A 288,358-nucleotide genomic window follows, 5' to 3' on the forward strand; every position below is an offset into this window, starting at 1 on the left:
ATGTTCACGTTTCTGTCGCCGCTCCGGCGGTTCACGTCTCCGTTCCTGCCGCCAATCCAGCGGATCATGTTCCCGTTCCTGTCGCGGCTCCGGTGGTTCACGTTCCTGTCACTGCTCCGGCGCCTCCAATCCAAGCTACAAACGCCGCCGCCTCTGTTCGCCACTCGGACCCAACTACAGAGACCCAGCCCCCGCCGCTCTCACCGCCTCAGACGACGGTCAGCCGCAGGCGCCCCAGACGACGTCGGCAAGGGCACGGTTCCGGGGTCCAGGGTCCAGAGACCTCGTTCGCGGTGGCCGAGAAGCTCTCCTCCCCGGCAGAGGATTCCCTCGGTTCCCCTACTGACTGTGTCATGTCGATTGCAGGCATCCCAGATAGCGTCGCACAGCGGATCCACCTCCACTGTTCTCCCCCGGTTGCGTTCCTTTTTTCCCACCTGATGGACACTGCTGATTCGGCAGCATACCAGGGCACGAAGGAACAACTATTCGAGGAGGCAGCTGCCCTCATCCTGAGGGAACCTGCGTGAGGCCCTGCAACTCCCAGGCCTGCAGCCAGCAGCCACACCAGCTCCTGCGTCTCAGCCACGTCAGTCTTGTCACGCTCAGGTTCCAGTGCAGCCCTGTCACGCTCAGACTCCAGTACAGCCCTGTCACGCTCAGGCTCCAGTGCAACCCTGTCACGCTCAGGCTCCAGCCCCAGTTTAGTCGTGCTCTGTTCAGGCTCCAGCCCCAGTTCAGTCGTGCTCTGCTCAGGCTCCAGCCCCAGTTCAGTCGTGCTCTGCTCAAACTCCAGCCTCAGTTCAGTCGTGCTCTGCTCAGGCTCCAGCCCCAGTTCAGTCGTGCCCCGTTCAGGGGCCCGCTCAGCCTTGTCGCGTCCAGGTCCCAGCCCAGTCGAGTCAGGTTCAGGCTCCAGCTCAGCCTTGTCGCGTCCAGGCTCCAGCTCAGCCTTGTCGCATCCAGAGTCCAGCTCAGTCCGGTCACGTTCCAGTCCAGTTGAGTCATGTTCAAGTCCAGCCGAGTCACGTTCAGATTCCAGTCCAGTCGAGTCATGCCCAGGTTCCAGTCCAGTCGAGTCACGTTCAGGTTCCAGTCCAGTCGAGTCATGCCCAGGTTCCAGTCCAGTCGAGTCACGTCCAGGTCCCAGTCCAGTCGAGTCACGTCCAGGTCCCAGTCCAGTCGAGTCACGTCCAGGTCCCAGTCTAGTCGAGACACGTTCAGGTTCCAGTCAAGTCACGCTCAGGCCCTGTCCCAGCCAGAGGGCACCACCCGTCAAACAAGTGCTATTCACACCTAATCAGGCCCGACGTCTACTCCGTCGAGCTCGGCAGCTGCAAGCAGCCATGCGGGCTCCAGAGAGGACGCCGTCTCAGTCCCTGCCGGCTCCAGTGAGAAGTCCGAGAGCAGCGCTGTCGGCTCCAGCGAGGAGTCCGATAGCAGCACTGCCGGCTCCAGCGAGGAGTCCGAGAGCAGCACTGCCGGCTCCAGCGAGGAGTTCGAGGGTAGCACTGCCGGCTCCAGCGAGGAGTCCGAGAGCAGCACTGCCGGCTCCAGCGAGGAGTCCGAGAGCAGCACTGCCGGCTCCAGAGAGGAGTCCGAGAGCAGCACTGCCGGCTCCAGCGAGGAGTTCGAGGGCAGCACTGCCGGCTCCCGCGAGGACGCCGTTCTAGTTCCTGTCAGCCTCGGAGTTTCTGCCGCAGTCCCCGCCGACCTCCAGGAGGAGGTCGCACCAGCTGGAGTTGCTGCCGCAGTCCCCGCCAACCTCCAGGAGGAGGTCGCGCCGGATGCAGTTCCTGACGCAGTTCCCGCCGACCTCCAGGAGGAGGCCGCGCCTGCCGCAGTTCCTGTCGCAGTTCCGGCTGCAGTTCTCCACGACCTCCAGGAGGAGGTCGCACCTGCCGCAGTTCCTGTCACAGTTCCCCACGACCTCCAGGAGGAGGTCGCACCTGCCGCAGTTCCTGTCGCAGTTCCCCACGACCTCCAGGAGGAGGTCGCACCTGCCGCAGTTCCTGCCGACCTCCAGGAGGAGGCTGCTCCTGTTGCCGTTCCTGCCGCGGTTCCCGCCAGCCTCCAGAAGGAGGTTGCGCCCGCTCTCGTTTCCGCTGCAGCTCCTGCCGGCCTCCAGGAGGAGGACGTTCCTGTTGCAGCTCCCGCTGCAGTTCCTGTCGGCCTCCAGGAGAGGGTCGTTCCTGCTGCAGCTCCTGGTGGTCCTGCAGAGACTTTTGCCATTGTCCCTTTGTGCACAGGAGCCGTTAGGGGAGGTGCCAGAGGTGCCTGCGACGCATCGGCCCCCGGTGGTCCGGCCCCGGTCACGCTCGTTTCGGTTCCTGGTGGTCCGGCCCCGGCCGCGTCTGCATCGGTCCCTGGTGGTCCGGCTCCGGCCGCATCGGCATCGGTCCCTGGTGGTCCGGCTCCGGCCGCATCTGCATCAATTCCTGGTGTTCCGTCCACGTCTGTCTTCGTCTCTGGTCCCAACTCTGGCTCCACGTCTGTCTTTGGCTCTGGGTCCGGCCTCGCCTCCATGCCTGTCCTCATCTCTGGTTCGTCTGCCGGACTGGTGACCCCTCCCTCGGCATCTCCTGCTGTTTGGATGGCGCTGCCTCCTTCGGCGCCGTCCGCCTCGACTACGCCGTCGTCACGGCCATTCGCCGGGGGTACACCCCTTCCTGCCACGGCAATGGCGCGGCCTCTGCCGTCGTTGGCCACCACGATCCGGGGATCCCCGGAGCATCTCCGTCGGAAGGGGGCTGGACTCGGTTCCGCCCTTTCGGACCCCGCCAGCCGTCGTGGCGGACTCCCCTGCTGCCACACTCCAGAAGGGGGGGTTTCTGGGCCCCATGGGGCCTTTGGGGACGAACTTTGTAGACTTTCTGCTCGGGCTTCTGTGGACTCTTGTTTCGACCCTCCTACGGTCCTCCCTCCGCCCACCCTGCTTGTTTGCCTTGATGGGGAGGGATTCGGTCCCTCCTCCTGAGTCCGCCCTCCGCCCGCCCTGGTTTGGGGGGGGGGCCTCCGTGGGCGCCGTGGTAGACGCCCTAGGGGGAGGGGTACTGTCACGATCTGGTTTCTTGTTTCTGATGCCTGTTCCTGTTTTATGTTGAAAGGACTTCCTGTTTCACCTCAGCTGTTTTCTGCCATCCTGGTTTCACCACGCACACCTGTCTGTAATCTGTAATCACAACCAGTACTTAAGCACCACCTCAGCCAACAGTCAGACGCCAGATTGTTGAGTCCTTGCGCCACTATCCAGCATTCTAGTATTGTCTATCCCGTTTTGTTGATCTTGCCTGTTTTTGACCGTCGATTCCTGCCTGAACCACCTCTGTACCGTTGCCTGGATTTTGGTGTTTACCTGACCGTCTGACCTGTGAGTTGTCTAGCCCTTACCTGTACCGTTGCTGAGTCTTTCTGTGTATCGAACCACTGCCTGTCTCCTGGACCCGATTTCGCCTGTTCCTCTCCTGTACTTTATGCTGAGACATTCTGTGTATGACCCGACTGCTTGATGACGCTGATGCAATAAACCCTGCTCAAATTCACCCAGTCCGAGAGTGCGCTGTGCATTTGGGTCCTCAGCCGTGTGTTCCTGACACACGCGATGGGACAGAAGCAAACTGCGCATTTTTTTTGGTTTGCATTGTTCATTCAGTGCTGGTGGAAAATATTTGGATAAGTTTGAATTTTTATCTCATAAATAAGAGGACAGGTGACTGCAGGCTGTTTGCATTTTTTGTTCAGTGGGTTGGGTAAGTTTGGATTTTTATTTCTGATGTTTTATTTATTTATTTCATTTTCATAAATGGAATAGTTTTTTGTACATAGCATAATATATACATGCATAATATATACAGTATAATGATGTCAAAATGGGTTGTGGCTCCGGGTGCTTTCTTTTCCTTGGGGGCGGTCCCAAATGGCTCTTTAAGTAAAAAAGGTTGCCGACCCCTGTTATAGACCCTGATCCTACGTCAGCTACACATCTGGTTTCGTTCTAACTTCTGGCCTGCTACAAATGTCCAACAATAAGTGTTTATTCAAAAGTAATTGTCTGTTTCCTGAAGTCTATCCCAAACATTCCTTAGACAACAACTCTGCCAAAATACAAGGGTTATAGAACAGGCATTGCAACGTGAACAGAACAGATCGTTGATTCTTCAGAAGTGCAGCAGACACAGGATACATATGCTACATAAATATACTAAATCTACTTTCTAATGATGTGTCTGGTTAAGCCCTCAGGGCTATGCTTTAGTCTGTAAGTGCTTCAAAGTCCAGAGAGTTCCAAAAATCCTCTCATTGACTTCAATGGAAATGTTTTGCTGAGTTCAGGGGAATGTCGCAGAGGACTGGCATTTTCAAATCGCAACTGCGGACACAAATTTCACTCCTCAAACATAAAATTCACCAGTTGCTCATTGATACCTTGGGATTCATAAAGTGAAGTTATTTTTGTGATAACCCTTATGATTTTGCTGTTAAGCGGGGGTGCAAATCAGCTTCCCTACAACTGATTGAGCTGATCTGTGGAGGTTCCTGCCTTTGGACATGACAACGGCGCAGCTGCAGTAGATCAGTGATTGAGTGCAGTAAAACTTTGACTGACAGGACAAACTCTGAATTATTATTTATTTTACTAAATAGAATAGTAGGGCAAATGATGCTACAAGAGGCTTTGCACTTGACTCAATGACCAATTTGGTGAAAAGCCTCAATGCTTGACAAGGCTTCGCCTGGCCATGACTAACAAGTAGGATGTTTGATAGGCTAGGATGCTTTTTTGGTAGTACAGCAGACAATCTGGTGGCTTGGTGAACCCTGAGGTATAAAGAAAACTGCACAAACATGAACAGGACAGGTAAAAGCAATCAGAGGCATAATAATAATAATAATAACTAGAAAAAGTAATTTCTCCTAGAAATTACATGGGAGAGCTGTTCTGTTGCCGAAACGGCTCAACACACTGATAAGCTGCTGATGTCAAAATATTGACTACAACAAAACGATGACAAACATTAAAAAGATGAACAAAATCACAAAGTTGAACAACACTAAAAAAGTTGACCAACATTAGAGTAATGATCAACATTAAAATTGACAAAGATTAATAAGGTTACCAACAGTAAACAGTTGACAAAGATTAAAAGGTTGACCAAGGGACATTGTTGAGGATCATAAAAAATCTGACTAAGCTAATATAGACTAATCCAATAAAGTAAACAGGTAATAAATCTAAGCAAAAGAAATGAGTTTGACGTGCCAATCAAACTGTTTCAGTTGATGTTGTCATGGAGACGAAAGGGGGGGGGGTCAGTCCTCACTCCCCCCTTATAAACTTATATGGAACCCCTTGTTCCAGCCAAACCATAATAGTTACTACAAAAATAAAATCCCAAGCCTTCAATTAAAATTTTTTTTTATCACTCCGGCCACAGTCACAAGTTTAAAATGTGTCTCTCCCAAATGTGTGGTGAAAATTACCAATCAAGTCTATGGGGAAAATTCCGGATCTGTCTGCAGTTTGAGGCAGATACATAACAAATTGAACATCCAATGGCTTAGCTGGACACATTTTTAGCCTTTATAACTCCAAGTGAGCCTAATTAGGATACCCTGCAGGTGAGTAAGGTTATGACATAAATAAACAAAAAGCAAATATGAACTAATATAAATATGCTTAACATCGAATTAAACAGCAGAGCCAGGGCTACAACGCCATATAAGTGTTGTTCATGTGCATCAAACACAGATAAAAATATAATATAATAACCTGTTAGCATGTAGTTAACATTATAGCACAACCTGTGCTAGTATATGATGCATTTATAGATCTACCACTGCAAAGGATTTAAGAACTTGTCTGAAGTGATTTACTGGTCTGCCAATTGTAGTTTTGGGTCCTCTTCTTTGGAGGGTAGATCTCTAAATTATTATTTGAGGTATTATCAGATAAACATGTACTGCAGTGGAAGCTCTGCAATTTATCTTTCAAATGTTAATAAAACACACAGAAGTAATATAGCTCCTGTAGAAAGACATTCAGGCTTCAGTGGCTGAGATTGGACAAAGTGGCTGTTTTTTTCACCAGTGGAATATGGCATGTCAAAGACTTTGACATTTACTGGAAGGATGCTCTGTGGCCTAAGACCTCTGTCCATTTGACATTTTATGCTAGAACAAAGGTAACCATACGTGTCTTTGGGGTTGTGAATAAAGGTATCCTTTGTTTGTTTCATACTAATTCTGTTCCTCTTTAAAAAGTGTCTGAAACCATGGAAACATGTCATAAAATAAGAGTGAAGCCACTCATTGCTTTTCACATTTCTTTCAACCCCATTTCCCATAAACTCTCTTTCCACTTAAATTAGAATTTTATTAATAGATTTTTAGGGAACTTTAGTTCTTTAAAGCGAACATATTTTCTACCATGGTGCTTATATTCTATAAACATTCAGGTGACAAATCAGAACTGTGTGATGTTCACTAGACATTGTACATTGTCTGTGAATGACTGTAAATTAATTTAAATTAATTAAGTTTTTTTTGCGATAGACTTTGGTATATGGGATGAATACATTTAGAATTAAGTTTACAATATTTATGCTCATATGTCACAGAGTGCACACTCCACTGTGTTTCAACATTACTGTATTCACTAATAATACTATGAATTATTACTCTAATATGTCAATAGCGTACATGTGATCTATGTATACAGAATGTACATGTGTAGCTAATGGTCCTTTAAAGAGCTCCTAATTAAAATTATAATATTTTTAAAACAGTTTTTTGCTTTTTTAGTGTAAACCAAAAGATTGACATAGGTGTTTTTAATAACTAATAATAAAATATTTGCCCTTGCAAAGGACTGATATTTAGTACAAATGAGTGTGCCCTTTTGACACACTGCTACACAGAATCGCAGACGTTATTGAAATTCTGTAAATATTTTCATAAAGAATCTCAATACATATGCAAAGTGTCAGTACTAAATACAAAAAAATGTGGCCTTTGCAGGAAATATTATTTTTAGTTATGATTCATAAATACACAAATCACCAATTGTGTGAAAGAAGTTTTGCTCTCTTCAGCTCATGCAGCACATGCAGCTCTACATTTGGGACCCCAAGGTTTGCTCGACTAGTAAACGTCGGACACATATTAGTTTTCCCTGGGGTCTCTTTGGCTGAATATCTGTTGATTATCCGATTTCAAAGCTGATTGCGTTTTTTGATAATTATCAGTCACATACAAACATGATGATACTAAACACATTCATGAAATAAAGGCATATTATGGTTTCAATACAAACTGAATGTCTAGTTACAGACTAGAATAACACATAATTGACCTTTAATCCCTGACAGATTACAATGACCTATTTATCAAAATATAATTATTCCTTATTGGAAAAATACCACAACCACGCATACATGTAAGAAATCTAGAACCTTAAAATGGCAGAATGATGGGTGAATGAACCTGTACCTGGTCGTTTATAAATCAACAAACAGGTTTGATGAATGTTGTTTTTGTAAAAGAAAAGAAAACAAACACAAAAGCCTGAAATTAAGAGCTTTTTCATACTTACTGCACGCTTACTTTACACTTCTGAGGAGGTGTTTATGCTGTGTCTGTGCTTTACGTGTCAATAAGGGTATGATACACTACATCCTCTGCAGGTCTCTTCAACAAAGACGATGCTGGACCTTTGCTCAGATGTAGTATTTATGGTAATGTTTGTACTACATTTTCAAAAGTAATTACCAGCATCTGAGTTGAGTTTTGACAAGACAAGAATACATTGGTAGATAAAGGAGTGAAATATGGAATTCCTATTCCTTTTTCAGTCGATATTGAAAATCATATATCTTAAAATCATTAGACACAATTTAGACCAATTTAATTAATTCCAATTCAGCAACTCTGCCATTAATTGTAAATATTAAGGTTGCAGTAATTTATTCAACGGTCACAAATTAATACATATTCACAAATTCATAACATTCATCCATCTATTTATGTGGGGTCTTGGGGATACAGGAAAAGGTTATATCCGTTGTTGGCAAACAAATACACATACTCAGACAATTTTTCATGAACAGGCTTTAATTACACCAACCATAAGCAGAAAAGGTACCCCCAGCCAGTGAAGGTGCATTGTAAGGCCTTGACCCACATGCAATTCATTATCCTGTGTCAAGGTATTGCCAGGTGAAGTACATTAACTTAGTCTACCAACTGATAGAGCCAGTTGAATTCCTAATTATATGCGTAGCCTATAGGCAATAATGCAGCAAGAACAAATTAAATGCATGAGCACATTCATGGTATTAATGTAGTCTTTGCAGTTGACTCAGTGTGGATACTTGGAAAGCAGTAAGTTTGCAGCAACAATAATATGTGACAGACTCCAATGTTTATTTCACCATTTCACCATAAGCTAGAGTTCAGTGAGTGAGAAACACAAGGTTTATGCTTGAGCTACTAAAACAGATGAGTGCACCTGTCATTGCATCTTCCTGTCATCCTGTGCCTTAAAAATCGGAAGCCAAATGACCAAATCAAATATCTGATCCTTCGATCATTCAATCGTTTACCTAGTAATTTCCAGGGACACACAAAGGTACTATCACTGTTAAAATAATAAAAAAACTATAAATTTAATAATTAGATTAATAGACCACATCATATGTATATTTTTCTCCCATGTACTGTAAATATTTGAAAGTTCTGGTGTGCATATGCATACGTTTATGTACCCGTCATTAGTCCACTGATATAATATTTATAACGAAATGTAGTCAAGACAGACAACAGGTCTAATGTAAAAGTGATTTCACGTGGGAGGTAAACAGCAGTGTTTAAGATTTCTATTCTATCTTCAGTAGCCTCTTAGAAGACATCCTCTAACAGCTTCAGGGACAGACATGCATGGGGCAGACAGGAGCAGGAAGCAGGCAGAGAGAGCCTAATCACCAAGGAACCGATTTCCATAGTGACACAACAGTATCTACAACATAGTGAGATCAAGTAAATAAAACGGCTGATGTCACTCGCATCAAAACCATCATTTGCACAAAATACTGGAATAAATCTATTTTGTCTGATTAGAGTGAAACCAACTATTCTATTCTAGATCTATCCTATGAAATTTTGTCCAACACAAAATATTGTACTATGTTATAATCAATCAATCAATCAATCAATTGGTCAATAATGAATCCATTAAAAAATTATTCTTTAACACATGTTTACATTCACATTACTATTCCTGCATGCCGTCCTGCTCTAAAACGTACTACCGCCACCATCTGGATGCAGAGTGGAAGAATCCTTTTGCTATCTGGATCTGCTGATTTGTTGGCTTAATCCACTTTAAGATTACCATGGGAAACTCTAAACAACAAACCATTCGGACAAGTAAAATCTGATATTTCTGAATATTTACCTACGAAAGCAGCGCTGGATAGCCTGAACCCAAAAGCCTTGTGCAAACCATTAATAGAAGAGAACCCAGAGGCCTCTTAAAGGGAGACAGTTTAAAGGGGAGGCAGCCAATGAAGCTCAACTACCAGGCTCCTCCCGGATATTAGCCTCTAAAGTCTTTACTAGGCCCATCATTGCTTTCTTCTTTCTTCCAGTTGGTCATGACAGCAGGGTGTCTGCAAACTTTAAAAAACACAGCTGCCATCCAAATGATTCACATGTGATGCCCAGTGTGGTGCAAGTTACACAAATGCTAGACAGAACTGGGCTGCATGACAAGTGCTACAGCTGCTTTGTCTTAGGAAGAACTGATGTTTGTTGCTATTTTGGTTCCTTTCAAACACTGCAACAGTCTTGTATTGAGGGCCTGAAAAGGGCTCCGTTGGATTAATGAGCTTCAATGCTACAGTTGAAATCTACTTCTGCTATGCTAATAACCTCCTAAAACAGACAGAACACAAATTAAATGTATTATTGGCTTTATATTTACACTCATTCTCCACTTTACAAGGCACATCTTGATTTTAAGACGTAATTAATAATTTTGTTTGCATGTTATATTATAATTGTCTACAATAAAAGTGAAACAGCATCCAATTTTACCATTCTTTATAAAACTACACATTGCCTTTGACCTAGAAAAAATGTCCACCTGTTGCTGTCTGTTCATTTACACAGGCTTTTCCAAGACTGTGTCTGTTGGCGTGAACATTAACAACTTGTTTAAGCTAACTTTTATTTTAATTGAAACCACAGGTCACATGAATAAAAGTATCATCTGCCCTAATTAGCACATACTTTTCTCCACCCTAAAAAGCACACCTGCATCATTAAATTGTCTAATTAAAATCCTCAAGTCATGTTTTCAGTCTTGAGCAGGTGTGGTGTGAATGGGAGCCCTGGTGGCTAGGGCTAAGGCTCTGCTGGAAACCTCAGAGTTACTGCTGTAATGTGTGTATGGCCAAGCTTGTGGTTATTCTTAGTAATTTACCTCAAAAGATGCATGAAATGACTAAAATAAGAGGCGAGAGCACCTCTACTATGAACATATATGTTAAATCTTTGCCCTTTGCATCATATGCCTTCAGAATGCCTTTGTGTGAGTTGTGACTTTCATACCATCTGTTTGTTTCTTTGATAATGGATATTGATAAGTGATGTGCACTGAAAAAAAAAATTTTTGATCCTGTGAATGTTATACTCTGTGTAAATTTTACAAAAACTGTTATCTTTCAATATTTACTTTAAAATTTACTATAGAATTTAATATGATACATAAAATTTAGTATCATCATTTGTCCAAGTAAAGTTTGCATACAAATAACAAGATACGAGTTGATTAGTATTATAAGTGTAGTGGAATTTAATTTGTGACGTGTTAATTTGTGTTTATAATATGTTCTGTGTTGTTTTGTAAGCACCACGAGGGAGAAGAGTAAGAGTGTAACTGACCCTCAGTGGACAGGGATGCAATTTATTGTCTTAAAAATACACGTGTTGGTTTTGCTTTTGGCTCGCATAACCACCTGACACAGAATAATACTGATGCTGTCCATTCTTTACACTATTCCTCGCTTCTGTGAGGGGATTAATCTACAATCTATGTGTCAGCAGCAGAATGCACTAACCACTGCACCAAACAGCTGGGGCTGTTTATTAACATTAATATTTCAGTAAATACTGTCTTGTTGTAAATACATACTAAATAAAAAAAATTAAGGAACAATAAGTACAATTTTATAAATATTTTGTAACAATAAGAAAATGAATCAAACATTACTGAACTATAACTTACATAAACGTACATCATAGTAAGTATGTCTACAAATGCATTTAGAATATAGTTTACTAAGAAGGAGTGAGTAAGATCTAGTGATTTGTTTGGATTAATAACCAAAAAGTAAAGTTTACTTGAGTACATAAATGAAAACTACTATGTGCTATTAAGCATAGCGTACTTAAAAATTAGCCCTGTGACATTTATTTAGGATTTCTGTGTGGAAATTGTTACCTAGTAACAACCTAGTTACCTAGTAAATTTCACCCCACATTTTTTCAGTGTGAACCTTGTACAGATCTAAAGACATAATCTCAGTAATAATTTGTTGTATGTTAATTCTTAATTTATTCATATTGCCCATGTCAAGACAAGTGATGTGAGAACTTCCTTATAATAGAATGTTCACATTATTCAGATTATTTAATATTTATCATTGAAAATGTGCTAAAGCAAATGGCTAATGTAATGTGACTTACAGGTTGCTGTCAGCTGTCACACTGGTCCCAAATGTTTTGTAGAAGACAGTTTACGGGACACAGCACAGCTATTGAGTATTAGATCTCTTTGTTCAAGCCCAAAGGTAACTACACTGTAGTTTTGTGGGTATGGTGACCTGCAATCCAGTTTGTACAGTTGTATTCCCCTCTAGTGATGCAAAATGAGAACTGCAGCGTTGTTTCTTTCATCCCAAATTAGGGCCATATATAAAGGTCATATTATAGCAACAAGCCAAACAAGCAAACTTTATATTATTTATAAACGTTTATTTACTCTTTAAAACCAAAAATAAATTATAGTGTGATAACTGAACCTTATATGCAAGGTGGCAGAGAATTCATTTAATTGTACAGTATTTGTACAATTGTACACAAAAAACAATTCTAATCATTTCTATTGTGAATGAATTACTCAAGACAACTGAATGCTGAATGTAGTTTTCTATGTACCACAGGAGTTCAGAAGAGAGGCAGTTAAAATTATTCTTATTATTGATAATAATAATATTTTGTAATATTTTGAACAGCTGTGGTGCGTTGTTTTTCTCACTGATTGGAATACTGTTTTTAGTTTAGTTAATAAATAATGTCTAAAAGTAGCTTTTCTGCCATAATTTTTGGCTGCTGGTTCTAACCCAGCTGTGTGAGGCTGCACTCTGCTTTACTGTGTCCCTGTGTTCGTTCAGGAGAGCATGCATTCAAATGTTGTTTGTTACTATGATACTATACTGAAAAAAACATGGAGTGAAATTGACCTAGAAAAACCTAGGTAACAATTTCCACACAGAAATCCTAAGTAAACATCACAGGGCTAATTTGTAAGTACACTATACTTACTATACTTAACAGCATAATTTTCATTAAAGTACTCAAGTAGGCTTTACTTTTTTGGTTTTTGATCCAAACAAATCACTAGATCTTAAGCTATATGTCAGTTATGTTTATTTAATTTCTTTATTGTTACAAAATATTTACTACATTTTACAACATTACTTTCTTGTGTTTCCAACATATTATGTAAATGAATGGCCCCAGCTGTTTGGTGCAGTGGTCGTTTAGAGAGGAGAGGAACAGTGTAAGGAACAGAAAGCATCGGTCTTTCTGATCTGCAATTAAAGGACAAAGCCACATTTAGTTTTAACACAGTAAATTGTATCACTGTCCACTGATGGTCAGTTACATGCGTACTCTTCTCTCTCATGGTGCAGCCTACAAGCCAACGCAGAACATATTATAAACACACACGAACATTACACTAATTAAATTTCACCAAACTTATAACACTACTCAACTCCAATCTTAAAGTATAGATTATTAATTAAGATTTCTATTCAATTTAGTTTTATTCATATAGTGCCAAGGCACTTTAAAAGGTAAATGTAAGGTTGTGTAAGGTTTTAGGACATTACACAACTAAACAGATCCCACATACAACAAGCCTTAAACTACAATTTGACAGCAACAGTGGAGCGGAAAAACTCCCTCTCTAACAAGGAAGAAACCTCCAGCAGAACCAGGCTGAATGTGGGCGGCCATCTGCCCACAGGGGATAGAGAGAGAGAAAATCACAGCAGCAACAACAGAGCACAGGCAGGAGGGTGGGATCCGCAGCTGCCTATCACAAAAATTTAGCTTTTTTTTTTTTGTTTTTTTGTTCTGACCAGCAGTTTAAAAAGCAGCAAATCTTACGCTGAATGCCATATTGTGATGGACAGCTTTGCTTTAATAAGAGGGGTATATATAAAATATATATACTCTTCTTGATTTATGGTTTATTTAGCTAATCCCAAATATGCGTGATGTTGCTGTGTTGGTGGAGGTGCGGGGGGTGCAACCAGCTGCTGAAACCAAGCAAATCTGTTAAGTAAACAATCGGTGCAAAATAAATAAGCAGGGATATACCTTAGGCTAACACATTCATAACTAAACAACTGTTGTACTGTGGTTTACCTTGGAGATTAATACTAATACCAATAATAGTGTTAAGGTATGTGCACATACTCATACAAACATATACATATCATATACATACATACTTATGTGCATTGTTATACATATCCCATACTACTTAATAAAAGTCATGACATAGAACACCACAATTTCCATATTCATACATTATTGATATTGGTAGTGATAAGTATCAGTAATACTTACAGTTGGATTTGGAAAGCCTGTTCAGGTTTTGAGTGTCCCACTACAAGGTTAGCAAGGCTGTAGCTTAACATTATTCACCTAAAGGGTGAGGCAGACTTTGGTGCATGAACAATGCCACTTGTGGAAGCCAGGGTGATGTAAGGAGCTCGGCCACTATGCCCATCCAACAAGCAGAGGAAAGAATCCTAGCAGCCAAGGAGCCCACACACCTTCAGGTCCAGGAGGGCAGGTGTTGCGACCCAAGCCGCCCACACAGAGACCCCAGGCAGAGCTGCAGCAGCCACAGAGACAGCACCCGAGGTCAGAGTGGGCCACCGTGGGTCAACGCTGTCCGCCCCATGAGAACCAGGGGCAAACACTCCCCCCGGTGGGAGGGTCGGCCTGAAAGAGTGGAGCCCGGAGGACCCACAGTCCGTAGGGAGCCCGCCAGAAGATGCCCCCGCATCCAGAGTGGGGCCCACCCCCAGTCCACCACCCCTACACGAGCGCCTGCAGCACAAGGCCAGCAATTGGTGGGGGTCAGTAGAAAAGAGACCACCCAGGCAGACGATCTACGTACCCCGGGCGGAAGACTGGACCCCCCACACTCCAATCGCAACACACGTATACAAACTCACACAAACACAGATGCATACACCCACCCACACGTACAACACACATCATCACATCAACACACATACACCATTAACTCACTCACAACAAACTAGTCAATCATACGTGAACCAATGCACTCTCAGAAACGTTCTCGCACCCACACCATTCGCTTGATCACATTTGTGGGGAGGCTAGGTCTCCGGCCTGCCGTCCATGTGGCCCCAGGCAGGGACCGTTGCTCCTCCCGAGCCCCGCCCAAGTCCCCCAGCCCGGGAGAAGCAGAGGGCAGCAGAAAAGGCACCCCATTACCTTGCAACCCAGCTTGAACGTGAGTGTGTGGAACTAAAGTGCACTGAAGGTGGGTGACACCTCCAGGAGCACGACCGCTGGCTGACGGTGTGTCCCCCAGACAGTGCCCCCCCTCACCCTAGATGTCTTTTTGCAGTTAAAACTGGGTGGTGATCTCTCCACCAGGGCCAGTGGGCGAGGCCACAACTGGCCTCAGCCCCAGGCCCCAGTGAAAGAGCCCACCCCCGGCGCTAAGTATGAGGAACTTTGGGAGACAGCCAATTCTTCGAGGGGTCCAGCAGACAGAGCCATCAATGTGAAGGCTACGTCCAGTGGCCCCCCCCAGAAGGAGCCCCCCAGATTCCTGGACAAATGTGTATGACTAATGCAATTAAAACTGCAGAGCATCGCACTTGAATTAGCTGTAGGCTTTTTAGGGGCTGTTAGGATAACTCCTTACTCATAGTACATACTATGAGTAAGGAGTTAGTGTAGTCCAGCCTAGAGGTAACAAATGCACACAAACACTTTACCAATTCGCTCTGAGAGAGGATGCTTCTAATTTTAGCTGTATTTCTAGGTTGGAAGTAGGTGGTTCTGGAGATTTGTTTAATGTATGATGTAAAAAAGAGATCCTGGTCAAAGATGACACCAAGGTTTCTCACAGTAGAATCTGAAGCTAATGTTATGCCATCCAGGGTGGCTATCTGACTCAATAGTGTCTCTCTCAGATTTTTAGGCCCAACTATAACAATTTCAGTTTTATCTGAATTTAGTTAAAGGAAGTTTTGGGACATCCAGGATTTGATGTCTTTTCAACAACTTTGAATTTTGACAAGTTGATTTGTTTCATTTGGTTCCAAAGACACATATAGACTATCATCTGAATAACAATAAAAATTTATAGAATGCCTTCTAATAATCTCACCTAGTCGTGTTTATGTCATTAACATGAACAAACTAGAATCCGTTTAACAAATAGGATTTAAACCATCCCTGTGCTGTTCCTTTTAATTCCGATGCTATGTCCTAATCTCTGTAATAGAATTTTATGATTAATTGTATCTAATTCAGCACCCTGATCTAAGGACAGAAACTAGACCATTGTCTGAAGCTCAGAGAGAATCATAAGTGACTCTAACCAGAGCTGTTTCCGTGCTATGATGTTTTCTAAATCCTGACTGAAGATCTTCATACAGGTTATTACTCAGGTAGTCAGATAATTGTTTAGTCATGTTTCCAAGAATCTTAGAAATAAAGGGTAAATTTAAAATGAACCTATAGTTGGTTCCAGAGTAGGGGTCCAGAGTAGGTTTTTTTCAAAAACGGTTTGAAGACAGCCACCTTCAAAGCCTGTGGTACATAGCCTATATGTATGTATGTGCCCCCCCACGACCTACGGGATTAAGCGGTAGATGGATGGACGAGAAAGAACTCGGTTGGGACTGGATCTAAAAGACAATTGGATGACTTAGAAGAGTTAATTATTGAGGTTAACTTCATGAGTTATGGGGAAAAGCTCTCTAAGTAAGACAGAGTATTTGAATCTATTCTAGGCAGTGATTTCTGTCATAGTCTTTCATAGTCCCACAACGGGGAAAGTTCATCTCATAACAGCACAGAGTATGATACAGGAGAAGAAAAATATAGCAGCATAGCAGCAAGTAAAAATACAGAACAGACCAATGAAACTGAAATGTCTTTCCTAATAGTAATAATTTTATTAGTAAAGAAGTTCATGAAGTCATTGCTGCTGAGATTAAAGGGGATAGTAGGCTCAACACAGCTATAACTCTTAGTCAGCCTGGCTACAGAGCTCATAAGAAATCTGGGGTTTTGTTTTGTTTTTCTCAGTTAATGTCAGGTTCTGGCTCTGTGTTTCAGTTTTACCTTGTAAAGGACTCTGTTCATTTGGCCACATTATCATGTCTTGGGTTTTCTAGTTTCCATTTCCGGTTTTATTTTGGTAGTCTCCCAGGTTTCTGTTTCAGTTCGAGCTTCACTTCCGGTTTATGTCACGTCACAGCTGTTCTTGCTTCACCCGGTCATTATTCACACCTGCACGTCATCAGTAATCGAGTCACGTTGTATTTAACCACCACCTGTGTCCTCAGTTCCCCGCCAGATCGTTGTTTTGTGTGTTCCTGTCGTAGTCCCGTTCGTTGATCTAGTCCTGCTGTAAATCGTGTATCCTGTGTTGTTCGTTGACTCTGAGCCTGCCTTATTCCTGCCTGTCACGTCTGCCTGGATCATCTACCGTTGCCTGTTACTGACTTTGCCTGCCTGACCACGCTTCTCCGCCTGAGGACTCTGTATTGTTACTCCTGTCTTTCGTGAATGACTCTGCCTGAACTGACCTCGCCTAATCTGGAATAAACCACCCTTGATCACCGTCAACCTGTGTACGCTGTGCATTTGGGTCCTCATCAGAGCGTTCCCTGACAGTTAAGAAGGAATAATATGGTTTTCTAGCTTGTTATATATCATTAGACTGTCCTTCCATGCTATGCAGTTTATATTTATTTTGTTAAAACGCCACTGCCTTTCTAGTTGTTGGATCCTGTACTTTAGGTTGCGGATCTCTGAGTTATACCATGGAACTAACCTCCTCTGATTCACTTGCAGAGAAGCTGAAGCATCATCTACAAGAGATTCAACCTGTTCATAAGGATTAAGGTGACTGTTCTCCTCTGAGTAGCTACCAGACGATGAGGCAAAAGATGATGGAAACATCTGCTTGAATCTGGCAACAGCATTGTCAGATAATGATCTGCTATAGTAACATTTCTTTCCAGCTGCTGAAAGGTCAATTATGCTAAATGGTAAATTCAAAAGTTAATAAGAAATGGTCAGATAACAGCGCGTTTTGGGGAAGAACTATTAAATTATGAATTTGAACTCCATATGTTAGGATGGGTATGGTTAAAACAATGAGTGGGTTCATTTACATGCATTTTAAAAGCAGTGCTGAGACAATCATTGTCAACATCTTCATGCATGTTATCCCTTATGCCCTCCTCCAAAAAACCTCCTTTGGAGACCCTTGTGGCATTTGGCCATGCTTGTGAAAAATGCTATAAAATCATCATATATTAATATTTTTTTAACTTTTTTTTGTAAATCACTTAGACAACTTCACACCTGCCCTGAAGTACCAATCATGCAATTACTTTCAGGGTTTAAATGCCAGTTACTATTAGAAGTACTGCTTATTTTTTTTATCACACAACTTTTTTTTCTATACAATAAGTAGTAGGAGGATGGGGTTATGATATTGCCCTATCATATTTAGGATTTCTGCATAGAAATTGTTACGTAGCTCCAAGTAAATTTCACGTGGTACAAAAGTTGAAGCTGTGGTTTAACAGAACAGGGGGTGTTCCAGAAAGCAGGGTTAAGTAACCATCTGCTAAACCCTTAACTCTCAGTTCATTAACCCCAAACCTGTTCACCCTATGTAGGTTACCCTAGTATGTAGGTTCCAAAACATCTGAGAAGAGTTTAGATGAGGTTAAAGGTGCACATGCAAAATTACTACATTTATATGACTCCCAAAACAAAAGCCACCCCCCCAGACACTTCAGGGGCCCGTTTCAAGAAGGAGGTTTAACAAAGTCTGAGTTTAAACTAAACTCTGAGTTGATTTACTTTGAGTTTGCAAAACTGGAGTTTTCAGTTTCAGAACAGGTGATAAGAGTTGGTTTAAGCAACTCTGAGTTGTCTGACTCAGAGTTAAGCGCATGCACCGCGACGATACAAAGCCCTGATCAATGGAGTGAAGATATTACGAGTCACCATGGCAACAGGACAACAAAAGACGTCCGGAAATGGATATGATACCTCAAGCAAATAGCTACTACGAGTCTTTATTCCGTAGAAAAAGCAACACGCTGCAGCGGCGAAAGAGAAAGAATTAGCTTGGAAGAAAATAGCTCCTCGAGTCAATGCTTACATTTCAAAGTTTACATTTTAATCATAAAGTGTTCAGCGTAACTAATTACTAAATAAATTTAGTATTGTTGTTATATTTCACTCGTAAAGTAAGGACTTTTAAAGCAATTGTTCACTCATCTAAGAAGTTTCTTCAGTAATTGCATAAATACCGATGATTGTATGAATTAAAAGTGCAGTGTTATGTCTATGCATTTTTAAAATTCCTGTTGTGGTTGATGTGAGATTTGTAAAGTAATGATAATTCAATAATCCAATACATTTTATGGAGAGCAATTATTACATTAATCTAATTAGGTTTTTAAAAGTTACCCAAAACACGTAATAATATAATAAATTAATTTCAGTTTTTATGTAGACGCAATCCTGCAGTCATAAAAGAACATGGCTAAAAATGAAATGTAATAACATAATTCAAACAGGTATAAGGCACCATCATGTCATGGGTGTAGACTACCTGACTTTACAATATTTGACATATTAAATAACTAAATAGCATGCAGAGTATAGCAGTGCAGCAGCATTTTCAACATGGCTGTAATGTTTTCACACAGTTTATATCATTTGACTTCTACTCTGCCAACAGAAGGCAGAGGCTAGAACAACTGGTGGAGGACCTGCACCACCACCACTGACGCATGCAGAGGAGAAGGCCCTCAGCATGAACACTGGAAAGCAGAGGCTGAAGGAATTCCTGGAGGGAGTTCATCAGAACCAGTCGCTCCCAGGATACAAGTGCATGTGTAAAATGTAAGAGGCCTACCTATATATTTGATTTTTTACATAGGCTACTTTTGATACATCCATTTCTTCTCTGGGTTGGGTTCTTTGTTTGTCTTAACAGATTCTGATGGTAATATGTGAATCCCTCTGTCATAACTGAAACCCAGGATGTTGTAAGTATACTACTAAATAAAGCTTAAATTATGATAAGCAGTATTATAAAGTGTAATATTAATACAGTTTATACACATAACATGATTTCTTATGTTTGTGTTGCGTAGGCTAAGGATGTAACTTGATCTCCAAGTATAGTGACATTATTATCTCCCCTCTGCCCCAGAGTGTGGAAGAACAGCAGGAGGAGGTCAGTCACATTCTGCTGCACAGATGCACACAGTTCAGTGATGTTCAGTAAATGCCAGAGTTCAATTCTGTAAGACTAATGAGGAACTATGTCATGTAACTCTAAATCGTCTGTATTTTAAGTTACTGGTTATTGAGTTGTATAAACTAAATTTCAAGGAAATGGTTTACTTGTACCACAAGATTGAAAAGACAGATCTACAAATTGAAATTCCCAAACACAAGCTGGAGGTGAGTGTATAGTTAAAGGTGAATTGTATGAATTATTGGAAGAATCGTAAAATCTAACAATTGCCTTTGTACTGTATTTGTAGGAAATGAAGAAAACCAAATAAATTATGATTTGCATTCATTCAGTTTCTTTTATTGGTGGTGGTAGTGTCACAGTCTAGGTCATTTAGCCACTGCAATTACTCATTTCCGGTTTTATTTTGTCACCACTTCCTGTTCCAGCATCTACATCAGCAGTTCTAGTTTTACTTCCAGTTCTAGTTAACTCACCTGGGTTCTGTTAGTAATTACTCACCTGTATTTAATCACCGTCCCTTGCCATAGTTCACGGCCAGATTGTCTTTGTGTTATAGCCAGCAGTCCAGCAGTTTTTCATATCTTGATTTGTGACCGACCCTGTTTTCCCTGACCTTGCCGCCTGCCTCATCTGTGATACTGGCTTGCCGTAAGTCTGACCTAAGCCTGCCTCCTGACCACCGACTGTCTGATCCATGCCTGTACCGCTACTGCCTCAGTTGTGTATCGACCTTTGCCTGCCTGACTACGAGTACTAATAAATCCTTATTATCACGAGCTTTGTCTCCGCCGTGCATGTGGGTCCGCTACCTAGAGCGCCGTGACAGTACAATCTGGCCAGACTCGGACCCAGCCGGCGCCCTGCATCTGATCAGTAGTTGATTTTGTTTTTTTGTGTATGTGGACAACGCACAGTTGCAATGGTTTTTACCTGCTCGAGTCTGCCGGAGGACCTCCGCTGGTGCTTCGAGGAGCTTGCGAAGGATTATGCGGAAGCCCCCAGTCTGAAGGTCCAGCTCCGCACCATAAAGCAGGCTATTGGCATCCTGGAGGAGGAATTCTGCTGGCTTGACTACCCGGGAGTGCAGACGCTCTTTGAGAGGCTCCAGGCAGTGCGGAGGGAATTGGCATGCGTTCTGCACGCAGCGCTCGCTAGCGTCTCATCAGCTGCTCCCGCTTCGCCGGCGAAAGTTCCTGTTGCCGCTCAGTCTGGTCCTGTTCCTGTCGCCGTTCTGTCAGATCAAACTCACGTTCCTGTTGCCACTCATTCAGATCCAGCGCATGTTCCAGACGCCGCTCAGGCAGATCCAGCGCATGTTCCAGACGCCACTCAGGCAGATCCAGCGCATGTTCCAGACGCCGCTCAGGCAGATCCAGCTCATGTTCCAGACGCCATCTTGTCGGCCCAAGTCCGAGCCCATGCTACCACCATAGTTCTCCAGTCTGATACAGGCCGTACCTTCCCTCCTGCCTCAGCCCCGACGGTTGAGGAGATGGAGCCCACATCTGGTCGTCAGCGGCCCAGACGGCGTCGGCGAAAGCCGGTTCCCCCTGTCCAGGCTCCAGAGGACTTGGCCACTGAGATCAAGCAACCCTCTCCTCCAGCAGAGGGCCTCTTCGCTCCATCAGATGACACCCCCACCTCTATCGCAGGCACCCCAGACAGCACCTTCAAGCGGATCCGTGCTCAATGTGCCCCTCCAGTCCTGTTCCTCTTTGCCCATTATCTCAACTCCGCTGAGGCAGTGACCGACCCAGTCACGAAGGAGCATCGCTTCCGGGAAGCAGCCGCGCTCATCGCTAGAAAGCCCGCACTGCGTGAGGCCCTGGGGTAGATCTGCCTGATGGATGGGCTGCTCCTTGGCGCATCCTGTGGCAGGGATGGCGCTGCCTCCTGCGTCGTCGGCCACCTCGGCTGGCCGGTTCCGGAGGCGACTCCCTGCCTGGAGGTCGCTGTTTCCTGCCACGACAATGGCGCAGCCTCTGCCGTTTCCGACCTCCGCGCCTCCTGGAGAGCACCAACACGAGTGTTGGGCCACTGGGGGCGTCATGTTACGACGCCGGCCTCCTAGAACTCCAGCCTTGTCTGCAGACACGAGAAGTGCCGTGTCGTAAAAGAGACTCTCCTCGCCTCCACCCTCCCTAAGGGAATAGCTGGACTTTGCATGTGTCGTGTATTTCTATTCTCTTCAACCACGACAGAGATTTCACAAGAACTCATCTTTGAAGTTTAAATCAATAGCATACAAATTTATTATACATGACAAATTGAAACAATCATATAATGATTACAAAAGAGTAATAACAAGAGAGGCAGAGACCGAATTCACCTGCTTGTTCCTCTGCAGAGAGAACCGAGAGGTCGGAAAAGGTCCGCTGTGTGCTACCAGCGGACCCTCTGCGAAGCGCTCTGAAAACCCCTGTGCAGGCCTGCTTTTAACCACCACCTAAAATCTTTCCACATGTCCAAATAAGGACGTGTAGATGTTTTTCTCGGCTACTTGGAAAGTCCTGGCGCTGGGCCGTGTTATCTGTCCAGCTCCAGCTGCATCTGGCCCACCATCAACCTCCCAGTTCCTTTCCCAGGTCGGCGTGACATTTTGAATATTTCCTTAGGAACAGCTTGGATAAACATTGTTAACAACAACAGATTCTGCGAACACGGATTCTGCGAACCCAGTTTACGCAAACTCTTTCACCCCACCTCACACGAACCCATCTACTCTCTGTACTTCTCTCATAAGCAATGATCAATTTTACTGCTAAAAGTAAATGTAAATGTCTGTTTCCTGGAGTCTATCCCAGATGCTCCCCAGACAACGACCCTGCCAAACTGCAAGGGTTGAGGAACAGTCACTGCATCTTAACCTGACCCGAACAGATTGTTCACTACCTATATAATAATATATGATATGATACATAAATATACTACACATGTTCCTGTCATGGACTCACCTCATGGACTTGGTTCTGTTCCCTGCCACTCATTTCTTGTGTCTTGATTCTCATGTGTTTGGTCTAGCCCGTCGCCCATTTTGCTTAGTTGTGTTTTCCCCTTTTCTTGGTTTTCTGTTGGTCGTCTAGGAACCCCTAGCCGGGGGGTTTGTTCACAAAAAATTGTAACGCAACACAAAGAATCTGTTCGAATGTAAAAGCACGGCCACTATGGGTGAAGTGTCTGATGAATGGGTGAATAAGATTATTAAAAAAAACGGTACTGCTAAAATAAATATGCACGGCAATATGACAGAAAATTAACTCGTGGCGTAAAATTCCTCTCACGGCGTAAATTTAATGCCGTGTGAATTAATACAGTGTCTCTAGAAACGGACATTTTGGTCTCTGTGCGAAGGAAACAGGTGAAATCTATAAATGTACTGAAAGATTAAATGAGGTATTTAAACACTGTTCACTTTAAAAAGGGGCGGAGACCAAAGGAAGCTCTGGGTTTCCCGAATAAAACCTGCTCCCGACCAGGTTAGGTTCACAGAGTAAGTTGCCATAGTAACTGACTCTGAGTTTTGTAGTATATTTATGTATCATATCATATATTATTATATAGGTAGTGAACAATCTGTTCGGGTCAGGTTAAGATGCAGTGACTGTTCCTCAACCCTTGCAGTTTGGCAGGGTCGTTGTCTGGGGAGCATCTGGGATAGACTCCAGGAAACAGACATTTACATTTACTTTTAGCAGTAAAATTGATCATTGCTTATGAGAGAAGTACAGAGAGTAGATGGGTTCGTGTGAGGTGGGGTGAAAGAGTTTGCGTAAACTGGGTTTGCAGAATCCGTGTTCGCAGAATCTGTTGTTGTTAACAATGATTATCCAAGCTGTTCCTAAGGAAATATTCAAAATGTCACGCCGACCTGGGAAAGGAACTGGGAGGTTGATGGTGGGCCAGATGCAGCTGGAGCTGGACAGATAACACGGCCCAGCGCCAGGACTTTCCAAGTAGCCGAGAAAAACATCTACACGTCCTTATTTGGACATGTGGAAAGATTTTAGGTGGTGGTTAAAAGCAGGCCTGCACAGGGGTTTTCAGAGCGCTTCGCAGAGGGTCCGCTGGTAGCACACAGCGGACCTTTTCCGACCTCTCGGTTCTCTCTGCAGAGGAACAAGCAGGTGAATTCGGTCTCTGCCTCTCTTGTTATTACTCTTTTGTAATCATTATATGATTGTTTCAATTTGTCATGTATAATAAATTTGTATGCTATTGATTTAAACTTCAAAGATGAGTTCTTGTGAAATCTCTGTCGTGGTTGAAGAGAATAGAAATACACGACACATGCAAAGTCCAGCTATTCCCTTAGGGAGGGTGGAGGCGAGGAGAGTCTCTTTTACGACACGGCACTTCTCGTGTCTGCAGACAAGGCTGGAGTTCTAGGAGGCCGGCGTCGTAACATGACGCCCCCAGTGGCCCAACACTCGTGTTGGTGCTCTCTACTTTAGAACCAACAAATGCCATGCCAAAATTTAACAAACCAGCACTATAAAAGCTAAGTTGAAAACGTGTTTGCTCCAAACACCAACTGATCTAACTACCTCTACATATTGCTTACATTTGTGAAAGTTGTGACCTACGTAGAAATTACTGGACATGTCATTAATCTACTATTCTATTTTCTCTACCTTCTAGCGTGGTATCAAAGACAACAGCTGCATGAACATTGGCCCAATAATTTGGCATAGTATAGCTCTCTGACCGTTTTGCCCTTCTCCAGGTAGTCGATGTAGATCACACCGTGTGAGTCCCAGAAACCGGTGGCCATCACCTTTCCGGCTGATTGAGCAGTCTTTATCTTCTTCGGAGCACGTTCTCTGGATGAAGTCCACTGTTTGGACTGTTCCTTGGTCTCTGTTGTGTACCAGTGGATCCATGTTTCGTCAACGATCACCAAACGACGCAAACACTGCTCTGAAGTAGTCTCACGGTTGCGCTTGTTGTCCGGAGTGCCGTCACCCATCACGCCGAGAGCTTTCTCATGCCCAAAATTTCATGCTGGATATGGCCCACGCTGTCTTTTGAGATGCCTACTGTTTCAGCTATCTAACGCACCTTTAATAGGCCTTGTGTCACAACACCAGATTCGCGTGTACCGTTTGCTTCAGCATTTCCTCTTATTTATTTCGATACCACTTCCGGTTTGTGTTCAGTCTTGTTAGTACCCACTTGTCATTTCCGGTCATGTGTTCTCACTACCTGTTTACTATTAATCTTTAAACGTCCATGCACACACTTTTTTTATGCTACATAATGCTAAAGAATTAAACCTTGATGTCTCAGTAAGGTGTCTGTAGATTTTCATGCCAAAAAGCTGTGTAGATCGCCCACACGGCCCGTCTAAAAATGTGTGTTTTAAGCTCTCGTCCCCAACACTGTTTTCGGAGTGTGTGGCAAGTGAAGTTGACCACCACACCTCTTTGAGGAAGCGCATAGCCGTGATCCGCTGCGGGGATCAAAAGTCACGGTCACTGAATCCACTGTAACAGGGAAACTGGCTAACTCGTTCTCGTAGTAGAGTTCAACCATATGTTTAATCCAAAATCTGACTCTGAAGTCTGGGAGACGGTTGAAGTGGTTACACTTCGACTGGCGCAAGGTACGTCTAACTGGCAATTTCACATTTATTTATTTATTGATTTATATAATACACAACTTGATTAGCTGCTAACGCTAACACTAATGGTTGCCAATAAGCAGCCTGAATTAATACAACAGAATATTCATAACACGACTACAGCTTGTTTGGGAGCATAGCTCGATAAACTAATATAAACTCATATTTTTTTCTTTCTCGTTCTGCTGCTGTGCCAAAATAATTTTTCCATAATGGGGTCTTCAGCTGCAGCTTATATTTTGCCGTATTTGTCTGTAATTAAGTGCCAATGTAGGAACAGTGAATGCCTACAGAGGCATGGTGTGACAGCAACTGTTGTCGTCAAGATATTGCATGTGTTTATTACTTTTATTAATAAATTAAAATTTCGATAAATCTTACCTCAAGACGCCTGAACTAGTTGCCAAACCTACTGTCATGTATGGTTGATGATCCAGGACTGGAGCCAGTATGATTGAATGTGTATTCATTACAGAATATACAGTATATCAGACAATAACACATGTATGTAATAAATCAGTATCTCAGAAATTCATATACAATTTTAAAACATTTTACTATTTACAGATTAATTATAACGTACCTGGGAACTCTGGTTTACAAACATAGTTTTGGTTCTAAAAACATATTGACCTAATATATTTTTATTGCTTTTAGTAAGGTGTATGATATATCAAGTGCTAATATATAACTAATAGAAATGTAGTTATTGTTTTTTCTTCATAAATTTGACAGTACTATGCCTTTGTGTATCTCGAGTCATTTCAGGTATCTAGCCTGGAGAAGTTTTGTCAGCTGGTGCTGGAGACTTCTAGGGTGAAGAGTCCAAGTTGTCATCCCATCTACCCTGGACTTGTGGATCAGGGCAGCAGACAAGGTGTCAGGTTTTCGTTCTTGGTTTCATTTTGAAAGGACTTTTCTGTTTTTGATTCCAGTTTCCGGTTTTATTTTGTAAGCACTTCCGTTTCTTGTCACACCACAGCAGCTCCCGCTTCACTCCCGGTCTTCATTACACACACCTGTTTTGTATCAGTAATCAACTTCTTGTATTTAACCACCACCGGTCGCCTTAGTTCTCCGCCAGATCGTTGATTCTTTGACCTCACGTTCCAGCATTTCCCTAGCTCGGCTTATTCTGTTGTTGACTCCGTTCCGTACCTCTGACCATCGTTCTCGCCTGATCCTGACCGGTGCTGTAAGTCTTGACTCTGTTACCGAACCCCGTCTGTTTGTGGATCTGTCTAAGTCTGCCGAATCTAACCCTGAGATCTGAGCCTTTTGATATTACCTTGTGTATGACCCGGACTGTTTTTGTGACTTCGATTCTGGAATAAATCCCTTTTTATCATCCTCATCGTGTCCTGGCGCTGTGCATTTGAGTCCTCTCCCTGTCGTTCTGTGACACAAGGCACCTATGTTGCACCTCTGAAATACCTAAATTACTATTTTCGTGTCAATACCTCAATAAAAGTTGAAATATTATAAAAAATGTGTCTGTTTTGCCTCATAAAAAATAGTTCAGTGAAACAGCAATAGTCAAAGCCAACTTTATTGTCAACCAATGCACCAGCACTATAATGCTGGATAAGTTACCTTCACAGTTCAATGTGCAGACCACAAAATGAATGGGTAGGATTCGTAGTTATGTTGAAAGCATAGTTTCTGGAACAGGTACAGTCATGGACAGTTGGCTGGAGAGATGTGAGGATCTTTGTTGTCTTCATCAGGTTTTGGAAGATATCAGAAGCAGTGCAGCTGCTGTACAGATGGAGGATGCAGCTGTTTGACATGACTCTAGAAGGTATAGAGAATAGAATATTAGATTATATGATAGATCTGTCCAGTATTTTCTATGTATCTCACAACCTTCACAAATGGAAACAATATATAGAGGTAGTTGTATTAGTTGTAATGGTGTTTGGAGCAAATGCGTTTTCAACTTATTTTATAGTGCTGATTTGTTAAATCTTAGCATGACATTAATGACCTCCTTTCTGTCAGGTTGCTCAAATTCTGCTCAGAGGGCCGGTGGGACAGGGATGTTCACAAGGTCCTCCATATAACATTACATTTTCCACATAATCTGTGCCATAACACGAGAATTACAAATTACCCGTCAACAGACTAAAATATCAAAATAAGTTGACCAACTGCATACAGAGTAATTATATAGACAATAATATGGATCAGATTATGAATACTTCAACGACAACTACTAAAATGTGAAATCCAAAATTTCTGTAAAATAAAAGTGCCTATTGGCCAACAAATTATCTTACTGCTGTTAAATGTACATTGCTTTGCTCCTGAGGTGAATAACTTTTCTACAAGGTAGCTGCTTGTCCACAGCCTGCAGTGGCGTGTCAGTTTGAGAAGCAACCTCCTTGCCTTTCGGTAGCTGGGATGCGCCAGCCTGTATAAAAAAAAAAAACATTGTCATATTTATAGTTAGCTGACTAGATAAGCAACACTTACAAGAAGACAGCAACAACATACATGTTACACTTACATAGAACTTGCCCTAACCCAAATTCACAGGTCTACTTGGGCTACAACATACACACGACAGACTCGGTAGTAATTAGAAACACAGCTAACTCTCACAACTTACTATCGCAGCCAAACCCAAGTTGTACTGAACGTCATGTGGAGGCTAGCCGCTAACACAGCGCTAGCATCATGCTAGCGACTAACATGGCACTAGCAGCTAAAATCTGAGCTGAGTGAATGACCTCAGTACCAAACATCACACGATTCAACCGGACTGTTGGAAAAATACTGCATTTAATCATTGAAACATATTTTGCTGAAGCCTTGTTAGCTGTGCTATAGCCTTGAAGTTTTCTCCCTTCTGCCCTGTGTCACGATCTGGGTTTTGTTTCTTGTTGTTTCCTTGTTTTATTTTGGTTCCAGGTTCCATTTCCGTTTTTATTTTGGTAGCACTCCCGGTTTCTGTTTCTGTTCCTGCTTTACTTCCTGTTTACCCGTTGTCACAGCTGTTTCCCTGTCAGTACCGGTCTTCATTACACACACCTGTTTAGTATCAGTAATCTAGTCACGTTGTATTTAACCACCACCAGTGTCCTCAGTTCCCCGCCAGATCGTTGCTTGTGCGTATCCGTCATAGTTCCCAGTTCCTTTGATCCTGTCCGGCCGTATTTTACGTTTCTTGTTTTCTGGACTGCTGATGCCGAGCCTGCCTAATCCCTGCCTGTTCTGTCTGCCTCGGTGTTGTACCTGCCCTTTACCGACCTTGCCTGCCCGACCACGATTCAACGCCTGACGTATTATTGGAATAAACTACGCTCGTTAACACCAGAAAAACCTTGTGTTGTGCTGTGCATGTGGGTCCTTCATCTGCCGTCCGTGACACCCTGCAAGAAATAGGGAGTACCGGTGTGTAGCATCCTTATCTGATGCAGAATGCAATACATATTATGAGCTAAATCCCTGTCTTCTCTTCAGTGAGAGGAAGTTGCCTTTGCTGTAAACTGCTCACTCCTTGCAAGTAAAATCCTGAAGAAGGTCTCAACTGATTGTGTCTGCTTTATTTAAGATTTACAAAGGGAACTAACAATTTCCCTAACACGGACGAATGCTGAAGAAGCTTAGACTCATCCAAATTGTTTGGCAGCACCTTGCAACACTGTTTCTCTCTGTAGCTGTTAGCATCAACTGTTCTAGCCATTAGCATTCCTTACACAGGAGGGAAGCTAGATTATAACCAAAGAAACTTCTGGAGTACATACATCAAACAAGTATCAAGCATGTGCTTATGTTTGGCAAAGCAGCAAGTGGATTATGTCTTGTAGGAATGGAGCGCTTCTTCAACCGCAAGGCCAGTAATAAATAAACCCTCGTTTTCCAAGCAGACGGAGGTGAAATGGTGTCCACAAACAAAGAAGCATTTAGGCAGCGGTGCCGGCACCGGTCCATTTACAAGTAAATTAATACATAAAGTTCTCCTTTCTTGCTCCGCTGGTAAAATGAAAAGGCTGCGATGCTAGTTGGAACAACCAACAACGGAGCACTTCCTGAACGATAATGGCCCCATGTGAGTTCATGTCACAGTGAGGGACTTCTTCCTTTGTTTTTTGAATGGTGGGTGGCAACCAACTGAAAGGTGCATTACTGCCACCTACTATGTTAGAGTGAGTGACTGAAACGCAATGTTGCAGGTACATTTAGGGTTCCAGGTTTGTCTGGGCGGGGCCGAAGCTGGTTCTGTGAGTGGTTAACAGAATGCAGACGTACATGTACATAGTCTGCCAAATTTGAAATAAAGGTTATTTAATCAAATTGGATTGGATTCCATCCTTGACCTTGTCACCCGCCTTGAAACCTGAAACCTTGAAACCTTGGTACCGATCACTGCCTGTACCTTGGACCTGTCTTTGGGATTAAACTGACCTTTTACTCACCTGTTGTTCTCGAGCTGTGCATGTGGGTCTGCCACAGTAACCGCCCTCCCGTCTTGAAATACTCCCCTGATCCACAAGACCAGGGAAGATGGGATGACAACTTGGACTCTTCGCCCTAGTCCCCAGCACCAATTCAATTTAATTTTTATTTGTATAGCACTATAGTACAACAAAGTTATCTCACCTTACACAACTAAACCCAACAAATCCCACATACAGCAAGCCTTTAATTACAATTTGACAGCAAAAGGAAGAAACCTCTAGCAGAACCAGGCTGAATGTGGGCAGCCAACTGCCCCGACCGGTTGGGATGAGAGGATAGATAGAGAGAAAAGCAAAAGAACAACAGTAAGCAGCAACAGAGCACAGGAAGAATGATTGGACCATGTACTGGACACAGGCAGGACTATTGGATCAGGGACTGGAGACAGCCAGGATGGTTCAATCCACAGCTGCCCATCACAGAAACAGCTCAGAGTCCAATGATACCTGTCCGGTGAGGAGAGAGTGGGAGAAAGAGAGGGGGGGTGAAGCACAACTACTGGAAAGAAATACACAAGGTTAGTTAAACATAGAATAATGGTAGAAGGTTATAGGACAAGAGTTAGAAGGAAACAGAGAAGCTCAGTGTATAAATTAAGTCCCCCAGGGGTCTATGTCTATTGCAGCTTAACTAAGAGATGGTTCCTGTGACTAACAATTATTGCCAGTGACCTGAACCATCTCTAACTATAAAATTTATCAAAAAGGAAGGTTTTAAGCCTTATCTTAAAGGTGGAGAGTGTGTCAGCTTCTGGAACCTGAAGAGGGAGCTGGTTCCAGAGGAGAGGAGGTTGGTAGCTAAAAGCTCTGCCTCCCGTTCTACATTTAAAGACTCTAGGAACCACAAGTAGCCCAGCGCTCTGAGAACAAAGCGTTCTGCTGGGAGCAGGAACGATGAGGTCTTTAAGATAAGTAGGAGCTTTGCCATTAGGTGTTTTGTAGGTGAGCAGGAGAATTTTAAATTCTATCCTACATTTTACAGGCAGCCAGTGCAGAGAAGCTAATGTAGGAGATATGTGATCTCTCTTTCTAAGTCCTGTCAGAACTCTGGCTGCAACATTTTGAGCTGTTAGGACATCCTATGAGTGAGCAGTTACAGTAGTCCAGCCTATAGGTAACAAATGCGTGAATGAGTTTCTCTGCATCGCCCTGAGAGAGGATGCTTCTGATTTTAGATATATTTCTAAGATGAAAGTAGGCGGTTCTAGAGTTTTGTTTAATGTATTGTTGGGGCAATGTGAGGGTGGTGGTATTGCCAAATGAATTAGTAACACCACCTGGACTCAAAAAGGAGTTTGATTAACCTCACAAAGGTTTGCACCAATTATGTTGGGGATATGCGAGGAGCACAAATTATAAGAATTGGATACCAATTATGTTTATAATTTGTGATTTACAAAACTTGGTTATTAGCTTAAATATATATAACTATATGACAAAGTCTATAGTTTGGTAAGTGAAACACTTAACTATTATTGATTTAATAATTATTAATGGAATTAATAATTATTTAATTTACGGGGCACCACCCTGTTGCCAAGGACCAATAACCAATTTGGAATAGCCAGTACAGTATCAATTGTATTCAAGTTAGTTGAAGGATGAGCTCCGTACCATAGCCGACTCAATTCACCAGTGCTGCAAAACCATATACAAATAATCACAGACAACGACCAACTACATTATGAACGCTTTATTAAACAATTAATATTAACTCTAGTGTCAACACTATCTTGAATAACTCACCAAATCACAACTTAATCTTATGGTGTGTTCATCTGGAAGTACTGTATGTGTATGCGCGTTACCTGAGATAAGAGGGGCGTGTGTGTGTGTGTGTGTGTGTGTGTGTGTGTGTGTGTGTGTGTGTGTGTGTGTGTGTGTGTGTGTGTGTGTGTGTGTGTGTGTGTGTGTGTGTGTGTGTGTTCCTACGACCAGTCTTCTCAAGCCAGAAGTGTTAAAGGTGTATAAAAATAAAAAATAAAAAAAAAACTCTGGAGTGAGCGCTCCGCACATTGGTCTCAGGAAAATAGTTGGAGTGAGCGCTCTTGCTGCTCGTGTTTTAGTAAATATCTTTCTGTGGAGGTAAGCTAGGTTAACGGGGAGGAGAAACAAACGGTAGCTCATCCGAATGTCTAAGGCAGTTTTACAATGCTGGAACTTTGGTTGCGTATGTCTTTGTGAGTATGAACAAGCATAAATTGTACAACCTTTTTGCATGCAACGCTATCGTATGTAATTGTTAATCAAACAATTTCTGTTCGTTTCAGTTACAATTTCATAAAGCTGGGAACTTCAAACGAGAAACGCAAGCCTTGTGTGGAGTCCTTAGTTTATTTGTTAGCTGGCTGTCTAGCAGCACATGATAGACGCGTTGTGAGGACAGCACAGTAAAAAGACATTGACTCGGCGAGTTCAAGCAACACGGAACCAGAAGCTATCACCGAAGCTACGCTACGCAGCGGCAAAACGAGGGAGGTGAAGAACCAGAACCAGGGGTCCCAGACGAACCAGAACTACTGCAGCGGTCTTCACAACCTTTCAACGCCAGGTCACAGTCGTCTAGAGCTACAACACGCTCTCAGGAGTCTTCAACAAGCTCTGCAGCGGCAAGAGCCTACGCTAAAGCACAAGCAGCTCGAGCTCAACTCGCATGTGCAGAAAAAGAAGCTAACGTGATGAAACAGAAAGCAGAGCTAGATGCTAATCTTCACGTTCTCCAGTGTCAAAAGGCAGTAGCCGCAGCGGAAGCAGAAGCTACAGCCCTCGAAGAAGTAGCGATTCAAAGCGGGGAGCTTAAGAGAGAAACCTGCAACAAAAGTGAATCTTTCAGTTCAGCCCAGCATATCAGCGAATACGTTCAACAACAACTGGAGTTACTCTACTCAGTCAATCCTGTACAGCACACTGTAGTAGAACCTGCTGAAAGAGTAGAAAAAAAATACAATGTTGATGACGCTGGGCCTTGCTCCTACAATCCTTTTAGGCATACAGTTAATTCTGCAAGCAACAACTTACCTGATTCCATTGGCCAGCAAGACTTTGCAAAAGAAACCTGAAAATTATTGGTCATGGAAAGCTTCTTTTAGTAGTGCGACTAAAGACTTAAATTTATCTACCAGAGAGGAATTGGACCTGTTGATAAAATGGCTGGGTCCCAAGTCGTCAGAACAAGCTAAAAGGATCCGTGCTGTGCATAATCTCAATCCTCCTGCAGGCGCCAAGATGGTTTGGCAGCGCCTTGAAGAGTGCTATGGCTCACCTGAGGTTATTGAAGATGCACTCTTGAGAAAGTTGGAGGAATTTCCCAGGCTCGCATTTAAGGACAATGTTAAGCTAAGAGAGCTTAGTGATGTACTGTTGGAGTTAGAATGTGCGTGGCAACTCACGCTCCTGTTCTAAGATATGTCTAGCAAAGGTCTACCCTGAAGGGAAGAAAGAAAAAGCAGTTAAAATGTATGCTGTGATTGATGAAAAGAGCAACAGGACACTCGCTAAGTCAGAGTTTTTTAACCTCTTTGATATTGAAGCCAGACCCACTCCATATACCTTAAAGACCTGTTCTGGAAAAGCACAAGCTTCAAGAAGAAGAGCTCTGAACTTTCATATAAAGTCTATGGATGGAAAATTGAATATCCAGCTACCACCTTTGATAGAATGTGACTCTGTGCCAGATGACAGGACAGAGATACCCTCTCCCGAGATAGCGCACCATCATCCACATCTCCTCCCAGTCGTAGACAAGATTCAGCCAGTGGATCAACATGCTCCAATCCTTTTACTCTTAGGAAGGGACATCCTCAGGGTGCACAAAGTACGGGAGCAAATCAACGGTCCCAGTAACGCTCCATACGCCCAACGGCTGGACCTGGGTTGGGTTATCGTGGGAGAGGTGTGTCTAGGGAAGGCTCACCGTTCAGCAGAGGTCAGCGTATACAGAACACACACCATTGATAATGGCCGTGAATCTTAATTCAAACCATGTCAAAGCCTTATCGATGTGAAAGAAAACTATGGACTAAAACCACAACAGCACATCCCATCAGCAGCAAATCATGTGGACACTACACCCATTGTTCATGACACGGACAACCTAGGGAAATCTGTGTTTGATAGATCCAAGTGTGATGACAAGCTTGCATTGTCAGTAGATGACAAAACATTCTTAAACCTCATGTCCAGTGAAGTCTACCAGAACAAAGAGAACAGCTGGGTTGCTCCTTTGCCCTTTCGTTCTCCAAGGCGAAGACTTCCAGACAACAGAGAGCAAGCTCTAAAACGTCTCCACTCACTGCGAAAGACTCTGGGAAAGAAACCAAAAATGAAGAACCACTACATCCAGTTCATGCAAGGGATGCTAGATAATGATCAAGCTGAAGCCGCACCACCTCTACCCCAAGGTAAAGAACATTGGTACCTACCTACCTTTGGTGTGTATCACCCGCAGAAGCCAGACCAAATACGTGTTGTATTTGATTCTAGTGCAGAGTGTGATGAAGCTTCACTCAACTGAATGCTTCTTAGTGGACCTAACCTAACCAACACCCTGTTGGGAGTACTCCTGCGCTTTCGGAAAGAGCCCATAGCTCTGACAGCCGACGTGCAGCAAATGTTTTATTGTTTTGTTGTACGGGAAGACCACAGAGACTATCTCCGCTATCTCTGGTTTGAGGACAATGACATTACCAAGAATGTAATGGAGTATAGAATGAAGGTTCATGTTTTTGGAAACAGTCCTTCGCCTGCTGTGGCAGTGTACTGCATGAGACGAGCAGCTCAAGATGGGGAGCAAGAATATGGCTCGGATGCAAGACACTTTGTTGAGCGACAGTTTTATGTTGACGACGGGCTCACGTCAGTTGCCACAGCAGAAGATGCAATTGACTTCTTCGTGAGAACCAAAGACATGTTATCAGAATTCAACCTACGACTTCATAAAGTGGCCTCAAATTGCAGTCAAGTGATGGAAGCTTTCACTGCTGAAGATCGAGCAAGCAATCTTAAGGATTTAGACCTCGGAGTGGATCCTCTCCCTGTTCAGAGGAGCTTGGGACTTTGCTGGGACCTACAAACTGACAGCTTCACGTTCTCTGTGTCTGCGGAAGTCAAACCATTCACACGAAGAGGAGTATTATCTACAGTCAACGGCTTGTATGACCCCTTGGGTTTTGTGGCTCCCATAATAATGCAGGGCAAAGCAATAGTCAGGGAACTTTCGTCTGAAGAGAGGGACTGGGATGCTCCTCTGCCTGTAGGAAAGGAAAAGATGTGGGTCTCATGGAGAGACTCTTTAAAAGTCTTAAAAAGCCTCCAGGTACCGAGGTGCTACAGTCCAGGTTCCTTAAAATCAACGGAACAAAAAGAACTGTGCATTTTCTCTGACGCCTCCATTGTAGCTATAGGAGCTGTAGCTTACCTGCATAAAGTTGATAGTGAGGGACATCACGTTGGATTTGTAATGGGGAAGTCAAAACTGGCCCCTCGCCCCGCACACACTGTCCCACGCCTCGAACTCCGTGCTGCTGTTCTGGCGGTTGAAATATTCGAGCTGATTAGAGACGAATTGGATGTGAAGGTGGACAATGTCAAGTTTTTCACTGATAGTAAGATTGTGTTGGGCTACATACACAACGCTTCAAGATTCTACATGTACATTGCCAACCGTGTCACACGAATCAGATTGTCCACACACCCCAATCAGTGGCATTATGTTCCATCTGAGCTAAATCCGGCTGACCAAGCCACACGGTTTATTCCAGCAGACCAACTCCAAGACAGCAACTGGTTTTCAGGCCCTGCCTTTCTGTATAGGGACAATTCCTCAGAGTCACATGAAGTCAGACTGTTTGGGCTGATTGAACCTGACTCAGACAAGGAGGTGTGTCCAGAAGTCACGGCAATAGCAACTGTAACGTCAGAGTATCAGCTGGGTTCCCAGCGCTTCAAGAGGTATTCTAATTGGAATACACTTCTACGAGTCATAGCCAGACTCATTCACATTGTTGCGTCCTTTAGACAAAGGAGAAGTGATCAAGGGGGCTGGAAAAGTTTCTTTGAAACGCCAAGTATCAAAGAACTTACACAAGCCAGTGTTGTTATTGTTAGAACCGTCCAGCAGGAAACGGTCAAAGAAGGAAAAGAGACAAACACAAAACATGACACTCTAAAAAGACTCAATCCCGTTGAAGATGAAGATGGCCTCCTACGAGTTGGTGGACGCCTCTCTTCTGCCAACATCACGGAAAATCAAAAGCATCCTCTAATTATTCCATCTGCCAATCATGTTGCCACATTGCTTGTGAGACACTTTCATGAACAAGTGGCTCACCAAGGACGTCACATTACTGAAGGAGCTGTCCGCAGTGCTGGATATTGGATACTTGGAGGTAAGCGTCTTGTGTCTTCAGTCATCCATAAGTGTGTCACTTGTCGCAAGCTCCGAGCCAAGATGGAGATACAGTAAATGGCAGATCTACCAGCAGATCGAGTTATTCCTGAACCTCCTTTCACTACTGTTGGCTTAGATGTTTTCGGACCGTCGACTGTCGTTACTCGTCGCACAAGAGGTGGTTATGCCCAGAGCAAACGTTGGGCTGTTCTCTTTACATGCATGTCTACTAGGGCCGTACACATTGAACTGATTGAGACCATGTGTGGTGGAAATTTTCCATAAAGAAGTAGATGAGAGAGAGTTGTCCTTTTTGTGCGATTTATTGAAATAATAAAGAAAATAAAAATAATGGGGAAAGCAAATCAAAAAGAAAAGAAAACCAGCTGGGGAGATCAGTGCACACACCACGGAGGTATAATGCAAAGAGCCCACGATCCTCAAGTTGCTTCTGCCTTTTAACCTTTTTCCCTGGACCTGGTGGAATCTCCTTATCACACTGTGGGTGAAGATGTTCATATTACACAGGGAATAAACAAGGCTACAGCCTTGGGTCTGGTGAGGCATCAGACAGAAAGGAGCCAGAGCCCAGGGTTAAAAGGCAGACTCAGGCCATGAACAATCGGTCACCTTGAGAGGGAGATAGATTGTCTGTCTGAGAATGTTCAGTTCTGGGTCTAATCAACAAGTACAGAATGCATGGTCACTATGCAGAGTCAGAAATGAACACAAGAAGCATTAAAGTACAATTTTTCCATTACATTTCCCCCCTTTTGATTACACATTAATCAAACATTAAAAGAATAAAAATTGTCAATCGTGGCATTCATTTTGTAGTAATAAAGCATTTTTTAAAAATGATTCGTTAAATGTATTGCTTATAAAAATGTAAATGGCGTAGGGATAAAAGATTATGAGCGGTTTTTGTGGGTAGTTATACTAGAATAACCCTTGTGTATGAGCTTTGGAAAGACAGGGACATAAGCCTATAACCAATCAGATCACGTTCAGTCAAGCAAAAATGGGAAGAGGGTTATATGTTGATTTAAACTATTGTGGCGTCAGTCTCTGTGTCACTACCATCATCATCGGAGTCATCTTTGTGGTCCTCGTTATCAACGTCAACATCATCCTCTACAGAGTCAGCATCAGAACCAATGAGCGAATCGGTATCTGGATTCCTGAATGTAGTGCATTGTGTCATTTGGTACGAAAGCGCCGCTGATATCGCGCTTGGATCTTCAGTGAACAAATGTGAGTTCTCCAGAAGTACGGGAAGGTCACACGTGTCACCGCAATGGTTGATATGACAATCATTTTTATCTTGTTTCGTCTGGTGGATGTCATTTTGTGTCAGTGGAAGATAAAAATTTGTGTGTAAGTGTGAATCAAGTGGAAGCATAAAATGCTTTGTTTAAGAATAGTGGATGAAATCACAGAGAGGTATACATGTAAATCAATCACATAATTTAGAGCAAATATTAAAGTAACATATCAAAAACAACAGGGTCACAATCAATGTCTTCTTCTTCCTGTTGAACAGTAGCGTTAGATTGTTTCCAACCTGTTTGTTGACACCTTGACAGTTCGTTGGGGTTCTTCAGGTTGTGATCAGCTGATCATAGAGACACCTGGGATTCGTTATCACCTCCAGGTTTCCTCCCAATGTCGTCTGAGTCACTGTCACTCCCCGTGATGTGAAGAGTCTACACGTCGTCCAGCGTCGGCAACTCAAGGCTGCTTGTGTGTGTGTTTTCTCAGGAACGCGTGTGTAGATGTATGGTCTGATAGTGTGATTCACCGGTGCAGCTTCAGGCGGCGCTTGGCTCACACCTTTAGCTGTATGGTCAACGCAGCCTCGCCTCAGTGCGTGTGTGAGCACAGCGAGGGTCGTCCTTCTCAATTCTTTTCGTCAGTGGTGGTTTTCTCGTGTGGTGTAGATGGAGATGGAGGGTCGTCTGTTGGATCCGGGACCTTCCTGCAGTGGCTGGAGTGGATCCAAGTCGCTCTTTCTGCGATCTTCACAGCCGTGTTGGTCGTCAAGGACTTGGAAGGGACCTTGCCACCGCTTTGAGTTCCAGTGCTTCCTGCGAAGCTCCTTAATGATCACCCAGTCTCCTGGTTGAATGATGTGCAGTGGTTCTGTCGCCTGTTTGGGCAGAGCCGCTTTCACCTGTTTGGAGATTTGGGACAGAACAGAGGATAAGTTCTTACAGTACTGTAGCATTGCGTCTTCGCACATTTCAGTAGGTGGTAAAATCCTAGTCTCGGTCTCAGGGTGGAGTCCCATCATAGGAGGTCTACCAAATAGAATCTCATACGGGCTGAGGTTTGTTCTCATCCTTCTCCTCATTCTCATGTATGAGAGCACAATGGGAAGGGCCTGAGTCCACTTGAGACCAGTCTCTGAGCAGCATTTAGCCAGTTTGTTTTTCAAAGTGCCATTCTCTCTCTCTACCGCCCCTCCGCTTTGAGGGTGGTAAGAGCAGTGCTTTCTGATGTCAATGTTCAGAAACTTTCCCACTTCCTCGAGGGCTTGGTTTGCAAAGTGTGAGCCGTTGTCACTGCTGATTTTAGATGGAATCCCCCATCTGGGAATTATTTCTGTCAGCAAGGCTTTGGTAACTGCATGGCTGTTAGCATGTTTAGCTGGGAAGGCCTCCACCCATTTTGACCACATATCAACAATCACTAAACAATACTTTTTACCTTCTGCTGGCGTTAGTTCGATGAAGTCCAGCATTAAATGGTCAAATGCCTGTTCCGGTGGTGGATGAGCTGCCAGTGGTTTGGCAGTCGTCTTACCTGGGTTGTGTTGGGCGCATGTCATACATGCTTCACAGTATTTTTGCGCATAGATTGAAAATCCCTTAGTGTACCAATGTTTTGTGAGAGCATCTAACATTCCCCCCTTTGATACATGGTCTAATCCATGTCTCAACTTGAAATGAGGGAAAAAGTGTTTAGGTAGGCAAGGTTTGCCGTCGGGCCCATACCAAACGCCATGGCTACTGGTGGCGCCATTCGTCAGCCAGAGCTTGCGTTCCTGTGGGGTAGAGAACGTCTGAAGATCCGGGAGAGCAGAGGGAGGAGAGGGAGGTTGGGTAGAGGTGGAGGATAAGAGGCAGGGAGCAAAGGGAAGGGGAAGTCGGGCAGCTGCCTTCGCAGCAGCATCAGCGCGTGCGTTTCCAGCAGAGATGGGATCAGTGCCCCCAGTGTGTGCAGGGCACTTACATACAGCAATTGCAGCTGGTAACAGAATTGCGTCGAGCAGATCAGCAACCTTATCATGATGCAAGATAGGTTTGCCATCAGATTTCAAAAACTTTCTGTGATTCCACAGAGCACCAAAGTCATGTGTGACGCCAAAAGCGTATCTGGAGTCTGTGTAGATAGTAGCAGACTTCCCTTCAGCCAATTTACAGGCTTCGGTCAGTGCAATCAACTCCGCAGCCTGAGCAGAGTAATGTCCTGGCAAAGCGCCAGACTGTAAAACAGTATGAGAGGTGCAGACTGTATATCCAACCTGACAGTGGCCCGAAGCAGGGTCTCTAGAGGCGGAGCCATCAACAAAGAGAACGAGGTCACAGTTAGGAATTGGCACCTCCGATAGATCTGGGCGCGGAGTGCAGACCTGGTTCAAGACCGAAACACAGTTGTGAGGCTCGCCATCGTCAGGGCCTGGAAACAAAGTGGCTGGGTTAAGCACATTGCACCTTTTGACACTAATGTTTGGCATTTCCAGTAAGATGGTGTTGTATCTAAGCCATCGGGCTGTAGAAAGATGTGATGTTTTTTGTTCCAAAAGGATCAAAGACACGGCATGAGGAACCAGCAGGGTGACATCAGAATAGCCAACAATGTCACGTGATGCCAGCACGGCTTTCTCTGCCGCAGCCACTGCTCGGAGGCATCGTGGGAGCCCCGCAGCGACTGGGTCAAGCTTAGCAGAGAAATAGGCTACAGGGCGTGGACGCCCTCCGTGATCCTGTAGAAGGACAGAGGTCATACAACCTGATTTCTCATCCACTGTTTGGGTGAAAGGTCGCATAGGGTCAGGCAGACCCAAAGTAGGAGCCGACTGAAGAGCAAGTTTGAGGTCGGTGAACGCCTGTTCAGCCTCAGATGTCCACATGAGGCGGGTGGTGGATGCAGAAGACGTCTGCATCAGAGCTCTAAGCGGAGCCTCCAAGACGGCGCAGTTAGGAATGAAATTCCTGCAATAAGAGCACATGCCTAAAAAGGACATAAGCTGTTTGTATGTGCACGGTTTAGGCAGGTTCTGAATAGCTTCAGCTCTTTTAGGTGAAATGGATTTCCCTTCAGCGGTGATGATGTGACCTAGGAAGGTAACTTCAGTCTGAACAAACTGTAATTTAGACAGACTTGCTTTGTGTCCTGCACCATGCAGGTGTTTCAGCAGCTTGATCGTATCTGCTTTGCAAGTTTCCTGATCCTCAGTGCAGATCATCAAGTCGTCAACGTACTGCAGCAGGGCGGTGCCTGGGGACAAGACAAGATCATCCAGGCTGTCTTTTAGTGCCATATTGTAGATGGTAGGGCTTTCTGAATACCCCTGACACAGTCTGGTAAAGGTGTATGACTTTCCGTTGAATTCAAAAGCAAACCAGAATTGACTGTCTTTGTGGATGGGCACGCTGAAAAAAGCATTAGCCAAATCAATTACTGAAAAAAATTTAGCCTTGGGCGGAACCTGAGAAAGAATGGTGTAGGGGTTCGGTACCGTAGGTGCGCGTGGTTGGACCGCCGCATTTACTGCTTGCAGATACTGGACAAACCTCCATTCTGTTGGCTGTCCTTTGTCTCTGATTTTCTTAACTGGGAAGAGTGGAGTCCTCACTGGAGAGTTGTCACATGGGACGATGACTCCTGCTTTCAAAAGAGAGTTAAACACCGGTGTTATTCCTTCAATTGCTTCTCTCTTTAAAGGGTATTGCTGTTTGCATGGTCTGTAGTCAGATTTTGGCGTGATGACCACTGGGTCACATCCTTTGATCAAACCTACATCATATTTGTGTGTGGCCCACAGGGAAGCCGGAACTTCCTGTAAGGCTGGATACTGCGTCAGAGCGTCCTCCGACAAAAACACGTGGTGTGGAGTGTGTGTGGAATGTTGTGGTACCAAGTGCACTGTACGCTGCGCATGAAAGTTAGACTAAAAAGGTTTTTTGTAAGCATGCAAAGTAGGTGAATACATCACATTCGGGTCGGAAGTTGTTTGCCAGTCTCCTTCCCGTTGACATCTGTCCACGAAAGGACCCAAGTCCTGCCATCTGTCTCCGTCATGTTTTGACAGAAGGACATGTGGATCTGTAGAATAAGCATCAACAAATCTCTCTTGTTCGTTAGTGAGAGAAATCGCAAGCGCAGACCTATGTTCATCCCAAAAAAGAGAGGTTGAGGTCAGTTTGTCCGCATGTGTGCCTAACCATGATTTTTCAAACTCCTCATCAGGACCAGTGGACACATGTGCTGTACAAGACAGGTCAGATGCGTCTCTAAAGGTCGTATTCTGTGAGGAAACAAGCTGTCGAGCAGCCTGTATGTGGGCCTCAGTTACAGCCTCTCCCTTCAGTAGCCACTGATAAGAGTAGAGCAGCGGCTCTGAGCTGAAATTAACACAAACAAAGGAATAATTATTCACATTGTCCGTGGTTGTGACCTGCACTCCCTCCGGAGTGGAAATCAGTGAAATACCTAAACTACACATGAGATCTCTTCCTAATAAATTAACTGCGCATAAGTTTGAAAGCAAAAATGAATGTTTGAGTGTCTTGCCGTCTGATGTTGTGCAAGACAGAGGCACAGTAAGTTTTTCTTTTATTGTCTGGTACGTACAGTAATTATTATTTGTTCTCTCTAATAGTCGTCTTCCCTTTAATAGTCATTGATAGTCTGTTTCAGTCAGTTTCAGTCTTCCTATGGTCCGGTTTTGTTTTTGTTTTCCTATAGTCTGGCCAGACAAACCTATATTGTGCACAAATCTTTTTAGAAACATGGAGGATTTTATTACTGAAGTTGTTGTAAATTGAAATAGTTTAAACCCATCAGACTGTAAAGTCATGCAGCAGTTGTCATTTAGCTGTTTGTCATCATCTTAAAATCACTCTGTGGGATTTTTTTGAGCAGAAAGCGATTCTTCATTGCGAGCAGATAAGCATGAACATGAATTTGAGCGTGTATCAGCTGTAAGCGTGTTTCTTCATTGCGTGTATGAATGTGTGTGTGTGTTTGCGGTACCGTCTTGTACGTCACGTGAAAAGGAACCATCACCTTCCTCCTTCCCCAACCATCATTCTCATGTGAGCGCCAGTGGGTGAAGACTGACGTAGATGGGACAGTTGTTCTTACAATGCGATGACAGACCTTTCCTGGATCCTCGCATGCAGCTCTTTTGGGCCGATCACGTCTGAAGCCTCTCCTGTTTCCTGTTTCAACCAGTGTCTGTGTCAGAGCACGTCTTCTCTGCTGTTGCTCTTTCCTTGTTTTCCTTTGCTGATTGTCATAAGCAGGTGTCTGTCAGACACATGCTTGTAAGACAGTTTCACAGCCTCTGAAGCTTCAGACAGTCTTTTCATGCTGGTGCAGGGCTTGTAGTAGCTGGTTCATCTGATGAACCCAGAACGTGATGGCTGCAGACGTTGTGGGGTCAGTGAGGCGTCCATGCTGTGGTCTGTGTCCTCCAGCTGCTCTGGTGTCAGAGCTTCCACCCTGTTCCGGTTGTTGGTCGGCGCTTCTTCTCCTTCGGTTCTTCTGCTGACGGTGGGAAAGGAGTCCAGATCAGGATTTACCCTCATCGCGCTCAGCTCTGCAAAAGGATACAAAGCAGAAACAGTGGGAGCGCTCTGTTTCTTATCATGTTGTGTGTGTGTATGCGTGTATAGTGGCGGTGTGCGAGCTTCCACAGAGTTGTTATCTTTTCTGCCAGCTACGTCACCACTCTTGTCCTTTCTCCCTCCTTTTGGCATTTCTCTTTTTGGCATTTCAATCTTTCCCTGCGTTCTGATTCTTTAACCCAAATTTCAAGGCATCTGTTATTTAATTCAATTTCTTCTAAGGTTTTAACTTTGATCGTTCTACTTTTACGGAGCTGTTTCTCCTTTTCTTCTAATTTTTAGTTGTTTTTAGTTTAGTCTAGTTGGGGATGTTTTAGAATCAATTGTTACTGTATTTGCCTTACTTTCCCTAAACCAAATGATCAGAGCCAAGTAAACCCCGAATAACTGAAACCAATTTCAAACCCGTTTCTTTTTTTTTTTTTTTTTTCTTCAACAAGTCGCAACAAAACGGAATCTCTCTCACCGGGCCGAGTAGAGGTTGGATTTTGTGTTCGTTGGATTTTGAGTTCGTTGGATCTCGTCAGAGGTGATCCAGACGGGTGAGCAGTCCTCCCACTCAGAACAGCTGTAGAGTTTTGGAGGCTGAGCGACCCTAGTCCTCAGGACTATCGTCCCTGGTCACACCGTCCAGACGACCTGCAGCGGGATCCTGTTCGTAGACGCCAATTTCTGTGGTGGAAATTTTCCATAAAGAAGTAGATGAGAGAGAGTTGTCCTTTTTGTGCGATTTATTGAAATAATAAAGAAAATAAAAATAATGGGGAAAGCAAATCAAAAAGAAAAGAAAACCAGCTGGGGAGATCAGTGCACACACCACGGAGGTATAATGCAAAGAGCCCACGATCCTCAAGTTGCTTCTGCCTTTTAACCTTTTTCCCTGGACCTGGTGGAATCTCCTTATCACACTGTGGGTGAAGATGTTCATATTACACAGGGAATAAACAAGGCTACAGCCTTGGGTCTGGTGAGGCATCAGACAGAAAGGAGCCAGAGCCCAGGGTTAAAAGGCAGACTCAGGCCATGAACAATCGGTCACCTGGAGAGGGAGATAGATTGTCTGTCTGAGAATGTTCAGTTCTGGGTCTAATCAACAAGTACAGAATGCATGGTCACTATGCAGAGTCAGAAAAGAACACAAGAAGCATTAAAGTACAATTTTTCCATTACACCATGTCAACCGACAATTTTATTAATGCCCTGAGAAGGTTCTTTTCTATTCGTGGACTAGCAAAGCTTCTGCGCTCAGACAGAGGAACTAATTTTGTAGGAGCTTGTAAGGAACTAGGATTGGACATGAACAAGGCTAAAGTAGAAAAGTATTTCCAGGAAAGAGGATGCATTTGGAAGTTCAAACCCCCTCACGCATCCCACATGGGAGGATCCTGGGAACGCCTAATCGGGGTGGCCAGGTGCATTCTAGACGGAATGCTGGTAAAAAATGCATCGACACACCTCACTCATGAGGTTTTGAGCACCTTTATGGCAGAGGTAATGGCCATTATTAATGCAAGGCCTCTTGTGCCAGTGTCTACTGACCCAGACTGTCCTACAGTGCTCACGCCAGCTATATTACTCACGCAGAAGATAAGCGCTGTTTCTGCTCCCTCCGGGAACTTTTCCTCAGGACAATTGTATGGGAAGCAGTGGAAACATGTTCAGCACCTTGCTGACACCTTTTGGAAAAGGTGGAAAGGAGAATATTTATCCACCTTACAGACTCGCAAAAAGTGGACAGACAACAGACTGAATGTCCAAGAAGGAGATGTCGTCCTGTTGAAGGATGCTCAGGTCAACAGGAATGAATGGCCAATGGGAGTTGTCGTGAAGGCTCTTTCTAGCAAAGACAATAAGGTCCGTAAAGTGGAAGTGCGGATTGCAAAAGAAGGGACTGTGAAACTGTTCCTACGACCGGTCTCGGACATTGTAGTTCTTATTTCTCAGAGTCAATGACTGTGGTTGATGTTAACTAACATTCCCCGAAAAGTATAGATGTGTTCATTCATGTTGTTCTGATATAATGCAATTATATCAAGCGGGGAGTGTGATGGCTCTCAAGCCAGAGGTGTTAAAAGTGTATAAAAATAAAAAATAAAAAATAAACTTTGGAGTGAGTGCTCCGCACATTGGTCTCAGGAAAATAGTTGGAGTAAGCGCTCATGCTGCTCGTGTTTTAGTAAATATCTTTCTGTGTAGGTAAGCTAGGTTAACGGGGAGGAGAAACAAACGGTAGCTCATGCGAATGTTTAAGCCAGTTTTACAATGCTGGAACTTTGGTTGCGTATGTCTTTGTGAGTATGAACGAGCATAAATTGTACAACCTTTTGGCATGCAACGCTATCGTATGTAATTGTAAATTAAACAATTTCTGTTCGTTTCAGTTACAATGTCATCAAGCTGGGAACTTCAAACGAGAAACGCAAGCCTTGTGTGGAGTCCTTAGTTTATTTGTTAGCTGGCTGTCTAGCAGCACATGGTAGACGCGATGTGAGGACAGCACACACACAGTATCACAATAAAGCACTTAAACTAGCACAATCACAAATTACAACACTTCAATGTGTAGATTCACACCGATCTATAAGAGCGTTACAGTCACGTGATCGCGGAAATACACAGTGATCAGATCGCGTGTGCAGGAAAAGAAAGCAACACAACAATAAAACAATTACTGATCCCCTAAGAGTTCTACTCTGCTCAGACCTAAGAATGCCTCTGCCTTACTGCTTAATCGTGGTGGGAAGATCCGACGTGGCGTGCGTGCGTGCTTGCGCTGTTGCGGTCCGGTCTGGTCCAGGTGATCGCGTCATGATCAGCTGATGCGGCATCGAGTGAGGCGGTTAAGCTGGCGGTTTCCTGCCCGGTGGCTGGAAGTAGATGGGTGATCAGGCCCATTCTCTGTGACAACGCCCCCGTTAGTTCAGCTGCTGGCTACGGTGGAGGCTCCAGGCGTGCAGAGGGAAGCTCCAGGTGGGGAAGGGAAAAGGGTCAGAGAGAACAAGGGGCGAGTCTTCGGTCACGGCGGCTTTTATAACTGTGTTTTCGGTCACGCCCGTCCTATTGTTTGGTCCAATCAGGATGTCTGACGTCCAAGTTTCTCCTCCATTTGTCACTTTTATCAGCAGGAGTTGGATGTCTCAGCGGGTTGCCAGGTATGGGTCCCCAGCCTGGCACCTTGTTTTGGCGCTCAGATTTGAAATCTCTTTGTTCTCACTCACTACTATCAGGATGAAGATATTACATGCAGGCCGTAGTACCTCCTTTGTCTGAGCATGTGGGACCTTAATAATAATTCTGTTAATAACAGATTATACAGATAAGGTCCCCCAACAGTATGATGTAAAAGAGAGATCCTGGTCAAAGATAACACCAAGGTTCCTCACAGTACAATCTAAAGCTAATGTTATGCCATCCAGGGTGGCTAAGAAAACAGGCCAAAGGACTGGCAAAGCCAGAGTATCCCTCTCTGTAGAGTAAGGCAGTGTGGGAAAAAGCACAAAACTGCAGGAGCAGTAATTGGGGGTTGCTGAAGAGTCAGTTGCCTCGCAAACCAAAAAAGGTGTGAATCGGCAGGAAGCTACAAGGAGCAGTGAGTGAAACGTGTGCTCGGGTAGAGTCACAGAGATTCCAGGGAAGAAGAATTATCTTCGTGTGGAGTGTGAGTGGTCCAGCACAGATTGGAGTTCCAGGAACTCTGATCTGGGAGTCTGCAGACCGGGTCGCCTGCAGAGGGTAGAACAGGGCAGGACACAGGCATACAGAGTGCACCTGGAGGAGGGGGGGGTAGCAGCCATGTCCGCCTCAAGCCCCAAAAAAGTACTGATAATACCTCAGTTAGAAGTGTGGACTGAATTGCAGCCAGAGGACCAAGAGATCCTGCAAAGAGAAAGAATCACCCAGTTGCAATATGATTAGGCAATAGACGATGGTGACATGAAGTTAGTCATGTTGGAAGATGGCACCAGAGTGTCGGGCTTGCCGTCTGTCATGGCTGACTTTGTTTGTGTTTATACTGCTTTTGTCAAGTGTCATGCTCTGCTGGTGTATGATCGCCTTACGCACCTGGATCTTCGTGTCTCGGCCAGGAACTTAGTGGAGATTGACATTGATGGTCAGGAAAGCCTCCTTTCTTGTCTGGGATACCTGCTCACCTTTGCCGGGCTGCGGTGCTACCTCCACGGAGGAAACGCCACCGTCGCCGGGGCAGACGCAGCGGTAAACTGGTGAAGCTGAAGGCCCTTTACAACAATTTTTTAAACCTACCATCACAAACCTGGATTTTAAGGTGGACAGTGGTTTTAGTTTGGATAGGCAGGTTAGTGCAGTGGTAAAATCCAGCTTTTTTCACTTAAGACAATTGGCAAAAATTAAACAATTTTTGTCAAAAAAGCACTTTGAGACAGTGACAGTGTTACTTCGCTGACCCCGAGCCGTCATCACTGCAGGCGACGATTCCTGGCCCAGAGGCCGTGGCACCTGGACCAGAGAGGGCACGCCTGCTCAACCAACCGGTAACGGGAGACGCTCCACAGCGGCTACAGCTCCAAACTAAGGCAAGACGAACATCTCTAATCCTCTGAGAATTCTGGTGTTTCTCAAAGCGCTAAAATTGAACATTCCAAATTGATTAGTTATCCTTAGATTTGTACAAGTTAGAAACCAATACTCTTCTCGCTTGATCAAAGCCATCACACACTCAGGTCTTGACCATTCTTTGTGTTTTCACTCATTGATTCATTCACTGTTCATCATCTCATTCTGCTGTTCTCATTTTCTGTATTGTTTATTTGAGTATTTCCATATTATGTTATTCATATATCCAGTAGTGTTAGATTAATAAAACGTTAAAAGGAATCTGGTTTTGTGTGCATTGTTCTTTAGATTTAAGCAGAGGTCACTGAACCGCGACAAGAATTCACGGCATAAGAGACTGATTTGGTTTTATCACAAGAAAGTTGTTATTGTTGTCCATAACTGGTAACTCATTGAAGTGACATCTGGCCTTGACTAGATAGATACAAGCGTGGTTTCAGCTTTAAAACAAACCTGGTGCCCCAACTTCAAGGTATATTGATGTTTCTGCATTAATATCAAACTATTAATAATTTGAATCCGCTACACCCTGTCAGACCCATACTGGGAATGAGCCGGCTAGGAGGAGACAGGTCGGCAGAAGGGCAAAACAAAAACCAGGTCAAACAACGTGCACAGTAGTGTAAGACCGGGTCATAGCAGTGAGGAGGAGGAAGATTGGCCTGAAGGAAATTTATACGCTGCTGCTGCCTTTACTCCCATAGCTCCCAGGAAGTCTCAAAAACAAAAAGATCAAGGCCGAATGACAAACAGCACCGTGCTCCAGCGTGCCTATACGGATTTGGGGGAAACATCAGCAGATGTGGCAGTGGTGATCACAGATGCAAACCTGCAAGTGAGGGAGAGACAGATGGCAGGCAATAGTGGGCAATAAATATCAGAGGACAGTGAATACAGTTCGACAGAAACAAGCCCCTATTTCACCTTATGAGGTCGTCTAAGTCCCAGACGGGCAGACATGGAATGAAGGAGTAATCAATGTGGCAGACCCAGGATATCAGGGAGACTGTGCAACCTATCAGGCTAATGTAGCAACAGTGGTGGTCAGCCTTAGTGTTGCTGACATCCTTTGAGGCCCATGGCGCATGGCGAATGGTGGAAAAAGGCCGTAAAAAAGGCACAACCAGAATAAAGGCAAATAGACCAGGCTGACTACAGTGATCATAGATTATAGCCTGCACATGTGTCCAGGAGGACTGGATGATGTGGTCCATGCTCAGGATGATATTAGACTTTCCATGTCTTTTCAGGCTTGTGATGCAATGAGTGAGCAGACAGAGGAAGTGTTCTCACCAGGAGAAAGACCTAGCCCTTTACCCCCCGGGCCTAAACAACCAGAAAAAGGAAAAGGGCCTCTGCCTTAGAAAGTGATCAAACGGGAGGTCAGCAAAGGATTGTTGTGCATAGAAGCACCTCAGTGAGTGAGTTAGAGGGGCAAGCCTCAATTACTCCAAGAGCGAGGGCCGGGGGATTGAGCGGTATCCTCTTGTCAGTGTATAAGCGGAATGAAGGACAAAACACCTCACAAAGCTCGGCAAGGCAGAGGAGTATGGAGTCCCACACAGTTAACTGATTACTCAGCTGTGGTGCATTAGGCATTATCATTTGTGTATTTAGTCTCCAGGATTCGCCTTAGTCCCTTGCCAGTTTGTAGCGTCTTGTATTTTGTTCCAGCATTTGTTCTGTCTGCCCTAGTAACCATTTCGAGCCTCTTGGATCAACCTTATCTGTACCGTAGCCTCCAGTTAGCCTGCCTGGAGGAGAGTTTTTAACTTTGAGGCCCTGAATCGAAGGACAGTGGCAAATTGGGCAAGTGTAATCAATCCACAGTGAATGCTGAAGACTCTACAGGTGAGAAAGATCAAATACTGCATCGATTTAGCCAATGGATCTTGGTCACTGCCGTTGCCACAAAGGACGAGTTTATGTGTGGCAATATCTCCCACATGGATACAGAAACACCCCATGTGTGTTTCAGACAGTGGTAATGAAGATCTTGGAAGAAATAGAATTTACAGTATGCATAGACAATGTGAACTTCGCAGATGATGTACAAGAACACCTACAACGGCTGGAGGAAGTAATAAAGCGATTATCTGAAGCTGGCCTAAAACTGAATTTGAAGAAATGTCAGCTTGCGAGAAAGGAGGTAAAGCAATTGGGGTTCAATGTGTCCACAGAACTTGAAAAAAAAGATTGCTACCGCGCAAAAATATTCTAGATAACCCCATCAACATCTATTATGGAGCTCCACACTGTCTTGGGACTCTGTAATAATGTGAGGGATCACAATAGGGGATATCAGCGGCTGGCAAGATCTCTTTATAACAAACTGCGGAAAAATCCGGTGGAGGAACGGCTAACCCTGACTGATTTGAAGGTAATATCCACAGGGAAAAGAGGATGGAGGTGGACGGCTGCGGATCAAGCTCATCTGAAAATCAGCAGGCAATTAGCAAAGCTGAGGTGTTGGAACCAAGACAATTGAATTGTGGATTAAAAGGTAACGGTATCAAACGATGTAGGGGGACTCATAGCTCTGTAGAGTTATGTATTGTCATCAGTGGAAAAGAAATATGTGCTTGAGGAAAAAGAATTGGCAGTTTTGGCAAAATATTGGGGAGCCCTGAAGGTGTTAGCCCAGGGTCAGCACATACTGTAAAAGTACAGACGCAGAGTACTGTGCATCGATACCTGAGAAAAGGGACTGTGGAAAGCACCAAAGCGACCAACACCAGGTGGGGGAGGTGGGAAGACATCCTGCTGGATCCTGACCCAGAAATAGGGCCAATAGATCCTGCGGCTAAACACCGGACTGGAGCCTACATACTAGTGAGTGATTCCTGATAACAGGCAGGTGTGTGAACCGGGAGTAGCATTGATACGGCTGTGACATGACTAGAGCAGGAAGTCCTTTTAAAATTCAAACAGGAAACAGACCCAACTGTTACAGCATGGAAGTTGTGGTAAAAGCAGTGATATCACCATATCAGGGTGTACATTCTCTGGGCGTGCAGGTGAGGGTAGCTACGGTAGTGCAGCTGCCTCTGCCTGAAGAGAAGAACACTGAAATAGAGGAAATAGAAAAGGAAGGTTGAGAAATATTTTCAGCCAACTGAAGAAAAAAAGGAATAATGGTAAAGCACCACTTTAGATTAAGGAAAAATGGGATAATAGGACAAATGGGTTCAGGAGCTTTACCTAGATACCACCATCCCGAGGACATTCCCTGGGGCCGAGATAACAGCTCATACATGCCCATGTTCATGATGGATTACGATGTGTACTACCAAGGAATTGAAATTACAGTGAGAATCTTGCCCATGAGTGGTAATATAATGTTACTGCATAAGCCATCACAATCCCCAGCGTGGCATGAAACAGTGTGCTGGGACAGTTTGACTTATATATGGAAGTTCATATTGCTGGAACGTTGATGTGGTCAACCTATCCGGAAATCGGGAAGGTTTTGAGAAGGACAAGTGCAATTGAAGGGGAGATCCACCTGAACCGGGAACAATATGGCAGGTTTCTGCAGCAAAAGTGAAAGGATGTTAGGGCAAACCTCGGTGTGGGTGCCAGTAGAAGGAAATAGGAAGCTGGCTAAGGCCATTTTCACGGAGACAGGATGGCAATTACTGTATATGCAAATTTATAGCACAATGCCCTGTGCACCATAACAGAAACTGATGTAAATAGCAGTGAGTCTCATATTGATTGGAGAATGACTTTTGCATTACACTCTTTTAAATATTTAATTAGAGTTGCACCTTAAAATCTCTTTAGATATATCAGGTTTTTCTGATTTTAATATTATTAAGAGTTTAGATGAATCATTTTTTTAATCAGAGAAGGCTCTTCAGCTTTGACCTTTTACTTATAGGTACAATAATTGAGATATGATTTTGTATTAAAAAGTAACATTTACCTTGGGTTTAAACCTTTGAGACTATGACTTCTATAAATTTTCATTGTTATACAGATGATACTCAGCTATATTTGTCTTTGGAACCAAATGAAACAGATTAATTAGTCAAAATTCAAAGTTGGTTTAAGTCAAAGTCTTGGGGGAAGGTTCTTCACATTTACTCAGTTTTTTGTCCACCCAACGAGCCGGTTCTTTACAAATGTGAAGTGAAGTTGAAGTAACGTGTTTAACTTTACCCAGACTGAAAAAGCTTCTGGAATTTGTTAGTTGTTATGTATTTCTGGCTGGTTGAAAAAATGATCAAGTCAATTTTAGTGGTAATCATTATAAATACAGTAGTGAGTAAGTAGTAAAATGAATCAATTTTCATCAATTAAATAAAATATCCATGTGGTTTATTAATGTTTGACTAAAGGGCGTTTTATTTAAAACTGCTATGATTTTCTTCTTTAAAGTTAGAATAGACTCTTGCTGCACATAAAGCAGGTTTAGTTGATTCTTCAATGCCAAATCAATGATTGAGTCACAGTTTAACCAGATGATCTATTTTATGTTAATAAACAACGCTAAACTTCAACATTAATTCACTGATAGTTTTGTTAAGGCATAAAACATTAATTTATTGTTTATTCAATGTCTGTTTAAAGAAAAAAAACAAACAGCTATAGTTTTTGTACTTATTCTAATAAACTTGGTTTATTATATAATAGTATTTACTGATCCTACATTGGAGAAATGTTCTTGTTAAGCAGCTGTCACAAACGAGGTTTGAGCGGAGGCGGCAGACCCACATGCACAGCTTCAGAGACTCGTACAGTAGGTGCAGATAAACAGTTTAATAGTTCTCAGGTCAAATTCAGGTGAGGGTCAAAAACAGGAAGACCGATTGGCAATGGTACCAGACGGCAGGCAGGTAAACAGGTCAAAACAGGTAGGAGATTATACACGACAAAACATCCGGGCTACAGTACTGACAGGGAGAATCCAGAAGGCAAGACAGGCAATCAGACAGAGTGGTAACAGGTAGGCAAGTAACAGAATGCTGGAACAGAACAAAATCAATGATCTGGCCGAGTACTCAGGTAAGTACTGGTACCCAAAAGTACCCAAAAATAGGATTCTGCCTAGACAGAATGGGAGTTTTGGATATCCACAATTCGGTTTCTTCTAGGCAGAATACTATTTTGGATATCTAAAATACAATAACGGATAGTCGATCTAAGTGTTTTATGTTAAAACGGCAGGTGCAAAAACATTTGCCAGATATCTATATTGTCTTTGTTGATATCTGAAAAGGAATTTTACCTAGTCAAAACTGGAATTGTAGATATCTGGAACTACATTTTGCCTAGTCAAAAGTATAATTACAAATATCTATAATTGAATTATGAATAATAATAAGTTAGTTTGAGATATCCAAAATTGTATTTTAGATATCCATAAAATGGAGACATATAGATATCTGTATTTGCAATTGTGCCTAGGCAAAATTCAATTACGGATATCCTAAACTCGAATTGTGCCTAGTCAAAATGTAGTTGTAGATATATGAAATTATACTTTTGACTAGGTGGAAATACATTCCTCATATTTGTAATTTGAACTCTGGCTATCTAATAAACGTGACAACTGCTCGCCATGTGCTTCAGGTCTGCAACAATATCCCCAGGCAGGACATCCGTGATGTGATGTGACGGGAGGGGAGGGGAGGGGCGCTCCGACATCCTCTGTGCTCTCTGCTTCAGACGTCCAAATCTTCTGCAGCGAAAGCTGGAGGACGAACCGAAGTGACGTTAGCGTGGTGGATGTCGTTTCCCTCTGTGGCCTCGGTCAAGCAGGGAAATTGCTTTGTGCAGCTGCATCGGAGAGAGCGGGAACCCGCGCGATAGAATGAGCGACAGGCACACCGCGACAGACAACATTATAGCCGGTGAGTGCGGCACTTTATCAACTTAAGGCAACGCCTCGTAACTGCGGTTCCGAGGGTTTGGATTCGCTCGCTGTGGTCGTGAACGGGGGGCTCAGGCCCACGGGCGCAGTCGCGTTTCCTGGTGGAGCTGGGAAAGTGTTTTGACGGCACTGCTGCAGTGCGGGATGTTCCGCGAGCCCGGCGCGGCTCCTCTCCGCACTGCGGTGCTTTCCACATATCTGCCCTGGCAGTGGCAGCTTATTCACAGCTGCCTAGAGTTGCACACACGAACGCTCACTTCTTTCCTCCATGACGGCACCGTGGACCACGTGACGCGTCCCACCAGAGAATGCAGTTCTCATCCGCTTCTGTCTGGCCCGGAGGCGAGACCTCTAGGGTTTTTGTTACCATACAACGTGAAGTATATTGTAACTATTTAAGCTGTGAATTCGGTATCCACGCAATGAACAGAAAATTACGAATGATTAATGACATTGTTCATAACATAATCATCATAATCATTGTGAGTAAACATTTTCACATTCCCTCACACCTGTTTTTTACTGTTTGGGCTGTGTTCTGTCACTTTGAAAGATTGCAGACAGCATCTCAGAACATGCTGGTGCCTGGGTGGTTGTCATCACATCACACATGGCACATATGGTCATGTGTGTAATAGGAAGCGGAAGTTGTATTCAACATCTAAATTTTAGTCTCCCTCCCTGAATTGTGAGCAATTGAGAACAGAATACATGCCCTGAATCAATAAGCTGTACCTTGTCTTAGCTTATCCTGAGGGAGGCATAAAATGTGGGGTTTCTCTCTCTCTTTTAAAGGATGATGTGGAATTTTTCTTCTTTGAAGGTCAGCTGGTTCACTCCACATTTCATTGTGATGTTACATCTTACAGAATTGCTTTACAGATCCAAACCCCACTTTCAGGAATTGCTGTAATTCTAAGACTTATTGACTTTGTGCAAAATGTGACTGACAAAAGAAGCTTATGAAAATGATTCAGCACTGGTATTAAATGTTGGATGTGGTTTTAAAGTTTTCTGAAAGACGTCATCTGTACGTGCATGGCACAAGCAAATCACATGGTGTACAATTCATGTAAATGACTCTGTATTTCTGCTGTTCAGAGAAAGAGAAGAGAGAAAAAAGAAAAACCTTTTAATTACTTCAAGTAGTAAAAAGTAAAAAGTACAAATCCATGGCACAGTACAATGCAGTACAGTACAGGTAGAGTGAGTATGAGGTCATTGGGAGGGTTATTGCACAATAAGAAATATAGATCTTGTACTGGTTTGCACAAATGTTGCACAGAAAGAATTGTAGCACATGTGTAAATATATATATATGTGTTTGTGTGTGTGTGTGCGTGTGTGTGTGTGTGTGTGTGTGTGTGTGTGTGTGTGTGTGTGTGTGTGTGTGTGTGTGTGTGACATCTCAGTTCAGAAGAGTGCAGTCCTAGGAAAGGCAAGGATACTGCGCAGAACCCTCAAGCTCCCTGGCCTCTGGTAGAGGACCCGAGCTTGGGAAGCGGACGAAACCATGAGAAGAAGTAGGGTGAGAAGGGAGTTTTTTTTATATATTCAGTTCTCTGATATATAAGGCCCCGACAGATGACGTGCTGAGTGAAGCAGTGGAGAACAGAGGATGAGATGCTGGATGAGGGACCATCATGGGAGGACAAGCCCTTGCACGGGGGCAAGCCTTGAGCACCAGAGCCATAGAGGCTCAGATCTACCACACCAGACAAGACCCAAGGTGTAGACTGTGCAAAGAGGCCCCTGAGACAATCCAGCACATAACTGCAGGGTGTAAGATGCTGGCAGGGAAAGCATACATGGTACACCATAACCAAGTGGCTGGCATAGTATACAGGAACATCTGCACGGAGTATGGACTGGAAACCCCAAGGTCAAAGTGGGAAACACCTACCAAGGTGGTAGAGAACGAGCGAGCCAAGATCCTGTGGGACTTCCAGATACAGACAGACCACCCGCGGAGTGTGTGTGTGTGTGTGCGCGTGTGTATATACATATGTGTGTGTGTATATACATATGTGTGTGTGTATATATATATATATATATATATATATATATATATATATATATATATATATATATATATATATATACAAAGTTTGCACAATATTGTACAGAGGAGATTACTAGGTAACCACTGATGGAACAGGAGGTGGTTCCGCTCGCACCAGTCCACAAAGTTCTGAGTAAGACTCAGATTGCTCAGAATTTTCTATGCAGAGAAGTTATAATTTATTCTGGTAAGATGCCTAGACAGATGGTTTGCCGTGGACTCATTAGCTACAACTAGTGCTTTCTGATTTTCTCTGTAGCTGCCTCTTCAACAGTCCGGCCAAGAGGGGGGCAGAGCGCAACTGCTCTGCAACTCTGCTCTCCTATAGCTCAGGCGTGAACTGAAAATAATAACTGAAACATACTTATCTTGATGAATGTTTTCTGCTTGTTTTTATTAGTCTTTAGCGCATAGTTGGTCGACAGGTTGAGTCTGTGTGTGTGGGGGGGATAAATCAATGAGGCAAAACAATAAAATATGAATAAGCACAAAAAATGATTTCAACAATTATTGGAAGGACTTTCCCTAGACCAGAAATGAGTGTTGCATAGCTTTGGTGTAAGTGTCTCCAGTAAAAACTCACGGCTGATAAAAGTTGTTCCTTGGTGCTGGGCTTGGCTTATCTGCGAATAAAGTCTTTCAGCCGATACTACACTGGCTCTATAAGGTTCAGATCAGGGGACTCTGCCGGTGTGCGCACCCAGTTGATTCCTTCCACCTCCAGACGGGCTCTCGTAGCAAAATGTTTAGGGTCATTGTCCTAAAAAAAAACATGCCGTGGTCCAAAATACTTTCTTATGTATGGCTCCACTGTGTGTTTGATTATGGACTCCTCAAAAAACTGTCTATTTATAATCCCCTTGAAAATAATCATCGGTTCTGGTCCCCACCTAGAAATCATTTCCCAAAAGTGGAGTTTGAGGGGATGTTTATGTCGCGGTTTGAAAACCAAGTGTCCTTTCCTTACGAAGCTCATTCTGGCAAAATGCTTGAATGCCACAGTTGTTTCGTACATGAACAGCGCATTGTGAAACGATGGATTCTCAATCCACTGCTGAGCCTCGCTTAGTCATGCTGTTTTGTTTTGTTTTGTTTTGTTTGTGTATCATGGGACAAAACTCTCTTTTGGGGAACTTCCATCCCAACCTTCTACGGGCGTAGTGTATGAAGGTCTGACTGACGTTCTTTATAATCTGATTGCAGGATTTTTTGCAAATCTCTGGCCACTAACTCTGTATTGTCATCCATGACAGCTATAACATGGCTAGAAAGGCAAAGAGCAAGCAGTTTTTAATGCTATACATACTGTAAGAACACTAGTTTAAACCACGGCAAGTGCAACTGTGCTTTTAGGGTGTATTGAGCTGTTTTAAAGTAGCCTGGCATGAGAACATGACCATTAAAAATGTATAGTTAAAAACCAATGCAGAAACACTAAAACATCGTTTAGGAGCTTTTCAGGTCATAAGAACACACTAGTTTAAACCACGGCATATGCAACTGTACATTTAGGATGCATTGAGCTGTTTCACAGTATTCTGGCATCAGAACATGACCATTGGAGGCTGCTCTGAAGGAAACCAATGCAGAAACAGTAAAACATAGTTTTTGAGCTTTTCAGGTCATAAGAAAACTAGTTTAAACCTTGGCATCTGCAACTATGCTTTTAAGGTGTATTGACCTGTTTGACAGTACCCTGGCATCAAAACATGTCCAGTAGAGGCTGTTCTGGTGGAAACCAATGCAGAAACACTAAAACATTGTTTTTGAGCTTTTTTAAGTCATAAGAACACTGGTTTAAACCACGGCATTTGCAACTGTGCTTTTAGGGTGTAATGAGCTGTATTAGAGGCTGCTCTGATGGAAACCAATGCAGAAACACTAAAACATAGTTTTTGAGCTGTTCAGGCCATAGAAAAACTAGTTTAAACCACGGCATTTGCAACTGTGCTTTTATGGTGTACTGAGCTGTTTTAAAGTAGCCTGGTATCAAAACATGACCATTATAAGCTGAAATGTTAGAAACCAATGCATAAACACTAAAACATCGTTTTTTTAACTTTTCAGGTCATAAGAACACTAGTTTAAACCACGGCAAGTGAAACTGTGCTTTTAGGGTGTATTGAGCTGTTTTAAAGTAGCCTGGCATCATAACATGACCAGTAGAGGCTGTTCTGATTGACAACATTGCAAAAACACTAAACCATCGTTTTTGAGCTGTTCAGGCCACAGAAAAACTAGTTTAAACCACGGCATTTGCAACTGTGCTTTTATGGTGTACTGAGCTGTTTTAAAGTAGCCTGGTATCAAAACATGACCATTATAAGCTGAAATGTTAAAAACCAATGCATAAACACTAAAACATCATTTTTGAACTTTTCAGGTCATACAGTCGTAGCACTTCAAAGCGACCACCTTTTTTTACCGCAGTACATGCGCGTTGCCAGCGCGCCACGGGTGCGTCCCCGACTAAGGATTTTTTATCCTGCAGCCATCTGAAAAAAATCAGGGTGCTAGTCTCGTTTTAACCACCAGGTGGCGCAAAGATGTGAGGTCCGACTGTTCATTTCTATCTGTGTCCGCACATTAAGCACAAAAAACGATGTCATGGTATTGTATCATTAAATGTAGAGTAGTTCATTTTTAAATATTATAGATTATTATGCGTCTTTGCTCGCTAGTGCGCTAGTGTTTGTTGTCAATTGCTGAAGCTGCTGATGTTTTTACAGTTTTCAGGCCAGCCGAGAGACACAGTCCCTCCTCCAGCCAATCCAATAGAATAATATAAGTATAATAACATAAAAAAGGAATCTATATTTATTTATCAATCTGTGTTATAAATGTATTTTATATGTATATCTATAATCGTCTTCTGGTTTGTTGATCATGAGGAAAAAATACAAAACAAAATGGATTCGTTTCGTTTCGTCCTCTCTTTATATGAGCAACAAACGGAATTCAAGTGTTGGTTGTTTTTTCGACACAAGGCACGGAGTTGGATTTAAAGCTGATTTTTCGTTTTGAGAAAAAAGCAGAGAACGAAAAACTAAGTCGTTCTCTCGTTATAGCAGCTTTTAAGGTTAACCAAATGCTTAAAATTTACTCCGACCGCAATGACCTATAGTTTGCTCTGACTCTGAATGAAAAGCCCGAATGACAGATGATGTGTCCAGGTAGAGCTTAACCAGAAATGTATGCATGTGATAATGCAGGCAACGACAGAATCGGGGAAGTGGCGTCACCGTCTGAAGCAGAGTGATGTGACGTTCCAACGATGGTGCTGAGGAGCCGCTTATTCATAGGCAGATGACTTGGATCAAGTTGTCAATGCGCGCTAGTGTTTGTTGTCAACTGCTGAAGTTGCTGCTGTCCTTATACAGTATGTCCTGTAAATTTCTTCTCTATGGCGCGTCAGAAGGTCAGGACTCAGCAGATCAACAACGCATTAATGCAGCAGCTTGTTTGTTTTACATGCGCTTATTACGCACGATAAATGTTAACGTTTTTCACTGAATGAAAACGAAAATGACTCCTGCTCTGCAGCATAAACCACTTTGACCACTTTTAAGTTGGTCAAGTTAAACTGTTCAAACAGTTAGACATAGTCAATGTGTCCTTTAAACGGAAGCTGTACTATTATACTTTACCATAATGACATTTACCACAGTGGATTTGGAACTCGCTTCGCGCGAGTTACGGCGTCTGATGTTGATTCAGTTCCAAAAGCAAACTTCAAACCCCATCCCCTACTACGTATTGGCACAGAGACATTAACATATTGTCTCCACTCGGTCAATAGGTGTAAAATACTTTAGCTCCAAGACAAAGAAAAGCTCCATGGGAGATCGGGCGCGTGATCAGCTGCACCTACGTAGCTATGAGACGCCAAAACCTTTCACTGGACTTTTTTAAAACGCTCTTCTTATGGTATTTCACACAGGTCTGGCAGACTACCACTGCTAACGAATATCATATAATACAAATAAATAAATTGTAACAAACTTTCTCTGTGGTGCCAGAACGCCAGGACTCAGTAGATCTCCGACTCATTAATGCAGCAAGTTGTTTGTTCTGCATATATTGATTCTGCAGAGTAAAAGGGCTGTTTTTATACTTATTTAGCCGAAGACAAAACTCAAAAGAGAGACGCCCATCAAGTTTTAACAAGTGTGCAATAGAAAATATAAACAGAAAACGCTTGAAAGTGTTTCCATTTTTTATTCCGTTTATTTCGTTATTACTCCTTTCACCTGTACCATAAGTCATTGCAGAGCTACAGCCATGTTCCTACAAAGTTAACCAGCTGTTTATTTCGTTATTACCTCTTTCATGTCCGTCTAGTGAATTAAAGTGGGCGTGGCCATCCACGTCCCAGATCAGGGACACTGGGGGGAGGGGAAACACCGATCAACACGCAGGACAAAGATCTGCGTTTCTCTGCTGCTACAGCCTCGGCTTCGTTGGGTTGTTAGTGTCCCTTTCACCTGTACCATATGAAATGTGTTCCTACAAAGTTGATCAGCCGCTTTCACAATCAGAACCGTTTTTATTCCCCAGGTTTGAACAGGGCAAACATTATTTTTATTTACAAAAAAAATGAAAACGTTCACATGTGATTTGCCCGCTTTGATGTAGACAAAACTCTTCAAAGCATTTTACTTTACATTCAGTTTATTTCGTTATTCCCACTTTCATCTGTCCGATAAATAAAAGTGGGCGGGGCCATCCACGTCCCGTAGCAAAGGTAAGCGTTGACTGTGGGGGCTGGGCGTATCAACATACAGGACAAAGACCTGTGTTCCTCTGCTACAGCCTCCTCTTTCAGCCTGTTGTAATTGCAAATGCTGCACTGAGTTCTCTTTTACTTTGATGAGTTTTGTGTCTACATGAAAGCGGGCATACAACGTCCATGCGTGTGTCACGCTGAAAGCGGCTGGTGAACCTCTTGGGAACATGGCTGTAGCTCTGCAATGACTTTATGTGGTACAGGTGAAAGGGAAAATAACGAAATAAACGGAATATAAAAAGGAAACGCTTTCAAGCGTTTTCTGTTTATATTTTTATTGAACATTTATTAAAACTGTACTGCCATTTTTTCGTAATTTTTGGTGACGTTACAGTGCAAACCGTATGGGATTATTTTTTTGTAAATAAAAATAATGTTTGCCCTGTTCAAACCTGGGGAATAAAAACGATTCTGATTCTGAAAGCGGCTGATCAACTTCGTAGGAACACATTTCATATGGTACAGGTGAAAGGGAGACTAACAACCCAACGCAGCCGAGGCTGTAGCAGCAGAGAAACGCAGATCTTTGTCCTGCGTGTTGATGCGCGTTTCCCCTTCCCCCAGTGTCCCTGCTCTGGGACGTGGATGGCCACGCCCACTTTTATTCACCAGACGGACATGAAAGAGGGAATACGAAATAAACAGCTGGTTAACTTTGTAGGAACATGGCTGTAGCTCTGCAATGACTTTATGTGGTAAAGGTGAAAGGAGTAATAACGAAATAAACGGAATATAAAACGGAAACGCTTTCAAGCGTTTTCTGTTTACCCAAACTAGATGGGTGTACTGTCATCTTTTCAGAAAAATTTTAGCATGTGCATTTTGTTGTAAATGAATAACGAAATTAACAGAATCTACGTTTGAAAAAACTGTGAAGAGTTCCGTGTTTACATGAAAGCGGGCAGAACAATGTCCGTCTATGACTCACTGCCGAAAGCGGCTGGTGAACCTCTTGGGAACATGGCTGTAGCTCTGTTAAATAATACAGGCAGCCAGCCCTATTAATCATTTGTTATGATTTTGTATGCCAAAATATAAAAATGTTTAGTAATTACAACTTCTGCTTCCACCGGGATTCGAACCCGGGGTAAAAAATTCACACATCAAGGCTGTTAAACAATAAACAAACCATTACACCACGGAGGCGTGAATATACAGCTCCACATGGGCCTATATAACAAAACTATAGGACGGCGTCATAAAGACCAGTGTGGGGGCTGATCGCCACCTATAGGCCAAATAGAGGTAACACAGCTCCAACGCGCTAAAAACCTGGTGATACCGCGCTGAAAATGCAAACAGATTGCCGTAAAGGCTGACACTTTTAAGTCCTACGACTGTACATACAACATATTTTTACTGCTTTTAGTGATGTTTTTTTGTAATGTAATGTTGTAATGTTTTTTGATCATTCTTGATAAATCTGACAGTAATATGTCTCTGTATCTGAAGTTGTTACAGGTATCTAGTCTACAGAGGCTAGTGAGCTGGTGCTGGGGATTCCTGGGTTGAAGAATTTCAGTTGCCATCTCTTTATGTGTGGGTTATAGATCAAGGTAGAGTTTCCTGATGGATAAAACACTCACTGTATGTCGGTTTTAGACCATCTTTGGAATACCTCATTTACCACTTGAGTAGAAATGTGTTTTTTGTGTGTGCTATACGCTTTATCTTAATAAACAATTGAATTTTTAATTTATATTTACCCATGCTTTTTTTCTTATGGTTGGTTAACATTTACAGCTTACCATATTAAAAAGACAAAAACATGTAATTTCAATACTATGATTTCCTGAATAAAAGTAATTTCCCCCTTATAAAAACAGAGTTCAGTGAAATATGTAATAGTTAAAGCCAACTTTAACAGCACACTTCAACAGGACAAAAGCTTTATCCACGGCTCCCTTCTTGTAGCCACTCGAAGGCCGATAGCCATTAGCTTTTCTCCACACGTGTGTGCGGTTGCATCAGCCCATTTCAAGGGGACAAAGGCTTGGTTGACTGGCTGTCGCCGTTAGCATAGCTAGCTATTAGCTTGCCTCACACATGTGGGTTACTACATTTTAAACAGATAAACTGACTTATTAGGACATCATAAGTATAAAGATTGTACTTACTACAGCGAGTGGACGACGGATTGTAGGAACAGATCCTTTCTTTAATCGGAGCCCTGAAGCAAACCCAGCATTGTAGCACCCTTGTTCTCAAAGCAGTCCGAGGTGAAATGAATTACACATACATACAAATGCTGAGGCAGTGTTGCTGGCGCTGGACAATTTAAAATAAAAGTGACCCACAAAGTCCTCACTTGTTGATCCTTTAGTAAAGTGAATAGACTTTGTTGTTGGTTGAAACACCCAACAACTGAACACTTTCTATGGGAGGATTTGGGCACTGCTATGTTCGTCTACCGTAAGTGAGAGGGGGAAAAGGGAGGAAGTTCAGTTTTGGTTCGGTATCATCCTGGGGGTGGTGGTTCAGGATTTGAAGGCAGAAGTCCCTTCCCGTGACGAAATGGGGGGTGGTTTCAGAACAGGAGGCTGTCTGTCTCCAATGGATAAAGTCGCAAAATGTGAAAAAGAAGGAACTGCACTTCTACCATGCTCAGTGTGACCCATAGAGTCATAGGAACGCTCCAGAATGATCGGTCCCTTTTAATTAGTGAACAAATGGTTGGTTTTTCCCTATGGTGAATAAGCTCTCTCTGCTCACTTGGGAGGTGGAAAAAGGTTCAAAAACAACAAAAGGATGATGGCTTGCTCGCAGGTGGTACGTTTATTGAGCCAACAAGTGCAGTGCGGAAAAAAATACAGGTATATAGGTACAGGTATTTACAGGTGAACAAAACACAGGTAAAGTAAAAAAAAGGAATGATAAGGCTGAATCATTAACGGTGGAAATCAACCCCAAACTGCTCAAAACAAACAGAAAAGAATAAATGGCTCTTCTGCTTTCTGTTCCAACAATTTCTCTTGCTAACGAACTCGCTCTCTATCCAACCTACTCTCCCCTACAATGAAGTTTGGCCACTCTTCCTAAAGGCCTGGCCCCTGCCCCCTTCAGTTGGGAGGAGCCATTCTCCAGAAAATTCTGGAATTACTGGACAACTATATACATAAATCCTCAACATTCACCTTCCAACAGGTATACATTAATAACACAAATTCCCACAGTAATCCCCATGCACATTGAACACAAAAATACAACACAAATAACAAATGGGTCCAAACAATAATAACAAACATTAGTGGTTTCGCCTGACCCACGCATTGTGCCGACGCTGTGAGGATGTCAGGCTTGGGCAAGTGTCGGACCCACATGCACGGCGCAGAAACACAGATGTGATTAAGTGCAGGTTTATTCGGTGATACAGAGTCAGGCGGTCCAGGTCATACACAGTTCGTTCCAGTAGACAATACACAAGGGAGCAGGCAATCTCAGGGTCAAGGTCCAGGCAGGGTTCGGTACACGAGCAGACTGGCAAAAGTACAGACAAGGATCAGGCAAAAACTCACGGTCAGATTCTCAGGCACGGGTCTTTCACAGGGAGCAGGATTTACAGGGTTCAGGCAAGAATCAATGGTCGAGGCGGTCACGGTCAAAACACGAATGGCTAACTATAGAATGCTGGAAAGAGTACATGAACTAACAATCTGGCGGCTAGAGTCTGTGAGAGCTGGAGGTTAAATACTGATGAGTGATTGCTAATTACGGACAGGTGTGAATACTGAGAACCGGAGAGTGACAGGAAGTTTAACAAAATAAAACCGGATGTGACATGTAACATGAATCATGACAGTACCCCCCCCCCCTATGGCGTCTTCCACGGCGCCAACGAGCCCCTCCCCCCTCCGCCCAGGGCGGGTGGAGGGAGGAAACAGGAGGAGGGCTCGAATCTCCCCCCCTCGCTCGAGCGATGAAGCAGGGTGGGTGGAGGGAGGACATCAGGAGGAGGGACCAGCGCCGGAATCCTCCTCGTCTGCAGAGCCGTGGCTGTGTTGCCCCATCCCGTCCGGGGACGGGGCCTCAGGATGTGCTGCGTGAAAGTCCCTAATGAGGGACTTGTCCAGTATGTCCCGGGCCGGCACCCAAGAGCGTTCGTCCGGCCCGTAGCCCTCCCAGTCGACCAGATACTGGAAGCCCCGCCCCCGACGTCTGCAGTCGCGGAGGTCCCGAACCGTGTAGACAGGCCCTCCGTCCACGATCCGAGGAGGAGGAGGCGGTTGATGAGGAGGAACCATGGGGCACGATCTGTAGGGCTTGAGGCGGCTGATGTGGAAAGTGGGGTGGATCTTCATTGTCCTGGGCAACGAGAGCCTCACAGAGACAGGATTAATGATTCGGGATATGGTATATGGACCAATGAATTTCGGAGTCAACTTACGGGTCTGGGCCTGCAACCTGAGGTCCCTGGTGGATAACCAGACCTGATCGCCCACCTTGTATTCTGGGCCCGGTGTCCGCTTACGATCGGCCGCCCGCTTGTACTGGTCCCGTGCCCGCAACATGGTGCGCCGTGCCTGCAACCATGTGCGGCGGCAACGCTGGACCAGGGCGTGCGCCGACGGGACGTGGACCTCTTCCTCCAGGGCCGGAAACAATGGCGGCTGGAACCCATAGGCGCACTGAAACGGGGTCAGCCCGGTGGAGGCGCAGGGCAACGTGTTGTGGGCGAACTCCACCCACACGAGCCTGCTGGCCCATGACCCCGGGTTTCTGGAGGCGAGGAGCCGCAATCCTACCTCCAGCTGCTGATTGGCCCGTTCGGCCTGTCCGTTGGACTCGGGGTGGTACCCCGACGATAAGCTAACTTCCGCCCCTAGGAGAGAACAGAACTCTCGCCAGAATCGCGAGACGAACTGGGGCCCTCGGTCCGACACAATGTCTGAAGGGAAGCCATGGAGCTTAAAAACATGCTCGAGCATGGCTTGGGCCGTAGCCTTGGCTGACGGCAACTTGGGTAAGGGGATAAAGTGGGCCAACCTGGAGAAGCGGTCTACCACCGTCATGACGACTGTCTTCCCCTGGGAGAGTGGTAAACCGGTGACGAAATCCAGGGCTAGGTGTGACCATGGGCGGTGCGGTACCGGCAGAGGACGCAGCAGACCGGCCGGTCGCTGATGCGACGCCTTGCCCATGGCGCACGTGGGACATGCTGCGACGTATTCCTGGACGTCCCTCTTCACCGTCGGCCACCAGAACCTCTCCCCCAGCCTAAACAGAGTGCCAGCCACCCCGGGGTGCCCACTTACTAATGAGGCGTGAGCCCACTGGATGACCTCTCCCCTGAGGTCGGGTGGCACGAACCGGTTGGGCGGAACGCCGCGTGGGACTGGACGGTCGCGGTTGGCCTCCCGTACCCGACGCTCCACCGACCAGGTGACTGCCCCCACCAGGCATCCGGGTGGTAGGATGGACTCTGGGTCTGCTGGATCCTGCTGCGCGTCATACAGGCGAGACAGAACGTCAGGTTTCACATTCTTTGATCCAGGACGATACGACAGGTGAAAATTGAAACGGCTGAAGAACAGTGCCCATCGGGCCTGGCGTGAATTCAGCCGCTTCGCCGTTCTCAGGTATTCAAGGTTCTTATGATCCGTGTATACTAGGAAGGGCTGGTCTGCCCCCTCCAGCCAGTGTCTCCACTCCTCTAGGGATACCTTTACCGCGAGCAGTTCTCGGTCCCCGATGTCGTAATTCCGCTCCGCGGGGGATAGCTTGCGGGACATGAAGGCACATGGGTGGATCCTACCGTCCGTGGGATCCCTCTGGGACAGCACGGCCCCAACTCCGGAGTTGGACGCGTCGACCTCCACCACGAACTGCCGCTGTGGGTCGGGCATCCGTAACACGGGTGCCGTGATGAAACTGCGTTTCAGACGCTGAAACGCCTCCTCTGCCTCGCCTGTCCACTGAAAGGCAGTCTTACATGAGGTTAGCGCGTGCAGTGGGGCGGCAATACTGCTGAATCTCCTGATGAACTTTCTATAAAAGTTGGCAAACCCTAAGAAGCGCTGCACCTCTCTCCTGCTCTGTGGGACCGGCCACTCCTGAACTGCCTGGGTCTTGGCTGGGTCCATTTCGATCTTGTCCCTGCTGACAATGAATCCTAAAAACGAGACCTGGTCAGCATGGAACTCACATTTCTCTGCCTTAACATATAATCGGTGTTCAAGTAGTTTCCTGAGGACCTGGCGGACATGAGCAATGTGCTCCTCCTCGGAGCGGGAAAAGACCAGGATGTCATCAAGGTATACAAAAACAAAGTCATTAATCATGGAACCGAGTACCTCGTTTACAAATGCCTGGAAGACCGCTGGCGCGTTGGTCAGACCAAAGGGCATGACGAGGTACTCGTAGTGTCCATTCGGGGTATTGAAGGCCGTTTTCCATTCATCCCCCTCTCGGATCCGAACCAGGTGGTAGGCGTTACGGAGGTCCAACTTGGTAAAGTGAGTAGCTCCTGCTAGCAACTCGAACGCGGAGGATAATAAGGGAAGAGGGTAGGAGTCTCTTACAGTGATGTCATTGAGACCCCGGTAATCAATGCAGGGCCGCAGGGAACCGTCCTTCTTCCCCACAAAGAAGAACCCTGCGCCCGCAGGAGAGGATGAGGGACGAATGATACCTGAGGCCAGTGCGGAGCCCAGATATTCCTTCATAGCCCGGGTTTCCTTGGGAGAAAGCTGATACAACCTCCCCTTGGGCGGCGTGGTCCCTGGGCGCAGGTTGATCACGCAGTCATGTTTCCGGTGGGGCGGAAGGGAGGTCGCACGGGCCTTGCTAAACACTGCGCGAAGGTCGTGGTAGCAATCAGGGACTCCCGTCAGATCGGCCTGTTCGATCTCCTCACCGGTTGTCGCCGTTGCCCCTGCAGGTGCCTGTTGGGAAACTGCGGGCTGAAAGCAAGTGTTCATACAATCCGAGTCCCATCGGCTCACCTCCCCCTTGCGCCAATCCAATGTGGGGTTGTGCAGCCTCAACCACGTGTGGCCCAGTACCACCGGGTGGTAGCATGATTCCACGACTAAAAACGTGATTCTCTCGGTGTGCGTGTCAGAAAAAGTCATTATTACCGGCTCGGTTCGATGGGTAACTCTCCAGAGCCGTCGTCCGTCCAGCGCTGCCGTCTCCACGGGGGAAGCCAAGGGGATTGCCGCGATGCCCAGTCGCTCCACGAGTCCGGCGTCCATCAGACTGGCATCAGCTCCGGAGTCAATGAGGACCGCCTGCTGGACGGATCGGGTACTGGAGACTAGTGTTACTGTCGGTAGTGAACGAGCGGAGGCGCTACCTAAAATTGTTCGGCTCACCGCTACCCTCCGCGCTAGTGATGAGCCATGTCTTTTAGCGGACAGTGCAGGGCGAAATGTCCGGCCTGACCGCAATACATGCACAGTCTATGAGAGCGTCGACGCCGCTTCTCCTCCTCTGTCAGCCGTGCGCGTCCGATCTGCATCGGCTCCTCTGGCGACGGTCCCACTTCCGGGTTCCGGGGAACGGTCTGACCGCCAGGCTCACGCTGCCCCCTCCTGGGGCTCGTGGTGCGAAGTCGACGGTCCTCCCGCAGCTTCTCCTCTCGGTGGTGCTCCCGTTCGTTGCTCCCCAGCCTACGGTCAATTTGTATCGCCAGGGCAATCAGAGCGTCCAAATTGCTGGGCAAATCCCTCGCCGCCAAGCAATCCTTGACCCGCCGAGAGAGTCCGCGGATAAATACATCACCCAATGCGGTGGCGTCCCAGCCTGCTTCTGCGGCTAGCGTGCGGAACTCGATCGCGTACTTCGCCGTCGATCTACCGCCCTGCCGAATGTTCACCAGCCGCTGAGCCGCCTCGCGTCCCGGGGTGACTTCCTGGAAGATCTGTTTTAATGCGGTGGCGAAGGCGGCGAAGGTGCATATGCAAGGAGAGCCGTTTTGCCACTCCGCTGTCGCCCACGCTTCCGCGTCCCCCGTCAGATGCGAAATAGCGTATGCCACTCGAGCGCGTTCCGATGGGAACGCGGGTGAATGCAGTTCAAAATGAATCTCACACTGCGTGAGAAATGCTCGACAGTCTCCTGACTCACCAGAGAAACGTATCGGGGCGCCCAGCCTGGCGTCTGGAGCGACGGCCAAGGGAACCGCTGCGGCCAGAGGCGCAGCCGCGGCAGTGGCGCTCGGAGTCGGTCTCGTCTCTCCCGTCGAGCTCTGAGTCAGGCGATTCATCGCCTCAGTTACTCCTGCCATCGCCGTCTCCTGTCGCAGAACACACTCGGCCAATCTCTGGAGAGCGGCGTTGGTCTTCTCCTCCTGCTCTGCTGCTCGTTGCTCCTGAGCCATGAGCTGTGCTCGGAGGTTCTCTGCACCGGCGGAGTCCATTTCTGGCCAGATTGTTCTGTCAGGCTTGGGCAAGTGTCGGACCCACATGCACGGCGCAGAAACACAGATGTGATTAAGTGCAGGTTTATTCGGTGATACAGAGTCAGGCGGTCCAGGTCATACACAGTTCGTTCCAGTAGACAATACACAAGGGAGCAGGCAATCTCAGGGTCAAGGTCCAGGCAGGGTTCGGTACACGAGCAGACTGGCAAAAGTACAGACAAGGATCAGGCAAAAACTCACGGTCAGATTCTCAGGCACGGGTCTTTCACAGGGAGCAGGATTTACAGGGTTCAGGCAAGAATCAATGGTCGAGGCGGTCACGGTCAAAACACGAATGGCTAACTATAGAATGCTGGAAAGAGTACATGAACTAACAATCTGGCGGCTAGAGTCTGTGAGAGCTGGAGGTTAAATACTGATGAGTGATTGCTAATTACGGACAGGTGTGAATACTGAGAACCGGAGAGTGACAGGAAGTTTAACAAAATAAAACCGGATGTGACATGTAACATGAATCATGACAGAGGACACCAAAAGCGAGCGTCACCCAGCTGTCAGGTTTTGCCAGCGCAATGCGGAAGTCGGGTTACTCCCGATACATAAAGACACAAAAAATAAAACCAACAGTGTAAAGTGTGTGTGATCAATCCAGGGTGTAACAATGTAAAATGGAGGAATGGTGTTGAAATGTCCAGGTGCTGGCAAAGTGTGCACCCACTCTCGGCGGCTAATCAGCTGTTGCGGTGTATACTGTATTTGTATGGTGTGCACAGTCCGGAGCTGCTGCTCTGTCACTGGGGGACAAACCGGTAGTTTGTCACATTCCCTATTGTTTTGTATCGTTGTTTTCCATAAAGGTTGTTTTTTTTTCTCTCCTGTAACAAACTGTCAAACCTGTCCCCTGCTGACGGAGCAGTGGCCCCGTCTGAGTACGCACCCACATCCCAATCAGACCGCACTGCAACAGTCTTAATTAATCACTCAAAAGCAAATATATATGCCATTGAAGCTAATTAATTCCATTGGTGCTTTTATTTTGAAAGACTTTAGAGGAAGTGTGTGTGTGGCTAATTATGTAACTGTCAATTAGTCTTAATAGTCATAAGTAACCATTCAAAGGCAAAAACGGTGCTATTAAAGCTAAAAAATTGATTTGGTGCTTTTATTTTGAAAAGATTTAGAGGAAGAATGTGTGGGTAATCAGGTAACTGTTAATTAGTCTCTAAATAGTCATAATTAACCAGTCGAAAGCGGAAATATTATACTAATTTTATACTATAAAACCTAATTATTTGTCTTGGTGCATTTATTTTGAAAGGATTTATAGGAAGTGTGTGCTTAAGTACTACACAATCCAATAGCATAATTAACTAATCAGTAAGAAGCATGAACCTGCTATGGACACTGAGCATCAGGAGTTTGACCTGTCAATCAAACTGTTTCTGAGCTCAGTTTCTCATCTACTACAGCTGCATCGTTGTCATGGAGATGAAAGGCGGGAAAATCAGGCTGTGCTCTGCTCTGTAAGTTTCACCCCTTACAAACAGGCTTGTTCCAACTAAACTATGATAATTATCACAAAAATAATTTTTTTTTACGAGTCCCAAGGCTTCAATAAACAAATATTTATAATTGAGTGTGTAGCCACACTCGCGATTTCAAAATGTGTCTCTTTCTGCCTTCCTCACAAACGTCTGCCAAAAATTATCATTCAGGATGTCTCTGTGCTTTTGAGGCCGATAGCGACTAAAGTACATCTCTGATAGCTTAGCCAGACACATCATTAGAAAGATGACAAGTATGACTACGATTCAGTGAAAGAATTACATTGATGTTGAACATTGTGACTGTAGTGATGAGTTAAAGACAGAAGTTCTGTCTTAAAAAAACGTGTCCTCGCACTCAAGCTGTGACATCACGCACTCTAGCTCACGTAATACACACTAATGGAAAAGCTAAGAAATGTAACAAAATCCACCCATATTTAAAAGCTCACAAGCTGATAAGTATAGAAGATATGAGGATGCTGATTTACATAAAGTACAAGAATGATAGACGCTTTTGAAGTTCAAATGACGTTTCTACGACAAAGTATGATGATGACAAAAGCTAGTGAAAAGATGAACTTTGATGGAAAATTGAACGATGATGGTGAGAGAAGGGTCCTGGCGAAACTGGCATCCATCATGGACCAGGACGTTCACCTACTGGAGGACTCACTGTCTGCTCTGGAGAGCAGCTCCAGTAGTAGACTGATCCACCCTCGCTATGTAAAGGAGAAATACTGCAGATCTTTTCTATCTGCTGCTGTCAGACTCTACAATCAGGGAGAGTCTCGGCCGCACGGCCACCAGGCTGAGACGGCACATTCCGTGCCCCAAGACAAGGCTGGAGTTCTAGGGGGCCAATGGCCCAACGCACGCGTTGGTGCTTTCCAGGCGGGTGACGCTCCAGTAGACTGGGGAGGTGCGGTACTCAGCGACAACAGAGGCCGCGCCATCGCCGTGGCAGGAAGCGGCGACCTCCGGACCGGAAGTCGCCTCCGGAACCGGACCGCTGAGGTGGCTGACGACGCAGGAGGCAGCGCCATCCCTGCCACCGGATGCATCTGGGGCGAGACCACCCATCGGGCAGACGACCGACAAGAGCGGGAGCAGAAACGACCGCTCCGGGGCCAACAAGAGCGGGAGAAGAAACGACCGCTTCGGGGCCGACAAGAGGAGGAGCAGAAAGGACCGCTTCGGGGCCGACAAGAGGAGGAGTGACCGGGAGGCCGACAGGGACTGGAGCAAGAGCGACCTCTTCAGGGAGCCCGACGGGGACTAGAGCAACAGCGACCTCTTCAGGGAGTCCGACAGGGACTGGAGCAAGAGCGACCTCTTCAGGGAGGCCGACGGGGACTGGGGCCTGGCTTGGCTGGCGTGAGGTGCACACTGGCTGGCATAAAGCTGGAGCTTGAGCGTAACGTGGCTGAGCTGGAGCTTGCGCGTGGCCAGGTGGCTGTACTGAGGCCAAGACAGGACTGGGTGCAGACAGGGGCGCAGACTGAGGCATAGACTGTGACCCAGGAACCGATGCAGGCTGTGACACAGGAACCGATGCAGCCTGTGACGCAGGAACCAATGCAGCCTGTGACGCAGGAACCGAAGCAGCCTGTGACTTAGGGGCTGATGCAGGCTGAGACGCAGGAATTGATGCAGGCTGGAACGCAGGGGCTGAAGCAGGCTGGGACGCAGGGCAGGCTCTGACTGCGGCAGTCACGATCTGGTTTCTTGTTTCTTGTTCTGGTATTGTTTTCAAAGGACTTTGTTGTCACCCAGGTTTTGTTCCAGTTTCATTTCCTGTTTTATGTTGAAAGGACTTCCTGCTAAACGTCATAACATCAGCTGTTCCCTGTCAGTATCGGCTCTAATTATCCACACCGGCACTTCATCCGCAATCAGTCCACCCTGTATTTAAGCTCCACATCTCACCCCTGTAACTTGCCAGATTGTTAGCTCGTGTTGCGTGTTATCACCGTTTTCAGCGTTCATTGTTCTAGACCCATCGTGCACCGTGTATCTTGTTTTTGACCTATGATTCCGAGCCTGCCTAATCCCTGCCTGCCTTGTCTGCCCTGGTCTTCGGCTCTTGCCTGTTACCGACCTTGTCTGCCTGCCTGACCACGATTCTACGCCTGACGATCTGGTATTGTAAATCAGTCTCTTGTGTACGAACCTTGCCTGTCCCTGACACCGATTCTGCCTGCTCCTGCATACGCTGTATGAACTGTCTGTGTATGACCCTGCCTGATATCGACACTGAGTTGGAACACAAGCCTGTCCGTGCCGTGCATGTGGGTCCGCCGCCTTGACGTTCTGACAGAACAATCTGGCCAGAATTGGACCCAGCGGGCTTCTAGCTAGTTTCCCAGTTCGTTTTTTTTCCCTCCGCTCTTTTGCTTTTCCCGTTTTTGCTGTAAGCCATGGATTTTTCATGTGCCGATTTACCCAGCGACCTCCGCAAATGTTTTAATTGGAGGGCGCCCGACCCGGCGGCCCAGCGAAGCACCGTGGAGGTGGCGGTGTGGACCTTGGAGGAGGAGGACAGCGTGTTAGAACGCACCAGTGTCCGCAGGGAGTTAAACAGCGCACTCCGCACCACACCAGCCCCCACGCCGTCCACTCGGATTACGTCAGCCCCGGTCGCACCGCCGGAGGTCCCGGTTTCAGTTTCCTTTTCCCAGCCCCCGTCGTGGCTGCACCCGCCTGCCCAGCTACATGTTTACTCCGCTGGGAGGACTTCCTGCACTCGTGCGGTCCCCCGTCCCCTAGTCCCGCTCAGGTTCCAGTCCAGTCGTGTCCCACTCAGGTTCCAGTCCAGTCGTGTCCCGCTCAGGTTCCAGTCTAGTCGTGTCCCGCGCAGTCTCCAGTCCAGTCGTGTCCCGCTCAGGTTCCAGTCCAGTCGTGTCCCGCTCAGGCCCCAGATCAGCCGTGCCTTGCTCAGAGCCCCGTTCAGTCGTGCCCCGTTCAGGGTCCCGTTCAGTCGTGCTTCGTTCAGGCTCCAGCCAAATCACGTCACGTGCGGTCCCCCGTCCCCTAGTCCCGCTCAGGTTCCAGTCCAGTCGTGTCCCACTCAGGTTCAAGTCCAGTCGTGTCCCGCTCAGGTTCCAGTCTAGTCGTGTCCCGCGCAGTCTCCAGTAGAGTCGTGTCCCGCTCAGGTTCCAGTCCAGTCGTGTCCCGCTCAGGCCCCAGATCAGCCGTGCCTTGCTCAGAGCCCCGTTCAGTCGTGCCCCGTTCAGGGTCCCGTTCAGTCGTGCTTCGTTCAGGCTCCAGCCAAATCACGTCACGCTCCCTGTCCCTGTCGGTCCTGGGAAGGCGGCCGCGTTGCCCATCGCTGGTCCAGGAGAGACCTGTCTGGCCCTTGGCGGGCCCGACTCGGTCGTTCCAGCTCTAGTTCCTGTCGGCTCCTGCGAGGACGCCGTCCTAGTTCCTGTTCCTGTCGGCTCCTGCGAGGACGCCGTCCTAGTTCCTGTTCCTGTCGGCTCCTGCGAGGACGCCGTTCTAGTTCCTGTTCCTGTCGGCTCCTGCAGGGACGCCGTTCCAGTTCCTGTCGGCCCTGTATGGTCGTTCTAGTTCCTGTCGGCCCTGTAGAGGTCGTTCCAGTTCCTGTCGGCCCTGTAGAGGTTGTTCCAGTTCCTGTCGGCCCTGTAGAGGTCGTTCTATTTCCTGTCGGCCCTGTAGAGGTCGTTCCAGTTCTAGTTCCTGTCCCTGTCGGCTCCCGCGAGGACGCTGTTCTAGTTCCCGTTCCTGTCGGGTCCCGCGAGGACGCCGTTCTAGTTCCTGTTCCTGTCGGGTCCCGCGAGGACGCCGTTCTAGTTCCTGTTCCTGTCGGCTCCCGCGAGGACGCCGTTCTAGTTTCTGTTCCTGTCGGCTCCCGCGAGGATGCCGTTCTAGTTCCTGTTCCTGACGGCTCCCGCGAGGATGCCGTTCTAGTTCCCGTTCCTGTCAGCTCCCGCAAGGACGCCGTTCTAGTTCCCGTTCCTGTCGGCTCCCGCGAGGACGCCGTTCTACTTTCCGTTCCTGTCAGCTCCCGCGAGGATGCCGTTCTAGTTCCCGTTCCTGTCAGCTCCCGCGAGGATGCCGTTCTAGTTCCCGTTCCTGTCGGCTACCGCGAGGACGCCATTCGTTTTCCTGTCTGCCTCCGAGGGGCAGCCCCCGCCGACCTCCAGGAGGAGGTCGCGCCAGCTGGAGTTTCTGCCGCAGTCCCCGCCGACCTCCAGGAGGAGGTTGCGCCAGCTGGAGTTTCTGCCGCAGTCCCCGCCGACCTCCAGGAAGAGGTGGCGCCAGCTGCGGTTCCTGCCGACCTCCAGGAGGGGGTCGCTCCAGCATCGGTTCCTGACGACCTCCAGGAGGGGGTCGCTCCAGCATCGGTTCCTGACGACCTCCAGGAGGGGGTCGCTCCAGCATCGGTTTCTGGTGGCCCGGCTCCAGCCACGTTCGTCTCTGGTCCCGCATCGGTTCCTGGTGGCCCGGCTCCGGCCACGTTCGTCTCTGCTCCAGCATTGGTTCCTGGTGGTCCGGTCTCGGTCACGCGTGTCTCAGCTTCTGGTGGCTCGGTCTCGGCCACGCTCGGTCCCGGCCATGCCTGCACCGAATCCTGGTGGCTCGGCTCCGGCCGCACCTGCACCGGTCCCTGGGGGTCCGGTTCCGGCCACGTCTCCACGTCTGTCCTCGTCTCTGGTCCCTGCCTCGTCTCTGGTTCCGGCCTCGCCTCCACGTCTGTCCTCGTCTCTGATGGGACTTCGAAAGAGAGATCACACTTCTCCTACTTTAGCTTCTCTGCACTGGCTGATGTCATAATTCATGTTTCTTAGTTACGTTTGTCAGTCATGTCCGGTTTTATTTTGTTACCACTTCCTGTTTAGTACACATCCAGTCAACCCAGTTTTACTTCCTGTCCTTGTTTATCATCACCTGCATCTCATCAGTAATCAATCACTCAGTACTTAAGCTCCAGTTCTTGCCTTGTCCAGTTGCCAGATTGTCTACGTTGTTTCCTAACTAGCATTCCAGCATTCATGACCCTTGTCTTTCGTGTTTTGATCCTGTTTTGCCATCGACCCTGTTTTTGCCTAACCTATGACAGTCCTGTGTCGTAAGTTGACCTCCGCTTGTACCTTGACCTCACCTCTGCCTGCTCCTTGTCGGATCCTGTTTGCTACCACCACGTGTATGACCTCTGCCTGCCTGACCTTGCTAATTAAACTTCTTATCTTAACCGAGCCAACGCTGTGCATTTGGGTCCTTCCTCCATCATGTTTGTGACAGCTGTCTGTAAAATGTAGGATATAATTAAAAACTCTCCTACTCACCTACAAAACACTTAATGATAAAGCTCCTTATCTTAAAGACCTCATAGTTTCTTATGCTCCCAGCAGAACACTTCGTTCTCAGAGCCCTGGGCTACTTGTGGTTCCTATAGTCTTTAAATGTAGAACGGGAGGCAGAGCTTTTAGCTACCAAGCTCCTCTCGTGTGGAACCAGCTCCCTGTTCAGGTTTGAGAAGCTGACACACTCTCCACCTTTAAGATCAGGCTTAAAACCTTCCTTTTTGATAAAGCTTATAGTTAGAGATGGTTCAGGTCACTGGCAATGATTGTTAGTCACAGGAACCATCTCTTAGTTAAGCTGCAATAGACATAGACTGCTGGGGGACCTAATATATACACTGAGCTCCTCTGTTTCTTTCTACCTCTTCTGTCCAATAACCTCCCATCATTGTTACATGCTTAACTAACCTTGTCTCTTGCTCTCCAGTAGTTGTGCTTTTCCCCCCGCTTGCTCTCTCCTGCACTCTGTCACCTACAGGTATCAGAGGGCTCATTTGTCTGTGATAGGCAGCTGGGGATCCAACCATTCTGCCTGTGCTCGGTTTTTGCTTGTTGTTGTTGCTGTGCTTTGCTCTCTCTCTATTCCCTCAACCCAACCGGTCGAGGCAGATGGCCGCCCACATCCAGCCTGGTTCTACTGGAGGTTTTTTCCTTGTTAAAGAGGGAGCTTTCCTTCTCCAATGTTGCTGTCAAATTGTAGTTAAAGGTTGCTATATGTGGGATTCGTACACAGATCTCATACACACATTATCATTGAAGCCTGTTGCTATTTGTTGTCTTTGTGGTTTATGTCAAATTAAACTTAATGCAAATTATTGGATCCACATGAAGCAATGCTTTGATTTATTGAATCCCAGTTAGGAACAGACAGTTTGGTCACCAAAGCTAAAACAACAAAAAACTTCCTTTTGCTAGTTAACACAATTGTCAGTGTTAACTAGCAAAAGGAAGGAGAAAATGTGTCCAGTGAGTTTTAAGGTTTTACACATTAGCTAGCTAGTGTCTGATGCTTTGCTGGAATAGTGATGATGAAGACTGAGTAGAAACTAGTTTTGTAAAGCAGGTCAAAGCGACTAATAAAAACTGTAAACTCACAACCTGCCATGGTCAGTGGTTAACTAATATTGAGTGCTTAAACTTTTTTTTCTTCATAGGGACTGCTAGCAGCAACACTGCCCCTAAGCATGGTTAAGTTCTTTGCTAAAGCAAAAAGACCTTGTCATTTTTTACTAACCAGCCTTTGAGTTTAGATTGTGGTAACAGTTGTTTAGAGAACAGATTAAAGGCGAGGCCAACAACACAATATTGTCTGTTGAGTAAAAAGGGAAAATAAGACATCCAAATTGTTTTCTCATACGACACTTGTAGCAATATCAGTGAAGGAAATGTGCTGCATTATGCACATTAATCTGGTTAATACTATACTACTACTTTATATTTATTTTATTATTTACAGCTTTGATAACTTAAGCAGACTCTCTACCCTTTTTTCCAGAGGAGCAATCAAATATAACAGATTAAAGTTAGGCTACATTGATAGATTATGCCTAATTATGACTTTTAATAATCAGGCATATACCATATAATAAACTGCTTTGTAGTGTTTTTTAATAAAAGGAACAAAGTTGTAAACAGTTTTATTACATTCAGGTAAGCAAAGTCAATTAGCACAATAAAAAAGTGTCTGGCAGCTTTAAATATTATTTATCAAAGAAGAGATCACTTTACTTCTTAAATATTGTTGATTTTTATAGCTATTCATGAAAATATAAATTCAAGGTTGTAAAGGTGATTTGGGGAATGCACTATTGTAGCTGTGGAGAGATGGGCTGGCTCTAGATGCAGTCTAACCACAGGTGGTCTGTAATTCTGCACCATAATTGTCTGGCAAAGTGTATTATGTGTCTTCAGACCACTCATCCCCACAGTAGGGGTGGACAAGAGAAAAGGGTGAGTGAGGCAGAAAAATGGCTTGGATAACATGATGTCCTGCCGTGAGACAATTCTGCCAGACACTTACAATACGTGAAGGAAGTATTATTATTGTGGGCATTCAAAGAACGCATTCTGTGAAAGCTATTAAGCCACACTAATGAAAATGATGGTAGTAAATGGAGAGATAACCTCAAATTCAATTGAAATGTCAGTGTGTTTTAAAGACAGGTGCAACAGATGTTTTCTGCTGCTAAATTGTCTGGAAGCAGCTCTGAACCAGGGGAGAAAGCATCTTTTCAGTTTTCAGAGTCTTAAAGGACAGCCATTTCGGCTGTGCTGATGGCACCCACTATCCAACCAGAACCTTGCTAAACCTTTTTTCTTAGTTACAAGTTTTAAATGGATAATTATACCACCAAATATAACCGGCTTCAAACTGAGGGCTTAGAAAGTTTCTGTCCACCTGATGACTTGTTGATGATAGCAAATTGTTCTGATGTTTAATTCTGGTTTTCAAGTTGCAACACTTTGCTTGATCTTTAAATATTGCTGCTTTACCTAAAGCTGATTTCCCGGATTGATTATGATAAGTTGTTTAGAAGCTGGGAGTAAACATCAAATCCATGTAGACAGCTGTGGGTAAAGCACCGATGGTTGGGAACCAAACAAGGCAGTAGGGGGCTTACAAATGACAAGGGAACACCAGATCACACAGATGCTTAAGCTCAAAGACTACATCATTTCAGTCACCGAGGGCTAGTGTTAAAATAATTCAAATTAAAACAACTGGGGCCTCATGTACAAAACCTGCGTAGATTTCCTACTAAAGTAAGTAAGTGAGTTACTTAAGTGAAAATCCAGAAAACAATGTAAGTAAAAAATCCAGAAAACAACGTAAGTAGAAAAAAATCGGGATATATTAATGTCCACTAAGTACGAGCAAAGTTTACCACCAAAGTGTCACCAACACAGGCAGAAGTGAAGGAGAACGATCTGACCCCTGACACTATGTTCAGCAAATAATAGGAAGTCTTACTTACATACAGTAGGAAGTCTACAATAAACCACCGACTAAAGACAGGATGATATTACGGGGCGCACAGGTCTTTGCGCAACAAGGATTAATTTAATATTATTAAATATTAAATTATTTACTGACCAAGAAGCCATCAATCTGGTACCAGCTTCAAATCTGTTCCAATGAATGGATCATTGTTATACCAGGCACCTCGCTACAATGTTGCTGACTGCAGTGAAATAAAAATGTTTCCTTTTGACTCATGTTTCATCCATCTGATTACATCAGGTAAACCTGCTCTCTATACCAACTGCGCTTTAATGTTGCCCTGATCAACCCTATTATAAGGGAACTTGATGCCTTGCTGACATAGGGATGATTGTGTCCCACAAAGCTAGCATAGATCTGCTCAGGGTCCACCGGTCTGCAGCTCTTTCTGAATGCCCCCCATGGCTAGAACCCTAGTGTACTGTCGTCAGCAGCTGGATGTGGCTGGCTGTGTGGTACTGACTGTGTCACGCTCCAAAAACAGACGCGTCTAACGGGTCCTCTAACTGAACCTCTATCAGATCATCTAATAGGGCTATATAATATATGTTTGCACCGTTTTGCTCATATTTTTATATTCTCTCATCTAATTGCAGACGCGTGGCTGTATTCATTGTTTAGCGTTTTTCTCCAGTGTAACAATTGTTTTCACATGATTAACTGTTTCCGTTGCACCTCTAAGTGTCGCCAATGGCCGAATAGCTGTAGAAAAGTACTTACACAAACTAGAGAGCTATCATAGACCTACGTTAATTTCTACTTTACGTAGTAGAAGCCTGGGGGTTTGAGGACAGAAGCTTTTGCAGGGCCTTGCAGAGGAAGTGCTTTGCTGGACGGCAGTAGGGTAAACAGACCATGTCCTGGGTAGGGGGTAAACTTGGTTCTCTTGGGGGGTTTGTTTCTGCAGCAGGACAGGTTTAGTTGTAGACAGATGATTGTTCTCATCACTATTTTGAAGACTTTGAGCAGAAGTAGTGCTTTACCACAAAGCTCACAACCTTTAACAACAATAATACAACAACAAGACAAAAAAAATAAACCACACACGAGGACAAGCCTGTCTGTGCTAAAACAACAAATAAAGTAACAATTCAAATGTGAAGTCTAAACAGTCTATACCAATTAAAATAAAATCTTCTATTGCAAGCAAACTGCCGTCTGGGGGTTTATCAGTTACTGGGTATACTGGGTTTAATTTGACTTTACAAGTGTATCTAATGAAATCCCTAACTTCTCATTGTATATATTTGGTCATATGTACTTGGATGTAGTGTGTTTCAGTCTACATGCGTCAGGAGGTGTTTTAAATTAAAAAGGAGCATTTGACTCTTCTAAGCAAGCTTAGATAAGCATAACAATAGAAGCCTTCTTTCAGACAGAACGGCCAATATACAAACCAGAGAAGAGTTCTGCAGTGTTACTGTTACCCGATTTGATTTTGATTTAAATTTAAATACATTTCGATATATTTGTGATACATGACTCAAATGAAATGGCAACTCATTAATGAACTAATTTGTATATAATATTTAACCAAAACAAAAATTTAGAATCATTTGTACAGTAATCATCATTCGAGTAATATTACATGCTTTATATATTTCAGACGAGCATTATTCTATACCATGCCTAACTTATTGTAAAGTCAAAATAGGAAGTAGAAATAGTATTTATTAACATATGCATAGTGTTAAATATTAGGATCAGAGTTTTACAGATTGCTGTAAAATTAAGTGCCAAAGACAAGACTCAAACCTAGATGTCTGAGTTAGAGTCTAGGTGCTCACCTCTTCTAAGGCTTATTCCTAAACTACCTTTACTCTTCTTACTTCTGTGAGCTGCTTAACAAGAACATTCCCCCAATGTAGGATCAGTAAATACTATTATATAAATTATAATAGTTTAAAAGTTTAATAGAATAAGTCCAAAATCTATAGCTGTTTTTTTTTTGTTTAAACAGACAGACATTAAATAAACATAATACCTATCAGTGAATTCATGTTGAGGTAGAGCATTGTTTTAATAACATAAAATAGATATTCTGGTTAAACTGTAACTCAATCATTGATTTAGTATTAAGGAATCAACTAAACCTGCTTTATGTGCAGTAGGAGGTTATTCTAACTTAAAAGCAGCAAATCCGAGCAGTCTTGAATAAAACGCCCTTTAGTCAAACAGTAATAAACTACATGGATGTTTTAATTGATTAATGAGAATTGAATAGTTCTACTACTTACTACTGTAATTATATTAATTAGCACTAAATTTACTTGACCACATTTTCAACCAGCCAGAAATACCTAACCATTGACAAAGCTTCTTCAGTCTGAGGAAAGTCACACGTTAGTTCAACTTCACTTCACATTTGTAAAAAAACGGCTCATTGGGTGGACAAAAGACTGAGTAGGTGTGAAGAACCTTCCCCCAAGAAGGACACAACCTGTAAAAGTTACAAACTCTTCTGCTGCAGATTCAGTTGACATGACTCAACTGTTAGACAACCTCATCTGAGTCATGAGAACCAGACATATTTGTGAACTGCTTAATAAGAAAATTTGTGTGTCTATAGGTAACCCTCACAGGACCAAGAGCCCAGTGATTAAAGCACAGAAGCTCCCGACTAGAGACCCTGGTCTGATCCATGTCTCTGGTGTCTTTTGTTTACCACATGTTTAGGCTTCACACCTGGAAAGAACTGGCTCATCAGTTAAACAAAGAACTGTGAGGTGTGAAGACCACTTAACAAGTTCCCCATGAAGAACACAGACTGTAGAAGCTCCTTGAGAAACATTTCTGCTCTAAAAAAATGTAGTTGTTGACCCAACCTTAAGACAACCTGGTTTAGAAAATAGTCAAATGAATTGGATGTTTATAAAATCTGTAAATAAAACTTGTTAAAAAGAAAGCGTTAAGTTTATGGCTTCAGGATATAAACGTTACTTATATTAAACCACCAACTAACAAAAACGGTTTGTTTAAAAGACTGTGGGTGGGAAGTTGGGTGCTTTAACTACTAGGGCTCTTTGAAGTGATGGATCTCTGAAGAATGTTCTGTTTAAGTAGTTCACAAACGTATCTGGTTACATCACATCAGGTAACAGCACTGCAGGACTCTGATGTTTTGGGGAGAAGGGGGTCGTGTGAAACCAATCGTAACTAGTGCTAACTAACTAGCTAACTTCAGCATATAAATTATAATCACAAAATGCCACAAGCAAAACCATGTGAAAACCTAGCGAATACACACCACATTAACATGGCTTGGTAGAGAGAGGTAACATGGTAGAACAGGATTCTGGCAGGAAAATGAGTGTAGATCTCGTCGAACAGTTTTTAGCAAAACAAGACGTGTACACGCAGCATAAACCTGTAAAGATCCTGCAGATGGTTACTGATGTATTCTTAAAAAAATAGCATACCTTAGGCCTATTAAAAATAAGGGCGCAAAAGAGGTGACAGCTGATTTTGAGTCCGTTCTTGGCAAGAGCGGAATTCCTAAATCTTTTCAGATGGACAACAGAATTTTTTTTTTAAAAGCTATTTAAGGCGCTGATGAAAAAACATGAAATCAAACATTTAGGCACATCGAGCAAAGTCATGGAGCGCAATAAATCTTATATAATCTTAATAAATCTTTACAATAAATCTTTAAAACATAAACTGTATCATTACTTTACAGGTAAAAACACCCTGTGATATGTGCAGGTTTTGCCACAAATTGTCAAAAGCTACAATAACGCGTATCACTCCAGTATTAAAATGGCACCTGCTCAGGTGATGTCTGAAAATCCTTTAGAGGTATTTCAGAATCTCACACAAGAACACCTTAAAGATGAATTTTAAAGTAGGGAATATTGTAAGAATATCAAATTTGAGAGGGGCGAGCTTTTTAGGATAACAGAATGCGTTCCTAGGATATCACCAGTATACAAACGCTGCGATTATGATGATGAACCTGTCGAAGGATCCTTTTATGAGGCAGAATTGCAAAAAAAACTTGTCCGCCAAATCCCCCAGGTATTACCCAGAGGGAGCTCAGCTTCACCCTGCTTTGCACTATAAATCAGGCTGTCAGTGTTGTAATAGAGGACCCGCCTCTTAAGTCGCTCCATTTGCTCATACAATTTTAATCTGGTGTAGCACATTGTAAACACTGCTATAAAAACGTTATTGAATCGATTAAGACGAGACACAATCCTCTCGCTGCTGTAGTGCTGAATCAGCACCACCTCCTGGTTCAGAAGAGTAAAATATTTTAACTAGAGTCCAGAGTCTATCAGGCAGAAACAACCATTGAACTGTCATGATCCATGGTTCTTAGTTGTTGTTGTCAGTCACATCTGGTTTTATTTTGTTACCACTTCCTGCTTAGTTTACATCCAGTCAATCCAGCGTTACTTCCTGTCCTTGTTATCATCACCTGCATCTCATCAGCAATCTCATCTAGTATTTAAGCTCCACCTCTAGCCATTGTACCCTGCCAGATTGTCTACATTAATTACTCACTAGCATTCCGGCATTCTTTGTACTCGTGCCTTGTGTTTGACCGTGCTTTGCCATCGACCCTGCTATTGCTTATCCTATGACAGTCCTGTGCTGTAAGTTGACCTTCGCCTTACCACGTATCTGCCTGCTCCTTGTCGGATCCTGATTGCTACTCCACCGTGTATGACCTCTGCCTGCCTGACCTGACCAAGCCGGCCCCAAGTCAATCAAGACCGAGCTGCAAGCCCGAGAGAATCACCACCATGCTTCAGGAATTCTCCAGATATGCAGCTCGCCAGGAAAATCTCATGACGGCGTATGGAGTAAAACTGGCGATACTTACCCAGCGAGTAAAGCCAGCTCCAGCTCCGGTCGCCGCTGCAGCACCCACACCGAGCCCAGCCGCTCCACATGTTCAACTCGGAGCCCCGACGCGCTTCTCCGGTGAAACAGGTGACTGCAGAGCTTTCCTAACCCAATGTGAGATCCAATTCGAGCTTCATGCTCCGTCGTTCCCTACGAAGCGAGCCAAGGTCAAATCAGCCTGCCTAGCCTCGTTCACCGCATTCTCCGCAGCTCTGAAACGCATATTCCAGGATGTCACGCCGGGTCAAGAAGCCGCCCAGAAGCTGGTCAGTCTCCAGCAGGGAGATCGCTCCGCTCCTGCGTATGCCATCAAGTTTCGGACACTCGCCACGGAGGCAGGGTGGGATTCCACAGCTCTGAGCGACGTTTTCATCAAAGGTCTGTCCCGCCGAGTTAAAGACAGTCTAGCGGCCACTGAACCACCAGTCGACCTAGACGAGTTAATAGCCCTGGCCATCAAGGTGGATCGTCGGTTATGCACTAGCATCAAGGAGCGCCGTGGGGAGGAACGCGCTAACCCGCCTCGACGCTCCAAGCTAACGTCGCCCTCGAGTCTAGATTTACCCAGTCACCCTGAACGCACCTCGTCGCAGGTCTTCTGGCAATACGCGCCAACTCACCACGCCCACGCGGAAAGAGTCGCCTAGTCGGCCGCGTCAATGTCAGCAGCCCAGCCCATGGAGTTGGGACGTCTTCGGCTGATGAGCGTGGAGAAAGACCGCAGACGAAATTAAGGTCTGTGCTTATACTGTGGCCAACCCGGCCATATTGCCTTGTCGTGCCCAGTAAAAGCCAACTCTCCCCACTAGTCCGGAGGTTAGTGGTGAGCCAATCAACCCTGTGCAAATCCTCCGTCAGGCCATTACCCGTAGCCACATTCTCCGTGGTAACCCAGTCTATTCAGCAGGCAGTTTTGGTGGATTCCGGGACCGACGCTAGTCTCATGGATGCTAGTCTGGTAAAACGCCTGGGTGTGCCCACGTTTCCACTACCTACCTCCTTAGAAGCCACGGCCTTAGATGGTCATAGATTATGGAAGGTCACGCACAACACTGGCTCCATTACCATGGTTTTCCCGGACGCTCATTCAGAGCAGATCTATTTTCATATGGTCGAGTCCTCTGCACATCCTGTGGTCCTTGGTTATACCTGGCTCAGACGCCACAACCCCAACCTGGATTGAAGGACGGGAGAGGTGACAAGCTGGGGAGCTGAGTGCCACGAGTCATGTTTTTCTCTAAGCCAACAAGCAGTACCTAACTCAGCGCCAGCCCTGCCAGAAGAGGAGATCAACCTCTCATCTGTCCCGTCCTGTTATCATGACCTTGGCCAAGTTTTCAGTAAGAGGAGAACCACTTCTCTCCCTCCGCACCATCCCTACGACTGCTGCATCAATCTCCGCCAAGGTACCACACCCCCCCAAGGGAAAGTTATTCTCTCTCTCAGCTCCTGAACGCAAAGCCATGTCTGAGTACATTGAACAATCCTTAGCCGCTGGAATCATCCGTCCATCATCCGCCCATCATCCTCCCCAGCTGGTGCAGGGTTCTTTTTTGTGTCAAAGAAAGATGGCTCCATGGTTAATGACATATTGAGTCCCATGATCAATGTCTTTGCCTTCTTTTTTTTCAACGATATTCTGTTTTTTTCACGCACCGAAGTAGAACACCGGGACCACATCCGTCAAGTCTTTAAGAAGCTCTATGAACACAGCCTCTTCGTCAAAGCTGAGAAGTGCGAGTTCCATGCCACCACCATCTCCTTTCTGGGATTCATAATTACCCCTGAGGGCATCCAGATGGATTCAGCCAAGACGCAGTCACCGACTGGCCGCAACCTCAGGCCGCCGAGATGTCCTGCGATTCTTAGGCTTCGCCAATTTCTATCACCGTTTCATTCATAGATTTAGCTCCATAGCTGCACCTCTCCATAACCTAACCTCGTCTAAAGTCTCTTTCCAGTGGTCGCCTGAAGCCGAGATTGCCTTCCAGCGACTCAAGACTGCCTTCACCACGGCTCTTGTCCTGCACATGCCTGATCCTAGCCGTCAGTTCGTGGTGGAGGTGGATGCCTCGGACTCTGGGGTCGGAGCGGTTCTCTCCCAGCGGGCTCCTCAAGGTGGGCGCTTGCATCCTTGTACGTTTCTCTCCAGGAAACTATCTCCTGCGGAGCAGAATTACGACATTGGAAACAAGGAGTTGTTAGCGGTCAAGGTAGCCTTGGAGGAGTGGCGCCACTGGTTGAAGGGAGCTGAGCAGCCTTTTCAAGTATTTACTGATCATAAAAACCTTGAGTACATCACCACTGCTAAACGTCTTCATTCCCGTCAAGCCCGTTGGGCCTTGTTCTTTGCCCGGTTCAATTTTCATCTTTCATATCGCCCTGGATCCAGAAACGGTAAACCGAATGCACCGTCAAGAGTGCAGGAGTCTGAGCCGGAGGTGACAGAACCCACCACGATCCTGCCGGCTTCTTGTCTTGTTGGGGCCGTAACCTGGTCCACGGAGAGCCGTGTCCAGGAGGTGACTCGGGGCCTCCCGGTGCCTCCATCCTGCCCACCAAATCGGCTGTTCGTCCCTCCGGAGCGTCGGGGGGAGGTAGTCCACTGGGCCCACACCTCGTCCTTCAGTTGCCACCCTGGGGTCCAGCGGACTGCTTTCGTGATCGGCAGTCGCTTTTGGTGGCCATCCGTACTAAAAGATGTAAGAGAATACATCACCGCCTGTCCTGTTTGTTCTTCCCATAAGTCATCGCACAAGCCGCCTCCAGGGTTCCTCCAGCCTCTACCAGTTCCACATCGTCCTTGGTCCCATATTGCCCTGGATTTTGTAACGGGTCTTCCCTTGTCCCGGGGTAATACTGTAGTCCTCACAGTCATCGATTGGTTCTCAAGATTAACCCATTTTGTTCCCCTACCTAAGTTTCCCTCTGCCAAACAGACAGCCCAGGCAGTGCTGGAACATGTCTTCCGGCTGCACGGGTTACCCAAGGATGTCGTCCCAGACCGAGGGCCCCAGTTCGTGTCCAGCTTTTGGAAAGAATTCTGCGAGTTACTTGGAGCTCAAGTAAGCCTTACCTCAGGTTACCACCCCGAAGCCAATGGTCAGACGGAGCGCATAAACCAGCAGTTAGAGACCGGCCTCCGTCTCCTTGCCCCCACCAATCCGGCATCCTGGAGCCAACAGCTACTGTGGGTAGAATACGCACATAACACCTTACCCTGTTCCTCCACCGGCATGTCTCCTTTTCAGTGCGCCTTGCGGATACCAGCCACCTCTCTTCCCGTCACTGGAAAAGGAAGTCATCATCCCATCCGCTCATACCCTGCTGAGACGCTGCCGGCGCACCTGGGCCCAGGCAAGACGAACCATGTTACTCACCCAGGAACGCTACAAAAAGGCCGCTGACCGTCATCGTTCTGAGGCTCCAACCTACACCGTCGGACAGCAGGTCTGGCTGTCCACTAAAGACCTGCCCATCAAGTCAACGTCACAAAAGCTATCACAGAAATTCATTGGTCCCTTCAGTATCGAACGCATTGTCAACCCCTCTGCTGTCAGACTCACCCTGCCAAGAACCATGCGCATCCACCCAACATTCCACGTCAGCCACCTTAAGCCTTTTCGGTCTAGTCCTCTGGTTCCACCCACACCACTACCGCCTCCTCCACGACTGGTCGATGGCCCTGTCTACACGGTCCGAACCTTGCTCAACTGCCACCACCGAGGACGCGGTCTGCAGTACCTGGTGGACTGGGAGGGATACGGGCCGGAGGAACGCTCGTGGATTCCCTAGACGGGGGGGTTCTGACATAATTCATGTTTCTTAGTTACGTTTGTCAGTCATGTTCGGTTTTATTTTGTTACCACTTCCTGCTTAGTCCACATCCAGTCAATCCAGCGTTACTTCCTGTCCTTGTAATCATCACCTGCATCTCATCAGAAATCTCATCTAGTATTTAAGCTCCACTTCTAGCCATAGTTGACCTTCGCCTGTACCTTGACCACGTCTCTGCCTGCTTCTTGTCGGATCCTGATTGCTACCAGCACGTGTATGACCTCTCCCTGCCTGACCTTACTAATAAACCTTCTTATCATAATCAAGTCAACGCTGTGCATTTGGGTCCTTCCTCCATTGTCGGTTTGTGACATGAACAATCTAGGTGAAATGTCAAAATGTCAAAAATATAAAACAGAAGTAAGACAAAACATAAGATATTAATTGCAGAACATAAGTCATAAATCATATAATAACTGCATAGAATAAGAAAGAAACAATTTCTTCCATAACATTAACAACTTTTTATTCAGATTAACATCCGGTAATCTTTCAGGAGTTGGCAGAGTCTGTATGTAACATTTATGAGCATCGGCTGTTCCTGCATAGATCACCCCGCCACAATTGCAGCATTTAACGTCTGGACATTCGTGCGGTTTTGATTATTTAGTCAGGGAAATGTAATACAAGCGCCCGCAGCGGAGACATTTATTATTAATGTTACACATGCTGGCGTGTTTCTGCGCTACAGGCCTCCACAACCTCTCCATATCTGTGAAACACACCGGGGTCTAGTCTGTTAAGCCAGCCTGTGTGTGAAGCTCTGGCCCTCTTCTGTCGGCCTCGCCATCTGTGATTCCTGGGAAGAGTAGGTGAGCCAGATTGATTGCAAAACAGGGCTGATTATCTTGATTTTTAACAATGTACATGAACCTCGTCTTCTTTTAAACTATTTCGTTGTCAAGGGTTTTTAGCTGCAGTCTTTTACCACCCCCCGCACTGTGTACCACCTGAATCATCAGTTTCAAGCTCCCGTCTGTTAAAACATCAAGATTAGACTGAACAGCGTCAAGCAGGTCTTGAAACTGTGAAAGGTCCATGCCTTCCGTAGCTGAAACAATACAATCGTCATTTCAGGCACCAGGAACCCGGCACCAGATCCTCCCACAGCGGGCTCATTGCCTCTATGCTCAGGGCCCACCTCTGCAGGGAGCTCATCTTCTCTGTGTGCAGGGTCCCCCTCTGAAGGGGGACATTGGCTCTCTGTACGGACGGGCTTGCACCCAGGCTAGGGTTTTGCAACCTCTCAACAAAACCATTATCAGCATGTTCTAAGCGATCAAAATCAGAAACATACTTTTACACCTTTGTGTGAAAAACCATCGTTACAACTCGGGGAGTAGCCTGGTGACACGCTTCCGACTCTTGTCACCAAATCATTGACCAACTCGTCCAACCGATCAAAATGCTTCGTGGTTATATTTAGATTTTATATATATATATTATATCCTAAAACCTTCTCAACCTCTGATTTGCGGAGATCTGCAATAACACTTATTCTAATTCTGCCTCGAAGGCTTATAAATCATTGGGACGAGAGTTTTTATCAGTCATCTTGTTATTTAACAACATTATTTGGAACAACATTCCAGCATATCATTCACATCACAGTGGTTTGAGCAGTTCACACATTGTAACAACCCTGCTGAATTAAGCTCCGCAGGATGTGGGTGATCGTTTGCTCAGTTTGGTGCACCTGGAGCGCAATGTCGACACAGAAGTCTGCACCTTCCCAATCCCTTCTCCTTTTTCTCTCTCTCTCCGATGCTCAGAATCTGGAATCTCCCTCTCTGGCGATGGTTCCACGTTCGTCTGCTGATAAAGCTTCTGCTCCAGCTCATCATGCGTGCCTCTTCCTGCTGCATCGGTCATTGTTCTGGGTTGAAATGGCTCCTGGCTCCTGGCTTAGGAGCCTTTTTCCGAGTTTGGCAATTGCTATCGAAACTCTCCAGGAGCACCGCGTCAGATACCGTAGAAAGGATACACATATTACAATAGGCATGCAGAATAAAAGACGAGATATTCATGTTTTATAATAGTCATACTCACTGTCGAGGTCGTGATCAGTCAGTGTTGCTGGATGAATCTCTGTGTCTTTTTAGAAAAGAAAAAGTATTTTTTATCTTCATCACATCGCAGACTTGAATGTTTTTCAACCTATATTATCTAATAACTGACCGAGGAATCTAAGAACCGATCCGTTCGGGAAGGCGTTGTAGTGCTGGTACAGGGTCGGCTGCTGCTGGCAGGGTCCTTGCTTTTGTGGAAAATGCTGGCGAACATAAAAACCATTCAGAAGAATGGCGGAACCTAATAATCATAAATTTGAAAAGAGAAGACATAATTCAGAGTCAGACAGAGTCACTCCCACTCTGGTAAACCAGTCCCACGACTGTTGCGTGATGCTGTAGCTGTTGTGAATGAAATTTGTTAACGCATATTTTCGCTAAAACAGAGCAATAAAAATCTGCACATTCTGTTGGTAAATCTACCTTGATTCATGCCAACGTTTTCAAGTCTTTAGAAGTGTCGTCCCAGCAGGCCTCTGGAGTTTTAATGCTGGTTATATTTATACGCAGCTTTTGAACAGAGCCCGCTTAATTTTAGAAAAGTGAGTACTCCTAGTGTTAAATATTGCTCAACATGCTTTTGGGCAATTGAAAATAGGTGAAGTATTCCTTGAAATGCAGGGACACAGAACAGGAAATGATGACACCACAAACACCAGACAGAACAAAAGACAACAGCATTACTAGTATAGACGTGCTAGAAGAATTGTGCTGATATATGTAGCATTCACTATGTCAGAGTGGAGGATCACTCTTAACCCTACTTAATGCATGTTGATATTACTCACCTTTCAGGCAGAAGTTCCATGCTGCTCCGTCTGTACATAAATAAAAGGCACAGTGTGCAACTTTATTTCTACATGAGTCTCTGTCTGTCTGTGCAGATGTGATGGCTAATCCTTCTCCAGCAAAGAGCATGGGTGACCCAGGAATCACCCCACTGTCTCCCTCACACATTCAGGTGAGCTACTGTTATACACAGCAACACATTTAAAGTGTTATAATAATATATGTTTATAGATAATGTTTATGGATGAAGGATGAAGTTAAAACCTTGTAATCATTTATCATATAGATGTAAGACACATCTTAAATTACATTCAAAGTATCCTCTTAAGAAATTAGGACACAAGACCTGTATTCATACTCTATAAATGTTATAACTGTTTCTATGTTAAATATTTAAATGTGCAGTACCATTGTATAGTCCAGACATAGAGAGCAAGCTGTAAGTAACTAATCATGCTACAAAACTGTAACCACAAAGTAGGATTCTGCAGAGTCTATAAAATTTTGCCTCCTAACATTCATTCATTCTTCTAATGGTAAGTAGTTTTGTACAGGTTTTACGGCCCAGCACACATAAATGCATCACACAGTTTGATGTTAATCCTGTGTTACTGTAACCTGTGTATAATCTTTCAGCATACCAACACAGAACAGGTACAGTCAGAGCCTCTGTTTGAGGTGGTGGTGGCCATCGACTTTGGCACCACATCCAGTGGTTACGCTTACGCCTTCATTAAAGAACCAGAGTGTATTCACACCATGAGGTGAGTTAGCAATGTAGGAGTTACATTTACATACATTCCTGTATATAATCAAAAGATGACAGTGCAGTGGTTAGTGGTAAACAAAAGATTAGTAATATATTTTTCCACAATGATGCCTCTTCTACTGTACATATCATCTTATTATCTTTTGGGATAAGCCAGTGTCACTTCTGGTAAAAAATAAAATAAAACCTTGCTGGTTGAATGAAAGTAACTTTGGGCTTGACTGTATACTTAGAAAACTCAATGAGGTTTGACCAAAATGAAACTGTCCAAACTGCTCTGTCCACCATTATTTTTCCTCACATACATGTACATGTACTAATATTCAATCGCCAAAGATGCTGCTGTAGATTATTTAGAAGACAGCGAGTACACACAGTTTGACATTCATGTTTTATTGTATGAGCCAGAGTACAGCGCCGACGAGTTACACCATATAGAGGAATATGAGGTTGCCCCTGCATCCTGCAAACGCCAAGAACCGGATACATCATGTCTTTACACCAAAACAAGCACAGCTAAATCTAACAGACAAACATTCAGACATTGCTTTACATTTTTAACAAAAGGCTATAAAGAGTGTGTTTGAATAAAGACATTGTTTCTAGGTCATTTAGGATTTTGAATCAAAGCAGACAGTTGTTAAAAAGCCACAGACTTTTCATTTTGCCAAAGCCCTCTTCTTTTCTTTATCTGCTGTCAATTCAATTTCAATTCAATTGAATTTTATTTATATAGCGCCAAATCACAACAAAATTATTTTAAGGCAACTTACAAGGTAAGGTTTAAGACCTTACACAACTAAACCCAACAAATCCCACATAGAGCAAGCCTTTAATTGTAATAATTACAATTTAACAGCATCAGTGGAGAGGAAAAACTCTAGCAGAAACAGGCTGAATGTGGGCGGCCAACTGCCTTTACCAGTTGGGGCAAGGAGAGAGAGACAGGGAAAAGCACAGAGCGAAAGAGCGAGCAACGGGAAAGAAGCACAGCTACTGGAGAGAGAGAGACAAGGTTAGTTAAACATGGAACAATGATGGGAGGTTATTGGACAGAAAAAATAGAAGGAAGCAGAAGAGCTCAGTGTATAAATTAAAACCCCCAGCAGTCTATGTCTATTGTAGCTTAACTAAGAGGTGGTTGCTGTGACGAACAATCATTGCCAGTGACCTGAACCATCTCTAACTATAATCTTTATCAGAAAGGAAGGTTTTAAGCCTGATCTTAAAGGTGCAGAGTGTGTCAGCTTCTCGGACCTGAACAGGGAACTGGTTCCAGAGGAGAGAGCTTGGTAGCTAAAAGCTCTGCCTCCCGTTCTACATTTAAAGACTCTAGGAACCACAAGTAGCCCAGCGCTCTAAGAATGAAGCGTTCTGCTGGGAGCATGAGGAACTATGAGGTCTTTAAAATAAGGTGCTTTATCATTAAGTGTTTTGTAGGTTAATAGGAGAATTTTAAATTCTATTCTACATTTTACAGGCAGCCAGTGCAGAGAAACTAACGTAGGAGAAATGTGATCTCTCTTTCTAAGTCCCATTAGAACTCGGGCTGCAGCATTTTGAATTAGCTGTAGGCTTTTTAGGGGCTATTAGGATAACTCCTTACTCATAATATGTACTATGAAATCTTCAAATCTTCAAATCTTCATACATGACTCAGGTGGTCAGATAATTGTTTAGCCACGATTTTTTCAAGAATCTGAAAGATAAATGGTAAATTTGAAATTGGCCTATAGTTGGCTAGCTCTCCAGGGTCCAGAGTAGTTTTTTTTAATAAAGGTTTGACCACAGACACCTTAAAAGCCTGTGGTACATAGCCTATTAGTAACGATTGGTTGATTTGATTTAATATGGACGATCTGATTAAAGGCAAAACTTCTTTAAGTAATCTGGTTGGGATTGGGTCTAAAAGACATGTGGATTGTGGTGAAAATTTCCCATAAAGAGGCAGATGAAAAAGTTGTCTTTTGTGTGATTTATTATAAAAAAGGAAAATAAAAATAATGGGGAAAGCAAATCAAAAACATGGATGTTGATTGTGCACATCAACAAACCAAAAACCAGCTGGGGAGATCAGTGCACACACCACGAAGGTGTGATGCAAAGGGTCCACAATCCTCAAGTTGCTTCTACCTTTTAACCACTCTGTCCGAATACAGTGGAACGTCTATGTAGCCCAATCGGACTGCATGCACCATATCATCCCTGTCGCTGTGTGTGTGGAGATGTTTACATTCTCACACCTGCATCACTGGCGTCTGACTATCAGAGAGGAAGGAGCGCTAAGTCTCAACAGAGACACAACTTCCCGGCCTTGGGTTTAGGAGCTAGAGTCCAGAGTCTATCAGGCAGAGACAACCATTATACAATCTAGGTAAAATGTCAAATACATAAAGCGATGTACGCAAAACATATTATATATTATAACATATTATAGATATTATTGCACAACATAAATCATATAATAACTGCATAGAATAAGGAAGAAACAATTTTCCCATAACAGGACGAATTGGAAGAGTTGATTATTGAGGTTAACTCCATATAAGTTATGGGGAAGAAGCTGTCTAGGTAAAAGAGGATTTTGTCAATTTAAAGTTGATGGATTTAGAGGGTGATTTCTGCCATTTGGAGGAAGATGCTGATGAATGTGTTCTCTATTGGTGATAATTTTATTAGTGAAGTAGTTCATAAAGTCATTGCTGCTGAGATTTAAGGGGATAATAGGCTAAACACAGCTATGACTCTTAGAAAGCCTGGCTACAGTGATGAAAAGAAACCTGGGGTTGTTTTTATTTTCCTCAATTTAGGAGAATTAATGTGCTTTTCAAGCAGCATAAAGTGCTTTTTTATGTATTATTACACTGTCCTTTCATACAATGCAGTTTACATTTATTTTGTTGGAATGCCCCTGCCTTTCTAGTTGTTGGGTCCTGTGCTTTAGCCTGCCGATCTCTGAGTTAGAGGTTAGCTCCGTAGCTAACCTCCTCTGATGTTAGTGGCTGGAAAAACAAGACGGTTGTCCCATCCAAGAGTGACAATACACAATTGGCCGATATTGCCTACAAAAGGAAACAAATTGAATTATTAAAATGAATTAAATGAAATAATTTTATTAGTATTAGAGTTGCTGCTACCAAGCTAATGCACAGGCTTACATAAGCAGCATAAGCTAGTGCTACTTCTAATAAAACACGAGAAGCAACAGCTCATAACTACTCAAACTTGACATTGCAAGCTAAAACAAAGGTCGATTATATTACCTACTCAGTGCTCATTTGACCGTTCTGTCCCAGCTGTTTTTTCTGGTTTCCGCTCCGCATGCTGAAGGTCATTTCCAGCTCCTCTGAACGTATGTGACCCAAAACTGACAACATATACACACACTCAGCAGGAGAATCCGCAAATTTATCCAAGAAAAAACGGCAGCAGTAGGATCATTATATCACTAAGATATTCAGTTGTGCTTCTATCGGCACAGAGACACGATGCATCTGGCGGTTTGCTGCAGGATGCCTGCCTTTGTCTCTGCCAGACTCCAGCCATCAGCGCTCTGCTGCGGGAAGCTTCGTACTCCTCCAAACGGTGTAACTTGTCGGCGCTGTACACTGGCTCATACAACTAACCGCGAATATCAGACTGTGCTGTAGAACTCGCTGTTTTCTTAATAATCTATAGCTAGACATTCGGTCATTGAATATTAGTGCTGTACGTCTATGCGAGGAAAAACAATGGCGGACAGAGCAGTTGTGCTCCAGCGGGCTATTAATGCTCCAGCAGGAATAAATGATAACTTCTCTGCATTGAAAATATGGAGCAATCTGAGTGTCCCTTCATTCTTAAATATTACCCAACATCGTTTTGGTCAAACAAGTTTCCCTTTAAAATCAACTGAATTCTCTACACCAGCTATGTGTTATTGATTCTAACGTTCTGATTTAAATTAATTAACCATTTAATGCCATTTACATCATATCTGATGCTGCACTTTCCACAAATGGGCAATATTTGTTTTTATATCTAAAAATGAGAGCAAAAATACAGGTTTAAAAGATAAATAAATATATGATTTCCAAATAATGCAATGTCACAACATCTATTTGATGTGACAGTGAGGCATTAAAAGGTTAATTATGTAAGCTATTACTTTTAATCTGTAATTTTCATCTTTAGATAACTTACTGCTATTTGTCTAGGCGTTGGGAAGGTGGGGACCCTGGTGTATCCAATCAGAAGACTCCAACAACAATCCTGCTTACACCAGACAGGAAGTTTCACAGTTTTGGATATGCAGCTCGTGACTTCTACCATGATTTAGATCCCAGCGAGTCTAAGCACTGGCTCTACCTGGAAAAATTCAAAATGAAGCTGCACACAACTGCAGTAAGGATACAAACCTAATGTATATTTATGGACACAAGAAATAGCTGCATAAGAGTTTCCCTGGTCGCTCTTCTACATTTTTTCAATATTTGTTGTCTCTCCATGGGCTATACTATTATGGACCTAAATCAGAGCCATGGCAGCAGTCTGAGCAGAGAGTTCCAGACTTCCTTCTCCCCGGACACTTCCTCCAGCTCTTCCGGTGGGACCCCAAGGCGTTCCCAGGCCAGCCGAGAGACATAATCTCTCCAGCGTGTCCTGGGTCTTCCTCGGGGCCTCCATCGATGAGACATGCCCGGAACACCTCTCCAGGGAGGCGTCCAGGAGGCATCTGAACCAGATGCCCGAGAAAGCTCAACTGGCTCCTCTCGATGTGGAGGAGCAGGGACTCTACTCCAAGCTCCTCCCGGGTGACAGAGCTCCTCACCTTATCTCTAAGGGAGCACCCAGCCACCCTGCGGAGGAAGCTCATTTCAGCGGCTTGTATCCGTGATCTTGCCCTTTCGGTCATGACTCAAAGCTCATGACCATAGGTTAGGGTAGGAACATAGATTGACCGGTAAATTGAGAGCTTTGCCTTTCGGCTCAGCTCCCTCTTCACCACGACGAACCGATACACCGACCGCATTACTGCAGCCGCCGCACCGATCCGTCTGTCAAACTCGCGCTCCTTCCTTCCCTCACTTGTGAACAAGGCCCCAAGATACTTAAACTCCTCCACTTGGGGCAGGAACTCTTCTCCAACCTGGAGAGAGCAAACCACTTTTTTCCGGTCGAGACCCATGGCCTCAGATTCGGAGGAACTGATTCTCATCCCAGCCGCTTCACACTCAGCTGCAAACCGCACCAGCGCACGCTGGAGGTCCTGGCCTGATGAAGCCAACAGGACAACATCATCTGCAAAAAGCAGAGATGCTATCCTGTGGTCCCCAAACCAGACCCCCTCCGGCCCCTGGCTTCGCCTAGAAATTCTGTCCATAAAAATAATGAACAGAACCGGTGACAAAGGGCAGCCCTGCCAAAGTCCAACATGCACCGGGAACAGGTCTGACTTATTGCTGGCAATGCGAACCAAGCTTCTGCTCTGGTTGTACAGAGACCGAACAGCCGTTAGTAAAGAGCCTTGGACTCCATACTCCCGGAGCACAGGATGTCACGAGAGACGTGGTTGAATGCCTTCTCCAGATCCACAAAACACATGTAGACTGGTTGGGCAAACTCCCACAAACCCTCAAGCACCCTGCTGAGGGTCTAAAGCTGGTCCAGCATTCCACGACAAGGCCGAAAACCACATTGTTCCTCCTGTATCTGAGGTTCGACTATCGGCCGAATTCTCCTCTCCAGTACCCTGGCATAGACTTTCCCAGGGAGGCTGAGAAGTGTGATCCCCCTATAGTTGGAACACACTCTCCTGCCCCCCTTTTTGTCCTGTCCCCGCTGCCCTGCCACTGAGGAGCTTACAAAATACCTCGGTGACCTCGACTGGGTGATGGGAAAGTCCACCTTTGAGTCCCCTGGCTCTGCTTCCTCAGCAGAAGGCTTGTCGAAGGGGTTGAGGAGATCCTCAAAGTACTCCTTCCACCGTCCAACAGCATCCCCAGTTGAGGTCAACAGCTCCCCACCTCTATTGAAAACAGAGTTGGTAAAGGACTGCTTCCCCCTCCTGAGGCGCCGAACGGTTTGCCAGAATCTCTTTGAGGCTGAGCGATAGTTCTCCTCCATGGCCTCCCCGAACTCCTCCCAGGCCCAAGTTTTTGCCTCCGCAACGGCACAGGCTGCGGGACACTTGGCCTATCTGTACCCATCACCTGCCTCAGGGGTCCCACAGATCAACCAGATCTGGTAGGACTCCTTCTTCAGCTTCTCACCGCAGGCAACTCCAGAGTAGAAGAGGGTCTAGCCCCTCTCAAGGAGTTGGGTTCCAGAGCCCAGGCTGTGTGTGGAGGTGAGCCCGACTATTTTTCCGGCACCACTCGACCTCCTGCACATGCTCAGGCTCCTTTCCCCCCAGTGAGGTGACATTCCATGTCCCAATAGTCAGATTGGTTATCCAGGGATTGGGTCGCCTAGGCTCCCGCCTTCGACTGCTGCCCAATCCACTTTGCACTGGCCCCCTACGGTTCCTCCTGCGGATGGTGGGTCCACCTGAGGACGGTCCCACGTCATTCCTTCGGGCCATTCGGGCTACGGCCTGGCCACCAGGCGCTCACATACAAGCCCCAACCCCGGGCCTGGCTCCAGGGTCGGGTCCCGGCTGCGCCATACCAGGCCTCCTTCCTTGTTCGTCTGCTTTCTATAGGGGGTTTGTGAACTGCTCTTTGTCTGGCTCGTCGCCCAGGACCTGTTTGCTTTGGGAGACTCTATCAGGGGCATTTAGCTCCCGACATCATAGCTCCCGGGTTCGGGCACACAAACTCCTTCACCACAATAAGGCGGCAGTTCAAGGAGGAGTGTGAGACGTCTACTCAAGCAAAAAATAACCTACAGTCTCTTTAAAATGATAAAATTTTGACCCCAAAAATCACACACTAGGATGGTGCATTTAAAAACAAAGCTACCACTCATCATAACATTAAACAACTGCTTTAGTCATTGTTACACTTTAAAATATCCACCTAGCCAATGCATCCCTGTCAAACACCTGCTCTTGTTCTTAAGTTTCAAAATAAGAGCACTGGTTTCACACACTGCATGCAGATCTCAAGAGGACAAACTAATTATTTAACTCCTATCACTGAGCGCTGCTTGACAGTTTCAATGTGGGGTGATCACATCAATCACAATGTTTTTCTTGGTGCATAGAAATGAATAAAACGTCATATATTTGGTATTTTAAGAATGTACTGTATATTATGTAGGCCCCAAAACAGGTTTCAATGTATCAATACAAAACTTATCGTGTACCTGACATTGTCTCCCAGTAACATAACCATGGAGCATTTGATAACGTTTGATAATTTGGAACATCACAGTTACTAAGCATTACAGTACATAGCTGTATCTCTTTGTCAACAATGTATCACACCCAAACCTCACCAGTCACTTGTTTAAAGCCTCAGAGGACAACTAAGGATAGAATAATGTAATTCAGTGTTCTTTCTTGTGCATTTGTACTGAACCGTTTTTATTTAACTTTGACTAAATGTCTCATTTTTGCAAACAGAATTTGTCCATCGACACAGACCTTCATGCAGCCAATGGGAAGCGAGTAAAAGCTCTGGATATCTTTGCCTATGCACTGGCCTTCTTTAAGGAGCAGGCATTGAAGGTAATACATATGCAGTATATTCTCTGTTACTGTAGTAGAAAAATAAACGTTATTGTATTTTGTCATTTTAATGAAATTATCATAATTAATGTTAGACTTTTTTGACCTTGGTCCAATTACAGATACAGTAGATGTATTTGATTCAACAGGAGCTGAGTGATCAGACAGGTGGCGAGTTCGACAACAATAACGTGAGATGGGTGATCACAGTTCCTGCCATCTGGAAAATGCCTGCAAAACAGTTCATGAGGGAAGCTGCCTATAAAGTACGCTAACAGACATGAATCGCATTCATACACTCTTTTTTGGCTTACAGTTTAGTAAACTGTAGTAGGGATTGACAGGATGAATGAGTTTGCTTTTGTAGTGACTAATTCAGATCCTGTTGTAACAGTACTAGAATTTACAGGAGTGTCTGAAAAGTCTGTGCTGTAGCATCTCTGGTTGAACGGTGTCTATGTCCAACATTATCAAACATTCAATTCATTTAGGTTTCGTTTTATTCATATTGTAATTTACAACAAATCATTTTCACAAAGTAAGACAAAGATTTTGACCTCACAGCTACATTGTCAGTCAAATTCAGTTAGGACACTTCTTTTATTTTCATGACTGTTTACATTGTAGATTCTCATTGAAATTTAAAACTGAATGAAGTGTAGTGAAGAAAAAAATGTGAAATAACGCAAAATGTTTTTTATATTTCAGATAGACTTTTTTTTTGATTACTGCTTCACCCACTCAGTGGAGTTTTATCAGGTTGTCACCTGGAATGATTTTCACTTCACAGATGCCTTGAACCCATTACAATTGAAAGCTGTCTCCAAATTTTTGACTGGTAGAGTATGGCCAACTTTTTTAGTTGGTTTTATGTTTTGAAATAATTCAGCATCTCAAAACCTAAGGTAGTGAAAGACAAGGTAGTGGCTGACAGACCATTAAAGACATGAACATACATATGAGATATGTCCATCATCCCTCATCTACTTCAAGTAGTAGTTTCTTAAGACACAAGGGTTCTTTCATCCATGAGTGTGTTAACTATTTGACTAATTGTATTGAAAATCTACAGTTTTATTATTGCAAGAGTTATTATATTACTATATTGCCAAAATAATTTATGAAATTGTATACCTGGGCTGCGGTTGAATAAAGCATATACTCATTGTCACGAACACACTCTTTGCTCTGGCTGCACTAGTCAAAGCGGAACTTATTGGCTGCACATGCCAGGGAGAGCCTCAACTACTAGGCCTGCTTGCTAAGATTTCAGGCCAGACCAACTGAACAAAATCCCTTACTGGGAAACTCTAACTAACAAGACAACAGGGGAGGACGCAAATGTACAACCACATGACAAAACTAGACTCAATCATGAATTTAATCCTAAACGAACTAAAAATGCCTGCAAAAGAGAAAGGAATATCACAAAATAAACTTAACTAATCACACACAAGACACAAGAGACAACACAACAAGACAGCATATAGGGTAACATGGATAACGAACTAACAAAGACTGGACTCAAACTAGGAACTTAAATACTTACTAAACAGGTGAACCAGATTACACAAATTGCAAACAGGAAGTCACATGATGTCAGATGAAGACAAGACAAAAAGAACACAACCCAAAACAAAGCCTAAATCACAACACTCATACTGTATTGAATATGCTTTGATCTGAAGTAATAAGCAGGCAAATCAGCAGTTGTGTGCAACAATTAACATTTAATTAAGACAAATTGCACTGACACTGACATTACTTTAGATAGACCATTCAGCCTAATGCTGAGAACAATTCCCTGTACAACTTAAATGAGGAGCCATGGGACTGTTGAGGAAGTTAGGGAATCCTATACACAGGCTATGAAATAATATATGGAAAGTCTTTGAGTATTAGTTACAGATCCAGATTAGTTAACTATTGATTTATCATACAAGAAACTAGTGCACAATTTTTAATCTTAGTAGTTACCTACAGTAGTCAACAGGGGACTGTCTTGGCCCCTTTTTCTCTTTACCCCTTACTGCTGACACAACAATGACAGCTGTGTTTTATAGAAGCTCTCTGTCCAGGAAGGGTCAGAGCAGACTACCTCCTAGGAAGACTGTGGTCTTTTGGAGTGAGAGGACCAATCCTCAGGACCTTCTGGTCTTCACGTCAGTCAGCCGCTACGTTGTCCTTCAAGGTACCACCTTTGTGGTGGTGTCAGCCATCCTGTACGTTTTAGTTTGCTGGAGCACCATCATCGCTGAGAGAGACAGGAAGAGGCTGGATAGGGTCATCAAAAAGTCCAGCTGTGCTCTGAACACAGTGCAGGAGGTGGGTGACAGAAGATGCCCTGGCAAAGCTGACATTTATCCTGGACTATGACTCTCACTCACTGCACTGTCTGCTCTGGAAAGAAGCTTCAGTGACAGATTAATCCACCTTTGCTGTGTGAAGCAGAAATTCCACATATCATTCCTCCCTGCTGAGACTCAGACTCTGAGTTTAGAACAAACACTGCTAAATACTAGTCCTCCAATTTCAACAAAGATGCTACAAATATCGACTTATAGTTATAATGTCACAAGACAAGAAAGAGTCACTGGGTTTTAGACTGGCCAAGTCAGTCCATTATAGAGCATAGAGAGAGTAACCCCTCCAAAATTGGCTGCAGTAAAATAGAGAACTGCTTGGTGGAAATAGTTTGGTGATGGCAGTGGGTATGGGATTCAGCGGTATGGAAAATGGATGGTTGTCAGTGGGTCATAGGCAAAACAAATAAATTAACAAAATAAATTGTTACTAATATTACACAAAAGGTGCATGTTCTAAGTTGTGCATCATATCCAAGAAATAAAAGCTAAATGTCTTGTATGCTTTCACCTACATTTTAAATAAAGGATTAGCCCTCACTGTTTTAGTTCTTCTGGAGGTGTTTACTGTATGTGACTGACAGGTGAGTGGATCTGCTGTCAGGAGGGAATCCTCTGTATGTGAATGGTGTTACCACTGGAACAGAAAAGGGAAATTCTCCAAATCAAAAGAAACAGTCTTGTTTCTAGTACATATGCTGTTTTGCCATTTTTGTGAAGTGCATCTACACGAGGGGCAATACGGAACATTGTGACAATTTTTAGGTAGGTAAACATCAAAGCTTATTATGCAACTTTATCAAATTTTCTGGTTTGCTTTTTTCTCTTTGTGTAGTCTGGTCTTGTATCTCGTGAAAATCCAGAGCAGCTGATTATCGCCTTAGAACCTGAAGCTGCATCTATTTATTGCCGCAAGCTCCGCCTCCACCAGATGGTGGACCTTGGAACCCAGGCCACCCATAATGGTCTCAGTCCCACCGAAAATGTGGGGAGTGGAATGGCACAAGGTAAGAATATAAGGGGGACTAATATAACAGCTGTGAGAGAACAAATTTTTACACATTTTCACATGCACGCACTCACACACACACGTTTCACAAAAGTCGTTTCACATCTGTGCTTTCACATCTACGTGGGAGCTCACCATTGACATAATGCCTTCCCTAGCCCCTTACCCTAACCCTAACCATCACAACTAAAGGCAGATGTCTAACCATTGTTCTAATCTGAACCAAAACTCAATTCTAACCTCAGCCCTAAAATCACATCTTGACCATCAAAAAAGCCTTCGGACTGGTGGGGACCCACCAAGCGTCCCCACATTGTCACAATGTCCTCACCTTAATAGCAAAAACATGGTCCCACATTGAAGGAAAAATATGTACACACAAACATTATAAATGTGTCTATCAACAGTTTGCCCTATGGACCAATGATATTGACATTATTTTTCCTTTTGTACTTCATTTGTCTCCATAGTTTCTCCAGGTCATGGTAAACATCCTTGCTTTGTACATTTAAACACAACATGCATGAAGGTTTGCAGGCACCTTGATTTTTCCAACCACTGTAATTAAACTTCTGCCTTCAAAGGCGTATCATCTTCATCCAAACCGCTGTGCATTGTCAGATTCTTCTAACATTTTAGAGGAGTTGGGACATCTGCTGGACACAGGGCCCCAAAGCCCTGCCCTCTGGTATGAAATTTGCATTGTTAATGACTTCATCTTGTGCTCCCGTTTTCAACTCGAGGGCCGGTCTCCTTCAGGCTGTGCCTTCAACTTCTCGGCCTGATGGCATTGGTTTTGTGATACAGTTGGGGCTATCGGCAAAACCTCACGCGGCAGACAGTCAGCCCTCTGGCCATGGAGAAACCCGGCAGCTCTCACGTCAGGGAAAACCACTATGGGTGGTGCTAACTAGGGTCATTCTACCACTGACAACAGATGCGTCACTGTTGGATTGGGGTGCGACATTTATGGGCAGGGCCATGAATGACATCTGGAGCCTGACCCAGAATGTTGAACAGGGGAGTGGATCTGCTGTCAGGAGGTAATACTCTGTATGGTGAACGAAGGGTTCATCCACAAGTGGTGGAGTAGATCTGGGAGCACATCGGCCCTGTGGCATTCAGCCTTTGCGCCGCTAGGGGTGCTCTTGTGTTTTTGTGTGGGTCATCTCCTGAGTTAAATTCCTGTGTACTATAAGTTGATGATGTACACCTACTTCATGTTGTTTTTAAGTCTTGCCTTTTGTTTCACCCATTGCTGGCGTGTTAAGCCGTCGTAAGCTGGGTAAGGTACGCCAAGTTTAGAGTTTAAAGAGAGGAGTTTTGATGGAATGAAGTTTTGGTTTTCTTTGATGTTGTCTTTAAGGTTTGTGTATCTGTCTTCTGTACTTAGAGATTTAGTTTAGCCTGATGGGTTCAGTGCTGTTTAATATTCAAAGTTGTCTCGAGTGATTGTCTTGTGTTTCATGTTTAGGTTTGTGTTCCTGTTAGGAACTTAGTTTGTTAACGTAGTAGTGTTTAGTTTTCCTGCATACAGTAGCAGTGATCTTTAGTTCTCACGTTTTTGTTTGAACTTTAGTCCTGCCTTGCAGTGGGTTTATGTTTGTATTTAATAAATCATTTTATGTTATCCTGTACTTCCTGTGTTTGGGTCGTGCATTTGGGGTCTTTCCCTCTTCCCTTTCCCCTGCGACCTGGTCAGCGGGATGCGGCCACGCAAGCGTACCGGTTCTGGGTAGAACCGAGTGCTTTAGTAGCACTTCAAAGAGATCTACTGTCCCAAGCAGTAGGAGAGATTTTTCCATCCCCACCCATATAGGGGGGGCTCTCTGGGCTTGTAAGAGGTGGAAGGTAAACGCAGCAGGTTTACCACCTGGAGCTATTCAAAATACAGGAGCTGCCTCCACTCTACGTCTCTATGTTAGTAAGTGGCGTATTTTTGAAGAGTAGTGGGAATTGAAGGACACTATTCCTTTTCGATTTCCGTAGCAGACATCCTGTGTTTCCTTTAGCAATTATTGGAAAAAAGAAGGACTTTTTCTACTATTAAAGTATATTTGGCAGCAATTACAGGCTGCTATATGGCGTTAGGTGACAAATCAGCTGCTCAGTATCCTTTGATTTGTCAGTTTATAAAAGTGGACGCATCGCAAGCTCCCAGTCTTATGGCCACTGGTTCCTATTTGGGCTTTAAAAGTCTTAGACGCTCTTTCCCACTATGCATTTTAACCTATTAACCTCTCGATGTGGAGGAGCAGAGGACAGACTCCTCAGCCTATCTGTATCTGAAATCTTAGATTGACCGTTAAATTGAGAGCTTCTGCTTTTGTCTTACCTCCATCTTCACCACGACGGATTTGTACATCAACCGCATTACTGCAGCTGCTTCACTGATCTGTCTGTCAATTGCACACTCCTTCCTTCTATCACTTGCGAACAAGACCCCACATTCTTGAATTCCAAACTGCTTTCTGGAGGTTTATCAGTTACTGGGTGTATTAGGTTGAATTGGACTTTATATATATACCTAATGAAATTCTTCTCATTCTTTATATTAGGCCATATTCATTTGGATGTAGTGTGTGTGTCAGTCTGCCTGCTTCATGAGCTGTTTTAAATAAAAAAAAGAACATTTGAATCTTCTAATCAAGCTTAGATGAACATAACAATAGAGAGCCTCTTTTAAGACAGAACAACCAATCCACAGCACTAGTTAGATTGGTTTCGCACCACCCCCTTCTCCCCAAAGCATCAGAGCCTGCAGTGCTGTTACCTGATGTGATGTAACCAGATACGTTTGTGAACTACTTAAACAGAAGATTTTTCAGAGATCCATTACTTCAAAGAGCCTAGTGGTTTAAGCACACAACTTCCCACCCACAGTTTTTTAAACAAACTGTTTTTTTAGTTGGTGGTTTAATATAAGAAACGTTTATATCCTGAAGCCATAAACTTAACACTTTCTTATTTTAGTTTTCTTTATAGATTTTATAAACATTCAGTTCATTTGACAATTTTCTAAACCAGGTTGTCTGAAAGTTGGGTCATTGCACCCACATTCTTTTAGAGCAGAATTGTTTCTCAAGGAGCTTCTACATTATATGTCCTTCATGGGGGATGTGGTCTTCACACCTTCTCACAGTCCTTTGTTCAACTGATGAACCATTTCTTTACAGGTGTGAAGTGAAGCCTATTATACTGTAAATAGAGTATAATGCCTAACTTTACTTCGACTGAAGGTTCCTGCAATTTTGGTAATGTTTCTACTCTAAGACAAGTCTGTGAGTTAACTTGAAAATTATTGATTCGTCACAATCAGCCGATTGTGGTGACATTTGGCAGTAAAGGTGATTAAATGACACAGAACTGAAAGAATATCACCTGGCATAACTCTGGTAACACATAAGTATTCAGATGTCCATTTATTACTGGATATGGTGGATGATGATGCTCATTTCCTGCTGTACGGCCAGGCCCAATGTCTGTCCATTCTTGAGGCACTGATGCACTTTGCCATGTCTGTGTTGTGAGTCTCCTCCCAACCTCAGAGGGCGGCACTGAGTAACTGTTTCCTTCCGGAACATCATTAACTTGGGGACTATTTAAGTGGAGGATGGAGACTCCTCCAGTTGTCAGTGTGTTATGGTGGACTCTCAGTTTGCATCTGGCTTCCTGTATGACAGTTGGTTTTGTGTTTAGTTTGGATCGTGAACAGCCCTGTTATTCCTATTTTGCCTACTCAGTGCAGCGACCTATTGTGTCCTAGTTTTGTTTGGTAGTGGCTTCGGTTTTGTATTATTCCTCTGTCTAGTTTGTTTGGTCCTGCTTCGCAGTGCGCCTCAGTTTAGTTTATGCACCTTTTGCCTGCTCTGTAGTGACCCTTGGTTTTGTGTAGTATAATAAATATATCGTTTTGTATTCTGTCATCCTCGCCTGTTACTGCTTTTGGGTTCTGCCCTGTCTGGTCTTGGTGTTTGTAACAGTCTGATTCTTCTCGCCTTGTCAACAGAAAATGGGGTGCGCAGATCTTTGCATTTTGTGTCACCTGATTTCGTGTCATAAACAAAACACACCAGAGGCGAGTTTACACCAGGAGTCTCTACTGTAGCTGGGGGCTTTTGTGTCTTAACCACTAGGCTGTTGGTCCGTTGAGGGTGACCTACTCAATGGACAGACATTAAACTCACTCATACAAAATTATGTAAAGTTTACAGTTTACAAATATATCTGGTTTTCATGGCTCAGGTGAAGGTATTGTGAAAGTTGAGTCATGGAGCAGAAATAAGCTTCTACAATTTGTGTCCTTCCTGGGGGAGGCTTCATCACATCTATTCACTTTTGTGTCTTTTGTTCCCGTAATGAGCCAGTTCTTTGCAAGTGTGAAGTGAAGCCAAACTGGAGGATAATATGGAACCTCCTGTCACAAACCGACGATGGAGGAAGGACCCAATGCACAGCATTGGCTTGGTTATGATACGAAGTTTAATTTACAAGGTCAGGCAGGCAAAGGTCATACATGTGCTGGTCGCAATCAGAATCCGACAAGGAGCAGGCAGAGGCGAGGTTAAGGTACAGGCGTTGGTCAACTTAGAGCAGGGTCAATGGTGAAGCAAGGTCAAAACACAAGGCACGAGTACAAGAAATGCTGGAATGCTGGTGAGTAATCAACATAGACAATCTGGCAGGGAACTATGGCTAGAGGTGGTGCTTAAATACTAAATGATTATTGGCTGATGAAGATGAGAGAGTTGTCCTTTTGTGCGATTTATTGAAATAATAAAGAAAGGATAAAATAAAATAATGGGGAAAGCAAATAAAAAGCATGGATGTTGATCGTACACATCAACAAACCAAAAACCAGCTGGGGAGATCAGTGCACACACCACGGAGGTATAATGCAAAGAGCCCACGATCCTCAAGTTGCTTCTGCCTTTTAACCTTTTTCCCTGGACCTGGTGGAATCTCCTTATCACACTGTGGGTGAAGATGTTCATATTACACAGGGAATAAACAAGGCTACAGCCTTGGGTCTGGTGAGGCATCAGACAGAAAGGAGCCAGAGCCCAGGGTTAAAAGGCAGACTCAGGCCATGAACAATCGGTCACCTGGAGAGGGAGATAGATTGTCTGTCTGAGAATGTTCAGTTCTGGGTCTAATCAACAAGTACAGAATGCATGGTCACTATGCAGAGTCAGAAATGAACACAAGAAGCATTAAAGTACAATGAAACACAGGTGAGGTAAACAAGAAATGGAATTGAAGCTGGATAACTGGATATGAATGCTAGACAGGAAGTAGTACAAAATAAAACCGGATGTGGCTAGAAAACGTGACTAAGAAACATGAAACATGACAGCCCCCCCCCCCAGGGCGAATTCCCAGGCACCAAAAACCGTGCAAGGGAGACTAGCAGGGTGGGCGGAGGGAGGACAGGAGGCGGGTCAAAACAAAACACAGGAAATGACTAGTAACAGCAAAACACAAAACAGGGTCCATGTGAATAATGAGTCCATGACAGGAGGATGCGGATATGACTAGAAAATGTGACTAAGAAACATGAATCATGACACCTCCCTCAGACTGGGTGGGCAACACGACCGCTTCCTCAGGACCGACGGGGACAGAAACGGCCACTGCTACCAGACCGGCAGAGCTGCGTGCGGCCTCCTCTCTGGAGCCGGCAGAGCTGCGTGCGGCCTCCTCTCTGGAGCCGGCAGGGCTCCGTGTGGCCTCCTCTCTGGAGCCGGCAGGGCTGTGTGCGGCCTCCTCTCTGGAGCCGACAGGACTGCGTGCGGCCGTTGAGCTCGAAGGGGTGAGCGCCGGGCACGGCTGGGCTAGAGCTGGGCTTGACCGGCGTGTTGTGCAACCTGGCTGGGACGAGGCTGGAGCTTGAGCGTGACGTGACCGAGCTGGAGCTTGAGCATGACGTGACTGAGTTGGAGGTTGAGCGTGACGTGGCTGAGCTGGAGCTTGAGCGTGGCAAGATGTCTGCACTGAGGTCAATGCAGGGACGGATGCAGGCTGAGACGCAGGGACTGATGCAGGCTGAGACGCAGGAGCTGGTGCAGGCTGAGACTGAGAGAGAATTCCTCCCAGTGGACTAAAGTTTGAGCTGGGCAGGCTGGTGCAGCAGCAACGATCAGACGTGGCTGGCAAACGGAAACTGAAACTGGGGCCGCGGGCTGATCTGGTGTGGGAGGAAGGACAGATGGACCGGCTGACAGGTGTGGTGCGGAGCACGCGTTCTAACTCCTCGAGTCGTGCGCACATCCGGTCATAGAGGCGGCCGACACCAGGGCATTACAGCTGTCCTAGTCCTCCAGGGTGAACACCGCCACCTCCACGGCACTCTGCTGGGCTCCTGGGTCGGGCGCCCTCCGGTAATCCTCCGCAAGAAGCTCCAAATACTTTCAGAGGTCGCTGGGCAAGTCGGCACACGTAATTTCCATGGATCATGGAAAAAAACCCTCCTCCAAACAAAAAAACAAAACTGAGCTTGGAATTTACCTGGGAGCCAGCTGGGTTCCAATTCTGGCCAGATTGCTCTGTCAGAACCTCTGAGATGACGGACCCACATGCACGGCTCAAACAGGAATCAGGAGTCACAAGGTTCAAAAACAAGATCAGGATCCTAGTAAGCTAAGACGGCAATGCTGGAAAGTGGTGAGTACATGCGACAATCTGGCAGTTTGCTTGTGTGTGATCTGGAGCTTATATGCTGGGCTGATTATTGATTACTGTCAGGTGTGCATGATGAGAACCGGTGATGACGGGAGAACAGCTGTGGTGTGAGTGGAACAGGAAGTCCTTCAGAATAAAACAGGAAATGTGACCGAACTGGGACACAAGCCGTGTCTGCCTTAAATCAACGTTTAAGTTAACGTTTAGAGGTCAAAAGGCCATGTCATTTTTTCCCCACAATAAAAGCACAGTACATAGCAGCAGTTAGTTATGTACAACAATGCCCAGGCGACCTCTCCACACTGCCCCTCTCTCTCTCCTAATACTTTGAAATCTTTAAAATTTTCTAAACTTACCAACATTTGCCCACACTGCCCCAAACACAGAGAGTCGTCATGTAAAAGCTTAAGTGCTTTTACCTGCAGTGACGACGGTCGTGTGTCTAGAAGGTCAGCTCAGACAACTGTCGGCTTCAGACTTGGCTCGTCTTTGCCTTGAGTGACGCCACTTCTGTAGTGAATTTACAGATGCCAGATTGAAATGGACAAACTCAAACCACCACTAGTTAACGTTTAAACAGATACATCTTAAATTTATTACAAGTGGTGACATAATATTATCAGCAAGGAAGAAAGGACAGAGCAGCGGTGAGAGGTCGCCTGGTCTTCTGCAGGAGTGTCAGCCTGAGAACCCCAACGTCCCAGACATCAAGTCCATCGGTCTGTGGGGCTCTGCCCCTCTAAGAACTTATAGACCCCGATCCTACATCAGCTAGTGTCAGGGACGCTCGGATGAGGACCCAAATGCACAGCGTAACACAGGTTGATGGTGATCAAAGAATGGTTTATTCCGGGTTAGGCAGAGACAGCGTCAGGGACAGGCAAGGTTCATACACGAAAGCCAGGTATACAGTACCAAGTCGTCAGGCGGAGAATCGTGGTCAGGCAGGCAATCAAGGTTGGTAACGTGCAGAGCAGAAAACAGGGTACACAAAACAATATAAGCAATATGGCCGACAGTAACGGCCGCAACATGGCCGACAGGAACGGCCGCAACATGGCCGACAGGGACAGGAACGGCCGCAACATGGCCGACAGGGACAGGAACGGCCGCAATATGGCCGACTGGGACAGGGACGGCCTCAACATGGCCGACAGGAACAGGAACGGCCTCAACATGGCCGACAGGAACAGGAACGGCCTCAACATGGCCGACAGGAACAGGAACGGCCTCAACATGGCCGACAAGGACAGGAGCGGCGTCCTTACTAGAGCCGGCGGCGCTGCTCTCAGGCTCCCCACAGGACCCGGCGGCGCTGCTCTCAGGCTCCCCACTGGAGCCGGCGGCGCTGCTCTCAGGCTCCTCACTGGAGCCGGCGGCGCTGCTCTCAGGCTCCTCACTGGAGCCGGCGGCGCTGCTCTCAGGCTCCTCACTGGAGCCGGCGGCGCTGCTCTCAGGCTCCTCACTGGAGCTGGCGGCGCTGCTCCCTGGCTCCTCACTGGAGCCGGCAGCGACTGAGACGGCGTCTACTCTGGAGCCGGCTGGGCTGCTCGCAACCGCCGAGCTCGACGGAGCAGACGTCGGGCCTGATCGGGTGTGCATAGCACCCGTTCGACAGGTGGTGTCCTCTGGCTGGGACAAGACCTGCGCGTGACTGGACTGAACTGGGACAGGAGCGTGACTGGACTGGACTGGGACAGGAGCGTGACTGGACTGGACTGGGACAGGACTCGACTGAACTGGGGCCTGGACGTGACTCGACTGGGCTGGAACGTGGACTGGGTTCGACTGGACGGGAACCTGGACTAGACTCGACGGGACGGGAGCCTGGACTAGACTCGACGGGACGGGAGCCTGGACTGGCCTCGAATAGGCTGGAACCTGGACTGGGCTCGAATGGGCTGGAACCTGGACTGGGCTCGAATGGGCTGGAACCTGGACTGGGCTCGACTGGACTGGGACGGGACTCGGCTGAGCTGGAGACTGGACGGGACTCGGCTGAGCTGGAGACTGGACGGAACACGGCTGAGCTGGAGACTGGACGGAACGTGGCTGAGCTGGAGACTGGACGGAACGCGGCTGAGCTGGAGACTGGACGGAACGCGGCTGAGCTGCAGACTGAACGGAACGCGGCTGAGCTGGAGACTGAACGGAACGCGGCTGAGCTGGAGACTGAACAGAACGCGGCTGAGCTGGAGACTGAACGGAACGCGGCTGAGCTGGAGACTGAACAGAGCGAGGCTGAGCTGGAGACTGAACGGAACGCGGCTGAGCTGGAGACTGAACAGAGCGAGGCTGGGCTGGAAACTGAACGAGGCACGGCTGATCTGGAGACTGGGAACCGCATGAGTGCAGGGAGTCCTCCCAGCGGAGCAAACATGGAGCTGGGCAGGTGGGTGCAGGCACGACGGTCCGACGGGGCTGGGGGGAGGAAACCGAAACCATCGGCGGTGCGAACGGGGCTGGCGTGGTGCGGAGCGCGCTGTCCAACTCGCCGAGTCGCACGCGCAATCGCTCGTAGAGGCGACGGACACTGGGGCGCTCTAGCACGCTATCCTCGTCCTCCAAGGTCCACATCGCCACCTCCACGGCGCATCGCTGGGCTTTCGGATGGGACGCCCTTCGGTAATCCTCCGCGAGGATCGAAAAATAATCGCGTAGGTCGCTGGGTAGCTCTGCGCATGTAAACTCCATTCTTCCCGTGGTTGACTGAAACTCGCAGCCAAAAGGCAATAAACAAAAACAGTCACTGACCTTGACGGAGGCTGAATGCTGGCTGGGTCCAAGTCTGGCCAGATCGTTCTGTCAGGGACGCTCGGATGAGGACCCAAATGCACAGCGTAACACAGGTTGACAGTGATCAAAGGGTGGTTTATTCCGGGTTAGGCAGAGACAGCGTCAGGGACAGGCAAAGTTCATACACGAAAGCCAGGTATACAGTACCAAGTTGTCAGGCGGAGAATCGTGGTCAGGCAGGCAATCAAGGTCGGTAACGTGCAGAGCAGAAAACAGGGTACACAAAACACGGCCGGACAGGATCAACGAACTGGGAACGACGGTAACACACAAACAACGATCTGGCAGTTTGCTAGAGTGAGAGGTGGTGCTTAAATATACTGAGCTGATTACTGATCGCGTGCAGGTGTGGGTAATGACCGGGTGAAGCAGGGACAGCTGTGACAAGACGTAAACCGGGAGTGAAGCTAGAACAGAAACAGAAACCAGGGGACTACCAAAATAAAACAGGATGATATGGCCAATGAGCAAAGTTTCTTCTTCAAAATAAAACTGAGCACAGAGCCAGGACCTGACAGCTAGTTGGTTTCATTCTGACTTCTGGCCTGGTACCACTGGCCAACAATAAGTGTTTACTCAAAAGTAGATGTCTGTTTCCTGGAGTCTATCCCAGACATTGTTTAGACAACGACTCTGCCAAAATACAAGGGTTATAAAACAGTCACTGCACCTTAACATGACCAGAACAGATTGTTCACTACCTATATAAAAATATATATTATGATACATAAATATACTACACTCTCAAAACCCTTCCTTTGCTTTAAAAATGTCTCTGCTCGTGCTCAGATTCACTTTGCTCGCGTTCAAATCTGTAATCGCGCTCTCAGATTTCCAGCACTCGCGTTCAAATCCTCGTCCTCGCTCTTGGTTCTTGCTTCTCGCTCTGAATTCGTCTCACGCTTGCTCTCGCTTCTAAGACCCAAGATAATCCTATCAAAAGTCACCAGCCAGGGCTGCTGACCAATGACATGATGCTTACTTTTCCCATGCAGAAGAGAAGCAAAGTGACTTTAGAACAAGTATTTCAGAGTCAGTGTATTAAAAAAGTCAAAGTCAACTTTATTGTGAATTTCTCTAAATATGTTTTGATTTGGATCTACAGAGAATTGAAATTACAATACTCCCAGACCCCTGGACAGATTAAGCACGGCTCACGGCTTTATTACATGGTTGATACATGCTTTTATGCTTCAACAGTCAGATTCAAAACAATATTGATAGCAGACAAGATTGGGGACCTTTACTCTTTAATACCTGGTGACCCCTGGTCTCGGGTCAAGGTCAAGACACAAGATATGATTTGTGATGACACGCCCCACTTGGCAATCATTGGCTGCAGGTGATCCCGCTACATTGCTTTATACAATATTTTGGGGTCTGTATGATCTACGGTATAATAGAGCCAATATACGATAGTTTTGAAACTACTGTTTGTCATGTTTTGATTTTGTTTTTATTGACGCGCACATCACCAGAAACTGTTTACACACACTTGGCTCCTCACCTCTGTCAATTGATGTGTGATTGGCTCGATGGTTTTCTCGTGTTTGTTTGCACAGTTGCACCTTTCATCCAGTATCGCGACAAGTGCAACAATAAGCAAACGTGAGTACACAACCGAAGCAAACTAGTAAAAGACTCTGGTGGGGAAGAGACTGGTAAATAAACAAAGCAGCTTTATCAGCCTGGTGTTGGACATTACAGTGTTAAAATCACAAGGATGTTAAAAGAAAACAGTAAATATTCATTATTATTGTAGAGGTGTAGCCTGATGGAAGGTGATAAGTTCATTACTAGAATACATAAGGTAAAAAATTTAACCTTTTCAGTGTGGTAGTATTACAAAAGGTCATATCTATGTTGGGGATATGCGAGGAGCACAAATTAAAATGATTGGAGTTATAGCTCCTGAGTGGAGCTACCAATTAGGTTTATAATTTAGATTCACAAATGTTGGTTATTAGCTTAAATATATATATAACTATATAACAAAGGTCAATAGTTTGGTAAGTGAAACACTTTATTATTTTTGATTAGTAATTATTAACTGAATTATTAATTAATTTACGGGGCACCACCCTGTTACCAGGGACCAATAACCAATTTGGAATAGCCAATACAGTCTCAATTGTATTTAAGTTGGTTGAAGGATGAACTCCGTACCATAGCCGACTCAATTCACCAGTGCTGCAAAACCATATACAAATAATCACAGACCAATTAAATTATGAACGCTTTATTAAACAATATTAACTCCAGTGTCAACACTATCTTGAATAACTCAGCAAATCACAACTTAATTGTATGGTGTGTTCGTCTGGACTTACTGTATGTGTATGTGCCTTACCTGAGATAAGAGGGGCGTGTGTGTGTGTGTGTGTGTGTGTGTGAGAGAGAGAGAGAGAGCGAGAGGGAGAGAGAGAGGAGGAGGAGCGCGCCCCCCTTTAGGGGCGTGGTGAGGTGGCACAGCTGCGCGTGTGCCGGTGAGCCCTTTGAATGGAGCGCGCGTGTCTGGCGCTCACAGGGAAAGAAGCGTGTAAAGGAGTGTGAAGTGGGACTAGCGTGAATAAGGCTTGTGGTCGCACAAACACGTGGGGCTATATTCGGCGATATAGTCACGTGATCGCGGAAGCGTGCAGTGGTTGAAACGTGCGCTTGGCGTGGTCGCAGCAGAAACAGAGCACCGCACAGTAGCACAATAAAGCAAACGCTAGCTCAATCACAAATTACAGCACTTCAATGTGCACCTCTTAGATTCACGCAGATCTGTAACAGCGTTACAGTCACGTGATCGCGGAAATACACAGTGATCAGATCTCCCGTGTTCAGCAACAGGAAAAGAAAACAACACAACAATAAAACAATTACTGATCCCCTAAGAGTTCTACTCTGCTCAGACTTAAGAATGCCTCTGCCTTATGGCACAATCCTTGTGGGAAGATCCGGCGTTGCGTGCGTGCGTGCTTGCGCTTTTGCGGTCCGGTCCAGGTGTGCGTCGCGGTGATCACGTCGTGATCAGCTGAGGCGGCAGCGGGGAAGCGGTTAAGCTGACGGTTTCCTGCCGGATGGCTGGAAGTAGATGGGTGATCAGGCCCGTTCTCTGTGACGACGTCCCCGTTGGTTCAGCTGCTGGCTGCGGTGGAGGCTCCAGGCGTGTCGGGGGCATAGGGCAGCTCCAGGTGGACAGAAAGAAGACGGGTCTGTAGCGGACTTAAGGTAGAGAGGACAAGGCACGAGTCTTTGGTCACGGCAGTTTTTATAGCCGTGTTTTTGGTCACGCCCATCCTATTGTTTGGTCCAATCAGGATGGCTGACGTCTGTCATGATCTGTGGTTTTGTTCTAGTTGTTTCTTGTTGTCACGCCATGTCTTGTTGTCACGCCACATCCTGTTTTATTTTGTTAACTTCCTGTTTACCCAGTCGTCACCTTCCGGGTTCCAGTATCCACACCTGTTACCAATCAGTCATCAGTACCGGTATATAGCCTCACCACTCACAGACCCCAGTTGCCAGATTGTTGTATTCGAAGTTCATTTGTGTTCCGTGTTTCCTGAGCGTTCCGTGTTTCTCCAGTGTATTCGTTTTTTCATCAGTGTCGCTTGTTTCTTAAGCGTTCGTGTTTCTTGAAAGTTCGGAGTTTCGTTCGTGTTTTTGTGTCTCCGAGTTCCCCGTGTTTCGTGTTCCTGTTTTGCCTCGTGTATCCTGCCTGACCCTGGACTGCTACTGACCGTGAGTTTGCCTGATCCCTGCCTGTATTTTTGCCGTAACCTTTTGTGTATGACCTGGACCGTCTGACCCTGCCGTGAAAAATAAACCTCAGTTTGATTATAATCCCGCCTCCGTGCTGTGCATGTGGGTCCGCCGCCTGCCCGAGTCCTGACAGAACAATCTGGCCAAACTTGGACCCAGCCAGCACTTAGCCCCCGGTCAGGTCAGTGACTGTTTTTTTTCCCTTGTTGTTTACGGCGAATATTACCCTCCCGCGGAAGCATGGACTTCACCTGCGCCGAGCTACCCAACGACCTACATGGTTATTTCAAGATCCTCGCGGAGGATTACCGCCGGGCTAGTAACCCGGAGGATCAGCGCAGCGCCGTGGAGGTGGCAATAGTGACGCTGGAGGACGATGACACCGCGTTAGATCACCCCAGTGTTCATCGCCTCTATAAGCGACTGTGCGCGAAGTTTGACGAGTTGAGCGACGCGCTCTGCACCATGCCAGCGCCGGTCGCACCGCCGGTTTCCTCCTTCCCGCCCCGTCGGATCGTCGTGCCTGCACCAACCTGCCCAGCTCCATGGTTGTTTCCCTGGGAGGATTTCCTGCTCTCACGCGGTCCTCAGTCTCCAGTCCAGCCGCGCGCTGTTCATTCTCCAGTCCAGGCGCGCGCTGCTCAGTCTCCAGTCCAGCCGCGCGCTGCTCAGTCTCCAGTCCAGCCGCGCGCTGCTCAGTCTCCAGCTCAGTCGTGTTTAGCCCAGTCTCCAGCTCAGTCGTGTTTAGCCCAGTCTCCAGCTCAGTCGTGTTTAGCCCAGTCTCCAGCTCAGTCGTGTTTTGCCCAGTCTCCAGCTCAGTCGTGTTTTGCCCAGTCCCCAGCTCAGCCGTGTTTTGCCCAGTCCCCAGCTCAGCCGTGTTTTGCCCAGTCCCCAGCTCAGCCGTGTGTTAGCCAGTCCCCAGTTCAGCCGTGTGTCGCCCAGTCCCCAGTTCAGCCGTGTGTTGCCCAGTCCCCAGTTCAGCCGCGTGCTGCCCAGTCCCCAGTTCAGCCGCGTGCTGCCCAGTCCCCAGTTCAGCCGAGCCCGGTTCAGTCTCCAGTCCAGCCGAGTCCGGTTCAGTCTCCAGTCCAGCCGAGCCCGGTCCAGTCTCCAGCCCAGCCGAACCCTGTTCAGTCTCCAGTTCAGCCGAGCCCTGTTCAGTCTCCAGTTCAGCTGAGCCCAGCCCAGGTTTCAGTCCAGTCGAGTCCAGCCCAGGTTTCAGTCCCGTCGAGCCCAGCCCAGGTCTCAGTCCAGTCGAGCCCAGCCCAGGTCTCAGTCCAGTCGAGCCCAGTCCCGGTTTCAGCCCAGTCGAGCCCAGCCCAGGTCTCAGCCCAGTCGAGCCCAGCCCAGGTCTCGGTCCAGTCGAGCCCAGTTCAGCCGAGCCCCGCTCCAGTCGAGCCCAGTCCAGGTTTCAGTCCAGTCGAGCCCAGTCCAGGTTTCAGTCCAGTCCAGTCGAGCCCAGTCCAGTCGAGCCCAGTCCAGTCGAGCCCAGTCCAGGTTTCGGTCCAGTCGAGCCCAGTCCAGGTTTCGGTCCAGTCGAGCCCAGTCCAGTCGAGCCCAGTCCAGTCGAGCCCAGTCCAGTCGAGCCCAGTCCAGTCGAGTCACGCTCTGGTCCAGCCGAGTCTAGCTCAGGTTCCAGTCCAGTCGAGTCACGTCCCAGTCCAGTCCAGTCACGCTCAGTCCTTGTCCCCGTCAGAGGGCACCGTCCGTCTGACGACTGTTAGCCCCACCCAATCAGGCCCGACGTCTCCCCCGTCGAGCTCGGCAGCTGTAAGCTGTCATGCCAGCTCCGGAGGGGACGCCGTTCCAGTTCCTGTCGGCCATGTTGCGGCCGTTCCAGTTCCTGTCGGCCATGTTGCGGTCGTTCCAGTCCCTGTCGGCCATGTTGCGGCCGTTCCAATCCCTGTCGGCCATGTTGCGGCCGTTCCAGTCCCTGTCGGCCATGTTGCGGCCGTTCCAGTCCCTGTCGGCCATGTTGCGGCCGTTCCAGTTCCTGTCCCTGTCGGCCAAGTAGTTGCCGTTCCTGTTCCTGTCGGCCAAGTAGATGCCGTTCCTGTTCCTGTCGGTCAAGTAGATGCCGTTCCTGTTCCTGTCGGCCATCTTGAGGTCGTTCCAGTTCCTGTCCCTGTCGGCCAAGTTGAGGTCGTTCCAGTTCCTGTCCCTGTCGGCCAAGTTGAGTTCATTCCAGTTCCTGTCCCTGTCGGCCAAGTTGAGGTCGTTCCAGTTCCTGTCCCTGTCGGCCAAGTTGAGGGCGTTCCCGTAGGCCAAGTTGAGGGCGTTCCCGTAGGCCAAGTTGAGGGCGTTCCCGTAGGCCAAGTTGAGGGCGTTCCCGTAGGCCAAGTTGAGGGCGTTCCCGTAGGCCAAGTTGAGGGCGTTCCCGTAGGCCAAGTTGAGGGCGTTCCCGTCGGCCAAGTTGAGGGCGTTCCCGTCGGCCAAGGTGAGGGCGCTCCCGTCGACCAAGTAGAGGTCGCCCCTGTCTCTGGTCCCGTTCCCGTCGGCCCTGTAGCGGTCGTTCCAGTCCCTGTCACCCTCGGAGCCGCAGCGCCCGCCGGCCTCCAGGAGGAGGCAGCGCCTGCTGCAGTTCCTGCGCACCTCCAGGAGGAGGTCGCGCCAGCTGCAGTTCCTGCGCTCCTCCAGGAGGGGGTCGCGCCAACCGCAGTTCCGGCGGACCTCCAGGAGGGGGTCGCGCCAACCGCAGTTCCGGCGGACCCCCAGGAGGGGGTCGCGCCCGTCGCAGTCCCGGCGGACCTCCAGGAGGGGGTCGCGCCCGTCGCAGTCCCGGCGGACCCCCAGGAGGGGGTCGCGCCCGTCGCAGTCCCGGCGGACCTCCAGGAGGGGGTCGCGCCCGTCGCAGTCCCGGCGGACCTCCAGGAGGGGGTCGCGCCCGTCGCAGTCCCGGCGGACCTCCAGGAGGGGGTCGCGCCCGTCGCAGTCCCGGCGGACCTCCAGGAGGGGGTCGCACCCGTCGCAGTCCCGGCGGACCTCCAGGAGGGGGTCGCGCCCGTCGCAGTCCCGGCGGACCTCCAGGAGGGGGTCGCGCTCGTCATAGTTCCTGCCGACCTCCAGGAGGGGGTCGCTCCCGTCGCAGCTCCCGCTGCACCGGCATCGGTTCCTGGCGGCCCGGCTCCGGCCGCACCTGCATCGGTTCCTGGCGGCTCGGCCCTGGTCGCGCCTGCATCGGTTCCCGGCGGCCCGGCTCCGGCCGCGCCCGCATCGGTGGTCCAAGGAGGACGCCGCTGGTTCCTGTCCTTCGTCGCGATGGTCCAAGGAGGACGCCGCTGGTGCCTGTCTCTCGTCGCGGTGGTCCAAGGAGGACGCCGCTGGTGCCTGTCTCTCGTCGCGGTGGTCCTAGGAGGACGCCGCTGGTTCCTGTCTCTCGTCGCGGTGGTCCAGGGAGGACGCCGCTGGTTCCTGCCTCGTCCTTGGCTCGGCTGCCGGACTGGTGGCCTCGCCCTCGGCGCATCCTGCTGTTGGGATGGCGCTGCCTCCTGCGGCGCCGTCCGCCTCGACTTCTCAGCCTCCTGGATCAGCGTCCGCCAGGAGGACATCGCCGTTGGGGGGGATCCCCGTGGACGCTGGCCCAGCCCAGGGGCACTGGGGGTGCCCCTCTGCCTCAGCGGCGGCTGGGCAGGATCTCGCCGCGCCTTCACCCTCCGTGAAGGAATCCCTGATCTTCGTGTCTTCCCTGTTCGTGGACTTTGTCATGTGGACTCTTGTTTTGGCCCTCCTCCGGTCCTCCCTCCACCCACCCTGCTCGTTTGCCTTGAGGGGTTGGGATTCGGTCCCTCCTCCTGGGACCACCCTCCGCCCGCCCTGGTTTGGGGGGGGGGGCTTCCGTGGGCGCCGTGGAAGGCGCCATAGGGGGGGGGGTACTGTCATGATCTGTGGTTTTGTTCTAGTTGTTTCTTGTTGTCACGCCATGTCTTGTTGTCACGCCACATCCTGTTTTATTTTGTTAACTTCCTGTTTACCCAGTCGTCACCTTCCGGGTTCCAGTATCCACACCTGTTACCAATCAGTCATCAGTACCGGTATATAGCCTCACCACTCACAGACCCCAGTTGCCAGATTGTTGTATTCGAAGTTCATTTGTGTTCCGTGTTTCCTGAGCGTTCCGTGTTTCTCCAGTGTATTCGTTTTTTCATCAGTGTCGCTTGTTTCTTAAGCGTTCGTGTTTCTTGAAAGTTCGGAGTTTCGTTCGTGTTTTTGTGTCTCCGAGTTCCCCGTGTTTCGTGTTCCTGTTTTGCCTCGTGTATCCTGCCTGACCCTGGACTGCTACTGACCGTGAGTTTGCCTGATCCCTGCCTGTATTTTTGCCGTAACCTTTTGTGTATGACCTGGACCGTCTGACCCTGCCGTGAAAAATAAACCTCAGTTTGATTATAATCCCGCCTCCGTGCTGTGCATGTGGGTCCGCCGCCTGCCCGAGTCCTGACAACGTCCAAGTTTCTCCGCCGCCCGTCGCTTGTATCAGTGGGGGGTTCAGACGTCTCAGCGGGGGAGCCTGGCGCCTGGTTTTGGTGCTCAGATTTAAAATCTGTTTGTTCTCACTCACTACTATGAGAATGAAGACATTACACGCAGGCCGCAGAATTTCCTTTGTCTGGGGGAATGCATTTGGGCCCTTAATACTGGTTCTGTTAATAACTGTTTTTACACATGAGGTCCCCCAACATCTTTGTTAAAAAGGATGTATGTGATTTGTGAGTTCATGCATTGCATTGGTTTTGTTTTTTGAACACAGTGATGTTGATGCTCATTTAATTTCGTGAATTAGTGTTGAATAAAAAAAAACATATTTTATTTTTCAATAAAAGAAGTGAATGTGAATGTGTATATGAAACTGGTAGGGTTCAGTACCTCCAACAAAGTTAAGAACCACTGCATTAGACTGAGGCATGATGGGTACTAATAAGCAGTGGAGGATAAGTTTTATTGTGGTTAAGGATTTAGGATCTTAGTTATGTTGCACCTAAAGAGGCTGCCTTAAAGTTTATTAATCCTAGAGGGAGATTATTTTGCACTTTCATCGCTGTCACAGATGGAGGTACACACAAGAAGGAAGGGAGATTAAAAATAGGAATGCTAAGACATCTAAACACACATCAAGTATAATTACTATTGTCTGATTACATCTAATAACTAGCTAAAGTTTTATTATACACGTTATCTGCCGGATAAAGATCAGCCCATACAGAGGGAGGATGAGTTGTACAGACTGATGGCTACCAGTAAAAAGGATCTCCGGTGGCGTTTTGTTGAACACTTAATACTGATCATCCTCTTGCTGACGGTGCTATGTTGTCCAGCCACACACTGTGTTATGGGGTGGCAGGTGTTGTCTGGGATAGAGAGGAGTTTGACCAGCATCCCCCTCTCAGCTACAGCATGTAGGGGGTCCAGCTCCACCCCTAGAACAGAACCAGCCCTCCTGATCACTTTGTCCAGGCTGGTACTGTCTGCTACATTCATGCGGTTGTTGAGGTAGTCCATGATCCATGAGATCAGGGGGGGGCTCCAGCTGCATGTCCTTCAGTTTCTCTCCCAGCAGCACAGGCTGGATGGTGGTAAATGCACTGGAGAAATCAAAGAACATGATCCTCTCTAAGGCGCCAGGCTTGTCCAAGTGGTTGTAGGTGCAATGGAGCAGATGTATGATGGCGTTATCTACTCCTTGATGGGGTTGATATGCAAACTGGAGGAGGTAGACTGAGGGTTTGACCAGAGAACGCTGGGAGTCCAGGATCAGCCTTTCAAAAGCCTTCATGATGTGAGATGTCAGAAGCACAGGTCTGTAGTCGTTGAGGACTCTGGGATGTGGCATCTTATTCACAGGAACAATGCATGACTTTTTCCACCCAAGAGGAGCCCTCTCCAGCTGCAGGCTCAGGTTGAAGATGTGTTGGAGGACACAACATAGCTGGGGAGCAAAGACCTTCAACACCCTTAGGCTGATTCCAGGCTTTGTTGGACAAAGCTTGTTCAGCTCCTTTCTCACACGATCCACTGTGATTATGTTATAACTCACGATTTTTAAGTTAAATCCATCAGCAATGTGATAATTCTACTATATTATATTATTGTATATTTTATTGTATTGTATTATATGTTGATTCTTGAGGAAACAATTGAGAAAAACATCAGCAGCTGAAGAAAAATCATCTCAGTCAGATTTTTCAAAACCTTTGTAAAAAACTTGAGTTAGTTGGTCACAATATAAATGACGACAATGGTGCAGGCACAGTCAAGCTATTCACATTTTTAGTTTAAACTTGATCTCAATTATAAAGAAATTAAATCGTGATTGTTACACATAACTGAGAGACACCTTCACTAACATTAGGTCAAGGGGTACAGCTGGAGTTGGTATGCTCAGCCCTTTTTAAATTCACCTACAATTTAAATATAATCTTAGTTAAATGTTTTGTTTTCGTCACTATATTGACCATTAACTGTCTGAGCTAAAGAACCAAAGACCATCTGGGTTTTATTAGAGTTGTTTCAGATGACTCTTCAGGGAAAACAAGAGGACTGACTTTTCCTTTTACACTCACTGCATGCAACCAGACTGGTGCGTCACATTGTTGGCGTATTGTTTTTTTGGCCTAATGGTATATGCTGTATACTGTATGCAGCTAGGCTGTTCTTCTATTTATTCAGACAGTTTTTAAATAAATAAATAAACTGAACAACATGATGACTATGAGCGGCTTGCCTCACACACTACTGTACATGAGTTACACAGCTTCATGCTTTTTTCACACTCACCAGGGCATTTTCTTTCTGTTAACAACCAGCTAAGGAACATGTTCGGCGCAACAGGCAGAGCCGCACCTTTTTGGTGGAAAATGTCATAGGGGAGCTCTGGTCGGAGTTGGAGGAAGGTAGAGTGTTCTTCTTTTTATCGCCTGATATTTTTATTATCTTCATCGTTTAGGGTAACTACACTGCTGCACAACTTTACTGCCAGACTGACAATTCAATTAACACTACTGAATAAATTTTATGACAAAAAACTAGTGTACATGTATGTTTAGTTTCTACACATTCCAGTTGAATTAGATAATTTTGAATTCATTTTTTATTCTTGAACTATTAGTAGTAATTTTATTTATATAAAAAATCAAATCTGATCTAAATCTTTTTGAGTTAGCTAATTTAGTTATCGCCAGAGTTCATTACATTGTAAACAAGCCAAGTTCCTATAAACCTAAATGATTGTTTGCCTCAGAATTTCATAAAATGCACAGATAAATGGAATATATAACAATCTCGAAACAGACAAATGATATACACCATAAGACAACTTAGACTTTGATGTAAACCTGAAACCTAACCTGTTCTAGGCTTTCCATATAATTCTCATAGTTGGATTATTATCCTGGTTGCTGTTTAAGTCTTTTTATGGCTCAACCAAAGGTATTTAATTCGTTTTTTAACAAGCTAATGAATAACCTTTCCATCCCTCCTGTTAACCAAGGATTTGTCTTTGGCCATATCGTACAATCACTATTTACGCTGTTGTGGGAAAGCAGTAGCCATAGATTTGACTGAGGCAGTGTAGTAAGATTAGCACTCATTTCAAGCATGGAGTGTCAGGCTAGTGATGCTACGGACCCACAAGCATGGTGCAGAGTCAGGAATCAGTAAAGACATTTTAATCGCTGAGCAGAGGCAGGTCAGAAACACAATGCTATCACTGGCAGAGGTACAGACAAGGATCAGGTCGCGGTCAGAGCTAACATAGTCAAACACAGGTGGAGGTGGCAAACAGCGGTACAAATGGACTAGGTGAAAACACAGTCAGGAGGCAAAACAAGGTCAAGGCACAATCTGGACTGGCAGGGTAGAGTACTGGAATGATGACGAAAAATGAACAGACAATCTGGCAACTGGTAATGGTGAATACTGGAGTTTAAGTACCGAGTTGATTGCAAACAGTAAACAGCTCAGGGGATGTGAACCGGAAATAAAAGCAGAAAAAACAACAGGCAAACTACAACAGGACCTTGACAGAGAGAGCAGAAGATTAATTCAGAGCAGCAAGCATTCAGAAAATCACAGAACAGTAAACAGGGTGAAGGTGATGTAAACATGCTTTGGGAATGCTCTGTTATTGTAAGTTAGACTAAGCAGCCTAGACAAGCAAATAAAGACACCTTAAATGCCATTTGCCTGAACCCACCGCATGCTATGTTCAGTCCCTGTGTATTTTTGTCTAGGTGACCGTTACGTAGTGGTGGACTGTGGCGGAGGAACTGTTGACTTGACTGTACATCAGATCCGTCTTCCGGAGGGGCACCTAAAAGAGCTCTACAAGGCATCAGGTAAAAGTGGCAGTATAACTGGCCTAATATGGAGAACTATTATAAAAATGTTTTAAATTACCACAACAGATTTAACTGAGTAGGGCGTAAGATAAGCCTATACAATAAACTGGAAAAAAAAGGAAAAAGGAAAAAACTTGTATCAGTGACGTGTAAACAAAGCTGCCAAGTGGTTCAGACTGCAGGCTTTACAGCCTGTTCCAAAAGCAACAGACTCCATAAGTAATATTATACAAAGTAGAGAACACGTAGCGACAGCTGGTGACAGATGTTTGATCAGATTGTTAAAAAAAGAACTTACTTACTGCTATTTCATCTCCTTCTATTGAATGTGATCGAATATATTGCATTATCATATTTAAACTTTGTTTATTGTCTGAAACCACTTGAGGCCAGCTGATTGAGGCCCAGTGTTTTTGCTTCCTGTGCGTAGTGTCTGAGTTTTGTGTCTGAACTTTTTTTATTCATAATTACAATACCGTGTTTTCCCAGGGGGGCCCTATGGCTCTATCGGCATTGACTATGAATTTGAGAAGCTTCTGTGTAAGATCTTTGGCCAGGATTTCATTGATCAATTCAAAGTCAAGAGGCCAGCTGCCTGGGTGGATCTGATGATTGCATTTGAGTCTCGGAAGAGAGCAGCAGCCCCAGAAAGAACCAATCCCCTTAATATTAACCTGCCCTTCTCCTTTATCGACTACTACAAGAAGTTCAGGGGCCATAGTGTTGAACATGCCCTTCGCAAAAGCAAGTAAGTGCATACAACAAACTAGGAATCAGTAACACTTGCAATAACTGTATGGTAGCATGAGAAAATACATCATAGCTGTTAAAAGAAAACTTCACAGATTTTCAATGGGGATCGACCAAAATGACCTCGGACAACATTTAAAAATGAAGGGAGACTCCTCTTCTGAGGGTGCGGGTTCCTTAAGGGCAGCCTCGTACTCCTCCATACAGCATAACTTGTTGGCGCTGTATTCTGGCTCATAAAACCACCGACAGTCCTGGGCAATTTGGCACCCTGGGCGTGATCTTGATTTTAGGGCCTACACATCAAACCCCCCCCCCCCCCCTGGCTTGGAGGGGTGCCCCCCAGCAGGTGGCGCCCCTGGGCGCCTTGCTCCTTTTGACTGTGCCTAAAACTGCCACTGCATACAACTAACAACGAATATCAGACTGTGCTGTAGTACTTGCTGTCTAAAATATCCACAGCGGGTTATTAAATATTAGTGCTATATGCATACACGAGGAAAGACAATGGTTGACCGAGCAGTTGCGCTCTAGTCGGCTGGCTCCACCCTCCTAAGCCTGGCTCCGGCCTCCTCTCAGCCTGACTGTTGCTGAGGCAGATACAGAAAAAAACAGAAAGCACTAGTTGTAGTTTTTGAGCCCACGACAAAACATCTGCTGAGGCGTCTTACATAGAAATTATGGAGCAATCTGAGTGTCCCTTCATTCTTAAATATTAACTGACATAGTTTTGGTCAACCCCCACTGAAAATATGTGAAGTTTTTCTTTAACAGGCATTAGTCAAGACAACTATTATACCTGTTTTATTCCACATCCTTAGGGTTCATGGTAAGTTATAAATTATATTGTATTGTAATGTAATTGTAAACATACCAAGCAATGTAGTAGAAGTATTTACTATTTTCTCACTGTTGTTTTGAGCATATGTGATGGGACCCTCTAAAGGACATATACCGTCTCAGCTAAATGGGAAAATTAAGAATATCAGCCTTAGCTTTTAACCTTTTTAACCTTTAAAACCTAACTTTTTTTTAAGTCAGAAGTTCTGTTTTTAAAAATCGTACCCTCACACTCTAGCTGTGACAACACGCACTATAGCTCACGCAATACACAGTAATGTAAACACTGAAGAATCACTAAAACCACACAATATTTAGACACTCAAGTTGAAAACTATAAAAGATACGAGGAAGCTGAAAAAAGCTGAAAACGTGAAAAGTAATAGCCTTCCTCATCTAACGATGACGCACATTTAAAATGTTTAAACCAATTATTCTGCAATGAAGCGTTGAGAAGTAGATAGCAGCCAAAAAACAGGGCGAAATAAAAGAATGAACTAGAAAAAGTAATTTCTTAGAAAGCTGATCTGCTTTTCTCCTCCTGTTTTTTTCCCTAAACGTCTGCCGAAAATTATCATTAGAGTCTATGGGAGAAATTTAGGCTCTCTCTGCGCTTTGAGGTCAATAGCGACTAAAGTATAGGTCTGAGGGTAAAGCCAGACACATCATTAGAAAGAAGACAAGTATGACTACGATTTACTCTAAGAAATAGGTTAATAGAGTGAAAATTGTGGCTGTAGTGACGAGTTAATGACAGAAGTTCCGTCTTTAAAAAGCGAGCCCTCGCACTCTAGAGCTGAAAATTTAACAAAAACCACTTGATATTTAAACACACACAAGTTGAAGAGTATAGAACATACGAGGACACTGATTTACACAGATAAAGTTGAAAGATGATAGATGCTTTTGAAGTTGAAATGACGTTTCTACGCCATAATATGACGATGATAGACGCTGATGAAAAGAGCCAAGTTGACAAAAAGTTGAAGTATGATTTCCATAGACGACCGTTCTAAAAAAATGATAAAAAAGTTGAATAACGTAAAAGTTTAATAGTTGAAAACCTAAAAAGTAATCTCCTAAACACACCACAGGCCGGAATAAGAAGAAGACGAATAAAGACCGAAGATAACAATAGTGTGAGAGCTGTTCCAGCTGAGCTGATTTTCTGCCGCAACGATGCCAAACGCTGATTAAAATGCTGACGTCACAAAGTTGACTATGACAAAACGATGAAAACAACAAAACGTTGGCAAAGATTAAAACGATGACAGCGATTAAAAAGATGACTAAGGTGAAATGATGACAAGATAAAAAAGTTGACAGAGGTAAAAAGATGTCAAAGATTAAAAAGTTGACCAAAGCAAAAGATTTAGATTAAACCGGTTAAAAGCACCATAATAAGTGTGTGGGGTTATTTACTGAACTGTAAAATAGTCCCGTTAACGATTGGTAATTATTCAGTTAGAACCAGAAACTTAAAGCAAATAAATTGCATTGGTGCTTTTGTTTTGAAAGGATTCAGAGGAAGTGTGTGTGGGTAATTACTAAACTGTTAATCTATCTTTAAATAGTCATAATTACCCAGAAATATTGCAATTAAAGCTAATTATTTGGCTTGGTGCTTTTAGTTTGAAAGCATTTAAAGGAAGTGTGTGCTTAATTACTACACAATGTAGTTGACTAATCAGTAATAAGCATGAACCTGCTAGCATGGAACAGGTCAAACTGAGCATCAGCAGTTTGACCTGTCAGTCAAATCTGCAGCTGCGCTGTCGCCATGGAGATGAAAGGTGGAAAAATCAGGCTCACTCTGTTCTGTGAAAGCAGACTTTCACTCTTGATAAATAGGCTTATTCCAGCAAAATCATAATAGTTATTACAAAAATATTTTAATTTTATGAATCCCAAGGCTTGCCTGAACAACTGGAGTTAATTTTATGTTTGAGGATAAAAGGTGTATAGGTCTGATGGTATAGCCAGACATGTCATTAGAAAAAAGACAAGTATGACTACAATGTAGTAAGTACATTGATAGAGTGAAAATTGTGGCTGTAGTGATGAGTTAAAGGCAGACGTTCTGTCTTAAAAAAACGTGCCCTTGCATGTTAGCTGTGACATCACGCACTCTAGCTCACGCAATACACACTAATGGAAAAGCTGGAAATTTAACAAAAAATACCCTATATTTAAACGCTCACAAATCAAAAACTATAGAAGATTCGAGGAGGACGCTGACTTACACAGGTGAGACTTACAACACAGACTTACAAGTTGAAATATGATAGACACTTTTGAAGTTAAAATAACGTTTCTACGCCAAACTTTGATGATGACAGATGCTGATGAAAAGAGCCAAGTTGACAAAAAGTTCAACAATGATTCCATAGACCATTATAAAAAAACGATGAAAAAAGTTGAATAACAATAAAAGTTTAAAAACTGAAAACATGAAAAGTAATAGCCCCTCTCTCTAAAGATGATACATGTTCAGGAAGTTGAATGATGATCCTATGATGAAGCGTCGATGAAACTGACCGGAAAAACGGGGCAAAATAATAAGTAAAACTAGAAAAAGCATTTCCATAAGAAAATGCACAGTGAATGCTTCCATGCTGAATGTATTGCCGAGGAATTGCTCAAAGGAGCTGCTGAACTGAATGTATAGCTTAATATATCTGAATAGCTGGTTTAGAAAGAGCTGAATGTGCATAAACAAAGCAGGGACAGTTGAATTTCAAACTAAAGATTTGGCAGTTGTTCATACAGGCTCATCATACTGTAAACCTTTTATTTGATACTTGATGAAAGACACAACCCATGCAGGAATTGAACTATGACGTATAGATTCAGAGTCAAGCATCCATAACCACTCAGCCACAATAGCAGCTTTCCTCAGGATTCTGAGCTGCATAATATGTATTAAAAGAAAAGCTTAAACTTTCTTGAGAATTTCTAAAACCTAGCGAATGGGGTTCAAACATTGAAAGTCCTGCTAAATATCTATTTATCAGAATAGCCCTGAGTCAAATTTCAACCCTCATCTTCAGGGTATTGAGTCATGCGCCTTAATCACTAAGCCATCATTTCGCCTGGTGGTACTGTACTTTTCTGAGTCAATGTTCAATGAACACCATTATACATACAGAATGATGAAAATCCAGTTAATTTCAATAGGAAAATAAAGGAGCTTCATATTTTCAAAAGTATATAACTAAGAAAAACAAAAGCACACTTCTCCTTAAAGGCTGGACATTCTGATATTTGAACGGTCTCTGTATGTGTTTAATATTGAAAGGATTTGGAGGATGTGTGTTTGCTCAGAAACAGAAATCTTGCTAATAAATCTAATCGAATTGGAGTGCTTTTTGCTTTTGAGATTTTGATTGAAACATTACTGAAAGTAGTTGATGAGCTGACTCTATAGCTGATTGGCTCTGCAAAGCAAAAGGTGCAGAGGTGAATGTGCATAAAAAAGCAAAAGCGGTTTGATTTAAATAAAGAGAATAATTACTTTTGGATATTATTACAGTCCTTTAAATCATTGTTTGAATCAAGGATTGAACCAGGATTGCCAGGTTCAGAGTGAAGCAGCATAACCACTCTGCCACACTAGATGCTGAGAATTCTGCTCAGAGCAGCACTATACAAACTAATTGAAAGACTGAAAATAAAAAGAAATCTGTACATTGGAGATGCATTGACGTGTATTTCATGTTCCAACCTTGATAGAGATTTCACACGGCTCAACTTTTATGCTCAAATTAAAACATGAATTTATTACATAGAATGAAATAGTACAATCACAGAATAATCATGAGAGAGGTAGTGGCCGAATTCAGCCGCTTGTTCTTCTGCAGAAAGAACTGAGAGGTTGAAAAAGGTCAGCTGGGTGTCTGCAGCAGACCCTCTGCGAAGCACTCTAAGAACACATCTCCCAATGCCCACTTTTTAAAGCTGTGTTTTTTATGCAACCAGCGAGTGCCTATGTGTCCATCGAAAGTCAATGTTTACTCAGCTGCAGCAGTTTATTCGTTTTAGTGGCCAACCTGACACCACGGTCAACCTGACATTTGTTGCAATGAACAGAAATAGGAGGAACAGAATTTACCACAGCATTAAGCATAGAACTTCATTTATCTAGGAAATACAAACATTTATATTATAATGGCATTGCATGAACATGACTGAAATTGTTTAGTAATTAATATATTTATTTTATTAACAACAGTCTCAAAGGTGTAAACCCAAGGCAAATGTAAATTTTTTAATACAAAATCATATGTTATTTCTTGCATCTTTAAGTAAAAGCTGAACATCCTTAAAATATTTTTGAACAAGAACCTGATGTTTATAAGAGATTTTAAGTTGCAACTCTGATTTAAATATTAAAGATTTAAAGAGTCTAATGCAAAAGTCATTTGCCAATCATTTCAAGGGTCACTCCTATTTACACCAGTTTCTGTTATGGTACACAAGGCATTGAGCTATCAATTTGCATATATTGCTAAATTTATTCCTTAAAAAAAGATAAAACAATTTTAGGGTTAGGTGAAAGGTGAATAGGTGAAAGTGGTTGACACAAGTATAGCTAAATATACCTATAATACCTTATAAACCATATAAGAAAGATCAGGTGGTATAAAAAAAGCTGAATGTGTAAACCTCACAATTATAAAATTTCAAGAATAAAAAAGAAAGAAGAAGAAAATTTCCAGAGAAGTCTTACGGGTAAATGCCTTAGTGTCTATGGGAGGATTTCTGGAACTCTCTGTGCTTTGAGGCAGATACAGACTAAAGTGTAGGTCTCATGGCTTAACCAGGCACATCATTAGAAAGAACGGCAAGTTAAAGAGAAAAGTTTAGTCTTAATTAAAGGCAGAAGTTCTGTCTTAATAAAACGTGTAGCTGTGACGTCACGCACTCTAGCTCACGCAATACACACTAATGGAAAAGCTGAGAATTCCTCAAATACCACCCGATGCTTAAACTGCTATAACTCAGAAAGTATTAAAGATTTTAATAAGCTGAACAAGAGATTAATAATTGAAGAGTATTTTGTAGTTCAAATGGTGTCTGTACCTTAAAGTATGTGGAAGTAGTTAAAGCTGAAAGAAGACAAAGCTGAAGAGGATTTGAGAAGTAGTTTCCATTCATTTCAATGAGAAAAAATTTGTGAAAAAAGCTTAATAACTTGAAAAATATGAAACATATGACTGAGACAAATAATAGCCCCCGCCCTCTTAAAAAGCTGCACGGTTTGATATTTGAATGGTTTCTAGTTTTCCAAATAGTATGTATGGTGCTGCTTTGACTACTGCTCTCAGCAGTTACTGTGGCTGAGCAGGGCTTGACTCCAACCCTGAAGACTCTGGTTTGAGTCCAGATTAAAGCAACAGTAAAAATAAGAATTTATATATTTTGCATTAAAGTATTACAAATATATATGAAGAACAGATCTTTAGATATTTTAGATATGTATTCAATACCAGCTGTTATATATACTGTTGTATTTATTCGATGGCATTGTATAAACATGTCTTAAACAGTAGCTGAACCCAGGCCACCCACTCTAAAGTCACAGACTTAAGCCGTTGTGCCACAGTATATCTAAGGTGAATAGAGCTTGTGACTGCTCAATAATTTTCAAGTTAACTCACTCACTCATTTACATTATAATGCTAAATGCTGTAATATTGAGTTTGCTTCTTTAAGGAAAGCTTAAGCATGTAAAGAATAGCTAAAAGTGGTGAATACAAATAATGTATAGCTAAATTGATTTATCTAAGAAAAGAACAAAACTAAACAGGCATCAGAAAATGTAACATGATTTCCACAATTATAGTTGTCCTTATCATTCCGTTTTTTTGTTTGTTGCACCCACGGGGTTTTAGAGCATCTGTAAATACTGCACCTGATTTTTTTTGCCCTGTACTTTTGGACTGAATAAACTCACTATCTGCGAGCAAGCCATCATTCCTTTGGTTGTTTTTGCACGGCGTTCCACGTCTTGAGTGAGCAGCAGAGCTCACTCACCACAGTTGGTGGCAGAAGTGGGATGGCTACTCGCAAGACAGCACAGAAAGACAGAAAACCCGGACCTAGACTGCGGTCGCAGGGGATGGTGACAGCTGTGATGCAGGATGATGAGGACTGGAAGTCAGACGGGAGTGCAGAGTCGGTGGTTCCCGGCGCCAAACCTGAGGAGGGAATGATCTCTTTGATGCAACACTTCTTGAACGCACAGCAGCGCAGAGAAGAGCGGTTTCTGCTGGGGCTCCGGGGCCTACGGGAGTCCATCGTGGAGGCAGCTAGGCTGGACTCAGATGGAGAGAGTCCAGCTGCTTCGAGGGTAGCTAGTCAGCGCAGAGTGGGCTACCACAGAGACTCCCCAGGTGTGCCAGTGCTAAGAGGGCCGCCACAGCGGGCGGAACCAACAATGCCATCTCTTCAACCTGGCGATGACATCGAGAACTACCTTCGACGGTTCAAGCGCCTAGCCAGGACTGCTAACAGGACGAGCATTGGAGGCTTACCTGGCGATGGACGAGGAGCAGACAAAGGTGTACGACGAGCTGAGGAAGGTTTTACTTGAGAAGTACGACATCTCACCTGAGACGTACCGACAGAGGTTCCGGTCAGCCACAGTTCTGGCAGGGGAATCGCCGACGGAGAAGAACCTGTACGAGCGTTGGGTTCGACCGGGGGAACACTCCAAGGAGGAGATTGGTGAGGCCCTAATCCTGGAGCAACTCCTAAGGGTTCTTCCGGTTGAGACACGCACCTGGGTTCGCGAGCATGAGCCAACAGCGGGAGTGGCAGCACTGAAACTGGCTCAACAGTACCTGAATGCTCATTGCGGGACTCTTCGCACTCAACCACCATCAGGTACTGGGCGCACCCACCTGGGAGTGGAACGGGGAGGTGCGACGCCAACAGACACTGCACCAAGCCTGAATCCACCAGGAGAAAGGCCCAAAGAACTGGTGTGCTTTTACTGTCAGCAGACAGGGCATAAAGCATCTGTGTGTCCGGTGCGCAAAGCTTAACTGTCGGGGTACTGCTATGTCCCCTCCATTCACTGCTATGTGAATGGATGCTGCCTACGGGCTTTATTGGACACGGGGAGTGCATTATCAATGGTCAAATCAGGTTTTGGGTCAAATGTAGACTAATGTGAATACAGTTGGGGTGCAGTGTGTTCACGGGGCTGTGAGGCGGTATCCGCGGGCGAAGTACTCTTAGAAGTACAAAGGCAGACATACAGACTAATGGTGGCTGTAGTGGCTAGTCTACCGACAGACATGATTTTAGGCCAGTGTTGTGTGACTTATTACAAAGCACTGAGAGGAGCAAGGGAAATGTTGACTCTGTGTTACCAGGTCATCTGTCATGTCCGGCCTTTACGTGGGCACAAGCCAGGGAAGGACTCCAACCTCTACCAGACATGGACGAAAGTCTGTTGCAGGGTGGAGACAAAGGCCCAATAAAATCACGCAGACCGAAACGTCTGGAGAAGTACCTCGGCAGACCTACCTCTGAGGTTGCTGCAGAGCACCCGGAGGGTATTGGTTGGCAGGAACCAGAAAATATAGCGGAGCTACAGAAAGGGGATGTGATGTTAAAAGCTATGTTTGAAAAAGCGATGTCTGATCAACCCTCTAACCTGTGTGAAGAAAAATGTGTGGTTAAGAATGACATTTTGTATGTACAAGCTGGGGATAAATCTCGCCTTGTTGTCCCGGCTAGCTGCCGCCCACTCGTCTTACACTTAGCACACTCTGTCTCGTGGGCTGGTCACCTGGGCCAAACGAAAACATTTGCACGTGTTAGCTCACGGTTTCATTGGCCAAGGTTGTATGCTGATGTTCGCACCTACTGCAACTCTTGCCCAACCTGTCAGAAGACCAGTGCTGTGCCGCGGCAGCGCAGGGCCCCATTGCACCCTCTCCCTGTGCTCCCTGAGCTGTTTAAGGCAGATCGCCATGGACATTGTAGGACCGCTGGAGAAAAGCAGTGCGTGACATTGCTACATCCTGGTCATCAGTGATTACGCAACAAGATATCCGAAAGCTTTTCCACTGCGCACAGCAACTTCATCGTCCGTGCCCTGGTACAACTTTTCTCCCGAGTGGGAATACCTGAAGAGATCCTGACAGACAAAGGCACCAACTTTACATGGCGGCTGATGGGGCAGTTGTACCGGCAACTGGGCATCCAGAGACAGACGGACTACTAGAGGTTCCAGACACTGAAAAACATGCTACGGAAATTTGTGGCAGATACTGGAAAAGACTAGGACTAAATGGCTGCCATTTGTCCTCTTCGCCATTTGTCCTCTTCGCTTACCGAGAAGTCCCCCAGGCATCCACGGGGTTCTCACTATTCGAGTTTCTCTATGGTTGGCAGGTACGGGGACCCCTGGATCTGCTGAGGGAAAGCTGGAAGGAGGGTACGACAGCCAAGCCAGAGGAGAGAGGCATCGTGCAATACGTGCTGGAGATGAGGGAGCGACTTGAGCAGTACAGAGACCAGGCAAGGGAGAACCTGCAGGCAACACAACGATCCCAGAAGCGGTGGTATGATCAGCATGCATGACTACAGCAGTACCAACCTGGGCAGAAAGTGCTACTTTTGCTACCTACCTCAACGAGCAAACTTCTGGCAAAATGGCAAAGCTCATATACCGTGGTCCGCAAGATGGGGCCAGTAACATATGAGGTCCATCACCCAGACAAGGGAAAGGCGAATCTTTTGAAGGAGTGGAAGGAGTCACCGGAGAAGAAACCTGTGTCAGCCATGCTGGTACGGAAGGTGATGGGTGAGGAGGAAGAGGACGGTGTGGAAGGTGCGGAAAGGAAGACGTCTATGTTGGATCTGACTCACCTAGACGACATCGCCAGGAGTTGCAGGGTCTAGGAGAGCGAGTTGGTTGGCGAGAAAGAGTATTGACGAAGAGAATTCCTTGTATTTGAGCAGGTTTTTTTTCGGGTTGATTTCCACATTCATAGTTGTCCTTATCATTCCGTTTTTTTGTTTGTTGCACCCGCGGGGTTTTAGAGCATCTGTAAATACTGCACCTGATTTTTTTTGCACTGTACTTTTGGACTGAATAAACTCACTATCTGCGAGCAAGCCATCATTCCTTTGGTTGTTTTTGCACGGCGTTCCACGTCTCGAGTGAGCAGCAGAGCTCACTCACCACACATTCGTAAGATCAAACACCATTATATTTTCATAAAACAATGTGAACATGCAATTATCACAAATTGCAGCTTACAGAAGCGGACTACATCAAAAACTTCAGTGTCAATTATTAGAAGGGTCACTTGTTTTCACAAGTTTCTGTTAGGGTGCCACAATTGTTCACAATTTACTAACCATAATGCATTGTGATCTAATTTGCAGTACTGAATGCTTAAATGTTGACTTTATTTCTCAAGAAACAAAACTTTAACAGTTTGAAGAATAGCTGAAAGTGGATGATACAAAAGGGAACACCTGGATATATCTATATAAGTAAAAGAGCGAAGATTAAGAGCCTTTTCTGGATTAGCAAGTAATTTACATGTATGTAAATGTTTAATAGTATTAACTTAATCAAGATAGTGGCAACTAAACAAAAAGCTGCTGACAGAATTGGCTGTTCTGTATGAAATGAGGGTTATTGTCAGGGCTCGCCGTGAGCAGACAGGAATGAAAGACCCAAACGCACAACTCAGGAGACAGGATTTGGAACGAATTGGGTTTATTTAAAATGAACCAAAACGACAGGCAAAAATGTGAGTCGGGCAGGCAATAGTCAATCTCGTGAACAACTACTACTAGCAGAGGTACAGGCAGGGACAAAGCTAAACACAGTCAAAACATGCAGGAGTCAAAAACCATGGACTTACATAAGAGTCGCTGAAAGGCTGACAGATCGGGTTCTCGACAAAGACTAACTGACGGAGAACAAAGGAATGTGCAGGTGCTTAAATGCAGGGAGGTGATTGATGATGGGACACAGCTGGTGAACACATGACAGGAAACAAAGATGAACTAAGCATGACCGGACAGAACCGGAAATGCATGAAAATAAAACAGGAAGTAAGACACATAACTAAGTGAACCAAACTGAAGACAGACAGGAACAGGAACAGCCCAGGTTCATGACAATTATATTATTATGCTTATCTAAGCTTGCTTAGAAGCAGGCTAACACACATTACATCCAAGTGGATATGGCCAAATATAGAATGAGAATTTGTAAATTTTATTAGGTATATTTGTCCAATTCAATCCAATAAATCCAGTAACTGATAAAACTCCAGGTAGTAGTTTGGCAGCTGTAGCAGCATGAGCCGCTGTCTTATGCTTGTCTATGATAAATAACGTAAGAACAATACTCAACTCTTACATGAATAAAATCTTTATAAAGTTGCAATTTCTCAGCTTTTCATTTGAGGTTGTAAGGTTCTTGTTGTCTGTCTGTGTAACAAACAGCGTGTGATATGACACAATCAATTCTAAGGTCTGCTCCTAGAACTGTTTGTATACAGAGGCAGCCGGTAAAAGTGTCTACCCCCACCGTGTTTGGGTTTCAAATCTGCCGCGTCAGTGGCGGGTTTGTACTGCAGGAGGAGTGTGTTACGTCCTTCTGGCCTGTAGGTGGCGATTGACTCCCACTTTTGGTCCTGAAACATCGTAGTTGCTTACGTCATATAGGCTCTTGTAGAACAACCAATGATCAGGTCTTGGGTGGCCTAGTGGTTAACGTGCATGGCCACAACGTTTTTTTTTTGTCCGGGGTTCGAGTCTGAGTGGAAGCAGTTTTTTTATTTTAATTATTGGAAAAACAGCGTCTCATCATCATCATGTGATCACGAGATGACAACGTTGTATTACTTAGTGCATGAATCGCCAAGACCATGAACCGCTGGTCGCGTTATAGTATGAAGTTATGAACGTAAGTAAATTATGGCAAATTATGGCAGTTTAAAACCGAAAATAGGAAGCTGAACGGTGCGCCCTCCCGCGTGCAGCGTTCGATTTATGGCAGACAAGCTACTGTAACCCTGATTTCTTGCTGTTGGTACGGGCAATTTTCTTTACGTGGAATGCTTCTTTAATGCACCACACGGCAAGACAGTACGGCACATGTACACTTTTGTCTTTACGCCGCTCTCACCCAACGCGCGTCACATTTTCTTGTCCCCCGTCAACAAGGACAGGTAGGAACTAATGTTGATGACAAATAAAATCACAGTAGCTGAAATGTCACGTTTCCCAAACATAAAATAAAAAAAATAAAAAGGAATACTAACTAAGGTTACACTACTACAATTTAAAAAAGTGAATAAGGATGATCTAGACCAGAGGTCTGCCACCGGTAACACCCACGTTTTAAATGAAAAAAACAAACACTGGGAGCCGCGGAGGGCGGCAATATTATATTATTTGAGAACATTCAACATTTGTTTTTTAATCCAAAGAAGACATAAAAGTCGGGGCTCAGAGATCTAACCGATGCTAAAACATTGTCAAGGCATCGACAAGGACAGCTAACTCGCTTTTCCCTGCTTCAAACAGCTGCTGTAACTGAGAGCAACCTGTGCGGCATCACCGGTCAATCTGTAAACGTATTAATTTTTTTTTGTAAATAAAAATAATGTTTGCCCTGTTCAAACCTGCATGGGGAATTCTGAAAGCGGCTGAGCAACTTCGTAGGAACACATTTCATATGGTACAGGTGAAAGGGAGACTAACAACACAACGCAGCCGAGGCTGCAGCAGCAGAGAAACGCAGATCTTTGTCCTGCGTGTTGATGCGCGTTCCCCTTCCCCCAGTGTCACCGCTCTGGGACGTGGATGGCCACGCCCACTTTCATTCAACAGACGGACATGAAAGAGGGAATAACGAAATAAACAGCTGGTTAACTTCGTGGGAACATGGCTGTAGCTCTGCAATGACTTTATGTGGTACAGGTGAAAGGAGTAATAACGAAATAAACAGCTGGTTAACTTCGTAGGAACACCTTGTAGTAGGAACTGGTATATTTAGAAAACCCAGTAGTCCTAGTGTTAAGCTGTGTGAACTGGGGAGGAGACGGCAGCAGCGACTGAAGAGCGACTGAATAGAGTTGATGTCTTCCCCGCTGACAGGCGCATTCATTTGATAATGCACGTACCTTGGCTGACAGTTCAGTCAAAAACCATACTGAATCTTTATTAAACCGTCCCTGAATAACAAATATGAACTGCAGTTTCTTCCTTGATTATCCATGATTATTATGAAAGAAGCGCAAATCTTCGCCAGTCCAAATTGTGCAATTAATACTGTGTTTACAATAAAGGTAATAAATAATAATATTAGTATTTTCATTTTAAAAAGCACTGCATATTTTAAACGAATGTCGAAGTGCTACAAATAACTTAGACTACGCTACGATAAATACATACGTTTATTTTTGCAGAGTAAACGTATGTAGAACAAACTACTTGCTGCATTACTGAGTCTTAGACCTGCAGCTGATCACGTCGCCTGATGCTGCCCTGTCTCCCACGGAGCTTTGTCTGGAGCTGAGGTATTTCTCACCTGCTGATCGAGTAGTAGCAACACATTAGCATGTCTATGCGCCTCTACGGGGAGGGGGAGGGGTGTGTAGGTTTCCTTTGCGACTGTGAGCAAACATGAGACAAGCAAAAGCTTGGTCGAACTCAGATCCAAGTCATCTGAGTACGAAACACATCACATTTCATTCGATCTCGTGTTTCATTCGAGCGGCAGTCGGGAGCTCTCTGCTACGACTCATCCACGGATGAGCTTCGATTAAAAATTAAAAGCAGAGGTTTTTTGTTTTTCGTTTTTCTCTAAACGAAAAAAACAGCTTAAAATTCAAGTCCGTGTGTTTTTGTTAAAAAATATTTTTGTTCAGTTTATTGGTTTGTAATGCGGTGCTTTTATTCAGGATAGATAGACGGGTGGGAAATCAAAGTTTTGAAACGTACACGGGCGAATAAGTCACATCAGCCACTCATTCAGTTACAATGACACGCACAGTCAAAACAAATTCTCGCTACATCTAGTGCACCACTGCCCCGTTCCTCTCGTAGCCTGCATTTGCACATCCATACATTTGTGTATTGGTCACTCTCTGTCTGGACACATGACTCCGAAACACGTCACATGTTTGTGTAAGAGATTGATGTCTCCACCAAATTATATGCAGAGGTAACGAGAGAACGACTTTTTGTTTTCCGTTTGTCTCTAAACAATAAAAACATATTAACTCCAATTCCGTGTCTTTTTGTAAAAAACAAATATTTTTGCCTGTTTTATTGGTTTGTAAGGCGGTGCTTTGATTAAAATCCGTTTGCCGCTCATCGAAAGAAACGAAAACGCCGGTGAAAGTGGCTGGATGGACGGATGGGAAATGAAAATGTTGAAACGTACACGGGTCGAATAAGTCTCTCAGCCACTCAGTTACAATGACACGCACAGTCAAAACAAGTCAAACTGCAGTTCTGCAGACACAGAGTAAACACGTAGGAACAAACATGTTGCTGTAATGCGTCGCTGTAGATCTGCTGATTTCTGGCGTCCTGTCAAAATTACGACCGACAACTGCTGTAAAACAAATTCCTATGATTATTACGGTTATTTACGTAAAATCTACGACTATTGGAAAACATTCATTAACAAGTTGTGGAAGTTTAAAACCTAAATAAGCGGCTGTAGTCGCAGATGGACTGCGCTCTACGTCTTTACTTGCGCATTCAATTATATTAATTAAACCGCGACCCATAATCATGGTATTATGTGAAGCCAATATGTTGTATCAGATGTTAGAGCGGTGGGTGTGTACATATTTTTAAGAGACGCCTTCTATTTAAAGACACGAAAAAGCTGAGGAGAATGAAAACAAGAATGTGTTGCTGCTGTGGCGCTGCCTGTTTTAAACCACACAGAATAATTATAACTTCGCAGTGAACAGAAAACAGCTAAGCCATCAACAAGTTGTTGCCCTTCACACTCCCCATGTTTGAGCACACAACAGATACTTAATAGTAAAATAGGTCTGGTGTAATATATGTGTGTTACAGGTAGAAATGAACAGTCGGACCTCAGTTACGCTGTAGTGCTTTGGAGGCTTCTAATCAATGCTGCGCCACCTGGTGGTTAAAACGAGACTAGCGTCCTGATTTTTTCCAGCCGGCTGCAGGATTAAAAATCTTTAGTCAGCGACGCACTCGCTGCACCGTGGCGACGCGGCGGTACTGCAGTAAAAACCCTAGTCACTTTGAACCGCTGCCACTGTACGTAGTACTTGACAATGATTATCCAGGCCAGACACTAAGTTTTTGTTATTAAAGCTCCACCTTTTAGTTTTACATCTCGAATTGCATCATTTATGCTAATAATGGGGGTAGCCACAGTAGCATGTTTAAAACCTACTGCAGACAGCACAAGAAGAGGAAATGCTGATAACCAGTTAGAAACGCCATGGTACTGTATAAGGCGGGTCAGCGCCTGAAAGCAACCTGGAACCAGCGAAAATGAACTGCTGCATCTGTAAAGACAGGTTCCTGTTTCACTTGTCCCAGTTGATGTCACATTCTGTTTTCTATGACCTAATCACTTCTATTATCATCACCTGGACTCTGTACTCCTTATTTGACGACTGGTCTTTCCACACTAAAATTGTTGATTTATGTTACTTCATGTTGTGCTCTTGGATTGGATTAGGAGGTGGGACTAGACCAAGGATCAGCTTTGAGTTCCCTCTTGTTTGCTATGCTGATGCACAGGCTGACAGATGAGGTCAGGAATCTCCCTGGACAATGATGTTTGCGGATGACATTGTGATTTGCAGTGAGAGTAGAGAGCAGGTGGAGGAACAACTGGAGAGGGGGAGGTTTGCTCTGGAAAGAAGAAGCATGAAAGTCAGTCGAATACATTAGTCTAAACGAGAGGGGTCAAGGCAGAACAGTGAGGCTACAGGGGCTGAGGTGAAGAAGGTGCAGGAGTTTAAGTACTTGATCTTAAAAGTTCAGTGTGATGGCGAGTGTGAAAAAGAGATGTGAAGGAATAACTATTAAGTACAGGGGCTGGTCATATAATTAGAATATCATCAGGAGGTTGATTTATTTTACTAATTCCATTCAAAAGGTGAAATAAAAAGTTAGAATATTACTTAATACCAATTTAAAGAATGGATTTTTAGAAATGGCCAACTAAAAAGTATAAACATGAAAAGTATGAGCATGTTTATCACTCGATACTTAGTTGGAGGTCCTTTTGCCTGAATTACAGCAGCAATGTAGCATGGCATGAAGTTGATTAGTCTGTAGCACTGTTCAGGTGTTATAAGGCCTTTTAAATGATCTCTGTGCTAGTCTGAGGAAAACCTCACGTAACCTTTATTTCGTAATGCAGAGTCAGACGGTCCAGGTCATACACAAGGCTTGGGAACGAGGTACAAAATGGAGCAGGCAATCTCGAGTCCAGTAAGCAGGCAAGGTTCGGTACAAAGGATATCTCGGTGACGGTACAGGCAAGGGCTAAGCAAACTCACGGTCAGTTGTTCAGTCAAGGTTCTTATCCAGGTAACGGTAGCAAAACAAGGTTCAGGCAGGATTCGGTCGTCAGGGAAAAACAGGATCAAGGCATGAGAAAAAATACATGAAACGCTAGACAGAGGTGCTATGACTTAGGAAACTCGACAATCTGGCAAGGAACTATGGGAACTGGTGGTGGCTAAATACTGGTGCTGATTACTAACTGCTAACAGGTGTGCAGAGTGAACCGGGAACAGAAGTGAGAAACAGGAAGTGCTACAAAATAAAACAGGACATGACGTGGAACGTGACAGTACCCCCCCCCCCCCCCCCCCCCCAAGGCGCCTTCCACGGCGCTCACGGAAGCCCCCCCCTCCCAAACCAGGGCGGGCGGAGGGTGGTCCCAGAAGGAGGGACCGAATCCCTACCCCTCAAGGCAAACGAGCAGGGTGGGTGGAGGGAGGACCGGAGGAGGGCCAAAACAAGAGTCCACAAGACAGAAACCAAGTCCACGACCAGGAAAAACACAGAGTCCAGGAATTCCCTCACGGAGGGTGGAGACGTGGCGAGATCCTGCTCAGCCGCCGCTGAGGCAGGGTGGCACCCTTAGTGCCCTTGAGCTGGGCCAACGTCCCCAGGGACCACCCCGAATGGCGATGTCCTCCAGGCGGACGCTGATCCGGGGGACTGAGGAGTCGAGGCGGACGTCGCCGCAGGAGGCAGCGCCATCCAAACAGCCGGATGCGCTGAGGTCGAGGCCACCAGTCCGGCAGCAGAGACAGGGACGAGGCAGGAACCAGAGACGAAGACAGACGTGGAGACGCGGCCGGAGCCGGGCCGCCAGGAACCGATGCAGATGCGGCCGGAGCCGGGCCGCCAGGAACTGATGCAGATGCGGCCGGAGCCGGACCGCCAGGAACCGATGCAGATGCGGCCGGAGCCGGGCCGCCAGGAACCGATGCAGATGCGGCCGGAGCCGGGCCGCCAGGAACAGATGCAGATGCGGCCGGGACCGAGCCGCCAGGAACCGATGCAGACGCGGCCGGAGCCGAGCCGCCAGGAACAGATGCGGGTGTGGCCGGAGCCGAGCCGCCAGGAACAGATGCAGGTGCGGCCGGGACCGAACCGCCAGGAACAGATGCAGGTGCGGCCGGGGCCGAGCCGCCAGAAACAGATGCAGGAGCGGCCTCCCCCTGGAGGTCGGCGGGAACTAAGACAGGTGCGACCTCCACCTGGAGGTCGGCTGGAACTACGACAAGGGCGACCTCCTCCTGGAGGTCGGCTGGAACTAGGACAGGGGCGACCTCCTCCTGGAGGTCGACTGGAACCGCGGCAGCAACTCCAGCTGGCACGACCTCCTCCTGGAGGTCGGCGGGGACCGCGGCAGCAACTTCAGCTGGCGCGACCTCCTCCTGGAGGTCGGCGGGAACCGCGGCAGGAACTCCAGCTGGCGCGACCTCCTCCTGGAGGTCGGCGGGAACCGCGGCAGCAACTCCAGCTGGCGCGACCTCCTCCTGGAGGTCCGCAGGAGCTGCAGCAGGCGCGACCTCCCCTTGGAGGTCCGCAGGAGCTGCAGCAGGCGCGACCTCCTCCTGGAGGTCCGCGGGAGCTGCCGCAGGAACTGCAGCCGGCGCCGCCTCCTCCTGGAGGCCGGCGGGAGCTGCAGCTCCGAGGGTGACAGGGACACGAACGGCATCTTTGCGGGAGCCGACAGGAACGGGGACTGGAACGACCTCTATCGGGCCGACAGGGACGGGGACTGGAACGACCTCTACATGGCCGACAGGAACAGGGACAGGAACGGCTGCAACATGGCCGACAGGAACGGCCGCAACATGGCCGACAGGAACAGGAACTGGAGCGGCCTCTACTTGGCCGACAGGAACAGGAACTGGAACGGCCTCTACTTGGCCGACAGGAACAGGAACTGGAACGGCCGCAACATGGCCGACAGGAACAGCCGCAACATGGCCGACAGGAACGGCCTCAACATGGCCGACAGGAACAGGAACGGCCTCAACATGGTCGACAGGGACAGGAACGGCCTCAACATGGCCGACAGGAACAGGAACGGCCTCGACTTGGCCGACAGGGACTAGAACGGCGACCTTACTGGAGCCGACAGGGACTAGAACGGCGTCCTTACTGGAGCCGACAAGGACAGGAATGACCCCTGACGGGCCGACAGGAACTGGGACGGCGTCCTCTCCGGAGCCGGCATGACTGCTTGCAGCTGCCGAGCTCGACGGAGTAGACGTCGGGCCTGATTGGGTGTGACTAACACTCGTCAAACGGATGGTGCCCTCTGGCTGGGACAAGACCTGAGCGTGACCGGACTGGACTGGGACAGGAACGTGACTCGACTGGACTGGGACATGAACGTGACTCGACTGGACTGGGACATGAACGTGACTCGACTGGACTGGAACGTGACTCGACTGGACTGGGACATGAACGTGACTCGACTGGACTGGAACGTGACTCGACTGGACTGGGACATGAACGTGACTCGACTGGACTGGGACATGAACGTGACTCGACTGGGCTGGAACCTGGACTAGACTCGACTGGGCTGGAACGTGACTCGACTGGACTGGAACGTGACTCGACTGGACTGGGACATGAACGTGACTCGACTGGACTGGAACGTGACTCGACTGGGCTGGAACCTGGACTAGACTCGACTGGGCTGGAACGTGACTCGACTGGACTGGAACGTGACTCGACTGGACTGGAACGTGACTCGACTGGACTGGGACATGAACAAGACTCGACTGGACTGGAACGTGACTCGACTGGGCTGGAACCTGGACTAGACTCGACTGGGCTGGAACGTGACTCGACTGGACTGGAACGTGACTCGACTGGGCTGGAACGTGACTCGACTGGGCTGGAACGTGACTCGACTGGGCTGGAACCTGGACTAGACTCGACTGGGCTGGAACGTGACTCGACGGGGCTGGAACCTGGACTAGACTCGACGGGGCTGGAACCTGGACTAGACTCGACTGAAATGGAACCTGGACTGGACTCGACTGGACTGGAACCTGGACTAGACTCGACTGGACTGGAACCTGGACTAGACTCAACTGGACTGGAACCTGGACTAGACTCGACTGGACTGGAACCTGGACTAGACTCGACTGGGCTGGAACCTGGACTGGCCTTGACTGGAATGGAACCTGGACTGGGCTCAACTGGACTGGAACCTGGGCTGGGCTCGACTGGGCTGGAGCTAGATCCTGGGCTGGGCTCGACTGGGCTGGAGCTAGATCCTGAACGAAGCTTGACTGGACTGGAGCCGGAACCTAAGCGTGGCACTGCTGGGCTGAGACCTGAGCAGGGCACTGCTGGGCTGAGACCTGAGCAGAACGCGGCTGGGCTGGAGACTGAACAGAACGCGGTTGGGCTGGAGACTGAACAGAACGCAGCTGGGCTGGAGACTGAACAGAACACGGCTGGGCTGGAGACTGAACAGAACACGTCTGGGCTGGAGACTGAACAGAACACAGCTGGACTAGAGACATCGTTAATTTCCTTGTTCATCAGTCCACACAGCCCCATAGCTGAGCTACAGCTGTCACGTGACAGGTGAACGAACGAACGACCCATGGGAACGAGTCCCAAAAGAACTGTAGTACTTGGTGCTCGCCACAGAGCCTGAGCTGTGAACGATGAACAATGACCGAGAACGAGAACGATGAACTAAATCGCGAAGCCGAGCTGCCTTTTACATGACGGCTGGTAAAGTGAAAGTAAAACCTTTTTTGACAATTAGTGAGACTTTTAAGGCACAAAGTAACAATAAGTTCCCTAAAATATTTACCTGGTGCATTGGTGCATTTGTCTTGGCCATTATTATTATTATTATTATTATTATTATTGTTATTGTTATTGTTATTGTTATTGTTATTGTTATTATTATATTTTATGATTGTGGCAGAGTATACAGGACCACAACATGTTGATATAATGTTCGCAAGTATATACATAATAACACTACACACATCTACAAGAATCAGAAACCACTAATTAATTATAATTCCATGAATAAATAATATATGTCATCTGTCAGGTGACAAATAAATAAACGTCAGAAATCAGACATAGCTCATTTCCTTGTTTATCAGTCCACACAGCATTGTAGCTCAGCCACAGCTGTGACGTGACAAAAGAACGAACAAGCGATCCATAAGAATCCGTAGGAACGAACTAGAGCGCTTGCTGCTCTACAGAGCCTGCGCAGTCCGGCTGTCACATGACTAATCCTTGAGGAAAGACGCTCAGTTGAGTCAGTCCTGAACAAATAATTTCTGTTTCCGGTCCTGCTGACTAAGTTTAAGCAGCTGCTGCCATGTGGCGAGAGAAGATACTGCACGTACTGAACGAGTCGTTCACTGAGAGGACTCGTTCCTCCCGAGTCATTTAAAAGATTAGTTCATATTGAACGAATCGTTAACGAACGACACATCACTAGCTGTTAGCTGTTAGCGCGAGGAGGCAGAGCAGGCATCTACTGGCGAATGCGCTGATAAGTTCTGATCAGCCCATTCGTTATGGCTGATAACATTCGAAGCGGGTTGAATAAAGTGGTGCCAGTGAGAGTATCCTCCTCTGGCAAAGAAGACAGGTTTAGGTAGTTATACAACTGTTTGACATGAAGGCTTAGTGTTTGATGCTAACTAACAAAAAAGAAACTAAAAAAAAACTAGCTTGAATGTTGACATCTAAAAAATGGCAACAGTGGAGAGAAAAAACTCCTTTAATGAAAGGGAACATCTAGCAGAACCAGGATCAGGATGACACGCTGGTGAAGAGACATAGAACAGAAATTGGATCATAAAGCACAGTTAAAACATTTAGGTCCAGGATTGAAATTACCTGCAGGCACAGAGATACTGAGAGGAAGAAGTACAGGAGACAGGATATGTGGTCAGTGGGCATTAGACAAAACACAGATAAGACATTAAATCCACAAGTGGAACAACTGTACATTCAGTGACTTACACAGTGAGATGATTGGCTTCATCAGTGCTTCTGTCACGTGTCTGAAAGCAATTCACATGTACAAATGAAAATCACACAGGTGCCACTCAACCACAGCTGCCTTTTAGCACAGTCAGTCTTCATGCAGAGCGAGACTAGTTGCCTGCCTGATGTCATCAGGAATTCACACTTTTATCATTGTGTTTTCACACATTAGCTCAGAAACAGTTGTAAGCATTTGTCTTCAGAGTTTAGCTGGAACAGCAGAATAACTGTTATTGTGTGTGACAGCAGATGAAAAACATCATCACTTCAGATCCAATCAGAACTCAGATGCTGATCATATATATGCTCATGTTTGCTGTAGTATAATGTTGCTTAGTGACTTTGCAATAGTAGTAACAAATTAGATAATTATTTTGGAGCCATCGCCCAAAGTGGCAAAGTAGAATGAAATGCTGTGCATGTAACAAGTTTTCTTTCTTACAGTGTGGACTTTGTTAAATGGTCATCTCAGGGAATGCTAAGGATGAATCCAGATGCTATGAATACCCTCTTCAAGCCCACCATTGACCACATCATCCAACATCTATGTAAGCTTTAATAGTCAGCACACACAGCATGTCTCACACCCCATTTTCTATTCATGTCTTTATCTCTTATGAACAAATATATTTATTCAACATGTGTGAACAAGGTCATGTTAAATAAATATTAGTCCTTTAGCTATGTAAGTAATCTGGTACAATGCTTAGAGCTGGTGTCCATATGTGCGCTACTGTAGCTCTATCTGATGTCCTGTTATGGTGCTTTTCTTCTCTCATGGTTTGTTTTATGAATTGAACCAGCTCCTCTCCCGCTGCACCACTCCAGCCACATGATGCAGGCTGCCTCTATGTCTCAGCTGGGGTGTGTTTTTTCTCACAAGTGCATAATGATGGTCCTTATTGGCAAAGAGTTCAGCTTCAGTTTCATCAGGACATGACTCCAGATATTAAATCTTGTTAGCTATTGTGCCTGTGTGCATCTGCAAACTATAATCTGGCTTTTTTATGTTGCATTTGCAGTAAAGGCCTAGATAGGGACCAAGCTAAATTCCCTTCTGAAAAATATTTTATTACCCCAAAAATGTCCTCTTCAAAGATATTAAACATTGTCTGGGCCATGGTCAAAGTAACCAATCAAAACTGACCTGCCTACCTGCCCACAAAGGGTAACTTAAATACTGGCTGATCAGGCCATTCTTATCAGGAAGAGAATTAATAAAACAGTCATTAACTGAAGCAACATGTAAACATACACAATAAACAATTGTCAGTTTGCAGTAAACAAGAAACTAATCATAACTAAAGATATCAATTAACACAATTTAAATGAATTCATAATAACTCGAAAAATCAAAACCCTTCTTATTAGGGACCTTGGTTCAGCCCTGAGCTTTAGCACATATGCTGGTTCCACCTATTTGTCCCAACAGAAAGGAAAACAGTTGTTGTGAATGTGTGGCTGTGGTTATGACCATTACGCTATTACGTGAGTAACCTCTCAGCCCACGTTGGTACAACAGTTTAGTGCCGATAAAGACACTACTACTATTGGTTTTAGACAGCATCCTCCTAAGGTCTTTGACTTTTGTCCTGAGGTTCATACTGTACGTACATTTTTTTCATTTTCATCCCTACAAAACAGAACCCCTTCAGTTTCAACTAATTTCCTTGATAAACACTTTAATTAAGCTAGTCTACTTAAATTGCAGCATTTTATTATTAATGCATAATCTGCTGTCTAATGGCCATACTGTAGGTCAATATAGCATCTAGAGTTTTGGAGTCAAACTTCACTAACCTTCCTGCTGTGAAACAGTTTCTTCTAAATATTTTTCCTGTCTTCTGCAGTTGAGCTCTTTGAGAAGCCGGAGGTGAGCAACATTAAGTTCCTGTTCTTGGTGGGAGGATTTGCTGAGTCATCACTGCTGCAGCAAGCTGTCCAAAACATGCTCCAAGGTCGGAGCCGCATTATCATACCCCACGATGTTGGCCTCACCATCCTGAAGGGCGCTGTACTGTTTGGCCTGGATCCCAGTATCATTAAAGTCCGTCGCTCACCTCTAACATATGGTGTGGGTGTTCTCAATCGCTTTGTTGAGGGTAAGCATCCCACAGAAAAGCTGCTGGTGAAGGATGGTACACGCTGGTGCACCGATGTGTTTGACACCTTTATTGCTGCTGACCAGTCTGTGGCGCTTGGTGAGATGGTAAAACGCAGTTATACGCCAGCTAAACCTTCGCAGCAGGTTATTGTGATTCATGTCTACTGTTCGGAAAGGGAGAGTGTGAGCTTCATTAGCGAGCCTGGCGTCAGGAAGTGTGGAACGCTCCGTTTAGATGTGAGTGGAACAGAAAGCAGGGCGACACGGCGTGAGATACAAACCTTCATGCAGTTTGGTGACACTGAGATTCGGGCTATGGCTGTGGATGTGTCCACAGGCCGCACTGTAAAAGCTAGTATTGATTTCCTGAGCCATTAAGTAAGCCATGAGCTAATGTTACGCTCTAAAGGCCATGAATAGTTTATGACACTGATTTCTCATTTGGTCCTAGTCCAACTAAGAGCAGCAGTTAGATGGATTCAGCACTGGTCCTCAGGTGTCATATCAGAGATCTCACCTGATCATGGTAATGCAGCGCATCCACAAAGTCTTCCACATTCTGTTGTTGCAGCCTTAATCCAAAATATATTCAATTCAATTATTTTCTTCTAAATTATTTTTTGATTATTAAAATAAAAAAAAAACTTCTTTTAATTGACACCGACATAAGTATTCACAGCCTGAGCTCTGGTGCGTCCTTGAGATGTTTATGCAACTTGACTGGAGTTTTGTTCACTGACATACACTGTTACAGTAGCTGTATGCCTTTGAAAAGCATGTTCAGTCCGCTAAACTTTCCACAGGTGGGCTCCAATCAACTTGATGCTAAGCCTCAGGGATGCTCCAGTCAGGGTCATGGCAAAGGTCTGAACACTTATGCAGATGTGATTTTTTTGCAGATTCCTTAACGTTGTCATTATGAGCGATTGCTTGCAGCATGATGTTGAGTGAACACCTTCTAGGTGCATTGTAACCGTTTATTGGATAAAGAAGATCAGTACACTGTATATTACAAATGTGATTGATTTTCTATTTATCACGCTTTAAAAAAATTGAAAGACCCACTTTCTTCTCATGTACCAAGCATCAGACATGAACAGAAGAAACACATTTATCATCATATAGAATTACAAGCAGTACAAAAGAAGTTGCATCTCGTTATTGTACGGACATTGTATGGTCACTGCACCCATGTATGTGCCTCTGCTAATTGACTGCTATATTACAGGTGATGTGCAGGCACCTATTTTTATATAAAAATCTAGTCGCTGCTGAATATTTTTGTTAATTTTTTGAGTTGGGAAATTGACTAATCAAAACATAACAGAAGCATTTAAGACCTTATACAAACATGTTTCATTCATGTCCTGCTTTAGAATTGTACATGTTTCTGAATATATTTTATGACAACCACTTTTAGATTTTGAAATCCACCTGTGTGTTAGGAAGAGACAGATCATTATGTTGGTCTTTATTGATCACCAATATGCTCTGTGATCCTCTGACATCTGATAGTGTTACAGCACTAAATGCAGATGGAATAGTCTCCATTTTGTTTTCTCAGTGGGGGGTCATGTCCAGCAGTTATAACATTGACGTATGTCCTTTGTTGCTCCAGCTAAGTGGAGTAAGGTTAGTTTAAAGAACTTGTGATGGGAGTGACAAGTCTATTCATAGTTGACACATTTCTCAGAGTAAAGTCAAGGAAAGGGAAATAGGGCTGGTCCACAATGTTTGGCGAACATGTTTTGAATATACAATACATCAGACCTTTCTTTCTTTCTTTCACAGTTATACATTACAAGTTAATGTATTAAGCTTTGGCCATTGTTTTAAATTGCCTATGATTATTTACTTCTCTTAACCATAAGAAAATATTAAGTAGTCATTTGGAGGCATTAACACTTTTATTGCCATAAATAAAACATATTTATAATTTTTTCTAAAGTATTATATGCACACACACACACACACACACACACACACACACACACACACACACACACACACACACACACACACACACACACACAATGATAGTACTAACAATATAACCTGTGTTCAGCACAACTGCAGTTCTAAAAACACTGGGACCCTGTGTACACCTTCAATAAAGCATCTCATCAACCCATATATTCAAAACAGACTTATTCACCCTATACCATCACAGATGTAGGAAAAATCATCTGCTGATAACAAAATTCATGGTCGCTATTCTCTTTAGTCCACAGGACACGTATTCCATGGTTTATCTGACCACAGAACAGTTTACCATTTGAAAAGAGCTCCGTCCCAGAGAAATGGCAGCATTGCTAGATTGTGTTCATACAGGGCTTTCCCTTTGCATTACACAGCTTTAGGGATGATTTGTTGATTGTATGGAGAACCGTGTTCAGACAGTGATGACTAGTAGAGAGTCATTTCTGTTTATAATGCAGTGCTGCTTGCGGATTTCAGATTTGAAGTTCAGCCTTGTCCTTTCTACACAGGTATTTCTCCTGATTAGCTGAATAACTTATACTTTTTAAAAAGTAGTTAGTTAGTCAAAGCATTTCAATAAAGAATTCCATTCATTCCATCAAGCAATTAATAATTTAATGTTCAACAGAGAACATTAAGTCAGTCTCTCAATTTCTGATTTTATTATTGTGGTTTTGTTGTAAGCAATGAGAGTACTAACAATACCAGAGGCAGGAGTGGTTAGTTGATCCAGTCAAAGTCACACAGGCCATGGTTATGTGATGCACCACAAAGAAATAAAAAATATTTTAAGGTATAATTTGTTTTTTATATGTTATGTATGGCCTTTGATGCTGAAGTTCCACCTCACCTCAAAACTATACAAAAAGATGAACTGAGTGCTTCACATCTTAATTTCCCCTTCTTCGTACTGTACCTGTTTCCTAGGATCATCATTGTTGTGGTGGTACCTGACTTGGGGCCCTTAACAGTTAATCCTAAGTGTGCTGTTCAATGTCAGTGGAACAAGCACTAATAAGTGAGTAACTATCATCAGTAACACTTGTGACACTTGTGGATTGTTGCCCCACTTGACAGTCATGTGTGATGATGGTCCCAACTCAAAGTACCTCAGAAAAAAGAAAAGAAAAGGACTGAATCATCATAGTATATATACTAGTTGAGAAAAAGTTATTCCAGCATCTGCCAGAAGAAAAGATACATAACCATTTAGACTCAATAGTGGAATAAATATTGAACTTATGTGAGCAGTGGGAATTTTTTTTTAAACTGATTTATTTTAAGAATAAGAATGCCTTTATTTGTCCCATAGTAGGGAAACTGCACCTCACAACAGCAACAGGACAGAAAACAGAGAGAAACAATACAAACACACATCCATTAACAGAACAAATGTAGTTAATAGTTTTGATTGTAGAGTCTGACAGCAGCAGGTAGGAAAGATCTGCAATATCTCTCCTTCACACAGCGAGGATGGATTAGTCTGTTACTGAAGCTGCTCTCCAGCTATTTATTTATTGATTTCTACGTCTGATATCCTTAACACTGGAAACATTCAAATTCATTTAAAGGCTTATGAAAGACTGGTGTTCATTGGTGTTAGCTTTTATTTCTGGTGTCCTGGTGTGTTATTTGGCCTCTTTACTTTATGACACATTAAGTTGTATTATAAATCCAACCATCTCTGAATAGTAGAGTTTGTCAACATTTGAAGCATTCTAAAAAGCAAGTTCAACTCAAATGTTGCCTTCATTTGTTAATTGTTCAATTAGAACAAGCATTGAAATATGTTGATTTCTGTAAATACAGTATTAAAATATTGTACAGATTTTTAGCATGATAGCTCTAAAGCTATCAAAACTAATCGCTTTAGAACCAGAGTGCGTGTGCTTGCGTGAGCATATCTATACAGGTTTTTACATGAACATCTCTCATCATATTTCCACCAGACAGAGTATGACAGGTTTGATAGCTGTGTTAAAGGAGGTGTGAGATTAGCTGTGCTTTGCAACCACAAAAACAACTTGAATACCTCTGTCTGTAGAAATGGAGACTTTTTGTTTTTAAAGTGCAGTGTTTAACTGTGTCCAGTCTGCTTCAGCTTCCATTCGACAGAACTTTCTATTGACGGATTATTCATTCAGTAAAAAACTGTTTTCATCCAGCTGTTGACTATTTGTTGTTTTTATGTTAATATCTAAAACCTAATCATCAATAATCATACCGTAAGAAAAGAAGGCCACATCTAGCATGGTCTGTGGGACATAAGATGGTGCCGTAATTGTTGACTGTGATTTTTCCAAATGGCCATCAGGATTCCCTCATCCCATTAGCACAGCCAGTGTATTCCATTCTAACTGTAGCTTTACATATAGTCACTGGTTCTCTTTTGTTGGTATTTCTGTAGATTTTCACTACATTTATTGTGGGGAGGAATTTCAGCAGAAGCAATTTTTACCAGTCACTGGAAAGGTATACAAAGTGTTTTCTGATAAGTATACTGTGGTCAGAAACAACTCCCAACATATTGCTCATCATTACCTTCATAATTACTAGAGGAGCAATAAACCTTTTGTCAGTACTGTTGACTGTTTTCCCCCAATAACATGTCAAGTAATCAGTCATTGACACTGATGCCCTACAGATTTATTCTATTAGTCAGTTTGTGCTATAGGAACGTTTTTTAAAGTGCTAATGACCAGTTTTTAAGCCAGACAAGCCACAAGACTTGTGGCTTTAGAGTCTGCTTATTAGCTCACTTCAGTTTCTCTTTGCCACACTCTTTCGGAAGTGCACGCTTTGCATGAATCACATAGAAATGAATAAACAACAAGTTGATTACTATTGCACAAAAGTGAAACTTACCCACAATGATTATGTGTTCTGAGCCTTGGGTTAACACACTTTACTACTATATCACTATAACCTAATAAGCTTTTACTGTACGACTTCTACACATCAGATCAACTTACACTGTCTTTCTATTGATGCTTCGTTTAGACAATTATGATGTATTTTGTTCAGTTGTGACTTCTGTGTGACATACTTACAGGATACTGTTATGTAGCACCTTTAAATGTTATTAAAATGATAGCAAAGTGTTTAGTCAACTATTCTCATGCATAAGACAACATTTGATATTTTGCTTAAGCTGTCAAAATATTGATTTGTTTGCCAAAACGCAAGTGGTCTTGTGAACATGATTTTAGGTACTGTATTTTTTTAGCCAGCTTGCATTGTGGTAACCACTATTTACAATATACAATACTTCACGGAAATGTACAGCTAAACAAATGAGCTTGTATTAGGAATCATCTCAACCACAATGTAAAATGTCTTGTTTGTTTATTGCATTACATGTGTCATTTGATCAATACCAGTTATTATTGATCACTCTGTCACCAATAAAGTCTGTGTGTTTCAATGAAAATTCCTGTGTAGTCTTAATGTCAAAGAGGATGAGCTATAACACAAATCGTAATCATCACAGCACTGATTCCAAAGAGATGAGAGGTGAAAAGACTCACACCATTTGTCATTGTTTGAGCCAAAGTGCACTTAATGAAGGAGTGGCTTTATTATCCACATAGTCCCTATCATCCATGTAGTCCGGCATTTCCTTTGAATTGACCAATGAAACCTAGATTCTTTCAGCGAACCTCAATAGTGCATTTAATTTTGTTGTTTAATCATTCTTAATCTTCATCTCATAATGTGTTTGGGTTGTGTAATGGTGGGATGAAATTTTGAGCTTGACGAAAGGAGAAAAGTATAGTTCAGTCCAAATGTACGTATTTCTAGTTTGATAAAGCAAGCAAAGAGCCAGAACTTCATCCCAAGTCATGTCACAGACGCACGCTTCTTCTCCGCCTCTAAAACTCAGTGACACCCACTTAGTATTTACTGAGTGGAAAGGTTTTTATTCGTTTTCTCCTTGCGAGGCATCAACTTCTCTTATTGTCTTACTTTTTGTAACTCCTTTTAAAAGTAGAACCCGAACAAGCAAGAATTTATGTTTAATGTAGAAATTCATTCCAGTCTGATTTTCAAATCATCAAATGATTGACACGTGGTGAGCTTCAAAAGGGACTCCTGCAGGCACTACCACCACAACCAAAGCCACAGTCTCTCTCTCTCTTTCTCTCACACACACACACACACACACACACACACACACACACACACACACACACATAGATATATATATTTATATATATATATATATATAAATATATATATATATATATATACACTCTATTCTCACCCTCCGCGGGTGGTCTCATCCACTTTCCAAGCTCGGGTCCTCTACCAGAGGCCAGGGAGCTTGAGGGTTCTGCGCAGTATCCTTGCTGTTCCTAGGACTGCACTTTTCTGGACTGAGATTTCGGATGTTTTTCCAGGGATCTGTCGTAGCCACTCCTCCAGTTTGGGGGTCACAGCCCCTAGTGCTCCGATCACCACAGGCACCACTGTGGCCTTCACCTTCCAAGCCTTCTCCAGTTCTTCTCTGAGCCCTTGGTATTTCTCTAGTTTCTCATGTTCCTTTTTCCTGATGTTGCCAATGCTTGGTATTGCCACATCCACCACTACGGCTTTCCTCTGCTCTTTATCCACCACCACAATGTCTGGTTGGTTCGCCATTACCATTCTGTCAGTCTGGATCTGGAAGTCCCACAGGATCTTGGCTCGCTCGTTCTCTACCACCTTGGGAGGTGTTTCCCACTTTGACCTTGGGGTTTCCAGTCCATACTCCGCGCAGATGTTCCTGTATACTATGCCAGCCACTTGGTTATGGCGTTCCATGTATGCTTTGCCTGCCAGCATCTTACACCCTGCAGTTATGTGCTGGACCGTCTCTGGGGCCTCTTTGCACAGTCTACACCTTGGGTCTTGTCTGGTGTGGTAGATCTGGGCCTCTATGGCTCTGGTGCTCAGGGCCTGCTCCTGTGCAGCCAGGATGAGTGCCTCTGTGCTGTCCTTCAGCCCAGCCCTTTCAAGCCATTGGTAGGATTTGTTGAGATCAGCCACTTCAGTTATGTTCCGGTGGTACATCCCGTGCAAGGGCTTGTCCTCCCATGATGGTCCCTCTTCCAGCATCTCATCCTCTGTTCTCCACTGCCTGAGACATTCACTCACTCAGCACGTCATCTGTCGGGGCCTTTTCCTTTTCCTTGATGTACTTATGGATCTTGGATGTTTCATCCTGGATAGTGGCTCTCACGCTCACTAGTCCTCGGCCTCCTTCCTTGCGGCTAGCGTACAGTCTCAGGGTGCTGGATTTGGGGTGGAGCACCCTATATATATATATATATATATATATATATATATATATACTGAGTATATATATATATAGTAGCTCAATATATATATATTGAGCTACTAGTTGCTTCGCCGTCAGCCACATTCAAGACTGACGGCGAAGCAACTAGACTGACGGCGAAGCAACTAGTAGCTCAGTGTTCCAACATCCACAAACGGCAACTGCTATCACAACTTGAAATTGACGAGATACAACACAAATGCTACGGCAAGGGGGAGCCAGGACGCCAGGTCAGAGGGGAGGTTTCACCATCTCCCCAACCGGAAATTGGGTACGAAGCCCCAATGAGCACAGATACGCTGAGCGAGGTAGCGACTGACCTGAAAGATACAGAGGCAGCCGGTAAAAGTGTCTACCCCCACCGTGTTTGGGTTTCAAATCTGCCGCGTCAGTGCCGGGTTTGTACTGCGGGAGGAGTGTGTTACGTCCTTCTGGCCTGTAGGTGGCGATTGACTCCCACTTTTGGTCCTGAAACATCGTAGTTGCTTACATCATATAGGCTCTTGTAGAACGACCAATGATCAGGTCTTGGGTGGCCTAGTGGTTAACGTGCATGGCCACAACGTTTTTTTTTTGTCCGGGGTTCGAGTCTGAGTGGAAGCAGTTTTTTTATTTTAATTATTGGAAAAACAGCGTCTCATCATCATCATGTGATCACGAGATGACAACGTTGTATTACTTAGTGCATGAATCGCCAAGACCATGAACCGCTGGTCGCGTTATAGTATGAAGTTATGAACGTAAGTAAATTATGGCAAATTATGGCAGTTTAAAACCGAAAATAGGAAGCTGAACGGTGCGCCCTCCCGCGTGCAGCGTTCGATTTATGGCAGACAAGCTACTGTAACCCTGATTTCTTGCTGTTGGTACGGGCAATTTTCTTTACGTGGAATGCTTCTTTAATGCACCACACGGCAAGACAGTACGGCACATGTACACTTTTGTCTTTACGCCGCACTTATCCAACGCGCGTCACATTTTCTTGTCCCCCGTCAACAAGGACAGGTAGGAACTAATGTTGATGACAAATAAAATCACAGTAGCTGAAATGTCACGTTTCCCAAACATAAAATAAAAAAATAAAAAGGAATACTAACTAAGGTTACACTACTACAATTTAAAAAAGTGAATAAGGATGATCTAGACCAGAGGTCTGCCACCGGTAACACCCACGTTTTCAATGAAAAAAACAAACACTGGGAGCCGCGGAGGGCGGAAATATTATATTATTTGAGAACATTCAACATTTGTTTTTTAATCCAAAGAAGACATAAAAGTCGGGGCTCAGAGATCTAACCGATGCTAAAACATTGTCAAGGCATCGACAAGGACGGCTAACTCGCTTTTCCCTGCTTCAAACAGCTGTTTTAACTGAGAGCAACCTGTGCGGCATCACCGGTCAATCTGTAAACGTATTAATTTTTTTTGTAAATAAAAATAATGTTTGCCCTGTTTAAACCTGCATGGGGAATTCTGAAAGCGGCTGAGCAACTTCGTAGGAACACATTTCATATGGTACAGGTGAAAGGGAGACTAACAACACAACGCAGCCGAGGCTGTAGCAGCAGAGAAACGCAGATCTTTGTCCTGCGTGTTGATGAGCGTTTCCCATCCCCCAGTGTCACCGCTCTGGGACGTGGATGGCCACGCCCACTTTCATTCAACAGACGGACATGAAAGAGGGAATAACGAAATAAACAGCTGGTTAACTTTGTGGGAACATGGCTGTAGCTCTGCAATGACTTTATGTGGTACAGGTGAAAGCAGTAATAACGAAATAAACAGCTGGTTAACTTTGTAGGAACACCTTGTAGTAGGAAGTGGTATATTTAGAAAACCCAGTAGTCCTAGTGTTAAGGTGTGTGAACTGGGGAGGAGACGGCAGCAGCGACGGAAGAGCGACTGAATAGAGTTGATGTCTTCCCCGCTGACAGGCGCATTCATTTGATAATGCACGTACCTTGGCTGACAGTCAAAAACCATACTGAATCTTTATTAAACCGTCCCTGAATAACAAATATCAACTGCAGTTTCTTCCTTGATTATCCATGATTATTATGAAAGAAGCGCAAATCTTCGCCAGTCCAAATTGTGCAATTAATACTGTGTTTACAATAAAGGTAATAAATAATAATATTAGTATTTTCATTTTAAAAAGCACTGCATATTTTAAACGAATGTCGAAGTGCTACAAATAATTTAGATCAGAAAGCTACGATAAATACATACGTTTATTTTTGCAGAGTAAACGTATGTAGAACAAACTACTTGCTGCATTAATGAGTCTTAGACCTGCAGCTGATCACGTCGCCTGATGCTGCCCAGTCTCTCACAGAGCTTTGTCCTGGAGCTGAAGTATTTCTCACCTGCTGATCGAGTAGTAGCAACACATTAGCATGTCTATGCGCCTCTACGAAGGAGGGGGGAGGGGTGTGTAGATTTCCTTTGCAACTGTGAGCAAACATGAGACAAGCAAAAGCTTGGTCGAACTCAGATCCAAGTCATCTGAGTATGAAACACATCACATTTCATTCGATCTCGTGTTTCATTCGAGCGGCAGTCAGGAGCTCTCTGCTACGACTGCTGCCCCGCGACCCGTCCACGAATGAGCTTCCATTAAAAATTAAAAGCAGAGGTTTTTTGTTTTTTGTTTTTCTCTAAATGAAAAAAACAGCTTAAAATTCAAGTCCGTGTGTTCTTGTTAAAAAATATTTTTGTTCAGTTTATTGGTTTGTAATGCGGTGCTTTTATTCAGGATAGATAGACGGATGGGAAATCAAAGTTTTGAAACGTACACGGGCCGAATAAGTCACATCAGCCACTCATTCAGTTACAAGGACACGCACAGTCAAAACAAATTCTCGCTACATCTCGTGCACCACTGCCCCGTTCCTCTCGTAGCTTGCATTTGCACATCCATACATTTGTGTATTGGTCACTCTCTGTCTGGACACATGACTCCGAAACACGTCACGTGTTTGTGTAAGAGATTGATGTCTCCACCAAATTATAAGCAGAGGTAACGAGAGAACGACTTTTTGTTTTCCGTTTGTCTCTAAACAATAAAACATATTAACTCCAATTCCGTGTCTTTTTGTAAAAAACAAATATTTTTGCCTGTTTTATTGGTTTGTAAGGCGGTGCTTTGATTAAAATCCGTTTGCCGCTCATCGAAAGAGAAACGAAAACGGCGGTGAAAGTGGCTGGATGGACGGATGGGAAATGAAAATGTAGAAACGTACACGGGTCGAATAAGTCTCTCAGCCTCAGTTACAATGACACGCACAGTCAAAACAAGTCAAACTGCAGTTCTGCAGACACAGAGTAAACGCGTAGGAACAAACATGTTGCTGTAATGCGTCGCTGTAGATCTGCTGATTTCTGGCGTCCTGTCAAAATTACGACCGACAACTGCTGTAAAACAAATTCCTATGATTATTACGGTTATTTACGTAAAATCTACGACTATTGGAAAACATTCATTAACAAGTTGTGGAAGTTTAAAACCTAAATAAGCGGCTGTAGTCGCAGATGGACTGCGCTCTACGTCTTTACTTGCGCATTCCAATTATATTAATTAAACCGCGACGCATAATCATGGTATTATGTGAAGCCAATATGTTGTATCAGATGTTAGAGCGGTGGGTGTGTACATATTTTTAAGAGACGCCTTCTATTTAAAGACACGAAAAAGCTGAGGAGAATGAAAACAAGAATGTGTTGCTGCTGTGGCGCTGCCTGTTTTAAACCACACAGAACAATTATAACTTCGCAGTGAACAGAAAATAACTAAGCCATCAACAAGTTGTTGCCCTTCACACTCCCCATGTTTTAGCACACAACAGATACTTAATAGTAAAGTAGGTCTGGTGTAATATATGTGTGTTACAGGTAGAAATGAACAGTCGGACCTCAGTTACGCTGTAGTGCTTTGGAGGCTTCTAATCAACGCTGCGCCACCTGGTGGTTAAAACGAGACTAGCGTCCTGATTTTTTCCAGCCGGCTGCAGGATTAAAAATCTTTAGTCAGCGACGCACTCGCTGCGCCGTGGCGACGCGGCGGTACTGCAGTAAAAACCCTAGTCACTTTGAACCGCTGCCACTGTAAGATCATGGCGAGATTGAACAGGCAACGCCGAAGCCAACTACAACGGCTAAGTGAAGTACCATCAGAAAGTCTCATGGAAGATGTGAATGCAGCATTGAGAGCGATCCCTACCACAACAATCACAGAAACCAATGAGCTGATATACGCTTCAGCATCAGTGATCCTAGAGGTGCTTGGCTATAAGAGCAACCATGAGAAACAATACCCACCATGGAAACGAAGGTTGGAGGCAAAAATCAAGGCAGCTCGGAGGGAAGTGAGCCAAATGACAGAGGCCCAAAGAGGTGCAATGAAAAGACCGATGCCTAAGAGGTACAGCCAGATGATCATACCTGAAGCACTCGAAACTGCCAAGCAAAGGCTACAAGCCTTGGCCAGCCGCCTAAAGAGATACACCAGAGACAATGAAGCCAGACGAATAAACCGGCTGTTCGCAACACAACCTGCGAAAGTGTACTCTCAATGGCAGGTTAATAACAGCAGAGCAGACCCCCCAAGGCTGGAAACTAAACAGTACTGGAAAGGTATATGGGAGAGGGAGGCATCACACAACAGTGATGCACAGTGGCTGGTGGATCTGAGGGAAGACCACAGCAACCTCTCTGAACAGAATCCAGTGACTATCACAGTGGCAGACATCCAACATAGAGTCTCAGGTATGAAAAATTGGACAGCACCTGGCCCTGACATGATCCACGCCTACTGGCTAAAGAAGCTCACTGCAATCCATGAGCGCCTGGCAGCACAAATGAACCAGCTGCTAAGGGATGGGACTCACCCTGAATGGCTAATCGAAGGGCAAACGATCCTGATAATGAAGGATCCCTCAAAGGGTACAGTCCCATCCAACTACCGGCCAATAACCTGTCTCTCCACAACATTTCAGGCATCATCGCAGCTAAGATAAGTGGGCACATGGGTCAATACATGAGCGAAGCACAGAAGGGCATTGGTAAGGATACCAGAGGAGCCAAACACCAACTCCTGGTTGACAGAACAGTCGCCCAAGACTGCAGAGTGCGACACACCAACCTGTGCACAGCCTGGATCTACTACAAGAAAGCCTATGACTCATTGCCACACACATGGATCACTGAATGCTTGGAGCTGTACAACATCAACAGAACTCTAAGGGCCTTCATTGCAAACTCGATGAGGTTGTGGAGAACCACCCTTGAAGCCAATGGGAAGCCACTTGCCCAAGTATCCATCAAATGTGGCATATACCAAGGAGATGCACTGTCCCCACTGCTGTTCTGCATAGGTCTGAACCCCCTCAGCCAAATAATAAAAAAGACTGGCTATGGATACCGACTCCGGAATGGGGCCACCATAAGTCACCTCCTTTACATGGATGACATCAAGCTGTACGCCAAGAGTGAGCGAGACATCGACTCGCTGATCCACACCACCAGGATCTACAGCTCGGACGTTGGGATGTCATTCGGGCTCGAGAAATGTGGGAAGATGGTGACAAAGAGAGGCAGGTAATCCACACAGAAGGGGTCTCACTCCCAGAAGGAACAATAGCAGACATTGAGGACAATTACAAGTACCTTGGAATACCACAGGCAAACGGCAACCTTGAACAGGCAACAAGGAATGCAGCAACAGCCAAACACCTCCAACGAGTAAGGCAAGTCCTAAGAAGCCAGCTCAATGGCAAGAACAAATCCCAGGCAATAAACAGCTACGCCCAGCCAGTGATCAGATACCCTGCAGGAATAATAAGGCGGCCAAAGGAAGAGATACAGACCACAGATGTTAAGACACGAAAGCTCCTCATCATGCATGGAGGGTTCCACCCCAAATCCAGCACCCTGAGACTGTACACTAGCCGCAAGGAAGGAGGCCGAGGACTAGTGACTAGAGAACCACTATCCAGGATGAAACATCCAAGATCCATAAGTACATCAAGGATAAGGCCCCGACAGATGATGTGCTGAGTGAATATCTCAGGCAGTGGAGAACAGAGGATGAGATGCTGGAAGAGGGACCATCATGGGAGGACAAGCCCTTACACGGGATGTACCACCGGAACATAACTGAAGTGGCTGATCTCAACAAATCCTACCAATGGCTTGAAAGGGCTGGGCTGAAGGACAGCACAGAGGCACTCATCCTGGCTGCACAGGAGCAGGCCCTGAGCACCAGAGCCATAGAGGCCCAGATCTACCACACCAGACAAGACCAGACAAGGTGTAGACTGTGCAAACAGGCCCCTGAGATGACCCAGCACATAACTGCAGGGTGTAAGATGTGTAGCGGATTCAAATTATTAATAGTTTGATATTAATGCAAAACATTAATATACCTCGAAGTTGGGGCACCAGGTTTGTTTTAAAGCTGAAACCACGCTTGTATTAATCTAGTCAAAGCCAGATATCAATTCAATGAGTTACCACTCATGAACATCAATAACCACTTTCTTGTGATAAAACCAAATCAGTCTCTTATGCCGTGAATTCTTGTCGCGGTTCAGTGACCTCTGTTTAAATCTGAAGAACATTGCACACAAAACCAGATTCCTTTTAACGTTTTATTAATCTAACACTACTGGATATATGAATAACATAATATGGAAATACTCAAATAAACAGAATAGAAAATGAGAGAACGATCAGAATGAGATGATGAACAGTGAATGAATCAATGAGTGAAGACCCAAAGAATGGTCAAGACCTGAGTGTGTGATGGCTTTGATCAAGAGAAAAGAGTATTTGTCTCTAACTAATTCAAATCTAAGGATAACTAATCAATTTGGAATGTTCAATTTTAGCGCTTTGAGAAACACCAGAATTCTCAGAGGATTAGAGATGTTCGTCTTGCCTTAGTTTGGAGCTGTAGCCGCTGTGCAGCGTCTCCCGTTACCGGTTCGGTTGAGCAGGCGTGCCCTCTCTGGTCCCGGTGCCACGGCCTCTGGGCCAGGAATTGTCGCCCGCGATTGATGAGGACGGCTCGGGTTCAGCAGAGTAACAGTCAGCCAGGCTGGACTTCCAAGGTGTTGCAAAGCGTCAGCGCTACTAAACTAGCACAAAAAGCAAACGGGCTGGAATCTAATTTAATTGGTTCGATCAAAAACAGCGAGTCAATTAAGGACTGGTTGTAATAGTTTCAGTTTCGCGGAGTTTCTTGATGACTTTCTAACGTTACAAAAATCGTTGTTCGTTTGTGTCTCTAAGTTTAACTTAGGTTTACAAAATTTAAGGATAAAGGAAAATTAAAGAAAAGTAATGCGACGCAAAAAGGAAAAAGTGAAAGAAGTTTGAAGATAGAGGGAAATCCGTTTTGCCTTGGGTGTCACTGGTTTAAATACCTCTGGGGCAGTGGTCACTGCAGGGCGGAGAAATGACTTCAACCAGTGGTGAAGAGTTCCGCCTCTTCAGATCAGGATCGCTCCTAAATCTGGGATAACTAAGCTCTTCTCTTTTCATCAAGCTCAAAGTTCCATCACCCCATAACACAATAAACATGTAATGATCACTTTGACACTCAAATAAGCAGAGAAGTCAGAATGGTTAAACAGCAATATTAAATGCATAGAATCTTAAGGTCTTATATGTGGTCCCTTACAATGCTGTGACAAATTAAATGTTATTCATGATGACTGGTTTTGTCTTATGCAACACCCAGTAAACACTAAAACATACACGGATAATAAATGCAAGCAAAATCAAATTATGAATGACCTAATCTGGACATTACTAATTAAACAATTGTAACACTTAAAAATGTGATACAATAATGAGGATACCGAATTGTAGCTGGTGGAAATAGTCCATGTGTATGTTGCACAGATTAAAAGAAGTAAAGAAGGTGAGTCTCTCTATTTCAACTTTGTGCCTACACACAAAGGAGAGCATGGTGATGAGTTGAAGTCCCTTTTTACTTTAAGAATTTCCTGGCAAATCTGTAGATCAGGCATTGAACATCACACAGAAACCAATCTAATATCAAATGAAAACATTTTGTCCACAGAATACAATGACATCAGTTTCATGGAAGTTGAAAATTCTGGTGCATCTGAACCAGAATTTGTGTCCAAGTGAAGTCTCTCGTTCTCTTTGATGAGCACATTCCACATTTTATGGCTGGTGGTCCCAGTTCTGGGGGAGACAGCTTCTTGGTGATAAATGTGACAGCCTCTCCTTTTGGCATGATAAGCAGAGGTAGAATCCTGAGGGATTTACAGGTAGATCAACAAAGTGGACTCATGGTTCTTTGATATGGACCTTTGAGATGTTGGCGTCAATTGGTGCCTGTGGTGATAGAAGCCAGTCTCCTGTTGTGGAGAAAGATTCAGGGTCCCTTATCTCTGGGGACTGAAAGGGACGTAGGGGCTCTTCAAAGGAGGGAGTTAAGTTCACATGTAGGTCAGGTTACCTCAGACCAGACGTGGATTGCTACAGATGCTGGCAGGAAAAGCATACTTGGAACCCCATAACCAAGTGGCTGGCATAGTATACAGGAACATCTGCGCAGAGTATGGACTGGAATCCCCAAGGTCAAAGTGGGAAACACCTTCCAAGGTGGTATAGAACGAGCGAGCCAAGATCCTGTGGGACTTCCAGATCCAGACTGACAGAATGGTAATGGCGAACCAACCAGACATTGTGGTGGTGGATAAAGAGCAGAGGAAAGCCGTAGTGGTGGATGTGGCAATACCAAGCGATGGCAACATCATGAAAAAGAAACATGAGAAACTAGAGAAATACCAAGGGCTCAGAGAAGAACTGGAGAAGGCTTGGAAGGTGAAGGCCACAGTGGTGCCTGTGGTGATCGGAGCACTGGGGGCTGTGACCCCCAAACTGGAGGAGTGGCTACAACAGATCCCTGGAAAAACACCCGAAATCTCAGTCCAGAAAAGTGCCTAGGAACAGCAAGGATACTGCGCAGAACGCTCAAGCTCCCTGGCCTCTGGTAGAGGACCCGAGCTTGGAAAGTGGATGAGACCACCCGCGGAGGGTGAGAATAGAGTGTGTATTTATATATATACACATATACTATATAACCACACTTTACGCTTTCTTGCTGCAATCTAGTGCTATAAAAACATAGCTTTTAAAGAAACATGATTCAATAATAAGAAATACATGAGGAAAATCACATCAACTTAATTTCCAAACCATCCATCCATCCATTTTCTACCGCTTAGTCCCACGGGAGTACTGGCGTCCATCCCAGTCGCCAGTCCATCGCAGGGCAACACACACAGACGGACAACCATTCACAGACACACAATTTAGAGAGACCTAATGCATGTTTATAGACCGTGGGAGGAAGCTGGAGAACCCAGAAAGAACCCACATGAACACAGAGGACATGCAAAATCCACACAGAAAGGCACCCGGTCTACCCCGAAAATCAAACCAAGGCTGTGAAGCGACAGTGCTACCCACTGCACCACCGTGCCACCCTACATGTAGGCAATCTGATGTTAAATTATTTTGATTTGTCTCTGTATTTCCATCCATCCATCCATTTTCTACCACTTATTCCCATGCGGGGTTGCAGCCTATCCTAGCTGTTTCTGGGCAAAAGGCAGCCTGGACAGGTTGCCAGTCCATCGCATGCATGTCTTTGGACCGTGGGAGGAAGCCAAAGAACCCAGAGAGAACCCACGCGAGAACATGCAAACTCCCCGGGACCTTCTTGCTGTGAGGCGACAGTGCTAACCACTGCACCACCAGATGGCACTTTATGCCATGAGGATAATGTTCAATGTAATGGTGCTTTGGTTCTAATTTAAAAGGGAAGGGAACACAAATATGTTTTACACCATACATTTCTTTACAGTCACTAAAATTGTGAATTCCCTTTTTAAATCTTAAATAAAAGAGACCTTCTTCAGGATTTTACTTGCAAGGAGTGAGCAGTTTACAGCAATAGCAACTTTCTCTCACTGAAGACAAGACAAGTATTCAGCTCATAATATATATTCCATTCTGGGAGGTGCATAGTCACACAGTACCTGAGAAATATTTTCTGCACTGTGGTAAATTCTGTTCCTCCTATGGAGTTATTTCTGTCCATTGCAACAAATGTCAAGTTGACCGTGGTGTCAGGTTGGCCACTAAAACAAATAAACTAAGTGATCTGCATGACAGAGTAGTTAGATCACTGTGGGCTGGGTCAGATGAGGAATTAGTGTGTGTGGGTGACGGACGGGTAAATGAGGTTTCTAATGGACTTCCTCTGCTGGTCAAAGGGGCAAAGCGTCAAAATCTGCCCTTGCCTTCAAGACCAAATCAGAATGAGCTGAATGACACTGTGGGACTTTAATACATGTCACTTGAGCAAATAACTGACCATGTGATTCATTATGTTGAGCTCTGTCAGGAGCAGGCAAAAGAGGCAGAGAAAGAAGCAGCGGCGAAAAGAGGGGGAGAAAAGAAAGCCGAGGATGGTGTCTGTTGAACCAGCCAGCGTGCCTCAGACCCCACCTACACTGCCAGGCATGGCCACACCTCAGGTGATGTACATTCTACCAGGAGAGCGGACAAGACGACCTCCTATGAGGAGAAGAAGGACTCCTCCAGGCCGAGGAGCAAGACGAGGATGCTGTGGAAAAACTGTGAACTGCTTCCAGTGTGGGAGCTATGGACATGTGCAAAGCCAGTGATGGAACAAGAGTCCACCTGGACGGCCAAAGAAGGCTGAGGCTGAAACAGGGTCACTGAGACAGTGAAGGCTGTCAGACAGGAACTGTATTAATGCACGTTATCAAAAGCCAAAGAAATTAAAATAATTCAATTTTACAAGGCAAGGGAAAGGGAAATGTACGGAGAATATTTCAAAATAAAGTTCCCAATTCACTCACTCTGCTGTTCAAATGCTTCACCTGATGCTCAGTGGTTGACTGTGTTTTATCCTCCAAGAGGTTTGGCTGTATGTGGGTTTATATGGACTTTCTTTAATAAGTTACAATATTTTAGTTGTAGTTTTTATCCACAGTTGTTATGTTGTCATTAGAGACTCAGATAGTCACGAGGGAAATTACAATTAGATGCAGCAGTGATTGTGGGGTTGTTTGTGTTTCTAGGTGTATTGCTTTGTGCAAAAAGTTCATCAGGTTGTGTTATTGTCTAATGTGTCATCTCTGATAGTTTGTGAGGATGCAGCTTATCTAGTCTGTACGTTCATTTTGTAATAGAGTCACTTAATGCTTGCATTTGCAGCACTTCCTGAATTAAATAAGTTTTATCGCAGTGATTCTGTGTTCTTAATCAGGTTAGTTACCAAAGCTGTCACCTGACAGCTAAACAAGAAGGATTACCTTCTTGTTTAGCTGTCAGGTGACATTGAGGGTGTAACCTGTAATCTGCGGACTGGTAGCTCAGTTGGTAGAGCGTCGGCCTCGAAAGGCAAAAGGTCTGTGGTTCGGTTCTCCCTTGCATCAGGTGTGTCCCTGAGCAAGACACTTTGCGCTAGCTCCCCGAGCGCCGCTCACTGCTCCCCCAAGGGGGATGGGTCAAATGCAAAGAACAAATTTCCCCACTGTGGGACTAATAAGGGTTTATTAAAAAAAATAAATAAATAAACCTTAGTTATTAAGTCCCAGTAAGGATAGATAAGTAAGTGTAAGAAATGATTTTTAGGGGTTTTGCTAATGTGCCCATCTTAAGTTAGCGATTCGATTGTCCTCACTCTCTCTGTAATTTGTATAATCAGTTGGATGCAGTATGTGTGTATGGAAAGTGTAAAAATGAAAATGAATGAAAGGGGACTTGTATGTGTGGCGTCTGCTGTGGGACTATTCTTCTATTCTGTTTCTGTTGTGTCTCATCCCAAGTTGGTGAACTTATTTGAAGGAGGCCTGTTGGTTCAAAAGTTGGTGTTTGAGTCGGTTCAAATGTTGACTTGGAGTGTGAGGGAGGAAAGGAGTTCAAGGAGTCAAGGAAAGGGAAAGGGTGAATGTTGACAATAGAGAGATGAAACAGTGCTGTGAACCTTGCATTTCAGTGTGTAGCTTGTAAAAAATATACAGAACGCATAAACTAACATTGCATGAAGCTTTGCTTGACAGAATAGTGTTTAATGCATCAACCAGTGACCTAAGTTTTTATGTAAAACAGAAAATTAACATACAGAGGCAGCCGGTAAAAGTGTCTACCCCCACCGTGTTTGGGTTTCAAATCTGCCGCGTCAGTGCCGGGTTTGTACTGCGGGAGGAGTGTGTTACGTCCTTCTGGCCTGTAGGTGGCGATTGACTCCCACTTTTGGTCCTGAAACATCGTAGTTGCTTACGTCATATAGCCTCTTGTAGAACAACCAATGATCAGGTCTCGGGTGGCCTAATGGTTAACGTGCATGGCCACAACGTTTTTTTTTTGTCCGGGGTTCGAGTCTGAGTGGAAGCAGTTTTTTTATTTTAATTATTGGAAAAACAGCTTCTCATCATCATCATGTGATCACGAGATGACAACGTTGTATTACTTAGTGCATGAATCGCCAAGACCATGAACCGCTGGTCGCGTTATAGTATGAAGTTATGAACGTAAGTAAATTATGGCAAATTATGGCAGTTTAAAACCGAAAATAGGAAGCTGAACGGTGCGCCCTCCCGCGTGCAGCGTTCGATTTATGGCAGACAAGCTACTGTAACCCTGATTTCTTGCTGTTGGTACGGGCAATTTTCTTTACGTGGAATGCTTCTTTAATGCACCACACGGCAAGACAGTACGGCACATGTACACTTTTGTCTTTACGCCGCACTTATCCAACGCGCGTCACATTTTCTTGTCCCCCGTCAACAAGGACAGGTAGGAACTAATGTTGATGACAAATAAAATCACAGTAGCTGAAATGTCACGTTTCCCAAACATAAAATAAAAAAAATAAAAAGGAATACTAACTAAGGTTACACTACTACAATTTAAAAAGGGAATAAGGATGATCTAGACCAGAGGTCTGCCACCGGTAACACCCACGTTTTAAATGAAAAAAAACAAACACTGGGAGCCGCGGAGGGCGGCAATATTATATTATTTGAGAACATTCAACATTTGTTTTTTAATCCAAAGAAGACATAAAAGTCTGGGCTCAGAGATCTAACCGATGCTAAAACATTGTCAAGGCATCGACAAGGACAGCTAACTTGCTTTTCCCTGCTTCAAACAGCTGTTTTAACTGAGAGCAACCTGTGCGGCATCACCGGTCAATCTGTAAACGTATTAATTTTTTTTTGTAAATAAAAATAATGTTTGCCCTGTTCAAACCTGCATGGGGAATTCTGAAAGCGGCTGAGCAACTTCGTAGGAACACATTTCATATGGTACAGGTGAAAGGGAGACTAACAACACAACGCAGCCGAGGCTGTAGCAGCAGAGAAACGCAGATCTTTGTCCTGCGTGTTGATGAGCGTTTCCCATCCCCCAGTGTCACCGCTCTGGGACGTGGATGGCCACGCCCACTTTCATTCACCAGACGGACATGAAAGAGGGAATAACGAAATAAACAGCTGGTTAACTTTGTGGGAACATGGCTGTAGCTCTGCAATGACTTTATGTGGTACAGGTGAAAGGAGTAATAACGAAATAAACAGCTGGTTAACTTCGTAGGAACACCTTGTAGTAGGAACTGGTATATTTAGAAAACCCAGTAGTCCTAGTGTTAAGGTGTGTGAACTGGGGAGGAGACGGCAGCAGCGACGGAAGAGCGACTGAATAGAGTTGATGTCTTCCCCGCTGACAGGCGCATTCATTTGATAATGCACGTATCTTGGCTGACAGTTCAGTCAAAAACCATACTGAATCTTTATTAAACCGTCCCTGAATAACAAATATGAACTGCAGTTTCTTCCTTGATTATCCATGATTATTATGAAAGAAGCGCAAATCTTTGCCAGTCCAAATTGTGCAATTAATACTGTGTTTACAATAAAGGTAATAAATAATAATATTAGTATTTTCATTTTAAAAAGCACTGCATATTTTAAACGAATGTCGAAGTGCTACAAATAACTTAGATCAGAAAGCTACGATAAATACATACGTTTATTTTTGCAGAGTAAACGTATGTAGAACAAACTACTTGCTGCATTAATGAGTCTTAGACCTGCAGCTGATCACGTCGCCTGATGCTGCCCAGTCTCTCACAGAGCTTTGTCCCGGAGCTGAAGTATTTCTCACCTGCTGATCGAGTAGTAGCAACACATTAGCATGTCTATGCGCCTCTACGAAGGAGGGGGGAGGGGTGTGTAGATTTCCTTTGCGACTGTGAGCAAACATGAGACAAGCAAAAGCTTGGTCGAACTCAGATCCAAGTCATCTGAGTATGAAACACATCACATTTCATTCGATCTCGTGTTTCATTCGAGCGGCAGTCAGGAGCTCTCTGCTACGACTGCTGCCCCGCGACCCGTCCACGAATGAGCTTCCATTAAAAATTAAAAGCAGAGGTTTTTTGTTTTTTGTTTTTCTCTAAACGAAAAAAACAGCTTAAAATTCAAGTCCGTGTGTTCTTGTTAAAAAATATTTTTGTTCAGTTTATTGGTTTGTAATGCGGTGCTTTTATTCAGGATAGATAGACGGATGGGAAATCAAAGTTTTGAAACGTACACGGGCCGAATAAGTCACATCAGCCACTCATTCAGTTACAAGGACACGCACAGTCAAAACAAATTCTCGCTACATCTCGTGCACCACTGCCCCGTTCCTCTCGTAGCTTGCATTTGCACATCCATACATTTGTGTATTGGTCACTCTCTGTCTGGACACATGACTCCGAAACACGTCACGTGTTTGTGTAAGAGATTGATGTCTCCACCAAATTATAAGCAGAGGTAACGAGAGAACGACTTTTTGTTTTCCGTTTGTCTCTAAACAATAAAACATATTAACTCCAATTCCGTGTCTTTTTGTAAAAAACAAATATTTTTGCCTGTTTTATTGGTTTGTAAGGCGGTGCTTTGATTAAAATCCGTTTGCCGCTCATCGAAAGAGAAACGAAAACGGCGGTGAAAGTGGCTGGATGGACGGATGGGAAATGAAAATGTAGAAACGTACACGGGTCGAATAAGTCTCTCAGCCTCAGTTACAATGACACGCACAGTCAAAACAAGTCAAACTGCAGTTCTGCAGACACAGAGTAAACGCGTAGGAACAAACATGTTGCTGTAATGCGTCGCTGTAGATCTGCTGATTTCTGGCGTCCTGTCAAAATTACGACCGACAACTGCTGTAAAACAAATTCCTATGATTATTACGGTTATTTACGTAAAATCTACGACTATTGGAAAACATTCATTAACAAGTCGTGGAAGTTTAAAACCTAAATATGCGGCTGTAGTCGCAGATGGACTGCACTCTACGTCTTTACTTGGCCATGCGCATTCCAATTATATTAATTAAACCGCGACGCATAATCATGGTATTATGTGAAGTCAATATGTTGTATCAGATGTTAGAGCGGTGGGTGTGTACATATTTTTTAGAGACGCCTTCTATTTAAAGAAACGAAAAAGCTGAGGAGAATGAAAACAAGAACGTGTTGCTGCTGTGGCGCTGCCTGTTTTAAACCACACAGAACAATTATAACTTCGCAGTGAACAGAAAACAGCTAAGCCATCAACAAGTTGTTGCCCTTCACACTCCCCATGTTTTAGCACACAACAGATACTTAATAGTAAAGACTTAATAGTAAAATAGGTCTGGTGTAATATATTTGTGTTACAGGTAGAAATGAACAGTCGGACCTCAGTTACGCTGTAGTGCTTTGGAGGCTTCTAATCAACGCTGCGCCACCTGGTGGTTAAAACGAGACTAGCGTCCTGATTTTTTTCAGCCGGCTGCAGGATTTAAAATCTTTAGTCAGCGACGCACTCGCTGCGCCGTGGCGACGCGGCAGTACTGCAGTAAAAACCCTAGTCACTTTGAACCGCTGCCACTGTACGCAGGAGTGCTGTGCTGTTCCATTGCAGGAAAGAAGAGGACAAAGAAGATCAAACTCCGGATCACTGATGGGCCCTGAGTGACACTGCTGACTCATTTAGCAGAACAAGGTCACAGGCTAGCCTTTCTAAATTATAGTTCTCATAGAGCAAGAGGTTTCTCTCTTAGCTCACGTGCACGATAAAAACCCTGAGCTCACGACAGTGACATGACTGACTGATATATGCTCTACGGACTGACCATGACACGTGTCAATAATATTTATTGTTGTTGATTTTATATAATGAGGGTTTAACCATTTTCATTCTGCATCTCAGTGTGTTGTTGCACACAGGAAGCTCACATTAACAACTTCAACCCTTCTCTCGGAGCAGCAGTGGAGAAACTGTGTCAGCATAAACATCTCGCTTAAACTGATTTTCTTTCTTATCCGATTTCTCTCCTACCCTTAACCTCCGTCCACAGGTTACTTCAGTATCAGAAGAGGGTCTTCTATCTTCTGACCTGCTACAAAATTGGTTATTTTATATTGATTTTTTGATTTATACAGCGACGGCCTGGGACAAAAAGCAAACTACAGTGGCAGCGGTTCAAAGTGACTAGGGTTTTTCCTGCAGTACCGACGCGTCGCCACGGTGCAGCGAGTGCGTCGCTGACTAAAGATTTTTAATCCTGCAGCCGGCTGAAAAAAATCAGGACGCTAGTCTCGTTTTAACCACCAGGTGGCGCAGCGTTGATTAGAAGCCTCCAAAGCACTACAGCGTAACTGAGGTCCGACTGTTCATTTCTACCTGTAACACACATATATTACACCAGACCTATTTTACTTTTTAGTTTTTACTATTAAGTATCTGTTGTGTGCTAAAACATGGGGAGTATGAAGGGCAACAACTTGTTGATGGCTTAGTTATTTTCTGTTCACTGCGAAGTTATAATTGTTCTGTGTGGTTTAAAACAGGCAGCGCCACAGCAGCAACACTTTTTCGCGTTTTTAAATAGAAGGCGTCTCTTAAAAATATGTACACACCCACCGCTCTAACATCTGATACAACACATTGACTTCACATAATACCATGATTATGCGTCGCGGTTTAATTAATATAATTGGAATGCGCATGGCCAAGTAAAGACGTAGAGTGCAGTCCATCTGCGACTACAGCCGCATATTTAGGTTTTAAACTTCCACGACTTGTTAATGAATGTTTTCCAATAGTCGTAGATTTTACGTAAATAACCGTAATAATCATAGGAATTTGTTTTACAGCAGTTGTCGGTCGTAATTTTGACAGGACGCCAGAAATCAGCAGATCAACAGCGACGCTTTACAGCAACATATTTGTTCCTACGCGTTTACTCTGTGTCTGCAGAACTGCAGTTTGACTTGTTTTGACTGTGCGTGTCATTGTAACTGAGTGGCTGAGAGCACTTATTCGACCAGTGTACGTTTCAACATTTTCATTTCCCATCCGTCCATCCAGCCACTTTCACCAGCGTTTTTGTTTCTCTTTCGATGAGTGGCAAACGGATTTTAATCAAAGCACCGCCTTACAAACCAATAAATCAGGCAAACACATTTGTTTTTTACAAAAAGACACGGAATTGGAGGTAATATGTTTTTATTTAGAGACAAACGGAAAACACAAAAAGTCGTTCTCTCGTTACCTCTGTACCTCTATACACAAATGTATGGATGTGCAAATGCGGGCTACGAGAGGAACGGGGGAGTGGCGCACTAGATGTAGCAAGAATTTGTTTTGACTGTTCGTGTCATTGTAACTGAATGAGTGGCTGATGTGACTTATTCGGCCCGTGTATGTTTCAAAACTTTGATTTCCCATCCGTCTATCTATCCTGAATAAAAGCACCGCATTACAAACCAATAAACCGAACAAAATATTTTTTAACAAAAACACACAGACTTGAATTTAAAGCGTTTTTTTTTCGATTAGAGAAAAACGAAAAACAAAAAAACTCTGCTTTTAATTTTTAATCGAAGCTCATCCGTGGACGGGTCGCGGGGCAGCAGTCTTAGCAGAGAGCTCCAGACTGCCGCTTGACTGAAACACGAGATCAAATAATATGTGAAGTCTTTCGTACTCAGATGACTTGAATCTGAGTTCAACCAAGCTTTTGCTTGTCTCATGTTTGCTCACAGTGGCAAAGGCAAACTTCTCATCCCTCCCCTCCCCCCGTAGAGGCGCATAGACATGCTAATATGTTGCTACTACTCGATCAGCAGGTGAGAAATACTTCAGCTTCAGGACAAAGGTCCGTGGGAGACTGGGCAGCATCGGGCGGCGTGATCAGCTGCAGGTCTAAGACTCATTAATGCAGCAAGTAGTTTGTTCTACATGTTTACTCTGCAAAAATAAACGTATGTATTTATCGTAGCTTTCTGATCTAAGTTATTTGTAGCACTTCGACATTCGTCTAAAATATGCAGTGCATTTTAAAATGAAAATAATATTATTATTATTTATTACCTTTATTGTAAACACAGTATTAATTGCACAATTTGGACTGGCGAAGATTTGCGCTTCTTTCATAATAATCATGGATAATCAAGGAAGAAACTGCAGTTCATAGATGTTATTCAGGGACGGTTTAATAAAGATTCAGTGTGGTTTTCAACTGAACTGTCATCCAAGGTACGTGCATTATCAAATAAATGCGCCTGTCAGCGGGGAAGACATCAACTCTATTCAGTCGCTCTTCAGTCGCTGCTGCCTTCTCCTCCACAGTTCACACATCTTAACACTAGGACTACTGGGTTTTCTAAATATACCAGTTCCTACTATAAAGTGTTCCTACGAAGTTAACCAGCTGTTTATTTCGTTATTACTCCTTTCACCTGTACCACATAAAGTCATTGCAGAGCTACAGCCATGTTCCTACAAAGTTAACCAGCTGTTTATTTCGTATTCCCTCTTTCATGTCCGTCTGGTGAATGAAAGTGGGCGTGGCCATCCACGTCCCAGAGCAGGGACACTGGGGGAAGAGGAAACACGCATCAACACGCAGGACAAAGATCTGCGTTTCTCTGCTGCTACAGCCTCTGCTGCGTTGGGTTTTTAGTGTCCCTTTCACCTGTACCATATGAAATGCGTTCCTACGAAGTTGATCAGCCGCTTTCAGAATCAGAATCGTTTTTATTCCCCAGGTTTGAACAGGGCAAACATTATTTTTATTTACAAAAAAAAATAAAAACGTTCACATGTGATTTGTAAATGCTGCACTGAGCTCTTTTGCTTTGACGAGTTTTGTGTCTACATGAAAGCGGGCAGAACAAGTCCGAACCAATGAATACGTTTCCAGATTGACCGGTGATGCCGCATGGGTTGCTCTCAGTTACAGCAGCTGTTTGAAGCAGGAAAAAGCGAGTTAGCTGTCCTTGTCGATGCCTTGACAATGTTTTATCATCGGTTAGATCTCTGAGCCCTGACTTTTATGTTTTTTTTGGATTAAAAAACAAATGTTGAATGTTCTCAAATAATATAATATTGCCGCCCTCCGCGGCTCCCAGTGTTTGTTTTTTTCATTGAAAACGTGGGTGTTACCGGTGGCAGACCTCTGGTCTAGATCATCCTTATTCACTTTTTTAAATTGTAGTAGTGTAACCTTAGTTAGTATTCCTTTTAATTTTTTTATTTTATGTTTGGGAAACGTGACATTTCAGCTACTGTGATTTTATTTGTCATCAACATTAGTTCCTACCTGCCCTTGTTGACAGGGGACAGGAAAAAGGTGACGCTCGTTGGGTGAGAGCGGCATAAAGAAACAAGTGTACATGTGCCTTACTGTCTTGCCGTGTGGTGCATTAAAGAAGCATTCCACGTAAAGAAAATTGTAGCCCGTACCAACAGCGAGAAATCAGGGTTACAGTAGCTTGTCTGTCACAAATCGAACGCTGCACGCAGGAGGGCGCACCGTTCAGCTTCTTATTTTTGGTTTTAAACTGCCATAATTTGCCATAATTTACTTACGTTCATAACTTCATACTGTAACGCGACCAGCGGTTCATGGTCTTGGCGATCCATGCACTAAGTAATACAACGTTGTCATCTCGTGATCACATGATGATGATGAGACGCTGTTTTTCCAACAATTAAAATAAAAAAACTGCTTCCACTCAGACTCGAACCCCGGACAAAAAAACCTTGTAGCCATGTACGTTAACCACTAGGCCATCCAAGACCTGATCATTGGTTGTTCTACAAGAGGCTATATGACGTAAGCAACTACGATGTTTTAGGACCAAAAGTGGGAGTCAATCGCCACCTACAGGCCAGAAGGACGTAACACACTCCTCCCGCAGTGCAAACCGGGCACTGACGCTGCAGATTTGAAACCCAAACACGGTGGAGGTAGACACTTTTACCGGCTGCCTCTGTATATGTTCTATTCAGCCTTACCCTAACCCTAGCTCTGTAGGATGGTTTATGCTGCACTAAGGTGCAGAGCTTTCTACCTCTCAGCTATCAGCTCTCAGGTCACAGCTGGAGCACCAGTCCGAGGGGGACATAGGATGGTGCAGCAGAGCATAGCTGGAGCTCTGGACGGTTGGGAAACAAGAGACTCTGTGAAGGCGAGCTGGGCCAACTGGATCGCTAGCGGAAAGGCTGGGCATCAGATGAGGTTCTGAGGACAACGCAGAGGGTGTCGTGCCACAGCTTTCTGGTACAACCGTGACGGATTTTTATCTTAATGTTGAAATTAAGTTCATGTCTATTTAATATAACGCAGTATGATAAGTTAAAGAGGAGCTTTCTTGGCCGCTTGCTTTCAAGATTGATGGGCATTAAAATGCCCATGAGGAGGGGATTTGTAGTATATTGATGTATCATATCATATATTATTCTATAGGTAGTGAACAATCTGTTCTGGTCATGTTAAGGTGCAGTGACTGTTCCCCAACCCTTGTAGTTTGTCAGGGTCGTTGTCTGGGGAGCGTCTGGGATAGACTCCAGGAAACAGACATTTATATTTACTTTTGTCAGGTTATGGCAGAGATCGGACCCACATGCACAGCGACCAGACAACAGACAGATGGTACAATCAAAGGGTTTAATGCAGTTCTTGTAGTTACAGACGTTCCAGATCATGCACAGCAAAAACACGGGATAGAAGTACAGGAGGAGAAGGCGTGATCAATTTTAAATAACGGTCGTGGGTCAAAAAACAGAGGGCTCAGATTTCCAGGCTTGAATCGGCAGACTAAGACAGTTCCAGTAAACAGGCAGAGTTCGGCAACATAGACAACGAGTTTACAGTACCGGTCAGGATCAGATGAGAAGCGGTAATCAGGAACGAAAACAGGTCGGCAACGGGGGTAAGCTGAACGAGAGAATGCTGGAGTGTGAAGTCATGGATTCAACGATCTGGCAGTTTGCTTGGGTGAATACTGGTGCTTAAATACGGAGGACCAAGAAATAACCAGATGGAAACAGAAACCGAAAGTACTACAAAATAAAACAGGAAATCGAAACATGGCGAGTGAAACCAGAGTCCCTCAGAATAAAACAAAAACCCAGATCATGACAACTTTTAGCAGTAAAGTTGATCATTGCTTATGGGAGAAATACAGAGAGTAGATGGGTTCATGTGTGTTCTCAGTTACTGGGGTTAAAGAGTTTGCTTAAACTGGGTTCGCAGAGTCAGGTGTTGCCTAACAATGTTTATCCGATTCTTAAGGAAACATTCAAAATGTCACGCCTACCTGGGAAAGGAGCTAGGAGGTTGATGGTGGGCCAGATGGATTCGGGAGCTGGACAGATAACACGGCCCAGCGCCAGGACTTTCCAAGTAGCCGAGAAAAACATCTACACGTCCTTATTTGGACATGTGGAAAGATCTTAGGTAGTTGTTAAAAGCAGGCCTTCTCAGGCTGGGGTTTTCAGAGCGTTTCGCAGAGGGTGGGCTGGTAGCACACAGCTGACCTTTTCCGACCTCTCAGTTCTCTGCAGAGGAACAAGCAGGTGAATTCGGTCTCTGCCTCTCTTGCTATTACTCTTTTGTAATCATTATCTGATTGTTTTAATTTGTCATATATAATAAACCTGTATGCTATTGATTTAAACTTCAAAGTTGAGTCCGTATGAAATCTCTGCCGTGGTTGAAGCAACGAAATTACACGACAGGAGCATACAGTGGTGCTGCGAGAGGCTGAGGTTCTGCGGCTGGGGCAGACCGTGTGCTGCGACTGGAACAAGCTGAGGTTCTCCGGCTGGAACAGGGACATGAAAAGCAAGGCTGCACAGGTGCAAAAAATCCTCCCATGGATTAGACTGGAGCTTGTCGAGATAGGACTTGAGCTTGGCTAGAAAATTAGGGCTGGAATCTGTATGGAGCTGGACCAGACAGGACTGGAGCTTGAGCTGGGCAGGATGGTGTAGCGGTGCGTAGGCCGGTGTGGCGCTCTAACTCCTCGCGCCTTGAACACAGCTGGTTGTAGAGGAATGCGAACGCCGGGATGGTCTAGCCCGCCATCTTCATCCTCCAGGATGAGAACTGCTATCTCCACGACACTCAGCTGTGCTTCCGGGTTGGGTGCCTCCTGGTAATCCACAGCGAAATCTGCTTTTCAAGTGCGGAGATGTCTGGGTAAGTCGGTACAGGTAAACTCCATGGCGTAGCAAAAGACCCTTCCTCCAAGCAAAAACCAAAACTAGGCTTGAGACGTAACTGGGAGCCGGCTGGGTCCAAGACTGGCCAAATCGTACTGTCATGATTTTGGATATGGCGGACCCAAAGGCACAGCTCAGAAGATGGCCAGGTAGGAAAACAGGCGTTTTATTGCAAAACGTGGTCAAAGTACAGGCGAGGATTAAAAACCAGGTAAGCAGAGTGGCAGCAGTACAGGCTGAGCAGGCGATCGGAATGTCGAGAAGCAGGCGAAAGGTAATTACAGACAGTACAATACAAAAGCTCCAAAAACAGGTACAGACACACAGAAACAGGCGACAACAGGCGAGCAGGACAAGATGATGCTGGAACGGTAACAATACTCACGTTATGGCGGAGAAGATAAGTGCTGGTCGTTATTACAAGACTAATGACAGATTGCAAACAGCTGAATAGATCACGTGATCTGAAGTAAAGTGAGATAACAGCATGGTGGAACAGAAACCGGAAATACAACACAAGAAACCAGGAAATGCAGACATGAAAACCCTGGATTGTGACAATATCCAAACTGACGAACATCATTCAAATTGCACAGAATGGCCAGTTGAGTGGAGTGTAGGGTACTTTACTGACAGATCAGCCAATGTCCAACAAACTTCACACACTTTTGCATTTTCTTTGTTCCTAGAGGATTTGCAATTTCAAAATCATCAATATTAAGAATGATTGATAATTTCTGATTCTCTACTGAAAAGCACTGAAAAGTGCATTTTCCTGACAAAGCCATAACAGTAGGACAAGTACTCCACAGAAAAATGTGAACTTGCATTTTGTACTGTTGGGGCAGTGTGAGGGTTGTGGTAGTGCCAAATGAATTAGCAATACCACCTAGTCTCAAACAGGACTGAGTTTGATTAACCTCACACCAATTGCACCAATTATGTTGGGGATATGCAAGGAGCACAAATTATAATAATTGGATTTTTAGCTCTTGAGTGGAGATACCAATTATGTTTATAATTTATATTCACAAACAAACTCCTGCTGATAAAAGCGACAAACGGAGGAGGAACATGGACGTCAGCCATCCTGATTGGAACGAACAATAGGACGGGCGTGACCAAAAGCACGGTTATAAAAGCCGCCAAAGACCCGTCCCTTGTTCTCTCTTTCCCTTGTCCCGTTTCCTTTGTTCTCTCTGTCCCTTGTCCCGCCCCTTGTCTTCTCGCCTTCAAGTCCACTGCAGACCTTTCTTCTCTCCGTCCACCTGGAGCTTCCCTCTGCACTGCCACGCCTGGAACCTCCACGGCAGCCAGCAGCTGAACTAACGCGGACATCGTCACGGAGAACGGGCCTGATCACCCATCTACTTTCAGCCACTCGGGAGGAAACCGCCAGCTTAACCGCCTCACCTGCCGCCGCATCAGCTGATCACGACGCGATCACCGCGACGCACACCTGGACCGGACCAGACCGCAACAGCGCAAGCACGTACGCACGCAACGCCGGATCTTCTCACCAGGATTAAGCCGTATTTAAGTTAGTTGAAGGATGAACTCCGTACCATAGCCGACTCAATTCACCAGTGCTGCAAAACCATATACAAATAATCACAGACAACGACCAATTAAATTATGAACGCTTTATTAAACAATTAACATTAACTCCAGTGTCAACACTATCTTGAATAACTCAGCAAATCACAACTTAATTATATGGTGTGTTTGTCTGGAGTATGTGTATGCGCGTTACCTGATATAAAAGTGTGTGTGTGTGTGTGTGTGTGTGTGTGTGTGTGTGTGTGTGTGTGTGTGTGTGTGTGTGTGTGTGTGTGAGTGAGTGAGTGAGTCAGTGAGTGAGAGGGAGAAAGGAGAGTGCGCCCTCGTGGGGCGTGGTGAGGTGGCACATCTGCGCCACACAGAGGAGAACAGTCACCTTAATCCTTATGAACAGATCAGTCATTCTTAACCATGGGGCCGCGGACCATCCTTGGGTCCCAAGCAGCAGCTAGTGAAAAAAGTCAGTTCTGCGATTGTGGGCCAAATAGGCTGTGGGACCACAATACAGCTTCCCGCCACTAGGTGGCAATGAGGTGTCAGCCAGTTGTTAACACGCTCCATTAACACTAGAACTACTGGGTTTTCTAAATATACCCATTCCCACTAGAAGGTGGTCAAATGATCTGCTCGGCTATCTGAGACCCTGAATCATCTGTGAACAGCTGCCTTTGTTAGGTAAAGAGGGCCATCACTGACGCACTCTAGGTGGTGGGTTGCGTGGGCTTGCTGACCCTGCTCCTGTCTGCAAGGCTGCACAGTACCTATGAGTCTAAGAGTGACATCCACTGTTACAATGTTCAACCGCTATGTGCTTGGATTTACAACGTGAAAGGACGAGTGTCATTGTTGCGGTCTCACCGAAGGAAGCAATAAGATATCATCATCAATAATACAATAAGACAGTTTTAGATCCTTCTCAAATGTGGCAAAGCTTTGTTTATTTACAAAAAAAACTAGTTCAAATATTGTTTGCACTGTAACGTCATCAAAAATTACAGAAAAGATGACAGTACACTCATCAAGTTTTAACAAATGTGCAATAAAAATATAAACAGAAAACGCTTGAAAACGTTTTTTATATTCCGTTTATTTCGTTATTACTGCTTTCACCTGTAACACATAAAGTCATTGTAGAGCTACAACCATGTTCCTACAAAGTTAACCAGATGTTTATTTCGTTATTCCCTCTTTCATGTCCGTCTGGTGAATGAAAGTGGGCGTGGCCATCCACGTAACAGAGCAGGGACACTGGGGGAAGGGGAAACGCTCATCAACACGCAGGACAAAGATCTGCGTTTCTCTGCTGCTACAGCCTCGGCTGCGTTGGGTTGTTAGTGTCCCTTTCACCTCTACCACATGAAATGTGTTCCTACGAAGTTGATCAGCTGCTTTCAGAATCGTTTTTATTCACCGGGTTTATTTTTATTTACAAAATATAAACAGAAAACGCTTGAAACGTTTCCGTTGTATATTCCATTTATTTAATTATTTTTATTTACAAAAAAATCCCATACGCTTTGCACTGTAACGTCACTAAGAATTAGGAAAAAAGACAGTACAAAGCGTTTTACATTACATCCCGTTTATTTCGTTATCCCCACTTTCATATCTGTCTGATAAATAAAAGTGGGCGGGGCTATCAGTCCCGTAGCAAAGGTAAGCGCTGACTGTGGGGGCTGGGCGCATCAACATACAGGACAAAGACCTTTGTTCCTCTGCCACAGCCTCCTCTTTCAGCCTGTTGCTTTGGGCCGTTATTCCCCCACTTACTGGTGCCACATGTTGACAAAGTTGACCAGCCGCTTTCATGTAGACACCAAACTCTATAAAGCATTTTACTTTACATTCCGTTTATTTCGTTATTAATATACATGTAATTGCAAATGCTGCTCTGAGCTCTTTTACTTTGATGAGTTTTGTGTCTACATGAAAGCAGGCAGAACAACGTCCATGCGTGTGTCACGCTGAAAGCGGCTGGTGAACCTCTTGGGAACATGGCTGTAGCTCTGCAATGACTTTATGTGGTACAGGTGAAAGGGAAAATAACGAAATAAACGGAAAAATAAAACAGAAACGCTTTCAAGCGTTTTCTGTTTAAATTTTTTTTTTGCACATTTGTTAAAACTAGATGGGTGTACTGTCTTTTTTCATAATTCTTAGTGACGTTACAGTGCAAAGCGTATGGGATTTTTTTGTAAATAAAAATAATTAAATAAATGGAATATAAAACGGAAACGTTTCAAGCGTTCAAGCTGATCAACTTCGTAGGAACACATTTCATATGGTACAGGTGAAAGGGACACTAACAACCCAACGCAGCCGAGGCTGTAGCAGCAGAGAAACGCAGATCTTTGTCCTGCGTGTTGATGCGCGTTCCCCTTCCCCCAGTGTCACCGCTCTGGGACGTGGATGGCCCCGCCCACTTTCATTCACCAGACAGACATGAAAGAGGAAATAACGAAATAAACAGCTGGTTAACTTTGTAGGAACATGGCTGTAGCTCTGCAATGACTTTATGTGGTACAGGTGAAAGGAGTAATAACCAAATAAACGGAATATAAAACGGAAACGCTTTCAAGCGTTTTCTGTTCACCCAAACTAGATGGGTGTACTGTCATCTTTTCAGTAATTTTTAGCATTTGCATGTTGTTGTATATGAATAACGAAATTAAGTTTGACAAAACTGTGAAGAGTTCCGTGTCTACATGAAAGCGGGCAGAACAACGTCCGTCTATGACTCACTGCCGAAAGCGGCTGGTGAAACATGGCTGTAGCTCTGCAATGACTTATTATGTGGTACTGGTGAAAGGGGAAATAACGAAATAAATGGAATATAAAACCGAAACGCTTTCAAGCGTTTTTTTGGTTTATAATATATTTTTAATTGCACATTTGTTAAAACTAGATGGGTGAGCGGTGTACTGTCGTCTTTTCTGCAATTTTTAGTAACGTTACAGTGAAATAATGTGTGAACTTTATTTAGTTTTTTTGTAAATAAGCAAAGCAGCAAAACTGTTTTATTGTCTTGTTAATGTTTTTTATTGCTTCCTTCGGTGAGACCGCAACAATGACACTCGTCCTTTCACGTTGTAAATCCAAGCACATAGCGGTGGAACATTGTAACAGTGGATGTCACTCATAGACTCATAGGAACATGAGTAGGAACCCTGCTCTGCCTTGCAGGCAGCAGCAGGGTCAGCGAGCCCATGCGTCCCACCCCACAGAGAGCGTCGGTGATGGCCCTCTTTACGTAACAAAAGCGGCTCTTGGCAGCGGGATGTTGTGATTATTGTTACTGTTCATTTGTCACAGATTAGGAGAGTAAGATTCAAGAACCATCGGTTTCAAATTTGGCGGACTATGTACGTCTGCATTCTATTAACCATTCACAGAACCAGCTTCAGCCCCGCCCAGACAAACCTGGACCCCTAATTGTACCTGCAACATTGTGTTTCAGTCACTCACTATGCACTGTAGCATAGTAGGTGGCGGTAATGCACCTTTCAGTTGGTTGCCACCCGCCATTTAAAAGACAAAAGAAGAAGTCACTCACTGTGTCATGAACTGACATGAGGCCATTATGGTTCAGAAAGTGCTCCGTTGTTGGTTGTTTCAACCAGCATTGCAGCCTTTTCATTTTACCAGCGGAGCCAGAAAGGAGAACTTTATGTTATTGTAAATGGGCCGGTGCTGGCACCGCTGCCTAAATGCTTCTTTGTGTGTGGACACCATTTCACCTATATATCCTTGTTTTGAAAACAAGGATATATATATTACTGGGCTTGAAGTTGAAGAGGCGCTCCGTTCCTACAAGACGTGATCCACTTGCTGCTTCCCCAAACGTAAGTACATGCTTGATATTTATTTGATTATGTACTTCAGAAGTTTCTTTGTTTATAATGTAGGTTCTCTCCTGTGTAAGGAATGCTAATGGCTAGAACAGTTGCTGCTAACAACGACAGAGAGAGACCGTGTTGCAAGGTGCTGCCAAATAATTTGGATGAGTCTAAGCTTCTCCAGCATTCGTCCGGTTCGAATCGTGTGATGTATGGTACTGAGGTCATTCACTCAGCTCAGATTTTAGCTGCTAGTGCCATGTTAGTCACTAGCACGATGCTAGCGCCTTAGCGGCTAGCCTCCACATGACGTTCAGTACAACTTGGGTTTGGCTGCGCTAGTAAGTTGTGAGAGTCAGTTGTGTTTCTAATTACTACCGAGCTTGTTGTGTGTATGTCGTAGCCCAAGTAGACCTGTGAATTTGGGTTATGGCAAGTTCTATCTAAGTCTAACATGTATGTTGTTGCTGTCTTCTCATATGTGTTGCTTAACTAGTCAGCTAACTGTAAATGTGACTGTTTTTTTTTTATACAGGCTGGTGCATCATAGCTACCGAAACGCCACTGCAGGCTGTGGACACCTTGTAGAAAAGTTGTTACTCACCTCAGGAGCGAAAGGTATGTACATTTAACATCAGTATGATAATTTGTTGGCCAACAGGCAGTTTTATTTAACTTTTGGATTTTGGATTTCACATTTCAGTAGTTGTAGTATTCATGATCTGATCTATATTATTGTCTATAAATTTACTCTGTATGCAGTTGATCAACTTATTTTGACATTTTAGTCTGTTGACGGGTAATTTGTAATTTATAACTCTAGTGTTATGGTGCAGTTTATGTGGAAAAGCTGATGGAGACCATCTTCAATAAAGTCCTGCTGGACCCAGGTCGTTATATGGAGGACCTTATTAAAATCCCTGTCCCACCGGCCCTCTGAGCAGAATTTAAGGAGCCTGACAGAAAGGAGGTCATTAATGTCATGCCAAGATTTAACAAACCATCACTATAAAAGGTAAGTTGAAAACGCATTTGCTCCAAACACCATTACAACTGATCTAACTACGTCTATATATTGTTTACATTGGTGAAGGTTGTGAGATACATAGAAAATACTGGACATTTCATTAATCTACTATTCTATTCTCTTTACCTTCTAGAGTGGTGTCAAGGAAAACAGCTGCATCCTCCATCTGTACAGCAGCTGCACTGCTTCCGATGTCTTTCAAAACGTGATGAAGACAACAAAGATCCTCACATCTCCCCAGCCAACTGCCCATGACTGTACCTGTTCCACTCCAGAAACTATTTTTTCAACATAAGTATGAATCCTACCCATTCATTTTGTGGTCTGCACATTGTGAACTTATCCAGCATTATAGTGCTGGTGCATTGGTTGACAATAAAAAGTTAGCTTTGACTATTGCTGTTTCACTTTACTATTTTCTTTGAGGGAAAACAGACAAATGTTTTATAATATTTCAACCTTTATTCAGGTATTGCCACGAAAACAATAATTTAGTTATTTCACAGGTGGTCTAAGTCCTTGTCCCTCAGGAAACACTGCTCTGATTCAGACCAGGGAAGATGGGATGACAACTTGGTCTCTTCACCCTAGTCCCCAGAACCAGCAGACTTCAAATTTATGAAGAAAAAAACAATAACTACATTTCTATTTGTTATATATTAGCACTTTATATATCATACAACTTAAAAGCAATTAAAATATATTAGGTCAATGTGTATTTAGAACCAAAATTATGTTTATAAACCAGAGTTCCCAGGTACGTTATGATTCATCTGTAAATAGTAAAATGTTTATGAATTTCTGAGATACTGATTTATTCCATGCATGTGTAATTGTCTGATATACTGTATATTAAATGTTTTGTGTAATGAATACACATTCAATCATACTGGCTCCAGTCCTGGATCATCAACCTTACATGACAGTAGGTTTGGCAACTGGTTCAGGCGTCTTGAGGTAAGATTTATCAAAGTTTTAATTTTAAATACCATGTCACATTAATAAAAGTATTAAACACATGCAATATCTTGACAGCAACAGTTGCTGTCACACCATGCCTCTGTGGGCATTCACTGTTCCCACAGTGGCACTTAATTACAGATAAATACGGCAAAATATAAGCTGCAGCTGAAGACCCCATTATGGAAAAATGATCTTGACACAGCAGAAGCACGAGAAAGAAAAAAACATGTAAAAATGAGTTTGTTAGTCTGTCAAGCTATGCTCCCAAACAAGCTGTAGTCGTGTTATGAATATTCTGTTGTATTTATTCAGGCTGCTTATTGGCAACCATTAGTATTAGCATTAGAAGCTAATCAAGTTGCGTGTTATATAAATCAGTAAATTAAATTAAATGTGAAATTGCCAGTTAGATGTACCTTGCACCAAGTGTAACCACTTCAACAGCCTCCCATTCGACTTCAGAGTCAGATTTTGGATCAAACATGTGGTTGAACTCCACTAGGATGAGTTAGCCAGTTTCGCTGTTACAATGGATTCAGTGACCGTGACTTTTGATCCTCGCGGCGGATCAAAGCTGTGCGCTTTCTCAAAGGGGTGTGGCGATCAGCTTTGCTTGCGAAACAGCCCTAAAACAGAGCATTGTGGACGAGAGCTTAAAACACACATTTTCAGACGGGCCGTGTGGGCGATTTACAGAGCTTTTTGGCATGAAAAGTTACACACGCCTACATATTGAGGTCTTTAAGATAAGAAGGAGCTTTATCATTGAGTACTTTGTAGGTGAGTAGGAGAATTCTAAACTCTATCCTACATTTTACAGGGAGCCAGTGCAGATAATCTAATGTAGGAGAAATGTGATCTCTCTAAGTCCTGTCAGAACTCTGGCTGCAGCATTTTGAATAAGCTGTAGGCTTTTTAAGGAGCTGTTAGGACATCCTATGAGTAAGCAGTTACAGTACCCAGCCTAGAGGTAACAAATGCATAAATCAGTTCTCTGCATCTGCATTTTAGCTATATTTTTAAGATGAAAGAAGGCGGTTGTGGAGATTTGTTTAATATACGCTGTAAGAGAGATACTGGTCAAATATGACACCAAGGTTCCTCACAGTGGAATCTGAAGCTAATGTTATGCCATCCAAAGTAACTATCTGACTCAATAGAGTGTCTCTGTGATTTTTAGGCCCAACAATAAGAATTTCAGTTTTATCTGAATTTAGTTGAAGGACGTTTTGAGAAATCCAGGATTCAATGTCTTTTAATTTTTTGAATTTTGACTAGTTGATCTGTTTCATGGTGGTTTTGGTTCAGTATCGTCTGCATAACAATGAAAATTTATAGAATGCTTCTTAATAATAGCACTTAGAGGAGACATGTATAGACTGAAGAGTATTGAAGGAAGATTTGTCGTTAATATAAGCAAACTGGAATCAGTTCAACAAAAAGGATTTAAACTATCCCAGTGCTGTTCTTTTAATTCCGATGCTGTGTTCTTGTCTCTGTAATAGACTGTTATGATTAGTTGTATCAAATGCAGCATTAAGATCTAACAGGACAAGGGCAATAAACTAGACCATTGTCTGAAGCAAAGAGAAGCTCATTAGTGACTTTAACCACAGCTGTTTCTGTGCTATGATGTTTTCTAAATCCCGACTGAAAATCTTCATACAGTAACTGTTTATATTAAATGCATTTAATTAATCCATTAAACATGATGTTAAAAATGATTCCCAATTCATAATAGCATTGTAGCCAACAATAATACAGATGTTTGTACACCAGGTTTGACATTTTTTTAATGCTACTGTATAAGGTGAACTTTCTTCTTAAGGAGAAAATGAGTAAACACAACTAACAGGAATTATAAACTTTTAGTGTAAACACTTTAAGTGTAGCAAAAGTTTAAATGTATTTAAAACAACTGAGTTGCTACCAAAACTTTACTTTACTTCTTTGGGTTAATTTTAATACAATGAATTAGTACTAGTTTTCGCAGGGAATAAGTTATAAGAACTTACTTCGTTTAGTAAGATATTCTGTTACTGTAGGTTGACAGTCCACCACTCCCTGATACTCTGTGACCTTGGATACATCTTACAATTGCAGAGTCATTAGAGAACGTCTGGAGATGACAGGACTCTGAGCTGTACCTGAAGTCGGAGGTGTACAGGGTGAAGAGGAAAGGAGACAGGTCCCCTGTGGAGCACCTGTGCTGCAGACCATGGTGTCAGACACACAGTTCTGCAGGTGGACGTACAGTACTGGGGGCGGTTGGTGAGATAGTCCATTATCCGTGAAATCAGGGGGGGTTCCACCGGCCCTGCAGCCTTTGATGGATGAAGCTTGCCCATAATCAGCAAAGGGAGATGCGACTCTTCTCACCTTTCTTTTTGCGCAGCACCTTTCTTCAGTCTTTGTTTCCCCCCACAAACTTTTTTGCCTCCTCTGCATCCTGCATCATTTTCCTTCTGTTCTTCCTTAATAGGAGGAAGAACACAACAACTCAAAAATTTGGTTGTAACAATATGAACAAATACAAATAAGTCAATTCAAATTTTGTTATCTATCTGTGTAAAGCACACATGAAAAAGGAAAAATTTTAGATAGCACTAGTTCTTAATGTCGAAAAGCAAATTTTCAGCTACAGTCTGGTTTTAAGATGAACTTTTCACAGGAAAGTCCCTTAGACTGTTGTTAAGATGGACACTTTCATTATAAAGAAGGCAAAAAGATTTCAGACAAACCAAAAAACATGAGCTAAAAAACCTAATTCCACAAACACTGCTCAGATGGATTTTAGAATTCTCGATGATGTGTTGTAGCAATCCACGTCTGGACTGAGGTAACCTGACCTACATGTGAACTTAACTCCCTCATTGAAGAGCCTCTACGTCCTTTCCAGTCCCAAGAGATAAGGGACCCTGAATCTTTTTCACCACAGGAGACTGGTTTCTATCACAACAGGCACCAATTGCCGCCAACATCTCAAATGTCCATATCAAAGAACCATGAGTCCACTTTGTTGATCTACCTGTAAATCTCTCAGGATTCCACCTCTGCTTATCATGCAAAAAGGAGAGGCTGTCACATTTATCACTGAGAAGCTGCCTCTCCGAGAACTCGGACCACCAGCCATAAAATGTGGAATGTGCTCATCAAAGAGAACGAGAGACGTCATTTGGACACAAGTTCTGGTTCAGACGCACCAGAGTTTTCGACCGCGATGAAATAGATGTCATTGTATTCTGTGGACAAAAAGTTTTCATTTGATATTAGATTGGTTTCTGTGTGATGTTCAATGCCTGATCTACAGAATTGCCAGGAAATTCTTAAAGTTACAAAGGGACTTCAACTCACCATGCTTTCCTTTGTGTGAAGACACAAACACAGACACAAACAAGTTGATATACAGATATTCACCTTCTTTACTTCTTTTAATCTGTGCAACATAGACTATGTCCACTAGCTACAATTAGGTATCCTCAATATTGTATGACATTTTTAAGTGTTACAATTGTTTAATTAGTAATGTCCAGATTAGGTCATTTATAATTTGATTTTGCTTGCATTTATTATTTGTGTATGTTTTTAGTGTTTACTGGCTGTTACATAAGACAAGACCAGTCATGATGAATAACATTACATATGTTTCAGCGTTTTAAGGAACCACATATAAGACCTTAAAATTCTATGCATTTAATATTGCTGTTTAACCATTCTGACTTCTCTACTTATTTGAGTGCTAAAGTGATCGTTACACGTATATTGTGTTATAGTGTGATGGAACTTTGAGCGTGATGAAAAGAGGAAAGCTTAGTTATCCCAGATTTAGGAGCGATCCAAATCCAATAGTTTGATTCCTGATCTGAAGAGGTGGAACTCTTCACCACTGGTTGAACTAAATTCTCCGCCCTGCAGTGACCACTGCCCCAGGGGTATTTAAACCAGTGACACCCAAGGCAAAACGGATTTCCCTGTATCTTCAAACTTCTTTCACCTTTTCCTTTTGCGTCGCATTACTTTTCTTTAATTTTCCTTTGTTCTTAAATTTTGTAAACCTAAGTTAAACTTAGAAACGAACGAACAACGAATTTTGTAACGTTAGAAAGTCATCAAGAAACTCTGCGAAACTGAAACTATTACAACCAATCCTTAATTGACTCGCTATTTTTGATCGAACTAATTAAATTAGATTCCAGCCCGTTTCCCTTTTGGGCCAGTTTAAGTAGCGCTGACGCTTTGAAACACCTTGGAAGTCCAGCCTGGCTGACTGTTACTCTGCTGAACCCGAGCCGTCCTCATCAATCGCGGGCGACGATTCCTGGCCCAGAGGCCGTGGCACCTGGACCAGAGAGGGCACGCCTGCTCAACCAACCGGTAACGGGAGACGCTGCACAGCGGCTACAGCTCCAAACTAAGGCAAGACGAACATCTCTGATCCTCTGAGAAGTCTGGTGTTTCTCAAAGCGCTAACTTTGAACATTCCAAATTCATTAGTTATCCTTAGATTTGAATTAGTTGATCAAAGCCATCACACACTCAGGTCGTAACCATTCCTTGTGTTTTCACTCATTGATTCATTCACTGTTCATCATCTCATTCTGATCGTTCTCTCATTTTCTGTCTTGTTTATTTGAGTATTTCCATATCATGTTATTCATATATCCAGTAGTGTTAGATTAATAAAACGTTAAAAGGAATCTGGTTTTGTGTGCATTGTTCTTCAGATTTAAGCAGAGGTCACTGAACCGCGACAAGAATTCACGGCATAAGAGACTGATTTGGTTTTATCACAAGAAAGTTGTTATTGTTGTTCATAACTGATAACTCATTGAATTGATATCTGGCGTTGGCTAGATTGATACAAGCGTGGTTTCAGCTTTAAAACAAACCTGGTGCCCCAACTTCGAGGTATATTAATGTTTCTGCATTAATATGAAACTATTAATAATTTGAATCCGCTACAGTGTCAAATATGTGTTTCTTTCCTAGGGAGTTTTTTTTCCAGAGCTTCAGGACATTAGGAATCACCTGGATGGACCATAGCATCAGCATCAGCAAGTACAGTGTTCTTAACCCCAGGTGTTACACAGTTGCAAATGCGCCATAGGTCAGTTCTTCAGGCTCTTCTTCAATAACCAGTGCTAAGAGTCAGGCTTGTCCAGCCTCACAATTTAAAAGTGCAAAGGCACATTAGCAAAGACATGATACCGGAGGTGGGTATTATTACAGAGACTAACATGATAATGGAACACAGGACAGAACAACCGCCCTCCACCAGCACTCCTGAATAATTTCTGAATGTTTCCTGATAGTAGATTTTTTTAGCCAAATTTGTGCTGTATGAAATTCCACTAGACCTCTAGGCTTGAGTAATTTCAATGAAGGAATAAATTAATTGGTAGGATGCAGAAATCCAGCATTATGAATGATTCAGTTTGCTTTTGAGTACTTTCAGATTTCTGGATGTTTAATATAGGTTTAATTAATTAATAAAACTAACACACATAATTCAAATGTGAACTATATCATTTAGAGCCCAACACAGCCACACGGTCACAAACAATGTTAATCATGGTGAGCAAACATCTTTCTTTTTTTTTTTTTGTTCTGTCCAGCAGTTAAGCAAGCAGCATATATTACGCTGAATGCCATATTGTGATGGACAGCTTTGCTTTAACAAGAAGAGTATATATAGAATATATATACTATTCCTGATTTATGGTTTATTTAATGGTTTATTTAGCTAATCCAAAATGTGTGTGATGTTGCTGTGTTGGTGGACAGGTTAGGTTTCTGCTTTAGGGTGTGTATGCGGGAGGGTGGGGGGAGGGGGGGTAAGGGGTGCAACCAGCTGCTGAAACCAAGCAAATCTGATAAGTAAACAATCGGAGCAAAAAAAAAAAAAAAAAAATAAGAAGCATGGATGTACCTTAGGCTAACACATTCATAACTAAACAATTTTTGTACTGTGGTTTACCTTGGAGATTAATACTAATACCAATAATAGTGCTAAGGTATGTGCACATACTAATACAAACATATACATACAATATACATACATATGTGCATTATTATACATATCCCATACTACTTAATAAAAGTCATGACATACAACACCACAAATTCCATATTCACACATTATTTATATTGGTAGTGATAAGTATCAATAATACTTACAGTTGGATTTGGAAAGTGTCCCACTACAAGGTTAGTAAGGCTGTAGCTTAACATTATTCACCCAAAGGGTGAGGCAGACGTTGGTGCATGAACAATGCCACTTGTGGAAGCCAGGGTGATGTGAGGGGCTCCGCCACTACGCCCATCCAGCAAGCAGAGGAAGGAATCCCAGCAGCCAGGGAGCCCACACACCTTCAGTTCCAGGAGGGCAGGTGTTGCAACCCAAGCCGCCCACACAGAGCCCCCCAGGCAGAGCTGCAGCAGCCACAGAGACAGCACCCAAGGCCAGAGTGGGCCACCGGGGGTCAACGCTGTCCGCCCCATGAGAACCAGGGGCAAACACTCCCCCCGGCGGGAGGGTCGGCCTGAAAGAGTAGAGCCCGAGGACCCACGGTCCGTAGGGAGCCCGCCAGAAGATGCCCCCGCGCCCAGAGTGGGGCCCGCCCCCAGTCCACCACCCCCACACGGGCGGAGCGGGGCCTACCCCATCGGCCCGACCTCATCCCCTGGCGCTACAGCGGCCTGCAGCACAAGGCCAGCAATTGGTGGGGTCAGCAGAAAAGAGACCACCCAGGCAGACGATCATCGTACCCCGGGCGAAAAACCGGACCCCCCACACTTCAACCGCACCACACGCATACCAACTCACACAAACACAGAAGCATACACCCACCCACATGTGCAACACACATCATCACATCAACACACACACACACACCATAGACTCTCTCACAACAAACTAGTCAATCATACGTGAACCAATGCACTCTCAGATACATTCTCCCACCCACACCATTCGCTTGATCACATTCGTGGGGAGGGTAGGTCTCCGGCCTGCCGTCCATGTGGCCCCAGGCAGGGACCGCAGCTCCTCCCGAGCCCCGACCAACCCCCCCAACCCGGGGGAGGCAGAGGGCACTAGAAAAAGGTACCCCAGAACCCTGCAACCCAGCTTGGACGTGAGTGTGTGGAACTAAAGTGCACTGAAGGTGGGTGACACCTCCAGGAGCACAACCGCTGGCTGACGGTGTGTCCCCCGGACAGTGCCCCCCCTCGCCCTAAATGTCTTTTTGCACTTAAAACTGGGTGGTGATCTCTCCATCAGGGCCAGTGGCCGAGGCCACAACTGGCCTCAGCCCCAGGCCCCAGTGAAAGAGCCCACCCCCGGCCCTAAATGTATGTGTATGTAGCTAAGTATGAGGAACTTTGGGAGATACCCAATTCTCCGGGGGGTCCAGCAGACAGAGCCATCAATGGGAAGTCTACTGGCCCCCCCGGAAGGAGCCCCCAGATTCCTGGACAAGTGTGTATGACTAATGCAATTAAAACTGCAGAGCATCCCACTTGGAAGGGACGGAACCACTTCCCAGTAGCCCCGGTCCCTCCATCAGCAGGACGCCCCTTGCAGACCTAAGTGGATGAATGCGGAGAAATGTAGTTGGGAAGCAGAGCACCAGGGTCCGCAGAGCCAGGTTCCCGACTGGCTCTGCTACCTATCCCACCACCCCCCACAACCCCCAGCCAGGAAGGGACAGCCGAGACCCAGGGACCGCAGTACTACTGCCCAGGCGCCACACGCAGCACAGCCAGAGCCATCCTCACCCTTCTTTCACACTTACCCATTCTCTCGCTCAAGTATGCCCATGCTCGCCCCGTGTAGTGTGACACTCAAACCCACACACATACTCTGCGGTTGTGCATTGAGGGCCAGCCTCCGCCCAGGGCCCAATGAAGGTTCTAGCCTGAGTAGTCCGCCAACCCCCCCTGCAACAGGCCCGAGCAGTTACCAGAGGGCGTCGGACCGCTAGGGCAGGCAGCGCCCCACCCGAGCAGGGGCAGCGCCCCAGGGGAGAGACACCCCTCCGGGCACAGGCAGGCACCCCCAGAGGGAGTCCCCCGGACGCAGGTTACCCAGGTCTCCACCCCCAGGTCCGCCCCCGCACACCGGCAGGGAGGCCCGCCTCCGGCTCCCCGGAGACAGGCACACGCCAACCCTCAAAACGGTCCCACCCCGGCACAGGGCCGCTGGTCCCAGCAGCCACCACACCCCCGCCGTAGGGGACCCATGCGGCCAGCCCAGAGTCCACCAACCCGTTGTCCCGGTTCCTTAGGCAGGCAGGCACCACCAACCACTAGTCACCCCCCCACCACTGTGCCAGACATGACGCAGCACCCGAGCCCCACGCATCCTTACCTGGAAATGGAATCAATCAGAGTATAGTTTTGGTCATTGATTTGATGAAGCAGACAATGTGTCTAAGGTGGTATAATCTAACAAGCTGTTCAGGTATTGAGTAATGCTTAATTTTTTTTTAGTTTTCCAGTTCATGAGGATGATTTTCTTTGCGACACAGAGGGCAGAAAGAATTGTGTGTGATGAGTTTGTCTCTAGATCAAGCCCACTTAGATCTCCTAGAAGACAAAGTGCAGGGGCTGCTGGGATTGGACAGCTTAACTGGGTTGACAGGTGTTCACATACTCTTTGCCAAAATTGCTGCACAGGTGAGCATGACCAGAATGCATGTAGGAATCTATCTGCTGTGTTATCTGTACAGTGAGGGCAAATATTTGAGTTTGTGAGACCCATTTGGAACATCCTTTGTCCTGTATAGTGAGTTCTATGAAGAATTTTGTATTGTATTAGTTGTAAATTTGTATTTTTTGTCATTCTGAATAAATTAGAACATATGTTATTCCAGAACGTGTAATTAGTGGTGATATTGAGATCAGCTTCCCATTTAGAGATCGGAAGGCTCACTGTCTGGTCTACATTGGAAATTAAGATATAGATTTTGGATACTGTCCTTTTCCCTGATATATCAATAAATCGCTCTATTACTGGTGGTGGTTGCATGTGGATGGCAGTATTCTTACTTTTTGCATTAAGTATTGACTTTAGTTGTTGGTATTCTAAGAAATTGGCACTAGTGATTTCATAGTGAGACACTAGTTCTTCAAAAGAGGTAAACTTGTCTCTTGTGAAAACATGTTTCAGATGTGTTATCCCTTTGATATGCCAAGTTGGAAAGTGTATTGCCTTTTTGTTTTGTATGATGTCTGGATTGTTCCAGAGAGGTGTGTTTTGGCAAAGAGTAAGCGAAGACCCATTAATTTTAAGAAACTCCCACCAGGCTTGCAGAGATGCTTTTATGCTAATGGTCTGGTAACAACTGTGATGTTTGATTTTGGTGCTGATAAAGGGCAGATCTGCAACTTTAATATTTCCACAAAATGTTTGTTCAATGTCTATCCAGGAGGAGTCTGCTGGCATGGGTTTTATCCATTTGTGGACATGGTTCAGTCTATTGGCAAGAAAATAGTGGTGGAAGTTAGGTAGTTCTAGGCCGCCGCAGCGTCTGGATTTTTGAAGAGTTTTTAAACTAATTCGTGGTGGCTTGGTTTTCGCCTGGGCTGGCTGAGTTGGAATCATTGAAAATATGTAATTAATTTTTGGCAGGATCATCATTTTTATGGTGGCAATTCTTCCCATAAGTGAAATGGGTAAGGACTGCCATCTTTTGAGGTTGGCTTCTATTTGTTTTAATAATGGATTGTAGTTTAGATCAATAAGCTCTGATAGCCTAGACGACAATTCAATGCCCAAGTATTTAATGTTTCCTGAATGGAGTGTGGTAGAGGAGATGTTAGTCACCTTAAGGTTAAGTGGTAGCACTATAGATTTGGTCCAGTTAATAGAGTACTCTGAAAGTCCTGAGAATTCATCTATGAGGCTGATAGTTGTAGGAAGAGACGTCTGTGGCTCAAGGAGAAACAGTAACACATCGTCAGCATATAAACTTATTTTATGATTTACTGATTTGGTCGATATTCCAGTAATTCCTTCATGCTGTCTTATTGCTGCGGCTAGAGGTTCAATAAATATTGCAAATAGTGATGGGGACAGTGGGCAGCCCTGTCTTGTCCCTCTATGCAGATTAAACCTTGGTGAGATCTGGTTGTTTGTTCTGACTGCAGCGTTTGCTGAGTTGTATAATATTTGGATCCAGTCTATGAATGTTTCCCCAATGCCGAATTTGTGCAGAGTGGCTAAAAGAAACTTCCAGTTTACTCTATCGAAAGCTTTTTCTGCATCTAAGGAGACGATGGCTGTCTCTAGTTTATGGATGGTGACATAATCAATTACATTAATTAGTCTGTTCATATTGTTGACTGTCTACCTTTAATGAAGCCTGTTTGATCAGAGTGAATTATATATGGAGTGATTTTTTCTAATCTTCTAGCAAGTGCTTTACACACTATTTTTAGATCTACATTTATTAGTGAAATTGGTCTATAACTCGATGGGAGTGTAGGGTCTTTCCCTGGTTTTTGGAGCAGGCTTATGAAGGCAGAATTCATATTTGTGGGTAATGAATGTTGTTGTTTAATTTCAGCTAACATTTTGTAAAAGCTGGGTGCCAGCATGGACCAGAACTCTTTATAAAATTCAGTTGGGAATCCATCTGGTCCTGGAGCTTTTTTATTGGGCATCTCCTGCAGAGCTTCATGTAGTTCTGCCAAAGATAACAATGAGTCTAGAGTTGTAGATTGTTCTTCATTTAGCTTTGGCAGTTCTAGTTTATTCAGAAACGCCTCTATGGCTGAGGTGGGTGGATCTATTTGGGACGTATATAACTCTTGGTAAAAGTTTTTAAAGGTATCATTTATTTCATGGGGATCACGAGTAATGTTGCCTTCCTTATTAGTTATTGAATGGATGATTTGTTTCTCTTTATTATTTTTTAATTGGTTAGCTAGAAATTTACCACATTTATTAGCATGGTCAAAGTTCTCCCAGCGTAATTGGTCTATCTGAAACTGAGTTTTGCAATCAATTATATTATTTAATTTCAGCTTTAGATTCTTTAGGTCTTCTAGGACATCATTGGTTGGAGAGGCTGCATATTTAATCTCTAGAGATTTTATTTTTTCCTCTAATTCTAATTCAAGTAACATGTCCTTTTTTTTCTTGTGTGATGAATATGAAATAATTCTACCGCGCATAACTGCCTTCCCAGTCTCCCAAAGAACACAGGGTGAGATTTCCGGTGTATCGTTGATTTCTATAAAGGTTTTCCATTCTCTCCTGACATAACTGATGAAGTCTTGATCATTGAGTAATGATGTATTAAACCTCCAATTCCTGGTTGATGGTGTGGCTGTCTTAATTAACGAAATGGACATTGGTGCATGATCACTGATTGTGATAGAGTGAATATTGGTGTCAGAGACATCTTGTAAGACTGAGTTATTTACTAAAATATAATCTATACGGGAGTGAGAGTGGTGAACTGGTGAGAAAAAGGTATATTCCCTGGATATAGGATGAAGAGAACGCCATGTGTCACAGAGACCGAAGTCATCCATGTACTGTTTTAAGGTCTGTACTGATTGCCAGTTCCTGTTGCTCACAGCTTTGCTTAGCCTGTCCAACTCTGGGTTAAATACTAAATTAAAGTCCCCTCCTACTATAAGTTTGGAACCAGAGTGAGCAGACAGTGATGTGAAGAAGCTGTGAAAGAAAGAGGGGTCGTCAGCATTAGGGCCATACACATTAGCTATGCAATATTCAATGTTTCCTATCAAAATATTAATGATTATATATCTCCCTTCTGGATCTACAATGGTATTGTTATGCGTAAAGTTAATCTTTTTATTTATCAGGATGGCGACCCCTCTTTGTTTAGAATTGTAACCGGCTAAGTAAGCATGTGGGAACTCTGCTGATGCCAGAGTGTAATTTATAATTTTGGGAATATGAGTTTCCTGTAGTAAAACAATGTCTGCTTGTAGGGTTTTCAAATGGTTAAATATTTTAAATAGTTTCTCCTTCTTATTGATTCCACGTACATTCCAAGTGACAATCTTCAGTGGTGTCATATCTTACCTGACTGCTGTGGATCACTAGTCTTGTGTGTATGTAGTGTGACAGACTTTAGGTGTGTGGCTAACCTTAAGTACCTGTGTATTCTGAGTTGTGTGTTATCTATGTATGTGCACGTGATTCCCCTGTGCAGTAGATGTTTGTGTGTGGCTGCTGGAGGGCTATATAGCTGGCTGACTACGTGGGAGAAGAATAGAGAAAAGGATGTAGACAGTGTGGAGTGAAAGTAGGTGAAGGAAAAAGAGTAAAGGGAAGGAAAATTAAAGTGAAAGGAAAGTGAGTGATTACGTATGGTGAGCGCTTTGCAAAGTGAGTGAGTGAGTGACATTAGAATGACAGTAAACATTTATATGAAACATCTGCGAGAGAACGAGTTTGAATACTGGATGTAAAGTTATAACACATAGTTGCATTGCATCTATTATTTTTTTTAACAAACCTTTTATATTAAACCATTGTTGTTACATACCACCTGCTAGTAGAGCCTCGGACTTGCTTCCCGGTCCCGGTAGAGCTCTCCGTTGACGTACAGTTTGTCGACGCTGATGACGGCCCTGCAGCCTTCTGCCATGAACCTCTTACGGATGGGGAACAGTCGGCGGCGGCGGTCGAGGATCTCCTTGGGGAACTGGTCGTTGACGCTGTAGTCGGTTCCCTTCAGCTGTCTGCCCCGGCTCTTAACCAGTTCCTTCTGCTTAAAGTCATGAAACTTGGCAACGATGGGTCGGGGGCGCTGGCCATCCGGTCGTCTTCCTCCAAGTCTATGCGAACGGTGGAACGCCATCTTGTCGACAACTTCCGCTGGAATCTTCATTTGCTGTTTAATGAAGTTTTTAATTGTGGTTTCCGTGTTTTCCTCCGCCTGTTCTGGAATCCCCGAGAACACCAGGTTGTCCCTCATGCTGCGGGCCTGCAGATCGATGATACCTTCTTTTATTTTTTTATTTTCGGCCGCTAGCTGAGCCACATCCTCCGTCAGGGACTGCACCGTTCCTTTCAGGGCCTCGTTCTCGGTGGCGAGAGAAATCACCTGCTGCTGGCTAAATTCCAGGGAGTCGCGGAGGGCCATAAACTCTTTGTGGAGGAGTTCCACTAGCGCCAGACGTGCGTCGAAACTTGATATTTTTTTCTCGATTGACTCCAGGATGTCCGTGATGTTTTTATCCGCCGAGCTAGCTCCAGGTGACTCAGGTGAGTCAGACGGACGGGAACGCTTGTTTGGAGCCGTCTCCTTTTTCCCCATTACCAGACGCTCGAAGCACTCGTCGATGTACTCGAAACTTTCTTCGGTGTTATCCAGAATGGTAGGGTGGTTGATTATTTTCCGTAAAATAGGGTAGTTATTTATTTAAATTGGCGGATAGTTTGTCGCGCTGTTGTTTACTACCGGTGTCGCGCCGCCTTGTTGAATTTCTCGTGCTGTTCTCGCAGAGTCTCGCGTTCTCTCACAGCATCGCGTCTCCTCACCTTTCAACATCACAAATTGTTTTCTGTTGCTTAGACAGCTTTGAATCTAATCCAGCGCTATTCCTGTAATTCTACACGGCTCCATTTTATTGATTTGCTTGTTAATCAAGGGTATTAAAAGCATTTTTAGTATTTACTGTGGAACTGTAGTAGTGGTAGTTGCAGTTTTGGACTGCAACTCCTCAACTACATCATTGCTGTCCCATCCCCTCGTGTCGTCTGCAGACTCACTGTTTAACTTTGGGTTAGCCCTCTTCAGCTCCTGTTACCACATAGTCACGTCTTGCTTCAACTGCTACAGAACCGCAGCCTGCTTCAGTCCTGGATGCAAACCCTCTAAGGCCTACACCCCTGGGTACTGAATGTTGCAGAGGTGTGGGTAATGTGTAATTTGGCTCACACAGCCACTAGCTAGCTCAACAGACATGCTGAGACTGAAGCAGGTGAGCAGTACAGACCATATCATACCAAAGACAGAAACAAACAATAACCCAGACAGATAATCTGCCACCTCTGTGTGTAGTGCAGTGACTGCCAGCAATAAAAGCCTCCACTGCTCTGACACCTGTCAATCCTAGCCAGCCTCTGTGGAGCTCACTCCTCAAGGTCACTAGAGCTTCTGGTATCTGCTGACTCAACTGTTTTGAGCCATCACAGCTGAGTTTTTGTGACAGTTGCTCAGATCTGTACAAACAAATAAAGTACTGATTAGTTGGTTAGCGGTTACTGGTTAGTTGTGACGTATCACACCCATTGACAGTAACCACACAAGTGTTGTTTAAATGTTGTGGCTCACCATTATTATTATTATTATTATTATTATTATTATTATTATTATTATTATTATTATTATTATTATTATTATTATTATTATTATTGCCATTAGTCATTCACCAGTCAGGTGTGTACTGGTAGTCTTCATTTCCAAAGTTGAATGTCAGCCTTCACTTTAACAGATGGAGCTACCTTACCACAACCACACAACAATCCTGCAGACTGTATCAGATCCCGTTGTGTCCTCTCACATTAGAGACACATCAGAAGTCACTTTCAACATCAAATTGTATCATGGTGTGTTTGTTTTATCTTATCTCACACGAAAGCTTGAGAAAAGGCTTCAACAATTCCAAACAATTTCTCTGCTATTGGCTATTTACTGGGTCTTTTTGCTCACTTTCATAACGGCCTTTTACATTAAAAATAGTACAATATACTACAAACAATATAATGTCTCTAATAGCCAGAGGTTACATTTGTTGTGCAAGCATTCCCGGGGGGGGGGGGGGGGGGGTTGTTTTACCCATAGGCCCTAGAGGCTCAATTTCTCTTGCCACCATCTATACTTAACTAATTCAAGACATGTCCCTGAATGATTTGTAAGTAATAACGCCACCCCCAAAGCATTCTGGCTTAAAAATCACAATAAGAAGCCCTGTCATATGCACATTTCTTCAGAATAACACACATAATTACAGGAATTAGCCTGGTATTTTGTCATTAGCCTTCACTTTCAATGAGCCAATAATAAAAAAAGAAACAAGATTTAGAGACAAAGACAGATATCTTCAGAGGATTTGAAGACACTTTCTACTCCCCACCTTTTAGCCCACACATTCAATTTGCTGTTTTATTAATATTATTAGTCAAGCTTGAAGCTTTGAAGCTGAGAAATGTTTCTTCTGATTGGTATTGTGTAAGCACTGATGGCTCAGCTTAAGGGGAGTCAGAGTGATTTGGAATGCACTTTGTTAGTGCCATGATGAACATGGCAGCTTGTCCTTTTAAAGCTGTATATTTGAAAGCATGATTACAGGGTGTGTATTCAAATAAATGAAGCAAAAACAATGACACACAATCAGGGCTTCATAAGACAAGGAAAGGCCACAGACATATTAATAAGTGCGTTGCAGACACATTCACACACATGCATTCATGTACATGCAACTGCCTTTTGGAATTACAGATATATGTGACACATTAGACAAGATTTTGTCCAGTACCATTCTGTATCCAAATGAGCTGCAGAAAGCAGGGATCTCACCATGTAATTTAGTTTTGGTTTGTGTGTGCACAAATGGAGCCTGGTGTCTTTTAACTATAATGATTGTAATATTTATCCTCTCCTTGTCCTGACAGGCCTTGACAGCGAGGAACAGTTCGTTTTGAACAGAAAGAACAACAAGAGACATCAACAGTTAGACAAGTGAAGTATTCCTTCTACTCAATAGTGCTGCTGTCATTGAGCCTGTTTAAGTGACAGTAATCACACTGCAGTAATGTGGGATTATAAATAGCAAAGCAGTTGCCAGGATGATTTGGGTGTCAGCTCATAGTCATACTCAGTCTACTACCATGAGTGAAACATACTGAATGGACATTGTAAGGTTACAATTTTTCTCTTTCCTTCTATCCTCTCACCAGGACCCAAGAAGATACTGACCAGGTGAAGGTCAGTCAGAGTTTGTCCCTGGTCAAAAGACTGATACACATGGTGAGGGTCTCAATGGTCCCTTTGCTTCTACTACCAAATATATACTTGTGTCTAAATCTGAATCACAACAGCACATGGGAATGAGTTAATGCTAGTGGCAGGTTAAGATCAGCAGGGCACCACAGACTGGATGGTGTTTTCTCCCACATTATCCATTCCACAGAACATGGTTCTGTGAAGAAAGAAAATTAAAAAGAAAATAATTTACATGGAATTATCCAAAGGTGTCAGCACTGAAGAATTAATGCTGTAAGAACAACAACATCAAGAATCATAACATTTTATCCAATAACTATTAAAAATAACAATGATAATACTTTGAATTATAAAAGAATGTAATACAACTAAAAATAAGAACATCCATTTTTTAATACATTATACTTTGCATGTATAAGATACATATGGAAAGAACATTATAAAAAATATCATGACGAGATACACTCCAGCATACTCCACCACCCTCACTGTCGTGTCCACTAGAGGGCATGTGGAGCTGTCCAATGCTGCCCTCTAGTGGTCAACAGCATTCAGTTTCTATCTGAAAGTCCTTATTCATGAGATGGAAGTGTAGGGAATGAGCCAGGTTTTTAATATTTAGGAACTTTTCTTTTTTCTTTGATTTTCATTATAGAAAGCAGGACACTTGGTAAAAACATCTATTCATGCCTCACATCTGAGCCTTAATAAATACAAGGAAGATTTCTGAAATGCATTAAAAAAATATTTCAGTATTTTTGTAGTGCAGCCAATTTAAATAAAAAAATTGGTCTTATCACATCAACTGATCATTACAGGTGTGTGGAGTACAGACTCACTAATTCTGTATATTTCTGGTTGATTTAATTTGTGTTGTGTCTCAAAAGCATAAGTGTGAGTCATTCATCGTGTACCTCATCTACTTGGCCTTATTGTGCCTTTCTTGCTTATTTTCTTATTTTTTCATTATTTTTCTTCAGTAAAGTAGTACTATAGTACTATACTGAACAAGCAGAACGAGAAGCAAATTTGCACCCAGCAGGGATGTAATAAGTCTTGATTTGGCCTGTGATTGATTGTTCCTTGACCTGTGACTGCTTCACTGACTCCAGTGAAGACTTACATCTTCTTGTCCACTGCTCTCTGTAGCTCCACCTTGGAGGCACTGTACTTGGGTTTTAAGGGGTTGATAATAATAGTTGTTCCACCGGAACTTTACCTCCTTAACATCACCCAAATTCACTTCAACATCAATCAAAGCTTCATAGGTTCTTGCAGAGACTAGGGACCCCCTGGATGACATAAAATCACAACAAACCTCTTTCAAAACACATTTAATTCAATTTGGGAATGTTACGCTCGCCCACCTGGTGGCGCTTTTTTCTTTTGTCCAATATTGTCATGTGATGTGACTTTCTATCTGTTAATTTTTGTCACCTGTCCTCATCATCATTATCAGTGAGGACATGTTTGGCGTGTACACCGGCAAGGAGGTGAATCGGAAGGAGAACAAGGAGTCAGTTACCATGACAGGCTTTAATTGCCACCTACAGCTGAGGCGTGTAGGTGTACGGCACACCTTTTATTTAAAAAATAGCCTAAACACATTAGCAGCCATAAAGTGTGAGCATCCCCCCTTATAGTAATTACCATAAAAGATTTATCTTGTCACCACCTATGAAAATCTCCATCTGTCTGCCTCCCCCTGCGGCTCATCTTCCCACCATTACACATGTTGGTACCTAAGTACAGCTTTCCTGCCCTGAGTCAGGAATCATCAAGTAACATTTACCACTTTCCAGACTTACTATTTCTTTCTCTATCCCCACAGACTCCAGAACTCCAGAGTTTCCATCTGCACTGGTTGCTTCTCTTTATTCTTGAATTTTGCAATAAGGACATTTTATTCGAAGTGTAGCTCATCTTTGGGTTTGTCTCCTATTCTTGGTCATAATTGCGGATAGTGCTACCTTCATACAATCCATAAAAGTGTGTTAGACATCTAACATCATCATCATCAGCTCATCCAGAATGCCTGACAATGGGACCAAGTTTTTCTAGGGGACATCTGAACATAACAGAATGTTTAGATTCATAAGCATGGAACAAGAACAATTTTCTAAATGCAACATTTGTTTTCAAGTTGGTGAATTCCTTTAATATCTTGATAAATATAAACAAAACAAATAATTTGAGTAGTTGTAAATTTTTAGTGCATTGAGCTTTCAATGTCACTTTCAAAGCATTTTAACTAAATGTTAATGAGCATCTCCCAATGTGAGTAAGGAAGCACAAAGTCACTTCATCCAACAAGTCAATAAAGACAAAACAAAGAAAGACAGGTCAATGAGCAATATTAGTGAAACCTCTTCTAGTGTTGCAATGATTATACTTATACTGTAAATCTTACGCTCTTTGGTGTCATCTTTGCCTCCAGTAAGAGCCAAAAACATGTAGCCTGGGATTCGCCAGCTGGGACCATCAAGAATCAATCTCACTCTGTATGTGTAACCTAAAAAAGGCACATTTAATGATTTATCAGCTTGTAAAGCCATGAAGACGTGAAATTGTAGCCTCTGCTGATTTTTGACCATGCTGTTGATCAACGGAGCGATTAAGTCATGTTTTATTCTGGGGTTGAGAAGCAAGTGTACCTACGACCGAAGGGCATTGAATCGCCTGTTGTGGGGAAGTACTTTGTCGTTGAATCGTCACAGTGAACTTGTCAGAAGAGTGGCCCATCAGAGGACACTGGCTGTTTGCACGTGGGAAACACGTTCCCTGTGAAGACATGGGCATGAGGAAGTGTGAAGAAGGTGCTCAAACCAGTACATATCATGTGTATAAGTCTTCTCATGTCGAAAGATACAGTTGTTGGAGAAAATGAACAACTCTAAAAGAGTTTCACCTTTTTACTTGAAATATGAATGGGAGAGGCAAAAATAAACTGTAATCACAGTGAATGCTGCAAAGCATTCAGATTTGAATCTTCCAGCATTCACTGTATCACAGTGAATGCTTCCAGTTGTAGTTGTTGTAATCTTTATTAGTGTGAGAGCTGGCAACAGCTCAAATATCAACACGTGCAGCTTTTTAAGACGACGCAGGCTATTACTTTTCCCCTTTATGTTTCATATTTTTCAAGTTATCAAGCTTTTTTTCACTCATTGAATGAATGGAAACAACTTCTCAAATCCTCTTCAGCTTTGTCTAATTTCAGCTTTAACTACTTCAACACACTTTAAGCGACAGACACCATTTGAACTACAAAATAATCAACTACTAATGTATTGTTCAGCTTTTTAATATCTTTAACAGATTCTGAGTTATAGCAGTTTAAGTATAGGGTGGTTTTTGAGGAATTTTCAGCTTTTCCATTAGTGTGTGTTGTGTCTGATTGAGTGGGTGATGTCACACCTAGAGTGTGAGGAGACGCTTTCTTACGCCGGAACTTTTCTCTTTAACTCGTCACTACAGCCACAGTTTTCACTCTATCAACGTATTTTCTTTCTTTCTGGTTTGTCATACTTGTCTTCTTTCCAGTGATGTGCCTGGCTAAGCCATCAAAACTATACTTTAGTCTGTATCTGCCTGAAAGTGAACACAGTTCCAGAAATCCTCCCATTCTGACTGTGGCCAAGATTATTACTCCTCAAGCATTAAAATTACACCAGTTGCTCATTTACGCCTTGGGATTCATAAAGTGAAGTTATTTTGTGACAACCTTTATGGTTTTGGTGTAACAAGCCTGTTAAGCTGGGGTGGAAATCAGCCTCACTCTAGCTCTTTGTGTGATCAGTGGAGGTTCCTGCCTGTTCAATGACAACGGCGTAGCTGCAGCAGATAAGCGATTGAGCTCAGTAGCACTTGACAAACTCCTAATGCTCCGTGTCCACAGCAGCTCTATGCATATTACTGATGAGTTCATTGCACTGTTGATTCCCCATAAGAGCAGTTGTAGACATTACATTTTTTTAAACTACCTGGTATATAGTTTAGAGGGTGTTTTAAGGGATTAATTCAACATTACAGCATTCAACAATATATGCAAATTTATAGTACAATGCATTGTGGGTGATGCCCCATAACAGCAATTGGTGTTAATAGGAGTGACCATTGCAATGAAAAAAAAAATTATTGCATTAGACTCTTTATGTTGACATAAAAGACAAATCTTTGTTTATTTACAATATTTTAAAGTATGTCAATATTATCAAAATTTGATTTAAATTGTTTTTTCCAATGACAGAATGCTCTTCAGCTTTGTCCTTTTGCTTATACAGAAGTAAAAAAATGATGTGTGATTGTGTTAAAATATTCACATAAGTTTGCATTTTCTACATTGCAGGAACATCCAGGACTAAAACAGTCCTTCTGGACTGATTGGAATAAGAGTTAAGTTAGGTCAATTAACTGACTGTACAGTTAATTCCTATGTTTAACTGTAGGTAAAAACATAGCACTCTTATTCAACTGCAGGACTTCAGATTAGTCTGTGCAGGTAAACGACAAGACAAATAACCTCTCCTAGGGTGCTCTCTTAGTAGAAAGCAAATCCCATTTATTTTTCACGCACCCAACAAATCACTGCTCGTTGATGGTCACTCCTACACACAATCCCTTTTTTGTGTGTACCACACAAAAAAGAACAAAAATAAAAAGAACACATTACAGCCATAAATGAACAAGATGTTAAATTAATTTCACCAAAGTTATAACATTTTTAACTATAACACTACAAACACAAGAATGGTTGTTTTACCCATAGGCCCTAGAGGCTCAGGGCAGGACTAACCGCCATGGTCCACTACAATATGTTAGCAGTGACACAAGCAGCTAGTGTGTCAAGTGAGTAGCAAAACAGCATGATAGCATTACTCTAATGCAGGAATTTCTGGTTCGAATCCCAGCAGGACCAAGTCCTTCAGCAAGGTTCAGAAGAAGTATTTACAGCACTGTAGTCATGTGTGAAACATTTTATAGTTTTTATTGAAATCAAACTGCTTTTGTTTTATTTGTGCACATTCAGCTCTGCAACTTCTTCTTTGCAGATGTGATCAGCTATACATTCAACGGGTAGTTTCAGTAATGTTTCAACTGATTAACTACAAATAGTTAATTAGAATATTTTACAGTATAATAAGGCATGTTTATGCATTCAGTTCTTAATATAACTACATTGATTTCCTGTCAATATATTGAGTTATAAATTTAATATATCAGCAACTTTCAGCTATATTATTATTATTCAACTATCAATCTATTGTTCATCTTGTGAGCTTTTGAAGATTGTGTGTTTTTTGTTAAATTCTCAGCTTTTCCATTAGTGTGTATTGTGTGAGCTACAGTGTGTGATGTCACAGTTAGAGTGTGAGGACACGTGTTTGACAGAACTTTTCTCTTTAAAGGTCCATGTACACACTTGTTTCATGCTAAATAATGCTAAAGAATTGATGTCTCAATAAGGTGTCTGTAACCTTTCATGCCAAAAGGTGCTGTAGTTCACCCACACAGCCCATCTGAAAACGTGTGTTTTAAGCTCTCATCCACAACACTCTGTTTTAGGGGTGTGACGCAAGCAAAGTTGACCACCACACCCCTTTGAGGAAGGACATAGCCGTGATCCGCCACAGGGATCAAAAGTCACTGTCACTGAATCCATTGTAACAGCAAAACTGGCTACCTTGTCCTCGTAGTGGAGTTCAACCATATGTTTGATCCAAAATCTGACTCTGAAGTCGAATGGGAGGCTGTTGAAGTGGTTACACTCCGACTGGCACAAGGTACGTCTAATTGGCAATTTCACATTTAATTTAATTTATTGATTTATATAATACGCAACTTGATTAGTGTCTAATTAGCTAATAGTAACGGCTGCCAATATGCAGCCTGAATTAATACAACAGAATACTCATAACATGACTATAGCTTGTTTGGGCGCATAGCTCGATAAACTAATATAGATTCATTTTTACATGTTTTTTCTTTCTCCTGCTGCTGCTGTGTCAAAATAATTTCTCCATAATGGGATCTTTAGCTGCAGCTAATATTTTGCCGTATTTCTCTGTAATTAAGTACCAATATGGGAACAATGAATGCCTACAGAGGCATAGTCTGACAGCAACTGTTGCTGTCAAATATTGCATGTGTTTAATACTTTTATTAATGTGACATGGTATCTGAAATTAAAATTTCGATTTACCTTACCTCAAGATGCCTGAACCAGTTACCAAACCTACTGTCATGTATGGTTGATGATCCAGGACTGGAGCAAGTATGTTTGAATGTATATTCATTACAGAACTCAATCACACGCACACTCCCTCCCTCAGGGTGTAGCACATAAAAAAATAAGAACACATTACAAACACACATGAACAAAAGGCTAAATTAATTTAATTTCATACAGTTTCTGTAAATTTTCATTTCATAAAACCCTTTAGATCGTCCAGACTGCCCCTGTCAATATGTGGTTTTCACTCCCCATCAGCAAACGCTGTGTTTTCTGGGTGTGTTGCGAGCGAAGCTGCTCGCAACACCTCTATGCGGAAGCGCATACCTTTTCTGGTGTTTTTATTTTTTTAATTGGCTTCATGGATATGAGCCACCACACGGTTACAATACAATAGTTGGCATTAGTGCCACATTGAGAATGCAATTCAACGCAATCCTCCACAGAAGACCCACTACAGGACTGCACGACAATAGCCAGCTGGTTCGTAGCATAGTAGAACCATACGTCTACGATCCCGAATCTGACCCTGAAGCTGAAGAGGAGGCTGTTGAAGTCACCACTGTTAGGGAAATTGTTAGTTCCCTTTGTAAATCTTAAATAAAGCAGACACAATCAGTTGAGACCTTCTTCAGGATTTTACTTGCAGGGAATGAGCAGTTTACAGCAAAGGCAACTTCCTCTCACTGAAGAGAAGACAAGGATTCAGCTCATAATATGTATTGCATTCTGGGAGGTGCATAGTCACACAGAACGTGGGAAATATTTTCTGCACAAAGCAAGCATTGGGCTCATCAGATAAGGATGCTACACACCGGTACTCCCTATTTCTTGCACAGCAGAAGGGAGAAAACTTCAAAGCTATAACACAGCTAACAAGGCTTCAGCAAAATATGTTTCAATGATTAAATGCAGTATTTTTCCAACATTTCCCTCCTTTTTAACATTGAAACATTCATTAAACAATCATGCATACATCAGAACAGCACGTCTTTCGTTTTTCAGTGCAGTCGTCATAAATGGACTAACATTTACAACATTGTAAGCATGGTCAAAAGCACAGAAGCACAATATTTACAGCTTAGCGTCCATTTCTGTCGACATTGTGGAGGTTCTCTTTACAGTTACAGTATCAAGCTTCAAAGGTGTATAGTGTATTTGTCGAGATTGCATGACTGCGCACACCCTGAGAAGGCCTTGAATCACCAGCCTGATGATCATGGCCCTCAAACAGGGAATTACGCATAACACAATCAGCATCAGAACCAGGATAATTACGAGAACGGGTCTAAGATCTTCAGGATGTCAGTCCATGTGCCAGACCTAAACCAATCAAACCAGGATTTGTCCTTCATTACGTCAGCCGCCTGCACATTGGATATGTGCTGTAGGTCACAGAGTGCCTGTTGGGTCATTCAGTAATTTATGGTTTCAACTCTTAGCATGATTGTTCCTACCCCCAACCTTGGAAATAGGGTAAGTGCCACTTTCTGGCCTGTAGTCCAGAGCTTGTTGGCCATGGGAACGTCTGATCCCCAGATCCGATCCCTTTCCTTCAGGTCGATCTCTCGCTTCCGTAGTCGTCCCTTGGAAGTCGTCTGCTGTGGTGTTATCACGTAGGAGCCATCTGAAACATAAACAGGAACACAACATCCTACCCAAATGGGTGGAAGACGCACATAGATTGTGTGCCAACAAACATAATTGACATCAGACTGTGGGAGAGTCCCCATAAATCAGGACCATCATAATAGGAGACACACTGAACCAGTAAAGTTAAGAGTGCTCTGTCTTCATTTGACAATACCACAAGTTAGTGTGATACTGATCAGGAGGTCTCTCCTCATCCTCATTAAGGTTTGGGAGTGGCTTAGCATCAATCAACAGTACAAGGGCAGTTAGTACAACTCCCGTGGCTGGACAGTGTCCCCTCATAGTATCTTCTTATGAGAATGTCCCCCTAAGCGAGAGAAGGTACCGCTGGTTTCTTCACTGCCGTTGAGACGACCAGTGCTCTAAATGCTGCTGACCCCCTTTGTAGGCAAACTTTTCCCCTCCCTCAGTTGGGTTTTTTCTCACGGACAATACTACTTGGTTGCCTGTACCTGTTGTTTTTTACAGTGTGTGTTGTGTATCCACCTAGAGAGCCTTCGACTTTCAGGCTGTAGGTGTTGTCAGCGCCACTCTGTACGGGCCTCCCATCGGGGTGAGGTCCAGTTCTTGCGCTTTATGAATCTGATGAACACCCAGTCATGAACCTGCAGTGGTCCCTCCTGTGGGCGAGGCACATCTTGCAAAGCATTTTCAGAAAAACATTTCTTGTGATGTTTTAACACTTTTGACATATGGAAAGAATTGGAAGGGTTGCTGTAAATACTGTTCTGATTTGCACAAATGTTGCACAGAAGACATTATTACATAAATCACTAATGCAGTAGGTGAGTAAATGTAGCAATAGGAAGTTAACAGTTCTGGTTATATAGTCTGATAGCAGCAGGTAGGAAAAATCTGTGTGGTCCGTTTTCACTACAAATTCGATCTAGTATCCCAAATCATATTATATCTTTTACTAGGGTTTTTGCTAAAGCTAGTGAATCTACCCATTTGGAAAAAAGGTTAATAATTGTCAAACACTACTTTTTACATTGACACCTAGTTAATTCACAAAAATCTAGTATGCAAATAATAAAATGGATATTCTGCTATAGGAAATGTTCTTCTTGTTTGTCGAATATTTCCTTGAGGGTTATGTTTATGCATGTGATGCATCAGGAACAAAATTTTTTAGAATAACTTTTGAATCCATAAGCAGTATAGTATTTGTTTTTTATCCATACCATTCCCCCCATTGAGACATGGCAAGGCCCATGCCTCAATATTGCTCCCCATTTATAGAGGGATGTTGGTAGGATATGCTTCCCCTCATCAAACACAATAATAACTTAACAGTTTGTCCTTTGAGTCCATTTATTTTTTTCACTTTTGAGAGTGCAGTGCATCAAATTGCTATTTTTGCTGGTAGTTGTACTGCTTTTAACAAAGTTTTCATTAAATCACCTGCAATGTAGTCTTTCCCGTTGATGTCATCATGCTTGTATTTTCCCATTGACTGGTAAATATATGAATAGTTCATTGTGCGTATCTGCTATCAGTATAGATGGTAACTATCTGACCTGTCATGAGTTTGCATGTCTCTGTCAGTGCAATTATTTCTGCTGCTTGTATACTGTTGTGTGGGGGTAACGGTTCTGCTTTCAAGGTCTCACTATCAGTCAGAACCACACAGCCACTCCAGTTTCAGACTTTGTGCTTGGTCCATCCACAAAGACAAAGACAGAACCAGGTATTGGGTTGTCTTGAAAATCTGGTCTAGGTTCTCTAGTTTTGAAAACTCTATTTGGATCTATTTTTGTCCACTTTGTTTTAAATATTTAACATCTTCTTCAACATCTGCAGTTTGTTTTTCCTGACCTTCTAGCTGTTCTCTGGCCGAAATGAAAGAGGTGCTACAGTATCTTTCCTACATTCTACTTCAGTCTGTGACGTCACCAGAATATCATCTATGTACAGTAATATCTGACTACTGTGTGGGGGTGTACATTTAGCAAGATTCGCTGACATACACTGTGAGAAAATAGTCAGGCTTTCACAATAACCTTATTGTAGCCTGGTGTACGTGCATTGCTGACCTTTGTAAGTAAATGCAAACCAAAATTGTTAATCTGGGGGAACTGAGATGCTACAAAAGGCATTACTAATATCTATAACTGAGAAGATCTGCTTATCTGGGTGTAAATTATTCATCAGAATGTAGTGATCAGGCACCACGACTGCTCTTGGTTGTACCATCCTTATTTACAGCTTGAAGGTCTTGTACCATCCTCCGGCCAGTGGAAGGAGGAGTTATCTTTACTGGGAATATGGGAGTATCGCAAGGAGATTTATCACATGGTAGTAAAATCTTAGTTCCTAACAGGGAGTCTATGACAGGTGCTATTTCTTGTTCTGCATCAGGTCTGAGTGTATTAGTCTAATATTGTCTCTGACATGACTTTTGAGTTTTTACAGTCCTTTTTTTCTACATTAGACAAACATTGTTAATAATTTCTGAATCTAAGCGTTGCAAGCATTCTTCATTGCAGTTAGCTGTGACATCCTCAGTGAGTGAGCGTGTGTGTGTGTGTGTGTGTGTGTGTGTGTGTGTGTGTGTGTGTGTGTGTGTGTGTGTGTGTGTGTGTCAGTGCATTCACCTCCCTCCTCAGTGTCATCTCAGCTGGTATTGGGACCCCACCGTCCTCTCGCCCATCACTTTGCCCCATCAGAATCATTCTGTGGACAGTCAGCTGGTCTGTGGCCTCAGCCGTGCAGTATGGGCAGCGTCTCTCTGTCAAACTTAAAGCACGCTGTTGCTGATTGTTGATTTCCTCTAAGGTGGGCTGTGGGCACAGTCTGGGTTGTCCTGTTCAGAGCTATTCTCTTTCACACCGCCATTGAGCTGTATTCACACTTTTGTTTTGGATTCCAATCATAAACTCTGTTAACAACCTCATCTGCAGGTTTTCCTTTTTGCCAAATATGGTTAGGGTAATTTGTGGGTAATCATGCAGTCTTTCACATAAGTCAGAGTCAATAGCATTCTTTACTGTCTACAACAAACATTGTTGCTTTTGCTTCATTTAATTGATTTGTATTCAATATCTGAACATAAACAGTTACTTTCATACATCACAAAGTATTTTAACAATAAGGAATTAGAACAGAATAATATAATATAATAATATTATATAATATAATAATATAATATTCGTGCACCACTTGTCACGGTCTGGACTCACTTCCTGCTTTATTTTCTTATACTTCCGGGTTTGTCTTGTCACTTTTGTTTTAGCTTTACTTTGCAGTCACATGATATCACCAGCTGTATTCCATCAATCATTACTCACCTGTGTTTCTCATTAGTATTTAAGCACCACCTCTCAGCCCAGCACCTTGCCAGATTGTCTGTGTGTACTAGCCAGCATTCCAGCATTATATTTCTGACCTAAGCCTGTCTGACCTAAGCCTGCCTCCTGACCACCGACTGTCTAATCCCTGCCTGTACTGTAACTGCTGCCGTTGTGTACCGACCCTTGCCTGCCTGACCACGAGTACAAATTAAAGCTTTTTTCATCACCGAGCTTTGTCCCCGCCATGAACGTGGGTCCGCTACCTAGAGCGCCGTGACACCACTTCCACAACGTTCCATCTAATTAATCAATGAGATTGTTCTTTCCTATATTTTAATTGACGCATGCCTTTATATTTATATTTAAGCACATATAGTAATATATATTATTATTGTTCTATTATAGGTTATTATTTTTATATTAAAGGAGACTTTAATGTCTCAGTAAGGTCTCCAATTTACCAGTAAGGTAAATTTTCATCCCATAAAACCCTTTAGATCGTCCACACTGCCCCTGTCAGTATGTGGTTGTCACTACCCATCAGTAAACACTGTTTTCTGGGCGTGTCGCAAGCGAAGCTGCTCGCTACACCTCTGTGCAGAAGTGCATACCTTTTTTGTTGTTGTTGTTTTGTTTTTTTAAATTTGCTCCATGGATACGAGCCACCACACGGTTAGGATACAATAGGTGGCAGTAGTGCGACATTGAGAATGCAATCCAACGCAATCCTCCACAGAAGAAGACCCACTACACGACTGCATGACAATAGCCAGCTGGTCTGGTAGCGTAGTACAACCATACATCTACGTCCTGAATCTGACCCTGACACTGAAGAGGAGGCTGTTGAAGTCGCCACATTTTGGCTGATGCAAGATGTGTCTCATTGGTAATGTCGCATTTACTTCAATTTAATTGTTTTATGTAATTTGCAAAGCGACTAGCGTTTGCAAATGCATATGCTAAATGGCGTGTTGCAGCTTCAATATTCACAACACGACTTACCTGGAAAACTCTCGTTAATAGAAAACAGTACTTTAGCTTACATTATACAAATAAATAAAAGTTTGAGAGCATAGCTGAAATAATATAAATACATTTTACATTTTCACATTTCACTGTTTTTGTCTTACATGTGCTGCTGCTCTGTGAAGTTTATTTAAAAATGTGCATTAATATTTAGAGCAATCACTGCATGACCTTCCTGGGAACAAAAAGCATTGGTTCAAATTATATATTGACCTGATGTATTTTTACTGCTTTTAATTATGTTTTTTGATCAATCTTGATAAATCTGACAGTAATATGTCTCTGTATCTGAAGTTGTTACAGGTATCTAGTCTACAGAGGCTAGTGAGCTGGTGCTGAGGATTCCCGGGGTAAAGAATCTGAGTTGCCATCTCTTCATGCTTGGGTTGTAGATGAAGGCAGAGTTTCCTGATGGATAAAACACTAAAACACTCATTGTATGATGGATGTAGACCACCTGTGGAATAACTCCTTTACCATTTGAGTAAAAATTTGTTTTTTGTGAGTGCAATACTCATTAAGAATTTTTTTTATTTTATTTATATATAATTTATATGCTTTTTATTTATGGCTGCTTCAACTTTATAGCTTACCATATTAGAAAGAGAAAGACATGTAATTTCATACTATGATTTCCTAAATAAGTGTTTTCCCTTCAGAAACAGAGTTCAGTGAAATACATAATAGTTAAAGCCAACTTTATTGTAAACCAAAAAAATACACCACTGCTGGGCAGCAGATGTCTGTACCAACAGTCTGCAGTGATTTCTCTATTTGACAACCTCCTTGCATGTGGGTAACTGGGATGTGCCCCCTACAGTATAGAAAAAGACAATTTTACATTTATTGTAAATTGTATTGGTCCTACAAATATAATGGTTATCGTACACAAGCTATAGGTAACTGGCCAGATAAGCAGCAGTTATTGTAGAGATGTGAATATATAGCAATTAATCTTGCAACACAACACAGTTACCATTTCAACTAACCATGTTAGAATTTAATAGAACAATGACATAACCCCATATCACAAGTTGATTTAGGAAAAAAGTGATATGTAGGTTGAGAAAGCCATATGTGGTTTATTGGGAATGGCTCCAGTAGACTCCCAGTCGTCTTGTAATTCTGGGGATGATGGTCAAGCTGTGCAAGGGGGTTGAGAGGAAAGCTAAATGTGTGTGAAAAAGTGAAGGACCAACATGAGAATTGATTGTAATAACTAAAGTTGAACCAGAAACCAAAAACATTGTTAGGATTAGGCACACTTCAATTGTGTTAAGGTTAGGAAAAGTAAAAGTGAGGGTTGATTTACTGTAGGCTGTGACACAAGACAGGGTAATAACAGGCATAACCACATTCATCTGCAATATCTTATTGTAGTGATCGCCCAGCTTTAGCTCTAAAGTGCAAAGGGCTAATGGCTAACACAACACACGGCAGAGCGGCAGCACATTTCAACAGGACAAAAGCTCGATCCGAAGGCCCATAGCTATTAGCTGTTCTCCACACAGGTGTGTGATTGCACCAACTCAGAGTAGCACATTTTAAAGGGACAAAGGCTCGGGTGACTTGCTGTAGCCGTAGCATAGCTAGCTATTAGCCTGCCTCACATGTGGGTTACTACATTTTAAACAGTCAAACTAACATTTTAAAACATTATAAATATTAAGCATGTACTTACTTCAGTGAGTGAATGACGGACTGTAGGAATAGATCCTGTTTTTCCAACAGGAGCCAAGAAACAAATCCAGCATTGTACGCACCCTCGTTTGAAATGCACATACGTATAAATGCCGAGGCAGTGTTTCTGGCACCGGTCCGTTTAAAAATAAAAATGACCTACAAAGTCCTCACTTGTTGATCCCTTGGTAAAGTGAATAGACTTTGGTGTTGGTTAAAACACCGAAGAACCAAACTATTTCTATGGGAGGACTTGGGCGCTGCCATGCTCGTCTGTTCACGGTGAGTGAGAGAGGGGAAATGGCGGAAGTCCAGTTTTGGTTCGGTGTCATTGTGGGGGTGGTGGTTCAGGATTTGCAGGGAGGACTTCCTACATGTGTGACGGAAAGGGGGTGACGGGTTTAGGACGAGTTGAATAGGAGGAGGTCTGTCTCCATTGAATAAAGTCTCAAAATGTGAAAAAAGGAGGAAATGCACTTCTACTGTGCTTAGTGTGTGTAAATGTGAACCATAGAGTCATAGGAACGCTCCAAAATGTCTGAAAAAGAGATTCCTCCAAATTTTCTATGCAGAGAAATGATCATTTATTTCTCTGCAAAGAGCCTCTGAACAAGGCCAGAGGCCTTTTTGCTTCCGGGCTCACAGACTACAACTAGTGCGTTAAATGATAATTTACAATACAATAAATATGTATTGTACTGTGTCACATCATCAGGTATTGTGACTGAATAGGTAAGATGCTTTGTACCCTAGCACACAGTCCCAGGCCCATGGGTTAAATGCAGAAGTCGAATTTTGTTGTGACATTGTAACAGATGTGTTAATGACCAATAAAGGCTTTCTTCTTTAGAAAGCTTCATTGGGAGTTTTTGCTTGTATTTACCACGTGCTTGAGAAATGTTTGTAACTATGATGCACTGGAGCCTTTGGCCATTTTCACTTCTAAAATTTTGTGTACGTTTAGTAATCATGATGCAATGCATCTTCGAAGTTCCCTGATATAACTGTGCAATTACACAAACTCCAAATCTTCAGAAAACTCCATCTAATGCTCAACGTAACTGCCGTGCTTATGGCTCGACACACCTGCAAGGAATCACACAAAAAACAAGGCTTAAATACAAATAAACACAAGTGTATCAAATTAAACATCATCAAAACACAGGAACTGAGGAACAACAAAAACAAGAATGTGAAGAAACCAAAACAACACAAGAGCGGTGCGAAGGGCTGATTGTCACACTCTTTTCTTTTCTTTTTTTTTTTTTTTTTGTTCTGTCCAGCAGTTTAGCAAGCAGCATGTATTACGCTGAATGCCACATTGTGATGGACAGCTTTGCTTTAACAAGAAGAGTATATATAGAATATATATACTCTTCCTGATTTATGGTTTAATGGTTTATTTTGCTAATCCAAAATGTGTGTGATGTTGCTGTGTTGGTGGACAGGTTAGGTTTCTGCTTTAGGGTGTGTATGCGGGAGGGTGGGGGGGGGGGGGGGGGGGGGTTAAGGGGTGCAACCAGCTGCTGAAACCAAGCAAATCTGTTAAGTAAACAATCAGAGCAAAAATAAATAAATAAATAAATAAATAAATAAATAAATAAATAAATAAATAAATAAATAAATAAATAAATAAATAAATAAATAAATAAATAAATAAATAAATAAATAAGAAGCATGGATGTACCTTAGGCTAACACATTCATAACTAAACAATTTTTGTACTGTGGTTTACCTTGGAGATTAATACTAATACCAATAATAGTGCTAAGGTATGTGCACATACTAATTCAAACATATACATACAATATACATACATATGTGCATTATTATACATATCCCATACTACTTAATAAAAGTCATGACATACAACACCACAAATTCCATATTCATACATTATTCATATTGGTAGTAATAAGTATCAGTAATACTTACAGTTGGATTTGGAAAGTGTCCCACTACAAGGTTAGTAAGGCTGTAGCTTAACATTATTCACCCAAAGGGTGAGGCAGACGTTGGTGCATGAACAATGCCACTTGTGGAAGCCAGGGTGATGTGAGGGGCTCCGCCACTACGCCCATCCAGCAAGCAGAGGAAGGAATCCCAGCAGCCAGAGAGCCCACACACCTTCAGTTCCAGGAGGGCAGGTGTTGCGACCCAAGCCGCCCACACAGAGCCCCCCAGGCAGAGCTGCAGCAGCCACAGAGACAGCACCCGAGGCCAGAGTGGGCCACCGGGGGTCAACGCTGTCCGCCCCATGAGAACCAGGGGCAAACACTCCCCCCGGCGGGAGGGTCGGCCTGAAAGAGTAGAGCCCGAGGACCCACGGTCCGTAGGGAGCCCGCCAGAAGATGCCCCCGCGCCCAGAGTGGGGCCCGCCCCCAGTCCACCACCCCCACATGGGCGGAGCGGGGCCTACCCCATCGGCCCGACCTCATCCCCTGGCGCTACAGCGGCCTGCAGCACAAGGCCCGCAATTGGTGGGGTCAGCAGAAAAGAGACCACCCAGGCAGGCGATCTTCGTACCCCGGGCGAAAAACCGAACCCCCCACACTTCAACCGCACCACATGCATACCAACTCACACAAACACAGACGCATACACCCACCCACATGTGCAACACACATCATCACATCAACACACACACACACCATAGACTCTCTCACAACAAACTAGTCAATCATACGTGAACCAATGCGCTCTCAGATACATTCTCGCACCCACACCATTCGCTTGATCACATTCGTGGGGAGGGTAGGTCTCCGGCCTGCCGTCCATGTGGCCCCAGGTAGGGACCGCAGCTCCTCCCGAGCCCCGACCAACCCCCCCAACCCGGGGGAGGCAGAGGGCAGCAGAAAAAGGTCCCCCAGAACCCTGCAACCCAGCTTGGACGTGAGTGTGTGGAACTAAAGTGCACTGAAGGTGGGTGACACCTCCAGGAGCACAACCGCTGGCTGACGGTGTGTCCCCCGGACAGTGCCCCCCCTCGCCCTAAATGTCTTTTTGCAGTTAAAACTGGGTGGTGATCTCTCCATCAGGGCCAGTGGCCGAGGCCACAACTGGCCTCAGCCCCAGGCCCCAGTGAAAGAGCCCACCCCCGGCCCTAAATGTATGTGTATGTAGCTAAGTATGAGGAACTTTGGGAGATACCCAATTCTCCGGGGGGTCCAGCAGACAGAGCCATCAATGGGAAGGCTCCGTCTACTGGCCCCCCCCGGAAGGAGCCCCCAGATTCCTGGACAAGTGTCACTTGGTAAAACACTCTTTACCAGGAAACAGTTACTCCAACTGCTTCAAATTTTCACAGTAATTACTGTGCAGGTGCTTATTTGTCAAACTCTTTTTGTCCATCTCCCATTTACCACATCTGTGACAAATAATGAAATGAAAATAGATTTCCTCAAGCTATAAGCAAATACAATATTAAGCCAAAAAACAGCACGAATCAGACACCAATCTAAACTGATGATAATGTAAAGCAGCTAGTAGACTGTATTGATATGAATATAATCAGTATTATAATTTTTCAGCATGTCCTGTCCATCAGCTTAACATACAGTTTACTGTATATTGGGACAGATGCCTTATTGTGTTGGACAGTATTGCTTTTTACAGCTAACAAAACAGATTTAAAGGTCAAAAATAGAGAACAACAAACTACTGCTTTTTCAAGACTCTCTAGCTCAGTACGAGATTTAGTACATTCATTCACAAATTTCCACCTCATTGCTTCATTTGTTTCTGATTCTTTCTTTTCTATTCTCTGAGGTAATCGTTAGAACAGACTTGTCTCCACACCATGGCCTGTTCTCTCTCCTCATCACTAGTCCTAGTTCTGAAGAGTGAGTAAACATCGGGTACTGGCACATTTTTCCTCCGGTGAAATATTGATTCTTTAGTAGTGTGACTGGTGAAGAGCAGATACTGTAACTGTCTCACGTTACTCCAGGGGTTTGTGAGGTTGAGGCAGGGGGTTTATAATCCTGAAGTCTTAAAAGTGGGGAAAAAAATTCCGAAAGCATCAACCCTTAAGAACAAAGATTGTTATCAGTGTTTTCCAATAACTGCCTCTGTCTCTCACATACAATACACAGCCTCTTCTTTTCTGTGTGATAGTGTCCTTTTGTCTTTTGTCCTCCCTGCTTTTTTTCTGACAATGTTTTAGACAGTTTATAAGGCTAAAGGTATGTTGGCTCCCTGACTGCTGCTGCTCCTTTTCATTGTTTTAGCTGCTTTGAAAAGACACACACATCTTTCTGTTGTCTTTACTGTTAAACACTGGCATGGTTTATTAGGACAAATTAGTGTAGTAATGTTGGCTGAGCTTAATTTGTTCTCTAGTAATTTTAATGATGATAACGCATTTTTTGTTAAGATCATTCATTACTAATATTTTCCATTTATGTAATGGCATTGCATGGTATGTGTTTTTTTGTGTTGTTGTGCAGGATCTTAAGACAAATGAGGGAGGATTCAATGTGTTCAATTAATGCTGGTAGGGAGAGGAACACTACAGCTTATCAGTGTCTTCTGCCTGATACTTCGAACACCTTCCATTTGCAATAAAACCAACCAGACCAATGGACAAAACCCCCTTTATTGTCTTTATTTTAAAATATACAGTTAGTACTTTATTGCTATTGCCTTTGCAATAAAATACAAACATCTTCAACACTTCTGTCAGTAGTGTTCAGGTGGCTCATTGAGTATGACTTCAGTCTAAAAAGCAGGAGATTGATGATTTGAGCTCAGTAGACTCCACCAGAAAACATAGTTTTCCCAAGGAAACCATTAAAGTGTTTCTAATTTTATTTTATGGATTTCACATAACCATAAACTGATGAAATAGTTAACAATAATATGTATTTGAACAAAACACAAGGTTTATGTGTAAAATTTCATTAACTTAATGTAATCCTTTATTCTTAAGTTATGTATTTAATGGCATAACCCTACTGACCAACCCGTTCCATAGATTTCAAGTAAAGGTTAATTGATTTTTTTTTTTACATATAGTATATAGCATATTTGTGTTATGTTTAATTAAGAAAACACAATCATTTGAAATCCTATTTTTCATATATACAATACTTAAACATTATAAATATGCTATTTAGGGGCAAGAATCGTTTTTGGATTGGCTCTGTTCTTTGTGTATGCGGGACTGAACAGCCAGAACCATGACTAAAAACCAGAACCAAAAACCAAGGATTTTCATTCAGTTTTACTTATATGACACCAATTCATAACAAAACTTTCCAAAGTAGTACTAAAAATAATGAATACATTTGTAAGTGTTAAAAAACTAAAGACAGGCAGTATGGTTGGACAAGTAACTGAACAGTTCTTAGTTTGATGATTCCTGTAGATTGGGACAGAGAGAGAAGAACAACTGCAGGAGAAAAGATACACAGTTAGTCTCATGTAGAACCACAGTGGCAGGTTAGTGGATGAATAAATAGAAACTAGAGGAGTGTATAGCAGCTTAACTAAGAGATGGTTCATATTAGCTTAAGCATCTCTGACTAGAAGGAAGGTTTAAGCCTGGTCTGAAAGTAGAACCTGAACTGAAACTGGTTTCACAGAGAAGCTTGGGAGCTAAAGTCTCTGCCTCCAATTCTTCATTTAGTAGTGTCCATCAGTCGTCTGTACATTCTGTTTGTTGACTGTCTATCATGAATCTTGTTTGATCAGAGTGAATTATATATGAAGTAATTTTCTCTAGTCTGGTGAGTGCTTTGCAGATTTCAGCTCTATATTTATTAGTGAAATTGGTTTTGAGAGACTGAGCATCAACCATTCTTTCTCCTGTATACAGATGTGTACATTCTTCATTGCTCTGTGAGTGACTGTTTTACTTTAGGTGTGGGTGCCGAGTTTGTTTTTTCAGACAATCCAGACACAAATTAAATAAAAATACTGTACATTGTCCTGGATTTGACAAAAGAACAGGTATCCTTTTAAGTGCCTTCTTGATGTGGTTAAGTTTCTTTTCATTTTTTTCTGTCCTGGAGGCTGCACTTTATCTATACAGGAGAAACCAAACAAGACAAGTGCTTCACACCAGGAGTCAGAGAGGTTTGATGCCAGGGCTGATTGACCCTTTCTCAGCAGAGAAAGAGGATTAAGACCTGATCTAGCTCCCACTTACAGAGTAGATGTTTCATCTCAACCTAGGTGGTCACACTGAACCTCAAACGATCCCAGTGAGACACATCACAGTTGGGTAGAACACCAAGAGAGTCAGCAATAAAGAAACCTTTGAGATGGAAGGTTTTAAAAGACCAGTTTCCAATCTGTCTTTGCGTAGGTTTTTTGTATTTACATAACATTTATTTACATTATTCATGGATATTTATTCTAATTGCAGTGTGGAAATCCAGTTTCCAACAAAAGCAAAGTCAGGGACTGGCGACAAGGGTGGGATAATGGCGTTCCTTGGAAAAATTGACGAGTTCAAACCAAGAAGTGAGTTGTGGTTCTCATATGTGGAACGTGTCAATCTTTTCTTTAATGCTAAAGATATTAGCGATGAGAACCTCGTGCAGCCAGCTATACTGAAGGATATGAGTAGTGGACATTTTAAAAGCACATAATGAGTTGAAGCCTTTGGTTACAGCAGAATGGTTTCACTTTATCCACTGTAGCCAAAAGCAAGAGGAGATTGTAATGCAGTTTGCAGCTGCACTGAAGCAGGGATACGGAATGAGGCTTGTCAATGAAGGCTGCTGTCAGAGGACGGACTGACGGTGCCAGGGTGCTGGAAGTAGTGCCAAACATTGAAACTGCAGAGAGAAACACGCTACAACTAAGGAAAATGAAAGAACACACAAGTGCTCTTGCACTGTGTGGAAATAAACACACCACAGGAAAGACAAAATGGCTGTTACAGGTGCAAAGGGAAAAGTCACACAGCAAATTTATTACGTACAGGCAAACTAGAATTTGGCTGCGCTCTCTGAGCGGGAGAAACTGGACTACTAAGGCCTTCAAACATACAGTAACAAGGGGAGGACCCAAACACAATGACCCACACGCATGTACGATGTACTGTAACAACAATATGATTTAATTAAACAAAAAATATTTACATGAGGCCGACACTGTGGTGCAGTGGGTAGCACTGTTGCCTCAAGGCGAGAAGGGCCTGGGTTCAATTGTCCGGGTGCCTTTTCTCTGTGGAGTTTGCATTTTGTCCCTGTGTTTCTTTCCGGTTTCTCCTACGATCCGAAAACATGCATTAGGTTGATTGGTCACTCTGAATTACCCATACAGGGTTAGACCTGTAGGTGTGAGTGAGTGTGTGTGAATGGTTGAATGGTTGTCTGTTTGCGTGTTGCCCTGCAATGGACTGGCGACCTGTCCAGGCTGTACCCTACCTCGCCCAAAGACAGCTGGGATAGGCTCCAGCACCACCCGTGACCCCACATGTGAATAAACAGTAGAAAATGGATGGATGGATATTAATATGAATCAGAGAGAGCAAAAAAAATAATAACTAAACTAAAGCGTAGCTAAAGCAGGGAAAAAAATAAGTCTAAACATGGAACTAAAGCTCACTGCACCAGCAGGGTAAATAATAGTGATGGGCTGGTTGAACCGGAAGCTCCGGAGCATGTACAACACAGCGGTTCAGAAACAGTGCCGATGCTTGACTCGTTTGGCAAAAATCACGTGATCAATGACGTCCAAAGCTTCATTCGTCATGTTCATATGTCACCACTTCAATACAAGGTTCAAATCTTTATAAGGAGGAGAAGCAGGATTTGTGGTGTGTTTAATTAAAAGTGACACATGAGACACATGGAAGAAGAAGTTTTGACGTATGAAAACACTACGAATTGAATTAATTGCAGTCTCAGCTCTCAAACTGTTGAACAAATTCTATTTCTAAATAAAAACCTAATTAAATAACTTCACGCACATTGTGTTTATACCTATTTCAAAAGCATTTTTATTGCCCTATGAGCAATTCTAACTCCAGTTAAAGTCAATGAAAGAAGAGAAACAAGTGGATCAGTGGATTGTTGCTCTGTCTGTCTGTCTGTAAACAGGAGGTTTATTATGTATTTTGCTCAAAGCATCACAATGCTATTAAACGAAAATGTCAAATGGCATAAATAAGAAAGTCTCAACTTGAGTTTGAAACCATAATGGAGCGGTTCATTAAGGTAACTTCAAGCTGCAATTGATTTTTCTGGCCACCAGGTGTCACTAAAGATACCGTGTTAAAGCTTTGAGTAATGAATCCTTTTTCAATACAAGCTTCAGTGGAGGAGTTGGCTCTTCTCGTTCGCTACAAAGCATCGGCCCTTAGAGCCGGATCATTCGCAAACAACACATCACTAACTGGCAGCAAATCAAAAGGCTCACCATAGAAAATAAGATGGAGTTTAAAGCAGTTCATGATGTCTTAGAGAAACATTAAGATCTGTTGGATCGGTTGAAAGCAACCGTTCAGGTGAAGCCAGATGTACGTCCCAGGTTCTTTAGTAGCCAGCCCCTGCCTTTTGCTATGAAAAGCCAAGTAAAAAAGGGTTAGAGAGACTAGAGCAGTGTTTCTTAACCTGGGTTTGATCTAGGGGTTGAGTGAGTCTGTCTCAGGGGTTCCGTCTGTGCGTTGTACGATTGCCAGTCTTGATTCTCCTCTGCCGTGTCCTTCAGTACCGTGGTCAAGCTTACCTTGTCCAACCCAGCCTGTCTTTTGACCAGTTGTTTTTGCCTCCTCCTTTTGTACTTCCACTGTCTGTTTTTGTGCCTTGACCTCTGCTTGTTCCTTCGATAATAACCTGCTATTAAACAAACTTATACTTACCTCTTGGTCTGACCCTGTGCATGTGGGTCTGATACGTCAAGCCGCCTGACAGGTATAGTCTGATGGAAATTAGGTGATAATGTCATTATTGGAATGCATAAGGTAAAAAAATTAAATCATTTACATCATCAAGTGTGGTAGTATTACAAAACGTCATGTTTGTGAAAATTTCTGTATGTAATTTGTGAGTTCATGCATTGTATTGATATTTGTTCTTTGAACACAGTGATGTTAATGCATTTACATCGTGTAAACCAATAAAACATATATCTCTGTCTTAAATAAAAAAATAAAATAATTTTAATTTTAATAGTTTTAATAATAATTTCTAATTTTATTTTTCAATAAAGAAGGGTTTGGCAAATGTGCATATAGTATGAAACTGGAGGGTTTCAGTACCTCCAACAAGGTTAAGAACCACTGGGCTAGATCTCACACATATATCTATCTAGCTAGATATCACATGAAGCACAGTGAGTGGGCTACTCCAGTAGTTCTAGTATGAAAACGGGACAAAACCCTGAGGGTGTGTGGGGATTGCAATGCTACTGTAAATGAAGTGGCGGACACAGAAATCTACCCTGTTCTTCTCCTGTGAATTGAGGAGTTATTAGCCACTTTAAGTGGAGGAAAAGTTTTCCTTGGCTTCTGCATATCAGCAAGTCTTGTATTACACAACCATAAACACACACCATGGCCTTTTTGTGTACAATAAACTGCCTTTTGGAATCAGTCCAGCCCCTTCCATCTTCCAAAGAATTATGGAAACAACAATGAAAGACCTTGATGTGTTCGTTTATTTGGATGATCTGCTGGTTGCAGGGAAATCAGCAGGAATACATGCACAATCTGGACAGAGTACTGCAGCAATTGAAGGAAAACAGACTGTGGGTGAGGAAGGAGACATTTGAGTTTAACAAACCTCAAATACAGTACTTGGGGAATGTGTTGGATGAAACGAGAGTACATCCTCCTAAAAGAACTGACTGCGAGCTCTCAAAAGTGTATAGGTTTGTGATGAAAGGGTGGCCCAATCAAGTGGATAAAAACTTGAAAGTATTCCATACGGACTACTTCTCGAACCGACTGCAGTATGTGAGGGCTTGCCACTGTGAGTCTGACATGGTTGTCTGCAACACAAGAGCCCCACTTTACAACCTAAGCTGCTCCTAGTATTTACTGTTAGTGTAACTGTTGCCACAATTGTCACCTTATACTGTGGTCACCATATAAATGTTTGGGCAAACCTTTACCTTGTGCAATATCCGGTCAATCCATGGTGGAATTACCCATCACCTCAGTGTGCATGTGTGTATATATAGGAAACATTTTTAACTTTACTTAAATTGTACATAATTCGACTCTGCTTATTTTTTGTACCGCTGCTGCAACATGGAAATTTCCCCTATTGTGGGACGAATAAAGGTCTAGCAACAGTGGAGAGGAAAAACGCCCTCTCTAACGAGTAAGAAACCTCCAGCAGAACCAGGCTGGATGTGGGCGGCCATCTGCCTTGACCGGTTGGGGTGAGAGGATAGAGAGAGAGAGAAAAGCACAGCAACAACAACAAGCAAAAACACAGCACAGGCTGGATGGTTAGATCCTCAGCTGCCCATCACAGACACATAGCTCATAGAGTCCGATGATACCTGTAGGTGAGGACAGAGTGGAGGAGAGAGAGAGAGTGGAGTGGACTACTGGAGAGATGTTAGTTAAACATGGAACAATGATGGGAGATTATTTGAAATAAGACATAAAAGGGCTTAGTGTATAAACTAGAAAAAGTAATTTCTCGAGAAATTACGTGGGAGAGCTGTTCTGTTGCCGACAAGATGCCAAACGTTGATAAGTTGCTGATGTCAAGATGTTGAGTATGACAAAACGAAAAAGATAAAAGACAAAGACGAAAATTAAAAAGATGACAAAGATTAAAAAATTCGACATGAAAAAGCTATTTTAAAAAAGACTGAAGGAAGTATTTTTGGTTATAACTAGTGTAGTATATTTATGTATCATATCATATATTATTATATAGGTAGTGAACAATCTGTTCGGGTCAGGTTAAGATGCAGTGACTGTTCCTCAACCCTTGCAGTTTGGCAGGGTCGTTGTCTGGGGAGCATCTGGGATAGACTCCAGGAAACAGACATTTACATTTACTTTTAGCAGTAAAATTGATCATTGCTTATGAGAGAAGTACAGAGAGTAGATGGGTTCGTGTGAGGTGGGATGAAAGAGTTTGCGTAAACTGGGTTCGCAGAATCCGTGTTCGCAGAATCTGTTATTGTTAACAATGATTATCCAAGCTGTTCCTAAGGAAATATTCAAAATGTCACGCCGACCTGGGAAAGGAACTGGGAGGTTGATGGTGGGCCAGATGCAGCTGGAGCTGGACAGATAACACGGCCCAGCGCCAGGACTTTCCAAGTAGCCGAGAAAAACATCTACACGTCCTTATTTGGACATGTGGAAAGATTTTAGGTGGTGGTTAAAAGCAGGCCTTCACAGGCTGGGGTTTTCAGAGCGCTTCGCAGAGGGTCCGCTGGTAGCACATAGCGGACCTTTTCCGACCTCTCGGTTCTCTCTGCAGAGGAACAAGCAGGTGAATTCGGTCTCTGCCTCTCTTGTTATTACTCTTTTGTAATCATTATATGATTGTTTCAATTTGTCATGTATAATAAATTGGTATGCTATTGATTTAAACTTCAAAGTTGAGTTCTTGTGAAATCTCTGTCGTGGTCGAAGAGAAGAGAAAATACACGACAGAAATTGGCGTCACTCCAAGGCAAGAAAGCCGGGTCTGAAGCTGACAGGTGCCCGGCTGCACCCAGCCTGAGACGACTCGTCACTGGTGGCCACAGGTGAGATGCGCTTAAAGCTCTTATATGACGATTCTCTGTGTTGGGGGCAGTGTGGGCAAATGTTGGTTACATTAGAAGATTCTAAATTCTGATTCGGCTATTTCTAGAAAACAATCTGTGTGGGAATAAGCAGAGAGAGGCAGTGGAGAATTTGCTTGTATAATTTGCTGTATATAAATATAACTAACCAACTGCTTTATTTGTGTGCTGTGCTTTGCTTTTATTGTGGGGAAATAGAAAATGACATGGCCTATTGACCTCTAGGCGTTGACTTAAATGTTGACTTAAGGCAGACGCGGATTGGACACTCTAATATTAAGGGCTTTGAAGTCTGTATTTGGTTAAAGTATATATAAAGGCTGTGTAAGTACCATAACTGATGCCGATGGCTTCGGCCCAACAACGCTGAAGTGGCAAAATATATGCACATTTTTTCACTGGACTGGACACTCTCTATTTACTCTTTTATAGGGTAGGAGCTATATTGTGCCATTTCAAAAGCGTACACCAAATTTACAGGGGGGGGTGCGTAACAAGCATCAGGTTACGGTGCGGCCTCAGTGCATTAGGAAATAGAGTGTGACCTTGTGCTACACATTCAATCAAATTTTGGTTTTAGGCACTGTGGGTTTATGTGCGTATGAGGAGACCTACATTAAGCTTGGGACTGATCAATCCAAGTGTAGATTTTCTCATGAGTTGTGAGGCCTGAGAGACATAGGGAAACCGGTAAAAGCGCTTTCTGTGATATGCATATGAAGATGAAGTGTGCTGGCAATAGTGTATGAAGTTTAATCAAGTGTGTATTTGTGTATATACGTATGTGAAGTTAAACGGCGTAATAGTTGCTTGTTGCTGATTTAAATTTGAGTAGGCTGGGTTGACAGCGGCTCCTCTACTCTGGTGCAGAAGGAGTGTGTGTGTGTGCGTGAGGGAGAGAGGAAAAGAGAGCAGGAGGGCGGGGGAGTGAGTGTGTGTGTGTGTGTGTGTGTGTGGACTAGAGAGAGAGCCCCGCTCCTCTTACTGTACGTGTGTGTCTTCAGATGGTTGGGGGGAGCCGTTGGCTTGGTGCCAGGTGGCGACAAAGTTTTAATTTTGTAGTAGCTTAATACTTTATTGTCCTATATCATGATTACTTTTCTTTGTAATTTAATAATCATTTTGACGTAATCTGAGTATTTTAGTGCATTTTTGGTGACGTGTCCGCACTGTGGTTGGGAGTGTTCAAGCTGGTCACGGTGTGTAAAGACCGCGGCTGCTTTGTTTATTAAAAAATAAAAAAGGGGGGAGTTGTGAATTGAGGCGCGGTCTCTGAATTGGGTGTGGAGGCGTCAGCCGTGTGCCTCTTCTGTTGTTTACGCTCCAGAGAGAGAGAAGAGTGTGTGTGTACTGTATGTGCTTTACTGCTCAGAGCATTAAGCTCAAGGGTGTGTGTGTCGTACTAGTCCTAGCAGTAGGCTCGGGTGTGGGTGTGTGCATTGGAGAGACATAGACACATAGTTGGCAGACTGCACTAAAGCCTTAGTTTTGTTCCTATTATTACTTTTACTATTACTATTACGTTTACTACGTCGTTTAAAGAGGAAGGAATTTTACATTAACGCTTCTAAATTGGCTCAGAGCCGTCAGCCGTGTGCTTCTCTAAGAGCAGAATCAGACTGGAAGTACAAAGACAAACAGAGTACTTACGAGCCTCCATCTGTCTGAGGCTCCGCCTCACCCCTCCCCTGAGTTTTCACCAACTTTTCAGATCAGATGTATGTATGTATAGACTATTAGTGCCTGGTTAGTATTAGGTGAGAATAAATGTTAGTAATACACTAGGTGAGAATAGAACCACAAGAAGGGGTTTATGCGATACACATGCTAGTGTACTGGTAGTGGGCTGCAGCGTGTTGGTTATACTTTCTGTCAGTGTGTATTGGTGGGATTTAGCTTCTATTTTTCCATTTTCAGTTTCCATTCTGTCTGGTTCTAGGTTAACTAGGTTATTTGGGCAAAGGTAATAAACATTCCTCCATTTATATCAAAGGTCTTTCTGCTCACGCGTCTGTAGCACCTGCATTCTCATGAGCAAGACCACCATTTGTGACCTAATGTGGGTTAGGCACAGCCTGTGACATCACTATCACGTTAAATCAAGTGTTTCAATTATGCTGATTTTGTGTAAACCTAGTAATATAAACAAAGCACATGATCAGCTCCAATAAGACGCTTATAATTTTTCTTCAGCAGTTGCTCTGAAGCGGGCGTTTCTGCAGTGGTTTGGTTTATCTTTGCATCAGACTTACTCTTTTATTCAGAACAAATCAAAACTCATCAGCTCAACAGTCACTAGGAATGATTATGGGGCCAGTTGCTTAAAACAGAGGTAAAACCAAGATACCCAGAAAGGAAGAGCGTCAAATTACAATTTAACTGTTTAATATTTATGTTGCTTTTCACTAACTATGGGTTGTAAAGACAGGGAACTTACTTCAGTTATGAACACTGATTGAGATTAGTTCAGTTACAAGTATAATTAGGTGTAATTAGGGATTGAAATCATATTTTCAGTAAAGATACATATTTAATAATGAGATCTGTGGATGGGAACATGTCTCCAGTCGAGGTGTTGATGAAGGAAATTCAGAAATGCTCACACAAATGGAGCAAGCGGACACATGAATCCACGTCGCCCTGGCCTTCAGAGGGGACATTTGATCTGAGGCAGTGTGCTGAGATGCAGGGTTTTATAAAAACCTATAAGATAAAAGACAAATCTGTAAAGCGAGGCCTTAAACGGGAAAGAGAAAATGCAGTGTTGCAATTGTTTATCAACTGTGCAAAAACGATGAGCAAAAAGACGACTCAATGTGGTGATAATCAATTTAATCAGATCTCTATAATTAAGTCTCTTTCAGATGCGTCCCAGATGGATGCAGAAGAAACAAAACCTTTACGGACGAAGAAGCCAGTTCACCCTGTAGCTGATCTAGAAGGGACAGACAGGGCAGTGGAAAGGGATGAGTTGTTAGAACTGCCCGACATTTATTTAAACACAGAGAAAATCTCAATTGGAAATTCTTGCAGTGAAAGTGATCTGCGTGACAGAGCAGTTAGATCACTGTGGGCTGAGTCAGATGAGGAATTAGTGTGTGTGGGTGACGGACGGGTAAATGAGGTTTCTGATGGACTTCCTCTGCTGGTCAAAAGGGCAAAGTGTCAAAATCTGCCCTGGCCTTCAAGACCGGAACAGAATGATCTGACTGACACTGTGGGACTTTGCAACTTGTCACTAGAACAAATAACTGAGCATGTGATTCATGCTGTTGAGCTGCGTCAGAAGCAGGCAAAGGAGGCAGTGAAAGAAGCAACACGCCAGCAGCAGCGAAAAGAGGGGGAGAAAAGAGAGAGGAGGATGGTCTCTGCTCAACCAGCCAGCGTGCCTCAGACCCCACCTACACCACCAGGCATGGCCACACCTCAGGTGATGTACATTCTACCAGGAGGGTGGACAAGACGACCTCCTATGAGGAGAGGAGGGTTCCCTGCAGACAAAGGCAGAGGAACAGGGGGCAGCCACAGAGGAGGCGTGAGATGCTACTGCTGTGGGAAGACTGGTCACGTAAGAAGCCATTGCTTTGATTGGCTACGAGGCTCACGAGGAGTGCCCAGACCAAAGGGGTCCGCTGATCAATGTGGAGGCCCCTCAGCTGGTTACGAGAGAGGACCAGACACCTGCAGGATTCATGAACTTTGTTGATGGGCTCCATCAAAAGCCAAAAAGCCAGATGCCTCTGAATCTGTGACTTCACCTTGATGCACACTTTAGTACTTTGAGACTCAGACAAATATCTAAAATTTGGAAACAAAATAAACAAGTCGGCTGGTGAGAATGACTTGGTCCTTAAACCTGCCAACAGAGACAAAAATTAAAAATATGCCAATTTTACTAGGCAAGGGAAAGACAAAGGTATAGAGAATATTTCAAGAAAAAGTTCCCAATTCAATCACCCTGCTGACAAATGCTCCACCTGATGCTCAGTGATTGACGGTGTTAAAAACAATGTGAATGTGAAGTATGCGGATGAAGACACTGTGTGCACCAGACTTTGAGACATGCCTCAGTCCATCTCTCCAACTAACACTAACTGTGGACAGTTGTCTCATTATATTGGTAAAGACTCATTCTCATTGTTGAGGTAAGGAAGTTTCACTAGACAAGCCTTAATACGGTAGGAAGGGCCTCCCACACACCATAAAGTGTGAGAAGTATTTGAGGAGGTCAATCAGCTAAAAAGGGAATGAGGAGAGTGTAAATGTGTCCCTCATACAGTAAACAGCAGTTTGATCCCTACAGTATGTAAGCTGGTATAACGCATCATGCTCTCATGTGTTACAGAAAACATCAAACTTTAAGGTGACTAAAACCAGGTGTGCCTTTCACTGCTACTGTGCCAGTTCTCCAATAGACAGAAAAACCAAACCATTCAGAACCCGCAAGGTGTAACTGTTGCAACAATGCTTAGCCTTCTATAGTACTGTATTGTAATGCTACGGATTGTGGTGCTGCAAGCAGCTACAATTCACTACACTACATTTAGGATTTGCACAGTCCGTCTACTGTTTAAGCGAGGCTGCAGTTTTAATGATCACCTTGACATGTTTTGATGAGGTTCCACTTAGTTCTTATCATTATTATCATTAATATATTCCAGCAGAGCAGAAGACACATTTAGCAAATGTGTAAACCAGGTCTCAGTTAATTTTTTCTTTCCATCCTTTTGCTAAACAGTTAACATAGATGTCATCAGTCTGCAGGCCTTAAACAAGTGTGACAGGGCTGTGGTGTTCTTTACGGCATAGAAGGAGGAGGTCTGGGGAAGAGACTGAGTAGCAAGAGGTTTGACTGTATGTGGGTTTATATGGACTTTCTTTAATAGGTTACAATACTTCAGTTATCGTCCACAGCTGTTTTGTTATCACTACAAACTCTGACAGTCACAGGGGAATTATAATTAGATGTAGCAACAATTGTGGGGTTGTTTGAATTTCCAGGGAATAGCTTTGCGTTTCCAACAGTTGACTAGGTTGTGTTATGTCCATCTGTCATTTCTGATAGTTTGTGAGGATTCAGCTTATTTAGTCTTTACGTTAATTGTGTCATGAAGTCACTTAATACATGCATCTGCAGTGCTTCTTGAATTCAATAAGGCTTCCTACAACGCAATGATTCTGTGTTCATAATGAGATTAGTTCGTGTTGATGTTATAGTTATTAAGGTCTAAACATTCTTGTTCCTTCTATTGACATCGTCCTTAATTTCACTCAGTTTTATTCAGGGATTGATGATGAAAATTGATTATTGCTTTATGTCAATCCTTAGTAACTGGGGAACTTGTGTGTGTGGCATCTGCTGTAAGAATGGACTTTTCTGTTTCTGTTGTGTTTTATCCCAAGTTGGTGAACTTAATCCATGGGAGAAAGGTTGTGGTCGAGTTGGCACAAAATTTGATTTGGTATATACTGTAAATAGCTTACGCTACAGAGGAATATGATCTCACAGCGGGACTCATTGTGGAGTGATAGGAAAAGTGACAGGAGCAGGGTATGTCAGGAAGGAAAGGAGTTAAGGGAAGTCGAAGAGTGAATGAAAAGGGAAGTGTAAATGTGATAATGACAATAGAGGGATGAAAAAGTACTGTGAACATTGCCTTTTAGTGTGTAGCTTGTAAAAATATGCCGAACGCATAGACTAACATTGCATGAAGCTTTGCTTGACGAAATGGTGTTTAATGCATCAACCAAGTTTCTATGTTGAAATGGTGTTTAATGCATCAACCAAGTTTCTATGTGAAACAGATGATTAATATACGCAGGAAAGCTGTGTTGTTCCATTGCAGGAAAGAAGAGGACAAAGAAGATCAAACTCCGGATCACTGATGGGCCCTGAGTGACACTGCTGACTCATTTAGCAGAACAAGGTCACAGGCTAGCCTTTCTAAATTATAGTTCTCATAGAGCAAGAGGTTTCTCTCTTAGCTCACGTGCACGACAAAAACCCTGAGCTCATGACATGACTGACTGATACTGTATATGCTCTACGGACTGACTATGACACATGTCGATGATGTTTCTTGTTGTTGATTTTATATAATGAGGGTTTAACAATTTTCATTCTGCATCTCAGTGTGTTGTTGTACACAGGAAGCTCACATTAACAACTTCAACCCTTCTCTCTACACAGAGTTGCAGTGGAGAAACTGTGTCAGCATAAACATCTCGCTCAAACTAATTTTCTTTCCTAACCAACTTCTCTCCTACTCTTAACCTCCATCCACAGGTTACTTCAGTATCAGAGGAGGGTGTGTCTTATGACCTGCTACGACTGTGGGTTTTTATATTCTCTGATCTTTTGATTTCTACAGCAACGACCTGGAATAAAAAGCAAACTATATGTTCTGTTCAGCCTAACCCTAACCCTAGCTCTGTAGGATTGTTTATGCTGCACTATAGTGCAGATCTTTCTGCCTCTCAGCTATCAGCTCTCAGGTCACAGCTGGAGCACCAGTCTGAGGGGGATAGAGGATGGTGCAGCAGAAGTGTGCTGGAACCCTGGACAGTCGGGAAACAAGGGACTCTGTGTTCAACGGGAAGGCGAGCTGGGCCAACTGGGTCGCAAGCAGAAAGGCAGGGCATCAGATGAGGTTCAGAGGACAACGCAGAGGGTGCAGTGCCACAGCTTCCAGTACAACCGTGACGGACGAAGGAGGAGTCGATGGAGCCGAAGGAGCTGATGGAGAGTCCAATATATTGCAATTCCAGCTACACCAACAATCCTCACCCACCTAACATTGTGGGGCTGCGCTGACCAACACGGCTATAGGGTGTGGGCGGAGCGCCGCCCTTAGCTGCATCGTTGATATACACTGATGTTTGAATTTGCCCGTGCATGAGCTGAATTGCAGATGCTGGACGAAGTGAGAGCACAGACCTTCATGATTAACTGTGGTCGGTGTGGAGTCTGTGAAGAATCTGTTGTGATAAAGAGGACACTTATGTAGAATGAAAACTGTGAGGTTTGTTACTGAATGTACTTGTTTACAGGCAGCGTGGGAGGATCACCTGTTGGAGCTGAAAGAAGAGCTTAGGTGTTCTATTCACCACAGATTTTGTGAATCTTTAACTTTGCTGTGTCATCTTAATGTTGAAGTTCATGTCTATTTAATATAATGCAGCATGATGAGTCAAAGAGGAGCTTTCTTGGTCGCTCGCTTTCAAGATTGATGGGCATTAAAATGCCCATGAGGAGGGGATTTGTAGTATATTTATGTATCATATCATATATTATTATATAGGTAGTGAACAATCTGTTCGGGTCAGGTTAAGATGCAGTGACTGTTCCTCAACCCTTGCAGTTTGGCAGGGTCGTTGTCTGGGGAGCATCTGGGATAGACTCCAGGAAACAGACATTTACATTTACTTTTAGCAGTAAAATTGATCATTGCTTATGAGAGAAGTACAGAGAGTAGATGGGTTCGTGTGAGGTGGGGTGAAAGAGTTTGCGTAAACTGGGTTCGCAGAATCCGTGTTCGCAGAATCTGTTGTTGTTAACAATGATTATCCAAGCTGTTCCTAAGGAAATATTCAAAATGTCACGCCGACCTGGGAAAGGAACTGGGAGGTTGATGGTGGGCCAGATGCAGCTGGAGCTGGACAGATAACACGGCCCAGCGCCAGGACTTTCCAAGTAGCCGAGAAAAACATCTACACGTCCTTATTTGGACATGTGGAAAGACTTTAGGTGGTAGTTATAAGCAGGCCTTCACAGGCTGGGGTTTTCAGAGCGCTTCGCAGAGGGTCCGCTGGTAGCACACAGCGGACCTTTTCCGACCTCTCGGTTCTCTCTGCAGAGGAACAAGCAGGTGAATTCGGTCTCTGCCTCTCTTGTTATTACTCTTTTGTAATCATTATATGATTGTTTCAATTTGTCATGTATAATAAATTGGTATGCTATTGATTTAAACTTCAAAGTTGAGTTCTTGTGAAATCTCTGTCGTGGTCGAAGAGAAGAGTGTCGAAGAGGCTCTAATTGTCATAGAGCCAGCATTTTGGTCATGTGTGTGCTTAGTGTCCAGTCTTATTTTGGTATTTCCTATCTTGTTTCCTGTCTGCCTTAGTTTTTGTTTACTTACCTACTGTAGTCATGTGTCACCACTTCCTGTTTTATTTTGGTATCACTTCCGGTTTTTGTTCTGTTCTGCTCAACTAGTCAACTAGTGATTTCACCCTCGGTCTTCGAGAGCGTCGCCTGTCTGCAGGATCCCTGTGGGGTTCTGGAGGAGGCTGGCCTCGGCGCCGGTCTCCCAGAGCTCGCTGTTCGTCCCTGAGCATTGAGTGCGACGATTGCTGGGCCAAGACTCTCCTCGCCACCACCCTCCTTGAGAGGGTGTTTGGACTTGGTGCTTCTCCTGCGATGGACTTACTTTGTGGACTGTGTGGTTACTTTGTATGGTTTTGGTTCTGCCCACCTTCCTGTTTTGTTCTGTTCTGCTCAATCATTCATGTGATTTCACCACATGCATTCTATTAGTCATTAGTTGGTTATTTGTACCCCTGCACTTAAACCTTTGCTTTTCCAAATTGTCATAGTTTTCACCGTGTCTCTGTCTAGTCCCTCACGTCGTGTCTGCGCCGTGCGTTTGGGTCCTTCACCGTGTGTTCCCTGACAATAATTAACCAGTAATAGTCCAAATTCTTGCCATTTAAGGTCATAAATTGCATTGGTGCTTTTATTTTGAAAAGATTTAGAGAGCATGTGCGTGGGTGATTGCTGTCACGGTTTGGACTGTGTTTGTTTCCATTTTACTTCCGGTCCTCATTAGACACACCTGTTTGTTATCTTTAATCACCTACCTGCATTTAAGCACCAGTCGTCACCTGAACCAGTCGCCAGATTGTTGCGTGTACTTACCACTATGCACTTACTTGCATCCGATCTTGATCTCGTTCCTGACCATCGTTTCCGGCTTCTCGACCATCTGAATCCTGCCTGATCCTCGTCTGTCCTGTAGCCGTGTCTGCCTGGTAACAATCCTGCTTGTTTTTGACCTGAATCTGCCTTGCCCTTAACCTGTACTGTAGCCGTGCCTGCCTGTTGCCGAACCCTGCCTGCACCTAGTCTGTACCTTAGCCGAGCCTTACCGTGCATGACCCTGCCTGAACTGACCTTGCCTGTACCAAATAAAGACTGTTATACTCCATCCCACACCTGTCTGGAGCTGTGCATGTGGGTCCGGCATCTCTGCGCTTCTGACAGAACAATCTGGCCAGAAATGGACCCAGCCAGAATCGAGACCCTCCACGCTGCGCTCCTCGCTCAGGGACAGCGACTCAGCGAGCAGGAGGAGAAAACGAACAAATCGCTCCCGAGACTGGCCGAATGTGCGCTCCGCCAGGAGAACACTGTAGCGGGGCTGGTGGAAGCAATGAACTGTATCTCTCAGAGAGGAGGCACAGATCCAGGTTCCAGCGCCGGCACCTGCAAGCACTCCTGCTATAACTCAGAAATATTAAAGATAGATTGCTAGATGAATCATTTTCTTGTTCAAATGGTGTCTGTAGCTTAAAGAAAGCGGAAGTAGTTAAAGCTGAAAGTAGAAAAAGGTGAAGATTTGAAAGTTGTTTCCATTCATTTCAATGGGAAAAAAAGTTGAAAAAAGCTTAATAACTTGAAAAATATTAAACATATGAATGAGAATAATAATAGCACACTTCTTAAAAAGCTGAACATTTTAATATTGGAATGGTTTCTGTACTAGTGAGTTGCAGAAAAACGAACGGAAGAACAATAACTATAACTATATTAAAGATTACAACAACTAAATAGTGAATGCTGGAAGATTAGAAAAAACTAAACAGTGAATGCTTCCATGCTGAATGTATTCCTGAAGAACTGCTGAAAGTAGCTGAAACATTTAAACGTGAGCTGCTTTTCAAGCATGTAAAGCATAGATGACAATAGACAGACAATTATGAGTTACACAAACAAAGCTAAATATTTGCAGAAGAAGCTGAAGTAGTTGAATTTCAAATGGAGGAAACTTGAAAAAGATTTGCTAAAATAAAAAACTGCTTAAAATCAAGGAAGTGTGTAAAGGTTTGCTTAATTTGATGAAATATAGCTAAATATATCAAAATGCCTAAATATTGTAATTAAATAGTTTTGATTTCAAGAGCTGAATGAATCAACATTTTGGAAATATTTAATACAGCTGAAATTTGCTGCAGAACAAGTAGTTGAATTTAAATTTAGAAAATTTGAAGAAAGTGTGTGCAGGTAATTGGTAAACAAATTGTTTCATTAACTAGTCAAAATTATTTAGTCAAAAGCAGAAAAGTGATATTTAGGCTAAATAGTTAGATTTGTGCTTTTATTTCGAAAGTGTGTGTCCTCAATAGCTAAAGTGAAAAAAGGGCTCATGAAGTAGTCATAAATAACTAGTCAAAATCAGAAATAGAAAAGTTTAGATTAGTGTTTTGGTTCCTGCCGGCTGTGAAGTAGTTGCTCCAGGCATCTTCGGCACCAACCAAGAGGCCGCTCCTGGAGGTCCTGAGGAGACCCACCCCATTCCTTCCCTCGGGGTCCAGAGACGACCGCTCGAACCACGGATCCAGGGTACTCTACCTTACTGTGTGCAGCTGCAGCTTCTGGTTGTCCGGCCACGTCGGCATTTGTTCCTGGTGGTCCGGCTCCGGCCACTTCTGCATCGGTTCCTGGTGCTCCGGCCACATTTGCATCGGTTCCTGGTGGTCCGGCGTCGATCACGTTTTCCCTTAGCTCCTGGTGCTCCGGCGTCGGTCACAATTCCCCATGGCTCTTGGTGGTCCGGTGCCGGTCACGTCTGCTTCGGCGTCTGATGGTCCGGTGCCGGTCACGTCTGCTTTGGCGTCTGATGGTCCAGCTCCGACTGCATCCGCCCAGGCTCGTCGGGGGAGCCCTTAAAATGCTGTAACCACATCTGGTCCTGGCTCCGGCTCCCCGTCTGGCTTCATCTCCACGTCTGGGATCGTCTCTGGTCCTAGCTCCAGTTTCCCATCTGTCTTCGTCCCTGGCCATGGCTCCGGCTTCTCGTCTGCCCTCATTGGTGGTTCTGGTTCCGGCGTCTCGCCTGCCCTCATTGGTGGTTCTGGTTCCGGCGTCTCGTCTGTCTTCGTCTCTGGTCCTGGCTCTGGCTTCCAGTCAGTCCTCATCGGTGGTTCTGGTTCCGGCGCCACATCTGTCTTCATCTCTGGTTCTGGTCCCACGTCTGTCCTGGTCTCTGGTTCCGGCTTCCCGCCGGCTCCTGTCTCGCCTTCGCCTGAAGGACATCTGCTCCTGCCGCGGCGGTGGCGCGGTCTCTGCCGTCACCGGCCGCCACAACCCCTCGGGCCCCTGGAGCGTTGGCCGCCTGGAGGAAGCTGGCCTCTGCGCCAGCCTCACAGGCCCCGCGGTTCACCCCTGGACATCCTGTGTGTCGTTCAAGCCCAGCGGCTGCTGGGTCGGGACTCTCTCTCTGTCACCACCCTCCATGAGAGGAGGTTTTGGGTCCTGTGGGGCCTCTGTGGTTGAACTATGCTCTGGACTTTGTGCTTCCTTTGGCGATGGACTCACTATGAACTTGTGTTTACATTGTGCACCTTGTTTTTGTTTCTGCCCACCTCCTGACCTCCCTCAGCCCACCCTGCTTGTGTGCTACAGTTGTGGTGTGTCTGGCCCTCCTCCTTGACCACCCTCTGCCCGCACTGGTTCGGGTCTTCTTGCGCTCTTTGGGCACCGTGGTAGATGCCTTAGGGGGAGGGGTACTGTCACGGTTTACACTGTGTTCCTCTTTTATTTTGTAGGAGTTTCTTTTCTGGTCACAGCAGTTTTAGTGTTACTTCCGGTTCTCATTACTCACACCTGCCTGTCATCAGTAATCACTCACCGGTATTAAAGCTCCAGTACTCACCCAAGCCAGTTGCCAGATTCTTGCATGTACTCGCCACTACCCAGCTTTACGTACCTAGTTGACTCCTGATCTTGATCCTATTTTCTGACCATTGTTCCTGAATCCCGCCTGATCCTCGTCTGTCCTGTAATCGTGCCTGCCTGGTAATTATCCCGCTTGCCTTTGATCTGAGTCTGCCTTGCCCTGAACTGTATCGTAGCCGAGCCTGCCTGTTATTGAACTTTGCTTTTTGTCCTGAGACCGCCTTGCTCTAAACTGTACCGCAACCGAGCTTGCCTGACACTGAACCCTGCCTGTCTTTCCCTGTTGGAAAAATACTGTATTTAATCATTGAAACATATTTTGCTGAAGCCTCGTTAGCTGTGCTATAGCTTTGAAGTTTCCTCTCTTCCGCTCTGCAAGAAATAGGGAGTACCAGTGTGTAGCATCCTTATCTGATGAGCCCAATGCTCGCTTTGTGCAGAAAATATTTCCCGCGTACTGTGACTATGCACCTCCCAGAATGCAATACATATTATGAGTTGAATCCTTGTCTTCTCTTCAGTGACAGGAAGTTGCCTTTGCTGTAAACTGCTCACTCCTTGCAAGTAAAATCCTGAAGAAGGTCTCAACTGATTGTGTCTGCTTTATTTAAGATTTACAAAGGGAACTAACAATTTCCCTAACATAATTGGGGGCTCGTCCTGGATCCCAAGATCCTCGCTTCGCCTGACGACAAACCTGACGTTGTCAACGTAAACTCTGTGTAAACTGTGATCAGCTGAAGTAAATCAGACTATATAAATAAGTGTTATTATTTGTCGGTCTCGGTCTCTAAGTTAATCTTTACTTCTTAGAGGAAGTCTCAGAGACCTTTTGTGTTGTGCGTCTGATTGAGATCAAAGTTGAGAGGTTGGTTTACAGAGACAGCTGTGTCCGCAGGAAACTAGTTCCTGTAGAAGCTTGGCACAGTCGATGATCTCTGTGAACACTGTGACTGATCGTTAATCGCAATCCTCGTAGTGAAGCAAATTAAAGAACACTAAGGGTGAAAACCTTGAAGGTGATTCGAAATACATGTCTAAAAGACATTCTCAGTCGACTATAATAATTTTACCACAGTTGAAAAAAAATTGAATTTGATGGAAATTTAAAATAGTAGAATTGTGTAAGAAATGTGATGGATAAAATAACTGTGATAACTGAAACTGTTTAAAGAAAGAGATGGGGAATATAATTCAAGGGACCAGTTAAAAATTGCACAACAAGATTTTGAATTAAAAATAAACACTAAAGTGGTGTAAAACTATGTAACAAATTAAGTGAAGACATAAAAATATTAATACAATGATAGAAATATAATAGAAAATATATAATACATATAATTTAATAATTGTTTTATATTAATATAAAAAATAATCTATAATAGAACAATGATAATATAATTGATGTGCTTAAATATAAATATAAAGGCATGTGTCAATTAAAATATAGAAAAGAACAAGCTCATTGATTAATTAGATGGAACGTTGTAGAAAATGGTGCACGAATATTAACATTGTGTTATAATTCCTTATTGTTAAAATACTTGATGTATGAAACTAACAGTCTATGTTCAGATATTGAGTACAAATCAATCAAATATAGCAAAAGCAACAATGTTTGTTGTAGACAGTGAAGAATGCTATTGGCAAGATAACAGTGGACAGAGAGGACTTGACAGAAAAAGGTTTAGAGGATATGGTGGACCACAATTTAGGGTGAGAAAAGTGAGAGTGAAGTTGGAGAGAAAGAACCTCAAGTAAAAGTGTACTTATGTGAAAGACTGCATGATTACCCAAAAATTACCCTAACCATATTTGGCAAAAAGGAAAACCTGCAGATGAGGTTGTTGATGAGTTCATGATTGGAATCCAAAACAAAAGTGTAAATACAGCTCAATGACGGGCTGGAAGAGAATAGCTCTGAACTGGACAACCCAGACTGTGCCCACAGCCCACCTTAGAGAAAATCAACAATCAGCAACAGCGTGCTTTAAGTTTGGTAGAGAAACGCCCATACTGCATGGCTGAGGCCACAGACCAGCTGACTGTCCACAGAATGATTCTGCTGGGGCAAAGTGATGGGCGAGAGGTCGATGGGTTTCCAGTACCAGTGTAGATGACACTGAGGAGGGAGGTGATTGCACACACACACACACACACTCACTGATGATGTCACAGCTAACTGCAATGAAGAACACTTGCTATGCTCAGACTCAGAAATGCTCACAGCTACTGTAACTGCAATGAAGAATGCTTGCAACACTTAGATTCAGAAATGATTTGACAATGTTTTTCAAATGTAGAAAAAAAACATGGTCACAAGGTCAGGAAAAACAAACTGCAGCTGTTGAAGAAAGAACTTAAATATTTAGAACAGATCATATCAGCAAGTGGACAAAAATTGATCCAAATAGAGTGTTCAAAAGTTGAGAACCTAGACCAGATTTACAGGACAACCCAATACCTGGTTCTGTATTTGTCTTTGTGGATGGAACAAGCACAAAGTCTGAAACTAGAAAAACAAAGAGTGGCTGTGCGGTTCTGACTGATAGTGAGACCTTGAAAGCAGAACCGCTTCCCCCCACACTACAGAGCACAAGCAGCAGAAATAATTGCACTTACTGGGGCATACAAACTCAGGTCAGATAGTTACCATCTATAATGATAGCAGATACGCACAATGAACTATTCATTTATTTACCAGTCAATGGGAAAATACAGACATAATGACATCAACGGGAAAGACTACAATGCAGGTGATTTAATGAAAACTTTGTTAAAAGCAGTACAACTACCAGCAAAAATAGCCATTTGATGCACTGCACTCTCAAAAGTGAAAAAAATGAACTCAAAGGACAAACTGTTAAGTTATCATTATGTTTGACGAGGGGAACCTGTCCTACCAACATCCCTCTATAAAGGAGCAGCAATATTGAGGCATGGGCCTTGCCATGTCTAAACGGGGGGGGGGGGGGGGGTGGTACGGATAAAAAACAAATACTATACTGCTTATGGATTTACAAATTATTCTAAAAAATTTTGTCCCCGATGCATCACATGCTCTAAATATAACCCTCAAGGAAATATTCGACAAACAAGAAGAACATTCCATATAGCAGAATATCCATTTCATTATATGCATATTGGATTTTTGTGAATTAACTAGGTGTCAATGTAAAAAGTAGTGTTTGAAAATTATTAACCTTTTTTCCAAATGGGTAGATTCACTAGCTGTAGCAAAAACTCTAGTAAAAGATATAATACGATTTGGGATACCAGATCGAATTTGTAGTGAAAACGGACCACACAGATTTTTCCTACCTGCTGCTATCAGACTATATAACCAGAACTGTTAACTTCCTATTGCTACATTAACTCACCTACTACATCTGTGATTTATGTAATAATGTCCTCTGTGCAACATTTGTGCAATTCAGTACAATATTTAAATTTATACAACCCTTCCAATTCTTTCCACATGTCAAAAGTGTTAAAACATCACAAGAAATGTTTTTCCGAAAATGCTTTTCAAGATGTGCCTCGCCCACAGGAGGGACCACTGCAGGTTCATGACTAGGTGTTCATCAGATTCATAAAGCGCAAGAACTGGACCTCACCCCGATGGGAGGCCCACACTGAGTGACACTGATAACACTTACAGCCTGCAAAGTTGAAGGCCTCTCTAGGTGGATACACAACACACACTGCAAAAGACAACAGGTACAGGCAACCAAGTAGATGTCCGTGAGAAAAAACCCAACTGAGGGAGGGGAAAAGTTTGCCTACAAAGGGGGTCAGCAGCATTTAGAGCACTGGTCGTCTCAACGGCAGTGAAGAAACCAGCGGTACCTTCTCTCACTTAGGGGGACATTCTCATAAGGAGATACTATGAGGGGACACTGTCCAGCCACGGGAGTTGTACTAACTGCCCTTGTACTGTTGATTGATGCTAAGCCACTCCCTGACCTCATTGAGGATGAGGAGAGACCTCCTGACCAGTATCACACTAACTTGTGGTATTGTTACATGAAGTTTCTTGCCAAACAGAGCACTCATAATTTTGCTAAAAGTGGCTGTTATGTGTGTGGAAACATGCCAAAGTCTGTCGCAAAACCCTGATGTACAAATTCAGCCTGTAGACCCACAGCGAGAGCGATTATATTCAGACACTTTACGTTCACTGGTGTCACCTGATGCTTTCTTTACCTCCTTCCAAAGTCAAACGAAAGGACTACTTCCACGTCCTCCACTATACCAGGGTGGTAATTATACAGTTTTTGAGTGCCAACTTCTCCACAGACATCTTATTTGATCATGTTCCTTTTCCTCCTCAGTTCAAGGGACACTGTTTCCAGAGCCGCAGCTTTTCTCTTTTAAACAAAAAGGATGTAGCCTCAGTAGTATCTCACTAGGGGAGGTTCCACTGAAACACTGCCAGACTGTTAAGATGCCTTGCACTCGCAGTGCCACCCATTTCAACACTTTTTCTACCAAAGGGAGTTCAGTGTGTCCCTTATTATGATGGTCTTGATTTCATTGGGACTATCCCACAGTCTGATATCAACTATGTTTGTGGGCACACAGTCTATGTGCATCTTCCACCCAATTGGGTAGGACGCTGTGTTCCTGTTTATGTTTCAGATGGCTCCTACATGATAACACCACAGAAGACGACTTCCAAGGGACAGCTACGGAAGCGAGAGATCGACCTGAAGGAAAGTGATCAGACGTTCCCAAGGACAAAAAGCTCTGGACTAAAGGCCAGAAAGTTACACTATTCATATTTCCAAGGTTGGGGGTAGGAAAAATCATGATAAGAGTCGAAACCATAAATTACTGAATGACCCAACAGGCAATCCGTGAGCTACAGCACATATCCAATGTGCAGGTGGCTGACATAATGAAGGACAAATCCTGGTTTGATAGGTCTGGCACAAGGACTGACATCCTGAAGATCTTTGGACCGGTTCTCGTGATTCTCCTGGTTCTGATGGTGATTGTGTTGTGCGTAATTCCCTGTTTGAGGGCCATGATCATCTCCAGTTTAGGCGCTGGTTGTGAAGTCGACGCCACGTATAGCCCAGAACGATAGGATGGTAGCAGGCTGGAACAATGGGGAAGGCAATCTCCTCCGTATGGTTGTCCGGAAACGGCAGTGAAACCGGCGCCATGTGGTAAGTAACCCTCCACAGGCAACGCCCATCCAGCGCGGTGGTCTCCAACGCTGGGGAGATGGGTGAGGTGGCTATGCCTAGCCTCTAAGCTAGCTCTGCGTCCGTCAGGCTGGCGTCAGCTCTGGGGTTAATAAACAAGGGCTGCTGTATGGAGTTGGCCCCGTAACGTTCCTACCTCTGGTCCCCGGCGAGTGCCTCGCAATCGTTGTGGCCAAGCCGGCGGTCAATCTGGATTGTGAGGGCAATCAGGTCTCTGGGTAGTTTGCAGGCCAAGTATCTCAATTGGTGGTTCTCCTCCTGATGTCTCAACCGCTCGGGGTCGAGCTAGCTGTGCAAGCTCCGACAAAAGCTCTGTAGTAAATTTAATCATTGCTTATAGGATAAATACAGAAAGTAAATGTTCATGTGTATCCTCAGTTACTGTTAATTATTCATTGCTTATGGGATGAATACAGAAAGTAAATGTGTACTGTTCTCTGTTCATGTGTGTCCTCAGTTAATGGAAGAAAAGAGGTTGCCTCAGTTTGGGGTTACAGAGTTTGGTGTAGACTAACAATTATCCAAATTTTGATCCGAGCTGTTCTTAAGGAAACATTCAGAATGTCACGCCGACTGAACAGATCACACGGCCAATTGCCAGGTCTTTTCTGAGTAGCCACGTATGTTTTTTCTCTCTCTGAGTAAACATCTACACTTCATGCACGCCTTCTTTGGACATGAGGAAAGATCTTAGGTAGTGGTTAAAAACATGTCTTCTCAGGCTGGGGTTATCAGAGCGCTTCGCAGAGGGTCCGCTGGACGAACACAGCTGACCTTACCCGACCTCTCACTACTCTCTGCAGAGGAACAAGCAAGTGAATTCGGTCTCTGCCTCATTTGCAATTATACTTTGATTGTATTGATTTACCATATGTAATTGTGATACACCCAAAATAGTGTGTCCACTTTTGTGGTAATTTAATTTATACAAGCCAAATGACTTGTTCATTTTAAAAAGAGTACTGATGATTATGTCACACAGGTGTAGCAATCCACATCTGGACCTAGGTAACTTAACACAACGTGTGAGCTTCACTCCCTTCCACAGAGACAAAGCTGCGATTCACCAGAAGATAAGAACACACAATTCCTGTCTATTCCACAGGACACTGTTTTCTCTCACGAAGGAAGAGTGAGTTTAACATAAACAACACACTTATGGCTAAGGGCACATCAAAAGACCATGGATACTTTTAGGTGACATAACCTTAATCTCACCAGGGTCCTCCTCTGCCTTATCAGTAACCAGACCAAGACTTGTCTCATAATTTCTCTACCAAGACTCACTCCATGGACTCTCCCACTCGCCCAGGAGATCTGGATCGTAAACCAGGAATGTGAAGCAATAAAAAGGAAAACTCTTCATTTGGACACAAGTTCTGGTTCAGATGTAGCAGAACCTTCAACTTCCATGAAACTGATGCCATTGTATTCTGTGGACAAAATGTTTTTATTTGATATTAGATTGGTTTCTGTGTGATGTTTAATGCCCGATCTACAGATTTGCCAGGAAATTCCTAAAGTTACAAAGGGACTTCAACTTATCACCATGCTTTCCTTTGTGTGAAGACACAAAGTTGAAATACAGATACTCACCTTCTTTACTTCTTTTGATCTGTGCAACATACACAGACTATGTCCACCAGCTACAATTTGGTATCCTCATTATTGTATTACATTTTTAGGTGTTACAAGTGTTTAATTAGTAATGTCCAGATTAGGTCATTTATAATTTGACTTTGCTTGCATTTATTATTTGTGTATGTTTTAGTGTTTACTTAAGACAAGACCAGTCATCATGAAGAACATTTCATTTGTTACAGCGTTGTAAGGGACCACGTATATGACCTTAATATTCTATGCATTGAATATTGCTGTTTAACCATTCTGACTTCCCTGCTTATACTGTATGAGTGCCAGTTTTTTGCTTCGCATTACCTTTCTTTAATTTTCCTTTGTTCTTAAATTTTGTAAATCTAAGTTAAACTTAGAAACACGAACGAACAATAATTTTTGTTACATTAGAAAGTCATCAAAAAACTCTGCGAAACTGAAACTATTACAACCAGTCCTTAATTGACTCGCTATTTTGATCGAACTAATTAAATTAGATTCCAGCCCATTTCCTTTTTAGGCTAGTTTAGTATCACTGACGCTTTGAAACACCTTGGAAAGTCCAGCCTGGCTGACTGTTACTTCGCTGAACCCGAGCCGTCATCATCACCGCAGGCGACGATTCCTGGCCCAGAGGCCGTGGCACCTGGACCAGAGAGGGCACGCCTGCTCAACCAACCGGTAACGGGAGACGCTGCACAGCGGCCGACAGCTCCAAACTAAGGCAAGACAGAAATCTCTAATTCTCTGAGAATTCTGGTGTTTCTCAAAGCGCTAAAATTGAACATTCCAAATTCATTAGTTATCCTTAGATTTGTACAAGTTAGAAACCAATACTCTTTTCGCTTGATCAAAGCCATCACACACTCAGGTCTTGACCATTCTTTGTGTTTCCTGTGTTTTCATCTCATTCTGATCGTTTATTTATTTAGTATTTCCATATTATGTTATGCATACATGTATATCCAGTAGGAATCTGGTTTTGTGTGCATTGTTCTTCAGATTTAAGCAGAAGTCACTGAACCGCGACAAGAATTCACAGCATAAGAGACTGATTTGGTTTTGTCACAAGAAAGTTGTTATTGTTGTTCATAACTAGTGACTAATTGAATTGACATCTGGCGTTGACTAGATTAATACAAGCGTGGTTTCAGCTTTAAAACAAACCTGGTGCCCCAACTTCGAGGTATATTAATGTTTCTGCATTAATATCAAACTCTTAATAATTTGAATCCGCTACACAGGGTTTTCATATTTATTGTCTATTAGAACAATAAGCATGAACAGCACTTCAGGTAGGAACCTTTGTAAACCGGAGCAGTTGCACCTCGGTTGTTTTTGGAGGACTCCTCCGCCCACCCTCAGATGCAGTCTGGAGGATGAACTGAGCGCTCTGTGTCTTATTTGCTGCTACAATTTACCTGTGTTTTCCAAATTGTGTCTCAACCATTGTTGCTGTGGTACCATTCATGGGACCCGTAACAATTTGTGGGGGCTTGTCCGGGATCTGCCTCTTCCAGAACGGTCGAGAGGAGCAGATCCAGTTATACCAGAACCACAAGACCAACGAGGAGGGGACGTGACTGCCACAGAGGTCACAGATCTGGGTGTCCACCAGGGGAGATAAGAGGTCTATACAGCTCTTCATTCCGCCAGGGAAACTGTGCAGCTGCATTATAAGTGAGTAATGTCCACGCAACGGAAAGAACTCGCTTGGTGCATCAAAAAAAACTTGTATAAACTTTCAGGTTACAAAGCTTATCAGCTTGCAAAAGACATTGCTACCGGCTGTCAAGGGGCAGGTGATTTAGACCCCACTGACAAGGAAGCATGTGTTGACTATATCCTCAGTTACATGCAGTCCGACGAAGGTATGAGTCAGTTATTAACATTAAACAACCTGGTCCTTAATGTTGAAATTGAAAATCAAAGCACAGATGTGGTCACAGGAGGGTATGGAGAAGTGCATGACACCCTTGCTTTTACCCCAACAGTTAAGGCACCATATCACTCCACACAATCATCCCCAAACCCAGACACACTAGTAACTCCTTCTACTACAGATATCAAAACTGGCACCCAACATGCAGACCAGTTGACCATAACACATGATCAGCCAGGTAAGAAGACATAACACTTTAAGGATATAGCTGATACAGAACAGAGTGGTCGTCACGACACACATGTAGCTGCAGAAAAGATGGTCTGGTTAAAGGACCTCTCATATCTTCAGAGGAGAGAATTCAAGATACATGGGGGGGCAGATTGGGGACCACAGTTCTGATACTACATACAGCAGCATCTGTAAACAGATATAGGAGGGAGTTAGAGAAGGGTTTACAGAGACAGAAGTGATCCGCGGTGTACTGAAGATTGTAAAGATCTGTCAGCGAGATTAAGGGCTTCCTCAGATCCCACCTTGGGGAAAAAGGTACTACAGAACTGTTCCAGGAACTCATGTGTGCAAAACAAAATGAACATGAACCCCCTCAACAGTGAAATTCAATCAATTCAATCAATTCAAATCAAATCAATCAATTAAATCAATTCAAATTCAAATTAAATTCAATCAAATTAAATTCAATCATGCGATACAGGAACTGTATCGCATGATTGAATTTAAACAGAAAGTTCTCTTCCAGTCAAAGCAGGTCAATGCGGATGTTTGTTATGACCCCAAGACTATCCAGGAAGTTCCTTCACACCATCTACCAGGGCCTGGGGTCAAAGCACACAGACATAAGACAGCGGTGGGGACCACTACTCTCAAACAGCCAAGTCACAGGCGAGGAAATCATCAGCCGGGTCATGAAAGTAATTAGTGATGAGAATGAACACCAGCGTAGGCTAGGCCATGTTCCTAAACTGAAAGTTACGCATACACATTACGTCCAGGTGGATAGTGGGGAGCAGGCTGCTGGCAAGAAAGAGAGCCAAAGAATACAGCAGCTCAGTGCTCAAGTAGTGGCCTTGACAAACATGGTTGCAACTTTAATGGACCAACAGGCAGCGGCCAGACCAACAACTCATTCAAGGACTTTGTATGCTCAGCCACAAAGCCATCCTCGTGATGCATGCCAACTCCCTGCTCCGCTCCCACCTAACCAACACCTCGCCACAAAGACAGGTAAAATGTCTAGTTGTTCTGCCTGTGCACAGCGAGGTTCTGGGAACTGTAATCATTGTTTTGTGTGTGGGAACACAGGGCATCAAGCAGTAGGCTGTTTAGAGAAAACACGACAGTTGGGAAACGAGAACCAGCCCCTGCCAAGGGACAATCAGAGGCTGTTAGGCAGTTTCAGTCCACTCAGTAACTCCTAAGCCTAAACAGAAGAGACGTGGTAGGGGAGCAGTAGCTTCACGCCCAAAAGAGATAATCGTGAATCAAGATAACCCCCCATGCTCAGTACCGCTGATTGGTAGGAAAAGCTTACTTAAATGCTTCATCAGTGGCTATGCTGCAACAGTCTTGTTCGATACAGGCTCACAAGTAAGCATCATTGACAGATCATGGAGAGAGACTTTTATACCCAACCACACAGTGAAATCAATGCAAGAGCTGTAAGACCCAGGTGAAAGTCTTGACTTTTGCACAGCAAATGGACAACCCATCCCATATGATGGTTGGGTGGAGTTAATGATCAACCTTGAGGGAAATGATGATCCCAATCTGGCCATTCAAGTCCCTTTTCTTTTTAGACATCTTCCCCTTTCTCAGCCACTACTAGGGGCTAATGTGCTCCAAGAAATGATGAACAGACAAAGCTCTGTTGTAGATGCACAAGCCATGGTGACTAGTCTCCTTCGAAGGGCCTTTGGTGTGGAAGAAGAACAGGCTCGGGCCACGGTCAACTTCATTGAGGAAGATGCCTATTTATAGTACAGCGACAGTGAGGGTGGGTAGAGAAGATGTCAACATCCCAGCTGGAAAGACCATGTATGTACGGTGCAGAGCACCACCCACCTTTAACATATCCAATCCCCTTGTTCTATATAAACCACAAAATGAGAACACAACCCTAGAACAGCTTAGTGTTGGTGAGGGTCTGCTAGAAGTTAACACCACCAGGTCCCTCTGTGTCAGTATACGCATTTCAAACCACACCAAGCATGAAGTCACCCTGCCAAAGAGAACTTCCTTAGGTTCCATTCAACACAAAAGTCCTCAAACTTGGAGGGACTGAGGAACAACAGAGACCCCAGAAAGTGACAGGAAGGGCTGAGGTTAATAATGCGACTACTGTGTCTCCTCCTGAGCTTTGGCAACCATCTGTTGACCTCAGCCACCTCAACCCAGAACAACAACAACTCATTGAGAAGATGCTGTATGAGGAATCTGGAGCATTTGCTCAAAATAGCAATGATATTGGATGTATTCCTTCTCTACAGATGTCAATCAGACTCAAGGATGACACCCCTGTTCAAAAGACATACAGTACGCTTCAATTCCAAAGCCACTGTACAGGGAGGTCAAAGAATACATCCAGGACCTGCTAGTGAAAGGATGGATCGTCAAGTCTCAGTCACCATACACTGCACCCATTGTTTGTGTGAGGAAAAAAGATGGGTCATTGCGCCTGTGCATTGATTATCGGCTCCTCACCAGGAAGACTGTACCTGACTGGCACCCCCTCCCCCGCATACAGGACTTGATTAACTCGCTTGGTGGATACAGCTGGTTTACCATCTTGAACCACGGAAAGGCTTATCACCAAGGCTTCATTGCTGAGGGATCCAGACACCTGGCTGCCTTCACAACACCTTGGGGCTTATATGAATGGGTCAGGATACCCTTCGGTCTTTCAAATGCTCCAGCAGCCTTCCAAAGAAGCATGGAGGAGATGCTTGAGACACTCAGGGATGAGTGTCGCATCCCATATCTTGATGACGTCCTCTGCTTCTCCAGGTCTTTTGAAGAGCGTGTTGAAGTGCTGTGACGTGTCCTACAAGCCTTGCAGCGTCATGGGGTAAAGTTTAGGCCAGAAAAGTGTGAGTTATTCCACAAAGAGGTCAGGTATGTGGGCCGGCTAGTATCTGCTGAAGGGGTGAGTGTTGACCCAAAAGATATACAGGCAGTTCAAGCATTGAAAGAGAAGGCTCCACAAACAGTAGGTGGTGTCAGGAGACTACTAGGCTTCCTTAGCTACTTACGATCTTATGGACAGGATTTTTCACACATAGCCAGACCATTATATGAGCTACTTCATGTAAAAACAAGTCCACCACCGACAAAATCTTTCAGGGCAGAGGCAAAAGGCCCGCAACTCCCCTCACGAACTCCAGTATCATGGAACAGTGTGCATCAACAAACTCTTGAACACTTGATAGAGATCCTAACGAGTTCATCGGTATTAGCATACCCAGACTTTGACCACCCCTTCGTACTCCATACCGATGCCTCACAACAAGGTCTTGGGGCGGTTCTCTACCAAAATCAGGGTAGGAAAATGAGAGTCATTGGTTATGGGTCACGCACGCTAACACGAGCAGAGCAAAACTACCACCTGCACAGTGGAATGTTCTTGACCTTGACATGGGCAGTATGCAACAAATTTAGAGATTATTTGTTTTATGCTCCCTCATTTATTGTCTATACTGACAACAACCCTTTGACCTACGTCATGAGCACCGCCAAGCTTAATGCAGTGGGTCATCGTTGGGTGGGGCAGCTGGCAGACTTTCATTTTGAGATAAGGTACTGGTCCGGCAAACTGAACATCGATGCAGACTCTCTATTACGATGTCCCCTTGATATTAACATTTACATGGGCTAGTGCACAGAGATGCTTTCAGTGGAGGCAGTGAACGTAACATGGGAAGGAAGTACAGCTGCCCAGAATGGAGATGTGGCATGGATAGCAGCTCTCAACATAACATCACAGCCACAGGCTCAAACAGAAACTTTCCCAGTTATCAACCTTAAGGACATAGCAGATGAACAACGAAAAGACCCTGTCATTAAAAAGATCTTGGAGTTAAAGGACAGCAAGACAGAGCTAACGGAGGACAGACGGAGAACATTGGATGACCTCACAAAAAAAAACTGTCAAGGCAATGGAGTAAACTGTATGTGGAAAATGGCCTTCTGTACAGGAAAACCACTTTCCGAAGACAGTTAGTCCTTCCAGCTACCTTCAAACAGACCGTCCTCACCCACCTGCACGACAACATGGGACATGTTGGCGTGGAAAGAATACTGTGCCTGGCAAGAGAACAATTATTCTATTGGCCTTTTATGAAAAGGGACATGGAGGAATATGTCACCCAGAAGTGTCGTTGTATAAAACAAAAAAACAACAACATTGCACGACAGAGCACCCATGGGAAGCCTTACATCGAGCTCACCCCTGGAGCTCGTCTGCATTGACTTTCTTCATCTTGAGACCAGTCGAGGTGGCTACGAGTACATCCTGGTGGTAGTCGACCATTTCACTAGGTTTGCACAGGCATACCCAACCAGGAACAAAGCTGGCAAGATGGCAGCTGATCGAATCTTCAATTATTTCATTCCCCGGTTCGGATATCCCGCCAAGCTCCATTATTATCAGGACCGGGAGTTTGAAAACAAACTGTTTAAAGCTCTTAGACAATTGGCTGGGGTAAACCACTCCAGAACATCACCTTACCATCCTCAAGGCAATCCAGCGGAGAGATTCAACCGTACCCTCCTCCAGATACTTCAGACTCTTGGTGATAAAGAGAGAGAGAACTGGAAGGATCACCTGCCTCATTCATGCTTACAATTGCACCAAACATGAGTCCACAGGTAACTCCCCTTACTATTTGTTGTATGGTCGTCATTCTCATCTCCCTGTGGATTTGTTGTTCGGGTTGCTAACTGAGGTAGAGAAAGTCACACCCAGAGGATATGCAGAAAAATGGGGGGAGAGAATGATTGAAGCATAGAAGATAGCAAGTGCCAACAGCCAACAGTCAAGCGCAAAGGGTAAACATTACTATGACAAACGCAGCAAAGGAGTAATACTGCAACCGGGAGACAGGGTTCTTGTTCGTAACCTCTCTGAAAGAGGAGGTCCATGTAAGCTGAAACCCAACTGGGAGAAGACGATTTATATTGTAAAGGAGCAGCTTGGTGATACCCCGGTATACAAAGTCAGTCCAGACACTGGAGGTCGTGCTGTCCGGACTCTCCACAGGAATTTGTTACAAGTGAATGACTTGCCTGTCGAGCCACTGGTCATGAACAGAGCACTAAAGAAAGATGTGAGATCAAGAAAATCACGAAGTTCTGCGGAATAGATGCATCATCAAGATTCAAGTGAGTCAGAAGAGGATGAGGATGTCCCACACTACTGGTTCCGGATACCAAGGGAGGCGCCGATAGTAGACTCTAACGAACCTCAGAATGATGTACTCACTGTACCACAAAGCAACACTAGCAAGGATGCAAGTTGCATGGCGGATACATCACTGAACTGTAAACTGTAAAATAGTAATATAATAAAGTCGTAATAAACCAGTTGAAAGCAGAAATATTGCTATATAAAGCTAAAGATCTGAATTTGTGCTTTTATTTCGAAAAGTGTGTGTGGTTAATTGCTAAAGTGTAAAACAGTGTGAATGACTAGTCACAGATGACCCTTTTATAATATAGCTGAAGGTTGCTGATATATTAAATATATAACTCAATATACCTGAAGGAAATCAATGTAGTTATATTAAAAATTGTACGCATAAACATGTGTTATTATACTGTAAAATATTCTAATATCCCAATGAGTTGAATGAATAGCTGATCAGATCTGCAAAGAAGTTGCAGAGCTAAATGTGCACAAATAAAACAAAAGCAGTTTGATTTTAATAAAAACTATAAAGTGTTTCACACATGACTACAGTGCTGTAAATCCTTCTAAAAATTGTTTAAAATCTTCTTCCAGTCAGTTTTCGAACTATAAATACCTGCATTAGAGTCATGCTCTTTCACCGCTCAGCCACACTACATGCTTAAATCAATACTCAGAGGGGCTGTATACATCCTAATTGGAAAACTGAAACTTTCTAAAAGTTGTTAATTTATTATATAGATTACTAATATAGTGATACATTAACCATATAACTCAATTTATCTGGGAAATACAAAAATTTATATTGCCTCAGACAGGAATCAAACCCCAATCTGTAACAAATTTTGAGTTATAGTAGTTTAAGTATAGGGTGGTTTTTGAGGAATTTTCAGCTTTTCCATTAGTGTGTTTTGCGTCTGATTAAATGGGTGATGTCACAGCTAGAGTGTGAAGAGGCGCTTTGTTACGCCAGAAGTTTTCTCTTTAACTCGTCACTACAGCCACAGTTTTCACTCTATTAACGTATTTTCTTCACTTTTGTTTGTAGTCATACTTGTCTTCTTACCAATGATGTGCCTGGATAAGCCATCAAAATTATACTTTAGTCTGTATCTGCCTCAAAACACAGAGAGTTCCAGAAATCCTCCCATTGCCTCCTATGGAAAATTCTCAATACAATGTACAAGTACAAGTATAATACAGATATTTTTAAATTGCGACACAAAATCCAACGAACACAAAATCCAACCTCTACTCGGCCCGGTGAGAGAGATTCCGTTTTGTTGCGACTTGTTGAAGAAAAAAAAAAAAAAAAAAAAGAGAAACGGGTTTGAAATTGGAAACAGGTATTCGGGGTTACTTGGCTCTGATTATTTGGTTTAGTGAAAGTAAGGCAAATAACAATTAATTCTAAAACATAACTAAAACAAACAACAACAAAAGAAAAATATAATTGGGACTAGAGATAATAATATTTCTAAAACGACTATTTGGCTGAAAACATCCAAAAATAATATATATATATATATATATATATATATATATATATATTTTTTTTTTTTTTTTTTTTAATATTTGGGTAAAATTAATTAGGTCAAAGTCTGCCCTGGTGGCCGAGAAGGTGGTTGCTAAGGGTTGGCTCGTGGAACCGAGCTTTCGAAGGTGGTTCACTCAGTGTGAAGGACATACGTGCTTTAAAAGAAAAATCAGAAGAAAAGGAGAAACAGCTCCGTAAAAGTAGAACGATCAAAGTTAAAACTTTAGAAGAAATTGAATTAAACAACAGATGCCTGGAAATTTGGGTTAAAGAATCAGAACGCAGGGAAAGATTGAAATGCCAAAAAAGAGTTAGGAGGGAGAAAGGATGAAAGTGGTGACGTAGCTGGAAGAAAAGATAACAACTCTGTGGAAGCTTGCACACTGTCACTATATACACATACACACTCACAGCATGATGAGAAACAGAGCACTCCCACTGTTTCTGCTTTGTATCCCTTTGCAGAGCTGAGCACGGTCAAGGTGAATCCCGACCTGGACTCCTTCTACATCAGCAGGAGGGCCGGGCAGGGTGGACAGCAGGAACAACAGCCTGACCAACCACAACAGCCTGACCAACGATAACAGCCTGACCAACAGCAACTGCCCGCCCCGCATCAACAGCCTGCATCGCATCAACAGCCTGTACCACTGCAGAAGCCTGGCCCACACCAACAGCCTGGCCAACTTCTGTCATCAGGAGCTACAACATCGGCTGCAGAGCAGTCAGAGCATGTGAAGGACAGTGAAAATCTCACACCAACTCCTGGAATGGAGGCACAGGTGTTCTGGGCCAATTCACCTATCGGCTTCATTCCTACATCATCCACTGCCACAAGCTGTGCCCATGCACCAACTGCCACTACGAGTGCTGCAACTGCAACTGCAACTACCAGCGTTCGTACCCTGAGGAGCAACACACCAGTAGCTCCAGAAATCAGCTTGCCCATGGTGGAAGTGGCCGGCCCTGAAGGAAGCATGTTAGTGCACAGACCATGGACTAGCGCTGACATAGCTGACTTTGCCCACACTCTTCCAGACATCACTGTATCGGGAAAGACATTCGATGCCAACCTTCTGGCCTTCTGCCAGGAGTACAGACCCACTGGAGCTGAGATTCGTCGCATCCTGGCCAAACGTCTTGCACCTTGTGAACACCAAAAGCTGGCTAGACAATTGCCTGATGTGACACTTGCTCTCAAACACAAAGACTGGACAAACAACTTAAATGATGGATTCGTTACCGCAGTGAGGGCGCTTGTCACCCACCTCGAAACTGCGTTCCCTGATAAAGTCTGTATGATTAAAGTCACTACATGCAAACAACAACCAGAGGAATCAGTTGATGACTTTGTTCACCGCCTCACCACCGCATACAACACACACGGAGGAGTTCATCCTCCCCCTGAAGAAGTGGGAGGACTCATCTGTTCAACGTCAGGTTCCACCCTCCCGGGCACTCTCGTCAGACTGACTAGAGGAGGAGCCCAGCGAAGGTTTCCGTTCACATGATGACGTAGACGGTACCGCACAGACACACACACACACGCTCACACTTGGTACATGTTCAATTGATTCAAATTCATCCTTATCTGCTTGCAATGAAGACTTGCTTTCTGCTCAAAACATCCCACAGAGTGATTTTGAAAAGAATAACAAACAGCTAAATGACAACTGCTGCATGACTTTACAGTCAAATGGTTTCAAACAATTTCCCGAGTTTGCTCTAACAGTTGAAGGTGAACGTATGGTGTTTTTAGTAGACTCAGGAGCAACAAATTCGATAATAAAATCTTCCATGTTTTTCAATCCACCTAAAATGAGTGGGCGATTTGTGCACACTATAGGTTCGTCTGGCCAGACAATAAAAGAAAAACTTACTGTTCCTCTGTCTTGCACAACATCAGACGGCAAGACACTCAAACATTCATTTTTGCTTTCAAACTTATGCCCAGTTAATCTATTAGGAAGAGATCTCATGTGTAGTTCAGGTATTTCACTGATTTCCACTCCGGAGGGAGTGCAGGTCACTGTGGTGGAAATTTTTCCATAAAGAAGCAGATGAGAGAGTTGTCCTTTTGTGCGATTTATTGAAATAATAAAGAAAGGATAAAATAAAAATAATGGGGAAAGCAAATAAAAAGCATGGATGTTGATCGTGCACATCAACAAACCAAAAGCCAGCTGGGGAGATCAGTGCACACACCACGGACGTATAATGCAAAGAGCCCACGATCCTCAAGTTGCTTCTGCCTTTTAACCTTTTTCCCTGGACCTGGTGGAATCTCCTTATCACACTGTGGGTGAAGATGTTCATATTACACAGGGAATAAACAAGGCTACAGCCTTGGGTCTGGTGAGGCATCAGACAGAAAGGAGCCAGAGCCCAGGGTTAAAAGGCAGACTCAGGCCATGAACAATCGGTCACCTTGAGAGGGAGATAGATTGTCTGTCTGAGAATGTTCAGTTCTGGGTCTAATCAACAAGTACAGAATGCATGGTCACTATACAGAGTCAGAAATGAACACAAAAGCATTAAAGTACAATTTTTCCATTACAGTCACAACCACGGACAATGTAAATAATTATTCCTTTGTTTGTGTTAATTTCAGCTCAGAGCCGCTGCTCTACTCTTATCAGTGGCTGCTGAAAGGAGAGGCTGTAACTGAGGCCCTCATACAGGCTGCTCGACAGCTTGTTTCCTCACAGAATACGACCTTTAGAGACGCATCTGACCTGTCTTGTACAGCACATGTGTCCACTGGTCCTGATGAGGAGTTTGAAAAAGCATGGTTACGCACACATGCGGACAAACTAACCTCAACCTCTCTGTTTTGGGATGAACATAGGGTCTGCGCTTGCGATTTCTCTCACTAATGAGCAAGAGAGATTTGTTGGGTGCTTAATCTACAGATCCACATGTCCTTCTGTCAAAACATGACGGACACAGATGGCAGGACTTGGGTCCTTTCGTGGACAGATGTCAACTGGCAAACGACTTCCGACCCGTATGCGATGTATTCACCTACTTTGCATGCTTACAAAAAACTTTTTCTGTCTAACTTTCATGCGCAGCGTACAGTGCACTTGGTACCTCAACATTCCACACACACTCCACACCACATGTTTTTGTCGGAGGACGCTCTGACGCAGTATCCAGCCTTACAGGAAGTTCCAGCTTCCCTGTGGGCCACACACAAATATGATGTAGGTTTGATCAAAGGGTGTGACCCAGTGGTCATCACGCCAAAATCTGACTACAGACCATGCAAACAGCAATACCCTTTAAAGAGAGAAGCAATTGAAGAAATAACACCGGTGTTTAACTCTCTTTTGAAAGCAGGAGTCATCGTCCCATGTGACAACTCTCCAGTGAGGACTCCACTCCTCCCGGTTAAGAAAATCAGAGACAAAGGACAGCCAACAGAATGGAGGTTTGTCCAGGATCTGCAAGCAGTAAATGCGGCGGTCCAACCACGCGCGCCTACGGTACCGAACCCCTACACCATTCTTTCTCAGGTTCCGCCCAAGGCAAATTTTTTTTCAGTAATTGATTTGGCCAATGCCTTTTTCAGCGTGCCCGTCCACAAAGACAGTCAATTCTGGTTTGCTTTTGAATTTAACGGAAAGTCATACACCTTTACCAGACTGTGTCAGGGATATTCAGAAAGCCCTACAATCTACAATATGGCACTGAAAGACAGCCTGGATGATCTTGTCTTGTTCCCAGGCACCGCCCTGCTGCAGTATGTTGACGACTTGATGATCTGCAGTGAGGATCAGGAAACTTGCGCAGCGGACACGATCAAGCTGCTGAAACACCTGCAGGCCACAAAGCAAGTCTGTCTAAATTATAGTTCGTTCAGACTGAAGTTACCTTCCTAGGTCACATCATTACCGCTGAAGGGAAATCCATTTCACCTAAAAGAGCTGAAGCTATTCAGAACCTGCCTAAACCATGCACATACAAACAGCTTATGTCCTTTTTAGGCATGCGCTCTTATTGCAGGAATTTCATTCCTAACTGCGCCGTCTTGGAGGCTCCGCTTAGAGCTCTGATGCAGACATCTTCTGCATCCACCACCCGCCTCACGTGGAAATCTGAGGCTGAACAGGCGTTCACTGACCTCAAACTAGCTCTTCAGTCGGCTCCTACTTTGGGTCTGCCTGACCCTACGCGACCTTTCACTCAAACAGTGGATGAGAAATCAGGTTGTATGACCTCTGTCCTTCTACAGGATCACGGAGGGCGTCCACGCCCTGTAGCCTATTTCTCTGCTAAGCTTGACCCAGTCGCTGCGGGGCTCCCACGATGCCTCCGAGCAGTGGCTGCGGCAGAGAAAGCCATGCTGGCATCACGTGACATTGTTGGCTATTCTGATGTCACCCTGCAGGTTCCTCATGCCATGTCTTTGATCCTTTTGGATCTTTTCTTTCTACAGCCCGATGGCTTAGATACAACACCATCTTACTGGAAATGCCAAACATCACTGTCAAAAGGTGCAATGTGCTTAACCCAGCCACTTTGTTTCCAGGCCCTGACGATGGCGAGCCTCACAACTGTGTTTCGGTCTTGAACCAGGTCTGCACTCCGCGCCCAGATCTATCGGAGGTGCCAATTCCTAACTGTGACCTCGTTCTCTTTTTTGATGGCTCCGCCTCTAGAGACCCTGCTTCGGGCAACTGTCAGGTTGGATATGCAGTCTGCACCTCTCATACTGTTTTACAGTCTGGCGCTTTGCTAGGACATTACTCTGCTCAGGCTGCGGAGTTGATTGCACTGACCGAAGCCTGTAAATTGGCTGAAGGGAAGTCTGCTACTATCTACACAGACTCCAAATACGCTTTTGGCGTCACGCATGACTTTGGTGCTCTGTGGAAACACAGAAAGTTTTTGAAATCTGATGGCAAACCTATCTTGCATCATGATAAGGTTGCTGATCTGCTCGACGCAATTCTGTTACCAGCTGCAATTGCTGTATGTAAGTGCCCCGCACACACTGGGGGCACTGATCCCATCTCTGCTGGAAACGCACGCGCTGATGCTGCTGCAAAGGCAGCTGCCCGACTTCCCCTTCCCTTTGCTCCCTGCCTCTTATCCTCCTCCTCTACCCAACCTCCCTCTCCTCCCTCGGCTCTCCCTGATCTTCAGACATTCTCTACCCCACAGGAACGCAAGCTCTGGCTGACGAATGGCGCCACCAGTAGCCATGGCGTTTGATATGGGCCCAACGGCAAACCTTGCCTATCTAAACACTTTTTCCCTTATTTCGCGAAGTTGACGTATGGATTAGACCATGTATCAAAGGGGGGAATGTTAGATGCTCTTACAAAACATTGGTACACTAAGGGATTTTCAATCTATGCACAAAAATACTGTGAAGCATGTATGACATGCGCCCAACACAACCCAGGTAAGACGATTGCCAAACCACTGGCAGCTCACCCACCACCGGAACAGGCGTTTGACCATTTAATGCTGGACTTCATCGAACTAACGCCAGCAGAAGGTAAAAAGTATTGTTTAGTGATTGTTGATATGTGGTCAAAATGGGTGGAGGCCTTCCCAGCTAAACATGCTAACAGCCATGCAGTCACCAAAGCCTTGCTGACAGAAATAATACCCAGATGGGGGATTCCATCTAAAATCATCAGTGACAACGGCTTACACTTTGCAAACCAAGCCCTAGAGGAAGTGGGAAAGTTTCTGAACATTGACATCAGAAAGCACTGCTCTTACCACCCCCAAAGCGGAGGGGCGGTAGAGAGAGAGAGAATGGCACTTTGAAAAACAAACTGGCCAAATGCTGCTCAGAGACTGGTCTCAAGTGGACTCAGGCTTCTCCCATTGTGCTCTCATACATGAGAATGAGGAGAAGGATGAGAACAAACCTCAGCCCGTATGAGATCCTATTTGGTTACCTCCTATGATGGGACTCCACCCTGAGACTGAGACTAGGATTTTACCACCTACTGAAATGTGCGAAGACGCAATGCTACAGTACTGTAAGAACTTATCCTCTGTTCTGTCTCAAATCTCCAAACAGGTGAAAGCGGCTCTGCCCAAACAGGCGACAGAACCACTGCACATCATTCAACCAGGAGACTGGGTGATCATTAAGGAGCTTCGCAGGAAGCACTGGAACTCAAAGCGGTGGCAAGGTCCCTTCCAAGTCCTTCTGACGACCAACACGGCTGCGAAGATCGCAGAAAGAGCGACTTGGATACACTCCAGCCACTGCAGGAAGGTCCCGGATCCGACAGACGACCCTCCATCTACATCTACACCACACGGAGAAAACCACCACTGACGAAAAGAACTGAGAAGGACGACCCTCGCTGTGCTCACACACGCACTGAGACGAGGCTGCGTTGACCGTTCAGCTAAAGGTATGAGCCAAGCGCCGCCTGAAGCTGCGCCGGTGAATCACACTATCAGACCATACATCTACACACACGCTCCTGAGAAAACACACACACGAGCAGCCTCGAGTTGCTGATGCTGGACGACGTGTAGACTCTTCACATCACGGGAGTGACAGTGACTCAGACGACATTGGGAGGAAACCTGGCGGTGATAACGAATCCCAGGTGTCCCTGTGATCAGCTGATCATAACCTGAAGAACCCCAACGAACTGTCAAGGTGTCAACAAACAGGTTGGAAACAATCTAACGCTACTGTTCAACAGGAAGAAGAAGACATTGATTGTGACCCTGTTGTTTTTGATATGTTACTTTAATATTTGCTCTAAATTATGTGGTTGATTTACATGTATACCTCTTTGTGATTTCAGCCACTATTTTTAAACAAAGCATTTTATGCTTCCACTTGATTAACACTTACACACAAATTTTTATCTTCCACTGACACAAAATGACATTCACCAGACGAAAAACGATAAAAATGATTGTCATATCAACCATTGCGGTGACATGTGTGACCTTCCCGTACTTCTGGAGAACTCACACACTTGTTCACTATAGATCCAAACGCGACATTAAGGACCCTAAAGCCTGGCAGCTTGCCCAAAACTACGTAAATCAGAACCCCACAGGGAACTTATGGTTAGTGTACCTCAACTTCTAAAACCCTCACAAACAATTCATGTGTAGCATGTGCTGTCGCCAGACCCGATCTCATGGCTGTGCCCACTCCCTTTAACAGTAGTGAGTGTTACAACGAGCGACAACTGTACAATAAGGACACCGGGTGTAGAAACACTGCGGACCCCAGCGCTCCGAGATGTGATCCGGCTTGCAAAATGTGCGCCTTGCACAATCTGGGCAAGGGTATGGAGATGTACAGTCCCGTCACACATAAGAAAGTTGAGGTGGCCGATATCAAGGTAACAAAAAAGGAGCCCGCGGCTCCCTTGTGTTACACGGTGTGTACCATGTGTCAGTTCGAATGCTTCACCTCCAGCCTCGACGGAGGAATAGATGTAGGCCACTTCCCCAATTGCCACTTGACATGGGACGTCTCCAACGCACACGGGCTTAAACCTGAAGACCAGGTGATTCGGTTTGCGATTCCAACTCACACCGATGCTGCCCCTTTACCCTCATATACATATAGGATCAATAATGTCTCACACGTTGCCCCATCCTCTACCGACTTAGTCCAGCAAAGGAAGCCCTTGTCCGACATGTGGTGGCTCTGCAGGGATCACCCCAGGGTCACCTTACCAACCAATTGGACCGGCACCTGTACTCAGGTAGTGTTCCTCACAGGGGGAATACACCTTTTGCCCTCAGCTCCACAGAAACACTCACGCACCAGGCGCAAGGCTCCAGGAGGTTCCTTGGATCCTGACCTTTACATAGATGCAATAGGCGTACCAAGAGGAGTGCCGGAGGAGTTTAAGGCTCGCAACGAGCATGCGGCGGGGTGGACGAGTGCTATTCCCTTTATGGGCCCCATAATAGAGGTTAACAAGAATTCGGCCTGGATTAACTACCTTTATTACAATCAACAGCGTTTCATCAACAAAACTGCGGGCGTTATGAGAAGCATGTCTGGGCAGCTGGCTCCTACGTCTCAGATGACTTGGCAGAATAGAATGGCCCTGGACATGTTGCTAGCGGAGAAAGGAGGTGTCTGCGTTATGTTTGGAGAAGCGTGCTGTACTTTTATCCCCAACAACACTGATTCTAATGGTACTGTGACAAAGGCTATCGAGGGCCTTGAGAGTCTTAGAGATGAATGGGCTAGAAACTCCGGCGTAGATCCGTCCCCTTGGCGCTGGCTAGACCAAACTTTTGGAAAATGGAAATCAGTTTTTATGTCGGCATAAGTCTCGCTTATCATCTTCATGGCTGTGATCATGTTGCTTGGTTGTTGTGTTATTCCTCCTATTAGGGGTCTCATCATGCGCGTGATATCAGCGGCGCTTTTGTACCAAATGACACAATGCACTACATTCAGGAATCCGGACACCGGTTCACTCATTAATTCTGATGCTGACTCTGTAGAAGATGATGTTGACGTTGATAACGAGGACCACAAAGATGACTCAGATGATGATGGTAGTGACACAGAGACTGTCTCCACAATAGTTTAAATCAACATATAACCCTCTTCCCATTTTTGCTTGACTGAACATGATCTGATTGGTTATAGGCTTATGTCCCTGTCTTTCCAAAAGCTCATACACAAGGGTTATTCTAGTATAACTACCCACAAAAACAGCTTATAATCTTTTATCCCTACGCCATTTACATTTTTATAAGCAATACATTAAACGAATCATTTTTAAAGAATCCTTTATTACTACAAAATGAATGCCACGATTGACAATTTTTACCCTTTTAATGTTTGATTAATGTGTAATCAAAAGGGGGGAAATGTAATAGAAAAATTGTACTTTAATGCTTCTTGTGTTCATTTCTGACTCTGCATAGTGACCATGCATTCTGTACTTGTTGATTAGACCCAGAACTGAACATTCTCAGACAGACAATCTATCTCTCTCAAGGTGACCGATTGTTCATGGCCTGAGTCTGCCTTTTAACCCTGGGCCCTGGCTCCTTTCTCTCTGATGCCTCACCAGACCCAAGGCTGTAGCCTTGTGTATTCCCTGTGTAATATGAACATCTTCACCCACAGTGTGATAAGGAGATTCCACCAGGTCCAGGGAAAAAGGTTAAAAGGCAGAAGCAACTTGAGGATCGTGGTCTCTTTGCATCACGCCTTCGTGGTGTGTGCACTGATCTCCCCAGCTGGTTTTCTTTTTTTTATTTGCTTTCCCCATTATTTTTATTTTTTCCTTTCTTTATTATTTCAATAAATCGCACAAAAGGACAACTCTCTCATCTGCTTCTTTATGGGAAATTTCCACCACACTGACTGACTGCTCAGACATGTGACACCATACAGTGAGCAGACCAGACGTATGTCATGAACCTGGGCTGTTCCTGTGCTTTTGTGGTTGGCCATGTTCATTTCCTGTTTTATTTTGGTAGTGTTTCCGGTTTCTGTTCTGTTGTGTCTTTTGCCTACTTTACGTTTCTGATCACGTGTCCTGTCAGCTGTCTCCACTCAGTAATTAGTTTCCTGCGTTTAAACTCCAGTACACATCTGTGCCACCATCTATCGTGGTGTAATGTTGTAGATTAGCAAACAAAATGTATGCATCATTGTGCTGACACAATACATTTACTGTTAAAACCATCTTGCTACAGCCTAATTAGATGGAACACAAACATAAGTGCATATTTTTTACAACTGATTCTGGGTAAGCGAGTGTGATATTGTGCTTATTGAACAGTCTAATTGCAGCAAAGAGCAAAGATCTCCTTCCCATGACAAGGGTGGATCAGTCTGTCACAGAAGCTGCTCCCCAGATCAGACGGTGTGTCCTGCAGTGGGTGAAAGTCAAGGTCCAGGATAGATGTTGGCTTTGCCAGGACTCTTCTGTCACCCACCTCCTGTATTGCAGACAGAACACAGCCCAGGACAGAGCTGACCTCTGAACTACCATGTTACTTTTTTGTCAGTCTATATACCTGTTTCAAGTAAAATAGTTTTCTGCAACCAGATACAGGGTAATTTGGCATAGACACAGTTCTAAATAGTTTTTTTAGTTATTGCCAGATAGGTATGTTAAAGCACACATTTTCCAGTTTTAACAGCAGCTGCGTTAACTGGTACAGTATATTAAACCCTTACCATGCTGTTGTACTGTACCTGGTGTGGAGTTTGCATGTTCTCCCCATGTTTGCGTGGGTTCTCTCCGGGTTCTCCGGCTTCCTCCCACAGTCCAAAGACGTGCATTAGGTTGATTGGCCTCTCTCCATTGCCCATAAATGTGAGTGTGTGTGAATGGTTGTATGTCTCTGTGTTGCCCTGCGATGGACTGGCGACCTGTCCAGGGTGTACCCTGCCTCTCGCCCATAGCTCCAGCACCCCCGTGACCCCACATTAGGGAATAAGCGGCTTAGAAAATGGATGGATGGATATCCATGCTGTGTTTGTTTGTATTTCGTGAACTCAATCTAAGGCATTACTCGATTAAAGAGTGATACTGGAGTTATAAATATTACCTTATGGCAGTGGAAATTCAGTTCCACAGGATTTCAGATTACGATCAGACCACCTCCAAGAAAGAAGTTACAGCAATTCAGCTCTACAGTTTGTTTAGTGGTCTCACATGGACATGTACAGTAAGATACAGAACTGAGTTCATTTTAAAGCCTAGAGTTTGTTGTGCAGTCATTCAACTTGAACTGAATGTTAATAGAAGATCATAAATTTGTAGGGCAATTCATAAAAGGTTTTCATTGGATGCAAGCCTCGATATGCTGTAAACATATTTAAAAGGTCCCTGCACATGCAAAATTCACTTTTTGGACATTCTGGTACATTTATATGACTCCCTGGTTCATGTTAAGACACTCCTGGTGTGTTAGAAGTACACTCCCTACTTATTTCACATTTTGCGAGTTTATCCAATCAGGTTCAAGAACCATCGGTTTCAAATTTGGCGGACTATGTACGTCTGCATTCTATTAACCATTCACAGAACCAGCTTCGGCCCCACCCAGACAAACCTGGACCCCTAAATGTACCTGCAACATTGTGTTTCAGTCTCTCACTATGCACTGTAGCATAGTAGGTGGCGGTAATGCACCTTTCAGTTGGTTGCCACCTGCTATTTAAAAGACAAACGAAGAAGAAATCACTCAATGTGACACAAACTGACATGGGGCAATTAGAGTTCAGAAAGTGCTCCGTTCTTGGTTGTTCCAAGCATCGCAGCCTTTTCATTTTACCAGCGGAGCAAGAAAGGAGAACTTTATGTATTAATTTTCTTGCAAATGGACCGGTGCCAGCACCGCTGCCTAAATGCTTCATGTGGACACCATGGGGCTGGGCTTGAGGTTGAAGAAGTGCTCTGTTCCTACAAGACGTGATCCACTTGCTGCTTCCCAAACGTAAGTACATGCTTGATACTTATTTGATATGTACTCCAGAAGTTTCTTTGGTTATAATCTAGCTTCCATCCTGTGTAAGGAATGCTAATGGCTAGAACAGTTGATGCTAACAGCGACAGATAGAGACAGTGTTGCAAGGTGCTGCCACACAATTTGGATGAATCCAAGCCTCTCCAGCATTTGTCTGGTTCGAATCGTATGATATATGGTACTGAGGTCATTCACGTAGCTCACATTTTAGCCGTCATGTTAGCCGCTAGCCTCCACATGACGTTCAGTACTTGGGTTTGGCTGCGATAGTAAGTTGTGAGAGTCAGCTGTGTGTCTAATTACTACCGAGCCTGTCGTGTGTACGTCGTAGACCAAGTAGACCTGTGAATTTGGGTTATGGCAAGTTCTATCTAAGTTTAACATGTATGTTGTTGCTGTCTTCTCGTATGTGTTGCTTATCTAGTCAGCTAATTGTAAATGTTACTGGGTTTTTTTTATACAGGCTGGCGCATCCCAGCTACCGAAACGCGAGGAGGTTGCTTCTCAAACTGACGCCACTGCAGGCTGTGGGCACACAGTTACCATGTAGAAGAGTTTTTGCTCACCTCAGGAGCAAAGGTATGTACATTTATGTATGTACAAGGCATTTTGGATTTCACATTTAAGTAGTTGTAGTATTCATAATCTAATATAAATAATTGTCTATATATTTACTCTGTATGCAGTTGGCCAACTTATTTTCATATTTTAGTCCGTTTATGGGTAATTTGTAATTTGTAATTCTTGTGTTATGGTACAGATTATTTGGAAAAGCTGATAGGGACCATCTTCAATAAAGTCCTGCTGGACCCAGATCGTTATGTGGAGGACCTTATTAACATTCCTGTCCCACCGGCCCTCTGAGCAGAATTTGAGCAACCTGACAGAAAGGAGGTCATTAATGCCATGCCAAGATTTAACAAACCATCACTATAAAAGCTAAGTTGAAAACGTGTTTGCTCCAAACACCATTACAACTGATCTTACTACCTCTATATATTGTTTACACAGTGAAGGTGGTGAGATACATAGAAAATACTGGACATTTCATTAATCTACTATTCTATTCTCTTTACCTTCTAGAGGAAAAAAGCTGCACCCTCCATGTGTACAGCAGCTGCACTACTTCCGAAACGCGATAAAGACAAGAAAGATTCTCATATCTCCCCAGCCAACTGCTCATGACTGTACCTGTTCCCCTCCAGAAATTATGCTTTCAACATAACTATGAATTCTACCCATTCATTTTGTGGTGTGTTTACCCTACTTCCTTTCATTAATCCATCAGGCTACTCCACCTGCACATTAAACTGTGAAGGTAATTTATCCAGCATTATAGTGCTGGTGCATTGGTTGACAATAAAGTTGGCTTTGACTATTGCTGTTTAACTGAACTATTTATAGGGGAAAACAGCCAAATGTTTTATAATATTTCAACTTTTATTGAAGTATTGCCATGAAAACAGTAATTTAGTTATTTCAAGTCCAACATAGGTGCATTGTCCCTCAGGAAACACTGCCTTGATCCACAAGACCAGGGAAGATGGGATGACAACTTGGACTCTTAGCCCTAGATGTCCCCAGCACCAGCTAACATGACTTCTCTAGGCTAGATACCTGCAATGACTTGAAATACACACAAACATAGTACTGTCAAAAAAAGAAAACTACATTTCTATTACTGTAGTTATATATTAGCACTTGATATATCATACACTAAAAGTAATTAAAAAATATATTAGGTCGATATGTATTTAGAACCAAAACTATGTTTGTAAACCAGAGTTCCCAGGTACGTTATGATTTATCTGTAAATAGTAAAATGTTCTAAAATTGAATGAATTTCTGAGATACTGATTTATTCCATGCGTGTGTAATTGTCTGATATACTGTATATTAAATGTGTTCTGTAATGAATACACATTCAATCATACTGGCTCCAGTCCTGGATCATCAACCTTACATGACAGTAGGTTTGGCAACTGGTTCAGGCGTCTTGAGGTAAGATTTATCAAAGTTTTAATTTTTAATACCATGTCACATTAATAAAAGTATTAAACACATGCAATATCTTGACAGCAACAGTTGCTGTCACACCATGCCTCTGTAGGCAGCTGAAGACCCCATTGTGGAGAAATTATTTTGACACAGCAGCAGCACGAGAAGGAAAAAGTAGTAAAAATTAGTTTATATTAGTTTATCGAGCTCTGCTCCCAAACAGGCTGTAGTCGTGTTATGAATAATCTGGTAATTAATTCAGGCTGCTTATTGGCAACCATTAGTTTTAGCGTTAGCAGCTGCTAATCAAGTTACGTATTATATAAATCAATAAATTAAATTAAATGTGAAATTGCCAGTTAGACGTACCCTGCGCTAGTCGAAGTGTAACCACTTCAACAGCCTCCCATTCGACTTCAGAGTCAGATTTTGAATCAAACGTATGGTTGAACTCTACTACGAGGACGAGTTAGCCAGTTTTGCTGTTAGAATGGATTCAATGACCGTGACGTTTGATCCCCTTGGCGGATCATGGCTATGCGCTTCCTCAAAGGGGTGTGGCCATCAACTTCACTTGCGACACACCCCTAAAACAGAGTGCTGTGGACGAGAGCTTAAAACACACGTTTTCAGACGGCCGTGTGGGCGATTTACAGATTTTTTTGGCATGAAAAGTTACAGACACCTTACTGAGACATCAAGGTCCAATTCTTTACCATTGTGGAGCATGAAAAAAGCGTGTGTATGGACCTTTAACAATAAATATTCGGACACCCAAACCGAAACTGAAAGAAGCAGGACTCAGTGGGATGGAGTCTACTCTTTAATAAGATGAGGGAAGAGCGATTTTTTTAGGACTTTGGGGACCTGAAGAGCTGTTTGGCTACTGAACAAGGCACTTAGACAAGTTTCAGCTCAGTATATAAGCTGCGCCATACAGTGCAGTACTTAGTTTGGCCTCAATAAAAAGTAAGTCCATCTACCAAACAATCCGTGAGTTAGAGATCCTTGCGGATTCAGTTCACCAAGCATTTAAACAGTTTTATTTCCGGTTTCTATCCAAGCACCAACCACGTTATTCGGTCTCCATGCAGCTGTAGATGGCAGCGACGGTTGAATAGGACCCGTCTCCAACAAAACCCTTCCTTAAATAGCCCTTAATATTTTAATTAGCACAGCATAACCCTGTTTTTAGCTTGCAGGTAAAAACAGGAAGTGAAAGTTTGACGGACTTAGCTTGTGACCGATCAGAAACAAGACCTGGTCCCTACCCTTTCCATAATGTTGAAATGTTGGTGTGTTTTCTGTTAATGTCGTTGTGTTTTTTGTTAATGTCGCTGTGTTTTCTGTTAATGTCGTCGTGTTTTCTGTTAATGTTGGTGTGTTTTCTATTAATGTTGTTGTGTTTCTTGTTAATGTCGTCTTTTTTTTGTTTGCGACTTGCACTTCAGGGCCACCGTAGACACTTCCTCTGAATCTTTCAAAATAAAAGCACCAATCCAACTTTTAGCTTTAATAGGACTATTTATGCTATTGAATGGATAATTGTGACTAGTTAATGAGAGTATTTTATATTTTAACTATTAAGCACACATAGCTCCTCCACATCCTTTCAAAATAAAAGCCCAAATCCTGATCATTAGCTAAAAATGCATTATTTCTGCGTTCAGCTGGTGTATTGTGACTAGATAATAAGACAATTTTAAAATTTAAATATTTACAAATTACCTGCACAGGTGTCTTCCATATCCTTTCAAAATAAAAGTGCCAATCCAAATTTTTAGCTTTAATAGCATAATTTCTGTTTTTGAATGGTTAATTGTGTCAAGTAATAAGACTATTTTAAAGTTTAGCTATAAAGCACATGCATCTCTAAATCCTTTAAAAATAAAAGCATGAAACCAAATTAAATTTAGCTTTATTAGAATAGTTTCTGCCTTTGAATGGTTAATTGTGAATCGGTAAAGAGTCTATAAGTTTTTTATGACTAGTTAATGAAACAGTTTTACAATTTACCAATTACCCACACAAGCTTCCTGTAAATCATTTCAAAATAAGAGCATTAAACTTTTAGTGCTACTAACTAAGCTCTAAACCTTTTTGATTTCTGCTTTTGACTGCTTTTTTTATTATTTAGGACTATTTAATGAGCGCTTTTTCCAGTTTAGCAATTTAGGACTCACGCTTCCTCAAATTGCTTTCAAAAAGCACCAGTCTAACTCTTAAATATCACTTAAATATCATATCACATCTCTCCTAAATATCACTTTTCTGCATGTGACTAGTTAATTATGACTAGTTAATGAAACTATTTTACTGTTCAGCAATTACAACAACAACTTTTATCAATTTAAATTCAAATACTTGTTCTGAAGCAAATTCCAGCTGTATTCAATATTTCCAAAACGTTGAGCTACTCATTCAGCTCTTGAAATCAAAACTATTTAATTACAATATTTAGCCATTTTGATATCCATCCATCCATTTTCTTAACCGCTTACTCCCTAGTGCGGGGTCACAGGGGTGCTGGAGCCTTTCCCAGCTGGCTACGGGCGAGAGGCAGGGTACACCCTGGACAGGTCGCCAGTCCATCGCAGGGCAACACATAGACAGACGACCATTTACACACACTCACACCTACGGGCAATGGAGAGAAGCCAATCAACCTAATGCACGTCATTGGACTGTGGGAGGAAGCCGGAGAACCCGGAGAGAACCCACGCAAACATGGGGAGAACATGCAAACTCCACACCAGGTACAGTACAACAGCATGGTAAGGGTTTAATATACTGTAGCAGTTAACGCAGCTGCTGTTAAAACTGGAAAATGTGTGCTTTAACATACCTATCTGGCAATAACTAAAAAAACTATTTAGAACTGTGTCTATGCCAAATTACCCTGTATCTGGTTGCAGAAAACTATTTTACTTGAAACAGGTATATAGACTGACAAAATAGTAACATGGTAGTTCAGAGGTCAGCTCTGTCCTGGGCTGTGTTCTGTCTGCAATACAGGAGGTGGGTGACAGAAGAGTCCTGGCAAAGCCAACATCTATCCTGGACCTTGACTTTCACCCACTGCAGGACACACCGTCTGATCTGGGGAGCAGCTTCTGTGACAGACTGATCCACCCTTGTCATGGGAAGGAGATCTTTGCTCTTTGCTGCAATTAGACTGTTCAATAAGCACAATATCACACTCGCTTACCCAGAATCAGTTGTAAAAAATATGCACTTATGTTTGTGTTCCATCTAATTAGGCTGTAGCAAGATGGTTTTAACAGTAAAAGTAAAAAACAGTAAAAGTAACAGTAAAAGTATTGTGTCAGCACAATGATGCATACATTTTGTTTGCTAATCTACAACATTACACCACGATAGATGGTGGCACAGATGTGTACTGGAGTTTAAACGCAGGAAACTAATTACTGAGTGGAGACAGCTGACAGGACACGTGATCAGAAACGTAAAGTAGGCAAAAGACACAACAGAACAGAAACCGGAAACACTACCAAAATAAAACAGGAAATGAACATGGCCAACCACAAAAGCACAGGAACAGCCCAGGTTCATGACATACGTCATTTTGATATATTTGGCTATATTTCAACAAATTAAGCAAACCTTTACACACTTCCTTGGTTTTCAGCAGTTCTTTAATTTCAGCAAATCTTTTTCAAATTTCCTCCATTTGAAATTCAACTACTTCAGCATCTTCTGCAAATATTCAGCATTGTTTAATCAATTCCTATTTCTTTTTAGATACATTCAACTATGCTTTACATGCTTGAGCTATTTTCATCTGTTTTAAATGTTTCAGCTACTTTCGGCAATTCTTCAGGAATACATTCAGCTTGGAAGCATTCACTGTGCATTTTCTTATGGAAATTCCTTATCTAGTTATTATTTTTCTTCCGATCGTTTTTCTGCATCTAACTAGTACTTATACTTTCAGCTACAGAAACGAAATAAAATAAAATAAAAATAAAATAAAAGCCCCAATCCTGATCTTTAGCTAAAGATAGGAATACTTCTGCTTTTAACAGGTTTATTATGACTAGGTGATTAGACTAATATACTGTTTAGGAAATACCTGCACAGGCCTTTTCCATATCCTTTCAAAATAAAAGCACCAATCCAATTTTTTTACAGTTTAACAATTAACCACAGAAACTTTCTCCAAATCCTTTCAAAATAAAAGTACTAATCCAAAGATTCAGTTTGTATACCAGTATTTCTGCCTTTGACTGTTTTTATTATGACTAGTTAAGGAGACTATTATACATTTTAGTAATTAGGCACACACTTCGTGCACATCCTTTCAAAATAAAAGCACCAATTCAGTCTTTTGCCTGAAAAGCACTGCTTTGGATTGGTTGAATATGATTACTTAATGAGCCTTTTTTTATTGTTAACCTCTGTTAAACTATGAGTGAGGGTTATTTTCCATTACCATATTCACCTTTGCATCAGGTCTGTTTTTTAACTATTGCAACCTTCAGCTTTTTGTTTGTTAAGCATATACACGTCGTCCAAGTCTTTTCAAAATAAATGCACCAATATATATATATATTTAGCCATAATAGCACTAATTTTGCCTTTTAATAGGTAATTGTGTTTAGTTAATAATACTATTTTAAAGTTTAGGTCTTAAGCATACATACACCTCAACAAAATCCTTTTAAAATACCAGTCCAAATCTTTAGCTTTCATAGCACTATTTCTACATTTGAAAGGTTAACTGAGACTAGATAATAAGACTATTTCATAGTTTAGCAATTAAGCACACACACCTTCTACAAATTATTTCAAAATAAAAGCACCATCCATATCTTTAGCTTTAATAGCGCTATTTTTGCTTTTGAATGCATAAATTTGACTAGTTAATGAGACTATTTTACTACTTAGCAATTACCTTCCTATGATTCCTCCTTATCCTTTCAAAATAAATGCACCAATCCAGATTTTAGCTATAAATAGTGATATTTCAGTTTTCAGCTAGTTTATTATGACTATTTAATATGGCTATTTTACTGTTTAGCAAATACCTGCACATGCTTCCTCCAATGCTCCAACCATTCTTCATTTAAAATTCAATGAATTCCTCTGCAATTACTCTCAGCTGTTCTAAATGTTTACACAACTTTCAGCTATTCTTTCAGGTTTTGGACTATTTAGCTGTTTTAAAACATTGAGCTACATTTTATCAAATTAAGCAGACCTTTTCAATCTTTTCAACCTTCCTCAACTTGGCAGCTGCTTCATCTTCTCCTGCAAATATTCAGTTCTATTTAACTCCTCATACTTTTCAAATACATTCATCCATGATTTAAATGGTTCAGATACTTTAAGCTATGTTGTAAATATTTCTGCTATTTTAACAATTATTTATTTTTCACAATACATTGAGCATGAAAGCATTCACTGTGCATTTTCTAATGGAAATGCTTCATCTAGTTGACTATGTCACAGTAGGGGAGTGAGCCTTGCATGGGGATTAATGAGACCACACTGAAGTCCAGCTGAAACCCTGCTGAATTTAGTCAGCGATTCTTAGCTGCTCCTACTGTATCCTTCATTACTTAAGGCCTCTGGTCCTTCAACACAAGCTTCCTGCTCAAGAAAGCCCAACAGCATCTTTTATTCCTGAGAAGGCTGAGGAAGGCTCCACTTCCACCACCAATTCCTAACACCTTCTATAGAGGGACTCTAGAGATTGTCCTAAGCAGCTGTATCACTGTGTGGTTGGGGAACTGTTCAATCGCAGAGCTGACCATAGGCTGTCTTTACTATTTCAGAAGATCATTGGGGTCTCTCTCCTCTCTGTCGAAAACAGCTACACCACATGCTGTATCCATAAATGCCACGAGCATTGTGGCTGATCGGACACACCCATCTCACACACTCTTCACTCCTTGCCATCTGGAACAAGGTACAGAAGCATTCGGGCACTCACATCCAGACTGTGTAACAGCTTCCTTCCACAAGTCATATGTCTCCTCAAAAAAAGGGAGTGAACTGACAAACATAAACACACACATAAAACACCCGGTGACAATCTCAAATAACATCTGGACGAAACTGACAAACATACATACTAATGGAACTACCTCATCCCCACAAAAGTATTAAAATGTGACTTTTTTTCTGTAGCTGTTGTCCTGTCTGCACATTTGTCTGTTGTCTCTTTTGTAAAATTGACTTTCTGCACAGTAATGTAAATCTTGTAAATGGTTGTATTATTGTAATTAATAATTACAATATTGTAAATATTGTAAATTATGTTGCATGTATATAATACCTTGGTCCTGGAGGAGCGCCGTTTCGTTTTACTGTATACTGAACTGTACATGGTTGGAATGACAATAAAAGCCGGCTTGACTACCATATTTCACTTACATGAAAGTGAACTGCACAGCACACAAGCAAACCTTGACAAGCTTTTCACAATATCAGCTTTTATCGGTGTGCTTTTGTCTTCATATACTAAAATGTAGCTATTTACAGTACAAGTCCACGTTAGAACAATGATATGTGAAATATGAGTTTACTACAAACAATGGTTCACATATATTTTATGAGCAGTACGTAGGTAAACAAGTACAGGCAGTGTTGTAGAGTCAATTAGTATTGTCTTCAGAGTCTTCAGAGCTCTCCATGCTCATGACAAGCTATTTGAAAACAGCCAGGTAATTTAAAACTTACCTAGAAATTGCTATGAAGAAAAAGCATCAGTAAATGAAATGTCAGAACAATAAACCATTGCAGATGCTTATGAAGACTTAGGCTGCTGGCCCCTCATTGTGGCTCCACTCGGACCCTTGTTCTTTGAGGCCATATGTTTTCCTGGCTTTGGCTCAGCCGCCACCTTTATAAACTCCTCCTGAGCCTATAGGTAAAACATAACAGTGAGCAGTCACTGGAACATCTCTGTCATCGTCCATCCAAGTGACTGTTACAATGGAAATAAATTTGGGGCATCATGGCATCGTGGTCATGTGTTTTTGTTTCATGCTTTAATGTAACAAAGCAGGCTACAAAAGGCAAAGCTAGTTCTTTGTTATAACAACTGCACTCTTACATCGTTTTTTACAGTCAAGAACTCTTTTTTTAGAACACCACAGAATTCTATTGTCAAAAGCTTTTGGGAGCTTTACTTAAAGAATCTTACATGTTTCCCCTCTGTGTATATGTATATATGTATGTGATGGTTTTGTATTTTAATAGTGTTTATTTTCAAATATTGTCATTCTGTTACCTGTCTAAACTCCTCTTTGCCTGACAACCTTCCAAAGGGTGAGGAATTCTTAATTATAGCTAACAAGTGAGCGTGTTCATGGTCTCATTCATCTCTGGGCCTACTTTTAAAAACACATGTTTTTCTTGATGTAAAGTACTAAGTTGTCATATATTCTGACACATACAAAACAGGAAAAGTCCAATATTTACATTCTCTATTTCTAAGGTCCTTTTCCCATCACTGAAGAAAATATGCTTTTGAGGCAAGATGTTGTGAACATCCTTGTTTTACTTTCCCTTCCTTTTTGAGTTTACGCTAATGAAGCAGTTGAAAAGAAGGAATAATGAAAAAAGACAATCTTTAGAAATTCTTACAAGCTGGTGGTCAGTTCTCAATGTACCACAGACTGAAGATCATTTCTCTTCAGTCTCAATTTGTTGTTTTAGCAGTCAAGCTTGTTTTCATTGTGTATTAAAACAATCCACAAGTCTGCAGCACAAAAAGGTACATGATTGGTGCAACTAAAAAGATGTGATTTGGTTAATAGTGGTTTTAGAGCTGGTCAGGTAGGTCAAAGAGAGCTTCTTCATACTGGTCGGTCCACAGCATATTGGCAGGGGCTCAGGTTGGACACAGGGTTCTGCATTGGGTAAGCAAAATTTGTGTGCTGCTTGGCCTTGAGCCGCAGGCTGGCCAGGCTGGAGTTGCAGGTGTCCCTATACATGTAGGGGCTTGCTGTGCTGGCATATGGGCAAGTAGCTGCAGTCACTGCTGCTGAGTTGAGTGCTGTGGGGCTGTTCAGGTTATTGAGGTTGCCCAGGTTGTTCAGACCAGTTGTGGAAACTCCAGCCACTGCTGAGGGTACCATGCTGGAGGCCATGTTCATGGAGGGGATGGAGCTGGGAGGAGAGAACATGGGCTGGGATGACAGAGGACTTACATTCATAGAGTTAAAAAACGGGAAGTTCTTTGCAGAGAGTGGGCTGCTTGCTAGGCTCTTGGTAGCCCAATTGTTATAGGAGTAACCCGTGTACATATCATCGTAGGGCTGCATGAGTCCGTTGAACTGAGCACCAAAGCCATTTTTGCACAACTCTGCCTGCTGGTTTCGCTCCCTCTTTCTCCACTTGGCACGTCTGTTCTTGAACCACACCTAAAAAAGCGTGAAAATAGTTTATAGTGTAGTCATATAGTTTTTCTATATAGAAGCACTTTACATTAAAATAGATTACATTTTAAATGGAATTGCAGTACACTTGTACACTCACACAGCCTTTGATGCAATGCATCTTCACAACACTACCAATAGAATGGTACTACATTTAAAATTAAACAAAAGGTTTAACAACAAAACACACACACACACACACACACACACACACACACACACACACACACACACATATATATATATATATATACATACATACAGTACATATGTACATATATATTCCACTTTTTATTAGCTTATGCAACCTTTGTTTTTACTAGTTTGCTTAATATTGATTACATACTATTTTATTATTTATAATGTGTTCTAAAGTCCCGCCAGTGCCTTTTGGTAGTCTTTCTTATGACAATTATTCCTGGTGCGAGGCCATAACAATGTGATCAGAATATGGCCAAAGACTGTTAGACTGTATCGTTTTCCTTTAAAAGAGTGAAAACTCATCTGCTACATGTTTCAAAATGCAAACATCTTTTTTGTAATAAACATTGTATAGTTAGTCAGTTTAATGGTCTACTTACAAAGAAAGCTCTGGAAAATTTGTGAAATAAACTTATTGACATAAGCAAATGAAGAAAATGAAATTAATCCCTTTCATAGAGTTTGACATATCATTTAAATTAATGTTTATTTTTGAACACAAGGGACAAAATGAATGATTGCAAAAGTTATTTTTAAATCCCTTTTTTACTCAAGAAATCTAAATGTGTTAGTAGTCTGCAAAGTTTAATTCTGAAACTAAGCAGTCAGCGCATCCTAACCCTTCTCAAAAAGTTTAATAATTTTGTGTGCTCCTGCAGCCAGAATTTTGAAAGACACAATGATCCCAGAAAGTAAGCTGAAGTGTATCTTCAAACAGTCATATTAAACAAGGTTTATTAAAACCAATCAGTCACTTATTTGAATAGTGGCACACTAATGAAAGAAATGTCACAGAAGGGCAATGACATTTGTCATTTTATGCTCCTATATTTGGAGGAAATAAAATGGATTAAGTTTTAGTGGAAAATCTAAATGAAGGGTTTGTTGAAACTTTTCGTTTGTTGATACAAAAAAGCACAAATGCATCATGTGTTTAAAGCTTTAAAGTCATTTGCTAACTTTATATGTTAGTACACTTTACAATAAATAAAATGATTGTCATTTATGAAAAATAGGGTTTATTATGTATTGTCTCTTTACTGCTTGTACAACATTTATGCCTTTCCCTTGTTGATTCTCTGCTGTTGGTCATCTTTATGGTCAACTTTAAATCCATAAATACCACAACCAGGAGACACAGTTTTCTGGATTTGAACTTATGCCAAGTTTAGTAAGAAATCTACGCATGTCTTTGTACATGAGGCCCCTGGTCCTCGGCTTCAGTTCACTTTGCTTACTGAACAAGTAGTGAAAACTAACAAAGCAGTGCTCAGCTCAGCTAGGTGAGGACAACACTTGCTGGGCGATGCTCTCTATTCTGTCAGAATGCACAGTGATGAATACGCTGTAACATTTGCAGCTAAGAGTGCATACGTTGGAGAGCAGCATGCAAATCACCTAATGCAAAGCAGCTTGAACATCTGTACTGTTCCATATTTATTAGCAGTGAAATGTGAGTCTAACCAACTTATTTGGTCAAAAAAACTCAGCAGGTATAGATTTTGTATTTGTTCTGTATTCTGCTTTGTCATAATTAATTCTTAAAAAAATATTATTAATAATTCATTTAATTGACCCCATTAGACGTTAAGCCATCATAATTTACCATTTATACCATTTTGTTGACTGGTGGCTGAAGTCTACAGTCTAGTAGAGACTGGGTTGTAGCTTTTATTGGGATTTTATTCTACTTTAGTAAATGTGATACACAATTATGGAATTCTGCATTTGTTACAGATTTCCAAGCTGGGCATTCACCAAGCTGAAAACATGGCTTATTTCATTTCATTTGAATAACAACTTAAAAACAATACAGGACAACAGTACCTAAAAGCAGGGGGTAGAAGCTGTTGCACATGTGGAGTCACTGTTTTAATTTTCTTCACGTTTCACTGGATTGTAAAGTTTTAAAATGCAGACAATTGTTTTTTTCTCTGTCACTCTACAAGCAATAACATCATTTCAATAAATGTTCTGCAGTTCTTTAAGGTATAGTCACTGTATTGAGCTCTGATCTGCATAGTAGAAACACTGTAAAAATATTGACAGGTCTGATCCAAGATATCGTCAGGCTAAAATTCCTAATGTGTCGAATGTTTGATATGGCAACAACACTGGGTTCGAGTTGTCCAGAGAGCAGAAACTGACCTTAGACGGTTGATGGGCTTTGTGACAGATGACATGAATCAAGCTGACAGGTGATGTAGGAATTTGCTCTGGTGCAAGAGATTGAAGGGTCAGCAGTCAAAGAGGAACAAGACAACTTGTCTGGTGCTCTTTCAAAATAACAACCAAGAGTGTGTGGTATGTGACCTTTAAACACAGCAGTCAACATTAATTTGATTCCTTTTTGTGGGGGAGCAACTATTGTATTGTTGTCTACCACAATGAGTGTCCTGCTGCAAATAGCTCCAGTGACTAATCCATTGGGTGTGGACACATTCTCCTGCACTTTTGCCATTTAGGTTTAGTATGTAAACTTTGTTGAAAGGCTTTGTTGGAATGAAATGAAATCTAGTTATCATCTCACCTGCCTAATGCTCATATTATACACTGATAAAAATAACTTTTTGGTGTAGTAAAACATATTAAAATAACTGTCATAACATTGACAGTGACAATGTAATAAATTAATTGTGTGGGGACAGTAAGTTTTACTAGGTATTTATTTATAACATCTAAGAGTTTTACAGTCACTGCACATGTATCAAAAAATACTAATTAAAATTTATTAGTACAACATTGGGCAGGTAAATCAGTGCATGCACATTTGAAGATAACAGATTCCCGCCCGCAATTTGACCTATGATGGTTTTGTTCCAAAGTTCCAGAAAGGCGCTGGTGAGATGGGAGCATCTCCTGTGTACAAGGAAGTGCTTTCTTGTTTTATTTAATGGGTCATTGTGCATTTTGTTTTGCTATCGTTTGCTTTTTTTTAATAAGTGCTTTAATGAGGATATGGTAGTTACATTAAGCTAGTCAGCCGAGTCAGTTTGTTTTTGCTGTGCCGGTTGGCTAACATTACCTCTGAAACACTTTGTATTTTTTGGACATGGAAGTGCTAAAGTTTTCATCTGAAGATGTGGTACAGGTTGACTAAGTGTGTATGAAATAGAAGTAGGTCATTAAACATAATAGTCATTATTGTGTTATTCCATCAGCATTAATATCTTGCTAATGTTACCACCATTAGGCATCTTTGTTCTTTCAAGTAGCCCCCTATACTGTGCTACTTGTATAAGCTACCCTTATACTGTGTGGCTTGTAGGTCTTTGTGTGTGGTCTGCGTTTGAATTCCGAGCCTGCTCGTTTTTTCTTTCTTGGTGTAAGGAGGATAAAATTTAAGCTAACGTTATCTTTATCATAAACGCAGGTAAAACAAGAACATAAAAACTCAAGGTCGCTAATTTAAAGTTAAACTCGGAGAAATGCTCTGCGAAAACACCACAAATAGATCCTATTTACTTAAAAATTATTTATTTATGTAAAACTGTCTAAATTATGTAATATTGATTCTGTGTAGTCGACAGCTTGACTTCCGGTCTGGGAACCTTTATTTTGCAGGTTCTGTTTCTGCTCGTGCACTCCTTGTTTCGCTAACTTGTTTTCCTAATTGTTTTCACCTGTAGCCATAATCACGGCTTGTGTTTAACCTTTGTGTTGCAATTCGTGCCTCTGTAAATGACCACCGTGCATGTTTTGCACCCGGTCATCCAACGGAGACGCATTGTGGGCGTGGCTGCTGGACGCGAGCGTCTGCACACTTAGGCAAACGTACGGAGGCTGTACACGCAGGAGTATGTTGTGTTTAAAACTAATACAGAAGTTTTGGTTCAACGTTTGTTCAGCAACTGTTTGGTCGCCTTATTAGTGAATGTGAAAACGTCTGTTCTTCCGCTGTGACTGTTGCTGTTTTCATTTCAGGAACGTGTGAGCCGCTAGTAATTAGCTATTGCTAAGGAACAATTGTACTCTTGGTGAGCGCAGGAGGTATGTACCGGTTACCGTTTAGTGTACTGTGATAAGTATTTTAATACTCTTTATGTATAACTTATTTAATTACTGGTGATCTGTTATTAGTTTCACGGTGTAAATGTGCTATGAGTGCTAAACGAAGCACATGTTTGCCATGTTATTTTGCTTTGGATTATACCTATGCCTATTCTTTCGGGCTTATCGGGGTTATGTTGAACTCTGTTATACTGCTTGGCGTTATTGCCTGTCTGCGCCTGCAGGCCACAGGGCCGACTAAAGCAGTATGTCAGTTGTCACGCTGCAGAAAACAAGCCCTTACTCTGGATCAGTTGGGAACTATACTTAATAATGCAAATGCAATAACTAAGTCTCCTGTCACCACCTCATTTATTAGATCCTCAAACCTATCACACCCACTTACCAGCTGGATCCTCCGCTTCCTCTTGCACTGCTTGTTTCAGGTATTGTTTTTTGTCCCTGTATTGTATAGTGTTTCTCCCACTACATACTGTATAGAGCTATGGTTAATCACTCTTTCTTCTTCCTAGTTGCATTCCAAAAGACAGAACGAAATCTACATCAGTTCTTCTCTCAATTCTTTGGGGATCCACATACTTGGCGTGTTTCTCAAATTCCGGACAGATTCACTAGGTACAGTTTTTCATGTTCACTGTGCATTATTAAGAAAGTACTTGGTCTTTTGTATTTGTTTCATAATAGAAGTTTTTTTGATCTTTTTGATCCTTTGTGCTAGAGGAGTGATGACACTCAACACATCCTAAAGATCCATGTGTCCATAGGGCTGATGAAGAGGATAGTGGAGGTTTCAATTTTTTTTGAAGACAAGGAGACGTTCACAGGATGCACTACTACTGCAGCTAAAGCTTACCCACGTATGGGCCTGTTTTATGCCCTCAACCCTGCATTCCTCATAGCATTGTGCTACACTTCTGAGCTGTTTCAGAAACCTGTCCTGGAACTGGATGAGATTGAAGTGTCAACAAACTTACAAGTCAAAGTTGTTGCCTAAACACCATGGCAAAAAGTCATAGATGCTTTCTGCGTTTGAAAAACCAACACCCCCTGAGAACATTTTTTTGTTATAAACCTTATAACAAAACAAATTTAAAACCTGTTTGTGGTTTAATTCAAAAGTAATTCATTGGTACACACAGAAGTTGTTTTGTTCAATGTTTTAAGCATTGAATCTTCAAACAGTTTAGTTCTATTTTGTATTGTAGTTGATTTAAATGTTCATGCATTAAGAAAAATAAATATGGTAATGTATCAAAATAAAACTGGTAACGTCTACATAATTGTAGTTAATAACAATGTCATAAAAGTAAATTTAATAGTCAATTAAAAGCTTACAGTATAATACAATATACTCTACTATAATAAGATTTACCTAATATTTTCATGATAATGAGCTTCATGTTCTAAAAAGGAGCATTGATTTTACTTAAATATTAATAAAAATAACTCATTACTTAAGTAAAATTAAGTAACATTTAATAAGTCTCTTCAGTAGCATCATGTTTAATAGTAAGTAAATTTTACTTGATCCTGATAGGTAAACTGTACTTGATATCTTCCTAGTAAAATATAATTAAAAACTTTGTGTGCAAATTGTTAGAGATTTTTTTAAGTAAGTCTTAAAAGTTATTTTTTTTCAGTGTACATCATTTTTTTTCCCCATAATTCGAATTACTTTATCTATATCTTGATCTATTGTATTAGAAATGTAATGCCATTTACGAAATAGTAACAATAATCTTACTGCCAGTATAACCTTATTGAACACGCATACAGTATATAGAGATGTCCATACACACGTTCAACCATTCTGAGACCTACTCTGACTCGTGCTTCAGTGAGATTGGTCCACACTGCTATCTCCTCTCTGGTGCTCATGTCGGGATAGCGGTTCCTCTGGAAAGTCGCCTCCAGCTCTTGAAGCTGCTGGCTGGTGAAGTGAGTCCTCTGTCGCCGCTGCTTTTTCTTAAGAGAGCCATCCTCTGGGCTAGTCTCATCCAGCTGGTTCTGCTGAGATTTCTCTGTGTCTGTAGACATATGTAAAGAAATTTGTTTTATTTAATTCATTTTTTAAATTTTAAATACCTTATAAGGTATAAGGACCTCGTTGCTAATTAAAGAGTAGTCAACAGACAAACAAACAAAAAATACACATCCCAATGCTATGTTTGATTGACTTTACCAGGACTCAAAAAGCCAGTTTGATCAAGAGTACAATTAAATGATGAAAAAAGTCTGAACTGAACAAAGCAAGCTAGGATATTACACAATATGTGACTAGTAAAGACTAAGACATGTGAAAACAGACATCAATACAATCACAGATAAATGCAAGAATACAAACCACAAATATAAGTATGTTATAATGTGAACAAGATATAATAGAGGCTGTCACGTGACTCATATGGAGGGAGAGGTGAAATGCAACAAACTTTAACAAAGTAGCGTGACAACATGCAAGTCTTGCTCAACTCTAGGCAAAGATTTATGGGTCTTGTTACAACTGCTGAGACGATGACCACGAAGCAGGCTTGTTAAGAAAATGTGGAGAGCAGACCCCTCAGGGCCACTCCAATCCATTGGATGCTGATGTACACAGTGTTGGGAGGTGGTTAGCCGGCGTTTTTTCTTCACACATGGCCTGGGCATTGAGCTGCTTGAGAACTGAGACTCCTGGCTAGTGGGCTTATGTGTGGGACTGTACTATGGCAAAGGCCCCTAAGCAAGTCCCTGAGCAGGTGGAACTAGACCTACGGCTGGTAGGACTAATTATCAGTAGTCAGTGGACAGACCTGGACAGAACTCCTCTAAGCTTTAACATGGGTACATGAAGAAAAAGAGAAGGGAGGCAGACCATGACACCTTAAACTAAACATACAAATACAGTAGAGGTGATCTAACTATAATGGCAATATACAGACCTGACCTCTGTCAACCATTTGTTAAAGAAGCCTTATCACACAAAGACACAGGCATTTGTTAGGCGACAAAACCACAATAGTGGTTTAGTTAGGAAAGCATTTAATGCATGTTGATTAGAACACCACCATGATGTAAGCAAGCATCTAACTGAGCTTTTTCATGCTGCCATGAAAAACAGGATGTGCTGTGAATTGGCACAATATTCTGCCATCCTTCAAACTCATTCATGTCTGCACTCTTAATTCCTGCTGAAACCAACTAAATAATAGTCAGGTCTGCTCAGTCATCATGTGGAATCCTTCCATCACAAAAATTAGGTTAGGTGAGATGCTATCAAGAAACAATTGCATGTGTCCCACAGAACAACATCATATCCAAGTTATCGCTGCCAGAAATCCTTTCTGCTAGGACAATTTGTGGACCTCACAAAAAGAAGTGAAATTAGCTGGCTAGCTAATCCTGTGGATCAGGCTTTTGTGGCTGGGGCAAGTTGGGCTGTGTTTGGGAAAGGCTTAGCTCGCTGTGAAATGATCAGTAAGGTCTAAAAAGAGGCGCCACAGGGCCACCACCAAAACCAATAAGGGCCAAGTTAAGGCCGTAATCTAGCAGAAAGCTGCACTGACGACAATAACGGCAATCTGACTGATAATGTGCTGACATGACAGTCATTCAAGGTCAGATTCTCAGGGCTTTGATATAGAAAACAGCTCGTAGACAAGTTTAATTAAATTACTTTTTAACATATGGAACATAAAAAACAAACAGAAAAGGAAAATAGTGAAAAATATATTCACTGAAGGAAAATTAGTCACATAGTGCATTTAATCTGTGGGTTAATGATGTCATAGCTTTTAAAAGCAGACCTCCAACCTGCTTTCAGAAGCCTTTATTGCACATGCTCAGGCCAGTGAGATTATTCATCAGTACATCCCAGCCCATCAAAATCAGCTCGGTGCAGACTAAAACATACATGGGGCAAAACTCTGTTGACTGAATCATAAAGACACTTCTGTCTCTACCCTAAGCATTGTTTTGCACATTGCACAATAGACTAGTTTCACTGTGTTGGAAGTTCTCCCACACGTCACTGTGATGGTAGATGTAGTTTTAAAGGTTATCACTGTACAATTTTAAAATTAAATACACACATTGTCACCTTATTTTCAGTACCTTAAACATAATTAAGACTCCTTCTGTCTTCTGAGAATGAAAACAATGCAGGAATGCCTGACTGGCCTTTAATTCTGATTATTGCATTGACTAAACAATTCAGCTCTAATAATTCAATGGTCTATAACAACAATAAAAGGCTTACCCTAATAAACTGGGTGAATAGTATATACAGTAATGATTAAAATAAATGCCTAAACCAACAACTGTTTGAACAACTGTTTGTATACATCATATATATATATATATATATATATATATATAATATATATATATATATATATATATATATATATATATATATATATATATATATATATATATATATATATATATATATATATGGTATTTAGTTTGGTGGTGGGATTTATTTCCTTTATCATATGTGCTGCCTTTTACACAATATAGGTGGATTAAGCAACTGTATGTATGTTCAAAGATTGAGTAAATGAGGTTTGCAGACAACTCATTACTATCAGCCTGCAGGCCTATATTACACAGTTTAAAACGTTTAAAAAGAAATAGAAACTAGCTCGATGTTTCGCGGTTATAATGAATTCAGTCAAGTTGCCGAAAGCTGATGCGCAAGAGACAGACTTTATTATATTTGAAGCCAAACGCTTGATGCTATTACAATCCATCACATTGGCCCATGGGTTAGAAACTCACACCAATAGTCCTCCGCAGAGGCAAAAGATAAATCATTAATTGACGAATATTTAGGGCCGGTGCTGAAGCGGTGAGAAGAGAAGACTTTTACCAGACAGACAGACAGACAGACAGACAGACAGACAGACAGATGTACCTCACTCACACAGCAATCCACCCGAGGACAGCGGGAGTGTAGCCTTCAAGCATAGCTATTGTTATTCGTACTATTATAGTCAAAATCCACAAGAAGAGAGGGAAATGAAAGTTGCAGACGTGAGGACGAATAGTGGCGTCTACTAACCGCTGTTGTCCTGGCCTTTACATCCGTGATCGTGCTGCGGAGTTCCGGAGTCAGAGAGTGACAACGCCGGACTGCGGGCTTCACTGTCTGTCAGCAGGTTGAAATCCATGAGCAGGCTCTGCGCATACAAACAGTGACCGCCGGGCTTCAGCCTCCGTCACTCAGCAGCCTCCTGTGAACAAAGTCGGGCCTGTTTAATTAGAAGTTATATGAGAACAATACTATATTCCAAACCGTAGTACGCCAACAGGAGTTAAAGAGCTTGTGAGAACAGGAGATTAGGAGATTTTACCTGACTTGTTCTTATTGTGAAGGATGACTGCAAGTACACTTTCCATGTAGGATATCACTGTAATTCGCAGAGTATTTTAGCCGTTTATATACATTGTCATGCAGACATAATTATAAATTTAGGCTATATTTTCTTCAACCGCGTTAACTGAATAAAACGCCTGCGTTGTCTCTCTCCTTCGCTTGCAGGTGATGTGCTGTCAGTGTGTCAGTCCTTTGCGATTTAACGATGCCTAAGAGCTTTTATGCATCATCCACATCATCTATATTGTTTTTGTTATTAATACAGCAATATCTAATCTTTGTTTAGGACTTTCTTCCTTTCGTTGTTTCCGTTCCCCTCGTCCCATCGCTACGCTCGCCTTTCTAATTATTGCTGGTAACATTGTAAATCCAAGAAAAATTATAACGGAATAAAAAAATAAATCTGAACTAAGAGAGATTGTGGTTGGGGCGTCCTTTGTAAAAAAAAGCACAGTTATTGTTTATGACTGTATACATTCGATCTAACATTATTTATTCGAGGCATGCAACAAAGTTCACACCTAAAAGAACCCACATCATCTTTTCACGTAATTTCGTTTCTGATCTGAAGTAAAATTGATGTCTTCCTCAGTTGAGAAGACGTTAAAAGACATTATCTCACAAACGAACCGCATCAGCTGAAGTTGATATGCGTTTATTTCTGCCAGTGATGTAACATTTGTTTATATACAGCAAATATTATTTTTTAATGTTAATTAATGTTGTATCTGGGTGTAAATATTAATATTTAGTTTCAAGGACACTCGGCAACGCACATAACACACAAAGAGCTTGAACTCCTTCTCAGGTTAAATCAGATCAGAAAATATTTTCAAAAAGCTGTTTCCATTTTGTTTAAAAACAAATGAGGTTGTATACAGCGGCTGTTGTGTCAGTGGCTAAACAGATGGTGGCAGTAGACCAGGGGTTTACTTTCACTAGTCTGGCTTCTTTGTTTAAAATGTTCTGTTATATTTTGTGATGAGGTCTGAATAACCTCTACTAAACCTTTCAGCCTTCTGCCTCTCTATGAGGGAGCTCAAATATGTTTTCTGAAAAGAGGAATTCATCCTTCGGGCTTTTAATCATGTTGTTCCTTTTGTTATTATGGCTTTTGTGTAGACAGGAACCCTGCGACGAAGTGGCAAGACGCACATTACATAGAGTTATTTAGAATTATGAATCTAATTTAAAATGTAGTCATGACATTAAGTAAATTGCTATTTTTCTCTTGGCCTCACATTTTGTTTATATTTGTCATTTTCTTTACTTCAAACTACAACTGACCTGGCTGACCATAACAAATCTGTCCATTTTATTTTTATGTTAAATTTTATGTTAAAATAATTTGTATGTTAAAAAGAAAATTTAAAAAAAAACATATTTTATCCCAAATTCCATCCATCCATTTTCTATAAGGCTTTATCCGGGGGGGTGATGGAGCCTGGAGCTGGCTATGGGTGAGAGGCAGGGTACACCCTGGACAGGTCTCCAGCCCATCGCAGGGCAACACAGAGACAAACAACCATTCACACACGCACTCACACCTACGGGCAATTTAGAATAGCCAATCAACCTAATGCATGATTTTGGACTGTGGGAGAACCCAGAGAAAACCCACGCGAACACGAGAAGAACATGCAAACTACACACCCGGCTCGCCTCCGGGAATCGAACCCAGGAGGTGTGAGGCGACGGTGCTACCCACCGCACCACCGTGGCGCCCTAGCCCAAATTTAATGTAGTATTACAATAAAGGAAAATCCACCACATGTTTTTCAGATTTGGCAAGAAGAATTCATACAATGTACACTGGACGTTGAACAGCTCCATGCTGTGGCTTTGGATCTGAGGTGGTCTTTGTTCAAACAAGATCTGTTTCATTTTTGTTCAGTAACAGCTACTATGCTAATACGCATCTCACGAATCCGGCAAATGTTCATGTATTGCTAGAAATTCTTTTTAATCAAATAAAGATGACCCAGGCTTCTCCTTTGGCACAGTTGCACCATTGTAGATATGGTGGATATTGTGGCCCAGTTGATGTAGTTTCAGACACCAATGCTATTCACCTGACATACTGTTGCCAAGACTAGGAATATAAAGCATTGCCAATGTTTTAGTCCTCAGTGCCGCAGGCGTTCTGTTCAAATCGGATGCAAATAACTGAAATACCAGACTCTTTGCTTTAAATAAACTGGAGCACTGCATGTGTAAGATCTATATCTACGACCTTACATGTGACGATATATTATTATTATTATTATTATTATTATTATTATTAATAATAATAATAATAATAATAATAATAATAATAATAATAATAATAATAATAATAATAATAATAATAATAATAATAATAATAATAAATATTATATTATAATAATTTAATAATACAATAAATACCTGTTATATAAATATGTACTACTACCACTACTACTACTACTACTAATAATAATAATAATAATAATAATAAAGAGCAAAATC

At 43.6% G+C, this 288,358-nt stretch overlaps 3 protein-coding genes and 4 long non-coding RNA genes across 17 annotated transcripts in view; 5 read left to right on the plus strand and 2 right to left on the minus strand.

The window, feature by feature from the left end:
• Nucleotides 1-16,284: 16,284 nt before the first annotated feature.
• On the plus strand, nt 16,285-20,158 carry LOC129603083 (uncharacterized). Its single transcript, XR_008692663.1, has 3 exons — nt 16,285-19,500; nt 19,595-19,646; nt 19,755-20,158. It is a non-coding gene; the product is annotated as an uncharacterized LOC129603083 (long non-coding RNA).
• A 33,277-nt stretch (nt 20,159-53,435) lies between these two features.
• On the plus strand, nt 53,436-203,775 carry hspa12a (heat shock protein 12A). 5 transcript variants are annotated; one of them, XM_029174821.2, is made up of 15 exons: nt 53,436-53,643; nt 90,387-90,463; nt 90,928-91,055; nt 95,257-95,443; nt 98,607-98,711; nt 98,861-98,977; nt 101,910-102,081; nt 122,108-122,194; nt 123,533-123,637; nt 124,130-124,388; nt 146,246-146,349; nt 147,652-147,903; nt 200,878-200,944; nt 201,163-201,232; nt 203,040-203,775. In XM_029174821.2, the coding sequence occupies exons 1-15, from the start codon at nt 53,604-53,606 to the stop codon at nt 203,124-203,126; spliced, it is 1,857 nt and encodes a 618-aa protein (XP_029030654.1). In that variant the 5' UTR covers nt 53,436-53,603; the 3' UTR covers nt 203,127-203,775. The 5 variants fall into 5 exon arrangements, with proteins under 5 accessions (XP_029030654.1, XP_040929846.1, XP_029030651.1 ...); XM_041073912.1 differs by lacking the exons at nt 200,878-200,944; nt 201,163-201,232; nt 203,040-203,775 and adding an exon at nt 148,709-153,315 and having other exon boundaries at nt 53,437-53,643; XM_029174819.3 differs by lacking the exons at nt 200,878-200,944; nt 201,163-201,232; nt 203,040-203,775 and adding an exon at nt 55,076-55,191 and having other exon boundaries at nt 53,440-53,643; nt 147,652-153,315.
• Nucleotides 87,921-89,908, minus strand: LOC129603023 (uncharacterized). Its single transcript, XR_008692568.1, has 3 exons — nt 89,612-89,908; nt 89,483-89,527; nt 87,921-89,379 (listed from the first exon to the last, which is right to left on the minus strand). It is a non-coding gene; the product is annotated as an uncharacterized LOC129603023 (long non-coding RNA).
• LOC129603022 (uncharacterized) lies at nt 181,836-184,643 on the plus strand. 2 transcript variants are annotated; one of them, XR_008692567.1, is made up of 4 exons: nt 181,836-183,229; nt 183,759-183,841; nt 184,047-184,238; nt 184,384-184,643. It is a non-coding gene; the product is annotated as an uncharacterized LOC129603022 (long non-coding RNA). The 2 variants fall into 2 exon arrangements; XR_008692566.1 differs by having other exon boundaries at nt 181,839-183,841.
• A 52,090-nt stretch (nt 203,776-255,865) lies between the features above and the next one.
• Nucleotides 255,866-264,349, plus strand: LOC129603021 (uncharacterized). Of its 5 annotated transcripts, none has more exons than XM_055502477.1 (2): nt 256,654-257,919; nt 260,478-264,349. In XM_055502477.1, the coding sequence occupies exon 2, from the start codon at nt 261,571-261,573 to the stop codon at nt 262,723-262,725; it is 1,155 nt and encodes a 384-aa protein (XP_055358452.1). In that variant the 5' UTR covers nt 256,654-257,919; nt 260,478-261,570; the 3' UTR covers nt 262,726-264,349. The 5 variants fall into 4 exon arrangements, with proteins under 5 accessions (XP_055358454.1, XP_055358452.1, XP_055358456.1 ...); XM_055502479.1 differs by lacking the exon at nt 256,654-257,919 and adding an exon at nt 255,866-255,953; XM_055502480.1 differs by having other exon boundaries at nt 256,654-257,864.
• Nucleotides 264,350-274,423: 10,074 nt separating this feature from the next.
• pitx3 (paired-like homeodomain 3) overlaps nt 274,424-288,358 on the minus strand; it is a 16,051-nt gene continuing 2,116 nt past the window's right edge. The window contains exons 2-4 of the mRNA XM_029127620.3: nt 285,557-285,728; nt 282,334-282,539; nt 274,424-276,285 (exon numbers count right to left, since the gene is read on the minus strand). Coding sequence (XP_028983453.1) covers nt 275,719-276,285; nt 282,334-282,539; nt 285,557-285,665 — 882 coding nt within the window. The 5' untranslated portion in view covers nt 285,666-285,728 and the 3' untranslated portion in view covers nt 274,424-275,718. The remainder of the gene's footprint in view (nt 276,286-282,333; nt 282,540-285,556; nt 285,729-288,358) is intronic.
• Nucleotides 279,328-281,799, plus strand: LOC114842111 (uncharacterized). 2 transcript variants are annotated; one of them, XR_008692595.1, is made up of 6 exons: nt 279,328-279,342; nt 280,131-280,298; nt 280,426-280,491; nt 280,871-280,937; nt 281,025-281,127; nt 281,231-281,799. It is a non-coding gene; the product is annotated as an uncharacterized LOC114842111 (long non-coding RNA). The 2 variants fall into 2 exon arrangements; XR_003783255.3 differs by lacking the exon at nt 279,328-279,342 and having other exon boundaries at nt 279,681-280,298; nt 281,231-281,795.

The sequence above is a fragment of the Betta splendens genome, chromosome 15 (genome assembly GCF_900634795.4).
Source record: "Betta splendens chromosome 15, fBetSpl5.4, whole genome shotgun sequence".
NCBI classification, from domain to species: domain Eukaryota; kingdom Metazoa; phylum Chordata; class Actinopteri; order Anabantiformes; family Osphronemidae; genus Betta; species Betta splendens.

What these genes read in the sequence shown, in the direction of transcription:
- hspa12a (XM_029174818.2), top strand. Translation starts at nt 53,604, where the DNA reads ATGAGCGACAGGCACACCGCGACAGACAACATTATAGCCG. An exon ending in TGAAGCTGCACACAACTGCA is followed by an intron (nt 95,444 to 98,606) that starts GTAAGGATACAA and finishes TTTTGCAAACAG; the next exon opens with AATTTGTCCATCGACACAGA. An exon ending in GGGGAGTGGAATGGCACAAG is followed by an intron (nt 102,082 to 122,107) that starts GTAAGAATATAA and finishes GTTAACAACCAG; the next exon opens with CTAAGGAACATGTTCGGCGC.
- LOC129603021 (XM_055502479.1), top strand. Translation starts at nt 261,571, where the DNA reads ATGGCTGTGCCCACTCCCTTTAACAGTAGTGAGTGTTACAACGAGCGA.